We start from the raw sequence: 288358 nt of genomic DNA on the forward strand, positions 1-288358 counted from the left end.
TTTACAAGCCCTTCACCTAATAAAATCATAATATTCAGAAGAAACCAAACCACCTGTCCATCACTTTGAGCTTTAATGTTTGGGGGGAATGTGATAAGAGAGAAAGAGGAGGGAGTAACACCACTGAGGAAGCTGGTGAGCGTGCTCATAGAGGCTGCTGTTCTTCAGATGAGTGACACTTTCCCCTTGTTTCTCTTGCCGCTTGTAACAACAATGTTGCTAGCAGCTGCTGTGGGGGTATAAGACCAACAACAACAGCATACAGGAGGGCTGCTAGCACAGGTTCTTTCATCTGCTTTTCTAAGGAAAGCAACTTTAAGGGGTTAACAATCTCAGTTTAATTAAACATACATATATCATCCATTTAGTTCAGGGGAAAAAGTCAGCACCCTGAACTTCAGAGCAAACGCAAACAGAAACTACAAACAGATCAACAGACAGCCTTTGTCTGATCAAGATATCACATACATAGTTACCAAAAAGAGAAGCACCAACATCTGGGTTTTCAAAGCTGGGGGCTCTTAACAATGGCTACCCAGAGTCTTGTCTGGTTGTCACATGACATTCTTCCAGCGAGTGAGAGCCTGAAAACAAAATGCCAACATCAGATCTTATATACCCTTCTCAGGGTCAGAGGGTGTCACAACCACGTGACTCAAAACCATATGATGCATCTTCAAGGTCAGAGGGAAGAACTAGGTCTTCCCTTGACATAAGTAGATCATCAAAGACTCCCGATTCAATGGAAAATTCCTTAGTGCTGAGAAGCACCCCAAAACAAAGACAACAAAAAGTCCACTTTGCTTGCCATTACATTTGAAAAGCAAAACTCATCAAAGGTTCTTGATTACCTCAGCATTTCAAAGGAGAAAATGGTAAAAAAAAAAAAAAAATAAGTCCCACCCTAATTACCATAACAGCACTTCTGGAATAGCTGGTGAAGGCAGCAGCTCATTACACCAACATTTCTGCAGGAGAATTTGAGAAGCTAAGTAATGAGGAAGATGGCTGTGGCACAAGTGGTAGTGAGCAAAAGATGGAAAAAGATGGAGGTTCAAAGGCTGCAGATGACTCAAAAAACAGCCCAGCTTATCTTATGTACGCTCCTGCTTCTGCATGGAGAACACCTAGGGCATGAGTGGCAAAGGAATGATTTGGGCACATTTCTAATTATAAGGTCCAAGAGTAATATATTACATGTTTCAGCATAAAAGCCTTTACAATTGTGACAGAAGAGTAAAGCTGACTGAACATGCAGACTAACTTAGGGTTCAGAAAACTTGGTAACCCCACCTATAGTGCCTGGCAAGGTAGAAGGGAGGAAGGAAGGAAACATTTATTAAGTGACTTTTTAGTGCTTTACAAATATCATCTCTTTTGGTCCTCACAACAATTCTGGGAGGTAGGCGCTATTATTATTCCCACTTTATACTTGGGAAAACTGAGGCATTAAGCAGTTAAGTGATTTGCTCAGGGTCACACAGTTAGTAAGCATATGAGGCCAGATTTGAATTTAAGTCTTTAGATCCAGCTCTCCATCTACTGTGCCACCTATCTCTAAACTCAGTGACAAATGCTGAGTCAGTACTTAACATATCCATTTGGTGCTTCTACAATACAAATGTTCTTCTATTCAGAGAGTGCAGTGTTAGAATCCTTTGAGCTCTGAACCTCAAGAATGTAACCAGTTACTCCTTCCTCTCATAGGATCCAGCTGAAAGGAAGCAAAAGAAAAGATGGAAGTTTGAATAGTGAGGGTTTCCTTCTGGGTATAACCCTCTTCTTTCAATTTCAAGTGGATGTAGTTTTAATATAATATCAGATATTTAATATGATAATATATAAGATAATCATACATGATGCAGTATGATAGTATATGTTAGCATAAAAAATATAATAATATGATATAATCGCTGCACTTAATACACCAATTTGTATTGGAGCTTCTTTGGACTCCCTTTTCTGCTTTGTGGACTGCTGCTGAGCCATGAGGAAGACTCCTAACTGTACGCCACAGACACCACACAGAAGTAAGGCTAGAACAATTGAATGCCTGGTTCTATTGTTCCTCATTCAATAAGTTGTGTTGATCCTATTCCTTCTAAAGCCCTCAATGAGATGCTTGTTCTCTTGATCTCTCTAAATGGGCCCTGGAATCAGTGCCAGGATGCTGGAACCTGACTGGTGCATGGTACAATAGAAGCTCTGAAGATTCAATCACCACCTCCTCAGAGCCTCTCTCTCAAAGCTATTTTCTAAGCCATTTACTTTTTTTCCCTCTCAGCAACCTAGTTCAGTGTGTTTATTCTCTCCCTTAGCCTCTGCTTCCCTGATTTGAGATGGTATCAGACATCCATCCCCATTCATAATATTGACATTGGATTTGTCTCTTCAGATCGGCTTTTTAATGAAAAATATAATGAACAGATTAAAACAGGACAGAGTATATAGCAAAGAAAGTGATAAATGTTCTAAAGCAAAATGAGATATAGCTCAGAGATTGTTAGTTTTTGTTTGAGGCAGGTGTTTTATGAGGAAGAAAAAAACTGGGACTATAGTCCAAAGTTTTCATTATGGGTTTCAAGTATCAAAAAAGGATATTTCTTCCTGGCCTTTATCTAAAGCAGAACAACATTGTATCTCATGAACCTACACAGAGCTCACAACTAACCCTTTAATTATATCATCCATTTTGAAAATATATCACCAACAGGCCAAATGAGGAAGATGGTACACAAAAGGCAAAGAGAATCACAACTATTAGTGAAGTTTTCCCTAAACAGATTTAATAGACAAAGTCTGGATTTGCTGAATGAATTTGTAACATTCACTTTTTCCAAAGGGATTCCTTTAAGTGGAAAACTCCCTTAAAATTATCAGATTTGCATATCATTTCTCAGGAGGTATGAACGGGAAAGAGCATTCAGTCCAACCATCTTGTTTTACAGATGAGGAAACAGATCTAAAACACATATACTTCATTCTCAAAGAGGACCAATGACATCATGAGTGATATCTTGATTTGCACGTGAATTGGGTTTAAGTGAGACAAAGTTGCAGTCACCAGCCTCACTCTTCCAGAGTCATTGAAATCCAGTAGCAAGACAAAATTCAGCACAAAATGTGATGGCTTAGGATAACCTTGATGTCTTTGGTGTCTGACCAAGCTCTAAGTGCTCCACAGCACCTTCTTCATCCCCTTCATGGCTGTTGGAACAAATTGTTCTCATCTGCCATTCCTCCAGGGGAAGTCTTCACATGTTTGGGATAGATATACCCTAATTCACCAATGGGTTTGAGGCCTGCTGGTTACCCTCAACCTGGCTTAGCCTGTCTGCCAGGATGGTTTTACTGGGGTGTGGCCACTGCACATGCTACAGCTTCTTGGAGCTACAGATGAGAGCTGAGTGCCAAGTGGACACCAAAGGTGTACACACACACACACACACACACACACACACACGCATGAATATGTAGAAAATATATACAAAATAAAAGCAAGGAAATTTTAATGGTCAAGATACTGACAGCGGCAGGGAATTAGGAAAAGTTTGGCACTTGAGCTGAGTCTTAAAGTTAACAAGGGATGCTAATGTAGGTGTCCTACATATAAGAGGTACTGTCGGAGGTTCTCAAAGAGGACCATGACATCAGGAAGCTGATGCCATGATGCGTAAGTGAATTGGATTTAAATGAGGGAGGGCTGCGCAAAGTTACAGCCTCACTTTCTCCTCTGGAGCTATCTGGGTCCAGTGGCCAGATACTAGGACAACTGGAGATGGCTCAGGATGCAGTCAGTCAATATTACGTTCCTTCAGTTATTTTAATCTTTTTTTAAGGTGGCAATGTTCCCATTGACTCAGCTTCCTCCCACATTGGGCAAGTCACAGTTCACCAGCCTGAATCTGTGCCCTCAGCTGACTTGTGGGTGGTCAAAACTGGCTCTGGCTGCATGCTGTGCTCTTCCCTCAGACTTGATGGAGCGCTGCATAGCTTTTCAAATGTACAGTATCCTGTCCTGGTGATCTGTCCCACTCCCTTTGTTCCTTAGCTCTTTGGCCCAGCACCAGCAATTCAGAGCCTGTTGGCACTGGCAAATCAGAGCTTGCTTTCCCCAAAATTGGCAGTTCAGAGTTACCAGCAGTTCAGAGCTTTCTAGCACTAATGCCTTTCAGATTTGGCCCTCAGTAGGCTTTTGCTCCTATAGAGCTGTGGCCAAGCTGCCTGTCGAGGACTATGAAAACTTCCACAGCCTGGAGCTGGCATCTCTACAGTACTGGAAAGAGGGAAGGGGGGACTAGGGTGTAGGATTAGGTTTGATGTAAGCCTGTGTCATGTCCTTGGGTCTGCTATCAACTTTGTTGCCAGTAGCATGGGAGCTTGCGAACAGGTACCAAGTGAGCTCAGGATCTGAGAGCATCAGTTCCTGGGTGTTTTTTTTTTTTAAACTTTGTTTTGGATTCTTGGTATACTAGACCGTAGAAACAGCTAAAGTTGCTTTACCTTTGGTGCATGATTTCTGTTTTGGGGAGGTTTGAGATGTCACAGGGATCAAATAAAATGTCCAGTCTGCCACCTTATTGTTCATGTGACCAGGTACAATGTACTTGTACTTTTAAAATTGTCTCTGTCCCAATTGTGGTGTCTATTAAGACCCCAATCATAGTTTTCCTTCATCTGTCCAGGGAGACCATAAAACATTCCAACAACCATAAGATTCATGTTTTTCTATCGTTTTACATCAACCATAATGCCTTCAATCATGTTTTATTTCTCAGATTCATGGTTTACTAGCCAGATGAATATCATCTTAACATATTCCAGGGCTGCTCTGTCACTGCTACATTTTCTGTTTCTTTGGAACAAAGAGTACCATACTGGTCATGAGTTCCATCTGAACAAATCTCAGCACTGTACATAAGGCCATATTTATATCTTTGCATCAAAATTTGAGAAAATCAACATGGCAGAGTAGTTAGAGAGCTGGCCTTGGATTTAGTTTCAAGTCCTGTCTGTGACATGTACTGATTGTGTGACCCTGGGTGAGTCAATTAACCTCTTAGTATTTCAGGTAACTAAGACTAAGTCACTAACTAAGTCACAGTACAGTTGCTGATTTGCATTGCGTCTATAGCCATGACAATGAAAAAAAAATATGAACAAAAAAATCTCAAGTTCACTTTACTTATTTATTACCCACACTTGGCCTTTAGAAGATATACATTTGAGGCCATATATATTGTTCGAATCCTTTTCTGAGCTATTTTTTCCTGTCACTTACCCCATGGGCCCTATTCTTTTTATGTCCTTCCTCTTACTCCCCAGAGTATCTGGCTTAACGCTATATCTGGGCATTTTTTCCCTCCATCTCTATTTTCAGTTGAAAACCCCTTTGATAAGATAAACAAGTTTCCTGGCATTCTTCCCAGTTCTCATTAGATACAATCCATCCTCGGCCAAGAGCCAATCATTCCAATATCTCAGGGCATGGTCCAGAAAACCAAATATTGTCCTTAAATGTAGTTTACACAGCCAGCTATTCCCCTTTTTAAAAGCGTTATGAACTTCCAGTGAAAGGAGTAATAAAAGCAGCAACTATTACTCCAAATCCTTTAGTTTCCTGCCCAAGTCTTCAGAGTATTTACATTTTTAGGCTTCATGATTTATCCCTAATGAATTGCCAGAAATGGGTGGCCATCAACAGGTTTATTAAGTTATCTCAGGCTTTCCATTGTGTTCCAGAATGAAAACACATCCCTAGCATTTGTTCCACTATCAAAGAAATTTCTGAAGCCATCAAAGCCATGCTTTGTTTGTAAGTACTATATCGCTTTTGGGTCTTTTATATTTTCTCAAACTACCTAGGGCTTCTCAAATTGTTCCACTTCTCCCTTGACTGTCCCCACTTTCAGTGGGCTCAAGGCTATCCATTTTCACTCTTTACATAACTCTTACTCAATTCCCTCCACTTTCCCCTTTGCTCCATCAACATTACTCACTCCTCTGGATATATATCGTTTGTCTTATCTCCTGCCCATTCTCCTGAATGAGTTTCTGCCCTCCTCAAGGAGCTGTGCCCATGAATGTAAGCTAGACCACATTTTTTCTCCTCTATCCTATCATGCCCATTCTCTTTCCATGTTTTAATACTTGAAGATTCACAGAATTTGAAAGAAGGTACTCCAGCGGTCATCTAGTCCAACCCCTTCTACAAACCATCTTTCTTTCTCTATGTTCTTTTCCTTGCTTAACTAATAATTTATTGTCTTCAAGGCCCTAGCTTATATCTCTGACATTTCTTACTTCTCCCTTCTCTCCCTCCCCCTGATTCTTTTCTTTATGAATTATATACAAACATCAGCAGATCATGCATCCCTACTTAAATAAGGGCTCCAAAAGAGAGTCCATATGTAAAGCTAGAAACCTTTCCTCATACTTCACCAAAGTAAATAAATAAACAAATGAATACATAAATGAACTCATTAACCTTGAACTTCCTCTTCTCTCCTCAACTCATATCATTGAGATATTTCCTCCTCCACCACCACACCCACCCCAAGTCCTCCTTTTCTCTGGCCTCAAAAGAAATGGCCCTTCTCCTTATTAAAGCCAATCTTTATTACATGAACCCTTGATACATCCCCTCCTGATTTCTTTAGCAGATTGCTCTCTCTCTGTCGTTCTCTCTCCTTTATCTTCAGTGTCTTTCTAGTAGCTCCGCTACCTACAATACACTTATGTCTCCTCCATTCTTAAACAAACAAAAAACTTCATTCAATCCTACCATCCTCACTAGCTATCATCCTGTCTATTCTCTTTTTCAGAGCTAAATGGCTTGAGAAAATCATCTACCCTAGGTGCCTCTATTTATTTTTCTCTCTTAACTCTCTGCAGTCTGGCTTCTGAACTCATTAAATCAAATTGGTCTCTCTAAAGTTACCAAATGATCTCTTAATCAACAAATCTAATGGCCTTCTCTCAGTCTTTACCCTTCTTTATCTCTATGCAGATCTGTGGATCACCTCCTCCTCCTTAAAATTCTTTCCTCACTTGGTTTTAATGACACTGCACCCTTCTGGTTCTCCTACCTGATTGCTCCTTCTCAATCTCCTTTTGTGATTGTTTACTCATGCAAAATCCTCTAACTGTGGACATTCCCCGAGGCTCTATACTGGTCTCTCTTCTTTTCTTTATCTATATTATCTCACTTGATCTCACTAAGACGGGTTTAATCATCATCTCTATGCTTATGATTTCCAAATCCATATAGTCAACTCTAGTCTATCTCCTGAACTCCATCTCCAACTGGTTGTCCCTTAGGTATCTCATGTCCAAAAGAAAGCTCTTTATCACCCTCTCCCCCAAAACCTTCCAAACTTCCCCATTACTGCCAAGGTTACCACCATTTTTCCAGGCCCACAACCTCAATGTCATCACTGACTCACTTTACATAAACAATTTGTTACCAATCTTGTCATTTCTACCTTCATACCATGTCTTGTATATATCCCCCTCTCTCCATTCACATATTAACAAGTTAGTTTCCTCTGGCCAAGTTTCTCCCAACTCCAATCCATCCTCCATTCAGCTGTCAAGGCAATTTTTCTAAAACATAGGTCAGACCATGTTACCCTTCTCCTCCCCTCTACCCCACAGCTGAATGAGTTCCAGTGACTCCCTATTATTATATCCAAAATTAAATACAAACATTTCTTGACATTAAAAGCTCTTCAAAACCTGCCCTTTTCCTCCAGTACCAGTATTTTTATACAATACTCTCTTCTACACACTGTACCTTTACACACCCTCTCCTTCATGCCTGGAATGTTCTACTTCCTCACTTCTGCCATTTAGTTTCTCTGACTTCATTAAAGACTCAGCTCAAATTCCAACTACTTCAGGAGGTCTTTCACGATCCCCCTAGCTACTAATAAATGCCTTCCCCTCTCAGTGCCTTCCATCTACTCTGTGTGTACCGTATTTCCCCATGTATAAAACACACCCTTTTCTGAAAAATTTGGGATCTAAAAACTGGGTGTGTCTTAAACAGTGGTTGTAGATTTTTTTTTTACTGCCATTTCCTGCCTTTTGTGCTTGTTTTTGCGCTTATTGTTGTAGATTTTTTTACTTGCATTTCCCGCTTTTTCACACTTGTTGTCTTTGTGCTCATTGTTTCACATTTGTTACTGGTATATTAGGTTACGTTTTGCCACGTTCTGCCCAGAAATGGCTCAGAAAAGATTTTCATACAGAGCTGAATTCAAGTTAAAAGTGATCCAGTTTGCAAATGTGAATGGAAATCGTGCTGCTGAATGAAAGTTTGGTCCTCCTCTAATCGAGAAAACAATCTGAGACTGGCTACGGGAAGAAGAAACCCTACTGAAAAAGCCATTGCAGAAGAAGGCCGTGAGAGGCAAGTCAGCAAAATGGCCTGCTTTAGAGAAGGAATTGAAGATATGGATTGTAGAGCAAAGGGCAATTGGAATTCCTGTGTCCACAAAGATGGTTCAGCATGAGGCAAGAAGAATTGCTGATGAAAAAGTTAGTTTTCAAAGGAGGACACAACTGGTGCTTCAGGTTCATGAAATGGAATGGACTAAGCATGAGTACACACACCAGACTTGCCCAAAAGATGCCTGAAAGCTATGAGCAGATGAATAAAACTTGAATTCAATAACTTTATGTAATACTTTTTTTTTCAAATTTCGGGCCTCAAAATTAAGGTGTGTCTTATACGTGGGGAAATATGGTATCTTGTATCTAAACCTAGGTGTTTACATGTTTTCTTTTCCATTAGAATGGGGCACTTTGAGGGCAGGGATTATGTTTTTGCCTTTATCCTTAGTGCTTAGCACAGTGAATGGCACATAGTAAGCACTTAAATGCTTGCTGCCTTGTTAACTGAATTGGAGGACTATAAAAAAGGAAACTGGCAAGGGAAGGGTTAGGAAAAAAAAGAAAAGAATGAGATAAATACATAGAGTAGAAAATTGCATAATGATACCAGTAATTGTTTTAGGTATCACTGGCTAGTTGCTTGCCTCTTCTCTAAAGTTATCACAAATGCACATGTATGCCACTTTCTGTGGGAAAACTTTCTTGACCCTCCTAATTGCACACTCTCTCTCTCTCTCTCTCTCTCTCTTAATAATCATGTAATCAGCACTGGGCTTTTACAGATAAGATGCAATCTTGGAAGGGTTCCTTTCCTCACCAACCCCTCCCCTCCATCCCAAACTGCTCTCACTTTGACTCATTATAACCCTACTCAGAATTTACAGGTAGCTAAGTGGCACAGTGTAGTGCCAGGCCTGAAGTCAGGAAGACTCATCTTCCTGAGTTAAAGTCTGACCTCAGACACTTATTAGCTGTGTGGCCCTAGGTAAGTCACTTCACCTTGTTTGCCTCAGTTTCCTTGCCTGTAAAATGAGCTGGAGAAGGAACTGGCAAAACATTCCAGTGTCTTTGCCAAGAAAACCCCAAATGGGGGTCACAAAGAGTTGGACATGACTGAAATGATTAACAATAACAACAACAACAGAATTTACTCTGAAAAAATTTTCTAATACTGTTCATGCTTCAATCTTCACATATATGGGTACAAAGCCTTTCAGATAAGAACAATCTCTGCTCTCAAGGAACTCACATACTTCTTGAAGGTACGGATATTTATCTTAGTGGATGGCTTCCATACTAATAAGATGGATGATTTGAGAGGAGTCACTCAAGATAGTACAGAAAGAGGCAGAGACACAGAGACCAGAGACAGAGAGGAGAGAACAGTACAGACTTTATAGTAACCTACAAAAATTCAAAAACAAAACAAAATAAAAAACCCAAACCCCACAACAACAAAACTCATAAAAGGATACACAGCCTTCAAACAATGTAGCAAAGTACAATAAAGGCTCACAATAAATTACATACACACACATATCACAAATGTGTGAACTAACCAGTTCAGCTTGGGGTCATCCTCTACCCTTCGGTAGTACCCATCTGTGAAAGCCATCCTCCAAAAAGCACCGAGTCTCATGACCATACCCCCATACCAAGATACAAAGTCCTAAACACATGTGCCCTGTAATCTCATAAAGTTGATCGGAGAGTTCTGTTGATCAATCCCTTATACAATTTATCTGTTTATATTTTGTATTTCCCCAGTAGCATGTAAGCTCCTTGAGAGCACAGACTGTTTATCGTTTTGTCTTTGTATACACTAGCATCTAGCACAGTGTACATAATAGATATCCTATTAAGGCTTATTGGATTAGATTGAATTTGACTGGATTGGGTAAGTATAATCTCTTCTCTAAGTAATGTACCTGGGCTATATTTTTCCCACACAGACTGTTGAGATCAGTGATTTGTAGCTATTGTACATGGAGAAATTAATTCCTTATATTTCTCTTCTGATCAAATTCAGTGTGAAAAATTGTTACCTGAGAATTACTTTAATGTCTAATAAAGATGTCTGTCTTTCAAGTGATTTTAGAGGTTTTTCACTACTAAAAGGGAAATAAATGAAAAAAGTTCTAAAACTATGTAATTGAATTGTTCACTTCCCCTCCCCCCACAAGATGATTTATAACATGACAATGTATAGTCGTATTGAAGGCTGTGTGTTTAGTTCCATTTCTTGGCCTCTGAGGAAGGTCCCTGTCCTGCTTAGTAAACAGACAGAAGATTTAATTGAGCTTGAAGTATCTTCTTTAAGTTGACTCAGTATTCACTATAACTGAATGAATACTGACTTTTAGGGAGAAAAAAAAATCAGCCTAATCTACCCAGTCTTTCTTTCCACTAACAATTAAGCAATTCTATAGCCTGCTTTAAGTTCCTTCTGTTCATTAGCTGATAATATCAACAATTCAAATGCTGCCCTTTTCAGTTTTCATTTCAACTGTGCCCCACTGTTTGGACCAACCAACACTATTCATTTTTGCAAAAACCCATAAAGGCCAACCAAGTAGGAACTATGTTTTCTTGATTTTTAAAAATTTGTTTCCAACTATATTTCTAGAGTCTTCAGAATAGGACACATCAGTAAATCACATAGTCAATGAACCATGAGATGAGAAAATATATGCAGTAGTTCTCAAATTACATTCATAATAAATATATTCATATAAATTATATTCATCGTAAATATATTAATATAAATGATATTAATATATCATATTCACAATGTTACATATATTCATTGAAATAGATACTTATCTAGCAGAGGGAAATACTTGTATTAATGATGGTGGTTCCTTTTATGGAACACAAAACACACGTCAACTATGATTTCATTTATTTTTTAACTAACCCTGCAAGTTACTTTACCTATGATATGGATGAGAAAACTGAAAGCCTGTATTCTGCCCTGCAACTGTGGCCAATTCGGAAGTTAAAACTCTTAAATTCAATTCTCAACAATGCTACTGATTTGCTGCTCTTTAGTACAAAGGGACATGAATATATCCTATCCATGTAGATTTCTGTTTTACTGTTTATAATTGGGAATCCCAGTTCTTATTTGAAAAATACCTGAAGGTCATCAAGTACAATATTTCCACTGTGTCTGATGTCTTTATGGATCATAGTGTAGGGTTTCTGTCTTCTGGAAAGATCCACCTTTTATTTCCATAATAATATCAGAAATTGCATTAGCTCCTTCTTGTTCTTCACCTTTTATTCTTGAAGAGACATTGAATGTTTCTGCAAAGGAGGTTTAAGGAAGTATTTACACTTCTTTTTTTTTACTTTAGGAAGTGTGAAGATGTCCCTCAATCAAATTTAATACAATAATAATCTGTTACCCATTGGCTGCCTGAAGGAACAATCATCAAGCAAACCTGGTGATTCTGAAGTCACTTGAGATGGAACTCTGTCAGTCAAGAGACTTATCTCTGTTAGTCTGAAGAGAGCCAACTACGGAGAAATAACCCAATGAGTCAAGTGTGTCACCTAAATTCTAATCTTGGGTGCCTGGGAGGATGGTGGTACTCTTAACAGTAATGGAGAAGTTAAGAAGAAGAGGGAAGGGTGGAAGGGAGAGAAAGATAATGAGTTCAATTTGGACACGCTGAGTTTAAGATATCTACAAGATATCCAGTTCAAGATATCCAATAGGCAGTTAAAGATGTCAGACTAGAGGTCAGGAGAGGTGTTAGGACTGGACAAATCTGAGAATCATCTACATAGAGATATATTGAATTTAGGGGAGTGGATAAGATCACCAAGTGAAGTAATATAGAGGGGAAAGAGAAGGGGACATAAGACAGAACCTTGAGGGACACCAACAGTTAGAGGGTATCATCTAGGGGAGGATTCAGCAAAGGAAACAGAGAAGGAGAAGTCAGATAGGTGGGAGGAGAACCAGGAGAGACTGATATCCAGAAAACCTAGAGAGAAGAGGCTGTCAAGCATAGGGTGATAAGCAGTGTCAAAGGCACTGAGGTCAGGTTGAGGTACTGTTGAGAGGTCAAGAAGGATGAGGACTGAAAAAAGCTATTAGATTTGGGGTGGAGCCAAGATGGCAGCTAGAAAGCAGGGACTTTCCTAGGGCTATCCCCCAGGACCCTACAAACACCAATAAAAAATAGCTCTGAACAAATTCTAGAACTGCAGAACCCATGAAATAGCAGGGGAAAGCAGGGCCCCAGCCCAGGACAGCCTCGACGGTTGCTGGGTAAAGCCTATCACTCACAGAGCTGGGAGTGGAGTAGAGCAGAGCCCAGCATGAACTGTGCCTGGACCAACCAGACTGGGAGCCGGGCAGAACAGGCCCTAGCACCATGAATCAGTGACCTGTGGCAGTTACCAGACTTCTCAACCCACAAACACCAAAGACAACAGAGAAGGTTAGTGGGAAAAACTTGGTGGACAGAGTGAAAGGAGTTCGTGGTTTGGCCACTGCCCTGGGGCAGCTGAGGTAGTGCAACTACAGAACTACAGCTGCAGTTGCTTCTGGCCCCAGGCCCACCTGGTGGGAGGAATTAAGTGGTGGATCAGAGCAGGAGTGCAGAGCCTGCTTAAGATCTGAGTCCAGTCCAGGTTGGGGGTTCTTGGGGGAGGAGGAGCGCTGGTGTGGCAGACCTTACTGTATACAAATAGCTCTGAAAACAACAACAAATCCCCTCAAGCTTAGAACAAAGTACTCTCTACTCTACAAGCAGTCATACCCCAACAAAAAACTCAAGGGTCAAGTAGTTGGCTGGGAACAGGGCCAGGAAGCGAAAACGGACTCAGATTCAGACTCAGACTTTGGAATCGTTCTTTGGTGACAAAGAAGACCAAAACATACAGACAGAAGAAGTCAACAAAATCAAAGAGCCTGCATCAAAAGCCTCCAAGAAAAACATAAATTGGTCTCAGGCCATGGAAGAGCTCAAAAAGGATTTGGAAAAGCAAGTAAGAGAAGTAGAGGAAAAATTGGGAAGAGAAATGAGAATGATGTGAGAAAACCAAGAAAAAAAGTCAATGACTTGCTAAAGGAGACCCAAAAAAGTACTGAAGAAAACAACACCTTAAAAATTAGACTAACTCAAATGGCAAAAGAGCTCCAAAATGTCAATGAGGAGAAGGATGCCTTGAAAGGCAGAATTAGCCAAATGGAAAAGGAGGTCCAAAAGACCACTGAAGAAAATACTACCTTAAAAATGAGATTGGAGCAAGTGGAAGCTAGTGACTTGATGAGAAATCAAGATATTATCAAACAGAACCAAAGGAATGAAAAATTGGAAGACAATGTGAAATATCTCATTGGAAAAACCATTGACCTGAAAAATAGATCCAGGAGAGATAATTTAAAAATTATTGGACTACCTGAAAGCCATGATCAAAAAAAGAGCCTAGATATCATCTTTCAAGAAATTATCAAGGAGAACTGCCCTGATATTCTAGAGCCAGAGGGTAAAATGGAAATTGAAAGAATCCACCAATCACCTCCTCAAAAAGGTCCCAAAAAGAAAACTCCTAGGAATATTGTCACCAAATTCCAGAGCTCCCAGATCAAGGAGAAAATACTGCAAGCAGCCAGAAAGAAACAATTTGAGTATTGTGAAAACACAATCAGAATAATACAAGATCTAGCTGCTTCTATATTAAGGGATTGAAGGGCTTGGAATATGATATTCCAGAGGTCAATGGAGCTAGGATTAAAACCAAGAATCACCTACCCAGCAAAACTGAGTATCATGCTCCAAGGCAAAATATGGATTTTCAATAAAATAGAGGACTTTCAAGCTTTCTCAGTGAAAAGACCACAGCTGAATAGAAAATTTGGCTTTCAAACACAAGAATCAAGAGAAGCTTGGAATGGTAAACAAGAAAGAGAAATCATAAGGGACTTACTAAAGTTGAACTATTTTGTTTACATTCCTACATGGAAAGATGATGTGTATGATTCATGGGACCCCAGTATTAGAGTAGCTGAAGGGAATATGCATATATATATATATATATATATATATATATATATATATTATATATATATAGACAGAGGGCACAGGGTGAGTTGAATATAAAGGGATGATGTCTAAAAAATAAAAGTAAATTAAGGGATGAGAGAGGAATACATTGAGAGAGGGAGAAAGGGAAAGATAGAATGGGGTAAATTATCTCACATAAAAGTGGCAAGAAAAAAAATCAGTTCTGTTGGGAGGGAAGAGAAGGCAGGTGAGGGGGAATGAGTGAATCTTGCTCTCATCAGATTTGACCTAAGGAGGGAATAGCATACACACTCACTTGAGTATCTTACCCCACAGGAAAGGAGGAAGGAGATAAAACAGGGGGGGATGATAGAAGGGAGGGTAGATGGGGGAGGAGGAAATCAAAAGCAAACACTTTTGAAAAGGGAAAGGGTCAAAGGAGAAAATTTGATAAAGTGGGATAGGATAGGAAGGAGCAAAATGTAGTTAGTCTTTCACAACATGAGTACTGTGGAAGGGTTTTGCATAATGATACACATGTGACCTATGTTGAATTGCTTGCCTTCTTAGGGAGGGTGGGTGGGGAGGGAAGAGGAGAGAGAATTTGGAACTTAAAGTTTTAAAAGAAGATGTTCAAAAGAAAAAGTTTTTGCATGCAACTAGGAAATAAGATATACAGGCGATGGGGCATAAACATCTATCTTGCCCTACAAGAAAGTAAGGGAAAGGGGGATGGGGGGTAGTGGGGTGACAGAAGGGAGGGCTGACTGGGGAACAGGGCAATCAGAATATATGCCATGTTGGAGTGGGGGGGGGGTAGAAATGGAGAGAAAATTTGTAATTCAAACTCTTGTGAAAATTAATGCTGAAAACTAAAACATTAAATAAATAATGATACTAAAAAAAGAATTAGCTTAGGAAAAAAATTGTAAACAGAAGCAAAATTTATAGGTTGTTCTTTCTTGTGGACATTAGCTATGTGGATTTATTCAAACAACACATATTTATTAAACACCTACTACATGTTATTGATATTTTTACATTTTTTGAATATGTCCTATCTCCTCAAATAATTAGAAATCCCTTAAGTTTAGGGACCTGTCTAATGTCTTTTTTTTATCCTTAGTGATTACATGAAATAATCAAATATTTGTCATTTATAACTAAATATATATTTTAAATATACAAAAAGCTATTAGATTTGACAGTTAAGAAGTCATTGGTGACTTTGGAGAGAGAAGTTTCAGTTGCATGATGAGGTAAGAAGCCAGATTGCAGAGAATTATATGGGGAATTTTTGTTAGTATTGTTTATGTTAGAACATCTCAGCAAATGTCTTTACCTGTACTAATTGTGTCCTCTATTTGACTATTAAAGGATAGCACATCAATAGGGGCTCATGAATTATACTTTTAAGAGGGAGGATTCACAGAATACTTTGAACTTGCCATGCCCCCTGCCCTACCCCAGGACCTAACCTGTGGGTATGAATTGAGTGGATATATTGCAAGGGGGTAAGGTGAGGGGGAGGGCAGCCCACATAGAACAACATATTAATTTTGCAGGAATTTTTAGGAATGACCCATTTATTTTAACTATATCAATTTCTAAAATGTCATTGTAGCAAGGTAGATGGAGTCACCCACATTCACTTGTGGATCATACCTCAGCCTGCCACTTGACCCACTCCCATAATTACATTGTCCTGAGCTCTAGAGTATTTCATTGGTATATTTTGATGTTGCCTTTCTAATCAATAAAATTCCAAATTCCTTTTCATTAACTAATCAGTTGATTTAAACCTTACCCTAGTTCATCAATTGTAATTATTGAATAAACTGGAAAAATCTCCTTCTTGATAGTAGTTATTTATTTATTAACAAATAGTTTATTATGTTTATTATTAAAATAATTTATTATTTAATGAAATAAATAATAAAATAAAGGCGCATGTAATTATTTACAATATTTTATCTGTGAGAAGGATTAAATCACTTCAAACCACCTCTATAACAGCAGATGACTTCACTTTTAGAAACACAAGTTTAGCATTCAGTTCACTCCTTAAGATAAACATTCCATTTAGTCTCTTCAGGAAATGTTATATCAACGCTTTTTCATTGTCCTCTATTCATACATCATGGAAAACAATCAATCCACATGCAGCTTCCAGGTATAAACCTCCATCTCCTCACAGATATAGAATTTTCTTTACAAACAGTTCTAACAAGAAAGAAGTTGCTCCTGACCTTCTTTCTCTTTATATTTTCTACAGATTCTTCACAGATCAAAATTAACATCCATACTCTCTACCTGACTCAATAAGGAGAAATTCTTGATGGCAAGAATATAGTTGAACAGATGTACAGTTGTACTTCAAACCGCCAGCAGAAACCACAACAACTGCAAAACTGTTGCCATTTTTGTGCCATTCCAGTTGACTTTTAAAGAAACCATAACAGTAATTGTGGTCTCTAAGAGAGAGTCAAGTGAGGTTACATGGTGTTTTAAATAACAAATGAGAATTCTGTCAATATCACAAAAGATTAAGGGAGAAAAAGACAAGCATCTTGTGATGTTATTGCATCTATCTAATTAGTTTTAAGTCCAGTAGCAACCTTGCTTTGTCCATTATGATCAAGAATAAGATTATTAATGAATATAAGCTGAAACACAAGTTGCACCTCTTTCCACAGAGCTTTTCTACCATGGTCACAGAGAAAACACCTAGATATGATACTACCTTTAACTGTAAGAGTATTTGGATCATACTTACAGAGTAAGGAACAAGAGGCAAAATAAAACTGATGTTTCCTGATTTGTTAAAAGGGAGAGTATTTCGGGCTAATGTGCTGTGGGCTGTGTTGGGGGAAACCATGCTACAGTTTTGAATGGCTAAATTGGTTTTGCCAAATTTGTGATCCACTCAGAATTCAAGAGTATGGAGATGTCCACTGTTGGTTGGGGCAACATTCTATAAGGGCAAAGCAGACTGAGTTAGTAGTAAAAGTTCAGGATGTGGGTTCAAATCCTTTCTCTGTGGCCATTGGTAAGTCAGTTAGCTTTCTCTATATCTCAGTTTTCTCATTTGTAAAATGGGTTAATATTTGTATCAGAGGTGTGCTGGAGCCATCTTGAAACAGGGCCAATTATTAAATTTTCAGTATGAATATTTACCTTTTTAGAAATCAGCAAATGCTGTAAATCAAGGATTGATTTACCATTTTGTCGATTGTTTAGACTTCAGAAAGCTATGAAGAAAATATTAATATTGGATAGTAAACTTAAAAGTGTGTCTTGTGGACTTCCCTCCTTCCCACCCATGAAAGCCAGTTGTTAAATAACAGCATACAGTACTTATTTCACAGGAAAATTCTAGAGGGTTAAATGATATATGTCAAACACTCTGTAAAACCTAAAAAACTGTATAAAGGTCACCTGTTATTATTATTAAAGAATATATGTTTTTAAGGGAAGAAGTATCATTGCCTAGGCACAAGATGATTCTGTACTATCAAATATGTAGAATTTGGATTTAGACACAAATGAAATTCCCCTTGATTTTCTATCAGATTAAAAATAGCTATGAAATTATAAAGAGGTTATCTTTGTCTGTGTCTTCATCTATCAAAATGGGATAATAATATGTGCTCTTACAAACCCTCAGGGTTGTTGTAAGGACCAAATAATATAATGTATGTGATAGCACTCTGAAAAGTACCAAGTACTCTATGAATGTAAAGCAGTCATATAATATTATTATCCATATTATTAACTTGGTAAAATTTATTTTCCTGTCCTCAAAATGTCTGCAAAAAGTTATAAGCCTTTATAAGTTGTAAATTTCAATCTCGATTATCCCAAGACAGGAGGTATTTCTTAGAAGTTATCATATTTTAAACAGCTTCCCTCCTAGCAAGCACTGGCCCCTGTGAAGAGAAATATAGGCTCTTACTACTCCATTGCTACTGTGCAATCTGCCTAATTGTAGGGAAAGCCATACAACTGTTTACAATGCAAATTAATAGGACTTCTAGGGACACTTTTGTTAATGTAAAGCTCGACATTTGCAGAATAGAGCCAAATCCCCCCACAGGACTCACATTCATTGGAGTTGCTGTGTCGGCTTTCAGGTATGGCTCTCTGTAACAGAACACTGATGCTGATGCCATCCATGGACCAGGTTGTTATCTGTTTGTCACAAGCTTAGCAATGGATGTCTTCCAGAGGTGTTGTACTGAGATATCACCTGGGTACAATTCTGCAAGCAAAACTAATTCTATCCTCTAAGAGCAAATTAAACACAACTTTGTGGGTTTGGTGGTTAGCTGCCAAGAAGCACCACAGATCTCTCTATTAATAGTTCATGACAGGATTACTCTAGAGTTCTTGGCAGGCAGGAGCTTTTCCATTACTAATTCTGCTTATGGCAAAGAAAAAGCACATATGCTAAGTAGTCCATATTTATTGGTAGTATTTGCATACAAGATCATTTTTATTATATCATTCACCTTCAAGATTTCCTAAGATGAAGGAAATGGTATATGCTTGGCATGAATATGATAATGTGGCTATGCTATTGCAAACCCTGTAAACAGTTTAACTGTGGAGGATGTAACATCAATTTGACAGGTTTTCACATGAGATTACCCTCTCCTATGAATATGAATTCCCCTCTGTGGCCTATGAGCATTGACTCTTATAATGGAACTCAGAGGAGATTTGTTGAAGCTGTCAGGCTGTTAAAGGGATGACTCCTTAAAATTTATCAAGACCTGCATTGAACACAATATTTAAATTTAAGAGCAAAATGCCAAACTAAAAAGTAGATGGGGGAAAGATTAAAGGTCTAATTTGGCCAAAGAAATGGGATGCTGTCATTTTAAAATCTTTGCCTTAATTTTTCACAGCATATTAGAAGAGAAAGGCAATAAGAAAAGTTTGTTCTGATGATTTTTGGAGAAACCCTACATTTGTTCAAAGACTTTGGGATGCTCCTTCCAAAGCAATGTTGTGCAGTGAAAAGAGTACCAAATTTGGAATGAGAGGAATAATAAATTGGAAGTTAGAGTACCTAAGTTTCAATCTCAGCTATGCCACTTACATGTGGGCAGATTGCTTATCCTTTCTGGCCTTAGTTTCTTCATCTGTAAGATGGGCATGGGAAGCTTGGACTGGATGATTTTGGAGATCTCTTCTAGCTCTAAATCTATGATCCTTTTAGTCAAGTTGAATCCTTTTCAATGTAATTAATCTTGGAGAATTTATCAGCAAGGTCTGAAGTGGTGATACAATCTTTCTTTTTCCTTTCTTCAGGGCAGAATCCATTTGATCTAAGATGATATTAAACTAGATGTGTGCAAAATTTTTTACTAAAGAAAAATAATTTTTTGTATCTTTTTTAAAAAATCAGCTTCTGGGTTTATTGTGCCAACTTGCATTCTGTTTGCCAACCAGAATAGTTAATTTTTCTCTACTTGCTCTTTGTTTTTAATTTTTTAGGTTTAATATTGATTTTTATCATGAAATATTCATTTGAACCGCATGAGAGGAAAACACCCATTAGAGAGGAAAATAACCAAAGAAGTGGAAGCTGTGCCCAGTATAATTCCCAAGTTGTAGCAAGTACTCCAGAAGATAAACACCTCCTCTCCATCTGAGACTGATTTCTGGCTGTGCCTCTATGATAGCAAACATATTTTAGAAAGATATTATTTACCTGCAGCAACCAGGTATGGGTCTCAAGGGAACCCTTATATAGTATCAGGAGAATTTTCTATCTCCAAACACATTAATAGTCAGAAACTCATTTATCTCATATACCCTCTTTAGCTCTTCATAGACAAAAACACAGAATGAGGGAAAAAATTGGAAAAGGCTTGCCTTGCTGGGTGTGGTGGCACAAACCTATCGCAGACCTAGAATCCCTGCTCCCTGGGAGGCTGAATTTAGAAGTTCTGAGCTATAGTAAGACTAAAGCTGATCAGGTGTCTGCACTACAGACAACACCTTTACAGTGAGCTTCCAGGCAAGGGGGATCCTGGGCTGCTTGTAAGGAGAGGTAAGCCTGCCCAACTATGAAACAGAGAAGATCAAGGAAGAATAGGACATAATGTTCAGGGCTTTAAGATGATGATAATGAGAGAAGCAGGAACTCAGGGTGAATGTCCTCATTTTTCCATAAAGAAGCAAGCTGAGAGATAGGGAAGAAGATTTACGAGGTGCTTGAGTAGGGAAGCAAAGGTTTGGAATAGTTTCTGTGGGGAATGAGGTAGGGAGGAATAAAAGGATTGCCCTGCTGCAGTGAGGGAGGGACTTGTTGAAATTAGAGGACATGAATTTGTAATGTATCTACTGAGTACACTTGTGGGACTTCCTCTAGCTTTGCTCAGGGACTCATGGGCAAGAGCAGAGGAAGGCTGATGGCGGTAGTAACCTAGTGCTACAGTTTGACAAGAACAAGGGGAATTCAAGAGTAGAGGACAATGGAGAGTTGAAATAGCTAATTATTAGGTGGAGGAAAGTGAAGTAAGAGCAGGGGTAACAATCTGAGAAAGTATGGAGAAGTGGAAGAAATGGAGATCTTGAAGAACAAGTGAGGGAAGGACAAGTAAAACATAGAAGGCAATGGAATTATAGGAAGTTATGGTCAAAATGGACATGTAACAAAAAGAAAGGAGAGAGGCAACAGACCAAAAAGTAACAAATATAAACACAAAAATAGAAATTTTGAAAACCAAAGAGGTGTGTTCCATATCTATCTTGGACACCAGACCTTTATCAGAGTGTTGCAATATCTTTCTCTGTTCCTCTAATTTGTTTATCATGTGAGCTTTTATATCTACACCATTTGAAGCTTATTGTTTTATATGTTGGTCTAAAACTAATTTCTGTCACACCATTTTCTAGTTTCTCAAGCAAGTTGACACTACATCTCAAAAGACACCCAAGAGCTTTTAACCTGGATCTATAGATCTTTTTTTTTAAAAAAAAAGTCTTGATAATTACATTTTAGTATAATTGCTTTCCTTGGTAATCCTATGTATTTTATTTTATGCATTTAAAAGCATTATACTGAGATAGAGTCCAAAGGCTTCACAAAATATCAAAGGGGTCCGTAGCACAAAAAGGTTAAGAACCTCTACATAAAACCATACATATGTTTGATCCAGTGGTACCAGTACTAGGAAAAATACCTCCAAAGAAATCAAAGAGAAAAAAGAAAAATATGTTCAAAAATATTCATAGCAACACTTCTTGTTGTAGCAAAAAACTGGAAATTAAGGGGACAGGACAGATATAACTGAAGGAATGCCTTGACAAATTATGGTGTATGAATGTAACAGAATATCATTGTGCCATTAAAGAGTGATGAAAGGGACAGATTGAGAAAAAATTGATGAAGATGTATATACTGAGCAGAGTGAGTAAAGTAAGAAGAACTATAAAAACAATCTTTGCAATAATTTAATTCAGTTAAATACAATAAATATTTATTAAGTAGCTACTATGTGCTAAGTGCTAGGGATACAAAAAGAGGCAAAAGACAGTCCCTGCTTTCAAGGAGCTTACAATCTAACCTAACAGGGTAAATTGGAAATAATTAACAGAATTAATTATTAATTAACAGAAAGAAAGTACTGGAATTAAGAGGAGTTGGGGAAGGCTTCCTATAGGAAGTTGTAAATAAAACCAACTTTGAAATATTTAAGAACTCTGATCTTGTGCTGGACCAACCACACTGTCAGACATCCAATAATGAAACACATGAGAGATGATAGACTAGATAGACTAGAATCGCAGAATGAGATCTATATTTTTGGTATGTGGATCTGTTTTACTTAACTGTGCTTATTTTGTACTAGGGAGGTTTTGTATTTGAAAAGGAAGAGGGAAAGAGAATTTGGTGAGGAGAAGGGGCCAGTGATAGTAACGTAAAAATAAATAAGTAATTAAAAAGGGAAAGAATCAATGAAGCATTTTTTTAATGCACAGAAGAGATCAGAAGGAGATTCAGATGGGAACACAGATAAGCAAGACAGTTATGGAACTTATATGTTTAAATTGAGTATAATCTTTTAAAACCAAATTTTACATAACGGAGATTTGAAATTTCATGTGCAATCTGCTTTTTCTGTTCTTTATATATAGAAATGTTCATGTTTCTTGATGCTTTGTCAAGCTTAGAATAGCAAAAAAAAATTTTTTTTAAAATAAAATAGGTTATTGCTAAAAAAAAAAAGTCTTCAAAAAGTACTGTTCACTGTTGTGGTGGAAACAAGCATCAGTGTACAAATTCCCAAATCATCAGAAAAATGTGAACAAAGTTGAATGGTCTCTTTGACTGATACAGATGCCTCTTTGTGCTGCTGCCCACAAGTTTGCAGACAATGTTTCCCCTAGCTTTGGTGCATTTCAAAAAAGGATTAAAAAAATAAAAGCTTTGTCTCAGTGGTCTTGTCAGTGTCAATTATGTCCTGTGGGCAGAGGGGAAGGGACTGGGGGAATTTATGGCTGAGCTGAAACTCGAAAGCACCAATTTCCTATTGATCCATCCATCAGTGCTGGGGATGGGGAAGGTTGGGGGTGGGGACAAGCCAGAAGAAGAGGAGAGGCCTTTGGCAGCTGGTGCACGGAGTGTATATTAATTTTGCCAAGCAGAAATGTTTATCAGTAATCTTCTTCCACAACCAGCACAGAGTAAGCTGAAGACAAAATTCAAACCTGGGCATCCCTTTAAAGACGTAAAAGAAAAAGAAAAATGTTTTCCTGTTGCCTTATTTTAGGAAAAGCACTCTTGGAATCTCATCTCTGTGTGTGAAAAGGAAAGCAAGAAGGGAAATATTAAAAGGAGGAAGGCACCAGTGAAGCAATATACATTTCTATCTCCTTGGCCAATGTGATTGGAGTTTCTTTTTACTGCACTGCGGTGAACTCTGGGTTGTCTGTATGAACCCAAACAGACCACATAGTTAAAATGAAAATAGCATTTTGGTTTACTTTATAACTGTTCCACTCAAACTTGATACAAAACTATTGAATAATGATTGGAGTCATATCAGCAGTTACAAGATTTATAGGCAGTGATTTCTCCACAGTGGTCCCAAGTGGTTCAGTTACAGATCACGAAGGTTTGGGCTTACAGATGGAAGGAGAAAACCATTTAACTGTGTGGTGAATTGCTAATGAGTATCAAATTTGCCCAGCATTTGAATACAAAGGTCCTTGAAATGACTTTGTGTCCATCTGTTCCCACAGTAATGATAACCAAATCTTCAACAAAGGGACTTTCTAGCTGAGGGGTTCTCTAGACTTGATCTTCAAAAAACAGCCAGTAAAGGGTTTTAACCTGGGGTCCAAGAACTTTTTTTTCAGATTTTGATAACTATTTCAATATAACAGGTTTGCTTTGTAATCTTATGTTTATATATTTATATTACATATTTTAAAATATATATTTTTAAATTTAAAAATATATTTTAAAACATTATTTTGAGAGGAGGTTCATGAGCTTCATTAGACTGTCAAATGGATTCATGATATCAAAAAGATGGATTCCTTGGTCTAAGTATATATTTATTCTTATCAATTTGGTATATCTTAGATTGGTGGGCAAGAATCATTCTCTCTCTGTGGCTTTGTTGTACTAGTACCAGTTGTATACCAGAAAAGTTGAGATTTAAATTTGTCACTGTTAGGTTTTTCATTGTTACTATATATTTTCTTAAATATGTGTGCATGTGTGTGGGAAACAAAACAAAAATAAAGCCATCATTGTTGCAAGCTAAGTATTCCTGGAACATTTTGGTAATTCTACATGTAAATCTATATCTGTATCATTTATATGTATATTAAATCAGCTTGTAAAATGATGTCATTTCTATTCTGTCCATCTGCTTTCATTCATCTTTTACTGAGAATGCAGACCTCTAATTGGAATTTTATTGAGTACTGGCTTTCTAAGACAAATATTTTAGGAACTTTCCATGGTCTAATAGATTCTGAATTGGCTCATCATTAATTTTTTAATTTTTGCTTGCTTCATTAGTGTAGAACCTTTTCTGGACCACTGTCTCCAACTCACATTGACAGGTTGAACTATCATGTTCGAAAGTGTTCCATGGGGGTCTTACTTCTAAAACTGGTGTTTAACTTTAAATGATCCAGCTGACATAATTAGCCTAAAACAAATGTGTTTATTGAAATGGTATAACATGAACTGTAGTAACAGAACATTTCAAAACATTCTCATCATACAGTGGGCATTTTCATCTTAATATTACTCATATTTCTTAATTGTATTAAGAAATACACATATACTTTTCATTTTTATTTTCTCCCACTCTCTTTATTATAATGTGGTTAGAAAACCTACTTTATTGAAATTTAAAATTCAGCATCCTTATTTTATACATTGTTACATGCCATAACAGAGAGAAACATCAATTGACCCATAGAGAAGTGTGTTTCTAAGTGTTAAATGAGATTCTGAATATTAGCCACTTCCTATAGGTACTTGTAGCACACACAAAAAACCACATAGGTATCTGGGTTCACAACTGGCCAATGCGGGGGGGCGGGGTAAGCTGGAGTGGGGAGAGCTATTTGTTGGCACTTTAGGGAAAGACTGAGGAGACTTTCAAAGCTAAAAGTCTATTCTTATCTCAGGGGTCTGTTTGTCTTTTGTTTAGATTTGCATAAGGACTGAGGTCTAGAAAGGTAAAACACAAGGGTTGAAAGTGATTTTTTTTGTTTACACTTGAAATAGAAGTTTATTTTAAAATGACACTAGCATGTCAAGAAAAGGAAAGGTTCTTTTTTCCTTGGTCCTGATGAAAAGCAGTGATTCAGGGCAAGAGGCAGAGGTATTCTGTTCTAAGGATAGAAGTGCGTACAGTGTACAGGATAGAGGAGAAAGGGGCAGCAGGCGTCCCAAAGAAGAGGTTTCCTTGCAGTGTGATGTGTGGGGCTGTGTCTTATGCTCTTATGGTGTACTGCAATGTTGGTACGTAACAGGATTTGGGGTAGACTCCTCCAGTAAGGTTGAAGAGCACTTTTCTACATTATCTTAAAAAATTTTTTTAATTGCAAACTTAACAAACATGAAATAAAAACAGTAGCTTAAAAGGGCTAAGATCTCCCACTGCAGCCAGGCCCATCTCCAGTCATCCTGATCCATATCCGGCCACTAGACCCAGATGGCTCTGGAGGAAAAAGTGAGGCTGGTGACTTTGCACAGCCCTCTCTCATTAAAATCAAAGCCAATTGCAAGTCATGTCATCATTTCCCTGATATCATGGTCCTCTTCGAGAATAACAAACTATAACCATACACAAGGAATCTATTATGTACAGCTTGCTACATGATAAATCCTACATGTAACTTTTAAAGTTATCTTGCTTGCCTGTGTTCCCTTCTGGTTTTCCTTCTTTTTTTATTTCAACAACTGATTCAATGACTTCCTTTTCCCACTTATTTTTCTTTGGGCAACTCAACTGCTACCCTCTCCCTTTCTCCTTCCCTCCCCTGCTAATGGGAAAAGAAAAAGAAAATTCTCATAGCAATATTCAGTTAAGCAAAACAAATTCTCACATTGGGAAAGGTACTTTCCTCACTCCATTTTCTGTTTGGAAGTTATGACAAGAGGTGCCAGGTGATCAGGGCAGAATTTCGGATACCTGAGAAGTGAGCAGACAGTACATTTCATAAGCACCTAACCACTGTTAGTCATCATATCTGTTTATTGGCATGGAGTACCGTTAAAGAGTCTCATGTAGTGCTAGGTCATCCCTTTTGGTTCATAGTGTTGTCAAAGCATTCGACAACGAGTCACTTAAATCGAGTCCCAGTTCCAATTAGGGCTATGTTCTTTTAAGATTTACATTTGGTCATTCTATTGCCCTTGTAGACTAAGAATGGAATGGGCAGTAAGAATACTGTTGAATCCACATCATCATAAAATATCTCTTATAGTTAGTAAGGTAAAGAGGGTGCCTCTGTGGCTATTGGTAGTTAAAAGAGACTAAGTTGCTTTAAAGTCTTTCAGTAATTGTTACTTTTTTCAAGGAAAACTCTAATCAATTATAAAGATTAAGATTTATAAATATATATTCAAAAGAACATTTGACATTAGAAAAAAAGATAATCAAGAGGCATTTAAAAGGAATTTAAAGCAATTAATATCTTCTAATTGTTTCAGTTATAATTGTTTCCACCCCACTTTTCTCATGGGGAACATGGATAAAGCATGGCTTTGAGGGGAGGATAGAAAAAAGGTGCCCTGGAATGCGTATAAGTCCTTAGGGTCTTCTGAGTCAGTTCACGGATTAAGGTTTACCTTCTATGTTCCTTAGTGGACTCCATACCCTCCATCAATACTCTTTAGCATAAAGCAATCACTTAAACTTTGAAAATATAACTGGGATATACTAAATAACACCTGGGGAATAGTCCATTTCACAAAATCATTGTTTCACTCTTGTATTTCTAACACTGTGAGTTTAACAAGAAATATTGAAAATGAACATGTCCTCAGACATTGACTAGTCTAAGAGATTTACTATAAGAGGGGAAGTAAGACATTACTTTAACAGTATAAATATCTGCCAGATCTGAGTCCAAATATTGCAAGATGCCCCCTCACAAGGCAAGCTGAAACAAAATTTTCTTAGCACCATTTGATTGTAGGTAATATCAGAAAATAATTTGGAATAGCAAAATTATAATTCAGAATTGCATATTACTATGGTCTTACAGGTGGGAGGCTTTCCTATTCAAAACTGAAATAGCAGAATGGGGAAGCTGAGTCAAGATGATCTCGACATTATCTTCATAAGGACAAACACTCCATTTTCCCAGCTGTCTAAATTCACTTGAAACTAATAGGTAACAGCTGGAGGTGAGAGACATCATTCCCTGTGGACCACTGTTGGCCTTTTCCCTTTCATGGTGGATCATTGACTCAGTATCATTGAACACCTGGATTCAAACTGAGATCTGGTCAAAATGACAGTCGTAAGAGGGCCCACCTAACACAATAAATGTCACTTCTTATAATTTGGAGCAGGGCATAGTTATTGCAGTGCTAACATTAATAATATAAGAAACTGGGGTTTCACAACTATAATACAATGCAGAATAATACATGGAAAACAACTTGTACTCACAGATTTGATAAAAGGTGTTTAAACACTTTAACTGCCTTTTTCTTTGGTGCCACTAGCACAGTGCTACATTCATATTACATATAATAGTTTATTCATAAAACATTTCAAAATAAATACTTATCAACTAATATTCACAAAATAATACGAAAATATGAAGTTTTACGCAATAAATGAATATGTGAAAATTTGTAGGGAGGTGATAGAAGCTTATGTTTGACATTCATTAAAGTTAGCCAATATAGTGTAATATCCTTGATGTTTTAGAGACTGTATTGCGATTACTAACACATTGACTCTGCCCTTCTATTGCAATGTCAACCTCTAGAGTCTTTTAAACTGGAATCTGTGGGTCCCCTGCTGGTGGCATCGCTATGCAGTGTACTGCATTGATCTATGTACCTGTTGATGTCTTTTTCATCAGTCTTCCATGTGGTATTCTTCAGGGCTTGGAATGGAGATTCAGGTCTCCATGTATGAGAGCCTTTATCCTAAACACCTAAGAAACTGAAGAGATTCAAATTGAGACTGAAGAGACTGGAGGTCTCACCTCTCTGGTTCTCACCAACTCCGTCCCACCCCTCGTGTAGGCTGGGGCATTGATCTCCACTAATGAAGATTTGGGTTCAGCTGTATCTCATAACAGAATTAATTTACAATTAAATTATTCAATATTACTTGAAAACAAATAGAACAATTTCAGAACGTACAAGTAGAAGAAAGACTTTGATAGTTATTAAATCATCTGATCCAATATCTTTGTTGTTGTTTAGTTATTTCAGTCATGTTCAACTCGTTGTGAACCCATTTGGGGTTTTCTTGGCAAAGATACTGGAACGGTTTGCCATTTCCTTCTCTAGCTCATTTTACAGATGAGGAAACTGAGGCAAACAGGTTTAAGTGACTTGCCCAGGGTCACACAGCTACTAAGTGGCTGAGGCCAGATTTGAACTCAGGAAGTCGTCTTTCTGATTCCAGACCCAGCACTCAATATCCACTTTTCCATTTGGCTACCCACAGTATTTAAGATTTCCTATCTTGATGTTTTTGAAGACTAACATTGAACATAAACTGAATACCCCTATTTAAAGTTTAAGGAAGGTTATTAAGCATGTAAGAAATTTTAAAACAGTCACAATTTACCAACTGTATGTCTCAGTAAGTGCATTATATCAATGTAACGTTTTTAGGTTTTACTGAATAGATTGTGCTTAATCACATGGGACAACTTGGTTTGAAGAGTTTTTCCCATGTCAAGAACCTTGATTGTGAGTTCACATGCCTACAGCCCAAATTAAACTAATTTGAGATCAACATAGTTTTTAATATTACAGTTCAATGCAATTCTAAATAATAAGACAACAGACATAATCTAGTAATTATGTTCCTAGAATTTTGCTTTAAATACTTTGGAAACCTCGGTGAACCATAACTGCTTGTTGGTGGGACTTGGGGGAAGGTGAGAGAAAGGAAAAAGAGGGAGAAAAAGAAATACAACTTTGGGAAGTATTCCCCTCCCCATAGCAACAATGATAGAAACGCAATCCTTTGAACAGGCAATGGCGGTAGGATTCAGAGTAGTATGAGGAAAATCAATATACATCTGTATCCACATCTTCATCTACATCTATAGCTACATCTAATCTAGATTTACAAATACATATATTTATGTCTTACATATGTAGATATGTATGCCCACACATGAATCTCTGCACAATTAATTATATTCTAAATACCCCTTTATATCACTTTTTAAGCTATTCTCTAAATCAGAAGTGTCAAACACGCAGCCCATAGGCCATATGTGGCCCATAACATTCCTGAGTGTAGCCAGAACCAGATTAAAATGTAATTGGGAAATACTTAACAAAATAAACAAAGACACAATAAAACAGATAGTATCATATTTTAAAACAAATTCAACATGCAGCAGCAGGGATCCTTATCTACCAAGTGGTTGAGTTTGCTTCTCTAAATGACCAGAATTGAGTTTCTTTGTATAAAGGGAAATTGTTCATTCAAAATCTATCTCGAGTTTAAATTAACCTGAGTCTTTAAAACCTAAAATCAATTACATAATTACTAAATTTAAGAGGCCCAAGAATTTCTATTAAACAAAAAAAGCATCTCTGATTGTCACAACTTTTGACTGTCAGATTGTTTTTTTCTCCAACAGAAATTATTTTGAAAATTTACCTATAAATATAAATTGTACAGCTTTGAGGGCTAGGGAAAAGGTCTATGTTTTGACTGTTTGAGGGCTCTGAAGATTCTCTTATGATGTTGCCTTAAATATATAGGTTCTAAATATTGAGGTAGCTTTTTTTAGGCAAAAGGAGAACAAATAAATGTTAATGACAGATGTCTACAATGTATGCAAATTTATATTCACCTTGCATATGTATTTTTTAAGGAGGCTAAATTCTAAAGGCTGACAATGTTACCTTTTCAATGGTAAGGGTTTTGTTTTTTATTTATGATTTGATTCTAAATTCAAAGTTTTTTTTATAATGACAAATTGTTAAATTCTCCTATCCCATTATTTTATAATATTTAATTTTAAAATATTAGCAACGACAGACCAATTTCATTCATAAAGTCTGATATTTTTAAGGCACATATGCAATTTTACATTCTTAAATTTTAAAAAAGATTGTTTTTTCCAGATACAACTAATTAAAACTCATCTGAAACTTTGTAGTATATCCTTCTTCAGAACACAAAGCATATTGAAATTTTTCTCCAGAAGTAAAATACCTATTTGTCCCATCAGAGAAAGATCAATTAAAAAGGAAAATACATAAATCATCACTTCATAAAAATAAAAGAGAAGAGAGTTAGCTTGCTTCTAATAACAATCATTTAAACATTACAAAAGAATTACAAGTTATTGCTTTCTGTTTCAAGAACTTTTAACATAATTTAAAATGCTAAAAAAAATTCTACTTTGAACAAAAACACTCTCCCCATTTTGAGGAAACAAAATAGAGTAGTAAATACTTGACCATCATATTGAAGGTAAGCACATAAACATATTCATTCTATATTTCTATTGCTGTGATGGTCAAGTTTCAGAAAAGAATGCCAAAAAGCAAGTGTTTATATATGCTGAGTACAAATATTCGTCTTCTGTTTTTCTCTTATGAAATATCACAGTCCATGGTAAAATCATCATAAAGTTTTGTACACACACATAAAACCATTAGATAATGCAAATGTGTTTTAAACTTGATTTGAACTATTTTAATTTGTCTTGGACTACTTTCTTTTTTGATTGTACAGGTATTATCATATGTAATAATTTTTGCATTGTCTTTGCTTATTTTTCAAAGCAATAATATCTCAGAAGAATAAGGAAAAAGAAACACCCCTCCTTTGCTATGAATTCTTTTCTTTTCTATTATTTTCACTCTTTGTGGCCAAGTTCAGAATGAAAAGGAAAGGTTAACAAATTAATTTTAAAAATCTAGGATCTTACTGAAAAACTTTCATGCTTTCTAAAATTGAATGCAGGAAATTAATTTTTGTTTACAAAACTGCATCAATCCAAGTAGGCACAGATAAGCAAAGCTTTTATATCTCTGGTTGATCTGGCCAAGAAAAAAAAAGATTTCTCCTCAAGTAAAGCTACAATTCAACTCGTCATAAATAAACAGGCATGGATAAAACAAAACAAATGTTCCCCCAGCATCATTTACACGTCTAGAAAATGAAACATATTCTTGATTTCAGTCACTCACACATGCAGCAAAAGCAAATCAAGATTCATATTTAGGTATTTAAGAATTAAAACTCAAGAGACTGATAAATCACATAGATATTGGGGTTCCCTTCCTGGAACTTACTCTAAAAGACCCGTCCTCTTCATGGATTCATACTGAATGATAGATAATTGGCTCACAGTCACATTGCTGGGAAGGACAGGGTTCAGCCACACTGCAGGTGGGAAGACTCAGCAGAGATGAGAGGGAAAAAGCTGACCTAAGATCAGAAAACCAGAGAAACACAAGGAGAGAAGGGATTAGCTGAACAACAAAGTCATTCTCTGTACAGTCTGTAACAGCTGTCAAACCTTTTAAAAACACACACATGTACACATATAAACATACTCTGAGGATAGAAGACACATTAGGAGCTCACTGATACATCACTAGATGGCAGGGAGGGGAATGTGTGTGGGGGTGGGGTGGGGGTGTGGAGGGTGTTGTTCAACCCCCTGCAGGTAGAGAAAGATTTAACTGAGCTGGGAAGAAAAAAAATTGATGGAACATCAAAAAACCAGACATACACAAGGAGGAGGAGAAATAGTTGTTTATTTTGTCTGTATTATCTACAAACCCATTCTTGCTGGAAAGCCTGAAATAGTCTATAACAGCTCTCCAAATCTGGAAACACATACTTAAACATACCAACCCTCCCACAATAGTTGATGAAGGTAATAAAACAGATTCTCTCTTATAGGATGCCAAACTCTTGCCAACACAAAACAAATATAACAAGACTTGAGTCAGGCAGACAGAGAACAGAAACAGTAAAACAGGAACAAGGAATTTTATATACTTAAAAAAAACCAACCACATAAACAAGAGTCCACGTTTCAAAAAAGCATGGAGTCTATGGGCAACATTTGTCCCAACCTTCCTAATAGAGAATTAGAAGGAAGAACTCTTACCTTCCATTTGCCACTGGAAGGGATAATGGGGGAAGGGAGCAGCCAGCAGTTTCTCATCTTTTTGTATTTAGGACATCCCACTTTTGGTGCTAGAATTATCATGGCAAGAAAACTCATTTAAATTTGTTCTGTGTGTGTGTTGTCTGTATGTAATTATTTGCAGGTTTCTTCCATTAAATTGTGAGCTCCTTGAGGACAGGGACAGTTTTGGCCTCCCACCCCCACTTTTTAAAAATATTTCCAGCACTTAGCTTGGTACATAGTGGGAATTTAATTAATGCTTGTTATTGACTTGATCAATCAATAATAGTTTAATCTGTACATGGTTGCAGGACATGTCAGGGAGAAGCATCAGCTAACCCTTGGTGATAGGTGTCTTGAGGGGACAAGTAGGTTTCTGAATATGAGCCATTTATCACAAGTACTTATAGTATGCAGAAAATACACTGTCATGCTGGGTTCACAACTGGTCAACCACCTGTCTTGGTGGAAAGGGACGGGGTGCAGTTTGTTGTATTTTAGGGGAAAGAATACAGAGACTTTCTAATCTAAAAGTCTGTTCTTGGTTTCAGGGATCTGAGACGGGGTGGATTCTGCTTGTCTTTGCATTGTACTTACACAAGAAGGCAAAACATCAGGGTTAAATGTGACTGCCTATTTATACTTGAAATAGGGGTTTATTCTAAAATGGCATTACTTGTGTAAAGAAAGGGAAAATGTGGTGCCCCCTCCCCCTGCCACCACACTGGATTTTTCCTAAGGCTTTCATGTATAATTCTCATTAGCTAGATGTTACTAATAAATCCCAGCAACTCATTTGATACAACATTTTAAAAAAAAATCCAACAGTTGCAAGGATTTGTGTTCACCTTAAAGTAGGTAATCATTCTTATTTTAATCAAGACCTTTTGATCTTATTGCTATGAACTATATTCTGCTCAGTTATATACTGTGTATCCTAGAATGAGAACCTTGCAAGACTCTATGTGGATGGATGCAACTTTGAGCTTAGAAATAATACTGATTTTTTAATGCTATGCAGAAATGAAATTAACTACCCAAGACCTTAAAGAAACTGTGAATAAACAATGAAAAGGCAACAAATTCATCTTAATATTATATTTAGCCAATGAAGTATTATAATATGACTTCTAATTACATAGAAGGTTAGATTAATATAGAAGTATTAGGTAAAAGGTCAACACCAATGCTTTTTTGAGGCAATGTTGGGATATCTATGTGTATGTATACCTACCCATATATGCATATATATGTATATACATACATACGTATGCATATATATACATGTATATATATATACACACACACTTATAAAGATACATATAACTTACACTATTTATTGGAGAATTATGGTGTATATTAGCTGGAAAATAGAGGGTTTTACTCAGCTAGTCGACTAATGAGAAGGAAGGAACCAGAAGGAAGAAAAGAATAACTTGGTTATTATCATTACTGTTGTTGTAATCATTGTTTTTAATAGGTAGCATTTATATATCTCTTTAAAGTTTGCAAATCTCTTTTATGTTATTTCATTTATAACTATTTGTGTCTTATTAGAGTAGTAAGGACCAGAGTTGGAAGGTATCCTCTATTCTCCCCTATATTTTTTGCAGATGAGTAAACTGAGGCCCAGGGAGGTAAAGTGATTTGTCCATGGTCACACAGTGGGTTAGTGACCTAGAGAGAAAGTAATCTTTCCATCAGACCAGTCTTTCACTATTGCTATGGTTCATAGAATCCTGAAATTGGAAATGAATTTGGGAAGCTAGCCAACATACTCCCCTGCTGTAACTAAGATTGCACCCATAGCCAAACCACTTCTGACAAATAAAAAAAAATCTCTAAATGACACTCATCGTCTTCTCATGAGAAATCATTCAAGTGTTTAACAACCTCCACTGTTAGAAAATTCCATTGAACTTAAATTCTCCATGCTTCAGTTTCATCCCAGCAATTTGCCTCACTTTACAACTCAAGGTTCTTGAGGTATTACTATCTTTCTTCATGAAAGAAAATGTTTCAATAAATAATAAATGCCATTTTCCTTTCATTATGTTGTTTATAATTTCTTCTTCATTTATTCTTACTTCTTCTTTTTCATTTTGGTAATATGGCTTTCCTCTTTTTCTCTCTCTGTCTCTGTTTCTCTCATGGTTTATCTATTTGATTTTCAAAAATAGCTCATAGTTCTACTTACAATCTTGTTTGTGATTTCTATTTAATTTTGTTTGTTTCTTTTGATTTTCAGGATTTCTATTTTTGTACTTAGTTAATAATTAATTGTATTTCATTTTTCAAGTTGGTGCTCAAGTCCTAGAATTCTTTTGTTGATGTAATTGTTTAGAAGTAAAAAATTTCCCATAAGGACTTCTTGGATTTCATCTCATAACTTTTGGCATGTTGTCTCATTGTTGTCATTTAATTGTTACAATTTTATATTGTTTTTATGACTTGTTCTTTGATCTCCTGATTTTCAAAGATCACATTATGTAGCTTTCATTTAAGCTGGTGTCTTTTCCATGACCAAAATGGGAAGTGTAAATAGGAAGAATTAAAAACCCTGAACACTATATAATTATAATGATCAAGCTAAGACCTGAAGATTAGAAAAAATGCACTTCCCCACCTTCTCTGCAGAGATGTAGTACTATGGGTACAGAACATTGCATGTACTCTCAGTTTCAACTGCAGTGTTAATTAGTTTTGTTGAACCGCTTTTAAAAAGAAATCTCATTCATTGTTACAGGAGATAGCTGTCTATAAAGAGGAGGAGAAGGGACATAAATACATGTACATAACATATATACACACATATAGAAAATGAGGGTAATTTAAAAATAATATGCATATTTTGAGACCTTAAAAATAAGATGGTATATTTTCTTAAAAATTTTTACTAATGACAGCTTTATTACATTATATTCTCTAAAAGATGTGTTTAATTTTTGCACTAACATTTGTTTGTTTTTCGTGCCCTAATATAGTCATCTTTTTCAAAGGTGCTAAGCAAAGATGAAAAAATGGAAAGCCAATCAGGGAGACAGTAAAGTGGTACAAAAGTGGCCACTGGACCTTTCCCCTTAATAGTTCTGGATGGATTGAGAGCCAAACTAGGAAAGTTATCTGGTATCCCCCAAAGTGTAAGTCTCTAAAGGATATGAATGAATAATTCTCAAAAATTTTCAACCTATAAACTATAACTTGGTTTTAACCCAAACCTGAGATCTTTTGCAAGCTATTGCATATATGGAGGGAGACGTTGCTCTTAATTGGCCAAGAGACTGCTGAGTGTAATGCTGCAGACCCACATACGGGACTTATTAAGTTGGTCCCAGAAACATTCTTTAGAGGCACATATGGAGAGAGAAACTGCAGACATGGAGGTGAAGCTGGCTCCTCAATATGTAACTTATTTCCAGCTTGCCTCCCTAGAGACTATGGAGAGAGGACTTCCTCTTCAGTGAGACTGGGGATTGGGAAATATATATATATATATATATATATATATATATATATATATATATATATACACACACACACACACACACACACACACACACACACACACACATATACATACATATATATGTGTATATATATGTCCATGTGTGTATATATGTGCATATATCCATGTATGTATACATACATATGTACACATATAAAATATATACATATATTTATTTACCTCTTTTAATATGTATAATTTCCCAAACTTCTTTTTACTGTTTTGCTTGAAAATAGGCTTACTCACTATTTGTTGTTTTTGATAGTCTTTTGTATAACTAGTATTTGGTGGGAAGGAGATAAGCTGGAAAATATAGGCTAAGGGGCTCCAATTCCATGAAGAAAATCAGATAAATGATTTTTTGTTCTGAACCTATTATCCTTTAGATTAGCAAAAAGGAGGTAGGGGCCAGGGACAGGTATCAGACATACATAATTCTGGTTCTGTCCTTGTCTCAAAGACTGGAGGGAAGAAGGCCTAGCTCCTGGGATCTTCCTGTCTCTCCTTCTTTACCTAGTCTGTTGAGGATATAGGTATCGCTATTTACATCTCTCCTCTCCAAAGACATGGACCACATCTCAGATCATCTCTAACTATGTCTCCCAAGACACGTCTATATTTTTAAATAACCCATGTAGGCACACAGAGTACACGTAGGCATATCTAACTTACACAACCACATGAAAGATTGTACTATATCACTAATAATAAGAGATATGACAATCAAAACAACTCTGAGGTTTTACTTCAAACTAAGAAAACTGGCAAAGATAGCAAGAGACAGGAACAATTAATGTTCCCATGGCAATTATGGGATTATAGAAAACAGGAGAAGTGGGTAATTGGTCCAGACATTCTGGGAAGTAATTTGGAATTATGTTGAGAGAGTAACTAAAATGTGCATACCCAGGGATTTTACAGGAGGCATGTTCACCAAGGATGTTAAATATAGAAAGACAGATCCCATATTCACCATAGTGGCACTTTTGGTTGTAGCAAAAACAAAACAAAACAAAAACAAAGCAGATGCCCATTAATTTGGGAATGACTAAATTGTATTACATGAATATAATGGAATTTTATTGCACCATAAGAAATGATGAATATGAAGAATTCTGAGAAGCATGAGAAGATTTAATTAATGCAAAGTGAAGTAAACATAAAAAGGAAAACAATATATACAATGACTATAACATGAAGTTGGAAAAAAACAAAACAAACAATAAAAGAAACTGCACATTATGTAATTATATGCTCAAACTTGACCCCAAAGAAGAGAAAATGTGCCTCCCTCCCTTCTTTGCCGAGGTGGGGGACTATGCAACATCATGTAATACTGTACATACTTCCAGATTTAGTTGATGGATGAATGATGAGTTGATATTTGCTGAACTCTCTCTCTCTCTCTCTCTCTCTCTCTCTCTCTCTATCTCTATCTCTATCTCACTTGCATATAAGGGGATAGATCAGGGTATAGAAGTATAAATATGCATTTTTGGAAATGAAGGTGATATAAAAAGAATATTTGTCAATAACAGCCTCTAAATTTTTTTTTAAGATCTGGCCTCCCTACCCTTTCCCTTTGCCACAGTTCAGGGCAAAAGCTGAATCAATTGCAAATGATCTCTGGGACCTTGACTTTTCCCTTCATTCTCAAATGGAATGGAGACTGAGCTGCTGGACTCCTTGCTCTTCCCTTTCCCTGTAATCTCATAGTTCCAAATGAGGTTACAAGCTAAACCAGGTTAAAAGTAACCCATGGGTCCGACTGACACTATGATCACTTATTGTTTTGTCTTTTTGTAGGGAGGGAGGATTACCTTCCAAAGTATCTTTTTGTTCATTTTTTATTTGTTGATCTTTTGCTTCGTTTAGGTTTCCTTGTTTGTTTTTACTCTCTGAGAGGAAGTTGTATTTGTCTGAAATCTTTTATATTACCATCTCAACACTTTTCTTTGAGTTGCAATTCCTCTTTTGGAAATGTAACTAAAAGAACCTGTCTTCTGTCATGTTACCAATATAGCCTTCCATACTGTAATAATACCTGGACATCATTTTGGTTAAAGCATGTAAAATTTTTTTTTTTTTTTTGCTTTTTGGCAGGGCAGTTGGGGTTAAGTGACTTGCCCAAGGTCACACAGCTAGTACATGTGTCAAGTGTCTGAGGCCGGATTTGAACTCAGGTCCTCCTGACTCCAGGGCTGGTGCTCTACTGACTGCGCCACCTAGCTGCCCCTGTAAAAAATTTTTTAAACAAATACACAGAAGTGTAGATCAAATTAGTTTAGTTGCCAAGAAACAAATCAAGGAACAGTATATGTAAATACTTTTCTAATGGGAATCAATTTCATGTTAAAATATGTATATGTATATGTGTGTATATATATATATATATATATATATATATATATGTAGTTTGCAATTACACCGAGAAATAATTACCTTGTGTATATTCTTGATTGTATTGAGCCACAGAATATTAAAGAGATTCATAACTAAAATCTACAATCATTGAAAAGAGTTTTGCCTAACTATCCTCACAGAAAAAAGTAAGTGGGTGAAGAATAACTATTGTCCAGACTATGATATGCACTTAGATACGCAATCTATACAACTAGTCCATATATTACCAACAGATACTGTGGAATAGACAACTATAGAGAAAGAATAGAGTGAGCTGAATGACATTTGGAAAATTGAGCAGGAAGTTTCTCCCAAAAAGAAAGGTCCATCTTTGTAACATCAGTACTCTTCCCATTATGCTATATAGTTACTAGTTGCGGAATGCCATAGCTTCCAACAAATTTAAGTTGTGGGTCTGCCAAATGACAATGGTAGGTGTGAGTAGGCAGATACATATTCCCAATGAAGAACTGAGCAAGGTAAGTGGTGTAAAGGATATTGTCAAGAAGAGGTAAGACCAAAAAAAGAAGGAAGTCAGGAGACTAAGAGATAATCATTGAGCAGTCCACATGCATCGTTGCTATCTATGCAATATTAAGATCAAGAAAAAGGCACCAGGATATTAGGTGAATGCCTTATGGATGAATTATGAGGAAGTCACAGAGAAGAGCCATACAGAAGGAGGTATTTATGGTTTGCAATTTATACCATTAAAAGGAGTACACACAATAATGCAATCACAGGTTCATTGATGAATGGATTTGCACGAATAAAGGTTTCCTGGTGGTTATAGATGGGAGGAAAAATACATTTAAAAAGAGTTTTCCTTTTATAATATGTGGAAGTTTTCCAGTCACACTGTTCTTTATCTAGGACTACCTTAGCTTCTCCATATTCTCCTTCCTCCATCCTCCTCCCCACATCCAATTTGACTTGCATTTCTCTCAGCAATATCACTTTTAGATTGGGCTTTTATAACAACAAAAGCCAAAGTGTGGTGGCTGCATTATGTTTATTTTCAATTTCCTTTTCAATAGAAACTAGAGAGAAGGGGCAATCAAAAACATAGTGTTTCAACAATTTCACTCTCAACATACAATGTTGGCATTTTTCAAATCTTTGCCCTATTTTGGTTACAATTTCACCTCACATTTTCCCTTTAGGATTTATTGTTATACAGAGCTTGTCTTCCTGTAACTATTATTTACATGTTGAAATATTTGAGAAATAAAATGAATTTGACCTTCAAAATAAAGAAAAATGTGTCCTGTTGTCATTTCCTCCTTTCAATTGCTTTCCATCACTTCTAGGAGGGCTAATTCTCAGCACCAACCTTTCCTTATAAATGATATCAAAGAAGATTCAGGCAAAAAAGAATAATAAAATTCAAGATACAAATGATTTTTCCTGTCTTTACTTAGCTAAATGAGTGACCTTTTTTAATCAAAATATCACATTTTATCCATATTTGATTTACAATTAGTCACTCTTATAGGGATCATCTTCGCCATTGAAATCACAGATCCAAACTAGGACTATATAGGTATTACTTATTCCTACAGCAATTCTAGTACAGTAGTACTAGGTACATAGAAGGCACTTAATTCACGCAATTTGATATCTTGACTTTATTACCTTTGTACATTACAAAGATGCTAGGAAGTAGGTGTGGCTTTTAATTTAGGCAGGCAAAAGGATACACAAGAGAAGGAAGAGAAAGAAAGAAAGAAAAAAAGAAAGAAAGAAATAAAGACAAGAAAGACAAGAAAGAAAGAAAGAAGGAAGGAAAGAAAGAGAAAGGAAGGAAGGAAGAGAGAGAGAGAGAAAGAAAGAAAGATAAAGAAAGGAAGAAAGAAAGGATGGAAGGAACAAAGTGAGAGAGAGAGAGAGAGAGAGACAGAAATTAAGAAAGAAAGAAAGAAAGAAAGAAAGAAAGAAAGATAGACAGAAAGATGCTAACACCATTGAAAGTTATCAGAGTGTCTTCCAATGTCCAATTTTGGTGGCTCTATGAAAGACATGAGGGAACATGTTGCTCCTTTCAAATTACATAGAGGTATACAATGGATACAGTGTTGAGCCTAGAGTCACAAAGCCTCATCTTCCTGAGTTCATCTGGCCTTGGATACTGTGTCACCCTGGACAAGTCACTAAACTCTGCTTCAGTTTCCTCATCTGTAAAACGAGTTGGAGAAGGAAATGGGAAACTACTTCTGTATCTTTACCAATAAAACCCCAAATGGGGTCCCAAAGAGTCAGACAGGACTGAAACAATAGAACAACACAACAGTCTTTTTGTGTAGCTCATGGTAGAGCCATGAATCCTGTAGATTTTGAACTCCTTATGATGCAGACACAGTTCCCAATGATCTTGGAATACTATTTAGAATATCTATGGGAACATCCAAGTCCAGCATCCTCTAGACTCTTCAGAGCTGGATGGTTCCCCTCTGGTCAAGGAGGCAGAATTGGGGAAGAGACCTGGCCTAGGCTAAAGCCTAATCTGAGACCTTTCCCACATGGTTCCTACTCTGGGATGTGCTAGAAAGCCGTGCACTCCAATTTCTGGAAAGGCTTCCTTTTCTCAACTGGATTAACAGTTTATAGTCAATCCAAGTTCTTCTCAAGTTTCCTCATCTGATCCAAACCCAATTTTCGTGCAACTTCATTCTGTTTTGAAGGGCTTTTCACATGTAGTTAGAACTTCGGATTGCTTGCTTGAGATATGTTCTCACCTAGTTAAAGTATTATAGCTAAAATAGCGTAAGGATGGTTTTTATCCCACTCGTCTCTAGCAATGACAATATAAGAGAAGTACCCGGAAAAAAGTGGTGGAAACAGAATATGTACAAATAGCCCAGATGAGATATTGCTGAACTTCAAGTTTGAAAATCAGGATAGCCCGACTAATCAGGACTGATGATGCCTCGCAGGAAGGCCTCTTTTTACAAACAGGATCCAGTGGCCTTAACTCCACAATGGACAAATCTAGCTTATCTCCTTCATATATGTGACATACTTATATGTTAATATCTTTCATACATGACCTTTTCTTTCATCTGCCACTCTCACACCTGCCACTACCCTTGTGCAGGCCCAATAAACCTTTAAGCATGTATCATGTGCCAGGCACTATGGTAATTGCTGGGGATACAAAGAAAGGCAAAAGACAGTCCCTGTATCACTTCATGCTTGGACTATTGCAATAGTCTCCTATTTGGTCTCCTTGCCTCAAGTCCATCCTCCACTCAGCTGTCAGAATGGTTTTTCTAAATGTCAGATCAATCCTCATAAAGTGTTGTGTGAGTTCAATCATTTTTAGTTGTGTTCAACTCTTTATGACCCTATTTGGGGTTTTCTTGGCAAAGATATTTAAGTGGTTTGCCATTTCCTTCTCTAGCTCATTTTACAGAAGAGGAACTGAGACAAACAGAGTTAAGTGATTTGCCAAGGATCACACAGCTAGTAAATGTCTGAGGCTGAATTTGAACTCTGGTCCTCCTAACTCCAGGGTTAGCACTCTCTCCACTGTGACACTTAGCTACTCCTCCTAAAGCGTAGATCTGACCATGTCACACACCTCTCTCTACTCATAGTCATTACATTTTAATGGCTTCCTATCACCTCCAGGGTCAATTATAAATTATATTAAATTATAAATCAATTATAAAACCCTCCTTCCAGAATTCAAAAACTTTTATGACCTGACACCCTCCTACCTTTCCAATCTTCTTCAACCTTACTCTCTACCCCACAAATTCTTTGTTGTACCTCTCACACAGCACTCAGGAGTTTCTTGACTCTAGGCATTTTCATTAGCTGTTCCTTTCATCTCCATCAGGAGATTTCTCTGGCTTCCTTTAAGTCCCTGTGAAAATCCCACCTTCTATGAATAGCCTTTTATGATATCTCCTTTATGTTAGAACCTTTCCTTGGTTGATTATCTCCAATTTATCTTGAATTTTATCTTGTACATAGACGTTTTCATGTTGTCTTCACCACTAGACTGTGAACTCCTTAGGAGTAGGCAATCTTTTGCCTTTCTTTGTATCCCTGCCACTTAGCACAGTGTCTGACACATAATAGGTGCTTAAAAATTTTTATTGGTTGTCTGACTGATAGACCATATACAAACAACAACAAACAAGTAATTTGACTTTGGAAGCATTAAGATTGCCCCCTGCCCCCCCTTCAAATGGAATATTCATGATGGAGTAGTACAAGATGCTAGCAATAATTCTACTTTTATAACTATGAAATGCTAGTCAATGGAACCCTTTCACCATTTCAATAAGTTGCTATGAATAATTGTGAATTTGAGACCACTAGCTAGTTAAAATGCTCAGCAATAATTGAATACAGCTGTTCGAACACTGCTAAATGATTTCTATTTCAGATTCATTAAGAAAGACCAGAGAGACCTTTGTTACTCCAGCTACAAGAATTTATTCTTGGAGACTAGTTCTAGAAAAATAATTGTACTAGCATAAGAAAAGGGAAATGATGCAGGTGTTTTTGACAGGTAATATTTAAAGACCCAGTTCCAGAAATTGCCTGCCAACTCAAGAAAAGAGAAAGAGAAATATAATTAAAATGTCCATTTGTCAAGTAACTCCCCATCTATTACTCTGGAGAAGTCCACACTTCTCCTTAGCTTAAAAAAACGGTATACTAACTCTAAAAGATTTAAAATAATGGTCCTCTCCCCCTTAAGGAAAATGATCAAAACTGACAAAAACATTCAGCATGAACATTACCATAGACATGAGCAGACATCCAAGGGGAAAGAAATATTTAATTTGGAACAAACTCCCTAGAAGAGAGCAAGGAGAAAAAGAAACAGTAACAACTCCACAAGTTACTTGTCACAGTAACCAGTCTTTTGAGTAAATGAATGTGGCAGAAGGAAAGCTAAACTGTATGGGAACCTTCATTTTTATACCAAACTAAATATCCTTTGATCATCACTCCCTTAGTTGTGCTTACAAGCTCCGTAACCCCACTACCTCCCCAACTTGGCATCCAGAATGAATTGGGTTTAAAGCTTAGTCTTTGAGAAAGAAATCTAGCCAGTAAACCCCAAGGTACATGACTTGCAAATGACTTCGATTTGAGTGAGGGAAAGCTGTGCAAAGTCACCAGCCTTACTTTCTCCTCCAGAGCCATCTGAATCCAGTGGCTAGATATTGATCAGGAAGACTGGAGATGGAGATGAGCAACTCAGCTCCTTCCCTTCCCTCCTCTGTCCTCCCCTTCCCTCTCCTCCCCTCCCCTCCCCTCTCCTGTCCTCTCTTCTCCCCCTACTTGAGGGTGTTCTGCCCAAAGGAAGGCAAATTTTGATGCCGGGGGTTTACTGGTTAGATTCCTTTCTCAAAGACTAAACCTTAAAACCATTCACTCTGGATCTCGTGGATTGGACAACAATAGATCCTTGCCCAAGCACCACTTAATGATTATTTTTTGGGCCTTCCTGGCTCAGCAAATGCAAGTAGTAACTGTTTCTCTCTTGGCCAGGAACCCTGAGGGTCTTCCCTTTCCAGTTTGATTTTTTTTTTATTAAAGGGGTCATCCCTTGACTCACTTCTTTTTTTTAAATTTGTGCTGCATTATATTTTTATTTATTTTATTAAACATTTCCCAATTATATTTTAAACTTGTTCATCCTTTACTCAAGAATTTTGTGGATCCCTCCTAGTAGTTTGGCACTCCTGGAATTGATGATTCCTGATAAATCTACTAACGTGAATATTCTCAGCCTCTGTGAACGCTCTATTTTCCAAAGCACTTCTTAACCTATGCTACCCATCCCTCCATTTATAATCAGTTAATAAGCCTATTGTGTTATAGCGGAAGGTGCACTGATTTTGAGGTCAGAAGACCCTAGTACAAGGAGTTAAAACCCTTGATTTTAAAGGATTCTTAAAGATTTAACTTTAAATCTTACCTTTAATCCTTACTACCTGTGTAACTGAAGGTTATTAATTTAATATCTTTCAAACTAAATTTTCTTATCTTCAAAATGAGGGCTTAGGTATAAATTTTCTTTCAAATAGTCTCCCTCACCCCTCTTAATTCTAGCGCATTTCCTCTGTTAATTATTTCCTGTTTATACTTCACATAGTTTATATGTATTTGTTTGCATGTTACTTTTCACATTATATTGTAAGCTCCTTGAGGACAGAGATTCTCCTTTGCCCCTTTTTGTATCCCCAGTGCTAAGTTCAGCACCGTGCCTGACACATGGTAGGCACTTAATAAATGTTTGTTGACTGATTAACTGGTTTCTTAGATTTTCCAACTTTAGATCTAGGATCCTATGATTTTTCTTTCACAGTAAATTGAAAACCGCAGCTGGAGCTCTGGAAGCAGCTGTAGGAGCTTCCTGCTGCTGCAGCCATGGGCTGCACCCCCACCACCCCTGGGGCTGGGGCCCACCGCATGCTCCTCTCACCCAGATCCAGAAGTTTTGCCACTGACCTGCTAAGTTGTCTTTGACGTTTGTGGATTGAGAAGTCTGGTAGCTGCCACAGCTTAGTGATTCAGGGCCCTGTGGCTTACTCCACCCTATCTCCTCAGTGCCTGGTCTGCCCTGGTATGGCCCACACTGGGCTGCACTCCACTACCAACACAGTGTGACAGATCCTTCCCAGTGACCATCCAGGCTGTCCTGGGCTAAAGACCTGCTTCCCTCTGTTATTTTGTGGGTTCTGTAGCTCTAGAATTTGTTCAGAGCCATTTTAACAGGTGTTTGGAGGGATTTGAGGGGAGCCTAAGCAAGTCCCTGCTTTCCTGCTGCCATCTTGGCTCTGTCCCCTCCCCTTGACTCACTTCTTAAAGAGGCCTATTCACTGAATGGGAATTGCCTCACTTGAAGTGAGAACTTGAAAAGACCTTAGCTTAAAAGTGCCAAGGTCTCCCACTGTGTCCTGGGCATCTCTGGGCATCCTGATCAACATCTGGCTGCTGGACCTATATGAATCTGGAGGAGAAAGTGAGGCTGGAGACCTTGCACAACCCTCCCTCACTCAAATCAAAGTCAATTGCAAGTCATGTTATCATCTCCATGATGTCATGGTCCTCTTTCAAGAATGAAGGACAAACCACACAACAAAACACAGACACACACACACACACACACACACACGCACACATTTTTGAAGAAGACCGTGACATCAGGAAGATGACTTGCAAGTAAATTGGAGTACAATGAGGGAGGGCTGTGCAAAGTCAACAGCCTCACTCTCTCCTCCAGAGTCATCTGGGTCTAGCAGCCAGATATTGATCAGGACGACTGGTGATGGCCCAAGATGCCTTTTTAAACCAGGTCTTTGCCCCACTGAATAGACCCATTTTTATATGGACAAAGAAAGACATTTTATAGAAGTTAGTTGCTATGGTATTGTAACAACAATGCTGCTAGCAGCTGCTGTGGGGGCATAAGGCCAATAACAACAGCACACAGGAGGACTGCTAGCACAGGTCCTTTGATCTGCTTTTCTAAGGAAAGCAACTTTAAGGGGTTTTACAATCTCACTTCAACCAAATATACATATATCATTCACTTAGTTCAGAGGAAAAATCAGCACCCTGAACTTCAGAGCAAATACAAACAGAAATTACAAACAGATCAACCAATCTGACCAAATCACAATACACACATAGTTACCAGAGAGGCACCAACATCTGGGTTTTCAAAGCTTGGGTCCTCCTTAATGGCTACCCAGAGTCACCACACCAACACTCTTCCAGTGAGTGAGCCCCAAACAAAATGCTAACCTCAGAGTATTTATACACTTCTTCAGGGTTTCATGCCTCTCAAGACCTAACTAGCAAAGGGGTGTGAGCCTTCCTACAAACAAAGGCAAGACTCAATCAAAGGTACTTGATTGCCTTAGTGCTGAGAAGCACTCCAAAACAAAAGACAACAAAAAGTCCCACTTTTCTTGCCATTACAGGTATCCTTGTTCCCTATATACACTCTGTCAGAGCTAAGTCAACCTCCTCTTGTTAACTATTTAATGACCTAAAAGTCCCCTGTTTTGTCACAAGTTCGAACCTGAATGAAAAGATACCAGAGTCAGGCAAGACTCTGATAATCCAACAGGGATCACCATCTCTGCTGTACTGGTAACTGGGGTTTCTTATACTTTCTGCAGTTTAACTCTCAACTTCTAGGACTAGTTCTCTCTCGAATTCATAGTTGGCTCTTTTCTACTGCCAGAAGTCACAGTCCTTGAAGATATAGGTAGGCTGGATCTAAACTATGAAGGACTTTAAATACCAAATAAAGGAATTTATGATTCCTTTATCCATGGTCAGCCCTGAGATTTAAGAATATTAATTAGGCAGCTTGTTGATGACAGATTGGAGAGGGAAGATATAAGGTAGGAAGGCCAATTCCAGTGCTAAAGGGGTCTTAAGTGGAAAAAGTTTGAGAAGCCCTGATGTAGTCTAACCCCCTCATTCCAAGAGTTAAACCACTTGTCTGGCATTTTGTCATCTTGTACTCCCCAGGGATTTTGTAATATATTTCAATACTTTTAAAGATCTGTTATTTCATTAGGATGGGTACTTGGGTCACTCATACAAAATCAAATCTTTTTATGCCTTAGTTTTATAAGTTTCATGGTGGTGCCTTGCCCCACCCTTCGGCCAATAGAGTCCTGACTTTGTCACCTTTTAGCTCCTAACTCATATCATGGGTTGGGAGACAGGGGACCCTAGGTAGAAATTGGTCCTATCAGAGGGGAGTAGTTGAAGATATGACAAAAAGATGGTTTCATAAATCGCTATGGCTAAAAAAAATGCAAATCTGGTATCCAATATTTTGATTATAAGTTCCTCTCCATGGAGCTAGGCTAATCCTTGAGTGACAGCAGGACTCAATTGCTAGGACCATAATTAAAGCTTTGGTAGGAACTTAAAGAACTTGCATTCTACTGGTTCAGCCTCCAAGACCCCAGGGTTACCTTGACACCACACTGAAACATCAGAAGAGAGGACTTTAATGAGAGACAGTACAGAACAGTGTTGTTAAATAATTTTTAAATGTATGTATTTTATATATTTATAATAGGTTTTTGTAGAGCCTGCATAGATGTTCTCTGCCTGCTTCTGGTTTAATCATATGGGAGGTCTGAGGCTTCCAGCCACATATGACTCATCACTGAAAGTCCCATAATTGGCTTCTGAACCAAAAGAATTGACGACTCAGGGGAGCTTTTAAGAAAAGGGACAGCTTCTGGCAGGTGCTTCTTGGCTATAGCTACCCTGGCAACAAGATGTGACTCTAGTGAAGAGCAGAGAAGAACAACCTTTCTTTACCTCATTATCATGGTGATTCGTCCTACCTAGCAGCTAGTGCCAAATGAGCTTGTGCTGTTTTTGATCCTCTTTTGTGTTTCCTTTTCTTGAGCAAGTGACCTTGTGAGTTTTGAAAGGTCTGGCCATTATTATATTTGCAGCAACAGTAGCAGCATTTGGTGTTCCAAAATGGTGGTGGTATCCAATGGCATGACAGCTCCAACGGCATGACAGCAATGATGGCATCCATCGGAAGAACAGTGGCTGACAGCAGGGGAAATGCCTGAAAAAAGAAGGAGGCTCCCGGAAAGAAGACTAGACAGATTGGTTGGTTTGCCTTGAGACTGGTATGGGGAGTGCAATGTGAAATGACTCGCAAGCTTTAAAGCTGTTTTATGTCTTGATGAAGGTTAACTATAAGCCTACAAGCAGATTATAAGCATGATTCTAAGTTAAGCTACTGAATCCTGTTTAAATCTATGATTCTTCTAGGTTTAGCTTTGCTTTCTGTGTAGGAATAAATGATGTCTCATCTGTGATTCATACTGTGTATTGAGTAGCTCTTTTTCTTTCTCCTTTGGGGAGGCCTAGACATAAGCCTTAACTTTTACAGTAATTAGTATCATCCCCAGGATGCCAGAGTTGGGATTTGTTAGTAATCCAGTGAGTGTGAGACTGGGGAAACCTACTTTCCCTAATCAGAAGTAGTCTCCTCCAGTAATAAAGCTGGGGCAAATAATTTTTTTTAATTGTTAGAGTATAAGACAGGGAGTGATGCAGGTCACCTGTCATTATGAATCTCAGGCAAGTGGTACCTCTATGCTGGCTACATATTTAAATGTATATATCTTATGTTCCTGATAAAACATAAGCTCCTTGGGGATGAAGATTTTCTTTCTTTCCTTTCTTCCTTCTCTCTCTCTCTCTCTCTCTCTCTCTCTCTCTCTCTCACACACACACACACACTCTCTCTCTCTCCCCTACCCTCTGTAACAGCACCCTGGCACATCCAGGATGGACTGCTGACATAGGTTCTTTGATTTGCTTTTTTAAAGGAAAGACAACTTTTTAAAGGTGTCAACAATCTTACTTCAATTACTTTCACTAGTTCAGGGGAAAGGTCATCACCCTGAATATGAAGAAAATACAAGCAGAGAAATTAGCACAAAGATCAACAGACACAGCTCCAACGGTGCGAACAAAGTAATACAACCACCTACATACATCATCAGCTTGAGGGAGTACTAACATCTGAGTAGTCAGGGGGGAGGGGCTCTTAACAAATGGCTACTCAGAGTCCAGTCCAGGGAATCAAAAGGTCCTTCTCACGAGTGCACCCCCACAGCAAAATCTCACCTTGGAATACATATCTATCTATCTATCTATCTATCTATCTATACACACACTTTTAGCTAATAGGCTCTGAGGCAGAAGGCATCACAACTCTCACGACTCAGTGCGTAATTAGCTTAGTACCAAAAAATATGAAAGCCTTCCTGCAAGCAAGCCTCCCCTAAGCAAGTTTTCCCTTAAGCAAGTTCCTCCCCCAATAGGCTCAGGATGTATCACAGCTGTGAACTGGGCAAGAGGTCAAAGCGGTAAGATATCTGTGATTGAACACGTGTGGTCACATAGGCCTATTAATGGATGGGGAAGATCTTATATCCCACTATCCTTACACTCCTTCACTCCCTTTCTTTTTCCTAACAGTGCTTGGCACATAGAAGACACTTAATGCTTACTGAAAGAATGAGTGAATTAATCAACAAGTATTTACTAAGTGTATACTATATGTTGAGTACCATACAAAGCATTGGGGAAATGAAGACAAATGTGAAACAGTCCCTGTCCTCATGGAATTTACATTCCAATGGGGAAATGATATGTACATATGTAATAATATTACAGATAGAAGCAAAACTGAAACAAGATATGGCAGCAGGGAGAGTAGGTTCCTATAGAGGGTATCCCAAAATTTTTAGCGTTTACTGTACTTTAGTCCTTTTGGGACACGCTGTATTTTCCTTCTCTCAATGTAAGTAAATCTGTCTTGGAAGCTGTCTCTCATTGAAACATCTTTCCACGTCATACCTTGTTACTCTGATACTAAAACAGAAAATCTTGCCAGGCCAATGCATTATAAGTTAACTATTGTGACTCCCTACCACCTCCAGGGTTAAATATAAAATCCTCTGGCATTCAAAGTCTTTCATTACTTAGCCCTGACACCCCACCTCTCCTACTTTTCCAGTCTTCTTGTACCTTAAACTCCACCAGGTAATCTTTGATCCAGTGACACTGATCTTGTTGCTATTCTGAGAACAAGATGCCCTGTCTTTTGGCTCTGGTCATTTTCTCTGACTGTCCCTGATACCTGGCATGCTCTACTTCCTCATCTCTGACTCCAGACTTCCCTGGCTTCTTTCAATTCCCAGGCAAAATTCCATCTCCTACAGAAAACCTTTTCCAACCCCCTTAATCCTAATGCCTTTCCTCTGTTGATTATTTCCTATTTATCCTTATAGATCTTGTTGATGCATGATTGTTTGTAGGTTGTCTCCTCCATTAGATTGGAAGCGGGCAGGGACCGTCATTTGCTTTCCTTTGAGTCCCCTGAGCTTAGCATGGTACCAGGCACATAGCAGAAGATTAATAAATGCTTACTGACTTCCTTCTAAGAGATATATAAGCCTTTTTCAAGCCCTGAAAAAGAGAGCTGCTTTCTTAAAGGAATCTGCCCATGAGTGATGGCTCTGTCCTCTGTGTTTAATAAACTTTTATGAGGCTACTATAAGCAAGATGGGATTTTCGTCCTCGTTGTTTTGTTTTCTTTTACTCTGTCAGTTTGTGGTGAGATTGGGTTGGAAAATTTACCACAGAAATACAAGAGAAGAAGACTTTCCTTTGAGCCCCAGGGACCAATTTGAAGGTGGGAGGGAACCTTTTAAAATCTCTTGGAGTTTCAAGGGAAAACCACCCATAGGTTCCCTCGTCTGGATTTGTGACTTCTGGATTTTATTTGCTTCTAACAGGTCAGTAGTGACATAACACCTGGTTTGTTTTATTCTGTTTGTTTGTTTGAACTATAGCTATGGCAGTAGGAGTTGGCATCCGGAAGATATCCCTGGAGCTTTAAAATGGTAGCCACCCTCTGGGAACCAAATGCAGGATTATGAGTAAACAAGATAGTATTTTAAGGCACTATATAAGTGCTAGCTATTATTCTTGGCAGCTAAGTGGCACAGTAAATCGAGCACTGGGACTGGAGTCAGGAAGACCTGAGTTCAAATCTAGCCTCAGACACTTACTAGCCTTGTGACCCTGGGCATGTCACTTAACTTCTGCCTGCCTCAGTTTCCTCAACTGTAAAATGGGGATAATAGAAACCACCTCAAAGAGTTGTTTGGAGGATTAAGTGAGATAATATTTGTAAAAAAGACAGTCCCTGGCACACAGTAGGGACTATATAAATGCTTATTCCCTTTCTTCTGTTGCAGGAATTCAACTGGGGATAAGGTGGAGGAGGGGCACTATAAAAAGAGCATTATACATTACATTGTAGGGACTTATCTGAAATATTTTTTTCAGGGACTCCTGGATAGATCTTACATCAAAGATTCTACTTCTTGAATACCCCTGGTATTGTAGGAATCTAGTTGAGAAAATCGAGCATTTTTAAACTTCCTTTGATTTGACTGTAACTGAACAGTTAGTTTTCTAGAATATTTCCTTTACAATTTCTTTCTTTTACATGATATTTGTTGATAGCTTTCTGGGCAGGATGGATGCTATATCCCCACAACTGGCCTAGAGCACGCTGGGAATTCATCCGTGTTCATTTTTTTTTCACTTTTGCACTGACTTAGATCTCTGACAACTTGTCTGAGGTCCTTATGGACTGTAGGGACATGGTTTGCCTGATGGCCGAGGAACCCAAGCAATCAGCCCCAAACCCCAATCTCTTTTTGGGATTAAGCCTCTTTGTGGTTTTTCTGAATTTGATTTTTTAAAAATTTATTTAATATATTTAGTTTTCAGCATTGATTTTCACAAGAATTTGAATTACAAATTTTCTCCCCATTTCTACCCTCCCACCCACTTCAAGATGGCATATATTCTGGTTGCCCCATTCCCCAGTCAGCCCTCCCATCTGTCACCCCACTCCCCTCCCATCCCCTTTTCCCTTCCTTTCTTGTAGGGCAAGATAAATTTCTATGCCCCATTGCCTGTGTATCTTATTTCCTAGTTGCATGCAAAAACTTTTTTTGTTTGTTTTTGAATATCTGTTTTTAAAATTTTGGGTTCCAAATTCTCTCTCCTCTTCCCTCCCCACCCATCCTTCCTAAGAAGGCAAGCAATTCAGCATAAGCCACATGTGTATCATTATGTAAAACCCTTCGACAATACTCATGTTGTGAAAGACTAACTATATTTTGCTCCTTCCTAACCTATCCCCCTTTATTGAATTTTCTCCCTTGACCCTGTCCCTTTTCAAAAGGGTTTGTTTTTGATTACCTCTTTCCCCTATCTGCCCTCCCTTCTATCATCCCCCCTTTTTTATCTTCTTCCTCCTTCTTTCCTGTGGGGTAAGATACCCAATTAAGTGTGTATGGTATTCCCTCCTCAGGTCAAATCTGATGAGAGCAAGATTTACTCATTCCCCCTCACCTGCCTCCTCTTCCCTTCCTACAGAACTGCTTTTTCTTGCCACTTTTATGCGAGATAATTTACCCTATTCTATCTCTCCCTTTCTCCCTCTCTCAATATATTCCTCTCTCATCCCTTAATTTCATTTTATTTTTTTAGATACCATCACTTCATATTCAACTCACCCTGTGCTGTCTGTCTCTCTCTCTCTCTCTCTCTCTCTCTCTCTCTCTCTCTCTCTATATATATATATATATATATATGTATATATATATATACACATATACATACATACATACATACACACACACATATATGTAATATATGTGCATATTCCCTTCAGCTACCCTAATACTGAGGTCTCATGAATCATACACATCATCTTTCCAAGCAGGAATGTAAACAAAACAGTTCAAGTTTAGTAAGTCCCTTATGGTTTCTCTTTCTTGTTTACCTTTTCATGCTTCTCTTCATTCTTGTGTTTGAAAGTCAAATTTTCTATTCAGCTCTGGTCTTTTCACTGAGAAAGTCCTCTATTTTATTGAAAATCCATATTTTGCCTTGCAGCATGATACTCAGTTTTGCTGGGTAGGTGATTCTTGGTTTTAATCCTAGCTCCATTGACCTCTGGAATATCATATTCCAAGCCCTTCAATCCCTTAATATAGAAGCTGCTAGATCTTGTGTTATCCTGATTGTGCTTCCACAGTACTCAAATTGTTTCTTTCTGGCTGCTTGCAGTATTTTCTCCTTGATCTGGGAGCTCTGGAATTTGGCAGCAATATTCCTAGGAGATTTCTTTTTGGGATCTTTTTCAGGAGGCCATCTGTGGATTCTTTCAATTTCTATTTTATCCTCTGGCTCTAGAATATCAGGGCAGTTCTCCTTGATAATTTCTTGAAAGATGATATCTAGGCTCCTTTTTTGATCATGTCTTTCAGGTAGTCCAATAATTTTTAAATTATCTCTCCTGGATCTATTTTCCAGGTCAGTGGTTTTTCCAATGAAATATTTCACATTGTCTTCCAATTTTTCATTCCTTTGGTTCTCTTTGATAATATCTTGATTTCTCATCAAGTCACTAGCTTCCACTTGCTCCAATCTCATTTTTAAGGTAGTATTTTCTTCCATGGTCTTTTGGACCTCCTTTTCCATTTGGCTAATTCTGCCTTTCAAGGCATTCTTCTCCTCATTGGCTTTTTGGAGCTCTTTTGCCATTTGAGTTAGTCTATTTTTTAAGGTGTTGTTTTCTTCAGTATTTTTTCAGTATTTTTTTGGTTCTCCTTTAGCAAGTCATTGACTTGTTTTTCATGGTTTTCTCACATCCTTCTCATTTCTCTTCCCAATTTTTCCTCTACTTCTCTAACTTGCTCTTCCAAATCCTTTTGGAGCTCTTCCATGGCCTGAGACCAGTTCATGTTTTTCTTGGAGGCTTTTGATGTAGGCTCTTTGACTTTGTTGACTTCTTCTGGCTGTATGTTTTGGTCTTCTTTGTTACCACAGAAAGATTCCAAAGTCTGAGACTGAATTTTTGCTGCCTGGCCATGTTCCCAGCCACCTTACTTGACCCTCAAGTTTTTTGTAGGGGTATGACTGCTTGAAGAGTAAAGAGTACTTTGTTCGAAGCTTGAGGGGATGCACTGTTGTTTTCAGAGCTATTTCTATACAGCCAGCTCTGCCACACCAGCACTCCTTCTTCCCCAAGAACTGCCAACCCGGACCTGACACCAATCTTAAGCAGGCTCTGCACTCCTGCTCTGATCTGGCACTTAATTCCTCCCACCAGGTCGGCCTGGGGCCAGAAGCAACTGCAGCTGAAGTTCTGTAGCTGCACCATCCCCGCTGACCCCGGGGTGGTGGCTGAACAGTGAACTCCTTCCACTCTGTCCACGAAGCTTTTCCCACTAACCTTCTCTGTTGTCTTTGGTGTTTGTGGGTTGAGAAGTCTGGTAACTGCCACAGCTCACTGATTCAGGGTGCTAGGGCCTGTACCACCTGGCTCCTGGTCTGGTTGGTCCTGCTGCTGCCCATGCTGGGCTCCGAGGGGCTCTGCTGGGCTCCGCTCCCAGATCTGTGAGTGATAGACCTCACCCAGCAACCATCCAGGTTGTCCTGGGCTGGAGCCCTGCCTCCCTTTGCTATTTTGTGGTTTCTGCAGTTCTATAATTTGTTCAGAGCCATTTGCATAGGTTTTTGGAGGGACCTGGCAGGGAGCTCATGCAAGTCCCTGCTTTCTGGCCACCATCTTGGCTCTGCCCCCTCAATTTGATTTTTTTAAGTTATCTCGTTCTGAGGAATGAGTTTGGATTTCAGTTTGGATTGCCCTATGTTTTTAAAGGATTTCTGGAGGAACTTTGGGTGTTGTAGGGATTTTCATCTAGGATAATTTGATTTCTTACCTCAAAGCAATGGGGTTGTAACAACAATGTGGCTTGCAGCTGCTGTGGCTGTATAAGACCAACAACACCAGCACACAGGAAGGCTGCTAGCACAGGTCCTTTGATCTGCTTTTCTAAAGAAAGCAACTTTAAGGGGTTAACAATCTCACTTTAATCAAACATACACGTATCATTCATTTAGTTCTGGGGGAAAAGCCAGCATCCTGAACTTCAGAGCAAATGCAAACAGAAATTTCAAAGAGAAACAATATAAACAGAGCAAACACACACAGTTATCAACAGACAGGCCTCTAGCTGCCTGCCCAAAGAATTACATAACTACCAGAGAGAGGCACCACCATCTGGGCTTTCAAAGCCAGGGGCTCCAGCGGCTACCCAGAGTCTTGTCTGGTCAAATCACACGATGCTCTTCCAGTGAGTGACAGCCCCAAGCAAAACACTAACCTCTGAGTTTATATACCCTGTTCAGGGTCAAAGGGCATCACAACCATGCAGCTCAAACCTATGTGAACTAGGCTTTCCCTTGATGGAAGCAGGTCATCAACGACTCCTGATTTAATGAAAGAAACCAAGGCCAGACTCACCAAAGGCACTTGATTACAACAATGCTCCAAAACAGAAAGCAGTAAAAAAGTCCCACCCTAATTACCAATATAGAGGTGACCACCCTGGATCTTTTCTCCCTTTTAGGAGATCATTAAGGACCACACTTTCCATCTGAGGGAAGAAGTTTTATTTTCTTTTTTCCTTTTCTTTAATTCATTGCCTTTGCACCGGGGAAACCTTTTGCAAGCACTAAGCCAGGCAATAACCTATAAGAATTTTGTAAGATGATATCTGTTTGAAAAAATTGTATGATGGTGAATTTGAAAGTGAACGTAATTCCCCAGGTCCACCAGTTAGGCCTGTATACTCACAGAAGAATGTTAATTTTCAGACTCTTTGTCATCACAAATACCTTTAATACAAGGCACTGGGGAAGTCAGTCACTCAAGAAAACAATGCTCGGGACTTTTCAAGTCACTAGAGAGCTGTCTAGAGTTTGGGACTATGTACAAATATGCTCAAAAGCACTCTGATTGATTTACTGGGAAAGGCAAATATTTAACTAAGGGGGAAAGTACATTATAAGGGAGAGGTACTCCCTCAGTTGATGTAATCATAGAATATGCTCATAGATGATGAGGTTTTAATGTATTAACAAATGGTTAATACCTTCCCTTGAAGTGCTTTAGTTAAGTCCTTAATATGGAAATGTTTTACATGATTGCATATGTGTAATCTATATCACATTGTTAACTGTCTCAGGGAGAGGAGAGAGAAGGGAGGAAGGGATAGAATCTGGAACTCAAAATTTAAAAAAAAAACAACAACAATGAATGTTATAAATTATTTCACATGTAATTGGGGGAAAATAAAACATTATTTTTTTAAAAAGTTAAGTACTGCAGTGTTTAGGAATTCAATTTGGTTGAGTACAGGCAAGAGCTGCCTGCGGAGAATTGCTGTAGGGAGGAGGAGGTGGAATTTCTGAGAGGAAAGACATTTACCCAGAAGGAGATACCCTATTCAGTAGTTGGAGAGTTAAAGAGCATTTGAAGGAGCAGAGACACCTCTCCCCCTTCCCCCAGACATAGATACAAAGAGGCAGTGACTTGAGAAAGGAAGCAGTTATAAGGAAGAGGATCAGAGATGGGCACCAGATATGGACTCAGTCCAGGTTTGTGTTGGTAAATGTTTAACTATATGCTCTCGAGGAATTAAAAGTATAGACAACCCACTCCTAACCTTAATCTTCTTTATTAACATTTTCTTCATCACTCTCTTAATTCTACACAATAAACAAAATAACAAAACAAGTCCTGATTTGCAACATTTACCAGTTTCCAAGGAGCAAATGCTGAAAATTTAACAATGTACTCTCTGGAGTCTGTTTTCACTCCAGGACACCCGTGAAGCTATGCCTGGTAATTGAGAGCCCACCTGCAGGGGAAGAGCAATCCCAGGGGGACTAGCTGAATGTCCGGCAGAGACACTGCACTTAGAACGGAGCATTGTGAGGAAGTCACAGGAAAGAAAGCACTTCCTGGATCTAGAATAGTAAATAAGTTTGCTCCTTTGTGTTTCTTACAGATGTGCCCAATCACCATTGTACTCTATGTGTATGCTCACTCTTCCGAAGGATGTTATGTGTGTTAGTGAGAGTGTATAAAATGGATTTCTTAGGCAAGTCATAATAACCTCTGAGTAAGCTAAAACTGCAATTTAGAGATGAGAGATGTCTGTTTTTTCACATTAATGTGTATGATATATGTGTGTATGTATATATGTGTGTATGTATGTATGTGTGTATGAATGTATGTGTGTATATGTGCGCATGTGAGAGACAGAGACAAACAGAAAGACACAGAGACAGAGAAAGTCTCTAGAAATAGTTAAATCCAAGGCAAGCAGTATTTTGTAAGAGGAAAAAAAAATCCAAACGTTATCTTGGTGTGTTTAAAAGTACATTTTGTGTGATGTAATCAGTTCAGTGAATTTTGGAAAGAGCAATAGTTTTTAGAATAAAATAAGCTCGATCCTGAGCAGTTACGTAATCTTATTTGGTTTTGAGATGGTCACTTTGAGTGAAGGGGGAAATAAATAATCAAGCATGGAAAATTCTCTCTCATTCCAAAATATATAGCATATAATAACAACCATTCTGTGAGAAGGGAAAATTAGGCCAAGCAATTAAGTAGTTGTAATCAGTTTTACAGTATTTAATTAATTTATAGATTGAATTTCATGGTGGGGTTACTAAGGAGTATTACACTGGGTGTGGTAAAGGCTTGAATGCTTATAATCGTCCTGAATGGGCTGGGTCATAGAAAGAACGAGTGTTTTTTATTATTTAATTTCTTGATCTATTGTTGTCTAACTTATCAATCACTGTGTTTCTCTTGGATTTAACATTTTTGTTACGTAACTGAAACATGTTTCATGTTTGAAAAAGTTTTCATTTCGATGCTGAACCACCTTTTTCCCCCTATGCTGGTAAGAATTTGAGAAAAATAGAAAGTTTTTGTAAATTTTTATATGAGAATATAGACCGTAACAATTAGAAAGCTGGTTTAAAGCTTCAGATCAATGTTATATTATTATAGTCATCATAGGTTTATATTCTGTTCAAGGTGTCAATATTTTAACATCTAGTTTATACTACTGATTTTATATATTAATTGATGTTATTTATTAATATTACATTTTTGAAATTTTGCATGACTGTGGGCAATGGTGAGAAGATATTTCATTTGATGTGGTCCACCAATTCATACACTATGTAATAAAGTTCAGTCAGTAAACCTTTACTCTAGTTTATTTACATTATTGAGTTCTACTTAACCATGACAGACCTAGTTCTTCAGAAATATAAAAGATTAATTACATGACCACTAGATTATATTTGTTGTTTAGATCATTTAGGGTTTGAAATTTATGGAGTAAATCATGACGTGGAAAATATGTTAAACTCTAATGACATATGACTGGGCTATCAAAATGTGAATTTCAGTCTGTTATCTCAACATGAGAGTAACTTCAGAAATAAGTGGTCCTTTGCAATTAAGTAGATCCAAGTCATGAAACTTAGTTATGTAATAAACATTATTAAAACTTCCAGTTGTAAATTATTATTCTATTTTGAATATTGTGTGCTTATTGTATGATTATATTGTCTCTAAAGATAGAGAAAAAGTCAATTTATGTTAAATGTTAAATATCTATTTGGTCATATTGGAAAAAGTTTTACAGTACAATGATATACAAAGTAATTGCCTTTATTAGCAAATGGCAATTTACTTACATTCATCACTAACCTGAAGGTGTCCAAGATTTCACAAGGAATAGAAAAAGGTAACCTTAGTTTATTAGGTTATTAGAAGGGATTTACGATCTTGCCTTATTTCATACTTTAATGTCATTTGGTTCCATTTGAAATCATTGGTTTCTCTATTGTTCATGGAATACTTGTACTGCTTTGTTGAGCTCCTTAAAATTTAAGTGGTAAAAACAATTTTTCACTGCCATCTTCTCCTCTTGACAAGGAAGGAAATCTATAGCGACTATACCACAGTTATTAACACAAAGAATATGAAAAAATGGAAATAAGGAACCCTATGCATGTTGAAGTTTGAAACAAATTTTCTAGCATTTGCAACATCAAATACTCCTTTAGAGATTCCAGAAGAATGTCTGGGAAACTCAAACAACTCATTTGCTCACATGCATTATTAAATTAAAGGGGAAGATTATTGGTTATTAGATATTTGAAATAGATGATCAATTTTGGATTATCAGTAATTGGGTAAGGGATTTGGATACTGATTTTGGGATTATTATTTGATCTTTGGATATCTACTGGATAACTATTGGATACTTATTTTACCAAGAATGAGATAAAAATATTGCTACAGAGGCATTAAACTATTTTGCTAATTTATCAAGTACTTATGATAAATTTCAGTGTCACTCTGTATCTTTGAAATCACAGTGATGGAATACTGGGATGAGATAATTTTCCTGTAGAAATCAACTATTACCTAATTGTTGTATATACCAAGGTTTGTAATCCCCACTGCCCAAGAATGTTAACGTAAGGTATGGAGTCCTCTAAAGGAATACAGCAGGTGAATTCGTAGGCTGAGTGGGAACAGGCTCAGAGGACCTGATTCCAGGATCACTTTTCTCCATCCTCCCCTCAAAGCCAAATTTAGCTCCTCTTTACAAAAAGCAAAGGGGAAATTGATTATAATTGAAGCAATTAGAAAACAGTCGCTGCTTTTGTAATGAGAAGAGACTGACCAATGAGAGCTAATCCTTAGTACATATGCAACCTCCATATGAAAGCTTGCTGAGCCTGCTTTTATAAATGTGAGCTGGAGGAACCCTTTCCCTTTCCTCTTCAGAGTATGTGCAATTATCATCTGTTTTCTGTTGGCTTAATACTTGGTGACAAAAAGGCTTTGAATTGTCTACTGAGTAGGAATTCAGTGTACATACAAAAACTCAGTTGGACAAACACTTTCTCTCCTCCCTGCTGGTGTTCTGCTGTAATCCTTAATTGGGGAAAGGGGTAACAGCTGAAGAAGTAGCCCTAACCTGCTACCGGCTGCCTTATCTCCCCACCACTACCGTGTGTCTGTAAACACATGGTTACTTCTGTTTCTTCTCTCTTTGTTGTGTTTATTCTTTTCTGGTCTTAGGTAAATGAGTGCAAGTGACAGAATGTACCAGGATATGGCATTGTGACATTTGAAAGGTTGGAAGAGCCATAACATCTCCCTTCTATCTCCCTTACCCCATCAGAATTAGTAACTGTGGTAGCTGAGTCCGCTCATTGAGGAGCTAGCCTTGGAGAGTGACCTACTTGCCTCAGTTTAGCAGTTAATGGATACAGAAGTTGAGACACTATGTTTTATAAGCAAGGGACAGAAACTTAACCAGCTGCAGTGTCATACCCAGAAGTGAACCTGGTGGGGACACTTGCAAAGGGAAAAAAGGATCCCAGAGCTAGGAGGTATTTCTAGGGGAGTGGAGAATTGTTTTGTAGTAACCGCTTAAGTTTTAGTCCACTCTCCAAAGGGACTGAGTAGGTACCTCCATACAGGAAAGAGCAAGCTGCTCGTTTAAGATGTTGTACGTAGATCCTTGCTATATCTTCTCAGTAAATATCCCTTTATAAAAGTGCTTTTGACAGGAGTAACTCCATCTTAAAAACTGCCCTTTATCTAATATAAAATCACCAACTCCTTGATTGTCCTTGTACGTTAAAAATCATTGTCCTTGCTACTTCGATATTAAAACAGACAGTCCTTTTCTAGAATGATAGATTATCTCACCCACAAGGCCAATGTGAACAGAAGCTTATCAATGTACCCAAGGGGTTTATAAGCTTTCTTCAAACCATGAAAAGGGGAGCTGCTTTCTTAAAGGCATCTACCCAAGGTCATGTGCGTGTCTGTGTCTTCTGTGTTTTTTAAATAAATTTCTACAGGCCTGCTCTGAGGAAGAAGTTGAGAAAGGCATTAGCATCTGGGGAGAGGCAGAAAAGTCCTTGGGACATCATTCAAGTCATGGGGGTTGTTGTTGGTCCTTTGTGTACCATGATAACATTGGGGAGGTGATGCCATGACCAGCAAGTGTATTGGATTTAAATGAGGGAGGGCTGTGCAAAGTCACCAGCCTCATGCGGGATAAGTGGTGCAAAGCACCAATATGGAAAATGGAGCATTGGATGAGAAGAACAGAGTAGAAAGATGCGACTAGATCGTAGAGTAGTTGGAAGGGAGTATTATATCTAAGACAGGGGAGGGGAACCTGCAGCCTAGAGGCCACATGTGGCTCTCTAGGCCCTTGAGTGCTACCTTTTGAATCCAAACTTCACAGAACAAATCCCCTTAAGAAAACTGAAAATATAGGAAGAGGTGTGGTTTTGAAGTTTAGTCAACAAGCATTTATTAAATACTTACTACATGTCAGACAATGTGCTAAGCACTGGGAACACAAATATAATAAGCAAGAAAGATAGTCCCTGCCCTCAAGGAATTTATGTTCTAATGGGGGAAGACAACACATAAAAGGAAACTGGAAAAGGGAGAGGAATATGAAGATATGAAAGTACCCAGGCATGTTAAAGAAAGTCTGCAGCATCCCCAGTATACCTGAGAGAAGAATGAAGACATGATTGTTTTGGGTTGCCTCTTAAAAATGGAGGTTCTGGAAGGAACCAGCCAATTAGAGGGGAAGAACGCCTCTAATAAGATATCCACGGGTGGAGAGAAAGTTCCAAGGTAAAGAGGTTTCTGTAGCATGGCAGAGAAGGTCTGAAGAGTCAGGAATATAGCCTGGAGAGGAATGAAGGGTTTTAAATATCAAATAAAAGAGTTTATTTTTGGTCACGCAGAAAATTGGGAGCCACTGAGATTTATTGAGAAGTAGGGATAGCCAGGTCTGATTCAAGCCAGTAATTAAGTGGAACTAAAATGAAATAAGATACTTATAGATCATCCGGCACTTAACAAAAAAATAAGTTTACTTATTAATAGCATGGGAAGGATACCTCAGCAAAGATATGATAAAGAATCATGTAGATATAGCTTCCATCATCTCAATCTGAAAATAGGTCTAGTCAGAAGGGTGTGTTGGGTTAGAAGTGTGTGATCAGCTATATGGTAATGGTACATCTGCCAAGTCTAAGGAGAAGAGACTCCTCATGGGCTGGCCTCTTTATTCCCTAGGCACTTCTGTGTGCCTTGGGCAACTCCCTAGGATTTATCTTAGATTAAGATATTTGTGATCATGATCTTCCTTATTAGAAGGAGGTTTCAAATTAGAAATTTCCCAGACTACGCAGTGATGATGAAATAAAAAATCTTTCCCTTAGCTTTATGAGATAGGTAGGAAAGAATGCAAATGTAATTCCTGAACATTTAATAAATGAAATAATATTTGTAGAGTATTTTGTAAACCTTAAAGCACTATTTGAATGCTAGATATTATTATTATTATTTCATAAGGAAAATTATTATAATTAAGCTCATTTTAAAATTCATATCTAAGAAAAAATTTATTCTTGAAACAAATCCAGGTTGCTCATCTGCTCACAAGGCTTCAAATGTAATGGGGAGTCACCATCTTTATTCCTTCTGGTGAGTTGGAGAACCATCAGGCCTTACCATTTGCCCTGCCTCTATGGCCTCCAAACCTATAATATTGTCATTTGATGTGCTAATGTAACCTAAGAACCCCTGGGAATTGTCATCTGCCTTGTTGATGAACTTTCTTTTATGTGCTGTCTCCTTTGGCCCACCCTGGGCTTCTCCCCCTCCCCAGGTCAGATCCTTGAGAACAAGGACTGACTCAATTTTTCTATTTGTATCCCTTGAATTTAACACACAGTGTATGGAACAGAATAAGCACTTAATGAATGCTTTTTTCATATATTCATTGAAGCTATAATAAACTTTAATTTTTGTATTTTCTCTGCTTTTGGTCAATTTGTAAGATATTTCATAATGGAAGGTTCTCAGCTGAGAAGATTGGGAGAGGAGGAGAAATGGGAAGGAAATTTGAGGAGGCATAAAAAAGTTTGGAAATGACATTGTGGTGAGAAGGATAGTGAATTGATTGGGGGGACATAAAAAGATTGTCTTGGCACAGTAAGGACCCAGTTAAAATCATGTAACATAAATTTGTGGTGGACCCAGTTTTCATAATTTTCTTCAGCTTTGTTCAGCAGCATATGAGTAGGAGTGAAGGCAGAGGATGGTAGGCTTGGCAACCTGAGGCTTGGCAGGGCAAGATCTTCAATCAGATAAGGGGGCAAGGGACTTGAAAGAAGGAGAGTATAGAGGACTGGTTCGTCAAGGGGTCAGGATGAGGAATGGGGGAGAGTGCAGGCAATACAGGAATAATGACCTAAGAAAGAACTGTGGGATGGAAGGATTGGAGATTATGGTGAGGTTGAAGAAAAGGTTGGGGATGTAAGGCACAGGGAGAGGTGGAAGGACAATAGATTCTGATTAGGTAAGGGAATTTCAGAGTTCATAAACAGAAAGTAGAATACTTGTGGTGATGGCTAATCAAGGTTATGACCATCTTTGTAGGGGAGGTGGAGTGGAAGAGCAGGTCATGGGAAATGAGTAAATGTTCAAGAGTATGCATACATAGTTAAGTACTGGTGTAATTTCATTATCTATGGTGCCTTTAAGAATAATGTAATTTCTTTATCTCTTTAAATCATGTCTATTTTAACTGTTGCCCTGCCTGAGATCATGATTTCTACCCCTACTTTTGTGAGTTCACCTAAAGCATGATACATTTTTTCCCCCTCACTTTAACTGTGTGAATAGATTTCAAATCTATTCCTTATAAATAACATATTGTTGGATTTTGCTTTCTAAACCATTCTACACTTCCATTTTATGGGTGAGTTCATTCAATTCACTTTTACCGTTATGATTGCTAAATGTGTACTTCCTTTCATCTTACCCTCTCTTCCAGCGCTTTCCTCATATCCTGCTCTTTGCAAAGAAGGTGGTAGAAGAGGAAAATTGACATCTGCACTAGTGATGTGTAATTGAAGCTCTCTGCTTCTATTTCACTGCCCCTCCTCCCTTCCCTTTTCCAGATTGCTGAGTCTTTTGTCTTTTCTTTTAATCCCACTTTTAAGATTCCCCCCCACCAACTCCCCACCCCCAAGTTGAGGTTGGTTTTGTTTGTGACTCTTTCCCTCCTTGATTCTACTCACCTCTGGTCTCTTCAACTGGAATACTTGAAAGTCCTCTGTTTCATTAAAAATCTATTCTCTAACATTTTTCTTGCTAAGATTGTACTTAGTCCTCCAGGATAAATTAATCTTGGCTATAGGCCTTTATCTTTTGCCTTTTGGAATATTGTATTCCAATTTTTTTTCCTGCTTTGTCTTGCGTGATACTAACTTGGTTCTTTTGGTGTTTGAACTCTTTGTTTTTGGCTGCTTGCACACATTTTTATTAAAAAAAATTTTTTTTCCTTCACCAGGAGCTCAGGATTTGAGCTATGATATTTTTGGGAGTTTTCATTTTAGAGTTTTTCCAGGAATCAATTAGTGTAATCTTCCTATTTTCACTTTATTCTCCTGTTCTCATAAATTTGGTGAGTTTTCATTTATGGTTTCTTGAAATAAGGCATGGGTTTTTTGGGGTGGGAGTGGGGAAGGGTTATGGTTTTCATGCAGTCTTATGATTCTTAATGTATTCATTCTTCACATATTTTGGGGTCAGTTAGTTTTGAGAATAGATATTTCATTTTTTAGCCTTTCAACGTTGTTCTAATATTTATTTCGTGGAACCATTGTCTATTGTTATGGTCTTTATATCGTCTATTCTTGGACAGATAGGTGGCACAGTGGATATAGTGCTAGGCTTGGAGTCCTGAGTTCAAATGTGTCCTCTACCAGTACCAGTACAACCCCGGGCAAGTCACTTAATCCTGTTTACCTCAGTTTCCTCATTTGTAAAATGAGCTGGAGAAGGAAATGGCAAACCACTCTAGTATCTTTGCCAAGAAAATCCCAAATGGAGTCATGAAGAGTGAGACACAACTGAACAACAACATGGTCTATTCTGGTTTTCAGAGAGTCCACTATTTGGGCAATGTTTTCTACCTTCTAGTTTAATCTATTTATTCTGTTTCCAATTCTTTCCTTTAGAGCCTCCTATTTTACTTACAATTCTGTTTTTATTCTTGCTTTATTTTTTTTCAGGTTCTTCCTGTAGTTTTGACTAAGCTACTTTTTTTTTCTCCTCTGAGGATCTGCTTGTTAATTGTTGTGGAACTACTCTCTTCTGTGCTTCCTTCTTTGATGATTATTAACCCATGATATTTCTTAATATACTTGGTGTTTTCTTCTGTTTGATCACATCTCTAGTCTCAATCTCATTGATTTGCTATTCTGTGACAGGGTTAGGATGTATCCCTTCTCATGTACTTAGTCTGTAATCAAGCCCTGACTGTACTTTCCTGGCTTCCCGATACTGGCTTTTACTTTCCTTGCTGCGTTTGTACTTAGAGCACTGGCAGTCTTAAATAACCCTGCTCACGTCTCTGTGGTTAACTTTCCTTGATCAAGGCACCGCTGTGGTTTTCTAACCCTTCCCCCATCAGAGCACTGTAGCTTTTGTGTACTTTGGGGCTTCTGTTCGGGATGCTGTCTCAGACTGCTAGTTTATTTACTTGAGCTAGTGCTGGCTACTCTGGCAAGATCCTTCTTCCAGTGTCCACAGGTTTTGACTACCTTTGTGTGCAGTTCTGGGCTGGATAAAGGAGCTTACTGATAGTTTTCTTCGAATTTCTTGATCCCTATTCCACTATTCTTTTTCCAGATCACTTTTGGAATAAGAGGAGGAGACTCGGGCTCCGCAGATATTTCCCTTAGCCATCTTAAAGAAAATCTATAATGTTCCTCATTCCCAGAACTTTTTGAGTACTTAGTATATGTTAACTAAACAATCAATAATATGCATTTATTAAGTGGTTAATATGTGCTAGGCTTTTGGCTAAGAACTGAGGACACAAAGGCAAAAAACAATACAATACCGGATGAGGTAAAGGAACAGTCACTGAGATTTTTTTTTCTCATTCTGGAATAATTTTAAGCTACAATAATAGCTTTTCTGGAAAATATACAAGTTGACTATCATTATTATCTATCATTAACTCTTTTCAAAAAGCTGTACTTGAATAACTGCCCATGGTACTTAACGGCAAAATTTTCACTATTATCCCTTTAGCATGTGGTACCCTGCTAACTGCAAACTGGGATGCCCGATCTGTGCGATGATGATGTGGGAGAACTTCATGCGCCTCTCAAAACGCTACTCCACCTGGAGTCAAATTTTTGTAGTCTTCCCAGCAACCATCTATCAAGAGTCTTGCTCACCCCACGTACGTAGGAGTGTGTTTACGTGTGTGTTTTCTTTTAAATGCATTATACCATATTGTGGAGAACTTTTTTTTTTAAACCAAGGGCTGAATCGTCTGCGTTCCTTAAAGCTCCACGCATACTTTTTAACCCATTCGTTTCTCCCAATTCGCACCCTGCCTCCCTGCCTGCCCTCCAGCCCAGCTGGGTATCAGATATTCCACGTGCCTACCCTAAGTCCACATTCTCGAAGTTTAGAAAAGAATGAAAAAAATAGAGTTGTCCCTTTAAGAACCTCCTTTCCATTTTACTCTATGTTTACATAACATAGGGGACGATTCCAACGTCGACATCACGAGGGGGAGGCTGTTTCTTTTCTCTTCTTTCTTTTATTGGGGGGGCGGGGGGCGGTTGCGGGGTGGGGGGAGTGAAGCCTCCGCTGCCCCACGTGCTCCGGAAGGGGGAGTCCCGTCAGCCCCGAGTCACTCCCGGGGCCGCACTTTCTTCGGGGGCGGGCTCCGGGTGGCTGCCTGCGGCCGGAGGCGGGGGTGGCTCCGCCGGGCCGCGGTTCGCTCCTCCCCCGCCCGCGCGTCTCCGCGGCTTTGCTGCGCTCCTCCTTCGGCTGGCAGGTCGCTGGTCGTCCGCTCGCCTCGGGCCCCGTCGCTCCGGGACTGCCGCTGGGCTTCGCGTTGCGGCCGCCTCGGGAGGAGCGCGGGCTCGGTCCAGGGTCCCGGCGGGCGCGAGGGCGCGGAGCCCGGGAGCCAAGACGGAGCCGCTCGGGGACTGGCCGCCCCGCGGCCCCCTCGCCGCCGTCCCTTTCCCCAGCTCCCTGGCTCCTTTCTCCGTATGGGATTGTAGCCGCGGCGCGGACCCGGCGGGGATCGCGGAGGAAGCGGCGGCGCCTGGGGGGCCGGAGCCGCTGGAGCCCGCGGAGGACGAGGACCAGGAGGACGAGGAGAGAGCCGATCGCGGCTCCATGTTCGCCCCCGGTCCGGAGGAGCCCTGCGCCCCCAGCAAAGAACCGCGCAAATACGGAGAGCTCGTGGTGCTGGGGTGAGTGAGGGCCCTCGAGCGCCACCCCCACCCCGGGGAGCCCCTCGGGGATCGGGGTTCATTAAGCGCCTACTGTGTGCCGAGCTCTGCGCTGAGCGCTGGGGATACAAAGAAAAGCGAAGGACAGCTCCTGCCCTCGAGGAGCTCCCAGTCCGGGGCAGACGGCGCGCAGGCGACTGCGTGGTGCCACTGAGCTGCGTGCCGGAGAGAGGGGAGACACCCGCCGGGGCGGGGGGCGGGCCGAGAGTTAGGGGCCGAGGCGGGGGTCGGGAAGGGCTTCCTGCAGAAAGTGGCGGTCCGGCTGGGGCCATTGTAGGGCAAGGATGAAAGGCACGAGTCCCCCTTGTGTGTCTTTCATTCGTGGGAGTCTCCTTCCCAGCTCCCTCGAATGTGCGGTGCCCGGGGAAGTGCGTGTACGGGGGCCGGGGCGGGGGGAGGCTTATGTGGGAACTTCTACCTTGTTTCTGGGCCTCTCGGGCTGCTCTTGGGGTATGGAGGGATGGGTGTGTGTGTGTGTGTGTGTGTGGCGGGGGGGATGGATGGGGGTGTGTGTGTGCGTGTGTGTGGCGGGGGGGATGGGGGTGTGTGTTTGTGTGTGTGTGTGTGTGTGTGTGTGTGTGTGTGTGGCGGGGGGGGGGGGGTGTTACTGCTCTGCTTCTCCATCTAAATCGCCAAGCCTAAATTTTTTCCCTCCTCCTCTTCTTTCTCCTCTCCTTTCTCCTCTTCTTCCTCTTTCTCCCTATCTCTTTCCCCTCTCCCCGTCTTTCTCCTCTTTCTCCTTCCTCCTTCCTCCTCTCTTTTTCTTTTCCCCCTCTCTTCCTCTTTTTCATCTTTTTTCCTGTCATCTTTCTCCTCCTTTCATCCCTCCTCCTTCCTCTTCCTCCTCTCCTCATCCCCCCCCCCCCTTTTCCTCTCCTCTTCCTTTGGGATAGGAAGTCTAGGGAAGTTCGAGAGCCGGAGGATTAGTGAGGATGTGAACTGGAGGGGGAGGGCGGAACAAAGTTTGTGTGACTCGCTGGAGGACCAGGTATGGGGGCTGGCGGAGAGGCGGCGGCGGACTGGGGTTACTGTGCATCGCCGGAGGACCAGGTCCTGGGGCTAGATTAGTAGCGAACTGCCTTGGCGTGGGGGGGGGGGGTGTGGGGGTGTATGTGCGCGGAATAAGGTTACTGCGGATGGCCGGCAGGTTCAGGGGCTGGAGGATTAGCAGTGATGCGGCTTTGTCTGCTGCTGTGTCGGAGACCCCGGGTCTGGGAGGTGGAGAGTTTATGAGGTGCCCTGGGAAGAACTGCTCTGGGAGGGAGGGTTGGGGGCGATTCGTGCTGTCCACGGGAAAATGAGACTTCGAGTATTGCTGGCTGTTTATTTTTTCTTTTGGGCACCATCGCCCCCTTTCCTGCTGTGCTTTTTATTTAGTGGGTTCAGACAGACAGATGCTGAGACTCTTTGGGATGGGTACTAATTTGCTACCCAACTTGGAAAGCAGAGGGCAATTACCCACACATATTGTTATGGTGGCGGGAGTGGTTACAGTCTGGGGAAGGCCCCGTGGTGAACTGTCTGGACCAGACCCGCTGGCTTGGCCTTCTGTGAACTCTGCCCCATTGGGTGTTTACGAGTTCAGTGGGTACAGGAGTTAGGAGTTGGCAACTTCTGGATTTGTGGTGCCCGAGGTCAGGGCCGGGCCGGGAATGGGAGCCGGGCTGTGTTCTTTGGACGCTAGCGCTTCTTCTCGAAGCTGGGTGATATCCCCAGGAGGGGCGCTCATCAGGAGTGAGCGAGACCCGGCTCTCAGACAGGGCGGCAGCAGCTCTGTCCTCTCTACTGGTGAAGATCATGGTTTGAAGATAGTGATTATCCGTAATCATTAAACTGAAGCAATTAGAAACCTCTTTCTTTCTGCTTCCTTGTCACATTTTCCATTATTTATCCTTAATAAATAGATAAAGGGCTGTATGGGATAAAATGGGTAGTGAAAGGGCGCTGTTTTGGGAGGCAGAAGATAATAGCAACGTGGATTAGGCTCTCGAGTGGAAATATTTATTTTCTTGTTTAGATATAGAATTCTGAGTTTTGTTCTTTTTTAGTTAAAATAATATGAAACATTTTTTTTTTCAGGACATCATAGATACTGGTAAGGAAAAGATACATAGGCAAAATAAAAGGCTTCTGATTTGGTTATCAAAAAAGCTCAATTATTCTGCAGAAGTAATGCCGTACGTACACTTTAAGGTTCATTTGATCCCCATAACATCCATGTGATAGAGGTATTAGACACATTATTAGACCTTTTTTACATATGAGAAAACAGAAGTTTGGGGGAGTTAAGTGAAACTTGCCCATGGTCACACAGTTAGTAAGTTTTTGGAAATGGGATTTGAGTTTAGGTCTTTTCTGACTCCCAGGTTCAAAGAGAGCCCTTGTTCTCTGTATGCAGTCTTTATTTTGATAGCTGAACTTCTTCAAGCACCACTTAAAATACAGTTTTTCTTACAAAAATGTATTTGAACTTTACAACAGAGAAACATATATGATGGAATTCTAGACAAGTTACAACACAGTACTTTCAAGTTCTCACTCTTTTTGCCCCTTCTCTATTACTGGAATGTTGTTAGCATTCACCATTTTTAGGCAGATTTCAAGATAAGAGTTTTCCTTCATTACAAAAAAAATTGCATTAAAAATGTTGTGAATGGTAGAGATGTGGGAGATGACAGAAAGCATTCAGTCCTGACTTTTGAACTGTTTTTCATGCCTGTTAAAACTAACCATTTTGTTGGTGGATAGGAACATTTGTATGACTGGATTGGAAGTAAATTTAGCTGAACCTGTTATGAAAGATTCTTCAGAGCTCGCTTGCTTTCTCTTTCTGTATGTGTGTGTGTGTGTGTGTGTATGTATATATATGTGTGTATATGCATATGTATATGTGTATATATATATTTGAGGAATCAATAATGAAATGTTTCAAAGAAACACTAAGTTTATAATGAAAATGGAGGGTATGCTGTAACTGAAGAATACTTTTTATTCTGTGACATACTATGTTTAATCATTAAATAAGCTACATAAATTGACACCCAATGAATATTTGTTTACATTGTTAGAAAATATATTTCTTTTTCTGATAACTTTGCCAGTAGGAATAAAATTTTGTTTAAATTGATTAAACTTACAGATAGCTTACCTGAAAAAGTTGAGAGGTATTCGTTGCCTTCATTCATCACTTCTGAAAGTGGAGGCCCATTTTCTGCTTGAAGACCACTTTGCTTTTCAGTCGTGTCCAACTCTTTGTGACCCTGTTTGAGGTTTTCTTGTCAAAAGATACTGAAGTGGTTTCCCATTTCCTTTTCCAGTTCATTTCACAGATGAGGAACTGAGGCAGACAGGATTGAGTGGCTTGTCCAGGGTCACACAGCTAGTAAGTATCTGAGGCCACATTTGAATTTGGAAAGAAGAGGCATCCTCACTCCAGGCCCTCCATTCTGTCTTCTGTGCCATCTAGCTGCTCCTTGAAGACCTTTAGTGATGAGAAACTATCTTCCATTTATCTTTATTTCCTTCCTGTCCTTTTTTGCCTCCTTCTTAACTCTTCCCCCGCCCATTTCTTCCCCTCTAGACCATTTAAAATTTTTGGACAGTGCTAATTGGGAGGTTTTTTTCCCCTTTTATTTAATCAGAAGCTAGGTGGTGCAATAGAATACTGGGTCTGAAGTCAAGAAGATCTGAGTTCAAACCTTACCCTTAGACCCCTGACTAGCTGTTGGGCAAGTCACTTGATCTCTCTCCTTCCATACGTCTTCAACTATAAAAGGAGGATGATAATGACATATACCTACCAGTGTTTTTATGAGGTTCAAATGAGATAATACAGTGCCTGGCACATGGTAGCGCTTATTTCCTTTCTTCCTTCCTACTCGAAATTTACATCCTAGTAATTCCCATGCTTTGGTCCTAGTTCTGCCTTTTTGGCAAAAGCAGAACGAATTTAAACCTTTTCACTTTATATATTTGTTCATTAAGGAAATAAAGATCTCTCTTACACTGCCAAAAAAATCTTCATGAGGCATAAGTCTCATTATATTACTTCCTTGCTTAAAAACCTTCAGGGGCTCCCAATGGTCTCCAGGATAAAATGCACATTCCTTAGCATGGTATTTAAAACCTTAAAATCTATTTCAGTTTGGCTTCATTCTGTTTTTTCAACCTTTATCACACACTACTACTTCTCTTCATGTGCCAAATTGAACTGGTAGCTGTCTCAGACTCAACATGTCATTTTTTCTGCCATTTTGTAGGAAGAGGATTTACCCAAACTGCACAATATGCTGAATGTTCTTCCTTCTCCTTCATCTCTGCCTTTTGGAATATTTGGTGTGGTGACTTTACTTTGTCACACATCAAGTGCTTACCCTTTATCCCTCCCCTTAGTGCTTTTCCTAGAACACTTGGTCTTATCTCTCTTGCTCATCATCTGTTTAAATTTGTTCTGTTTTTGGCAAAAAGGTAGAACTGTGACCAAAGTGTGGGAATTATTGGAATCTAAATTTAGATTAGGAAGGAAGAAACAAAGTAAGTACCACTGTGTGCCAAGCATCGTGCTATGTCGTTTGACCCTTACAAAAACGCTGGTAGGTAAGTGTTCTTACTCTCCTTTTACCTTGTGCTGTATTTACATGTTGTACAAATTATGTCTACCTGGAAGAATGTTGGCACCTTGAGGGTAAAGGTAGGGGCGATTTTTTTCCCCCATAATAGTCCCCAATGCTTAACAATGCTTTGCACATAGTAGTTCTCAACAGATGTTTTCTGAATTAAATTGAATTGAGTTTTCATTGTTGACAAAGTTATGGCTATTAGTAATTTGAAAGTCTCAAAACTCTTAACCCTTTAAATGCCTATTGGTGTTAAGTCTTTTTTCTGTTTTCCAAATGGAAACATTTAGGGACTAGATCAACTCAAAGTCCAGTTCTGTAGCTTGAAAGTTCTCTGAAAACATAGTAAAATTTATGCATTATAAAATAAACAGATAAAATAAGCATTCTAAAGAAGGGCTGTTACAGTTTACAGTAAGGCAGTCGTGTTGTTGGAGGCTCAGATGCCTTTATATTAATTCATAAAAATCACAAAACAGTATCATAGTTAAGACCCTGTTGTGTCAATTGCTTAATTAACATTTAGGTTTAAAAAGCAGTTCACCATTTGTATTGAGTGGTTTATTTACTGTATTATTAAATTGTTCAAAGAACCTATCGGATAATTAAATTTTGAATACTCATTTTTTCAGCTGTTGGCTGAGAGGTGATATTCAGTGGAATTAAGTGCCTCAAAGATGAACAAGGAATAGTTGAAAGTAAAACAGAAGCCCCCACAAAAAAACTGAAAAAACAATCTAGGGTTCTGAATTTTTGTATATTCTTAAAATTCCACTGATAGAATTTAAATAGGGAAACTTCTTGTGTATTAATGTTCCAAACCTTTCCCCAAGCCTATCACCTTCTGTCTCTCAGCAGAGGACTTTGCCTCTACTTTATTGAATTTTTAGTTCTCTCCTGTCCCCTAATTTTATACCTTAAACACTTCCTAATCAGCCCCAATTTTTTTTTATCCTTTGTGTTCTTAATCTCAACTGGGACTGTCTCCTTAGCCGTGGGTCATTACATTAGTCACTTCTCCCTTAATTTCTCCCTATCTCCTGGCTCCTTCCCCTTAACTGGGTCTCTGCCAGCAGGGTGGCTTCAGTCTTCTGGGGTCATGATTGTTTCGTGCATTCAGTACAGTTCTTAAATCTTTCAGGTTGACCTTCATAATTTGTAGTCAGTGTATAAATTGTTCTAGAACTGCTTACTTCACTCAGTAGCATTTCATTGGTAGATTTTTCTGAATTCATCTCTTTAATAATTTCTTACTGCATAAATAATATTCCATTTTATTTGTCATATCACAGGAGTTTATTTATCACTGCTTGTAGCATTTTTGCCCCCTTTGACCTGGAACCTCTGTATTTTACCTATGACATTTGGGGATTTTTTCAGGAGGTGTCTTGTTGGATTGTTCCTTATTTTTGTTTAGCTTCCTGATTCTGGCAAATCTAGTCATTTTAATTTATGATTTCTGGAACTACTGTATCCTAGTTTGTTTATTTTCTGCTATAATTTTCAAGGGTAATGATTTTTTATGTTATCTCTCCTTGCCTTGTTTTCCAGGCCAGTCATGTTTTATAGTAAATGCCTCACATTTTCTTCTGTTCTTTTGATTAGGAAAAGCATTTCCTGTTGTTTTCTGTAGTTAATGACATCTATTGGTCAGTTTTATTTTTTTATGGGTACCACTACTTGTATAAGATTTTCCATCTTCTGCCCTAAGCTTTATTTTCCTTTCAATTCTTTATTCCAAAGCTCTTATTTAATTTGCATGATTCCATTTTTTATCCCTTGTTTAATTTCTTCCAGGTACTCTTGTAGTCTTTGTGGCCAAACTGTCTTTTCCCCTGAGTCTCTGCTGTGTTTGTTTTACTTCTTGTTTATCTCCTGCCCTTAATATTTCTTCATGGTGTTCCATATTTTTGTTTTACTCATTTGGATTGTTGTGTGAGTTCTAGTCTCTACCACCTCTTGTCCTCTTAGTCTGTTTGGTCTTGACAATTTTCTGGGCTCCTTCCTCACCTCTGCCTTCCCTGGTATGACTGTTCTCAAACTTTGGCAATTTTATTTGTCCCTCCCCACCCACCCCGTTTTATATTCAGCTGTTCCCCTTCTAGGGTTGTGGCTGCCATAGAGCATTCCCCCTGAGACTTCCCACCTCTGATTGTTGCCAGAGGCAACTTCTACCTTCCCCTCCTATTCTCTGGGCTTCCATATGACACTTTAAAATTTATAAAGCGTTTTCCTCACAATCGTATGAAGTAGGTAGTTGTAATATCATCCTTGTTTTGTAGATGAGGAAACTAAGGTTTCTTTGTATCTTTCATAATCAAAGCTGAGATGTAGAAATGAAAGGTAACAAATATTATGGGACCCTTCATCAGATGGGAAGATAAGAGACTACAAATAGAGTCCCCAATTTTTGATATCCTATAGAGTCATCCTGCTAAAGGTTTTGTTAACAAATGTTCTGAGACCTGTAATATTTAATTTTAACATAATTAATCAGAAAGGTGAAGTTATTGCTACTAGAGGAAAATTAACCAGTGTCCTGGGGAAAAATAAACTGGTGGATTTCATTGGTTATTAATTTTTCAGCTTCTGTTAGGTGAACCAAATAAAAATGTCAGTATAAATAGTTAGAACTGGAATTTGAAACCCAGCTAGTGAAAACTCACTAGACTCTAGGAATTGGTTTTCACAGAATCATAGAACAACAGAATTGGAAGGTATTTCAGAGGTGACTGTATCCAACTAACATCTGAACAGAATTCCCTTTTATAACATCCCCAACATAGGGTTATTGGTGTTTGTTTAAGAACTCTATGAGGAGAGCACAACAGCACTCAAGGCCATTTCACTTTTGGAGAGAACTCTGTAGTTTTTCCTGCCACCTAACCTAAGTTTTCCTTTTCACAGCTTTTACCCATTGCAGCTACTTCTGCTCCCTGGGACCAAAAAGAACAAGTTTAATCTCTCTTTCTTGTGAATAGCCCTTCTGATAATTAAAGACAACTAACAGGTCCCTCTTAAGTCTTCGTTTCTTTAGGGTAAGCATACTCATTTACTTCAAGTGAAACTCATAGCATGACTTGAGGCCCATCACCTTCCTGGTTGCTGTCTTCTGGTTGTTCTCGATTATCAATGAGGTTATCTGTATCATTCCTAAAATGGAAGTGGGTGGTGCCCAGACTTGAACACAGCACTGCAGATGTGGTCTGACAAGGGAAGAGCATAGTAGAGATATCACTCCCTTGTATTAGACACCGCATTGCTTATTGTAGATAAACACTTAAATAATTGCCTGGCACTGTGCTTAAGGCTGGAGATACAAATACAAGCAAGTAGGACAGTACCCATACTCCCAGGAGTTTACATTCTAATGGGGGAATTCAGTACAGCTTGGGATGCTGGAATTGGAGGGGGCAGTGAAGGAGTTTGAAGGATACATTTGCACAGTCAGTGAGGCAGTTTAAGAGAAGTAGGAGTCAAAGTGAGGTGAACAGTAATGACCACGACTGGGTGTTGAGCTTGTAAAAACACCCTTTTTTTTTTTAAGATGAACTGTTTTTCTCCCCCTTCTTATAATTTTGAAGGTTATTATTTGAACCTATAAAGACTTGACATCAATCTCTGTGAAATTTCATCTTACTAGAATTAGACCAAAATTCTAGCTTACAATTCTATATTCTTTCTGAATCTTGAATGTCACCCAACCTGTGTTGATCTGGCTCTGTGTTTTTGTAAACTTCATAAGCGTGACAGTTATCACATAGCTAAACACAGATTATGGGGCCATTCCAATAAAGCAGGGGTCCTTAATCTGGGGACTGTTAATTTATTTTTAAAAAATATTTTGTTTATTATATTAAGTATAATTAGGTTTTTTTGCAACTATGTATTTTATTTGAGGCATTTAAAATATTCTGTGGAAGAGCATAAGCTTCCCTCGACTGCCAAAGGGGCCATGACACAAAAATCAATCAATCAATAAGCATTTAAAAAATATCCATAGGGTGTCCACATAGGCAAAAATGCATATTTTGAAATATTTGGAATATTAACATACCTTAGCCCTCTTGACTTCTTTTTTCTGGGGTATGCTAAAGGAGAAGGTGTACTCAATGAAAATCACAGATGCAACATAGTTGATTGAACACATAAAGAGTGAATGTGCTAAAATTGATGGCAATGTGGAGTTATTGCATCGAGTTCACGTGAATCTTGCAAAGTGCATCAACCTTTGCATCACAAATGATGGAAATTATATTGAAGATCTTATTTGTTAATATTCCAATTAAATAAAATGTTGAAAATTTCATTCCTGAGGTGGGGCGGAGCCAAGATGGCAACTGGAAAGCAGGGACTTGCATGAGCTCCCCACCAGGTCCCTCCAAAAACCTATAAAAAATGGCTCTGAACAAATTCTAGAAATGCAGAACCCATAAAATAGCAGAGGGAAGCAGGGATTCAGCCCAGGACAGCCTGGATGGTGGCTGGATGAGGTCTTTCGCGCATGGAGTGGAGGGGAGTGGAGCTCAGTGTGAGCAGCGGCAGGACCAACCAGAACAGGCCCTAGCGCTGTGAATCAGTGATCTGTGGCAGCTACCAGACTTCTCAACCCACAAACACCAAAGACAACAGAGAAGGTTAGTGGGAAAAGCTGTGGGGTACAGAGTAAAAAGGGTTTGCGGTTCAGCCACCGCCCCAGGGGCAGCAGGGGTGGTGCAGCTACAGAACTACAGCTGCAGTTGCTTCTGGCCCCAGGCCCACCTGGTAGGAGGAATTAAGTGGCGGATCAGAGCAGGAGTGCAGAGCGTGCTTAAGATTTGCATCAGGTCAGGGTTGGCGGTTCTTGGGGAAGGAGGAGTGCTGGTGTGGCAGAGCTGGCTGTATAGAAATAGCTCTGAAAACAACAGCGCATTCCCTCAAGCTTCGAACAAAGTACTCTTTACAAGCAGTCATACCCTGCTAAAAACTCAAGGGTCAAGTAAGTTGGCTGGGAACATGGCCAGGCAGCGAAAACGCACCCAGATTCAGTCTCAGACTTTGGAATCTTTCTTTGGTGACAAAGAAGACCAGAACTTACAGCCAGAAGAAGTGAACAAAGTCAAAAAGCCTACACCAAAAGCCTCCAAGAAAAACATGAACTGGTCTCAGGCCATGGAAGAGCTCAAAAAGGATTTGGAAAAGCAAGTTAGAGAAGCAGAGGAAAAATTGGGAAGAGAAATGAGAAGGATGTGAGAAAACCATGAAAAACAAGTCAATGACTTGCCCCCCCCCCCAAAAAAAATACTGAAGAAACCAACACTTTAAAAAATACACTAACTCAAATGGCAAAAGAGCTCCAAAAAGCCAATGAGGATAAGAATGCCTTGAAAGGCAGAATTAGCCAAATGGAAAAGGAGGTCCGAAAGACCACTGAGGAAAATACTACCTTAAAAATTAGACTGGAGCAAGAGGAAGCTAGTGACTTGAGGAGAAATCAAGATATTATAAAACAGAACCAAAGGCATAAAAAAGTGGAAGACAATGTGAAATATCTCTTTGGAAAAACCACTGACCTGGAAAATAGATCTAGGAGAAATAATTTAAAAATTATTGGACTACCTGAAAGCTATGATCAAAAAAAATAGCCTAAATATCATCTTTCAAGAAATTATCAAGGAGGACTGCCCTGATATTCTAGAGCCAGAGGATAAAATAGATATTGAAAGAATCCACAGAGTGCCTCCTCAAATAGATCCCAAAAAGAAAACTCCTAGGAATATTGTCGCCAAATTCCAGAGCTCCCAGATCAAGGAGAAAATACTACAAGCAGCCGGAAAGAAACAGTTTGAGTATTGTGGAAAAATAATCAGGATAATACAAGATCTAGCAGCTTCCACATTAAGAGACCGAAGGGCTTGGAATATGATATTCCGGAGGTCAATGGCGCTAGGATTAAAACCAAGAATCACCTACCCAGCAAAACTGAGTATAATACTTCAGGGTAAAGTATGGATTTTCAATGAAATAGAGGACTTTTAAGCATTCTTGAGGGAAAAACCAGAGCTGAATAGAAAACTTGATTTTCAAACACAAGAATCAACAGAAGCATGAAAAGGTAAACAAGAAAGAGAAATCATAAGGGACTTACTAAAGTTGAACCATTTTGTTTACATTCCTACAAGGAAAGATGATTGTTAGTAACTCATGAGACCTTTCTCAGTATTAGGATAGCTGAAGCGAATATACGTGTATATATAGACAGAGGGCACAGGGTGAGTTGAATATGGAGGGATGATATCTAAAAAAATAAAATTAATGGATGAGAGAGGAATATATTGAGAGGGGGAGAAAGGGAGAGATAGAATGGAGTAAATTATCTCACATAAAAGTGGCAAGAAAAAGCAGTTGTATTGGAAGGGAAGAGGGGGCAGGTGAAAGGAAATGAGTAAATCTTGCTCTCATGAGATTTGGCTTAAGGAAGGAATAACATAGACACTCAATTGGGTATCTTACACTACAGAAAAGTAGGGGGGAAGGGTAGAAGGGGGAGATGATGGAAGGGAGGGCAGATTGGGGGAGGAGGTAATCAAAAGCAAACACTTTAGAAAAGGGAAAGCGTCAAGGGAGAATATTGAATAAAGGGGGACATTATAATAGGATGGAAGGAAATATAGTTAGTCTTTCACAACAAGACTGTTATGGAAGTGTTTTCATAATGATACATGTGTGGCCTATGTTGAATTCCTTGCCTTCTCAAGGAGGGTGAGTGGGGAGGGAAGAAGGGAGAGAATTGGAACTCAGAGTTTTAAAAACAAATATTAAAATAAAAATTTTTCTTACATGCAACTGGGAAATAAGATATACAGGCAATGGGGTATAGAAATCTATCTTGCCCTACAAGAAAGTAAGGGGAGAAGGGATAGGGGCAGGGAGGGGAAGAGAGGACAGACTGGGAAAGGGACAATCAGAATACATGCCACCTTGGGGTGGGGAGGTTAGAGATGGGGGAAAATTAGTAACTCAAAATATTGTGGAAGTGAATGTTGAAAACTAAAAATAAATTTTAAAAAATGCAGGCTTTTGCTGAAAAAAAAAAGTTATGTAACTTTAAGTCAATTGTTTGTCTCAGCCTCATTTTTTCCTTTGAAAATGATGATGATATTAAAAACAACCTACTCATCCCTTCATTTAAGTAGTGTTATTACTCTCATATTGATAGCTTGTTTCTGTCATTATGGGCCCAATTTGTTAAGATGAAACGTAGTAGCTATACAGTGAAGTCCTCCATTGTTTTCGAAAGCTCACAGAATGGAAAGAATGTAGCTGGACAGAAGTAAATGGGAAAAAAGTGGGAGTTTTCATGGATTGTAAGCTCAATATGGGTCAATACACTATGATTTCACATCTAGAGAAAGGAATATGATGTTGCATTATTTTCATGGAAGTATAGTGTTCAAAATAGAGCAGATGAGAGTCCTCCCATTGTGTTTTGCTCTGGCCAGTGTACATATGAATTATTGTATTCAATTCTGGCCACTGCATTTTAGGAGAGATACATGGAAAAACTGAAGAATGCTTAGAAGATGGCCAGATTAGGAATCTGGAAATCTTGACTTGTGAAGATTAGTTGCAGGAACTCATATATTTAGCCTGGATGAGAGAAGACTTAGAGGGGCATGATAACTATTGTCAAATATTTAAAGGGTTGTCATGTAGAAGAGGGATTGTACTTGTTCTCCTTGACCCTGAGGCTGGAAGTGGAGTCAGAATTAAAACCAGTCTGTTTTGACTTGCAAGTGAATTGGATTTAAATGAGGGAGCATTGTGCAAAGTAACTAGTCTCATTTTCTCCATCTGGGTCCAGTGGCAAGACATAGGTTAGGACAAATGGAGATAACCCTGGATAGGTTAGGACAAATGGAGATAACCCTGGATGCTGTGGGAGGGAGATCTTGGCCTTTTTAAACTAAGGCCTTTCCCACGTTTCAGTTTGACTGAGGCAATGCCCATTCAGTGATTAGGGCTAGGTAAGAAATGAGGCAAAGAATGACCTCTTTTACTTAGATGGAACTATCAGGGAGGTAGACTTCATCTCAGTATAAGGAACAATTTTATTCCTTATCCTGAGAAATCCTAACACTTAGAGCTGACTAAAGGTGGACTTGGAATACTTTGACAAGTAGCAAGTTCCTCATCTTGAGAGGTATTTAGTGGAGACTGAATGACCTGTTGGAAAGTTATAGAGGGCAGAGATGGACCAGATGACCTTTAACATCCCTCCTCAATTCTTTGATTCTTTGATCCTAATAAATTGATATACCTACTACCCAGGTTTGAATCAAATGAATGCCTCCTTTGTCCAAATGAGCATTTATGTGAAAGAGATTAGGAGAGTATAACTTGTTTTATTTACAAACAATAACAGCTAATATTTACACGGGCTTTTAAGATTGGCAAGGTATTTAATATGTTAAATCAACTATCTATAATGGGAACAATTTATATTGGCTATAGGGCAAAATTCAGTTTATAAAGATATTCATTTCCAAAGAGACCTTGTTATAATATAATCTTATCTTGTGAGGGGGCAACCACAACGTGACCATCATAGCGAAGCTCTAGTGTATCTTTTTCTGGGGTTATTGGAATTGTTTTATATTCATATGACTTTAAAAACACAGGTTTTACTTTTTAACTTTTGTAAAAATAAGACATTTATGAAAATTATTTGCCCATCACAAATTCCAATTTGTGCTCTGTGATAATGATATGAATGATGGTTTGAACATGGCCCAAATGTGGATGAGAAAAAGAAGAGCAGGAAAAGAAGAACTGTAGTACTATGGAACATTTGAGCACAACTTTGTGTAGCAGCTAAGTGATGGAATAGAAGAAAGATGTGTAACTTTCAGCTTCAGTCTGCTTTTTTCAAAACAGTGCTAATTGGGTTAGAAGCATAAAACTTGAAATTATTTCTTGTTTCTCAAAAAGGGAATGTTGGAGGTATTGAGTAGGAAGTATGGGTGGAAATATTTGAAACTACCTTCTGTATTTAAGTAGCTGTAAACCTGCTGTTGACCATCGCTTTGATGTACCTGCAGTAAATTTGTAGTCTGATAGATTAGTATTATATAGAATTCCAATTACTACTGCCAATACAGTATAAATCGTTGGGTAGATTTTTAACAAATAAAATGTATTTCATAAAAGGTATAACATACTTTTCTGGTGACAAAAGTGATTATTAGGTTACTTGTTTTTGAAACAAAATCTTAGTGCCAAAACACTGAATTTCTTTAATTAGTAGTTTAGTGTTCTCTGGTCTTTAATTTGGCTTAAGAATTGTAGACTTTGTCATAAAAGGTACAGTTATGTAATTTACTAAAGTACAGCTCTGTTTCCTGGTAAAATCTTCTTATGAAGTGAATTTTAAGCTTTTAAAAATTATAAGAGTTTAACTATGAACAAAATAAAAGAAAAAATCTCATATAAATTTTATGTAGCAATTAAGAAAGTTAGAACCAAATGAATTAATATCAACCCATATGAAGAAAATGCTTTGTTCTGTCTTTCTGTCTTGATTTTTCTTCCACTCCTCCTTTTTTTTCCTTTGCATTCTTCCTAACCCATCCATCTCTCTCTCTCTCAGCCTGGTACATGGTAGGTGCTTAATCAATGTTAATTGACAGACTAATTTTCTAATATATACTGTATACACAAACACACACACACAGAGGTTTGGTCTTCTCATATTTTACTGTATGCTTTGGATAATGCCATTTAAAAATATAATATTAAATTATATAAACATTCCATAATGTGTTCAGTATGGATTGAATCTTACTTGTTTTTGCTAAACTTTTGCATTTCCATTTAAAAATTACCAACAAAATCTTTTATTCTCTGTCCCAAATATAAAGACTGTTTAAGTCATCCTTTTTCAGTGTTTCTGATTGTATGCTTTACTGATTAGATATTTTCCCACCAGTTTGTTTTCTAACTTGAGTCTAATAGTCTGGAACAGGTGGATATTTTGGTGTTTGAGCGGATATGGCAGAAGATTCTGTGATCAAGGAATTCTCATACTTAAGATACAGAGTTATCTTCTATTTCTAAATCTTACTTTCTTTAAAATAGAGCAGATGTGCCTTTCTGCAATAGATGCTTAAGCTCTTTAACATCTGTGTGAGAATGGAATCAGGACTGGCCACTATTTGTCTTTCACAGCCTTAGATTAGGTGGTGGTGCAAACCTTTTAACTAATTTAAATTTTCCGCTCAATAGACTTCCTTGTAGTCACTGTTTTAGTCCAAGAGTTTAAGACACCTGTTGCTTATTCTCGTGGTTGGTCGATTGTCTCACGTGGCTTTCTGGTTTTGAGCGTCTTGGGTCTTCCTGACTCTGTCATTACTGTCTGGCTTCAGCCTTGATTTTCTCTGCACAGTTTTGAGAAACTGGTCGGCTGCTCTGTTTTACTTGATCAGCCCAGCCTCTTCTTTTCTATCTGAACTTCTAACTTTGCCCTCAACGTGTAATAAATACCCATTTTAAATGTGTGGTGGCTGCTAGTCATAAAGGCGCCTCCTATTTAAAATCACATTAAAGAAGAAGCCCAAGGATCCTGGTTCATTTTTGGTGCCTACATAAGGAAATGCTTAGTAAGAGTGGCAGGATCCTTTTCTCGTTTTGAGGGTAGTGGATAAGGGGAGCTTTTTCAACTAGAGGAATAGAAGTGAACCCTTTGACATTTCAAAGACTTTCCTCATTTCGTTATTTTTAAAAAATTATGTGGAGGAGAAAAGCTGTGATAGGGACCTGTTGAGTTTCTCCCTAGAAGAATGCTATCTAATCTCATTAGCGATAAGCACACTTAAAAAGATTAGGCTTTTTTTTTTTTTTTTTTAGTTTAGCCCCGATAGAGGGGCCTTTAAGGCATTTCCCCTCTGATGTAAAGGTCTTTTGTCCCCAAGGTGCTAATAATACTGATTGTTGATTTATTCTTTGCTGACTTTTGATCTTTCAATCAGTATTGATTAAGGAAAAGCCCCTCACAATTTTCTTTTCACTAGAGGGGAGAACTTGATGAAATTGGTTTGAAGATGACCTGTGCTTTGTTGGATTAACTAAAGAGTGAAAATAGAAGGCCAGAAATGGTGTCTTGTATCTACTAAGTGTTAAATGCGTTTAGGTGTCAATTTTTAAAAGCTTTAGAACTCCTCTGATTGACCCTTCCAGGCATACTTCACTTTGTTATACAATTTCACATACCTCCTTCAATAAGGTCATTTAATGTTTTTACGTACTTTGTAAGGTAATGCCAGGCTTAAAAAATGATTTTTTTCATTTTATTATGAAGTTGACAAATGGTAACAACCATGAACATTTCTCTATACAAATAAAAAAAGAGATTGTATAAGAAACCATGATTCTATACTGTGAACAGTTATTTTTAAATGAGAAGGCATAACCCCCCCCCCCACAAAAAACAAACTAAAGATGGAAAAAATCACCAGAAGTAAAGCATAGCTTTTCAAAAAGCAGCAGTAAATGTTGATGGGGGAAAAAAATACGACTGCAAAGTACTTCAGGGAGATAATTCAATCAGAAAGTTCTGATAATGTAATAAAGTATACAAGGGTAAAATTTGAGTGGCTTAACAAGTCCTTCAGTTGAATTATAGCTTTGTATTGACTGTGAACTTGCATTTAAAATATATTTTTTCAAATATATTTCCCTCCCTGCCAGTAGAAAACAGATACTGATCTTTGTCATCACAATAATTTATATGCAAAGATCAAGAGCCATACTATGGAGTTTTTAGCTGGAATAGTTGTGTAAGCTAATCGAGTATATTAACCTTATATTCTTTGATAAATGAAAATGTTATTGTACTCACTCAAATAAACCTGTGATTTTTTTTTTTTCGATTTGGAAGTTCTCTCCAAGACACAGATCAAAACCTCTCTATGTCTGCCCATTATGTGCAATTCTTGGCTATGTCCTCCCTTAAGTTCACCACAGGGGGTCCACCCAAGATGGTGGAGACTTTCCTTAATTTCTGACATCAAAAGGGCACCAAAGGAGCACTTTGGCCATCTTTCTGTCATCCTTTACCATCACCCCATGACCAAACCCACCTTCTTTTCCTTATAGCATAACAGCTTACATCTGTATAATGCCTTAAGGTTTGCAAAGCACTTTACATGTTATCTCATCATGGTCTTCATAGCAACCCTAGGAGGTAGGAACTGCACTTTATTCCCACTTTACGGATGAGAAAACTGAGGCACAGAGTGAAGTGATTTATCCAGGGCCATGCAGTTAGTAAAGTTCTGAGGTAGGACTGGAACTCAGGTTGTCCTGACTCCCAAGTCCAACAAGCTTCGTACTGTGCCACCTTATACGGTTCCTTGATGGCATAACTTGTATTTCTGTTATTTGGAGTTCCGCATTGGTTACATATTAGAGTCTGTTAACATTCACCATATAGCTTTCCATTGACATTCCATGTCAGTCAACAAGCATTTATTAGCCATCTATTCATTTTTGATTCTTTGGGAGACTTACCTACAAATCCTGTTCCCGTACAACAACATTAGAGTGTTGTGTTAAAAAGGTGGGCCTTTGCTTTCTTGGAAAGGTTAGGGTAAGTAAAGAGGTTTTACATTTTCTTTAAGGTAAACTAAATGCACATTGTTATTTGGGCAGTCGTCATTCTTCATCCTGCGTGGATGGTCTTTCTTGTGTGGGTATGGTCAGCACGAACTCCTTGGAATGATTACAGATGTGTTCCAGGAGCTTCTAAACTTTTCAGGGACTTAATGTACTTACCCCAATCTTATCAGTTAACAGGACCATCAGTAGGACCTCACTATCCTATCCTTAGGGATCCTTAGAGATCCTTAGGGAATCTCTCTTCACGCTGTGCTGGATCGTCATCAAAGTAGAGAATACTTTTAGGAAGCTATATGTATCCCTGTTTTACACCGTACCTGATGTTTATGATTAAAGGAATCCTTGTTTGTTTGTTTGTTTGTTTTTGGCAGGGCAATTGGGGTTAAGTCACTTGCCCAAGGTCACACAGCTAGTACGTGTCAAGTGTCTGAGGCCAGATTTGAACTCAGGTCCTCCTGACTCCAGGGCCGGTGCTCTACTCACTGCGCCACCTAGCTGCCCTGGGAATCCTGTTATGTCTTACATGGAATCCTGAATGATTTGGATATATTTGGATACACCTAGCCTAGTAGGATAGTTGGATACATCATAGCATACTCCTAGAGGGAGACACCTGGTATAAATCCTTGCTCTCCTGAATCAAATGCCTTTTTTTGGGGGTAATCAGCAAACAGTAAACAGTAGAATCTTATATTCTACATCTTTCAGTTTATTGTGAAATGGTAAAGATGTGGTCCATTGTTAAATTGCTTTACAAAAGCCTGTTGTTCCCTACTAATGCCCTCATGATGGATAGCCTCAATTTGTATAGAGATGTCACTCAAAAATATTTTTATAGGTGAGAGGGTAGGCATATAGACTGATAGTTATTCATGTTTACTCTGCTGCATTTTTCAGTATTAATAAGAAATGAAAACAGAAGATACCAAGTGCAACTTGACTATTTTAGCTCACCTTTACTTTCCCATTAGTAATTGAATGTGAAATTGATCCAGCCCTTTTTCCTTTTGTGAGTTTTTCCTTCTCTTGTAAAGATGTTAAAGTAGTTTTCTTTTTTTCCATAGGAACACAGTCTGAGGAGGAGTAGCCCATAGCTAGGGTGCCTTCTGCCATCAGTATGTAACTTGGGTGAGAAGTTTGTCAATTGTTATTGGAACCCTAATGACACTGTGATCTGAAATCAAACCAAAGGCCATCAAAGCTTCTCTACAGCTTGATGTAAAACCAGACCTGAAGGGATACCATCTTAAGATCTCACTGGTATTTATAGACAGTCTTCATTAAGGAAGGTGGGCACATTATGGGCTGGAGGTAGGTTTATCAACCATTTGCTGTAAAAGGTGTTGAAGTTCCAGTTAGAAAAGTTATGCTAAAAACCCTAGTAAAATATACTGACTAGAACATGGTAAAAAGGCGGTTAACAAAATGCTAAATTTTCATTCCATAACTATGAATTGCCCCCCAAACCTGTCCTTGGCTTTATGCTTCCTGGATTTTGAAGAAGTAAGGGAAAGTGGAAAAGGGCCAAAAAAGGTCCTTTAAGTCTTTTGGCCACCTCTACTTAAACCAGTAAGATTTTGTAAAACAGATGTCAGCTTCCATAGTAAGGGGGCCTTTCAGTAGCTCTGCCCGCAGTGGATCTTTCTCTGATCTCATCAGATTCTCCAGCCTCTGTTCTTATTAGACTGTTAGCATAGACTTCGAACTTTGATTTTTAATGAAACCCTTTTCACTATCAAGGACCGTTGGGCCAACACATCTGAACTCTTCACACTGAAGTCTTGGGCAAGCTTATAGAGGAAGTAGAAATGTCACTGAAGAAAAAAAATTACGGGAAGAGCAGCTGGCCTGGGCCAAGTTTGCACAGGGTGGGGCGGGGGGGGGGTTGTGTTGGAAGGGACACAATTTTGTGGGTGTTGAGAGATCAGTTTCTCAAGGTAGTTGAAGGAGAAGATACCAAGAACAGGGGAAAAATATGTAAAACTTTATTTTATACCAAAAAGGAAACTAAGATCTGCATGCTAATTTTCTTATCTATCTAAATATTTATGAGAATCATATATTCATGCAAAAAGGGGATTCTTAGTGAGGGAATTAGAAGGGAATGGGCAGGCTTTTGCCAGTAATATTCCACAGTAGACCACAGTTTTGGTTATAAGATTTGGCAAATGAAGGATCTCAACCTGCTTATTATTTGCTGACCACTTAAAGCGTTTGATTTTGTAGGTCAAGGTGTCTCCCATGCATATGTCAAATTAAAAATTCCTTAAAAATATGATAACAAAGACTATTCTGTTTGACAACACTGATCAGTCAAATAGGGATTGGTATGTATACATGATGGATGAATTGGGCTTAGAATTGAATTGCTTTTAGGAAATTGCAAAATTCTTTTAATGACCCCCAACTTCTTGAAACAAAGGTCCATCTTTTTAGTATCAATATTCTGCTGGTCTTGTTGCATGGCAATGGGCTGTGGAAAGCTGGCCACTGAAGAATTGGAATTGAGGATTGTGTGGAGGGCAGTAGAGAGGCATCTGGTCAGTAGGAGCCTGTTCTTATTTCTCTATCAGAAAATCCAGAATACCAGTAACTGTTAGTGTTCCTCAGGGTTCTTTCTTAGGCCTTCTTCCCTGCTGTCCGCTCTCTCTCTTAGAAACCTTATCAGCTCCCCTGGGTTTAGCCATCATCCCTTTGTAAATGACTGTATATAAATTATACATATGAGTGTACGTATCTCTCCTCAGCCCCATTCTGTCCCGTGAGCTTCAGTCCCTACATTACTAATTATTTATTGGACATTTAAACTGGATGTCCTAGAATTATTTTAATGTCAACCTTTCTAAAACTGAAGTCATTAGCTTCCCCCCTTAGACCTCATCTCTTCTGAAGTTTCCCATCGAGGACACCACAGGATCCCTAGGGTCCATAGCCCTTAGAATATCCCAAGTTTGTAACCTCACCATTTTCCTTCCACTCTTTACTTTTCCTCACTTTGCATAATCCAGTCATTTGCCAAATCTTGCCATTTCTACCTTCACAACACTCCTTGCATTTGACCCCTTTTTCCTATTCCTACAGCTACTACCTTAGTTCAGGTCTACATGCCTGAACTATTGCAGAAGCCTCCTGATTGGTCTCCCTGCTTCAAGTCTCTCCATCCCAGCCCATTCTACATACTGCTCCCAAAATAATATTCATTAAGCACAGATCTGAGCATGTGGCTACTTACTCAACCAACTTTGATGGCTTCCCTGTTACCTCATAATAAATTATAAACTCTTTATCTTTTAAAGCCTTCTACAGCTTGGCTACAAATGCTCTTTTCCGCCTTATTGGACATTAATTATTACCCTTCCCACACTCTGTGAATCAGACAAACTACCTTTCTCTCTGTTAGTCACTCATGGCCCCCCATTTCCTATCATCCATTTTCATGACTTTGGATTTATTGTTCTCTTTGTCTGGGAATGCACTCCCTCCTTCCCTCCCCTCAAGGAATCCTTCTTTTCCTTTAAAGATGCTCAGGTACCTGTTTCTACGGAAGCCTTTCTAGATCCTCCTCAGTATCTCCTAGTGTCCCCTCTCCCAAACTACCTTGTGTTTAATGCATTGTTTATAGGTGTATTTATTCACTTTATATTTATGCTCTGTATATTTATGTGTGCTTGTTGTCTCCTCATTAGAATTATGAGGAGGGATTGTTTCATTCTTTGTCTTCTTTGTACCTCCAGCACCTAGCAGAGTGTCTGGCACACAATGCTTAATAAACATTTGTTGAATGATGGATTCTTATCTAAGTATATAAATACATATATAGCAAACTTTTATTTAGCGTTCCTGGTGCTAAGGGATTTATATGGCATGAGGTATGCTTTTTTCCTTGATTTTTAGGGGCATTTAAAAAATTATAGATTCTGGATATTTTTTATGGTAAACTCAAATGTTGCTATTCATGGTCACAACTTATGTATTGGGGGAAGAGAATAAGCATTTATTAAGCACATACTATATGGGATTAACCTAAATATCTCATTTGATCTCACAAAAACTTTGGGAAGTAGATGTTATCCCCATTTTGCAGTTGAGAAAATTGAGGCAGAGATTAAGTGACTTACCCAGAGTCACACAGGTAATAAATTGTCTGAGGGCTGGATTTGAACTTGGGTCTTCCTGACCCGAGGCCCATAGATCTGTCCTCTGTGCTGCTTAATTGCCTGTTAGCAGGTTAATACAGCAAACCTCTGGGGTGATAGGAACTGATTTAGCACACTTAAGAAAACCTGCCTTGTAGACTTGTTTCTGCATAGGAAAACAGCAGGTGCAGTTACATGTTTTTTTTTTAAAGTGAATTTCTGGTATTTTGGGACTTTGGAGTTGTTTCCAAAAGTCAGCTAGCACTGTGTAAGACTGTGAGGGAGAAAAGAGATACAGATGTACTAAAGAGTTTTATCACTTTCACTGCAATTAAGCCTTTCAGTGGAGCGCTGAATTACGAATTCTTTCACAGCAATTGAACACATCTCTCTCCTCTTTTTTTTTTAAACAAAATCACTTTGTTTCTTAATTAATTGTTCCTGGCCTCAGACAAGTGTGCCAAAAGACCAGCTAAGTGTGTGTGTGTGTGTGTGTGTGTGTGTGTGTGTGTGTGTGTTCAGGGAGATTAGAGTTCTAGAAGCAACACTTAAAAATAACTCTTCCTTTGAAAGGTGAGCTTGACAGCTATGCTTTCCCTCAGTTCAGTTGAAGATGGGTTCTTCCCACCCCCAATCTATCCAAAACATAGTGGAATATTCGTAGAGCCTCTATTGATTTTGTTTCCTTCTCGCATTTTTTCTCTCTCCTTGTTCAAATAATGAGCTGTGTATTCTGTGGTTTTACAAAGCTGGTATACCCCACTTAATTGTATTGTTTCCAGAAAAATAAGATATTCTGAAGGCCATTCACTACAAATGTCAGTTTCAAGGGAACAGTATTACAAATAATACTGTTTCAGGAAGCTGACTACAAAAACTTAAAATACCAGGAACTGAGAATTTAAATATGAAATAGATTTTAAAGCTTCTTTAGAGAAGAAAGGAGAAAGATCAAGATCAAATTTTATCTGGCTAAAAACTCCCTTTTTAAGGGTAGATGAGAGAATGTGGGGAGAGTGTTGCATAGTGGTGTTCATAATGGTCCTTGGGACTAAGCAAGATCCTGAATCAGGGACACAACATTAAGGGAGCTGGATTTGAAGTTAAAAAAACAAAACAAAAACAATCCTGGGTATTGAACGAAGCTTTGTTTCATTCTGGCTGTGTGGTCTTGGACAGCCTAACTTCTCAGCCTCTGCTTCTTCATGTACAAAATGGGGATCATGCTTCAGAGTTGTTAATGAGTAAAGTGTTTTGTAACTCTTAAAATGCCACGTGTAAGTTTTATTTTTTATTTAAACAATTTGCTATGTGTAAGATACTCTGTTAGGAATTGTGAGGTGAGATGCAAAACTTGACTTGTTATGCATATTAAACTTTGATAATTTGATCTAATAATTATCCAGAAATTAGATATGACTTACTTGCCAAATGGAGAGGGAAGTGGCTGATGAGGGCCATGCTGGGTTAGAATATAACCCAGCTTTTAGAATCTTGTGAGAAATGATGATGGATGATCATGACCAGTATTGTCTTGTAAAGCAGGAAGAAGCAGAAGAAGGTTAAACTAAATTAAAATTTTGAAAATTAAAAATTTTAAAAATCAAAGCCATCACACAAGCTTTGAAGGATGAAAATGGAAGGATTACAAACTGAAGAAAATGGAAAGGATTTGTCAAAATAATTTGTAACGTTGTTTTCTTCATCAAGGACAGTGGGACCACAACACATGGACTCTGACATCACAGTCTGGAATATGCTAATAGAGGAGGTAGACAGATCACTTGATTGTTATTCAGTAGTGTCTGACTCTTGGTGACACCATTTGGGGTAGTTTTTCATTTCTGTCTCCAGCTCATTTTACAGATGCAGAACTGAGGCACACACGATTAGGTCACATAGCTAGTAAGTGTCTAGGGCAGGATTTGAACTCACAAAGACGAGTCTTCCTGACTCCAGGCCCTGTGCTCTACCCAGCTGCTCAACAAATCACTGCAGAGAACAGAAATGGAGAGAGCAGCTGAATTGAACCAAGGAAATGTAGAGAAGATTCATGCTGGAGTGACAGAGTTGTGAATGTCATAAGAGACTGGGTATCTAAAGGTGGCAAAGATTTCCAAGGCATGGAAAAATCTCAGATCCTATGTATATGGAAAAAAAGTTGATTTAGAATGTCACTAACTATTGACCTAAATGCCTATGTCCTCTATACGTGAACTGAAGGCATCTTTATTGCCAGGATTAGTAGAGAACAAAGTGGCTTTCACAGGGTGGGGATTAGACTACCTTTTTAACATTTCTTAATTAATTGAAAGACATCAGGAATAGAGGATCCCATTATGCTTATAATTTGTCGATAACAGCAAAAACAAAAATCCTTTGGATTTGGTAGATTAAAATGTTGTTACAAGCTCTTTTACAATAGAGTGTTTCTCATCCATACTTCAGAATCATTCAGAATTTCCTGAAAGATGTAACCATAGAAATAATCCTCATCAATAGTAAACATTAGGTGAACCCCTCTCGAGAGGGGTTCAACTTTGTGATCCAGCATAGAGTCCCAAGTCTGAGGATTTGCTGTTCACGGGAGGCCCTCCAGGTGTTCTCCTATTTGTGATGACATTTTCCTGATTGAAGAACCTCCTAGACAGATCTGTAAATCTGCCCTTCCACAGAAGGAAGTCTATCTACTCAGGATGAAGAATTTGCCTTTTAACATGGATTTGGATAGAAAATCTGCAGAACTTGTTCCTGAGTGCGTGTGTGTGCGTGTTTGTTTGGGACAGAAAGTACAGATGGTCAGTGAGTTGGGCTTAGTGTTGAAAAGGAATAGAGTGGGTTGGATTGCTTTTTGGAATTGCCCCAAGCTTCCCATGAAAGTAAAGACTCACCTTTTTAATATTAATATTCTGCTGAGTTGCCTCGTACATAGCACTACACCTTTGGAAAGCTTTTTAGTTCATGTTGTTAACATTAAAATGTTCACTGATTAAATCGGTTCTCCTGATTTCTTATTTCTCCAGAAGAGGGTGTGTGGGGAGCTGATTGGTACCTAGCAGGACTAAATGATTTTCTAAGGGAAGCTGAAAAATTGTCATGATCAGGTCATAAGGTTGATGGTTTAAAGAGACCTTATGCACCTTATAAGACATAATTCCCACATTTCTGGATGAGGGGGTGGAGGGGAGAGAAGGTGGTGTACTTAAAAATTACATAGGCAATTTGAAACTTAATTTTGTCAGAAAATGAAGTTTCTTCCCCTCCAGTTTCACTTTGAGATGGTCCGACCCTGAATACGTGTTATTTTAAGATTGCTTCTTATCTCTGAATATTATAAGAAAAATCTTAAACTATAAAAAAATTCAGAATTTGACATAAAAGTTTGATGAGGTAAATAATAAATAGGACCGTATATAAAAGACTTACCTAATATTTTGCTAATACATGGGAAGGGTTTAGAATTAAACTACGGACACACAAAGGGAGTCATTCACTACCTTATTGATGTTTGAAACTGGCTGCTTATCATTCTCGCATTGCTGTAACATAGCATTGGTTCTCTTAAAAGCAGAAATGTTCATTGTGATTAGTTACAAGGTTGCCAATTTGGCTATAAATTCCTGAATAAAGCTGCTCTGAATTGAGTTATAACTAGTGCTTCAATGAGGTTTAAAAAAATATAATGGGTTTAGGAATCCCTTGTGGAAAACTTTGGAGACACGTGATGATGAAAGGAAGGGTTGGATTTAGTAACATCAATCTTCAGTTGAGGAGTGTAGTAGGGAAGGAACCCATTTTAGTGGAAATGTTACTTGATTTTGGAGTGTTTTAATTTTAAGCAGAAACAATGAGGTGGTCTGGCCTGGGCTCCTCCCCTATTGAAAATTCCTCCTTCTCAAATTATTCCTCCCTCCCTAACAGTTATGGGAGGCTAAAATATACATATTTTAAAGCAGATAGTTAAGTGGATCCTCTTCCCAGCAGTAGAAACACACTCTTGAGAAGGGTGCTTTGTATGCTTTCGAATGTTAGGAGATTTGGATCAGTCAGGCCATGTGCCTGCCTTCCCTCCCATTGGACCAGCTCTTGCTGTAACACTCCATATCCAGGGAAGTCTTTTATGTACTCACTAGAGCATTACAATGCTCAGAAAATTGCTTTCTCAAAGAAATCGCTGTTTTTGTTTAAAATAACTCATTTTTTCACGAAGAAGTAAAGTGCTTCTGTAAAATCATTCTTTGAAGAGTGTTCATGGATTTAATAAGTGCTGACGTTCAGGACTGTAATTTTCCATAGGCTTTGACACAAAGCACCTCACTTCTGTGGAATCAAAACAGAAATGAAATGCCTGATTCAGGGTTTGAGCTGTTCCTTTTTTATCTCACTTCCTTGAAGCCTTTTAACCGGATCAAAGTACAGGTGGTTCCGGGTTTTTGACTTTACAAAAGATGTAGATTTAATAATTTCCTGCAGTATAAAGTATAGAGGAAAAGACTGGGGAAAAAGAAGTGATGTAACAGATTTGCCAAAAGCGAGTTTGCAGTTATGATCCACCTTTAGAGCCTGTGTCAAATAGTGTTTAAAACAGGTACAGGAACTATGTGTGTAGTAGTAGATTAAAAAAATCTTACATTAGCCTTCTTTTTTTTGCATATGATGTTATTCTTTAAAAATTAATGGGCAGATTGTTGAATTGTGTGAAGTTTTTGTGCTTATGGCTTTAAGTGAAATTATTTTTAAGAAAAGTTTCAATATGAAGCTAGTATCCTTTATCATTTATTTCTTGTCTTTTCTGATTTCTCTTCCCAGCCTCGCTTAATTCTTGCTTACAAAATAGAGGAAAATGTATACAGTGGGAAAGAAATGTTTTTATGTGTGATTCAAGCTAGTCTAGCAAACTGGATTTTTAGAATATTGGAGTCAAACTCATAGGAAGTACCTGGTTGATAGGGATTTGTTGTATAATTGACAGAATGCTTCATTATCTGATTATATCTGTCTTCCTTCTTTGAAATCTTAAACGATAGAACATTACACACTCAAATCATTGTGCTTTGTTGGAAAAGGAGGAGAGCAAGATCACCTCCTTAGCAAAGGAAGAGATTTTTACTTGGTTCTTTATTTTGGTAGTTTTAAGGCACTGCTGTTTTCAGGCTAGTTATAAAACCGTGATATGAGAAAATTCAATCCATCAAGCTCTTGTTAAAGAAAATAGTTTGTTATATAGCTAGAGTGTATAAATTGCTTGTGAAGTAAAGCATTTTCTTATACCATCATTAAAGTTCACTGCAAGTTGAACTTATTTTTTTCAGATGCTGTATATTTCCCCTGTCACCATTCTTTATTTGCAGCAGTTTTTTTTTTTGCACTTACCTTTTGCTTTTCTCATTTTTTAAAAGTTTTTTTTTGGGGGAGAGTGCAGTATTTTTTTTTGATCAGTTATCTCATATCTTCTTGACTCATGAATGCTTTAGGGCTTTTGTTATGCTCACTGCCTTTTATGTTGCAACTTGCTTTTTCTCTTTGTTCCCTATTGCAAAAGGAAAAAAAAAACACTTTCTAAAAATAAAACTGTAGCAACTAATGAGTCTTTGCTAACAGAGCTTTTAAAAAATCCAAAAACAAAAGAAGTCTGGCAAAGCCTTGTCAGTAAATCATCTCATGTGCTATTTCCATTTCAACAAGCCTGGCAACTTTTTATTTTGGTGAAGAGGAATGTGGTACAAATGAGATGCTTTATTAAAAGGGAGAGATAGGATTTTATTATTTGGAAGGTTGCCCTTGCTGGGGAATTTTGACTCGCTTTCACCAGAAAAATGTTTGTTTGAAAATGGCTTAAATCACTCTTCCCCCATCGGCCCCTCTGTTTTTGGTTTGGTTTTTTTTTTTCTTTTTGGTCTTAAAAATCTGAGGTCATATCTTCTCTCAACAACAACAAAAATGATAACAGCAATAAAGAATATTCACCAGTGTAGTGAAAGTCTTTCTCTATTGAATATCTAAATTACATCTAGTGCTACATACAATCAGGAACTTTATATATAATTGAAATCTGTGTTCCCCAGTGGAGTATACCCTTACTTTAAAAATATGTGTGCTTACATAATTATATGCTACCTGTATGTGCCTCCTCCTCTCTCACTCCACATCCCAGAGTTGTTTTTTTTTCCAGATCCTTTACCCAGTGACCACTTAAGCTTGTTGTTCTGTCAACCTTATTTTTTAAAAGTTAAAAACCAAAAATTAAGGAACACATAAACATATTTTGTTCTATCTGGAATCTTATCAAAGTGTCATTAACTTTTCATCTGCCTTTGAAATTAGATTAAAGGAGGCATTAAAAACAAAAGAAAAACCAAACTACAGAGAATAGCCACTGCCTTAAAAGGAAGTTACTTGTGCAACTTTCCCAGGCTGACTGTTGCATTAAAGGCTTTTTGTTCAGTATTAGCACGGTATTCACTTAGTAAGATGATGAATCTGGACTACAGCCACTTCTGTAGCACCTTGTGTAAGAGGAGCAGGAAAACGACAGACTGTTCAAGGTTTTAAATTCTTTTAAAATTCTGTGCCAGTATCTTAGTAGTGATAGTAGTTTAAAATGGTTGCTATTCCTTTTTTACTTGCGGGGAAACAGTAGAATTGATGAATTGATTCAAAGACGGGTGCTAGCATTATTATGACAATTTTAGAGAAAATTTTATAGTGCTTTTTCATGTACCTATCACTGAAAGACTAGTTTCATTGAACTTATTATAGTTAAACCTGTCAGGCCTTGTGCTATTATTAATTCTTTGTGAAAAGTGGAACAAAACAGGTATGCTGAGTTCAAATCCTGCCTCAGACACTAGTTCTGTGACCCTGAGCAAGTCACTTAACCTCTCAGCCTCAGCTTCCTCATCGGTAAAAGAGGGTTAGCATAGCACCTACTTCATAGAGTTGTTAGGACCAAATGAGATTACGTATATAAAGCACTTTGTAAAACTTTAAAGTGCTTTATAAATGTTAGCTATTCTCATTAATTTACATGAGTACTCATTTGCTGCTTCTTAATTACATTTTTATTTCCCAATTAATTTTTAATATTCATTTAAAAAAATTTTGAGTTCCAAATTTTCTCCATCTCCTCTCTTCTGCCCCACCCCCACCATTGATAGCATTGCATTCATTATACATGTGAAATCATGCAAAACACATTTCCATATTACCCATATTTTTAAAAAAAGCAAGGGAAACAGAGTAAGAAAATTATATTTAAATTTGCACTTAGAATTCATCAGTTTTCACTGGAAGTGGATAGCATTTTTCATCATGAGTTCTTTGGAATTGTCTTAGATCATTGTATTGATCCAAGTGTGAAGTCTTTCATAGTTGATTATCATTACAACATTGCTGTTATTGTGAACAGTGATCACTCGGTTCTTCTTACTTCACTTTGCATTAGTTCGTATGGGTCTTGCCAAGTTTTTCTGAAACCATCCCCCTCATCATTTCTTATAGCACAGTAGTATTTCATCATAATCATGTGCCACAGCTTGTTTAGCTGTTTTTCAAATGATAAGCATTCCCTCAATTTCTAATTCTTTGCCACCACAAAGAGAGCTGCTTATAAGTATTTTTGTACAAATAGATCCTTTCCCCTCTTCTTTGATCTGTTTGGGTTACAGACTTAGTGGTGGTATTGCTGGGTCCAAGGATATGCAGTTTTATAGCCTTTTGGGCATAATTTCAAGTTGTTCTCCTGAATGGTTGGATCAGTTTACAACTCTGACAATAGTGCTTTAGAGTCCCAATTTTTCCACATCACCTCCAGTATTTGTCATTTTTCTTTGCTATTCATTTGCAATTTAGCCATTTTAAGGTAGGACATCGCATTGGTACATATATTAAAATTACTCAACCTACTCTATCTAGTGAGATTGGGAAACTGAAATATTTTGGTTAGGCCTTTAGGGCTTGGAGCAATTACATGGGATAGCCCTTAATGATAGGGAACTCTTTTTCCTAGAGGGATAAATACAGAAATCCATGATATCGTTTAATCTGTGGATCCGATCTTCAAAGGTTCTGTGATCTCATTAATTTGAGTATTGCTCTCATTGGTACGTGTCACAGTTCATCAATGCTACCTCACTCTGTGCAGTTCTTATTTATGCCCTTGCAGAGATCTTTCAAAGAGAATCCATCCAAAATCTTAGAGGCCCTTCCTCTAGGACTTTACATTTTTAGGGCACCAGAAAAGCACTTGGGTCATCCCTCATTTATACCACATGACCAGCCAGCCTACTTCTCCAGTTATACAATTCTTCAGTGACATCCTTTACACCACTTCTTGGACGTGGGTTATTGCTATAAATATGCTATAGTTTACTTGTGCCCATCATAGATCTGTTGCTCATCTTAAATCTAACTGTTGCCCGTGGGGTCAATTGCCATTTTATTTCTTTGGAGATTGTGATACTCTGAAATTCACAAGCATAGAGCATTGCTTGAAAGAACATTTTTGTTGAAAAAACATGGTGTTTACACCAGGTTGTAGTTTGGAATTCTTTTTTTTTTTTTACTTTAAAAAATTTTATTTTAGACTCAAGGGACAGAACACAAATACAGAATAGAGAAACAAAACATATCATAAACTTAAATATTGAAACTTAAATACAAAGTAAAAAAAGAAAAAAAGCATGTCGTGTGCATAGCAGAGCATAAAAGAGGATTTAAAATACGTAACAATAAATTTTCATTTCAAGAAAGCCTCTATGATAAATAATACATGTTGTGTTGAGAATCATCCATCTTTTCTTTGCTTCCTTGTGAGTTTTCTTTTGTTCTCTGCTGTGTACTTTTTTACTTGGTTCTTTTTTCCCTCCCCAAAAGGCTATAGTAAGGTTTAGATGTTTCTCTATAGCTACAGATATATACATACACACACACACATATGCATGTATATATATATATACACACACACATATATATAAACATACACTTTCCCAAACATACTCTACTCCTAATTGTTGTTTTCATGTTTGTGCATATCTCGTTTCCTATCCCTCCTGACTCCTCTACTTGACTTCCACCCACTACCTTCCTCTCCTATTTCTTACCTACCCCCCCCCCCAGGATCCCTCCCCTATCCTTCCATTCCAGTAAATCTAAACACGCTTCTATACCCCTCTTTTACCTATTCCCTCATTCTCCCCTCTAAAAATTCTTCCCTTGTCCTCTCTCCCCTCACTATACTCCTACCATTTTATTCTGAATTTAGAAGACTTTTATACTCATCTAAATATGTATGTATTGTTTCCTCTTAAACCCGTTCCCTGTGAATGTAGGTTACCAGAACCACCAGCCCTGCTCCCCCATCTAATTCCTCTGTATCCTTTCTTCCTCTTGCACCTCTTTTGTATAGTTGCTCTTTTTAGCTGTTTCTAAATGGTTTCACTTTTTAAATTCATATTATAGGTTTACCCCCCTCTTTCTTATGAGTTTGCCAATTATTAATAAGAATCTTTGGCATACATTTTACATTATATAAAAAGTAAACAACCTGTCCTTATGAATCCCTTGTAGTCAGTCTTTGGTATGTTATGTTTCTCTTGGTTCTTGAATGGCAAATCTTCTATTAAGTTCGGTATTTTTTTAAACAAAGTCTTAAAAGTCTGGGAGTTTATCAAATGTCCACTTTTTTTTTTATTCAAGATAATACTTAAATTTGCAGGGTATGATATTTTTGGCCCAGAGCCCCACATCTTTTGCTCTTTCATACGCTCTTTGATATTTTATGTTCCAAGACCTGTGGTCTTTTAATGTCTCTGCTGCTAAGTCTTGTGTAACTTTAAGTGTGGCATCATCATATTTAAATTGTTTTAATCTTGATGCTTTTAATATTTTATCCTTGGATAATAGCTTGGAATTCTAAAAGGCACTGTATACTTTGCACTTTATTCTGTATATATGCACCAAATCAAGTACACTGTCAGGAAATCCATGTTGTGGGTTGTGCTTTGCCCTTCATTCTTGAAGAGGACCATGACATTAGGGAGACGATGACATGACTTGGAATTGACTTTGATTTGATTGAGGAAGGGCTGTACAAAATCACCTGCCTCATTTTTCTCCTCCAGAGCCATTTGGGTCCAGTGGCCAGATATGGATCATGACAACTGGAGATGGCCCAGGATGCTGCGGGAGATCTTAGCCCTTTTAAGCTAAGGTCTTTTCAGGTTCTCACTTTGAGTGAGGCAACTCCCGTTAAGTTAATAGGTCTCTTTAAGAAGTGAGTCGAGGGGCCCCTTTTGTCCAAAAAAAAAAAACCAAACCAGGAGGGGAAGACCCTCAGAGTTGCTGGCAAAAAGAGAAACGGTTACTAATTACATTCACTCTGAGCCAGAAGGGCCGAAAAATAACCATTAAGTGGTGCTTAGGCAGGGATCTATTGTAGTCTAATCCCTGAGATCCAGAGTGAATTGGGTTTAAGGCTTGGTTTTTGAGAAGGGTATCTAGCCAGTGAACCCCAAGGTAACTAGGTAGCTTTCAGCCATCAAAATTTCCCTTCCTTTGGGTAGAACACCCTCAGGTAAGGGGAGAGGAGAAGAGAGAAGAAGGGGGGGGGAGGAGAGAAGGGAGATGGGAGAAGTGAGTTCCCCATTCAGGCAGCTCTGACTACTCACAGGTTGTGGCTTGTCCTTTGTTCTTGAAGAGGACCCTGACATCAGGGGCATTACAAATGATGACATGACTTGCAATTTACTTTGATTTGAAAAGACCTTAGTTTAAAAGGGCCAAGGTCCCCCCCTGCATCCTGGGCCATCTCTAGTCCTGATCAATATCTGGCCACTGGACCTAGATGGCTCTGGAGGAGAAAGTGAGGCTAGTGACTTTGCACAGCCCTTCCTCACTCAAATCAAAGTCAGTATTGTGGTTGAAACAGTATTGAAGTCACTGTCATATTGCTTCACAAGACATTTAAGGGAGGACAAGGTAGCAAAAGAATGGGGGAGGGGTCATGACAGGCCATATTAGTATTTGAAGGGGAAGAAGGTGAGAAAATATTAATAATTTTCAAACCATGTGCCTACTTTTTATCTTTATAAAATCTTTGGGATCTACATGCTTGTCATGGGTATCCTTGAAGAAAATATGAGAAAGGAATTGGCAGGCTTTTTGCAAATGGTTATCTACAGCAGACCATACAGGTACATGAATGCTATAACAGTGCAGAGAACGCAAGCTCACACTGAATTGTTTATTGATTGAAAAAAGGTATTTGGTTCACAGAAAAACACAAAAGCTCCTAGAGTGAAGTTTCTCATGTACATGCTAAGATGTTTACGTGGTTAATTTTTATAAAATTGCCGCATGATGCCACTAAGTAATACTTATTATTTAGTGATCCCATTCAGAAGGCACCATACATATTTTAGCTCTGATTTTTTGAGCATTTTATTCAATTCTGTATTTTCCCATTTGCTGCCATTTCTACTTCATATATCTAATTGTAGTTCATTCACATATGGAATTATAGCCTCTAAAGACCCAAGTATGAGTTCTCTCTCCTGAACAGTTTTGTTATCATTGCTATTTTATGTCCAGCCCTCTTTCCCTCTCTTTTCTTCTTTTGTGCCTCCCTTATAAAACAGTCAATTTGAGAGAGGATAGAAGCCTTATCCTATGGTAGAAATTTACCTGTCTTAAGATGTGTGGTCCAGTTTTACCCTCTGCTCTCTCCATAATTGTTTTCTTTCTCATTTGCCATGTAACCTTCTTTCAGTGTTCATTCCCCTTTCCCCTTTCTGGATTCTCATTTCCTCCAACAGTTCCACTTTCCCTTCTTTTGGGGTCAGGATGTTATCTGTGAATATACAACAGTTTCTCAGAGGAAGTGGTCTCCCTGTGTACCAGCTCCCTGCAGATTAGACCCACTACATAACCCCTATTTCCTATTACAAAATATACCTCTTCTCTTCCTTGAGAGTGCGCTTCATTGGGCTCCTCTGAATTGGGTTTCTTTTCCCCTATTACAGTCCTTCCCTTTCTTACCTCACTTATTCCACTGTAACCCCTCCTCTTAATGAGGAACTGAAGAAATTATCTTTCCTTTATTGTTTCTGAAGGACTTGATTAAGATCATGTTTTCCCTCTATTCTCTTCCTCTTCTCTTTTATGCACCCTGACATTCTGCAGTTTAGCCCAACAAAATTTACCAATTCACTTGGGGTGGGGGTGGAGATGATCAGAATTTAGGCCATTGTGTTTCAGGCTAGTTCTTTGGCCATCAATTATTCTATTTCTCTAAATTCTATTTTCACCTGTATCCCCTTGTGTACTTTTACCCGCCAAAAGTCTTAATGATTGCTCTGTCCCTCTTTCTTTGTTTCTTTCTTTCTCTTCCCCTCTCCCCCCAGGTTTCATTCTCTTTCTCTTCTTTTTTATTTCAATGCTTTTTAGATAGGGAATAATTTATTTAATTTTTCTTTCCTTGGTAGTTGTATTTATTTACTTTTCTTGTGTTTTTGTTGTTTTGGGGATATTCTAATTTTTGTTCAAGATTGCTTCTGTTGTTTATTGAATGTCCGTCTTGTTTTATTAATAATTAGGCTAAGGTTTGCAGGGTATATCTTTTGGGGCTGCATCTTGAACCCCTTTGCTTTTTTAGAATACATTATTCCATTTTACCGGCTGTTCCGGTGTAAGTAGGGGTCTTATGTTGTTAAAAATTTTTTTCCTTTGTATTTAAGATCTTTGTCTTGGTCACTTGCAGAATTGTTGTTTGTCAGTGGAATTGTTGAATTTAGTCACCGTGTGACTTGCAGTTTGAAGCATAGTTTTTTCCTAGAGCTCATCTGATTCTTTTGATTAGTGCCCTTTTCTTTATTCAGGCAATTTGGGCAGATTTCTTGCGTTATTTTCTGCATTTTTGTGTAAAAGATTTTGGATTTGTCATTTGTCAGACCTATTAGCTGTAAGTTATCTCTGGGCACCCTATGCTATCTTCATGGCTAGTCACTTTGGCTTAGTTAGAATTCATGTGTTTTCTTCTTATTGTTGCACTTGTTCTCTTCTGTTAGATTTCCCTTCACTTCATTATTTTTGTGTTCCCGATCTCTTTCATTTCTTTAAAGAAACTCTGTATTGTATATTTAGTTTTTCTAATCTGCTTTACCAAGTTTTTTTTTTCACATTGTGAGTGAAGAGGGGACAGATAAGAGAGATATTGCAGCAGAAGCATAAACAAAATTTATCGATTGACCATGGAGGGGGGTAATGAGAAATTGAAGATGACTCAAGTATTGAGTCTGAATGACTGCTAAGATGTGATTGTGACAAAAATAGTGAAGTTTGGGGCATAAGGAAACTGGGAATTCAGTTCTACTTTCTTTTTTTTTCATTCATTGATGCAGCATGGCACAGAGAAAGGGGCACTGGGTTTGGGGGTCCCAGAACCAGGAATCAAATCCTATCTCAGCTGTTACTACCTCTATGGCCTGGGCAAGTCACATAACCTCTCTCTGGGTTATCATTTCTTCATCTGTAAAATGAAAGGTTTGGACTAGAAGTGCTCTAAAATCTCTTTTATCTCCAAATCCATTAACCTCTAATACAAAGAGAGCCTTAAAAGTGCATGTCTCCTAAACCCAAAGCAAACATGTTGAGTGAAACATCTTGTTACGAGGTGGACTTAATACCAGCACTTTGTTCCACTTTGATGTTGAGATGAATTGAGGTGCTCAAAAATAGTATTTCAAAATTCTTAACAGACATTACTCTAAAGGATTTAGGAATGAGAAATTGAAATCCTTAGGAATTCCTGAAGTGTTATTCTGTATTTTTAATAACATTTTATTTCCTTGTTTTTAAATAATAATGAATGACCATGGTAATAAGCAGTGAATATTTTTTCTGGTAGGATTATACTAAAAGTTCCAGAGATTTTCTGTTAAAAAAAGATAGAATAAATGAATGGTTTATTATTATGATCCAGTATCTTGTGGCAGTTGTTTAAAACATCTCGCAATGAGCTGATTTCTTCTTTCTTAAAATACTTCCACTTTTAATTCTTTATAATGGATACCCAAAATATTGTTTAATAAGTAAGGCATATTAAGTTTAGTAGTGTTTATAAAGAAGTGTAGCCTATTCCAGATATTCAAACACTGGTAGGAGTGTGCTGGAGCCAACTCGAATTTGATTGTAAGAACTGATTGTTAAATTTTTAATTTGAGCATTTATACCTTGGGAAGTGACTACATATTAGGGCTTGATTTATTACTTTGTTCCTTCTCTTAGACTTCAGTATTAATAATGTTCTGTGCAGGCCCCCCCCACCCATTATTGTTAAATATCAGTTAAATATTTAACACCCATGAATGTTGGAAAACATCAGGGAACATCATTGGGTAGTGTTAAAATAATTTAATATTTGGATATCTTAGCAAAATTAAAACTACACAAAATCAGTTATTGAAGTTGCCAGTTTGAGGACTTTTTTGCTTCCAGCCTCTCTTTCTGTAATACCCTCTTCTATTTTAGTTTTAATGCATTCTCTTGATTCTCCTACTTCACTGGCTGTTCCTCCTTAGTCTCTTGCCTTAGATCATCATCTACATCTCATTCCCTAAGCTCTGTCCTGAGCCATCTCTCTCTACATCCTATCTCGGTCATCTCATCAGCTTTCATGGGTGTTCATTGAATATCTCTAGGCACGTGACTCCTGGATCTGTAGTCAATGATCTCTCTCCTGAGCGCCATCACTTTATCAGTGCTTGCCTGTTAATCATTTCCCATTAGTTACTTTATTTGAATAATTCCAAATTGCTTTCAAAATGGTTATACCATTTCACAGTTCCATTAATAACTTATTACTGTGCCTATCTTTCTATAACCCCTCTGACATTCACTATTGTTATTTTGGGGGATCATTTTTGCTAGTTAGCAAGATGGAAGGTAAAACTTCAGGGTTATTTGATGTACATTTCTCTTATTAGTAATTTAGCATCAAGGTCAGCTACTGCACTGATGGTGAATTCTTCAATTTGAAAAGGCTGTGAGCCAAGGCCAAAGTGGAGGGAGTGTTGGTGCATGATTTTCTGTATGCAGATGATTGTGTACCCAATGCAGCCTCTGAAACTGAGGTGCAGCAAAGTATGGATCAGTTCTCTGCTGCTTGTGATAATTTTGGCCTAACAATTAACACCAAGAAAACACAGGTGCTCCATCATCCACCACCACACCATACATGGAACCATCGATTACGGCAATTTGAATGCTGTGGATAAGTTCACTTACTTTGGTAGTGTACTTTCCAGGGATGTACACATTGGTAATAAAGTTGATGCACACGTTGCCAAAGCTAGCTCAATGTTTGGGAGACTCCGAATGAAAGTATGGGAGAGAAGAGGTATTTGACTGACCACGAAACTGAAGGTTTACAGAGCTTTGGTGCTGACCTCATTGTTGTATGCCTGTGAAACCTGGACAGTCTACCAGCACCATGCCAGGAAACTGAATTGCTTCCATTTGAATTGTCTTAGCAAGATTCTGAAGATCACCTGGCAGGAGAAGGTCCTTACTATTATATTATAAATTATATTATAAAATAGAAGTAAACTGCCAAGCATTCAGACTCTGCTTCAGAAAGTGCAACTCTGATGGGCTGGCTACATTGTTCGAATGCAAAACATACACTTGCCAAAAAGACTATTTTATGGAGAACTCATGCAGGGCAAGCATTTACGTGGTAGCCAGAAGAAGCAATACAAGGACACTCTCAAGGTTTCTCTGAAGAACTTTGGAATTGGTTATATGACATGGGAGACACTGGCATAGGACTGCTCAGCATGGCATGCTGTAAAGGCAAACAAAGTGCTTTTGATTGAGACTTGCTTTTGATCGAATTAAGGGTCTTTGATTGGAAGCTGTATATATTGTTTGGAGGGAGATGTGTGGGTAGAGAGAGAAGCAAAGCTGAGAGAGAGAAGCAAATGTGAGCTGGGTAGGGGAACTTGCTTGTGGGGAGTCCTAACAGAAAGAATGTTTGTGATGTCAGCACTCTGTCCGTTGACGTATGTTAATTTCTCAGACAGAAGCCCTGTCTGTTGATATGTGTTGGTTTCTCAGACAGAAGCCCTGTCTGTTGTTCTGTGTTGGTTTCTCAGACAGAAGCTCTGTCTGTTGATCTGTGTTAATCTGTTAATGTGTTAATGTGTTGATTTGTGTTAATGATGGTGCTGGTGATGTGTGTAAATATTGTTGTAGCCCTGTTAAGCTTTGCTTTCCCAGAAACAGAAGTTGTGGGCAGGAGCCCCTGGATCCTGCTCTCAGGCAGGAGCAGGAGGAGCTTGCAGTGGAGCAGTCCCTGTGAGCTGAGACAAGGAGCAGGAGCAGAGAGCAGGTGAACCCAGGCAAGAGCTGGGAGCAGTTGGCCTGTGGAGAAGGAACTGTAGGGTTTGGAAGTCAGGCCTGAGTTAAGATGAAAGAGGACTTTACTTGGATACTCTGTGTTGATGGAAGAGATTGTAACTTACTGTGACCTAGGAATGGATGGTGTTTGTATTTTCTGCTACCCCTTAAGGATGATATGTTGTGCTAGGGAAGACCCTGGCCTGGGACCCCCTGCTTGTGTAAACAAGTATTTTGGGGAATGCTACTGAATGCAATGATATATGCCACGTGTCATATGACATACTGAGTGTTATAAGATATATATGTATATGTATGTTTATATACATATGTACACATACACATACATATATTGAATGATATGTTTTGCTTAAGAATGTTGCTATGAATGTTATGATTTAGTTTATTGAACACTATTTAGTTATGAATAGAGTTCCTTATACTATGCAGTTAGACCCTTGAAATTAATCACAGCAGCAGTCCTCAGGTGTGCTGCTGTGATTGGCATTACACGTGCCCATATCAGAGAAGGTGCTGTGCTCTATGAGCAAAGCAGAATTGAAACACCTCAAAGGAAACGCATTTTCCAAATGTTCACATGAACTATTTGATCGTGATCTGTGGTGGAGCATTCCGAGCTCACATTGGTCTGATCAGCCACAGTCAGACATATTGAAACTTAACTCTAGCATAATGATGTCATTTTGATCCTCTTCAGGAACGTAGGACAACAACCAACCAACGAACCAATTTAGATTATTCTTCCATGTTGTTATGAATATTTTGCAAATATTTTGAGAACTGTTTTTTCCTATCCCTTGATTATCTATTGAGAAATGTGCGTATATGTCCATGTAGTATACATTATGAACATATGTTTATTAATTGCTTAAAATATCTAGAATATGGAATTTATCAGAGGAATTAAGTATATTTTGTCTGTGCAGAAGCTGATTTTCAGTTTCAGACAATCAAAGTTATCTATTTTATCTTTTATAGATTGTCTCTACCTCTTATTTGGTTAAAATGCATCTCCTGCCCATAACTATGACAGGTTTGTGATCTGTTTCTCTTCTAATTTTTTTATAGTATAAACTTTAATTAAGGTGGCATATCCATTCAGAATGTATTGTGGAATATGGTGTAGGGTGTTGGTCTAAACCTAATTTCTGCCAGACTGCTTTCCAGGTGTCCTGGCAGTTTATTAAATAAGGAGTTTTTTCCTAGGTCATTTATGTTTTCCAAACACTGGGCTTTTGAGTTCTGCTGTTTCTGATTCTCCCTTTTCTAGTCTGTTCTATTGATCTTTCTATTTTTTAAGTGATACCAGATGATTTTGATGACTGCTATTTTATAAGATATTTTGAGGTCCAGAAGTACCTATACTTTGTAGGGTTTTTAGTGTAAAAGAGTGTTGTACTTTGTCACAGGCCTTTTTTGCATCTGTTGAGATAATTATGTGATTTTGGATGCTTTGTTTTTTAATATGATTAATTATGTTGATGCTTCTCCTAATGTTGAACCATCCTTTCTGGTATAAATCCCACTTATCATATTCTTGGATAAATCACTGTAATATGTTTGATAGAATTTGTGTAAAATTTTTGAATCAATGTTGATTAATGATATTCTGTCTTTTATCATTCCATGGTTTAAGTATTAGGACTTTCTTTATCTCTCTTTTTTAAAAATTGTAAATAGTATTTTATTTTTTCCAATTACATGCAAAAATAGTTTTCAGCATTCATTTTTTATAAGATTTTGAGTTCCAACTTTTTCTCCCTCCCTACTTTCTTTCCCCTCGATTCCCAAGACAGCAAGCAATCTGATATTGGTTGTACATGTGTAACAGCAATGTTGCTTGCAGCTGCTGCTGAGGTGTAAGACCCAACAAGACCAGCAACAAGAGCTTCCAGCACAAGTTCTTTGATCTGCTTTTTGAAGGAAAGCAACCTTAAGGGGTTAACAATCTCACTTTAATCAAACAGACATATAACATTCACTTAGTTCAGGGTGAAAAGCCAGCACCCTGAACTTCAGAGCAAATACGAACAGAAATTACAAAAAAAAGACAATATAAACAGAGCAAATAACACAATTCAACAGATACCCTTTATCTGATCAAGACATTATATACATTATATACATAGTCACCAAAAAGAGAAGCACCAATATTTGGGTTTTTTCAAAGCCGGTTCCAGCTGCTACTGAGAGTCTCCACATCAATACTCTTCCAGTGAGTGAGAGCCCCAAACAAAATGCTAACCTCTGAGTTTATATACCCTTCTTAGGGCCTGAAGGTTTCACACCTAATCAGCTAAAGGTTGTGGGCCTGGGTCTTTGCACCTAGTAAGACTTAAAGCCACTTGATTACTTTAGCATTCTAAAAGAGAAAACATTAAAAAAAAAAAGTCCCAACTCAAACAAAAAAGTACCACCTTAATTACCAACACAGCACGTGCAATCCCGTTAAATATATTTCCACATTAGTCATGTTTTCAAAGAAGAAACATAAAAGGGGGGAGGAGTAAAAATAGTATTCTTTGATCTGTATTCAGATTCCATAGTTCTTTCTCTGGATGTAGATAGCATTTTCCATCATGAGTCTTTTGGAACTATCTTTGATCATTGTATTGACAAGAAGAGCTAAGTCTGTCATGTTTGATCATCACACAATGTTGCTGTTACTGTATACAATGTTCTCCTGGTTCTGCTCAGTTGTACTAAGCATTGTAGGTCTTCCAGATTTTTCTAAAATCTGCCTGCTCATCATTTCTTATAGCACAATAATACTCCATTACATTCATACAGCACAACTTGTTCAGCCATTTCCCAATTGATGGATATCCCCTCAATTTCCAATTCTTTGCCACCACAAAAAGAATGGCTATGAATACTTTTGTACATATAGGTCCCTTTCCCTTTTTAATGATCTCTTTGTGATACATACCTAGTAGTGGTACTGCTGGATGGAAGGGTATGTATGCACAGTTTTATAGCCCTTTGGGCATAGTTCCAAATTGCTTCCAGAATGGTGGGATCAGTTCGTGGCTCCACCAACAATGCATTAGTGTCCCAGTTTTCCCACATCTTCTCCAAGATTTATCATTTTCCTCTTCTGTCATATTAGTCAGTTTGATAGCTGTGAAGTGGTTGTTAATTATTTCAAGTAGTTTTTTAGTTGATTCTCTAAGTATACCACCATATCACTTGCAAAGAGTGATAGAAGACTTTCTTTATCTTTTCAAAGATTCTGGTAGGGTGCTTTGTTTCTCAATTTTCGAGAATAATTTGTGAAGTATGGGTATTAACTGTTCTTTAAAAGTTTGATAGAATTCTCTTGTCAGTCCATCAGGAACAGGACTTTATTTCTTTTTAAATGGCTAGATCTATTTCTTTTTCTGAGATCAGGTTATTTCAGTTCTTTATCTGGTCTTCTGATAGTTTTGGTATATATTAAGGTATTCCTTTTTTCTTTTCTCTGTTTTGTTAACATAATTGAGCATATATTCTAATTATTTTTATTTTAGCTTTGCTGTAAGTTCATGTTTCTTGTTTGCTATTTTATTTATTTCATTTTTTGCCCCCTTTAATCAGGTTAATTAAGGGTTTATCAATTTTAAAGAACCAGCTTTTAGTTTTATTTATCACTTCTATGAACTTTTGTTTCCAGATTTTCTATTTCCCCTCTAATTTTAATATTCTTTTGCTGTTATTTTAGGTTCATTTCTTGATTTTCTAATTTCTTTAAATTCATATTGAGTTCATTCCTCCTTTCTTTTTCTGTTTTGTTAATGTATGTTCGTAGGGATATGATTTTTCTCCTGAGGACTGCCCTAGCTGTATCACAAAAATTTTGGTTTGTTTTTTCACCATTTTCTTTTGTATAGTTATCAATTGCCATTATGATTTGTTCTTTGGCCCATTCAATATTTAGCATTTCATTTGGGTCTACTTCTTTTGTTTGTGGTCCCTAAACCAGTTACTATTTTTATTGCGTTACATTCTGCAAAGGATTTATTAGCTGTTTATGCCTTTTTACATGTTTCTAATATCTCTATCTCATAGTTCATAGTCAGTTTTTTTAAAAGTTCCATGTAGAACAGGGAAACACACATGTTCTTTTTTAGTTTCATTTAGAAGACCCAGGTCTTTTAACTCTTAGTTTCTCTGGCACTTTATTTAGTTCCATATTTTTCCTTTTTTTTAAATCCTTCTACTAGATCTATCCAAAACTCAAGGAGAGATATTGAAGTCTCCTGGTACGGTTTGTGCTACTGTCAATGCCTTCTTGTAGCTCATAATTTGGAGGCTAAGACATTTGGAGTGTATAAGTTTATTTTTGATATTGGTTTGTTGTCTCTGGTTACTTTCAGCATAATATAGTTTCTTTTTTTAATTACTTTTTATTTTTGAGTGTTTTTGCTTTGTCAGCATAAATGCAATTACTGCTTTTATGTTCACTTAACACATAGTAACACTTTTTCATGCCCTCAGTTTTACTTTGTATATGTCTTTGTTTTTAAATATGTGTAAACAACAGATTGTAGGGTTTTGTTTTCTTGTCCAGTCTCTCACTCTTTTTCATTTTGTTCGCATGTTTAATCCATTCACATTTAAAGTATGATAGTTAGATTTATGTTTTCCTTCACCTATCTGTGGTCATATTTTTTTAAGTTATGATTTCCCCTCTCTTCTGCTGTAAACATAGTACTGTGTGTTGTTTAGTCCGTTGTTTTCTATCCCTTTACACACCTTCCCCTCCTTCTGTATCCCCTCTCACGTTACAGTATATTGCACAAAACACAAATATTGATTCACTTGCAGGTAGGATGTTGCCAAGTTCGATCCATAATGCCTCATGCCTGCTTCTTCATTGTTACCTCCATCAGATTTCCATCTTTACCTCTTGTCTTCTTGAGTACATTTAGAATGAAGTGTCTTATTGGTCTTTCCGCTGTCACTCTGTTGCCATTGCTGTCTTTGGTACTGCCAAAATAACTTTCTGTTGTTTGGGATGTATGAAAAGCAAATACTCTGTTTCTTTCTGGTTTTCTTTCTAGAAATTTTTAAAAGGTTTATTATTTGAACATCCATCTCTTTTCTTGTATGGCTAAGCTCACCTTTGCAGGGTTGGTCAGTATGGGCTTTGTCTTTATCTCTGTTGCTCTTTGGAACACCTCCCATTCCCTCTTCAGTTTTCTGGTGGATGCAGAATGGTTTTGCTTTATTCGAATTGCTTACTTTGTATTTGAAGGTCTTTTTCCTGATAGTTTGCAGAATTTGCTGTTTTTTCTGAATTGAATTGTTAAACTTAATTATGTTGTGTCGTGGAGTTTAGAGTCTTGGTTTGGTTTGTTTGGTTTTTTTCTTGAGGCAATCTTTGAATTCTTTCAATTGGTGTTTAATTTTCCATGTTCAGAAGTTCTGGGCAATTCTCTTCTATTATTTCTTTCAATGGTAGTAAGGTTTTTTTGGTCCTGTTGTGTTTTTCTAGAAGACCTGTGATCTTTAGGTTGTCTCTGTACAGGCTGTCTTTAAGGCCAGTATGTTTTGCTTGCGTAGTGAGCATATTTTCTTTTAATATTATTATCATCATTTTTGTTTTTCTTCCAGATTGTCCTTCACTTCTGTTTATTTGTACTCTCAGTCTGCTCTCTCTTTTGTCACTTGGGTGAGACTTGCCATCTCAGATTCCAGTTTTTCTATTCTGCCCATTATTGTTGCTGTATGAGCCGTGAATTCTGCTCTCATGATTCTCATCTCTCCTTTCAGTAACTCTGTAACAACAGGTTGTGGTTCAACATTGTCTTCACATCTCACAATTTCTCTGTTTCACCAAGTGTTGGTTCTTTTTTTTCCTTTGCTTTGCATTATTTATTCAGAGATTGCTGAGCTTGTTTACTAGGTCCGGAGACCTTATTTCCTTCTGTTGTTACTGTTTTTCCTGTTGATTTATCTGCTTATGTTAAAGGTCTTTTGATTTTCTTCTTCCTGAGAGCTTTGGTAATTTCACTCTCTTCCATCTTTCAATTTTCTCATTTTCACTTCTGACTCTGGCCCTCTAATGATGGGGGAATCTCAAAGCATCTTTGCCTTCTCCCATGCTGGGCAGTTCATGGTTTCCCCAGCTAAGTCTCTTCACCCGGCTGACTTTTAGGTGGTCAGAGCTGGATCCATCTGGGTTCTATGCTGTTTTTCTTATACTTGTACCATTTATTAGGGCATGAGAGAGAATTCTGTTGTTCATATCAGGAATTGTTCCAAGAATAAAAGAAAACAGTAGCAAAAGCTGTTTGTCTTGTTATACTATCATAGTGTTAACATCCAAACCACGGAATCTGCCCTCTTTAGTATTGGCCATTTCTCTTGTGCGCCGTAGCTGATAGACTCAAGAAAGGATTATTCCCACTGCCTCTTCTAGACCACCACCATCATTTAAGTACCACCTGTTCCTCCTTTGAAGTTCACGCTGTATTATACCATCCTGTCCTTTTCCTTGTCACTGCCATCATCCAAGGACATTCCCACTTTCCTTAGATGTTTTGGTATTTGGCTTCTAGCCTTCCTGTCTGCAGTCTTTCTCTGTTAAGTCTTGGGAATTCATCATTGATGTTGAGAGAGTCAGTATGATACAGGGGAAAGCCCCTTTACTGTATCTGGTCTCAAAAGACCTGGGTTCAAATCCTACTTTTGACACTACCTTCATGACCTTGTGCCTCAGTTTCTTCATCTGTAAAATGGGCAAGTTGTATTAGATGGTCTCTAAGGATTTTATGATGCTATGAGTCCATGATTTCCAAATATGAATGGCTAAGGGTCATCTTTCACCTGAAGAATGGTTAATGCACTTGTCTTGGGATAGTGACTAAGGCTCAGGTAGTTGTTGTAACTTCTTGGTGGCCTATGCATAAAAAACTCTAGTGCTCAAAGAGATAGGAACTTCTTCTTCAGGCTTCTGACCCAACAGACCAGCCTCACCAGAACAGAGGCAGGCAACCAGCACCCAATTCAATGCTCTGTCTTTGCTGAATACACTTTTCTCTGCTTTGGCTAAACAAACCTCCTTTTGTTAACTATTAAGATGGTTTACAAGTATCTCATTTTATTCCATTCTTAATCCTGAACTACCAGATCAGCCTGAGTCACGCCTGTCTTACTAAATTTAGTGAAGAAAGTGGCAAGATTGGATCAAAATGCTTTCATTGAATTGGAGAAAGGGCAGTGTGACCTCTATTCTGTCAATACTGGCTGCACAAAATTAGGTATTCTCCAGTGTTTCAGGGGTGATCAAAGAGCAAAATTATGGCATTCAGTTACTAGAGACAGATGTGGACTAGCCTGTGTCTTTAGGAACATTCCTTGAAGATGATAAAGACTATATTCACTGTTACTGAATTTGTAGTTTTTGTATTTGGTTGTGGTAGTAAATAATCTCTAGACCCACTAGCTAAAGACTCGAATTTTAGTATTCTCTAAAAACTATGCTGAAGGAGTTGCTTTGGGCTTCCTGTTTGGCATTTGAGAAGCCATGAGGCAAAACTGCGCCATGTATACTTTTTTGGGACTCTGTTATAAAGCACTGGGGAAGGCACTTGAAAGGATAAGCCTTATCTTCCCCATTCCTTAAACTCTTTATGGAATTGGACATATGGACAAATGTGCCAATGGCATCCCACTTGTTTGGTGAAGATGGGGACTGGTGAGGAGTTTTGTATCATTTAAAAAAAAGAGAGAGCGCTTCTTCTGTGTCTTTTTCTCTTTGGGACTTCCAATGAGGGGCCTTAAGTAGTGGGCCCCAGTTATAGGCCCCAGAATGGGGGGTAGCAGAAGGCAGGTAGTGCGGTAACATGGCTCAGGTCGGGGGAGGGGTGTGAGAGTGGAGCAGGGGCCAGAACTGCTCATGTTCTGGTCCTGGCCCCTCTAGCAGGGCAGTGCCAGTACTGTACCACTCAGCCAGTCACAGGGGAGCATTAGCAGCATTGCCCTGACATAAGGGGCTGTGGCAGAGTGAGGCCCCGATACTCCTCAGAATTAACCCTGATACTAGATAGGCAACATTCAAGAGGGTAATGACTTTGTAGCTACCTTCCATAGACGATATGATTCTGAATTGAAATGAATATTGGTGACTGTGCTTGAAATGTCATTATCTGTACTATAGCCCCAATGTTCTTGTTACTCCTGCTCCATTGTCACCACTTTATGTCAAGAGATCCACTGTGAATTGCAAAGTCTTGGTGTTACCCATCCACATGAACCAGGTCACTGACTGAAGATTTGGTCCTTTTGAAGGAGGAAGGCAAAACCTGGGGTATCTGGAGTTTGTTCGGTTCCTGATTTGTCCTCCAGAATCCTTCCCAGCTTAGTGTTAATTGCATATTTTAATAATCGTTCCATCTCTATCTTTAGACAAAAAAATTGATAAAAATGTTGAATGGGATGGGGCCAAGAATATGGGCTCAAAATTGCCTCTATATTAGGGATTTCCCTCCAGGTTGATACTGATCCATTATAATTCTTGGGTATATTTTTTCTTCTTGCTGTGAATCTATCTTAATTACAGTATCATCCAGTCACATTAATTTTGTCCACACAACTGAGTCTGTATCAATTGTCTCTTGCTAAAATAAAGAAAACACTATATCTAGAGAATTATTCTGATCTATCAGCAAGTATTCTGTATCAGTATCAGTAATTATGCTCTATAAAGTATCTGCAATTGTAATCTGTAAGTTTCTAATTATTCTGAACTGTCTAGTAATTATTCTGATCTATGTATTCTAAATGAAAATACCAATTTCATACCTAAGTAAATAAGCATTCTCTCTTAGAGCTTCATGTACATCAGTAACAAGTTAACTATTTAAGCTCGTGTCCTAATTATAATATTCAAACTCTCAGAAAACGTGTACTTAGGTATTTTTCATGAAAAAAGTAGGTATTTTGGGTTTAAGTATTTTTAAAGAACATTAACATCCTTCCTCTCAAGTACAGGACACACATTTTTCCTGGCTTTTCCTTTCTTTGACTAATAGCTTAGTTATTGTCCCGAGCCCTATCAAAGCATCTCCATAGCTCTTACAAATCTAGTGGATTGAGTTTTCCATAAATCCTATAAATTTTTTGGGAGAGCTGTCAACTTTTATTTATGTTGTATTAATAGGAAATTTGAATACAACTTAGCCAGAATTAATTTAATAACATAATCACGGGATGTCGTTGGGATACATTAGAGAATGCTACTTTGGTTTGAGTTCCTTAAAAGAAGAGCAGTTTTAAGTGGGAGGGAACATGATGAGGGCAAAACACGTAACTGTTTTATTGTGAAGATGCTTCTTGTGATTGTTATGAAAGTCCAGTGTAACTGCCAACAGTCACTATTCAGGAAGCAAACTTCCCAAATTCTTCTTTAAAAAAGATAAAGTTTAGTAGGAATTCCATCCACTTTGATCCTGTGTATGGACTGGTACAATCATGCTTATTTACAAATATTCAATGGATATATTTGTCTGATTTTTCACCACTTGTGGTAAATTCACTCCTATAAATCGAATGTAAATAATCATTTGTTTCAAATGAAATAATTTTCTGCTAACTCACAGTTTGCTTAGTATGCATAGCTTTTGAAGGACTTTTCTCATAATAAACCTATAAAGTAAGCAGGGAAATTATTATACCTGTTTTGTAGATTAGGAAACTGAGGCCAAGGGCATTCCAAGGTTCTCAAGTCACAGGAGGCAAGAAAAGAACCGCCCAGAAAGCATTTTTGGTCACTTTTCGAAATGACTGAAAGAAAAAAAATGAAATGTTAAAGTGATGAGTCAGGACATTTCAGCTGAGACTTTTACCTCTCATTTATTCTGTCTGTATTTTGTTTATGTATAGTTGATGGATGTTGTTTCCCATGCTATTAGACCTCCTCCTTTAAAGCAAGGACTGTTTTCTTCTCTTTGTATTGCCATATAGTAGGTGCTTAATAAATGCTAGTTGATTCACTGGTCATATGTGCATATGTCTATTAAAGCTATTTTAAGCTCTTAAAGCTTAAAACTGCAGTAAGATTTTTGGGAACCCCAGTGGATAGCTAGCTAACTGCCTAGTTATCAATAGATATATACCTGTATTTATGGATATAGCTATTTATCTGTTTATCTTAGATACCAAAGTCTTATCCAAAAAAAATTGATACAAAGATGTTTTCCCATTTGATCACTAACCCTTTATTATAGATCTGCAATAATTTTGTGTATCAGCTTTTCAATTTCATGTAATTAAAATTGTGTTTCATCTTTTGTAGTATCCTCTGTCTTTCTGTCTATACTTGTGAAAAGTATATGACCTGCTTCTCTTCTGATTTTTTAATATTCAGGTCACATTTCTATTTTGAATGTATTGGAGATATGGACAAATGTGCCAATAGCATCCCTTGTTTGGTGAAGATGGGGCCCTGTGAGGGGTTTTGGATTAGTTTCAAAAGAGAGATGTTTGGAAATCATCCCGGGTTTTAGTTATTGGAAAAGGGGGTATACTAAGATCACTGCATGAGGTGTTGGCAGGTAGTCCAACTTGAGGCTCAATTTCTGATTTGCTTTCAAACTTTGAATTTGTCTAATATCTGTGCCTTGAATTTCTCTTTATTTATAATGCATACTAGAAAACAGGCTCAGTTGTGGAGATGGCATCTCTGAGCATGCTGTTAAACATCATTTGCTTAGAATCAGATAAAATTTGTGAATCATATTGACATAAAACCTTGGTCCATAAGGTTTTTTGCATATTATGTTGAATAATTATAGATGCAATAGACCAAGTAAAAGTTCTAATAGGGATTTGATGATTAAAATACAAATGGAATTAATTAGTAGCGTAGCTTCTCTTTGGATCCTTTTGTTTTAGCCAATGAAAAAAAGTGACATTTTAAATTCAGTGCAATTTAAGATAGTTCCTAGTTGAATATTTTCAAAATAAAGAGATTTATTATGAACAAAATTTTAAAAATCAACAAGAACCATTAAACCTGTTTGGGAGCAACTTTCATTTAAACATGAATTTCAAATATGAAATATCCATGACAGCTTAGTTGTTTGTGTTTTTATCCATTTATCCCCACGTATGAATGTATGTATATTTACATATTCTTCATATATTTTCTCTTTTTATAATTATGTTTCATACTTTGTTAATTCCTTTTTTGTTTATATTATTTCATATAGGTCTCTTAAGATTTCTTCATGTTTTTCTTAATTGTATCATAACATTTTTCTTAGTTGTATTATAATATATCATTACATTGATGCACCATAATTTGTTTAGCCACTTTCCAATTTACATGTCTTATAATTGTTCAGTCAAAATACCAGTTATAGGCTATCAATTGTTTTCACCTTAATAAAACCAAATAATGTTGTTACAACTATCTTTAATTATAGAGCCTTTTTTTCTTTTTGATAACTCACCATATTTCCAGTAATAAATTACTGGATTAGCTGTTATCCTTATAGGATCATAGCTTTAGAGCTAAAATATACCTTAAAGATCATCTACTTCAAGCACTTCTTTTTACAGATACAATCTGAGGCCCAGAGAAGTTTGGCGATTCATTTAAGGCAACACAGGTAATAAGCAGAAAAAGACTGACGTTGAACTTAGATGTTATAGACACCTAAGTCCAGTAAATTTTCTATCATCAATTTGCTGCTAGATTGCTCTCCAAAAGAATTTCTACCAATTTGCATTCCCACCTATGGTGAATAAATGTATTTGTTTCTTCCTATAGTCATCAGCATTGAGTTTTATAAACATCTTAGTCTTTTTTTTTTTCACCTTGAAAGGACATGAAGGAAAGACTTACTTCGAAAAACCAAATCTTCAGTATTTTTATTGGCTGATAATATAAAGACAAAAGAAATCCCTAAAACACACAAGAAAAGCTATTAAAATCATCTACAAATTGTAAAAGAGGCACTAAAGTTATCAGAACAGAGTAGTGAACTAGTCGTATAGTAGCATAATAATAGTTGTTTAGTTGCATCCATTAATTTAGAGGAAAGGCTAAATTTTGACATGATACCACTTTAAAAAATTATCTTAGAATAAAATAAGCCATTTGGTAGAATTTGACTGAGAGGCATATGAGATGCAGAATACCTAGCTGCAGCCAATGGAGAATGAACTATGAGAATAGGAATCAAAACTATTTAAAAAGTTTTATTGCTGCTTTTTTTTTTTTGCTGTTTTTTACCCAACTTTTACTTGCAAATACTCCTATTTGCAGTGCTGTTCTCCCTTATAAACAAAGTACAGTGAAGCAAAACAGTTAAAATTGCAACTATCTGATAGTACATGCAAAATCCGCAATGATAGCCCATTGCTTCTCGACAAGAGAGGTGTATCATGAGTCTATTGAGGGAGGGTATTCAACTTAGTCCGTCCGCATGTTATACAGCCTGAAGCCTAGAAAGGTTCTCTGACTTGGCCAGTGTCTCACAAGAGAGTAAGTGATAGAGGCAGCGTTTGACACTCATGTGATGCTCTTTGTGCTGCACGATGGCAGAACAGATGTTCTTGGTCACTCTTGTCATTATCATTCGTTCTGTACAACTAAGATTGGTCATTACATTTAGCATTAATTTATTGACACTGTTGTAGCTGTCGTTTATTTGTCCTCCTGGTTCTGCTTTCTTTGCTCTGTTTCATATGAGTCTTATTCTTACCACCCACCCCTAGTTCCCCATATTTATCTCAAACCACTTAAGATTACATTCACATATTTAACCATACCCCGATTGATGAGCATGTACTTTGTTTCCAGGTATTTTATTTGTTGTGCTACAATTCGTTATGAGTCTTTTGGAGTTGAAATTGTGCATTGAATTGGTCATAATGTTTCAGAGTTGTTTTCCTATAAAATGTAGTCATTATATAAATTATTTTCCCAAATCTGTTCATTTCACTCTCTCAGTTCCTGTAAATACTCTCTTTTATTATTTGACTGTTCCTTAAATCCTTTCTTAAAGCACAATAATTCATTAGTCATGTACTATAATTAGTTCAACCATAACTCCATTGATTATCACATGCTTATTTCCAGTTCCTTGCTACGATAAAAAAAAATGCTGCTATAAAAATTTTTATTTATGTGTGTCATTGTACTCATTCTTTAATCTTCTTGGGGTATAGGATTACTAGTGGTATTAGAATTTCAAAGCAAATGAACAATTTAGTGACTTATTGAACATAAAAATGACTTTCCATATTGGCTACACTAATCAAAGGTCCTCCAACAGTTCAAAATGTGCCTACTCTTCCACAGACCCTCCAGCAGTTGTCATTATCCTTTCTGTTATCTTTGCCAATCTGATGGGTGTGATGGGTTTATTTTAAGTTGCCTTTCTCTTATTAGTGGTTTGGTAGCCTGTTGTTCTTAAATAATTTCTCCTCAACTTAATTTCTGGATCAGTTGTTTTTCACTTTCTCTTCTATCTCTGCAGATTTTTTACTTTCTAGTAATATTTCCTTTTGCTTCTGGAATCATTGCGTTTTGTTTGCTCTATTTCATTTTCAGGAAGTCACTACTTACCTGGTTAAGGTTTTCTACCTCCGATTTTAAGCTGTTCATCTTTTTCCAACTTTTTTCCTCCAGTGTTCTTGATTCAATTGTAATTTTGTTTTTTATCTATTGTTTCATTTCTTCTGGCCATTCTTGGAGACCTTGTCTTGTGGTTTGCTCACCCATTCTTTTCACTGAGATTCTCCTTGGGATTGTTATGAAATTTCTCTGTTCTACACCTACATCTTGGGGATTCTTTTAGCCAAATATCCATAATATTTCTTCATTTTGTTCGGGGTTTTCTTTTGTTTACTTGTATTTCCAGCCTCATTTCCTCCATTTGGTCCTTAATGTCAAGACCTGATTCTGTCTTTTCTTTCCCTCTTTCCTGTGTGGCCCTATTTGGTAATGTGTACCCTAGTGTCTGGATGCTATTGTCTTATAGTTAAGTGACTTTTGTTTAGTATTAATGAAGCAGTATGATAACTTTTACCTTACTCTGAGTTGTGTAACTGTTTTTTCCTAGTGTAATTTTTTTCTCATTCAATAATCCTATAAATATTACTTGAGAATGTTTTCTGGGAGGGATACATCTTAATTGATGAGGGAAGTCTGTCAATTTAGACATCCCTCAAGCAAATTGAAATAGATCAGTGCTTGAATTTTTAAAAAAATGATAAATTAGTAAAAATTGTTTTTGGTGAGCTTGTGCCTGAAACTCAGAGTACAGTTTTATTGTCTGACACAGGTCATGTTTGGGAATTGTAGTACTCAGATGAAGTGGAAATGCTTGTTTGTTATTTTTGATCAGTCTCCTTGGCAAATTAAACAACCAACATCAGAGTGCTGTAATTCTCCCTTTTTCTGTGATCTGTTAGAGTGCTAATCTTTGTAAGCTGGGACCTTGTCTACTTTAAAATTTTTTTAAAAAATTTATGAAATAATATAAGCTTTTCCATAACATAGTAGAATAAAAAAAGATGATCACACATGAAACTGCAAACTATTATGTACAAGTTGCTGTTCCTTTTAAATATATAATAGTCATCATGTAAATCCTCCCCCTCTCCCCCTAGAGACGGCTACCATTAGACACACATACGTATATATGTAAAATCATTCTATACTTCTATTTATCAGTTCTTTCTCTGAATGCACATAACATCTTCCTTCATAGGTCCTTTGTAGTTAATTTGGGTATTTATAATACTCAAAATGACTTAGTTGTTCAAAGTAATTTTTAAAACAATATTGCTGTTCTTGGTTCTGCTGATTTTGCTCTTCATTATTTCATACAAGTATATCCAAGATGGATTTACAAGTGAATTCTATCAAACATTTAAAGATCAGCTGATTCCAATATTAAATAAATTATTTGGAATAATAGACAAAGAAGGGATCCTACAACTTTTATTAAACAAATATGATACTGATACCTAGAGTAAAAACAGAGAGGGAAAATTATAGACCAGTTTCATTAATGAATATGGATGCAAAAATCTGAAATAGATAAATACTAGCTAAACGATTACAAGAATATATTACAAAGATTATACATTATGACGAAGCAAGATTTATACCAGGATTTCAGGGATGGTTTAACATATGGAAAACTATTAACATAATTGATTATATCAACAGTAAAAATTAAAAAAGATCTTATCTCTTTGATCCTTCTCTTTTCATTAATACAGGTTAAGATATAAAATCAGCAATCTTGTTGTCCTTACCTTTCCTCAACAGGCTTCACTTTTTTGAACTTTACCTCTTCTGACCTGTTCCTGCAGGAGCATGCCATACTTTTTGTATTCCTTCCCTATTAACTGCCATTTTCCCATCTCTTGTAAATATCTTTTTAAAAATATAAGTTGTTGAGTTTCGTTTGCATTCACATTTGCCTCCTTAGCAACTTTTTACAATAATGTGTTTGCTAATTGATTACTAGCAAAGAATCATGAAAGTATTTACATTTAATAAGTACCCACTATGTGCCAGGTGCCAGGGATACAAAGAAAAGTAAAAAACAGCCTCTGCTCTCAAGGAGCCCACAATCTACAGGTGAGACAGCATGCAAACAGCTATGTGCAAATAAGCTATGTACAGGATACATGTGAAATAATTCGCAAAGGGAGGTGCTTGAATTAAAGGAGATCAAGAAAGGCTTCCTATAGAAGATTGGATTTTACTTAGAACTTGAAGGAAGCCAGGGAAACCAGTAGTAGGCAGAGATAAGGAGAGAGAGCATTCCATTCATGAAGGAGTGTCTTGTTCAAGGAGCAGTAAGGGAGGAGCCTGGCATTGCTGGATTGTAAAAGTGTGTGTGTGTGTGTGTGTGTGTGTGTGTGTGTGAGAGAGAGAGAGAGAGAGAGAGAGAGAGAGAGAGAGAGAGAGAGACACCAAGACCTTTGAATGAATGCCCAGCAGAGGATTTTATTTTTGATCCTGGAAATGATAGGGAGCCATTGGAGTGTATTGAGGGGGAGGAGGGAAGAGGAGACAGGGTCAGAGCTGCAGCAGCATTTTGTATGGGAGCCAAGACAGCAGATGATGGGAGTATTCCAAGGCTAAGGCTTGACAGGGAAGATACGTAAGGGGGCAGCAAGGGACTCAAGCAAAGAGGAAAATATAGAGTTGACCTGGTTCTCCAGGGAGTCGAGATAGGGAAGGGAGGAGAGTGTAGATAATGCTGGGGTAGTGGCCTTGGAAAGAACTGAGGAGGTCTGGGGATTGGAGGTTACAGTGTAGATGGAGAACGGGGTTTGGGCCTGTAAAGCAAAGGGAGAGAAAGAATGATGAGATTGTGATCAGATAAGAGGAACAGAGAAATGGTCTATTTCTGGGTGATGGCAGGGTCAAGGAGAATGTGACCATTTTGTGTGTGGGTGGTGGAGCTGTGAGGTTAGGGTGTTTGAGGCAGTGTGAATGTTGGTTGGCATCCTCCATTCTGCCAGCAGGAGATGAGGAGACTGTGAGCTGGGGATTGAAGTGATTGAGGAAAAGAATGGGAGTGTCCTGGAGGTCAGCAGACTGTAGCTACCAGGATTTTGATTGGGTCGTAGATAGCGATTGAGTGGTGGTGGTCGTGGAGAACCTGGAAGTAAAAATGAGATGCAAGGAGTCTTCAATTGCCTACCACAACCAGTGAATTGGTGGGGTAGGGATGGGTGGTGCTGCTAAGTGCTGGAAGGGGAGGCCAAGAAAGCTGTATTGTCTATCTGGAGAAAGACGGGTCTCAGTGAGAGCCAGCAGATGGAGGAGTGAGAAAGGAAAAGATAGAAGGTGAAAGCAGGTTTGTGGTGTATGGAAGGGACAGGAAGTTTAGAGTGGGACATTGGTGGGGTTTGGTGTAAGGACGGGAGACTAAGATTGGGCAGGGTGGGACAGGAACAGGATGATGACCCCTGAGGATTCAGAATCACTGGAATAGGGAGGGTGTGACCAATGGGGAGTTTGTTATTCATTGAGGAATTGGTTTAGGTAGATTTTCTTTCTTTTTTTAAATTTATTTTTTATTTACATTTAACACTTTTTAAAAAATTGAGTTTCCAATTCTCTCCCTCCCAGTCCCCCCCACCCACTGAGAAGTTAAGCAATATGATATCAGTTATACACATGAAATCAAATATCACCCCAAAAAAGCAAAAAAAAAATTGAGAAAACTATACTTCAATTTACACTCAGAGTTCATCAGTCCTTTTTCTGGTGGATAACATTTTTCAATATGAGTCCTTTGGCATTTTCTTGTATCATTATATTGGTCAGAATAGCTAAGTCTTTCATCAGTTGATCATCTATCAGTTGATCATCATTACAATATTACTGTTACTGTGTACAGTGATCTCCTGGTTCTGCTCACTTCACTTTGCATCAGTTTACAAAGATCTTACCATATTTTTTTTTCTGAAACTGTCCCCTTCATCATTTCTTTCTTTAAAGTTTATTTATTTTTAGTCTTTATTCATTTCCACAAGATTGTGAGTTCCAAATTTTCTCCCTATCTCTCCATTACCCCCATGGGCCCCAAGATGGCATGCATTCTGATTACCCCTTCCCCCAGTCTGCCCTCCCTTCTATCATTCCCTCCCATCCCCTTCCCCTTTTCTTTCTTGTAGGGCAAGATAGATTTCTATACCCCATTGCCTGCATGTCTTATTTCCAAGATGCACGTAAAAACAGTTTTTAACATTTGTTTTTAAAACATTGAGTTCCAAATTCTCTCCCTTCTTCCCTCCCCACCCACCCTCATGGAGAAGGCAAGCAATTCAATATAGGTTATACATGTGTCATTATGCAAAACACTTTCATAATAGTCATATTGTGAAAGAATGTATTTCCGTCTATCCTATCCCGCACCCAAATTTATTCTATTTTCTCCTTTGATCTTGTCCCTTTTCAAAAGTGTTTGCTCCTAACTACCCCCTTCCCCAATCTGCCCTCTCCTATCGTCCCCCCCCCTTATTCATTTTCCCCCTGCTTTCCTATAGGGTATGTTTAGGTAGATTTTCAATGTCCATAGGAATTTGGCTTCAGAGTGGAGTCCTCCCAGAGCTTTATACAGTTCAGGCAAGGAGATGGTTCTTGACCCCGAAAGAATTGTGTTATTCATCTTTGCCCAGGGTGGGAGACCAGGCTGATGACTTGATAGAAGGCCATTTCTCATCTTCCCAAGGGAAGCTGGAGATCAGGCAGAGGACCTGGCCTATTGGAATGGTATTTTCTCTCTTCACTGTGTGTCCTTTGGAAAGAGTATCCTTCACTTCACGATAGCAGCCTTAGCTTATCCAGGGATAAGGATGTACTTTGACTAAGTCCTAACCTTTGATCCCATTTTTATATCAGTATTGTTGACTTACTAACTTGACTCATGAACATGATTAGACTAAAGTTTTGGAGATATTTCTTGCTGTCTGATGATGGGATAGGATAACAGAGTTAGTGAATAGAAAAGTTGTCATTTAACTCCTCAGGACATTGGTAATCCTCAACCACTGTGATTTTCGGTGCTGACAAGCCTTTTGCTGCTGTTTCTCTGGTACTATAGATAGGCTCCCTGTACTCCCCATAGACTCAGAGGCTGAGCTGACTAAGAATGTAAATAAATTCTTACGGTAATAGCACATGGAATAAGTTGGAAAATATTATTTCAGAAAGCATTATATAGTTGACATCCCAGAACTGTGCCTGAATTTGTACCTCTTTTGAAACCAAAACTCAGAAAAGACTGGAAATTTTAATTCCCACTGGAAAAAAAATGTGAACCTACTTCTTGGTGTATTTAACATCCCCTTAAATTTTTTATTTCAATATTTTATTTAATCTGCGCTGACAGACCCCATTTGCTTTTTGTTGGTTGGATGAGTTTTTTTAATAATTGCATTTTTTTTGTCTGCATGTGACCTCAATGTTGGGCAGAGTGAAAAGCAACCAGGGCACAACGACTGTCCAGGACAGTTCAAATAATGGTAGAACAAGCAGCTAGAAGTTCTTTACCCCAATTCTGGTATTACGCTCTTTAGAACGGTGCCAACATTTTGCTACAAGACTTTGAATGACCGCTTTGGGATCTTTTGTCTTACAGCCTTTTGAAAGATCATTGAAGGGGTAAAATAATTGAACGGTTGTCATCACCCACTTGTGGGTAGTAAAGGAGGATGTTATTCAGGAATGAGTTAAACTAGTTAATCGAAAAGTGGGAAATGAATTTAAAAATGGAAAAGCAAAACACAGTCTTGCATTTCTGTCATGTAGTTAGTATTACCCAGTGTGAAGCTGCTTGTGGAACTTAGTGGTTTTTCAGGTGACTTTTTAAGTATTTGTGGCTAAGATGTATATGTGGTTAGAATGTAAAGCCGTGGAGAGCAGAGAATGTTACAATTTTGTCTTTCTGTTCCCAGCATTTAACATAGTGCTTAGCACTGGATCTGAAGTTTTGGATTTGAGTCCTGGCCCTGCCACTTACCACCAGTGTGCCTTGGGACAAATCACAGACAGTTTTACAAGATCATATTATAGATTTAGAGCAGGAAAGGGACCTTAGAAGTCATCCAGACCAGCTACCTTGGATCAGCTGGAAAACTGGAAGGTAATGATGAAAGCTTCTCTGCAACATGCTGAAAGATTAAGTAACTCTTTTTATATTTGATGAAGCAAAATCTTACCTTTTATCTGGTGCTCTGTAACTGTCTTTTATTATATTATGAATTTTTCCTTGTGCAAGAATCCTTTAAAATGTCTCAAAAATGACTTGTATTAGAGAAATGTCTGGGTGCCTAAGGAGACTCAGTCACTTGGACATTTTCTAAGCAGAAAAATGGCTACATTTAAAATAATTTGCATGAATAAAAATTGTTATTGACGGGCTTGTGCCTACAGTGGAAGGCACAGAATTTTCTTCTGGTTTTGTTAGCTAAGTGGCACAGTGAATAGAGCATTGGACCTGGAGTCAGGAAGACCTGAGTTCAGTTGCACCCTCAGATGCTCACTAACTGTGTGACCCTGCCTGCCTCAGTTTCCTCAACTGTAAAAAGAGGATAATAATAGCACCTATCTCCCAGGTTGTTGTGAGAATCAAATGGGATGATATTTGTAACACGCTTAGCACAGTGCCTGGCACATAGTAGGTCTTTAATAAATGTTTGTTGCTTTTACTGTCCCCTCTTAATCCCTTCCAGTTTTAACAAAGAAACCATCGCTGCTTTTAACCAGGTCGTTGATAAAATAAGAAACCCATTGCCAAGCATGGCAATGGCGCTCCACTGGAGACCTTTTGCCACAATAATGTTGAACCACCCAAACAGCTCTGAATCCTCAGGAAATTGTTATAGTTGCTTAAGATAGCCAGAGCCCTTAAGCCTCTGTGTTAATGGATTTCCAGCTCTTTTGCTAGTTGGGCCCATAGACTTCACCAAGGTGGGTCTTCAGGGTTTGTATGGCTCTCCGCTACCAGTAGTTCTGAGGTCTTCCTGTTATTTGTGCTTGGGTTGAAGGCATCCCTTTCATCTTTGCTCTGCCTGCCTTAGAGTACAGGCTACCTGCTCCTGCTCCTCTTGTCCCTCGGAGAAATAGATGATTCTTTGGGTGCGACCTTTGAGGCTAAAGATCAGTACTATACCCTGCTGGTACTGCTTCCAGATGTCTTTCCATCACCTTCCTAGTACAAAGTTTATATGGGCACATACAGGAATGTAATGAGCTCAAGTTTTTGGAAAATAAGATACCAATTTTGATCTCCTTTCAACTAATGTTTCCCTGAATGGCTATATCTGAAAATGAGGGGGATTATTTGGCATATCTTTATAAAAATCAGATCTGTAATTTCATAGGTGTAGGAAGCTCCCTTGGTGAATATTGACATCACCTTCCTTCTCTGCAGCTTAGAGCTTTAAAATGTCATCTAATGGCAATGAGATATTTATTAATTACGTATTAATTAATATGAGATATATTAATATGTATGCAAGGAATCTGGAACCCAGGTCTTACTGACTTTTTGAAGGCAGCTATCCCCTGAGACAACCTACTTTTCACCTAGTATGTTGTTTTCTAAATATTTTGACTAGGAAACAAAAGGAAATTGGGGCAAGGGGGGGAGGGAACAAAGATTTTCTGTTTTCCCTAGGTTCAATAGCTGAAATGTTTAATGTAAGTTTACTAAATTGTCAATGCTAGTACCAGCCTTGCCGAGTAAGAAACCTATAATTATCTATAAATTACCCTCAAATTTGGTAATTAAAATTTGGTCACTAATAAGGTCTGTCTTGTCCCACACTGTGGGACATTATTTAGTGGCACATGTTTTATGGTTGATTGTCTTTTCCCTTGTTTTATCCTTTACTTTGATTGTTACCGTCTCATTTTCAAATATGTGAACTCTTATACCTGTTTTCTTAGGTACAATGGTGCACTTCCTAATGGAGACCGAGGACGTAGGAAAAGCAGGTTTGCTCTTTACAAACGTTCAAAGGCTAATGGAGTCAAGCCAAGCACTGTTCATGTAATATCAACACCTCAGGCATCCAAGGTATGTGACATGGGAGAAGAATGAGTATGTCAGAGTAAATTATCCTGGGTAATGTTTATTCCTCCTTAGCTGACTTCCTTCTTTTCAATCATTGTTCTTTTAGGAGATAATGAAAAGCATGCATAACATATTAAATTTAATTATAAGTGTTAGGGAGAAAGATTCTATCGTTTCCAGCAAATATTTCATATAAAGTCTTACTTTGAACCAGTTTATTTTCATGAGGCCATATGTATCAGTATTATTATTGAGTCTTTAGTTGTTTGAATATTAAATTGACCACAGTTTGTGCTATTAGGAGTTGTTTTTGCTGCATACTATTTCAGAATTTCAACAATAGTTTTAAAATTTGTTTTCTGGCATCTAGTGAGGGAAAAACAACCACGTGGACAGTTTCCATTCTGTTTGGTTAGTTTTATTTCATCAAATTCATAAGTTCCTTTTCTAGAAAATGTTAACAGTAAATTACAAAGGTTTTTTTAATAGCTTCATGATAATACATGTAATGTTTATGTCTCTAAGCCTTGGAAACACATTTCTAATTCTGTTAATCTTCTGATAAAAGTTCTTCTATTCCTGTTTTTGGGACATTGTAGATGATGTTTTTATAAAGTACTTGTTTGGGTTGTCTTTAATGAGGAAAAGTATATACCAGATTAAAATTAAAGAGTTGAAGAAATACTGAAAATAAAAACCATTATTTTGCCTTAAGTTTTTGGCAAGAAAAAGAAACTAATTTTCATCATAGGCAGTTTGGAGTGAAATCAAAAGAAACCCACCTTTGAAGAGATTCTGAGAAAATGAGGCAAGATATAAAAAGAAATCTGCAAAGTCAAAAAATGTAGAAAACATTTTATGGAAAAAATGATTTTTAGCTACTTGGTGAGTGTGGTGTTATTGATATGGTCATCATGATATCATGATACTCATTTTTTCATTCTTCTGTACTTTGAAAAATGTAGCCTTACATCCCTTATTTTATCATTAATATGTTGTCATATCTTTTAAGTTTTTTCTTTTTTATTATGACTTTAGTAAACGTAAAAAAAATCCGAACATTTCTATAGGCAAAGAAAAACAAAAAGGAATTGTATTTGAAGCTGTGAAGTTGAATTACCTTCCGTGTGTTTTTCCACTATGAACTTCCTTTTTTTCATAATTCTAATTCATCATAATAGTTATAACACTGCTCTGCTTGTGAGGTTTCTTTTGCATTTCCTTCTGGTCTCTTCCATTTGTATTTTAAATGATTTATTGCGATGCTTTTTTTTTTTACATTATCTTACTTATTCCACCCTTATCTTCCCCCCACCAATAAAAGAAAAGCCCTTGTGAAAAATAAGTAGACTCTCAGAAAATAGATTTAAATGGGTTATATCTAAAAATTTGGCTTATTCCACACCTGTATTTGGCTCATTCCGCTCTATTGCCTCTAGGCCAAGACGTGGGAAGTATGGTTTGTTATCATTCTCTTGGAGTTCTAATTTTTCGCATTATATCAATCATAGGCTGAAAGTCTTCCACAGTTGTTTCCCTTTACAGTATTACAGTGTTTGTACACATTGTTCCCTTGGTTCTGTTCACTTCATTTTGTATCAGTTCATCTAAGTCCTCCAGAATTTCTCTGCATCCATTCCTTTGAATCACTTTTTGTTATGGCACGGTGATATTCTCCTATGTTCATATGCCTTATATGATTTGTGAAAACCTTTGTTGTTGTTACCCAAGCATAGCCATCCAGTTTGTTTCCAGTTCTTTGCTATAACAAAAAATGCTGCTCTGAATACTTTCATACTTGTGGGTCCTTTCCTTCTTTCCTGGATCTTTTTGGATCTCTAATAGCTTATATTGATATTGCAGGGTCAGAGCATGGTAACTTTTTGGATGTAGTTCCAAATTGCTTTCCAGAATGGTTGAACCACTTCACAGGTCTGCTAACAGTGCATTAGTATGCACATCTTCCCATAGTTCCTCCAACAAGTATAAATATCTGTTTTTAATTATATTTACTTGTCTGATGGGTTTGTGGTGGAACCTCAGAGTTATTTTAAATTACATTTCTCTCATTAACTATTTGGACAATTTTTTTTCATACGATTGTCAGTGGTTCATCATCTATTGAGAATAACCTATTCAAGTACTATGATTCTATGATCTGCTGGGGATTAATCTCATTCTTACCCTACTTTCTCCATGTATTTTGGATAGCAGACCTTTATCATAGAAATTTGCAAAAAATTTTTCCCTATTAACCATTTCCTCTCTAATTCTAACTGCAATATTTTGTTATATGTAAAACTTTTTCAAATCTTATGTATTCTAAATTATCTGATTTGGCTCCTGTGATCCTCTCTATCCCCTTCTTTGGTAAAGAACTTTTTACCACTTTGTAGCTGTGAAAGATATCTCATAATTTCTTCTAGTTTGTTTATAATGTGTCCTTTATTATCTAGTTCTTATATTCATTTGGAGCTTACTATATCTACATCTTATATCTATTTGAAACTTAATTATGTTACATGATATTAGATGTTGATTTAAATTTAATTTCTGTTAGACTACATTCCAGCTTTTGTAGCTTTTTTCCCAAATACTGAATCTTTACTCCAAGGAGTTGGAATCTTTGCATTTATCCATTACTATGCTACTATGTTCGGTTGCTTCTGGGTCTTGTGTACATATGCTGTTTTTTTGGTCAAGTAAAGGATGGATGGTTACTTGTTGGATATGCAAGGATTCCTTTTGTCTTTGGATTGGACTATATGGCTGCTGAGTTCTCTTATAATTCTCAATTCTGTGATAAACTTAAAATTTTTAACCAATACCAAATACTTTCTATGATAAGTGATTTATAGAATTGATTGAGATCTCATATTACAAGATTCTTTGCCTTCCCACATTTCCTCCCATTATTTCCTTTGAGATTCTAATTTTTCCCAATTCTATAAGGTAACCCTTTGGTAGTTTAATTGGTGTAGTCCTGAGTCTTGAAAGTGAATTCAGGTAATATTGTCTTTTAAAAATTATGTCAACATGGCCCAATCCCGAACAAATAATGTCTTTATGCTTATATTTCTGCAAAAAGTATTTTGAAGTTGTACTGATATAATTCTTGTATGTATATTGATAGCCAGACTCATATATTTTAGATGTTCTCTAGATGAACTTTTTTTTTCTTTTCCTACTGGCTTTTCTTGGTAAGCAAGCAGAAAAGCTGATGATTTGTGTAGTTTTATTTTATGGCTTGCTACTTTCCTCAAGTTATTGTTTAAATTTTTTAGTTAACTCTAGCATCCTGTATGCATACCATCCTATTATCAACCAAAAGCGATAATTTTGTATTCTCTTCTTGTTCCCTCAATTTCTTTTTCTTGTCTAATTGCTATAGCTAGCATTTGCTAGGACTGTATCAGATAATAGTGATGACAATGGGCCATCTGTTACTTTACCCCTAGTTTTACTGGAAAGGCCATTATCATCTCCCCATTATAGATAATGGTAGTTCTTGGTTTTAGGTAGCTATTCTTTACCATACTAAGTAACAGTCCATTTATTCCTGTGCTTTTTAACATTTCAAACACAAATGAGTATCATATTGTTAAAAAGCTTTGTGTTAATTTAATCATATGATTTATATTTATTTTATTAATAATTCAGCATATTATTTTCATGTCTTTTCTAATATTGGACCAATCTTGAATTTTTTGGTATAAATCCAACCTGGCCATAATGGTATGTAATCATATATAATTGATGGAGGCAATTTAAAAAATGCTTTCTTGAAATAAAGTATCCAGGTTTTTTTTTCTTGATCATGATTTTCAGAGAGTCTGATTATTTTAAATTTAACCTTTCTGGGCTCACTTCTCTATATCACTTGTTATGTAGAAACTCTTAATTTTTTTTTCAATTTTCCAAACTTTTGACTTTAATATTTTTTCTTGTCATAATTTTTCTTATCTGATTTATCCAATATTTTCTCTTCTGAGCTATTTATTCTCCTTTCAGTATTGTCCTCCCAAATTCTCATTTTATTCTAATTTCATTTTTTAATCTTCTGCTTCCCTTTTTTTAGCGCCTCTTGTTAGCCTTGTGACCACATGATTTAATTTTATGAGGTTCTGTTTGTAATTGTTGTGGGGTTACTCTATTCTTCTGGGTTTACTTCTTGTGCTTCTCTTAACCTGTAGTATTTTTTCACTGTGTTTCGTAGTTTATTCTGTTTATTCATATATTCAGTCTTCTCCTTCCTGTTATGGGATTTGGTGCTTGGACTATCCTCCTCTGGCTCTCTCTAGTATGTTTAGATAATCTGTATAGTTTAAGTTGTGTTTGTAATCTAAATGTAAGAATCCTTGCTTGGAACTGAATCATATCAATCTTGATATTCTCTTTATAACTGATATTTACAATAAAGAAGAAAGTTAACAGCAAAATGAAAGGATGGCTCACAGGTTTTCCTGGGAGAGTCAATCAAAGGAGTTATGGAAGCTGGTTGGCTTTACTGTGTATCCAAAGGCAACAAAAAACATCATTTTTAATACATTTGGTCATTTTATATTTCTGTGCTATTTAAGTATTTGCAAAAAAGAATATCATGAAAATCAAATTACATTAACAAGCATTTATTAATGTGCCAGGCTTTGTGCTAAGTGTTGATAATACAAAGAAAGGCAAAAACCAGCCCCATGTGCTCAAGGAGTTTACAGGCTCTAATGGGAAAGAACTGTTATAGATAATGCACCAATATCTGTTTCAGAGCATAACAAGGTAGAGAAATTCTAAAGGATTTGATAAGACTTTCCAAATTAAATCAACATCTATTTTGATAACTCTGTGACATCAGTGGAAATGCAATAATCATAAAGAATGGAAAGAAATATACTGATCCAGAATAAGGAATAGAAAGACCAGAAGACTTAAAGACCACATGGAAGCTTCACACTTACATATCAGTCTTCAAGAAAAGAATCAATCAGCATGCATTGGAAATGGGGACTATGGAATAAAAACCCAAAAAAAAATGACATTGATTATATTTGAACAGACAGAAAACATGTTGTTTCTGACGAGTCGTTCCTGAATCATCCATCTTTGTGCATTTGGATCCTACTTGTTAGGATTGTTAGAGCAAAGAGAAAAACTAACACAAAACTAGAAAAACACATTTAAAACCTGGATACTTTATTTCAAGAAAGCATTTTTTTTTTAAAACCACTTACACCTATTGGAATCAGTGATTATTCACTATGGCCAGGTTGGATTTATACCAGAAACAATTCTAGCCTGACCATTTCAGACAAGTTATTGATGATTAAAAATGTGGTATGAACAGAAGAAAGGACATAAGCACATACTATAATTTTTTTTAGAGAAATTTAACTAATGTGTCTAATTCAGTTGCCATAATAAGAAGACTAAAAGAGCCTAAAAATCGCATCAGTAAGCAAATGCACCTTATTTTCCAAGTGGAGTGATAGGGCAGCCAAAGACAATGCTGGTTTGTAAAAGCATGGAAATGGTTGGTGTAAGTTTATGAGCAGTATTACCTCGGAGAGAGGATGGGGGAGGATAAGACCATTTTAAAGAAGGCTTCAAAGAACTGAGTAAAGTTATCTTGATGGCATTTAAGGATAGAGGGGAAGAGGATATTAAAGAGAAGAAAATGGAAACTATCCGCAAAGTCTTCTTGAAATTCACAAACCTTTTTTCATTTACCTACATTGTAATGTGCATAGGTGGTAGATGTGGCGCTGAAAGAAACAAAAATGAAAAGGACTGGATTACCCCAAGTAAAGATAATTGAAGTGTTCCATTCCTTCTCCTATGTCTTCACCAAGCCCTGATTCAGATCCCTGGTTCTTCCACTTGCTTTCTTTTTTTTTCCTTGAGTCTTGCCCTTATTTGAACCAAATTCTTAGAATTTTTGAGTAGTTCAGAAACACTGAACTTTAATTCTCAAATATGAATCAGATGTCTAAACAAAAATAATCCATGTAGCTCACAATTTTGGAAACTACTTTCACAGCCATTTTTTATCCATATGCTATGGTTTGTTTATGTAGCTAGCTTTCTGGTGATCCATGTATTTAAAAGGATCTTGGACTTTATACATAGTCGTGATAAGCCTTTTTTTATTCTTCAGCCACAGATAGGAGTGGAGGTGGGGAGATACTTATATTATGAAGTGATTTTCTTGGCCATTAAGATCCACAGGTGAATATTAAAAATTTAGAGAAACATGAGAAGACTTACATGAAATAATGCAGAATAAAGTCCACAGAACCAGGAAAACAATGTACACAATAGTTATATGTAAATGCAAAGAAAACCAAAATAAAACTACTTGGAAAAAGGAAGTTAAGCTGCCTTGAAGACAAAAATTTCTTTCTTCCAGAAGCCATTAAAGTGGGGGATTTAAAAATTAACTTCTTTACTCAAAAACTTCCCTCTCCAAATATATTTGACAGACTTTTTTTTCTTTGAGTTGGCCGGTTTCTCCACATAAGGAAATGATCATTGTTGTATACAGTTTGGGCAAAATACTTTTTATTAGCTTTTCAAAATCAATGTGACACTTTTGAGTGAGGGAAGATTATTTCTGATTAGAGGCAGAATACATATATACTTTGAAGTGGGATTTGAGATGTGGTGCAAAACTATTAGGAGCCACATAATAACTAAACAATTATATTAGTGGAGAGGACTGAAGCTTCCACAAACTAGAAGGGTTGTAGGTTTGGATAAAATTCAATATTATTGGCTCAGATTGTCTCATAAGTATATAAATCACATCAGCACAAAAGCATATTATTCACATCTCCTCAAGTATGAGCCCAGTCCCAGTTTTCTTAACAGAAGGCATCATATATCCATCTCTTACCAAAAGATACAAAATATTTCTCAAAAGGTAAGCTAATTATATGTTTATATACTCACACACATAGCATTCACATTTACACATATGTATGTGTGCGTGTGTAAAAACACTTGGTAGAAATCAATGTATTGACTGAGGAGCAAAAAAAAAGTACACTAAAAAGTTCCAGGGGTATAAAAGAACTTATTTTTGATTTTGTGATTATTGCTGTACAAGGTGCCTGAAAGGCGCAGTAACATTTAGATAGCCTTTGTGATTACTGCAAAGTCTTTCATTTGTTTCTGCACTCATAGTTCATTATTGTACCATAAATATATAACATAGCCCCAACCATCATAATAACATTGTAGTACTTGATGACCATGTGAAAAACTTTTTCATTTAACTACCAATTAAAGAGAAAGTTAAACTAAAAAATATTATTAATTACTTATGCTACACGAATGACATCACTATATGGTTTGTATTAGCAAGGCAATAAACACGACATCGACAATAATCGTGAATATGCCTACGTAGTTCTTTATCACAACATATGAGAGACTCTCCATAGAGAAGGTAGAAGAAGTAAAACGTTTATTCAGACACCAGAGGACCAGATCCCATAACCAAGCAACTAACTCCCACAAGTAATAAGCCCACTTTATCATAACAGCAAGGAACTTAAAAACACAGTATCACAGCATGGAGCCTCGCCATCCCATAACCATCCACCCCCTGCTGGGGCCTTCCCAAAAACTCACAGCCACCACACCTCTGCTCTTTCTCTCAGCTCTAACTGTTCTCTCTCTCAGCATTTCCTGTGACACACTTTTCTTTTCCTCTCAGCAAACTCCTTCCTGTGACATAAGCAGGTCACATGACCTGTTAATGGGTGGGAAAGATCCTTAAATCTAAATTGTCATTACATGGTTCCACTGGCGAAAAAATTAAATAGCTGCTTTAGCTCATCAAATCTTTTCTCAATGATATAAAAATATCATTTACACTTAATAGCATAAAGTTTTTAACTTAAAGAAAGATAGAGGGGCAGCTAGGTGGTGCAGTGAGTAGAGCACCGGCCCTGGAGTCAGGAGAACCTGAGTTCAAATCCGGCCTCAGACACTTGACACACTTTCTAGCAGTGTGACCTTGGGCAAGTCACTTAACCCCAATTACCCTGTCCCCCCCCCCAAAAAAAAACCCAAAAAAGCCACAAAAAAAGAGAAATAGATTAAAGGCTTGAACGTGGAGGTCACATTGAGCCAATGGATGAAGGCAATACCTACAAGCACCTTGTTTTTCTCTGGTCAACATACAATAAACATAAAGATATAGAGAAAAATGCTGTGACTACATGTGTTGAGAGAAATTAGAGTTAATGAGAACACATTTAAAACAGTTACCACCAATAAGTGCCATTCTTCAGCTGTACTTTCAGAATTGTAAAGGGACTGAATTATTTATCAAGATATACCCCAAATAAATAAAAGGTCATGTGATAGAGGAACAAGGAAGGAGATCCCTTTCGTAGCTCTGGATAGGGGGAAGAGTTCATGATCAAACAAGGGGTAAAGAGGATCACAGACGATAAAAGGACAGTTCTGATTGTATAAAATTAATTATTATTCTGCACAAACAAAACTAATGCAGTTAAAATTAAAAGGGAAACAGAAACAGGGAAAAAATATTTCTACCAAATTTTTCTGTTAACAGTCTCATATCCAAGGTATGTAAGGAACTTAAATTTAAAAAATATAAACCATTTCCCAATAGATAAATTATCAGAGAATATGAGCAAGTAATTTTTTTGGGGGGGGGAAGGCAAGGCAATTGGGGTTAAGTGACTTGCCCAAGGTCACACAGTAAATGTCTAGTGTCTAAGGCTGAATTTGAACTTGGGTCTTCCTGACTCCAGGTCTGGTACTCTATTCATTGCCCTGCCCCCCCAGCTGCCCCACAGCAAGTAATTCTTTTTTTTATTTAATTTTTTTCTTTTTTATTATTGTTTAATATTTTTTAGTTGTCAGCATTGATTTCCACAAGATTTTGAATTACAAATTTTGTCCCCATTTCTGCCCTCCCCCTCACTCCAAGATGACATATATTCTGATTGCCCCATTCCCCCGGCAGCCCTCCTTTCTGTCACCCTACTCTTCCCCACCCCCTACCCCATATCCTTTCCCCTTACTTTCTTGGAGTGCAAGATAGATTTCTATGCCCCATTGTCTGTATATCTTATTTCCTAGTTGCATGCAAAAGCAACTTTTTTTTGAGCATCTGCTTTTAAAACTTGGAGTTCCAAATTCTCTCCCCTCTTCCTTCCCCACCCACTCTCCCTAAGAAGGCAAGCAATTCAACATAGGCCACACATGTATCATTATGTAAAACACTTCCACAGTACTCATGTTGTGAAAGACTAACTATATTTCCTTCCATTCTGTCCTGTCCCCCTTTATTCAGTTTTCTCCCTTGACCCTGTCCCTTTTCAAAAGTGTTTTGATTACCTCCTCCCCCTATCTGCCCTACCTTCTATCATCCCGCTTTTTTAATGCTTTCCTCCTCCTTTTCTGTGGGGTAAGATACCCAATTGAGTTTGTATGTTTTTCCTTCCTCAAGTCAAATCCAATGAGAGCAAGATTCACTCATTCCCCCTCACCTGCCCCCTCTTTCCTTCCTACAGAACTGCTTTTTCTTGCCACTTTTATGCGAGATAATTTACCCCATTCTATCTCTCCCTTTCTCTCTCTCTCAATATATTCCTCTCTCATCCCTTAATTTGATTTTATTTTTTTAGATATCGTCCCTTCATATTCAACTCACACTGTGCCCTCTGTCTATATATATGTATATTCCCTTCACCCTCCCTAATACTGAGAAAGGTATGATGAATTATACACATCATCTTTCCATGTAGGAATGTAAACAAAACAGTTCAACTTTAGTAAGTCCCTTGGGATTTCTCTTTCTTGTTTACCTTTTCATGCTTCTCTTGATTCTTGTGTTTGAAAGTCAGATTTTCTATTCAGCTCTGGTCTTTTCACTGAGAAAGCTTGAAAGTCCTCTATTTTATTGAAAGTCCATATTTTGCCTTAAGAGTCCATATTTTGCTTTGGAGCATGATACTCAGTTTTGCTGGGTAGGTGATTCTTGGTTTTAATCCTAGCTCCATTGACCTCTGGAATATCACATTCCAAGGTCTTCAGTCACTTAATGTAGAAGCTGATAGATCTTGTGTTATCCTGATTGTGTTTCTATAATACTCAAATTGTTTCTTTCTGGATGCTTGTAGTATTTTCTCCTTAGCCTGGGAACTCTGGAATTTGGCAGCAATATTCCTAGGAGTTTTTTTTTTTGGGATCTTTTTCAGGAGGCTCTTGGTGAATTCTTTCAATTTCTATTTTACTCTCTGGCTCTAGAATATCAGGGCAGTTCTCCTTGATAATTTCTTGAAAGATGATGTCTATGCTTTTTTTTTGATCATGGCTTCAGGTAGTCCAGTAATGTTTAAATTATCTCTCCTGATCTATTTTCCAGGTCAGTGGTTTTTCCAGTGAGATATTTTACATGGTCTTCCATTTTTTCATTCCTTTGATTCTGTTTTATAGTATCTTGATTTTTCAAAAAGTCACTAGCTTCCACTTGCTCTAATCTAACTATTAAGGTAGTATATTCTTCAGTGGTCTTTTGGACCTCCTTTTCCATTTAGGTAATTCTGCCTTTCAAGGCATTCTTCTCCTCATTGGCTTTTTGGAGCTCTTTTGCCATTTGAGTTAGTCTATCTTTTAAGGTGTTATTTTCTTCAGTATTTTTTGGGTCATCTTTAGCAAGTCATTGACTCGTTTTTCATGATTTTCTTCCATCACTCTCTCTTCCCAATTTTTCCTCTACTTCTCTTACTTGCTTTTCCAAATCCTTTTTGAGCTCTTCCATGGCCTGAGACCAGTTCATGCTTTTCTTGGAGGCTTTTGTTGTAGGCTCTTTGACTTTGTTGACTTCTTCTGGCTGTATGTTTTGATCTTCTTTGTCACCAAAAAAAGGAATCTAGAGTTTGTGTTTGTGTCTGAGTTTGTTTTTGCTGCCTGTTCATGTTCCCAGCCAACTACTTGGCCCTTGAACTTTTTGTCAGGGTATGACTGCTTGTAGAGTAAGAGAGTACTTTGTCCCAGGCTTGAGGGGCTGTGCTGCTATTTTCAGAGCTACTTCTTCTCAGCAAGTTCTGCCACACCAGTTCTCCTTCTCCCCCAAGAACCGCCAACCAGAACCACAACCCAGATCCAAGCAGGCTCTGTACTCCTGCTCTGATCTGCTGCTTAATTCCTCCCACAGGGTGGACCTGGGGCCAGAAGCAACCACAGCTGGAGTTCTGGAAGCAGCCTCAGAGCTGCACCACCTCTGCTGCCCCGGAGTGGTGGCCAAACCTCGAACTCCTTTCACTCTGTCCCTGCAGCTTTTTCCACTAACCTTCTCTGTTGTCTTTGGTGTTTGTGGGTTGAGAAGTCTGGTAATTGCCACTGCTCACTGATTCAGGGCGCTATGACCTGTTATACCTGGCTCCCAGTTTGGTTTGTCCTATCCCATGCCGGGCTGTGCTCCACTCCACTCCGAGCTCCGTGGGATAGACCCTCCCCAGTGACCATCCAGGCTTTCCTGGGCTGGAGTCCTGCTTCCTTATGCTGTTTCGTGGGTTCTACAGGTCTAGAATTTGTTCAGAACCATTTTTCACAGGTGTTTGGAGGGACCTGGGGGAGAGCTTAAGCAAGTTCCTGCTTTCCAGCTGCCACCTTGGCTCCACACCTCCTTAGCAGGTAATTCTTAAAGAAGAAACACAGCCTATCAGCAACCTTATGAAAAAAACTACCCTAATTACCCTAATCACCATAAATGAATAAATGTAAATTGAAGCAAGTATGAAATTTCACCTCATCCTTTCAGATTGGGAAAGATGACAAACAAAAAATGAGAATTGTTGCAGGACAGGCGCAACAGCAGTGCACTATTTAAGTAGAGCTGTATATTGGTCCATTTGTTCTGGAATGCAATTTGGAACTGTACTCTCAAAGTTACTAAACTGTGCCCCCAAGAAACCGTGGAAAAAAGACCCATATGTGCAAAAACATTTTAGTAGTTCTTTTAGTTAATGGGCAAAAAAATTGAGACTTGAGGGGGTGCCTATCAATTGGGGAATTGTGGAACAGGTTATGGTGTGTGTGTGTGTGTGTGTGTGTGTGTGTGTGTGTGTGTGTGTGTATACACACACACACACACACACACATATATATATATATATATATGTAACATAGTATTGCATTGTAAGAAATTACTAGCAAACAATGAAAGGAAGGGAAATCTAGAAAGACTTGTATGTAGTGATTGTGAGTGAAGTGAGAAGAGCCAATTTATTCAGTAACAACCACCTTGTAAAGACAAACAATTCTGAAAAATTTAATAAAGCTGTGTGCATGACCATGTTTCTAGAGGACCAGTGGTGAAACATGCTACCCAGAGGTGATGTACTCAAGGTGCATATTTAGCATATTTTTTTTTTTTTACCAATGTAGGAATTTGTTTTGTTTGAGTATGGGTAGTTATTACAAGAATTTTTCTTTTCTTTTCTTTTTTCCTCCCTAGTGAGCAGGAGGAGAATTGAGAGTGCAGATTGCAGTAGCATGGCTGGAAAAAGACAGAGGGTCATTGACACATTTGTTTAAATGAACAGAAGGAGGCATAGACAGACAGGACAGCTTTGAAAGTTACTTTTTGAATTTGTTGTCTGACTTCTTGTATCATCTTAAACTTTTGACTTTTACTTTTAATTGTTGATTAAAGATTTTTGAAAAAACATTAACAGTAAAAAAAAGCAAGGTGAAATCCCAATAGAGAAGAAATAAAAATGATCAAAACCTCTTATGCACAGTTCTGTATGCCACTAAAACTGAGAATTTTTAAAAAGATCCAAATGAACATTTACACAGAGACCTTGTAAAAAAAAATCTATTTTCATAAAGAATGATTGAATTGAAAAGGAACACACTAAAGGAAAACAAAAGCTATAGTCCCAGTAGATTTACAGGTGATTTCGACAAAACATTTAAAGAATACTCAATAACTAAAATGCACAAATTGTTTCAGAAGGCGTGAAAGAAAATAGTCTATGAAACTCCTTTTGTTGTTGTTGTTTTAAATCTGGCACTTCTTTAGATTATAATAGACTCAAATCATTTTGTCTTCTTTTCACTTTGGGGTAATTCAATAATATTGTGGATAATTTCTATTTGTTCTGTACTTGGAAATACTTTGAGATTTATACTCTGTTAATACATTAGTGCCCTGGTGTCCTGTTTCATTTGTTCCATCTATTTGTAATAGAGGAAGTCATTTTAAACTAAAGTATCTTCATATTTCAATTTTCTTTTTTTTTAGTTTAAATGTTTTCCCTCCTTATCATTCCTCCTCTACCAAGGCAAATAATATTATATCAATTATACGTGTGAAATCCTGTAAAACATAATGTCCATATTAGCCATATCATAAAATGAAGCAAGAAAAATAAAGTGAGAAAATTATACTTCCATTTGCCATCAAGAGTTCATAGTTCTCTCTGGCGGTGGAGAACATTTTTCATCATGGGTCCTTGGGAATTGGCTTGGATCATCGTATTGATGAGAGTAGCTGAGTTTTTCACAGTTGATCATTGTTACAATATCACTGTTACCGTATAGAAAGATCTGGTTCTTCTCACTTCACTTTGCATCAGTTCATATAAGTCTTCCCAATTTTTTTTCCCTGAAACTATCCTGCTCTTCATTTCTTATAGCACAATAGTATTCTATCACAATCTTTTGACTTTGTTTTATTGTTTCTTGATGTCTCATGTCTCAGCTTCTACTTGCCCAATTTAATTTTTAAGGAATTGTTTTCTTCAGTGAGCTTTTGTACCTCTTTTTCATTTGGCCAGTTCTTTTTAAGGAGTTCTTTCTTCAGTGAATTTTTGTACCTCTTTTATACCATTTGTTCAGTTCTGTTTTTTATGTTGTTATTTTCATCAGTATTTTCATGCCTCTTTAAACCAAGTTGTTAATTCAGTTTTCGTGATTTTCTTGCATCACTCTCATTTATCTTTCCATTTTTTCCTTTGTCTTATATTTCCATTTTCAGAGAATTTTTCATGGAGTTTATTTTCACCGTGAGTAGTTGTAAATTATGTCAATGATGAAGTACTTTGCTATTCTGTATGGAAAGTGGTCAGGGACAAAGATGACCTCAGATGAGATTGATTATATAAGAGAAGGATAGTGGGCAGAGATTATTAGTTCCTTACCTGATTGCAGAAGTGAAATAATCTGGATGAATCTTTCAAATTCCATGTCTATTTTGTGTCATTGTCTTGTAACCTCTTGTGTTGGCAATCAAAATGGGCTCTTAGCACTCAGTTCTACCAAGTGCCCTTGAAGACTTTGGCCTTTGTTTCCTTGATTAGATTGGGAGTCCTTGGTGACCTCCTTGCCTCAGGGGAGGGCCTAGTTTACATGGGTTTGAGTGGCATGTTTGGGACATCAGAGGCTTTTAGACCATGTGGGTTTAAGTCGCCTCTTTGTGATGATTTCAGGTCACGTGGGTGAGTCACATGTGTGACTCACCCTTGACCCTGAAAAAGATATAAAACCAGGGGTTGGCTTTCTCTTTCACGGAGTTCTTACCCACAGCTGCGGTGGCATGCATGACTCTGGGCCGGCCTTTGTTATGAACTCCCGGGCTGAACTTAGATGTTGGTAACTACGAATTGTATTTGGTCTCTCTGTCGATGTTTGTAATTTGTTTGTATTTGCTCTGAAGTTCAGGGTGCTGGCTTTTCCCCCTGAACTAAGTGAATGATATTTGTATGCTGGATTAAAGTTAAGATTGTTCACCCCTTAACGTTGCTTTCCTTAGTAAAGGAGCTCAGAAGAACCTGGGCTTTGGCAGCATTCTTCTTGTTGGGCTTGTGTTGGTCTTTCACCCCCACAGTAGCTGCTGGCCGGATTGTTGAAACACTTCTTTGCTTTCATCTTGTGAATTGTTTCATTTACCATTAAACAATAATTTTTCAAAATTGAGGAACAATTAAGAGCCATAATATCCAATAATTACAAGAGACAATTAAGGAAACATGTTTATTTATTATTACAAGGCTTATATTTCTATTCTTATTTAATGTACCTCGTGATTAGGGATGTGGGACCTGGGCTTTTTCCTTCTGTTCAGGAAGCCATATTGGCAAGAACCTCCCAATCTGTCTTTCCAGACTCATTGGACATTGTTCTGCCTCCTACATTTGTGATACAGCCAAACCACTCTTCTTTGTGTTCCTTACACACCACACTTCATGTCCTTTTTCTGCGCCTTTGGATTGGCTGGCCGTCCCTTGTGACTGATGTATTCCTTTCTCACTCCTGTCTCATAGAGTCCCTCTCTTCCTCTAGCCTGCAAGCTCAAGTACCACTTTCTGCACAAAACCTTTCATGCCATCTTACCCAAATTACCTTTTGTTTACATGCTTTACATTCATTTGTACTTATTGTCTTTGTATTTATTGTGCATATACGTGTATGTGCCCTCCGTTAGAATACGAGCTCCTTTTGAGTAACTGTTGTTTCATTCTTCCTAGTCCTAGCACTTAACAGTGCTTTGCACATAGTAGTAGACACTCAATAAATACTTGTTGATTGATTTTGTCTATTTTGGAACATGAATGAGCTATGTGTTTCTAAAGAATAGTATCCTTTTATATTGCTACCATTGATATCCTCAATCCTTGCCTCTATATGTCTAAGGGCTGCACACGTGCCTTGCGTTTTTAATTGTTGATACCTCCCTTCTTTTAGTGTCTTGGGGCCCAAGGCTTACGAGAATGTCTGACACCCTCTACAACCATACATAGGAAGTGCCTTTTTATAATTATTCTTTAAATGTCCTAGCACATGGATATACATAGCTTTTTCCCAGGTCCTTTGTCTTGCTTTTGGGACTACTGTATGGACTCAGCAAGATATAGCCAAGATAAAAGGTTACTGTAGATATTTTAGTTTTCTGAGAGAAATAATCAAAGATATGAAAATATTTGTATTTTTTATGTTGAATCCTAGGTAAGTATATGTTTATCTATAGATTGCTTTTATTCAAATGTACTCCAACAGGAAGTGCAATAGCTGTTGAAAAGTTACTTCTTTTTGAGGAAGGTTGAATCCTAAAATGTTACACCTCATTTACTAAGGTATTTTGCAACAAGGTGACCTAATTAGAAACAACAGTAACTGTAGCATCTCTCACTACTGTTAACTGATGTTGCAGGTCTCTGTGGTATGATTGATCAAAATTATATTAAAGTATAGGTTAATATTAGCCTTTTGTCATTTTGCTTTCACAAAGGGTGAACAAGATAATCTGTTTTTCTTCCTGTGTCTAATGATAATCACCTAAAATTATAGACTGAATAAGGGTTGGGAGATATTTTATCTCAAGAAATGTATTCCCTTCTCATCCTCAAATTAAATGGTTTATGTTTTGAAAGCCCATTATGAGATTTTTCTCCTCAGTTTGACTTCACCATCTTGATCAGTATTATATTCTTTAATAACTTTGCTCTTGAGTTCAGTTAACCACATTTACATATGTGGTATTTATATGTGTTTTCATTTCTAGTAATCCAAGTCTTTGATCATCTAAAGTACTATTTCTAATACCATTGTATTTTGTAATGTCTACAAATTTAAGATGTCCGTGTTTAATGTAGTTTCTATTACATATAATAAAACCAACGGAAATTCTGGAATTCATCTTTAAGCCTTATTTTGCCATGGCTTATCTCTTCTTTACTTAGTAATTTTCCATTTGTTTTCCTGATGATTAGTGTTTTATCACTCCAATTCCAATTTTCTTGTTTTATGACTTTTATTCCAGCTGCTAACCTTTAATGTGGAACTTTGTCAAATGCTTTCTAAAACTGCTAGGATATGGCCATTTCTTTTATTAAGTATTCTGTACTATGCTCAGAAAGCCTTTCATCATGTGAAATGAAGATATATTGGCTGTTTTTAATCAAAATTTGTTCAACAAACTGTCAAATAATTAATTTTTTTTTCAAATAATTAATTTTCAATGATTGTATGGTTGTTGGATTATAAGGTATGTGGAATCCTCTAAGAATTTATTTAAAAAAACATGGCACCAAATTACAGCATGGACATGTCTAATTTTAAAGATCTAAAATATACTAAAGTCTATACTTTCTCCCCGACTGCATGTAGATACACATCACCATTGCTAAATTCTGTTGTTATGTACTTTATGTGTTACCAGTGAAACCAGTTTCAAAACAAGTTTTAGAGTAATTCTTTGCATACTAAATACTTTAGAAAAATGTTTTTTCTGTTTATATTACTAACAAAATGTTTTTGGAAAATGCTTACATTTCTCACTTTGATTAAATTTAAAATAAATTCTTCATTTTCGTTCTGTTGAAAACTGTCATTTAATTAGGCCTTTTTTGTAGTACGGAAAAATCATGGCTTTCAGTTAATTACTAAGAAAGTTGTGAGATCTATAGTAAGTTGCCCAAAACCACATTTTTCTAATTTAAATCTTTTAACCCTGTTTCCTACTTATTTGTCTGAGTTTCAGAAGGAGGGGTTAGGAGATGCTATCTAAAAAGAAATAAAGAAGCAAAGCAATAGTCTAAGCTTGGATTTAACTCTATCCTTGTTACATGTTCTTTGTAAGGCTACTGAGTAAATAATTCATTTTTTATGTTAAATTTTTTTTCAAAATTACATGTAAAAGCATTTTTTAATATTCGTTTTTAAATGTTTGAGTTCTAACTTCTCCTCCCTCCTGTTCACCCTCCCTGAGATAGTAAACAATTTGATATAGGTTATCCATGTGCAGTCAAGAAAGCATATTTCCATATTGTGGTTGTGGTTTGTCCTTTGTTCTTCAGGAGGACCATGACATCAGGGAGATGATGACATCACTTGCAATTGACTAGAATTTGAATGAAGGAGGACTATGCTGAGTCACCAGCCTCACTTTATCCTCCAGAGCCATCTGGGTCTAGTGGCCAGATATCGACTGGTTCTCCTGGTTCTGCTTACTTCACTTTGAATCAGTTCATTTCAATCTTCCCAGGTTTTTCTGAAAGTGTCCTGCTTATCATTTCTTACAGCACAATAGTATTCTATTATAGTCATGTGCTGCACCTTGTTCAGCCATTCCCCAGTGGATGGGCATTCCTTCAATTTCCTATTCTTGGCCAGCACAAAAGGAGCCACCATAAATATTTTATACATATAGTTCCTTTTTCTTTTCTTTAAAAAAATTTTTTTTTGGGATACAGACCTAGTAGCAGTATTGCTGCATCAGAGGGTATGCATAATTTTATAGCTCTTTGAACATAGTTCTGCATTGCTTTCCAGAATGGTTAGATCAGTTCACAACTCCACCAACAGTGCATCAATGTCCCAATCTTTGCACATCTCCTTCAACATTTGTCATTTTACTATTCTGTCATATTATCCAATCTGATATGTGTGAGGTACCTCAAAGTTGTTTTAATTTGCGTGTCTTCTAATCAGTAGTGATTTAGAACATTTTTTATATGACAATAGATAGCTTTGATTTCTTCCTCTGAAAACTGCATGTTCATATGCATTGGCCATTTATCTCAATTGGAGAATGACTCATATTCTTATAAATTTGACTAAGGTCTCTATATATCTGAAAAATGAGGCATTTATCAGAGAAACCCCCTGTATATTTTCACTGTAGGTTTTGCTTTGCTTATAATCTTGGCTGCATTGATTTTGTTTGTGCAAAAAAAAACCTTTTAATTTAATGTAATCAAAATTATCCATTTTCTATCCCATAATTCTCTTTATCCTTCTTTGTGCATAAATCCTTCACTTATCCATAGATCTGAAAGGTAAACTATTTCATGCCCTAATTTGCTTATGATATCACCCTTTATATCTAAATCATCTACCCATTTTGACCTTATCTTAGTATACAGTGTGAGATGTTGGTCTGTAGTACCTTGTTCCTGCCAAACTGCTAACCAGTTTTCCCAGCAGTTTTTGTCAGATAGCGAGATCTTGTCCAAAAATCTGGGATATTTGCATTTATCAAACACTAAGTTACTATGGTCATTTACTACTGTGTATTGTATACATAATTTATTCCTTTGATCCACCACTCTGTCTCTTAGCCAGTACCAGAATATTTTTAATGATTGCCACTTTATTTTTTTTCTTTTTAAAAAATTAATTAATTTACTTTTAGTTTTCAGCATTCACTTCTACAAGATTTGACTTCCAAATTTTCTCCCCATCTCCCCCCCACCCCGATTGTGTGCATTCTGATTACCCCTTCCCCCAATCTGCCCTCTGTCCTGTCACCTCCCATCCCTTCTCTTATCCCCTTCCCTTCTGTTTTCCTGTAGGGCAAGATAGATTTCTGTACCCCGTTGCCTTTATATCTTATTTCCCAGTTGCATGTAAAACCAGTTTTTAACATTTGTTTTTAAAACTTTGAGTTCCACATTCTCTCCCTTCCTCCCTCCCTATCCACCTTTGTTGAGAAGGCAAGCAGTTGGATATAGGTTAAACATGTGTACTCATGCAAAACACTTCCATAACAGTCATGTGGTGAAAGACTAGCTATATTTACCTCCATCCTATCCTGTCCCCCATTTATTCTGTTCTCTGCTTTGACCCTGTCCCTCCTCAAAAGTGTTTGCTTCCAATTAGCCCTTTCTCCCATTTACCCTCCCTTCTGTCATCGCCCCCTCTCTTATATCCTTCCCCGCTACTTTCCTGTAGGGTAAGATAGATTTGTATGTTATTCCCTCCTTAAGCCAAACCTGATGAGAGTAAGGTTCACTCATTCCCTCTCACCTTCTGCCTCTTCCCCTCCATTGTAAAAACTTTTTCTTGCTTCTTTTATGTGAGATAATTTACCCCATTCTGCCTCTCCCTTTCTCCCTCTCCCAGTATAGTCCTCTCTCACCTCTTAATTTTATTTTTTAGATATCATTCCTTTATATCCAACTCACCCTGTGCCCTCTGTCTATGTCTATGTTTGTGTGTGTGTGTGTGTGTGTACACCCTCATACTGAGAAAGGTCTCATGAGTTACAAATACCATCTTTCCATGTAGGAATGTGAACAGTTCAAGTTTATTAAGTCCCTTATGATTTCTCTTTCCTGTTTACCCTTTCATGTTTCCCTTGATTCTTTCATTTGAAAGTCAGATTTTCTATTCAGCCCTCGTCTTTTCATCAAGAATGCTTGAAAGTCCTGTATTTCACTGAATGTCTATTTTTTTCCCCTGAAGTATTATACTCAGTTTTTCTGGGTAAGTGATTCTTGGTTTTAATTCTAGCTCCTTTGACCTCCAGAATATCATATTCCAAGCCTTTTGATCCCTTAATACAGAAGCTGCTAAATCTTGTGTTATCCTGATTGTGTTTCCACAATACTTGAATTATTTCTTTCTGGCTGCTTGCAATATCTTCTCCTTGAGCTGGGAACTCTGGCATTTGGCTATTATATTACTAGGAGTTTTCCTTTTGGGATCTCTTTCAGAAGGTGGTCGGTGGGTTCTTTCAATATCTTTTTTTCCTCTCTGGTTCTAGAATATCAGGGCAATTTTCCTTGATAATTTCTTGAAAGATGTGATTACCACTTTATAATATAGATTGAGATCTGGTTTGGGTAGGCCACCTTCATCTTTTTTTTCATTAATTCCTTTGATATTCTTGCCCTTTTGTTCTAATGAACAAGATGAATCTTGTTAGTGTTTTTTTCTAGTTCTACAAATTAATTTTTTGGTAGTTTGATTGTTAGGGCATTGAATGTGTTAATTTAAGTAGAATTGTCATTTTTATTGTTAGTTTGGCCTACTCATGAGCAATTAATATTTTTCCAGTCGTTTATTAGTGTGAAAAGTGTGTTTCCCTCCATCCTATTTTTTCCCATTTCTTCTTTTCTCTCTGTCCTTTCACCCTGTCCCTTCTCTTGTGTTTTGCTTCTGACCAACACCTCCCGCAGTCTGCCCTCCCTTCTCTCGGCACCCTTCCCCCTTTTCTTCTATCCCTTCCTTCCTACTTATCTGTATGGTAAGATAGATTTCCATAACCAACTGAGAGTGTATGTTATTCCTTCTTAGTTCTGATGAGAGTAAGTTCCAAGTATCGCCCCCCCCCCCAAAAAATCCTCCCCTGCTCTGTAAAGTCTCTTCCATGTGTGTCTCTTTTTGTGAGATAATTTACCCCATTCTACCTCTCCCTTCATCCTTCTCCTAGTACATCCTTCTTTCTCAGCCCTTAATTTTTTGGGGAGGGGGGAGTATCATCTCATCATAATCAACTCACATCCGTCTAGGTATACATCTTCTAACTGATGATAAAATTCTTAGGAGTTAAAAGTATCTTCCCAAGTAGGAATGTAAACAGTTTAACCTTATTGATTCCCTAATGATTTCTCCTTTGTGTTTACCTTTTTATGCTTCTCTTGAGTCTTGTATTTGAAAATCAAATTTTCCGTTAAGTTCTGGTCTTTTCATTAGGAATACTTAAATATCTTCTATTTCATTGAATATCTATTTTTCCCCTGAAATATTATACTCAGTTTTGCTGGGTAGGTGATTCTTGGTTGTAATCCTAGCTCCGTTGCTCTCCAGAATATCATATTCCAAAGCCTCTGTTCCTTTAACGTAGAAGCTTCTAAATCCTGTATTAAATAGTTTATTATAGTTAACATTTGCGTTTTATGATACTATTGAACTAGAATAATGACTTATACTTTCCCTACTCAATGCACTATCCTTTTTATTGGAAATTTATAAAGAAATGAAAAAAATCAGTTAAACAAAACTAATGACCAATTACATGATAGTATATATAATATTTTGTAACAATAGTCTCCCACCTCTTTAGTGAGGTACATTTTCTCAGTTTTTCTTTAGGACCCAGTTATGTGGTCATTATAATTAAATAACAATCATGGGTCCCTCCCTGCCTTAGCACTGTTGTTATATATTATTTACCTGATTCTGCTTATTTCACTCAATATCAATGTATATAAATATTCCTGTGCCTTCTGAATTCCTTGTACTCCTTGGTTTTTGCAGTGTGATAAGTAACACACCTTAAGAGAGAGTGAAGAAGCAATCTGTTATGGGAAAGTCAAGCCACCACCACCTTGATATCACTTCCTGCATGCACTGATGGAAGTAGCTCAGAACCCTGAACTCAAGAGCCTTGCAAATAGCAGTATTTCTAGCCCAGTAGTACCCTTAGCCTTCATCTTGGGAAGCAGCCCCTGTGGAAGCATAACCAGACAACTGCCCCTGCAGGTACATAGCCACAGTCACTGAAAACCCAGAAAAGAAAGTTCTTGCCACCAAAGTGCTTGGCACTGGCAAATGGTTCAGCATCAGAAACTGATGATTTTATCTTTGGGAAATGACATTATAGAAGGGACATTAAAATCTACTTTGCCACTTGAGCCTTAAGGACCATGGGGTTTTTCCAGCTGATTTATAGCTGAAAGCTTCCATATGTATTTTCTCCCCCATTGGAATGTAAGCTTCTTGAGAGTAGGGACTATGGGGTTTTTTTCCTATTTCTATTGAGAGTAGGGACTGTGTTTAATTAGCATATTGCTTTGCACATAGTAATTAATGCTTCATTGATTCAATAATATTCCATATATGTACCATGATTTGTTTATTAATTCCCCAAATAATGGACACCTAAGTTGCACTAGCATAAACAATGGTAACTGAGTCTCAATCATTGAGTAACACAGATGGAGCCAAGATGGCAGAGTATGGGGAGTATTTTTCCTAAGCTCTCCCAAGATTTCCCTCTAAACAACTTTAAAAAGCACATCAAATTTAATTCTTAAGTGACATAACCAAGAAAAAAGTTAAAGTGAGTCATTTATCCAGCCCAGAACAACTTGGGAAGACAGAAAGAGAGATCTGTGGACACTGGGCAGGGGGCTGGAAATATTGGTGGCAGCAGTAGAAGTGGAAACAGCAGCAGCAGAAATGAGAACTCAGCACCCAAAGACAGTAAGGGAATCTAAACATCTGGTCAGAAAGAGGTATCTCCCTTGTACACACAGCCAGTTGTCATTCGGCAAATCCATTGTTCATTCCCAGTTCTGAGCAGTTCCAAGGCAGAGAAGAGCACTTGTGGTTGCAAGGGAGCAGGGACCCTACATGAGTAAAGACCAGAGCAGAGACCAGGAGAGAGCACTGACCACACTTCTCCTTAGGTCACATCACCTTGGAAACAACAAAAGTTTAAAGGCCCTCAGACCTAACTATAAAAACAGTGGGACATAAAAGCCTGAAATTTGGGACAGTCACCCTGTCTCTTCCCCTATCATGCTCCTCTGCTCAGGTAAGCAGGGCCCAACTTGTAAAATAAAGTCCAGAGTTGAGAAATAGACTGGGAAAATAAGCAACAAATAATAATTATAAACTATCCTGACGATAAAAAGTTATTATGGTGACAAGAAACCTTAAGGCACAAACTCAGAAGACAGTGACTTGGAAAAATCTTCAAAAAAAAGCCTCAAAGAAGAAGAAAAGCAGATTGGACACAACCAACAAGACTTCATAGAAAAGCTAAATGAAGAGCTTTTTGAAGAGAGCAAAATTTTTTTTTTAAATCAAGAGCAGTAGAGGAAAAATTAGGAAGAGAAATGAGAGCAAATGAATGCAAAAAAATTATGAAAAACAACATCCATCTTGGTAAAAGAGGCACAAAAATATTGAAAAAATGCCTTAAAAAGCAGAGTAAGCCACTCATTAAAAATAAGTAGAAAAACTCACTGAACAAAATAAATCCTTAGAGATTGGAATTGATCAGATGGAAGCTAATGACTCTATGAAACATTAGAAAATAATAAAGTTAAAATAATTTTAAAAATAAAATACAAAATATCTCATTGGAAAAACAATTGACCTTTAAAATAGATTGAGGAGAGGTAATTTTAGAATTATTGAACTACCTAAAGTCATGATCACAAAAGAGCCTAGATATTATAAGAAAGTTATAAAAGAAAACTTCCCAGATATCTTAGAACCAGAGGACAAAATGGAAATTGAAAGACTATCAGTATCTCCTGAAAGAGATCCCAAAATGAAAACTTTCAGGAATGTTGTTACCGAATTCCAAAGCACCCAGGTCAAGGAGAAAATACTGCAAGGAGCCAGAAAGAAATAATTCAGATGCTGTGGAGCCAAAGTTAGGATTGCACAAAATTTAGCAGTTAGCTTGAAAAAGAAGCAAAAGGCTTTGAATATCATATTCCAGAAGGCAAAGGAGCTATTAACTTACTAAAAATAACTGGGTATAATCCTTTTTGGAAGAAATAAATATTTAATACAATAGAAGACTTTCAAGCATTCCTGATCAAAAGATCACCAGAGCTGAATAGAAAATTTGGAACTCAAACACAAGACTCAAGAAAAGCATAAAAAGTTAAACATTGGTGAGAATCATAAAGAACTTAAGGTTAAATTGATTACACTTTCAAATGGAAAAATGCTACATGTAACCCCTAAGAACTTTATCATCATTAGGGCGGTTAGAAGGAGTCTCCTTAGACAAAGGGCCTGGATGTGAGACTGTTACATTGAGATGATCTCAAAAGAAAAGATGAAAGATTGGAAAGAGGGATGTAGTAGGAGAAGAGCTGGGACAGTTGGGGTGGGAGAGCAGAGAAAAGGAAGAATGGGAAAATTTATCTCACGTAAAATAATCAGAAGAGTTTTTAACAATGAAGGGGAAATGGAGGAAATAAATAGGAATAAGAGGAATTAAAGGAGACATTGGTCAAAAGCAAAACAGACTTGATGAAGCGACAGGACCAAAAAAAAAAGGATAAATAGATGAGCATAGATTGAAGGGAAACCCAGTCAGCAATCATAATATGAATGGGATGAACTCACCCATAAAATAGAAGCAGATAACAGAATTGATTAGAAACCAGAATCCAACAATTTGTTGTTTAGAAGAGGCACACTTGAAACAGAAAGACTTACAAACAATTAAAGTAAGGGGCTGGAGAAGAATCTATTATGCTTCAGTTGAAGTTAAAAAAAAAAGAGAGATATTACTCATGATCTCAGCTAAAGCAAAAGCAAAAATAGACCTAATTAAAAGACATAATCAGGGAAGCTGCATTTGCTAAAAGATATCATAGACAATGAAGTAATAACAATACTAAATATCTGAATCAATGGCGTAGCATCCAGATTCTTAAAGGAAAATGCGTTTAAGCATTGTTGGAGGAAATAGTAAAAACTATACTAGAGGAGGATCTCAATTTACTTCTCTCATATCCAGATAAATATAACCACAAAATATTTAAGTAGGAAGTTAAAGAGATAAATAGAATTTAGGAAAGTTGGATATGATAGACCCCTGGAGGAAAATGAATGGGAATAGAAAGGAGTATACCTTTTTCTCAGTTGTACATGACACCTTCACAAAAATGACAGAAAAGGAAGCTGACCAGTTCTGGAAGGGATGTGGAAAAAGAGGTATACTAATGCAATGTTGGTGGTTCTGTGAACTGGTTTATTCTGGAGAGCTATTTCAAACTATGTCCAAAGGGTGAAAAAACTATACTAGCTCTGTACCCCAAATAGATCAAAGAAAAAGAGAAGGGACTTATATGGACAAAAATATTTATAACCACTTTTCCTGTGGTGGCAAAGAATGGGAAACTTAGGGGTTGCTCATCGATTGGGGAATGGCTAAACAAATTGTGGTATATGATTGTGATGGGATACTATTGTGCTGTAGGAAATGACAAGCAGGGGCTCAGATTCAGTCTAGCTTAGTAGATTGAATCTGGCCTGCTTGTGAAAACAGGGGTCTAAAAGGGTGAGATTTCTTCAGACAACCTATTATGGCGAATCCTTAATAAATTTTGTCTTTTTCCTTGACTGAGAAGGCTTGAATCGATTTCTTTCAGCAGGACCTGGTGTGTCGGTGTTTGGGGACTCCAGCACCCCTAAAAACCTATAGTTCCCTACCATCGTCATTTTTCTTTAACCTCATCAATGAAGGGGTTGGATTAAATAAGCTTCTCTGACTCTGAGATTTCTGTGATTTCTGTCTTCTCCCGCATGGCTCTGAATTCACCATCCTAGAATCACGGTTATCAGCAGTGCCAGTATTGCTGATTGAGGGTTTTGAATCCAGACTTCGTCAAGGGACCTTGGACCAAAGAAGAAGATCAAAAGGTCATTGAACTTGTGAAGAAATATGGCACCAAACAGTGGATGTTGATTGCCAACCATCTGAAAGGGCATCTGAGGAAGCAGTGCAGAGAGCCCTGCCACAATCACCTGAACCCAGAGGTGAAGAAGTCATTCTGGACAGAGGAGGAGGACCGCATCATCTGTGAGGCTCATAAGGTCCTGGGCAACCATTTGTATAAGATCATCAAACTTCTCCCTGGAAGAATAACCTTACTACTGATTGGTCCACTGGGGTCATGGAAGTGAAGGAATTAGTGAGGAGGAGGTAGTGGCCACATCAGGTGATAAGGCCATAATCACCATTATGGAGCAGCAGAAGGGGTCTCATAAAGAGCCAGCCAAAGACCTGATCCCTGATCCCTGATCCCATGGAGGAGACTCCCAAGGAACTGAAGTCTGAGGATTCTCCAATTGAAGTTAGCTCTTCATACAGGTAGGTAGCAGAAGCTGCTAACTTCTTGTGTCCAACTATAATGCCAAACTTAACAGATGCCCTGGATCTGATAGACTATCCAGTGCTTGGAAAGTTGTGGCTTGTGGTGGAATCAGAGAGCAGCTTTTTATGCAGGAAAAGGCCCTGCAGATCTTGGGTACCCTAAAGCAGAGCCACATTTCTCAGACTCTAATCTTGTCATGAAAAATATGGGATTTTGACATTGTAGTTGTTTTTTCTTTTCTGACTTTTGTTAGGAGCATAAAGATGTATTCCCTGTCTCAGGTGTCTCCTAAGCAGGGTATGAATTTGAAAATTAATTTTTTCAAAATAACTTATTAAAAAATGTTTTCAGGGGCTTCGTGGTAGCTGCATAGAAGTGTGATTTTGGATCTGTCCTGGGGGGAAGAAGAACATTGGATCCTTTCTTTGGTTCTATAGAATCTCTGCCCTGGGATCTGGCTTTTCCTTTCCATGAACATTACCCGGTGCTTCCAAGAAACCTTGAGACTCAGTGTCCTCCTGCCTTGTTAATACCAGGAAAGTTCGGTTTTTCCCTAGTTGTGTGTTTTCAGCATGATCTCGCCCTCCTGTTGAAGACCGTGAAAAGGAGGATCTTTGGGGAGTTCCTGTTGAATTTGGATGCCTGTTCAGCCAAGACAAGGTGGTGTCCAAGGGGCTGTAGAAAGTGGCATTCGTTGTTTCTCAGCTGGCCCTTTTTCCCCTCTTTCCCTTTTGTTGCATTTAATATTATTATTAATTAATTTTTAAAAAATAAAAATTCCCTGAAGCTGCAAAAAAAAATGACGAGGATGGTTTCAGAAAAACCTGGAAAGACTTACATGAACTGATGCAAAGTGAAGTGAGCAGAACTGTACATGGTAACAATAATACCCTAAGGAGAATTAACTGTGAGAGACTTAGCTACTCTGATTAAGACAGTGATCCAAGACACATCTAAAGGACTCATGATGAAAAATGCTCTCCACCTCTAGAGAGAGAACAAATGAACTCTGAGTGAATATTGAAGCATATTTACTTATTTTTTACTTTATTTTTCTTGCTTTTTTTCTCGCCCCATGGCTAATGGGAAAATATAGTTTATACAACTTCATAGGTATAATGGTATATTTCTTTTAATGAGTGGGGAAGAGGGTGGGGGAGGTAGAAAATTTAGAACTGAATTTTTTTTTCTTCCTTTTTTTTTTAAATTTAAATTTATTTATTTGACATATTTAGTTTTCAGCATTGATTTTCACATTAGTTTGAATTACAAATTTTCTCCCAATTTCTACCCTCCCCCCCCACTCCAAGATGGCGTATATTCTGGTTGCCCTGTTCCCCATTCAGCCCTCCCCTCTATCACCCCCCTCCCCTCTCATCTCCTTTTCCCTTACTTTCTTGTAGGGTAAGATAAATTTCTACGCCCCATTGCCTGTGTATCTTATTTTTTAATTGCATGCAAAAACTTTTTTTTGTTTGTTTTTGAACATCTGATTTTAAAACTTTGAGTTCCAAATTCTCTCCCCTCTTCCCTTCCCACCCACCCTCCCTAAGAAGTCGAGCAATTCAACCTAGGCCACATGTGTATCATTATGTATAACCCTTCCATAATACTCATGTTGTGAAAGACTAACTACATTTTGCTCCTTCCCAACCCATCCCGCTTTATTGAATTTTCTCCCTTGACCCTGTCCCCTTTCCAAAGTGTTTGTTTTTGATTACCTTCACCCCCATCTGCCCTCCCCTCCATCATCCCCCCCCCTTTTATTTTTTTTTCTTCCTCCCTCTTCTTTCCTGTGGGGTAAGATACACAACTGAGTATGTATGGTATTCCCTCCTCAGGCCAAATCTGATGAGCGCAAGGTTCACTCATTCCCCCCTCACCTGCCCTCTCCCCTCCTCCCACAGAACTGCTTCCTCTTGCCACCTTTACGTGAGATAATCCACCCCATTCTATCTCTCCCTATCTCCCTCTCTCAGTATGATGCTCTCATCTACTTATTTCTTTTAGATATCTTCCCTTCATCTTCAACTCACCCTGTGTCACACATATATATACACATAGATATATACATACATACTCATTCACTTATATATATATATACATAAACATATATATGTATATATATGCATATTCCCTTCAGCTACCCTAATACTGAGGTCTCATGAATCATACACATCATCTTTCCATGTAGGAATGTAAACAAAACAGTTCAACTTTAGTAAGTCCCTTGCAATTTCTGTTTCTTGATTACCTTTTCATGCTTCTCTTGATTCTTATGTTTGAAAGTCAAATTTTCTATTCAGTTCTGGTCTTTTCACTAAGAAAGCTTGAAAGTCCTCTATTTTATTGAAAATCCATATTTTGCCTTGGAGCATGATACTCAGTTTTGCTGGGTAGGTGATTCTAGGTTTTAATCCTAGCTCCATTGACCTCCGGAATATCGCATTCCAAGCCCTTCGATCTCTTAATGTAGAAGCTGCCAGATCCTGGGTTATTCTGATTGGGTTTCCACAATACTCAAATTGTTTCTTTCTGGCTGCTTGCAGTATTTTCTCCTTGATCTGGGAGCTCTGGAATTTGGCGACAATATTCCTAGGAGATTTCTTTTTGGGATCTATTTGAGGAGGCGATCGATGGATTCTTTCAATTTCTATTTTGCCCCGTGGCTGTAGAATATCAGGGCAGTTCTCCTTCATAATTTCTTGAAAGATGATATCTAGGCTCTTTTTTTGATCATGGCTTTCAGGTAGTCCAATAATTTTTAAATTCTCTCTCCTGGATCTATTTTCCAGGTCAGTGGTTTTTCCAAGGAGATATTTCACATTGTCTTCCATTTTTTCATTCCTTTGGTTCTGTTTTATAATATCCTGGTTTCTCATAAAGTCACTAGCTTCCACTTGCTCCAATCTAATTTTTAAAGTAGTATTTTCTTCAGTGGTCTTTTGGACCTCCTTTTCCATTTGGCTAATTCTGCCTTTCAAGGCATTCTTCTCCTCATTGGCTTTTTGGAGCTCTTTTGCCATTTGAGTTAATCTGTTTTTTAAGGTGTTGTTCTCTTCAGTGTATTTTTCAGTATTTTTTGGGGTCTCCTTTAGCAAGTCATTGACTTGTTTTTCATGGTTTTCTCGCATCCTTCTCATTTCTCTTCCCAATTTTTCCTCTACTTCTCTAACTTGCTTTTCCAAATCCTTTTTGAGCTCTTCCATGGCCTGGGACCAGTTCATGTTTTTCTTGGAGGTTTCTGTTGTAGGCTCTTTGACTTTATTAATTTCTTCTGTCTGTATGTTTTGGTCTTCTTTGTCAGCAAAGAAAGAATGCAGAGTCTGAGACTGAATCTCGGTGCGTTTTCGCTGCCTGGCCATAATACCAGCCAACTAACTTGACCTTTGAGTTTTTCAGTGGGGTGTGACTGCTTGTAGACTACAGAGTTCTATGTTCCACGTTTGGGGGGGAGGTGCCAGCTCTGCCGCACCAGCACTGTTCCTTCCCCAAGGACCCCCAACCCGAACTGGGCTCAGATCTTTGGCAGGCTGTGCACCCCTGCTCTGATCCACCACTTAATTCCTCCCACCAGGTGGGCCTGGAGCCGGAAGCAGCAGCAGCCGTAGCTGCCCCACCTCCGCTGCCCCCGGGGCTGGAAGCCGAACCGCAAACTCCTTCCACTCCCGCAGCTTTTCCCACTAACCTTCTCAGCAGTCTTTGGTGTTTGTGGGTTGAGAAGTCTCGTAACTGCTGCAGCTCACTGAATCAGGGCGCTAGGGCCCCCTCCGCCCGGCTTCTGGTCTGGATGGTCCAAGTCGCTCAGGCTGGGCTCTGCTCCACTCCGTTCCCAGCTCCCAGCTCCGTGCGGGATAGACCTCACCCAGAGACCATCCAGGCTGTCCTGGGCTGGAGCCCTGCTTCCCTCTGCTGTTCTGTGGGTTCTGCCGTTCTAGAATTGGTTCAGAGCCGTTTTTTATAGGTTTTTGGAGGGGCTCGGCAGGGAGCTCAGGCTGGTCCCTGCTTTCCAGCCGCCGTCTTGGCTCCGCCCCCCAGAGCTGAATTTTTTAAAATGTTAACTAGTAACTCCAGGTCTTTGCTACCACAAAAAAATATTACAATGAATATTTTGATGTAAAGGAAACCTTTCTCCCCTATCTTTAATCTCCTTGAGGTCATATATCCAGGGGTTTCCCTGGCAAATGATACGGTTTTTTTTAATGTATAATTCTATGTATTCTATGTAATGTATAATTTTTTAATGTATAGTTCTAAATTGCTTTTATGATGACTAGACAAATTCACAGCTCTACCCAACAATGTAATAGGCTGCATGTCTCTATACAGCCATTATAGAATAGGCTGTTTCTAACCACTGTCATCTTTGCCATTTTGCTGATTGTCAGGTTGATCCTTCAGAGTTGTTTTGATTTACATTTCTGTCATTATTAGTGATTTGGAGCATTTTTCAAAGAGTATTCAGAATACAGATATATACTTTTTCTAAACACCCTACCCTTTCTCCACTCCATTCCCCACTCCATTAAGGTTTCTTCAGACTAAAAGGGACCAGTTTGTTCCTCATAACATGATTTCCAGCCATTTTGCCATCATGACTACCATATTTTGAATATTACTTATATCAGTAGTAGTCCCTAAGCCTTTTTTTAAAATTACACACTAGGCAAGATGAAATTTAGCACAAATCCTCAATAGGGATATAAGTATATTACAGGTATTTAAATATTTCTACATGAGAAAGCCAAAAAGACTTGTGTTCAACTGCTGCCTGTGAAAAATATTGCTGTGTGACCCTGGACAACTTAATCTCTAAAGTGGACCTTCATTGGTAGAGTGATGTTTCTCATCCAAGAGTTCTCTATACTAATGAATTGACGGGTCCAGTCCCAGTCTGTAAATTACATATTTGTACTACTGTGGTAATCATCATGTACATCCTAAAAATTTACTCAAAAATTAGAAATTGAAAAAGGTAAGATAAATGTGGCATAATAATTAATCCCAGAGTCAGGGAGCCACCAGAGTTGACTAATGACCTGTTCAGACCTGTGCTTTTTGAAAATTATTTTGGCAGCTGTGAAGGATGGATTGGTGAGGGGGAGAGTCTTGAGGCAGGGAGACCAGTTGGGCTATTAAAAGAGTAAAAGGATGAGTGCCTGAAGTGTGTTAATTATATGAGGAGACAAAAGAGGACCCAGTTGAGAGAAGTGGAGGTAAACGTGACAAAATTTGGCATCCAGTTGGCTATCTGAGGTGAGGGAGAATGACAGGTCAAAGAGGACACTAAGGTGGTAAGCCTGGGAAACTGGGAAAGGGATGGGACCCTGAGACAGTCAGAAGGAAGTTTGGAGGATGTATGAGTTTGGTGGGGAAAGATAAGTTATGAGGTGTGCAATCTTTCACAGTTCATCCATTGCTGCTTTTCCTGGGTGACTCATTCTGTCCTGCTCAAAGCAAAAAGGTGAAAGGGCCAGGCTTTTTTTCACCATTTATTGCCTCAGTAGAGAGCCTACCTGCCAAAGCCATGAGATGATCAGGGGAGAGAGGTGAACACGTTGGGCAAGTGGAATTTTCCCTTTGAGACTTGTACTGACACTGTGGTGGTTGTCCAGGTAGCAAATAGATTATAATTACCCCAAAGGTCTAGTGCTGTCACTGGAGATGTTGGGAGCAAAGTAGTTAGACTTGGAAAATTTGAGGGGATAAGGATATGGATGAATGGATAGACAGATAGATAGATAGTTGTTTTGGAGATAAGCTCCATCATTTGCCATCAGTAAGAGAAGTGAGATTTACCCATTTTCTCACTCATTGATTGATCACACACCCTTTGGGGTCAAGCCATTATCCCCTATGGGTTAACGCCATGACACCTAATGGTAGACCACTGTTCTAGGTCACCAGTTCTCATTCTGTGGTCTGAGAGCCCTTGATGGTTTCATTTGGCGAAAAGGTACTAATTTAGTTGTAGTGCATTTTAATAACTACCCCTGAATTTATGAAGGAAATATATCAAAGCTAAATCTTAAATTATATTACCTTCTGATATTTGCATTCCTAGGTGATCATAAAACCTGAAAGTGATTTTTGCTTTGACTTACAAGTCCTATTTGTGTGAGGAGTACATTTCTTCAAAAATTCATTAACTTTCTGATTAAATGCTTTTACAATAAAATACCTGTGAGTGTTTTGATAGATAAGTGGGTATTTGAAAGTAAAGCAGTATAAGGCTTGCTTATCACTTAATATGATAATCGAGTGCTAAGGAAAATGGAATTATATTAAAAGATGTTACTGGTAAAGGAGGATGGATGAATGAATGTACCATTCAGAAAATATAACACCTATCCATCTTTCACTTAGTGAGTTGAGCAGGTTGAAAATATTACTTCTGAGGTAAGTTAAAATAAAATTCCTAGTTCATTTAAATTAAGTACTTTGTACAGTGTAATTAATTATCTATGTGCTGTGGTTATAGAAGAAATAGTCACAGTTCTCAAAGGAACTTACAATACTTTAAGAAGGCTGTGGTAAGAGGTCAATCAGAGAGGTATAGGATATTGGGGAGAAAACAAAGACTTCTGCCTTGGATAACCAGGGAAAGCTTCAGAGCCTTAAAAGAAGATAACGATTTAAACATAGAGGTGTACACAGCATCCATTGCAGGTATAGGGAACAGGCCACACGAGAAGCAGGACAAAGTTCAACAAATTCAGAGAATAGCTAGTTAATTTGGTAATAGCTGGTGCTTACTTATAGTATTTTATGATTTGCAGAGAGTCTTATATACATGATCTGCCTGTGCAGTAGGTAAATTTATTATAATCCTCATTTTACAGATGTAGAAACTGAGGCTCAGAGAAATCTCATTTTCCTGTACTCAGATAATGAGAGTCAGCAGTGGGATTCAGACCACTCTTCTAACTCTAAATCCAATAATATTTTTCACAATACCATGCCAACTCTCTGTCATCCAGTTTTTTTTTTTTTTTTTGCTATGGCAGAAATAAGGAGTTTGCAATTTATCCTATAGGCAGTAGAAAGCTGCTTAAAGATCTTGAAAAATGGAACTGGCATGACCAGACCTACATAATAGGAATATTACTTCAATAACCATAGCAAAGAATGGCTTGGAGAAGGAAGAGATGGGGGCAGGGAGACCAGTTAAAAGTTTATTTTTGTGACCCTGTAGTATTAATGTGATCAGAGATCTTCCCCACCCATTCAGTAGGCCTCAAGTGAGCCTAGGCGGGAAAGCCTGATTATATCTTTGTAAGTAGGCCTAAAGCCCTGAATTACTAGGTCCTAAGCCATGTGGGCATGAAACCCTCAGGGCCCTAAGGGGAGTTGCTAAAACCAGAGCCAATGGCATGTGCACTGAGTTCTATCAATCATGAATTCAGCCAGTCAGAGGCCTGAGTTCTAGCCAATCAGATGCCGGCCAGGACTGTATAAAAGGAGAGCCCAGAACTGGGGGCAGCTGAATGGAGGGCAACAGGATTCAGGAGCAGACATTGAGGGAGAGACTGCAGAGCCGAGAGTGAAGAATAAGAGAGAGTTGGGGGGATCAAGGAACTTGGAGTGGGCAGAGCTGCGGGAGAGAGTGCTGAGCGGAGAGTTAGGATTTGTGGCTGATTGTTTACAGGAAGGCCCTAGCAGGGGGGAGGTTACAGTATGGCCTAGGCTCCTTGCTATAGTATTTTGTTATAATTTCTTTGTTACATTGAATAGGACTTACTGGTTTTGGAATATAATTGCTACTATATGGAATTGGAATTATTGGTTCTGGGATTGGATTCTCTCATGTCTAAATAAATGTTATACTTCCTCTCCCTTCTATCTAGAGAATTTCTTTTACTTCTCAATTCTGAACCATTCAGACATGTTCATGGTCATCTTCGTAGTCATGAATCTTGCCTTACTGCTATAGACTCAGAAGAGGAATAATGAAGACCTTTAACCAATTAGTGACAGAATGAATGGTCTATTAAGGATTTTCTTTTGTTAATTAAAAAAAATTCCTACACAATTAGTGCTGGAGGCAGAGTGAATCTAAACACTGATGTCACAAAAATGCTTTTTTTTTTCCTTAAAAATATGAAGTACAGGTTCTGTTTTGATTTAGTAACCTAGTTGCCATATGACTGACATTTATTTTTAACTTTAATTTAGAAAATTATTCATAAAATTAATTTTAGTATAATCAGTTTGTTGAATCTTGGGTCTATTTTAAATTTAATAATAATTGCTATTTCCGTTAAACTAATTTGCCAGATAATTTAAATATATATAGTACTGGGTTCTTGACATATGTGTGACGCTGGCGATTTTGTGACTTCCATCAAAGTAAGTACCTAATTAATTAAAGATCCTTGGTTTAATATAAGAGTTTTAAAAATTTTTTTATTCCTACAAGCATTTATTAGCTCTCTTTCCCACTACTCTTGCCGTCATCCGCCCCTCCCCCCAAAAAAGACAAACAATAAAAAAGAAAAAGCCCTTATAACAATGTATGTCTCATTCTACATTTTAAGTCTTACCTTTCTGGCAGGAGTGAACAATGTATTTCATTTTTAGTCCTATGGACTCATGGTTTATTAGTTCTGAAGTCTTTTATAGCTGGGTGTGTGTAATGTTCTCATTGTATAAATTGTTCTTTGTTCTACTCTCTTCACTGAATCAGTTCATAAAGATCTGTTACTTCTTATGGTACAGTAATATTCTATTGCATTCATATACCACAATTTGTATAACCATTCTCCAATAGCTGGGAACTCCCTTACTTTCCAATTTATGGCAACTATGAATAGAGCTACTATGAATTTTTATACTTAAGGGCCTTTCCTCCTCTTCTCTTTTGTGTCTTCAGTGGTATAGGCCAGTAGTATAGATGGGTCAAGAGGTATGCATAGCTTAATAGCTTTGGGGGCATGATTCCAAATTCCTTTCTAGCATGGCTAGATTCATTAAGGACCACAAATCCACCATTTGTCATTTTCCTTTTTTGTCAACTTTACCAATCTCATAGGTGTGAGATAAAACCTTAAGAGTTAATTTAATTTCTATTTCTCTTAACATTAGTGATTTTAGCTGTTTTTCATGTGATTGTTGATACCTGGTATTTTTTTTCCTTTGAAAATTGATAAGACTTTATTCTGACCCTTTTACTTTCCTGCCCAATGAGCTTCAATGACTTAGAGGCTTTACAACAAAATACAGACCTCCCAAGTTGGCTTTTGAAACTCTTCATAATCTGGCTCCAGTCAACCTTTCCAGACACATTTTATACTAATCCCTTTAAGTTTCTAAAATGACCTCCTTGTTGTTCCCCAAACTTGACATTCCATCTCTAGAGTCATGGCTTTGTGTACATGCTGTTCCCTTGCAGGAATTTGCTCCTACTCATCTTCACCTCTTAAAATCCTTAACCTCTGTCATGGGAACAACATCTATTAGTCTGGCTGTTCCTTAAAAGGTATTGAAACCACCTTCAAAACTTAACTGGTCCAAGACACTAGAGCTCAAGCTGCTGATCTAGCTTCTTTGTTATCTAAAGTTTAAAACCAGTGTGTTTTAGTCAGGGGCTCTTTAAGACCTCTACAATGACAAGTGTTAGGGAAGTAGGCTCTGACCAGCCGAATCAGTGCTGTCTCCTTCCTGAACACTCTTTCCCTCTCCCTGCTAATGAACTTTCATGAACTCTTAGATAGTCTATAAACACTCTCATTTAATTCCAATCATGAACCTAAGTCAAGTATGGCTCAAAACAGTCTCCTCATTTGCCACTTTCTGCTTGAAACCTTTCCTGACCCTTATTAGTTGTCAGTGTTCTCTCTTCAAATTATCTTGTATTTACTTACCTGTTTACACATTGTATTTCCCATTAGAGAGTAAGTTCTGTGAGGGTGAGGACTTTGATCTTTTGATTCAAACAACCCCATGATTATATGTACATCTATAGTTTTAATATAATATAGTTTATATATATTTACATATACATATTTATGTATAGTTTAAATATAGTTTAATATAGGCTAAATTATGTAATAGAGAAAAGATAGTTACTTCTAATTCTGTAGTATTTGAAATAGCTTTAAAACTCTCTTTTTCTGGATGCGATAACTGAGTGGATCACATACACCACATTTTAATTTTCTCATATGGACCTGACTGAAACAGTCTTTTTTTAAAAACACTTTTCACGTTAATAGTAAACAAGTTAAAAATTCAAATTTTGAAGATTTGAGACAGATCACCAAAAGAAAATCTAGTCCACCTTCTCCATCATTACACTAATGAAGAAGCAAGGTGCCAAGACATTTTAGTAATTTACCAAAAGTGACCATGTCGGGATTGAAATCTAGGTCTTCTGACTACAAATCCAGTATTTACTCTAACTTATTACTGATTGGGGCCTAAATATATGCAAGGTATCCCAAAAATCTTAGTGCAGTTATCAAAGCTGCTTAAAGCTACACTAAACTTTTTGGGACACCCTGTTTCTAGTTTTTACTCATACATTTATATACAAATTTGTTGATAGTCAAATATAAATAGTTTTTATAGTCTTTCTAATAGAACATATACAAATTTCCCCTGATGTATTCATTGTTAGCTTATTATCTGAATTCACCTCCCAAATCTTTATTGAGTTTTTTGTTGTAGTTTTAAAATTGATTTTAAAAATCAAAATAAATCACAAAACTATCTAAAATCTGTCACTCACTATAACAAACTATTGTATCATTATCAATAGAGATAACACAAGACATGAAATTAGGAAACAAAGGAAGTAAGAGCAGCTGAACCAGATCAGTTATGGCAACAGGCAAAGTGACTTCGCCATGATCACAGAGGTAGCAAGTGAGGAGCAAAGTTGGAAACTGAACTCAGGGCCTGACTCCAAAAGAAATGCCCACACTGCATCTCAGCCAATAGCCCCCACCCCATATGCCTGCTTTCCTTTCTCTACAAAATATTTATGAGCAGGATTTACACAAATATCCAAGGTATCTTTGGTGAAGAGTATGAGAAAGGGAATAGACAAGGTTTTGTAGAATTCTGTGGCAGTCCCATATCTTGGCTGTTGTACAGTTTGTCAAAAAGTAAAGGAAATAGAAGATTCCACTAGGTTTTTGAGAATTAATAAAAAGGCATTTAATTGCGTAGAGCAAAATATCACTTTCCTAACTATCTTCCACCAGTGTCTACCATTCATTGGTTACAAGATTCCTTCCAAGGTGTACCAACATGAATAGCTTTGTTTAACCCTCCGATTATAAATATCATGGGAGGCAGTAAGCAGGACGAGGTGCTCATGAAAGGTATCTGCTGCTGTCACAAAAGATGTTCAGTACAGAGTCCAAATGGAAGGATTCTCAGAAGATGATAAAATCTTCCAGATGGAATATCTGTCTGAATAATCAGGCAAAAAAGTAAATATCTTGGCCATGACTGACAATGTAGGCCTCATTCCATTATGCCATTGGTAAACCTTTTAGACTCAGGAACACTTTATATTTTTAAAAATTATTGAGAATCCTAAAGAGCTTTTTTTAAAAAATGGGTGATATCTATATCAATATTTACTACATTAGAAATTAAAACTAGTAGTTTTTTAAAAAATTCAGTTCATTTAAAAATAACCATTATCATAAATTACATTTTATGAGAAATAACTACAGTATATTTTCAAAAATAAAAATTAGTGGAAATAAAAATTAGTGAGAAGGCTGGCATTGTTTTACCTATTTTGCAAATCTTTTTGATTTCTGGCTTTATAGAAGACTGCTGGATTCTCATATCTGCTTTTAAATTTGGGATACGTTGTTTTGGTTGCAGTATATGAAGAAACTTGTCTCATGCAGTTACGCAGTCAGAAAAGGGAGGGAGGAGTATTTTAGTAGATACAGCATCTTGGTATTATTATAAAAACAGTTTTGACTTTGCAGACCCTTTGAAGTGTTGGTCCATGTTAAGGTGGGCCTTTTTTACTGTTTTCTCTTTTGGAGCACTGAGGTTATCAAGTGCCTTTGATTAGTCTGGCCTTTTATTTCTTTGATTAAATCAGGAGTCTATGATGACCTGCTTAACAAACAAGAACGCCTAGTTCACATAGGTTTGAGTCGCATGGTTGTGATGCCCTTTGACCCTGAATAGGGCATATAAACTCATAGGTTAGCATTTTGCTTGGCGCTCTCACTCACTGGAAGAATATTGTCTAATTTGACCAAACAAGAGTCTGGGTAGCTACTGGAGCCCCCTGGCTTTGAAAACCCAGATGTTGGTGCCTCTCTCTCTGGTGACTATGTAATTCTTTGGTCAGACAGCTAGAGGCCTGTCTGTTGATAACTGTGTTTGCTCTGTTTATATTGTCTCTGTTTGTAATTTCTGTTTGTATTTGCTCTGAAGTTCAGGGTGCTGGCTTTTCCCCCTGAACTAAGTGAGTGGCATATATATGTTTGATTAAAGTGAGATTGTTAACCCCTTGAAGTTGCTTTCCTTAGAAAAGCAGATCAAAGAACCTGTGCTAGCAGCCTTCCTGTGTGCTAGTGTTGTTGGTCTTACATAGCCACAGTAGCAGCAAGCAGCATTATTGTTACAGTCCACGGACCACATTTTAAGAACTTCTGCTAAATTGTGTTTTAGTGTCAGTCTTCTGCAGTTACAAATGAACAAACACTACATCGACCAGAGTTCTGAGGTCTCTTAGTGTAAATTTTTCTCCTGATTCATTCTCCAACAATTCATACAAATCCACTTCTCTGAATTTCTCCACTGAATTGTAATCTCATTGAGAGCCCAGTGTTTTATATGTCTTTGTATCCCACTCAACAGCATATTATACTGGGCATGGCAATAAGTATGTGTTGATTAACTTTTCTAATGTGAACATATTGAAATTGAAATTAAAATGTATTTTAAAATTTTGTTTTCAACTAGGTGATCAGCTGTAAAGGTCAACACAGTATCTCTTACACTTTATCGAGGAATCAGACAGTAGTGGTGGAATACACACATGATGAAGATACTGATATGTTTCAGGTAACTATATTTTTGAAAATGGACATTTTATATTTCTGAGCATTTTAAATATCTTTTTTCTTCTCAACACTTTGGCCTTTTGTTGTGGAATCTGAATTTCAAATTGAAGTTGAACTATGCTCATGTGTAAAGGTAGAAGTAGTCATAGATATCCCAAAAATAATTTGTATTATCAAAATAGCTGGGTTTTGAAGTAATTTTGTACTTGATTTTGAATGTGAATTTCATCTCAAAACAAAAATGGAACCATTCAATAATGATATGACTCAGGATAAAATTCGAAAATTGGCTATCTGCCCCCATCCTGCCTCTCTCCTAGATCCAATCTGTGTCAGCAATAGATATATCACCTGTCCTGGCTCTGATAAAAATCACAAGACTAAAAGAACTAGCCCTACTTTACAAAATTTATGATTTATATCTTTTGGGGGAGAATAACTGCTTTGATTTGAGTACTTCTCTTATAACTGACTGTCCTAGATATGTTTATAGCAACAAAGCACTTAACTAGAGTAGCTGACAGTAAGAATTGAAAGCAAGCTCTCTCATAGAGAATTTGCTTTAATATTCCTTATGCAGTATGAACTTTCAAAAATGTCTCTTTCAGTCAAAACAAGAAGAAAAAAAAACGAGAAAATTAAATAATTGACTAAATAACTTTATTTCCAGTTGACATTGTCTTTTCCCAACTTCGTAATGATCTTACTTTTCTTTTGGATGTTTTCAGAGATTGTTTTCCATTTCTAGTTCATTTGACTTGTCTCATTCAGAGTTTAAGTTTTATGAATTCAGGATGCTACAGAAGCAATTGTTTGTAATTTTAGGCAAAAGCTTTACATTTACCGTACATTTTGTCACTGAAGGCAGATATAATTGCACACTAGTGCCATTAGATTTAGAGCTGGAGGGGGACTAGATATTATCCAGGCCAACCTGTTTATTTTATATGTGAAACAACTGAGGCTTCCATAGTTGAAGTGACTTTCCCAAGGTCAGAGTGGTAGCCAGTGTCAGAGCCAGACTCAAACCCATGGCCTCCGACTGGAAATCAAGCACTCTGTCTCCTGATCCATAGGATCAATCAGATACTTTGCAACTTAACTCAGATTTCTTTAGGAGATAACCCATCTTGTGTTAACTTCTGTTTGATCTCCTTGTGTGTATCAGTCATGGAATGGTAACAGTATAAAGAACATATGACAGTCCCTGTCCTGAAGAGATTTGTATCAATAGTAAAACTCAACATATGGGACTATAGCTCCAATGCAATACCCACAGTGGCTGAGGCTGCTATGAATATGTCGGCTTAGTTCTGAATGGCAAAATATAATGGACTCTCTTCATGGAAGGCAGAACCAAAACATTTATTTGAACACCAGAAAGCCAGATCCATCATAGCAACAAAGGAATCTATGCATATTATCAATACAGGGGGAACCACCATCCCCAAGCCTTCCCTCCATCAGGCCTTCCCACAAGCGCACTCCCTTGAGCAAAATCACTCCCTCTCTCACTCACACTAGCTGCTACTGCCTGTTCATTCTCTCTCTCTCTCTCTCTCCCCCTCCCTCCTTCCTCCCTCCCTCTCTTCCCACTCCCCCTCCGTGCAGTCACTCCCACCATTTCTTTCCCAGCTCTGACTCACTCTAACTTTGTGTTCCACCTGTTCAGCAAGCTCCTCCCACCAAAGGCTCATGTGACTCAGGCTTCTATGTGACCCAGGCTCGCAGCAGGTTACATGGGCCTCTGAATGGATGGGAAAGAGCTTCCCATTCTCATTAACAATACAGGGACAACTGCATGAATGGAACAAGAGTTTTCTAAATACAACTAAGAAAGGTGTTAAAAGAAGAACTTTAATTTCAACTGATTCACAGACAGGTCAGAGGTATTTCTGTCAGCTGTTAATAAGAGGAGTTGCGAGCTCTGCTAAGAGCTAAGAGTTCTTGCCTGACTGTAGCTGGAAACAACAGTTTGGACACATACAAACACAATAGCATCCCAACCAGGCTTCAAGAAACTGTGTAAATGTTATTCAGTAGTTTTAATCTGTGTTATATCTTGAAAATGTAATCATCGTGTTGGATATGATAAATTTCTTAGCAAATTAGGTATATCGTTAAGGTTTGCAAATCCTTCAGAATTATGTTTTGGCTGAGAATGCATTGTTGAAGATCCCTTCTGAGAGTCAGCAAGTTCTGAGAGGGTTATATTTATCACTTACCTCCAATGGGAGCTTCAGGGCTAACTGATGAATCTACTACCTGATGGTGCTGTACCTCCAGTTGAAGTAACTGCCACCACAAGATCACTTTAAATTGTTTGCTGTAGTATATGCATTTTTACAAGGGAAGAAATCTCCTTAAGGTGAGAGGGGTAATGTGATTAATAATTTATCTCCCTAAAAGAGCATAATTTTTTTTAATGCACAGAAGAAAACAAACATGCAGACTGGAACACAAACAGGTAGAACAATTTTGTTATTAACTCTGTCAAAGAGTGTGTGTGTGTGTGTGTGTGTGTGTGTACAAAAAAATTGAGAGATATCTACACAACAAAAATTTGAAATATCAATTTTTTAAGAAGAGAGACTACACAATAAATCTTCACAATTTCTTATTCAAACTTCTCATTCTTTTAAAAATATTTAAATATTTGTGCTTTTTGATGATTGAGTTCATGATAAAGTTTTTAAAAAAGACTGTATTACTTCATTCTATATATTTTGTTGTTAATCGATAGATTCTCGTCTATCTATTTTAGCCAGTGCCCAGTTTACATAAGTTTACATAAACTTTATGGAGCCTTTTAAAAATCATAAACAAAGATAAAAGAGCAATAGAAATTGTGCTTATTTCTTTTCCAGAATTGGTATTATTGGGAGGCCCTCAGATTCAGGAGAAGCTGCCTAGAGGATACTGGATCTATACCTCAATTTAAGCAATGTCTTATGGAATAGAGAGGTGATAATGATCATAATCAATATTCAATATTAATTACTTGTTTGGGTCAAATGGTGAGGTCCTCCAGGAAATAAAAAAGAATTGGGACCTCCCCCCCATATTAGGAATGTGAAGCATATATAACGGCAAGCAAAGTGGGACTTTTTACTGGTCTTTCTTTTGGAGTACTTCTCAGCACTAAGACAATCAAGTGCCTTTGATTGAGTCTTACCTTTTTTTTATAGGAACGCGCCCATACCGCTTTGCTAAGTAGGTCACAAGATGTGTGAAGTCCTTGAGAGGTGTGAAACCCTTGGGCCCTGAAAAAGGGTATATATACCCAGGGAATAGCCATTGAACTCAGAACTGTGGGAGGAGAGGTTTGGAGAGAGGTTGGAGCCCCTGGGTTTTGAAAACCCAGATGTTGTTGCTTCTGTCTCTGGTAGCTGTATATGTATTGCTGTGGTCAGATAGGTGGAAGCCTGTCTGTTGATTGGTGTTTATTTGCTATGTTTATATAGTTTCTGCTTGTGTTTTCTCTGAAGTTCAGGGTGCTGACTTTTTCCTCTGAACTAAATGAGTGATATATGTACGTTTAATTAAAGTGAGATTTTAAACCCCTTAAAGTTGCTTTCCTGGACTTCTGGGGGCGGAGCCAAGATGGCAGCTGGAAAGCAGTGAGCTCCCTGCCGAGTCCCTCCAAAAACCTATAAAAAATGGCTCTGAACCAATTCTAGAACTGCAGAACCCACAAAACAGCAGAGGGAAGCAGGGCTCTAGCCCAGGACAGCCTGGATGGTCTCTGGGTGAGGTCTATCCCACACAGAGCTGGGAGCTGGGAGTGGAGCAGAGCAGAGCCCAGTGTGAGCTGCTCGGACCAACCAGACCAGGAGCCGGCCCTAGTGCCCTGAATCAGTAAGCTGCAGCAGTTACCAGACTTCTCAACCCACAAACACCAAAGACAGTGGAGAAGGTTAGTGGGAAAAGCTGCAGGAGTGGAAGGAGTTCGCTGTTCGGCTTCCAGCCCCGGGGGCAGTGGAGGTGGGGCAGCTACAGCTGTTGTTGTTTCCGGCCCAAGGCCCACCTGGTGGGAGGAATTAAGTGGCGGGTCAGAGCAGGAGTGCAGAGCCTGCTGAAGATTTAAGCCCAGTCCGGGTTGGGGGTTCTTGGGGAAGCAGTAGTGCTGGTGTGACAGAGCTGGCACCTCCCCCCCAAACGTGGAACATAGAACTCTTTAGTCTACAAGCAGTCATACCCCGCTGAAAAACTCAAGGGTCAAGTTGATTGGTTGGGAATATGGCCAGGCAACGAAAACGCACCGAGATTCAGTCTCAGACTTTGCATTCTTTCTTTGCTGACAAAGAAGACCAAAACATACAGACAGAAGAAGTTAACAAAGTCAAAGAGCTTACAACAGAAACCTCCAAGAAAAACATGAACTGGTCCCAGGCCATGGAAGAGCTCAAAAAGGATTTGGAAAAGCAAGTTAGAGAAGTAGAGGAAAAATTGGGAAGAGAAATGAGAAGGATGCGAGAAAACCATGAAAAACAAGTCAATGACTTGCTAAAGGAGACCCCAAAAAATACTGAAAAATACACTGAAGAAAACAACACCTTAAAAAAATAGACTAACTCAAATGGCAAAAGAGCTCCAAAAAAGCCAATGAGGAGAAGAATGCCTTGAAAGGCAGAATTAGCCAAATGGAAAAGGAGGTCCAAAGGACCATTGAAGAAAATACTACCTTAAAAATTAGATTCGAGCAAGTGGAAGCTAGTAACTTTATGAGAAATCAGGATATTATAAAACAGAACCAAAGGAATGAAAAAATGGAAGACAATGTCAAATATCTCATTGGAAAAACCACTGACCTAGAAAATAGATCCAGGAGAGAGAATTTAAAAATTATTGGACTACCTGAAAGCCATGATCAAAAAAAGAGCCTAGATAACATCTTTCAAGAAATTATCAAGAACTGCCCTGATATTCTAGAGCCACAGGGCAAAATAGAAATTGAAAGAATCCACCGATTGCCTCCTCAAATTGATCCCAGAAAGAAATCTCCTAGGAATATTGTCGCCAAATTCCAGAGCTCCCAGGTGAAGGAGAAAATACTGCAAGCAGCCAGAAAGAAACAATTTGAGTATTGTGGAAACACATTCAGAATAACCCCAAATCTGGCAGCTTCTACATTAAGAGATCGAAGGGCTTGGAATATGATATTCCGAAGGTCAATGGAGCTAGGATTAAAACCTAGAATCACCTACCCAGCAAAACTGAGTATCATGCTCCAAGGCAAAATATGGACTTTCAATAAAATAGAGGACTTTCAAGCTTTCTCAGTGAAAAGACCAGAGCTGAATAGAAAATTTGACTTTCAAACACAAGAATCAAGAGAAGCATGAAAAGGTAAACAAGAAAGAGAAATCATAAGGGACTTACTAAAGTTGAACTGTTTTGTTTACATTCCTGCATAGAAAGATGATGTATATGATTCATGAGACCTCAATATCATAGTAGCTGAAAGGAATATGCATATATATATATATATATATGTTTATATATATAAGTGAATATGCATGTATGTATATATGTATGAGTGTATATGTATATATATGTATATACATACGTATATACATATGTATATACATGTATATACGTATATACGTATATACATATACACACACACACACACACACACACACACATATATATATATATATATATATATATATGAAGAGAGAGAGAGAGCGGACACAGGGTGAGTTGAAGATGAAGGGAAGATATCTAAAAGAAATAAAATCAAATTAAGGGATGAGAGAGGAATATATTGAGAGAGGGAGATAGGGAGAGATAGAATGGGGTGGATTGTCTCGCATAAAGGTGGCAAGAGGAAGCAGTTCTGCGGGAGGAGGGGAGAGGGCAGATGAGGGGGGAATGAGTGAATCTTGCTCTCATCAGATTTGGCCTGAGGAGGGAATACCATACATACTCAATTGGGTATCTTATCCCACAGGAAAGAAGAGGGAAGAAGATAAAAAAGGGGGGGGGATGATGGAGGGGAGGGCAGATGAGGGTGGAGGTAATCAAAAAGAAACACTTTGGAAAAGGGGACAAGGTCAAGAGAGAAAATTCAATAAAGGGGGATGGGTTGGAAAGGAGCAGAATATAGTTAGTCTTTCACAACATGAGTATTGTGGAAGGGTTATACGTAATGATACACATGTGGCCTATGTTGAATTGCTTGACTTCATAGGGAGTGTGGGTGGGAAGGGAAGATGGGAGAGAATTTGGAACTCAGAGTTTTAAAAACAGATGTTCAAAAACAACAACAAAAAAATTTTGCATGCAACTAGAAAATAAGATACACAGGCAATGGGGTGTAGAAATTTATCTTGCCCTACAAGAAAGGAAGGGAAAGGGGATGGGAGGGGAGTGGGGTGACAGAAGGGAGGGCTGAATGGGGAACAGGGCAACCAGAATATATGTCATCTTGGAGTGGGGGGGGAGGGTAGAAATGGGGAGAAAATTTGTAATTCAAACTCTTGTGAAAAGCTGAAAACTAAATATGTTAAATAAATAAATTTTAAAAAATTTATTTAATAAAATTTAAAAAATAAAAAATAAAAAAAAAATTTTAAAAAGTTGCCTTCCTTAGAAAAGCAGATCAAAGAACCTGTGCTGGCAACCCTCCTGTGTGCTGGTGTTATTAGTCTTACACAGCCACAGTAGCAGCAAGTAGCATTGTTGTTACAGTATAGAAAGGGGACTCTAGTATAAATGAAAGGAGGGATCTAGGAAAATTTATCAGATGACTTTCTGATTCTATAAGTCCCCACCATTTATTGAAGTGTCTAATGGCATATGAAGCAGAGAAGTGAAGAGTCTTTTAATAGAGTGTGTAGAACTGGAAGTTGTTGCTATTTTTTTTAAAAGATCTCTTTACTACCTTTTCTTAACTAATTAGGTAGCAGTAAGTATCTTTAGTTATACAGTATTATTAGATGCCACCAATTTCATCCCTATTTGATTATAGGAAATACTCTACAGAAAACCTCTAAAATTTAATCTTGCTTTATGCAGTAGTTGGGTTCTTAAAATCATGCATAACATTTTTTTTCCGGAATACAGGACAAATTTGAACTTTGCTATATAAAAATTCCAGTTTTGATCTATTCTCACTGAATAGCCCAGGCCCCATCCCACTACTGTGGCAGGCAGGCATATAGCTGCTGCAGCAGTAGCAATAGGGTAGAAAAGAAATGCGAAGGGTTGAGTAATTGTATTCTGTGTAGAAGCTGACTGTAATTTGGGAGGAGCTTTTTTCTTTTACCTTTTAAAATTTGGCTTTGATTTGAGGGTAGATTGAATTGTTTAAAATATGCTGAGGAAGATCACTATTAAAAAAGAATGCTGCAGCAGATTCCTTTTTATAGGATTTGAAGAATGTTTTTCTAAAGTCTAATTTGTCTCCTTTCTTTTTTTGAGGGGGGAAGAGGGGTGTCACTAGACCTGTGATTTCATCAGCGTAGGAAGTTTTACCAGTTAGAAATGCCCTCCTTCCTGCCAATGCAGACCAGCAGCTGTCCTCCCACTCCCGTGTTTTGAAAATGTCTTGGGGCATTGAAGAGTTAAATTACTTGCCTGTGGTCCCAAAGCCAGCATGTGTTAGAGATGGGACTTGAATTCAATTTGTCCTGCCTCCCAGGTTAGGCCTCTATTGTGCCACTCTTGGATAATTTTCAGTGAGGTCTTAGATAAGCTATATCTGTGCTCTCCCCTTTTATAGAAGCATCCCTGATGTCAGTGTGTTAAGGACTCATCACCAGAACTCTAGGTTCTAGTTACAGGAGCATCATCCTCATAATGGCTTCCATATGCAGCCATATTATAACTTAGCTTTAAAATAGTAATGTGGCATAGATTTAATAGTTGAAAGAAAGGGCAAGCTCTTAAGTGTTTTCAATACGGGTTTTCCATACTGGTTTGTAGGTAGGTGATCAAAAGAGGACTTTTGCCATGGCAGAACAGCACACAGTGAGGTTTCTCAGACATAAAGTGAAGTGACTTCTCTGGGTAGACTGGATTTAGATGACAACACAATGACAACTTTTATAGATTACCGTATACAGAGTTGGAAAAGAGCTACTTGATTCAGGTTTTTGGTCTCTTCATTTGCTCTCTTCAGGCACTTACTCATGCATGTCCCAGACTGCCAGTTCTAGGTGGTGATGTATTAAGCTAGATTGACCAAAATGATAGAAGGGAAAATTGACAGATTTTGGAGAGAATGTGGAAAAATTGGGATGTTAATTCATTGTTGGTGGAATTGTGAACTGATCCAACCAATCTGGAGAGCAATCTGGAATTATGCCCAAAAGAGTTATTAAACGAGCTATACCCTTTGATCCAATAATACCATTACTTGGTCTCTTTCCAGAGATGATTAGGGGAAAAGGAAATGAACCTATCTGTTCCAGAATGTTTATAGCAGCTCTCTTGGTGGTAGCAAAGAATTGGAAATTGTAGGGATGCCTATGAATTGGGGAATGACTGAACAAATTATGGCGTATGATTGTGATGGAATACTCCTGTGCAATAAGAAATGATGAGCTCATCGATTTTAGAAAAACATGGAAAGATGAAATAATGAAAAGTGAAATGAGCAGAAACAAGGGAACATTGTATACAATTTAAGAACCAACTTTGAGTGAATTAAGTTATTTCCTCTGTTATAAATACCCAAATTGACTATAAAAGACATATGAAGAAAGAACTATCTGCATCCAGAGAAAGAACTGATAAATAGAAATATGTATAGAATATTTTTACATATATATACTTATTTGTGTCTAATGGTAGCCATCTCTAGGGTGGGGAGGGAAGGAAAAAAAGAAATTTACATGATAATTTTGTCGTATATTTGAAAGCAAGTTGCGGGTAGTAGATTTGCAGTTTCAGGTACAATCATCATTTTATTATGTTATGGAAATGCTTGTTTTATTCTATAAACTAAAAATTTAAAATATTAGTTAACCTAAGACATTAGATTGGACTTAAAATAGCAGAGCATTAGTCTAGCTGCTGTTTGTTTACTTTTATGCTAAAACAGACTATCTTCTAGGCATGTAGACAGTTCTCTGAAATTCTAGCAGGGTGATGATGGTAATTGCTAATGGGCCATAACAAATTTTGTCAGCCTTTGCTTTCTTGTATTAAGATTCATACAACAGGAAATTTGGAAGGAAGCCAGATCAGTGTTGAGTATCAATCAGGCACTGTATCATAAAAGTGGTGCCATCAGAGCTTTTGAGTGGGAATTACTTCATTTATTATATTTTGTATCCCGCAGAATTTAGCACAGTGCCTGGCATTTAGTGAGCCTTTAATAAAGTCTTGTTGATTGATTTGATTGGTTAATTGAACAGCATCTTACTTCCTTCCCTTCCTAGACTTGGTTTGAGGGTAAAGAGTCAAAGAAATAGTTTTCATAGGTGTGTGGTCTAGGACAGCCAAACACTTTAAGAAATAGTTCCCTTAAAAAATTCCTTAAAAAATATGGTTCTTTGAGATTTGTAACACTAATGTAGGCAGTATTTTTAAGCTGGCCTCTAACTTTCAATAAAGGAAAGATAGAAGTTAGAAGGGATGACCAACCCTTTAATTTTGGGGATGAAGAAACTGAGGCCCACAGAATCTAAGTGACTTGTCCAGTGTTGCTTAGGCTATAAATAGCAGAGTTGCAATTTCAACTAGGGTCTTCATACTTCAAATCCAGTGCTCTTTCCACTGCACCATGCTATTTAAAAATCTACTTTAATATAAAAAAATCTGCTAGCTTAGCACTATCTTGGAATTGGTTAAAACTAGTTGGAAGTAGCTGATGTTTTGGAATATAAATGTGCGTATATGTGTTTATGTATACCTCAGTTATCATAGCATATACCTTATGTTAATTCAAGGAGAGTTTGTAATTATTAAAGGTAACTTGAGAATCTGAGTAATGGATTGTATAATAACGTTTCATTTCTTTAAGGTGGGAAGATCAACAGAGAGCCCAATAGACTTCGTGGTAACAGACACAATTTCTGGCAGTCAAAATAGTGATGAAACCCAGATCACACAAAGTACCATATCCAGGTTTGCCTGTAGGATTGTCTGTGATAGGAACGCACCGTATACAGCACGGATTTTTGCAGCAGGATTTGATTCTTCCAAAAACATCTTTCTTGGAGTAAGTATTATTACTACCTGAGCTATATGCAAGCAGAATCAGCCATGTTTGTCATATATAACATGCAATCATATTAAGAAAATAATTTGCTTAATACCGGGTTACATTTTAAAGTTTTAGTTCTTTAAGTAGTCACTTTGTTTTTAAAGGAAAATACAGTAATAAATTCTGTTCATAAGGGTTGGTCATAAAGATAGGAAAGTTTATTTCAGAGAAATTTTTTAAATATTAGTGAATATGACATTAAGTACAGCATATTTCCCCTTGCACATGGCTAAAGTTTTCATGTAGTTCCTATTGTATCAAAGGCATTTGTACCCGAGGTCTTTGGGATAGCTAACTTTGGTTTAAAGGAAAGAATTGTGACCTACATAATAGGATCATAGATTTAGAACTCAAAGCATTTAAGAATTCTTGTCACTAATTAAAAATTTAAACCAATTGTCCATGCCTTAGTTTTCTCTTCTGAAAAGGAGAGTTTTGTTTGTTTTCTTCCTACTTTGCTATCTCCCAAGATTATTGTGAAGAATAATGATATAAATAAATAAATAAAAAGAATAAAGGATTTTGAGATCCTAAAATGAAATTAGTAATTAGTTGGAGTTTCCTTATACAGTAGACAAACTGTTTCTCCACTTTGTTTCCTCTAATTCATGGGTTAAATTGATTATTATTTTTTTAGCATGTTACTGGCTGTCTAACCGTAGACACAAAATAAGAACTAAACTTGAGGGGAAAACTTGTATAACCAGAACCGTAGAGACTACTTTCCTTCCCAGTGGTGTGATGTGTATGTTGTACAGGAAAAGGCAGCAAAATGGAAGAATCCTGATGGACACATGGATGGACTAACTACAAACGGTGTTCTAGTAATGCATCCCAAAGGAGGATTCACAGAAGAGTCCAAACCAGGAGTATGGCGTGAAATTTCAGTTTGTGGAGATGTGTATACACTGCGAGAAACAAGATCAGCGCAGCAGAGGGGAAAGCTAGTGAGTTAAATCTTAAAGAAATACTGTCCTATAAAGAGTAATTATGAACATTGTTACTTGCCATCCATTTGATTCAATGTATGTGTGTGTGTATACAGTCATATATACACATAAATGTGTATTTACGTGTGTGTGTGTGTGTGTGTGTGTGTGTGTGTGTGTGTTTGGTGTTTTCCCCAGTGTTCCTTCAGGGCAAAGACATTTTTTTTGTCTTAATATTTCACGACAACCTGGCATAGGATTTTGCATATTGGATAAGTACTTAATAAACATTCATTGAATCAGTGATTTTGTGGTCCTCCCTCTGTTGAACCTAGCTTATTGTAGTGTTGGTTTTTATCTAAATGTTTTCAAGAACTTTAAACTTTAATCTTAAAATGTGCCAGGTTGGATGGTGATTGAATGGTGGGCAACAAGGTGGTGATGATTCATTTTTAGTGCTTCCTGTTGTTGCCACCAGTTTTTGTTTTAATTTTGGTGATGTTGGGTACCCTCTAAACTCTGGTATGAGTTCACCACTGCCCACTTCAGTTTTCACCTTGATCAGGACTTTAATGTTAATTCATTTCTACGTAAAGGCGTGAGTCAAGGCCAATTTATTTAGTACCTGCTATGTGTTAGGCACTGTGCCAAGTTCTGGGGATTCAGAGATAGTCCCTGCTCTCAAGGAGCTCAGAGTCTAGTGGAGGAGAGGACATGCAAACAACTAGTCAGGGACGAGTTATTTGCATGATAAATTGGAGATAATCTTGGAGTGAAGGTACCGAGGTTAAGAAAGAACAGGAAAGGCTTCTTCAACAAAGTAGGACTTTAACTGTGACTTGAAGGCAAATAAAGGGAAACCAGGAGGTAGAGATGAGGAGTGAAAATGCATACATTTGGTAGGTGGATTATCATGTTGAAGGAACAGCCAGGAGATCAGTGTCACTTGAATATCTTTCCATGGTCCCTATCTAGAAACCTCCTCATTACCCAGCCCTCACTTGGGCCTCCTTTCAATGATGGTGGATCCAAAAAAAACTACAGTAATTCAAATTAAGAATCAATAAATCTATCTAGATATGGATATGTTCTCAATTCCTTTTCCTTCAGTGAGCTCTCCAAACCTGCAATACAGAGAGGGTCATTGGACTTAAGTAAATAAACACATAAATAATTAGCTCCTGACTATTCTGTAGCTTGTTTTGCTTGGTGGCTCAGGAGTCCTCTGTAATACTATTGCTATCAGATAAAAATTGATGGTTAGGGGTTTGGTCGATGATCTCTGACATTGCTTTTCATTTGTAATCTAGCCCAGATAAATTTGCAGATTAAATGGAAAGTGTTCCGTGACCTCCTAGATCCTAGTGTTAGCCAAATTTACTAAAGTGGTCGGCTAAACTTGCAGAATTTTTGTTTGCTATAATACTACTAATGCAGTGTCTGTCATGTAAATCCATTGTGGTGTAAACCACTATGTAAAACCATTCCTAGCTAATGAGATACTCTTTATTGCTGAGGAGGATGTTTGCTATGTATTGTTGCCACACAAAGCATTTAGTGTATTTATCTGTAAAGGCAATCAGTGAATGGGAAGATCTTCTCTGTTAGAAGGGATGTTTGAGTGGGCTTCGGGGGCGTCCTGGGGGGAGTGGCTAGGACTGGAGCCAGTGGTAGGCGCCTGAGTTCTGGTCCACGTGACGACATGAAGCCTGTGGTGGAGGAGCTTGCTGAACGGTTGGAGCAGAGCTAAGAGGCAGTTGGTGAGGCAGCTGGTGAGAGCAGTTAAGAGCTGAAGGAGAGAGGAAGCAGTCGGAAGCAGTCAGCTAGCTGGAACACAGTTTGGAGATTCCAGTGGAAGCAGCAGCGACAGTGGCAGGCACTACAGAAAAGCAGGACTGACCATCGTGGAGACTGGAAAGTGCTGAGCAAGGGCTTGAGGGCAGTGGGTGGTCTTCTTGCTGGAGGGCCCTGGCATAGGGTGGTGTGGGAAGCACCAGCATGGCTGGGCTTGCTGCCATAATGTTTTCCTGTGGCCTCCTGGTCACTGTTGTGAGATGGGCATACTGGTTTTGGAAGGTTCTTGCCAGGATGTCGAATTGGGGACACTGGTCCATGGGTCTACTACTTTTGAGTTTCAATAAATGCTTTAACTCCTCTGCCTTCTACTTAGAGAATTCCTTATATTCTGCAATTCTGGACCATTCAGGCATATTCATGGTTATCTTTGAAGTCATGAATTCTGCCTTAATGATGTATTATCACACTGAGAATGATATTAATAACACATCATCTGTGTGTTCTCAGCATTACAAAAATGATAGAAGTATGGAAGCAAGCCTGTGCTTGATGAACATAGTTCTTGAAGCTACTTTGAGGTTTGGGCCCACTTTAGCAAATAGTTTGATAGTTCAAATTTTATCTTCATTTAGCTAGTCAGTTATGATATTTCTTTATAGAAACTTGTAGCAGAAGACTATAGATCTGTTTAAATCTCTTTCAGGTATGCTAAAATTAACTAAATTACTTTAAAATACTTTTGCTGATTTAGTCCAAATTTTGTGTATATAATTCTTTGCCACCACAAAAAGAGCTGCTATAAATATTTTCGTACATATGGGTCCCTTTCCCCCTTGTGTGATCTCTTTGGGATACAGCCCTAGAAGTGGTATTGCTGGGTCAAAGGCTATACGCATTTTTATAGCCCTTTGGGCATAGTTTCAAATTGCTCTCCAAAATGGCTGGGTCCATTCACAACTCCACCAACAATGTAACTGTGTTCCAATTTTCCCACATCCTGTCCAGCATTTATCATTTTCCTGTTTTGTCATGTCAGCCAGTTTGACAGGAGAGATATGGTACCTAATAGTTGTTTTGATTTACATTTCTCTAATTAATAGTGATTTAGAGCATTTTTTCATATGACTATAGATATCTTTAATTTCTTCCTCTGAAAACTGCCTGTTCATATTCTTTGACCATTTATCAATTGGGGAATGACTTGTATTTCTATAAATTTGACTCAGTTCCCTGTATATTTTAGAAATGAGGCCTTTATCAGAAACACTAATTGTAAAGATTCTTTCCCAATTTTCTGCTTGAAGAAAGACATTCTGATGGTTCTTTTTGTCCAGAAGCAGAATGGTCTACCTCCAGAGGGAGTTCCCTTGTATTAAAGGTCTACAGGCAGAAACTGGATAACCACTTACTGAGGATAATGTAGGAGGGATCCTGTACAGATATGAACTCTGAGCTTCCTTCCAACTCTCAGATGTATCAGGCTTCATTTCTTAATGATCATCAAATGAGTTGGTTATTTTTCTCTTTTCATATAGCAGAACTATAGCAGTTATAGACTCTTTCTTGCACAAATAGGGTCAGGAAAGAGGTGTGTGTGTATGAATGTGTATATGTAGACATGTAGACACATGTGCATGTGTGCATACATAGATATGTGTGTATAACTTTCATTTATATCTATATGAACATTTTAAAATAATGGATTTCCATATTGAGATAGCAAAATAAACTAGAGTTTATAAATGAATGAATGAAAATCCTTTATTAAGCATTCACTTTGTGCAAAGTGCTGGAGATAGAAACAGAAAAGCAGTCCCTGCAGTCAAGGAGCTCTGGGTCTAGCTTCAAGTCTATAGAAAATCCCAGTGGCCCTTAGTGTACAGTAGAAAAGCGGATGGGAGTACCTTGTCATTGTCATTTTCAGTGATAAAATCTTATTGAACCATTTGACAATGCCAAGGAATTTGGTGGTGAGAACTTTCCCTTCTGAGTCTTCAGTAGCTGTGACAGGTGAGGAGCTGGGAACAGGAACCTCAAGCAGAGACTGTTGCCAGGTTGCATCTCGGCTGGAAGCAAGGCCAGTGTTTGGGGAGATCCTGCTGTTCCCAGTGTTCTTGGATTTAACCTGCCAGACAGTGACAGTTGGTCAGCAGTTGATGTTGATTGTGGCTGAGAACACAGGCCGTTTCTCCAGGTGCTCATTGCTTTATGATGGCTGCAGGGGATGTCAGGAGTTTTAGGAGGCCTGATTGCATGTTCTTCATTCAAAATATGTCTCAAGTTTCATCTTCTTCAAAAAGGCTTTAAAGTCATGATACGAAGGAATTTGTTTCTTCTTCCGCTTGGTTCTTATTTTTATAAGCACTTATATACTCCATTTTTACTAAGTCAATGAACACTTATTAAACACCATGTGTCGGGCACTTTGCTGAGTGCTAGGGATATGAAGAAAGGCAAATGTAGCCCTTGCCCTCAAGGAGCCCATCCAATGGAGATGACATGGAGAGAGGAGGCAGTCTCAGAGGAAAGACACTCTGTACTTATGTTGCTCAATGGTAATATGACCTTTGTCTTGTGTCTAAGCATCTTGAGGCTAAAACCCATGTTTATGCTGTGTTAGCCCACTAGCTCCACTCTAGTTCAGACCCTGCTCTCTTAGGGCCTGTGATATTGACTAAAACTGCCTTTAGACTTGACTTCTTGCAGTGTCATCTTGTACACCCCTAAAATATCATGTTAATCATTTCATTCTCCTACTCAAAAATCTTCAATCATTCCCCAGTCAATACCCCTCAGCCCCATCCCTACCGCCACTATTGCTTTTACTTACCCAGTCAAGTCATGGAAAAGAGAGGTAACAGAGTGGTGAATTCAGGACCATTAAAGACTGGGGGAGATATGGCTCTGCTAATCTCTACCTGGGTGACCTTAAGCAGATCACTTAACTGACATCTTTGGGCTTGAGTTTCCTTATGTGTAAAACAAGGTAGTCCAACTACATTATATCAAAAGTCCTTTGTACTCCTAAAACCTGTTATTTTAAATTTAAACAATGTTAGCCTTGCACTTGAGGTTCTCTATAATTTAGCCCCAACATACATGAACTCTCTACTCAACCAGTGAAAACTACATGAATTTCCCTAAGTAAGAAGCATCTATACCTCTGTATTTTTACATATGCTTTTTAAAAAGTTAACAAAGGAGCTTTACTTGACCATAGCATAAAAAAAATGAGGAACTTTATGCTTAGCATGGGTAGAAGTGGCTTCTCCCTTCTCTCAGTATAAAAATGTGTCTGATCAACAAGGCAAGGTGGGGTTGATGAGACATTTCCCAAGTCTGAAAGGTCCTGATTCCAAGTGAATGAGCATTTATATGCCCTTAGGTGAACAGGAAGTAATGACTAGAATCTATCAGGGAGATGTGGTGAGGGAAACCCAGCTTGAATCTGAAACTGCTGGACCAATCAGGTTCTGAAGGCAGTTTTGTCCTCTTTGAGCCAGAGTTGCAGAGGAAGGGGGAAACTCTGAATGTTAGTGGTCCTATCACATGCCACCTCATTGTTGCAAAATCCTAAGGATCTTCTTGGAGACCTTCCACTATTTAAGTGATTTTAGAAATTTTATTTAAGAAACAAAAATGAAACAGAAATGGAACAACAATAACAAATTTTAACAGCCATCCCAAAGTTGTGACCATAAAGAGAAAAGAAAACAAAATATAGAGACCAAAAGCCAAAAATCCCAGGTTTTATCCATACCCCTGTCTTTGAAAGGAAAGAGTTTCGGGTCTCATTGATTATGTAGATGCTTGGTATGGTAGGTGGTGCCAGATCTTTGTAGTTCACAGTAGATTTCCTAATAGAAGAAAGGGATGATGAGGTAGAGTAACTTCTAGCATTTCCAACAGTTCTTCATCGCACGTCATCTTACTATGTTTCTCTTGATTCTTGTATTTCTATTTCATGGTTTCCACACAGCTGTAGTCGTTTCATTGGGAATGATTGGAAATCCTCTATTTCATTAAAAGTCCATTTTTCCCTTATAGGATTATACTTAGTTTTGCTGGGTATATTATTCTTGGTTACAAGCCTATATTATTTGCCTTCTGGATTATTGTATTCTAAGTTATCCACTCCTTTAGAGGCATGGCTTCTAAATCTTGTGTGATCCTAACTGTGACTCGTCAGTACTTGAATTCTTCCTTGCTGGCTCCTTGTAGTACTTTTTCTTTGATCTGGAAGCTCTGACTTTTGGCTGTAATATTCCTGGGATATTTTTATCTTGGAGGTTCTTTAGGGAAGGAGAGTGACTAGTGGATTCTTTACATTTTCACTGTGCCCTCTGGTTCTAAGGATCTGGGCACTTTTCTTTCATGATGTCTTCAAATATGAAGTCTAGGCTCTTTTTTTTGTTTCATGGCTTTCACATAATCCAGTGATTCTTATATTATCTTTTCTCAATCTGTTTTTCAGGTCAATTGTTTCTGTTATGAGATACTTTGTACTTCCATTTTTTCCCATCTTTTTTTTTCTCCTTAATTTCTTGTTGTCTCAGAGCTCTTAAATTCTGTTTGGTCCATTCTAATTTTCAAAGAATCTGTTTCTTGAGTAAGGTTTTGTTCCTTGGGCTGAGCTATTAATTCTCGTTCTAATTCTTCTTCCATAGCTCTAGTTTCTTTTCTAATTGTTTCCTTTAGTCCTCTCATTTCATTTATGAGCTAATTTTAGCTCTTTTTTTGTAAGTCTTGCTTCATCTCTTCCAGGAATTCATGTTGAATTTATGCCTAAGCTATGATTTTCTTAGAGACTTTGTAGCTAGGAGGTTTTTTTAATCTCAATAATTTTTTTTAATTTCAGACTCAAACACCAGAACTCAAATATAGAATAGAGAAAAGAAAATCAAACATATCATAAACTTAAATATAAAATAAGAAAAGAAAACAAGCATGCCATGCACACAGCAGAATGTGAGAGGATTCAAAATATATAGCAATAAATTTTCATTTCAAGAAAGCCTGTATGATAAATACTACATGTCGTGTTGATAGCCATACATCTTTTTTTTGCTTCATTGTAAGTTCTCTTTTGTTCTCTGCTGTGCACTTTTTACTTTGTTCTTCTCCCCCACTGACCCTCCTCAAGAAGGCCACAATTAAGTGTGTATATATTTATATATACATATATATATATATATATATATATATATACACACACACACACACACATACATATGTACATATATAGACATATACTTTCCCTAAGAAATTCTATACCAATCTTCATTTTAATGTTTACGCATATCTCTTATTTCCCATCCCTCCTGACTCCTCTAGTTTATTTCTACCTACTACCTTGCCCCCCTTTACTTAGCCTCCCCACCCCCACCCCCAGCCCAGGATGCTTCCTGTATCCTCCCATTCCCAAAAGTCTAAACGCCCTTCTCTATACCCCTTTAACCACTTCCCTCACCCTCCCTCCCTTCTAAAGATCCCTCCCTTATCCTTTCCTCCCTCCCTATCTTTCTTCTGAAAGAAAAGGGGGAATTCTTCTGAATTTAGAAGACTATTATATTCATATGTGTATGTATGTGTATATTTATTGTTCCCTCTTGAACGCATTCCTGATGAAAGTAGGTTACAAGAACTACCAGCCCTCCTCCCCCATCTAATTCCTCTGTATCAGTTCTTCTTCTCCCACCTCATTTGTATAATTACTCTTTTTAACTGTTCCTAGGTGGTTTTACATTTTAAAGTCATATCATATTCAAGTCTACCCCAATCTTTCTTACAAACTACCCAATTGCTAATGATAATCTTAGACATATGTTTTACATTTTACGTGCATAAGAGGTAAATGGTCTGTCCTTATTGAATTCCTTGTAATCAGTCTTTGGTATGTACCTTATATTTCTCTTGGCTCTTGTATGTCAAATCTTCTATTAAATTCAGTTTTATATTTTTTAACAAAGTCCTGAAAGTCTGACAGTTGATCCCATGTCCTCTTTTTTTCATTCAGGATTATGCTAAACTTGGCTGGGTATGAAATTTTCTGCTGGAACCCAGTTCTTTAGCTCTTCAATATGCAGTGTTCCAAGACCTGCATTCTTTCATTGTCTCCACTGTTAGGTCTTGTGTGATTCTAATTGTTTCTAATTTCTAATAATTGATTCTAATATTTAAATTGTTTTTTCTTGTTGCTCTTAATATTTTTATCCTTCAGCTGAGTGTTTCAGAATTTGACTATAATATTCATATGAGTTTTCCTCATACGAACTCTTTCAAGTGGTGGCTGATGGATTTTTTTTACTTCCCCCCTTGTTCTCATGCTTCAGAACAATTTTCTTTAATTATTTCTTGTATTATTGCATCAAGATTCTTTTTTTGATCATAGTTTTCAGGTAGTCTGATTTTTCTTGATTTGTTCTCCAGATCATTTATGTCTTGTATAAGATGTTTTACTTCCTCTTACGTTTTTTTCATTCTTTATATTTTGTTTAATTATTTCTTGATCTCTTATAACTTTGCTGGCTTCCCCTTGCACAGTTCTAATGTTCAAGGTGTCATTTTCTTCCTTCCTAAGATTCTGGATATCCTTTTCTAATTGGTTGACTTTCTTTTCCTATTCTTCTTATTTTTATTGCACTGTTCTTTTTTTGTTTTTTTTTTCTGAATCTCTCATTTGATTTTTAAAGTTTTTTAAAATTCTTTTATAAATTCTTTTTAGGCAAGTGACTATTTGATATTACTCTTTGGAGTAGAAGAGGGTTTCATTGTTTCAGTAGCCTCCTCTGAAAATGAACCCTGCTTTTCTCTGTTCCCATAATAACTTTCTGTGCTTGGATTCTTTCTTCTTTGCCTGTGCATATTTTTTTTTGGTAATAGTTTAGTTTTTATAATTACCTCTAGTCCTAGAGTATAGTGTGGGGGGAGGTGCCTCTGACCCCAGATCCTCTTCAGTTCTCCCCTCCTGTAAGTGCCCACAGCCAGCAGTGTCCCTGCCCAACTGCTTCCACACTCAGCAGGTGTGTGCTGGTTCCTTCTTACCCCCTCTGCTTTCCACAGCACAGCTGGGTCTGGCATTCCTTGGCAGCAGAGATTCCCTTGATCATCCCCAGCTCAGACCCCCAACTCCCCTCACTGTCCCAGGGATAAAAGTTTCTGTGGCTGGGGTAGAGGTGGCTCTCCAGCCCAGCTAACACCAGGGCTTGCTGCTTTTATTTAAGTGGACCCAAGCCTGGAGGTGACCCAGGATTTTCCTTCAGATCTCAGATTGTTTCAGGAGGATTCCTGTTGTGCCCCCTGTACTTTATTTATTTTTACCTGTACTTTATTTGTCCTGAGGCACTGTTTTATTTTTTTGTGGGGGGAAAATCTTGAGAGCTTGGAATTTGCCAACCTATTCTGCCATCTTCCCAGAATCCTCTTGCAGCTAGGAGTTTTAAAGTCATTTTCTGGATTTGTGTCTTGGATATCCGTGTCACCATAATAGCTCTTTGCGATGAAATTCTTTTTTGTTTTTTTGTTCTTCTAGCCCTACTTCCCATTTGGGCTTTGTGGTAGGAACACGCCTTGCATACTTTCAGGTGGAATGGCTTTGTGGCCTTCATCCTGTTTGGGTTCCTTCCCTTTGGGACCTACTGCTTTCTCAGGATATGAAGCGATGTATTATTTCAGGATCTCAGGTACAGTAGGAATGAGCCATAGTGTGTGAAGGGGATTCACAGATTGGAAATACAGTAAGGGACCAAGCCAGGTAAGTAATTTATATTTGATCTTTGGGGTCAATAGCTGCTGGAGGTTATTGAGTAGGGTCAGACTTGTGCTTCAGGAACATCACTGATAGCAGTGTCGAAGGTATTTTAGAGTAGGGAGAGATTTGAGTCCAATTAGAAGGTTATTGCAATAGTCCACATGACAGTTGATGAAAACCTGAGTAGGAAAATAGCTGTGTGAGTAGAGACAAGGGGACGTTTGCATAAGACGTTGTAAAGGAAGAAAATCCAAATGTAGCTATTGATTGAATTTGTGGTGTGAGCTTAGAGAGGAGTCAGGGATGATAAATGATAATGAGGCTGGAAACCTGGATTACTGGAAGGATGACAGTGCCCGTGACAGTAATAGAGAAGTGTAAAGAAGGGTAAGTTTAGAGAAAAAGACGATGACCTCTATTTTGGACATGTTACATTTGAGACGCCTTCAGGACATCCATTTCAGGGTGCTCATAACGCATTTGGTGATGGAGAAGCAAAGCTCAAGAGAGATACTAGAACAGAATATACTTACAGCTCTAGCTGTCATTGCATTGAGACAGTAATTGAACCCTCGAAAATTGATGAAATCACCAATGAAGAGAATAGAGGGCCCAGGACAGAACCTTTTGGGAACTCACAGTAATGGATGTAATATGGTTGAAGAGTCAGCAAAGGAAAATGAGGAACAGTCAAACAGATAGGAGATCCAAGAGAAAGCATAGTCATGAAACTCCAGAGAGGAGACAGTGTTCCAGAGGAGGTGGTCAGTGTTGACACATGTTGCAGAGAAGTCCAGAAGGATAAGAACTGAGAACAGGACATTGGATTCAGCAATTGGATTGCTGGTAACTTTGGAGAGAGCAGATCAGTCAAATGTTGAGGTTGGAAATCAGATCATGGAAAGATTAGAAGATAGTGACAATAGAAGTGGTGTCACCAAGTATGTATAACTACTTCAAGGTGTTTAGCTGAGAAGGACGTAGAGAACAATTGCTGTCAGGCAAAGTAGATTCTTAGGAGAGTTTTTTAAGGATGGGGAACCATGGCAGCAAGGAAGGAAGCAGACTGAGATTCCTCTTTATTTTCCCTTCCTGTGGCACATACTGCCTTTTATTATGTATATTTATAAATAAATGTGTCAACTCCTCTACAAAATCTTAAATGCCTTAAAGAGAGGAAGCCATGTCTTACTCAGCTTTGTACCCCACACAGAACCTTGTACAATGCCTTATGTATAACTTATGCATAGTAAATATTTGTTGTTTGAGTGAATAAATAAATGTTTGCTACTTGACAATTTCTGGCATTGCTACTCATCTAACTTTGTGCTTCGGGCCAGCATAGCTGAAATATGGATGGGTTTGTTCTTTGGTTATTTCCAAAATGAAGATTATTAGTGAATAGTTGTATATAAAAGTAATCTTTTTATTTTGAATCCATCTTCCACTCAGCTGCCAGAGTGATTTTCCTAAAGAGCAGGTCTAAACATATCACCTCCCTCCCAACTCAGTGTAGTCTAATGGGTTTCTCTTACCTTGGCTTTGACATTTAAAGCCCTTTACAACCTGGCCCCTTCCTACTGTTCAGTCTTCTTAGACTTCTCTTCCCTCTATGCATTCTGTGAGTCAGATCTTTTGCCTTATTCATTGTACCTTGACCACGACACTCTAGTCTCCCAACTTTGTACCTTTTTGCTGGCCATTGTCCACATCTGAAATGTTCTCCTTCCACACCTCTGCTTCATAGTTTTCCTGGCTTCTTTCAGGATTCGGTTTTAATCCCTGCTTCTGCAGGAGCTTCTCACTCCCTTCAGTTACTTCTCACTCCCTTCCCCAGCTCATGCCTTCTCTTTGAGATTGATTACCTTCTAATTACACTGTATATGTTTGTCTTCCCCGTTACAACATTATCTCCTTGAAGACAGGGACTTGTTTTTTACCTTTGTTTGTATCCCCAGTGCTCAGTGTAATGCCTGGCTACATGTCCATTGTTAGAAAATTTCCTTCTTCTAATGAATTAGAAAATGTCTCATGATGTAGGGGGAAGAAGTTCCAAGTAGATTTGTTCTCCATCGAAGTTTTGTCCACATTACTTCCAAAAGTGTTTTTCCCGCTATGTTTTTCAGTAAGAAGAATGTTAGAGTTTTACTCTTAAAGTTCTACCACTGACAATATTTTGTGTTTTTTTCTTCTTTTTCTCGTTATAGGTTGAAAATGAGACCAACGTCCTACAAGATGGTTCCCTCATTGATCTGTGTGGCGCAACCCTTCTGTGGAGAACAGCCGATGGTCTCTTTCACACTCCAACTCAAAAGCACATCGAAGCTCTTCGACAAGAGATCAATGCCGCCCGACCACAGTGCCCTGTTGGACTGAACACGTTGGCCTTTCCCAGCATCAACCAGAAGGATGTGGTGGAAGAGAAGCAGCCGTGGGCATACCTCAGCTGTGGTCACGTGCATGGCTATCACAACTGGGGACACCGAAGTGATACTGAAGCCAACGAGAGGGAGTGCCCCATGTGCAGAACCGTTGGGCCATACGTGCCCCTGTGGCTGGGCTGTGAGGCCGGATTCTATGTTGATGCTGGACCCCCGACTCATGCCTTCACCCCTTGTGGACACGTGTGTTCTGAGAAGTCTGCAAAGTACTGGTCCCTGATCCCTTTGCCTCATGGCACGCACGCGTTCCATGCCGCCTGCCCTTTCTGTGCCACGCAGCTCGTTGGGGAGCAGAACTTTGTGAAATTAATTTTCCAAGGTCCAGTTGACTGAGGCTATCTACAATAATATCACTAACAAGTTACTGTGAAGATTTTGCCACTAATGTAGACTTTACTTTTTTATATAGTGTGTTACAGGGGTTGAGCGGGAGTGCTGATAGATTGGGAGAGGTGGGGTCACAGTAGTGACAGACACCTGGAAGTGACAAAAATCGGTGATGTTGCATTGGTAACAGCTGCATAGTCATCAAAGCTTGTTTGATAAGTGTCTTTGCTGTATGTGTTTGTGGTTGAATTTTAAAATATCATATTTTATTTTAATCTTGGGTTTTTTAACAAAATTTTTTTTCTTGTAAACTTTGACAAATCTCGAAATAATGCTTTTTTTCACTATTAGGAGTTTAACCAGAAGGTTTTGGTTTTATTTTTAACTATTAATTTGCAGCCTCAGTCTTTAGGATGCTAGAATTGGAGCTGTAAGGGACCATAGAGGCCATCTAGTCCAACTTGCTTACTTCACAGAGGAGAAAACTGAGGCACAAAGTAAGCATCTTGTCCACCCCAAATGGGTAGTTAGTGACAGAGCAAAACTTGAACTCAGGGCCTCAAGACTCCCAAAGCCCGTGACCCTCTTTCCGCAGTACTGTTCTGCTTCGTCTTCAAGATGTTAACTCGAGCTGTGAATAGCATGTGGAAATGTTTGGCATCCACAAGATGGTTATTTATCTACGTCAGAGTGGCCTGAGCTAGATTAAAATGTAATTGGAAAATATTTAACAAAATAAATAAAAACACAGTAGAAGGTCGATAATACCTATGGTTTTCCAAGTCAGGCCTGCAGGGATTATGTATGGTTTATTGTCCCCTGTTTCTATTTGAGTTTGACACAAATGATCTACATGATGTTCCAAAATGAAAATGTGACATTAAGCAATTAACAAGAGAATTGTTTTGATATTGGAAACTTTGTGACCTATTTTTTATCATATGAAGTTGAGAAAGAAGATTCAGATGTTGTAATGGCTTTTTAAATTTGGTTATCAAATGTTAATTGCTTTATGCACATTTGTAGAATAACTTTTGACATTATAAACAAAGAATTCTCCATAACTTTTTGGTTTGAATTTTACATCCTGTCCTTGCTATGCACCTTGCATATGTAGGACTATATGATTGATTAAAATGTAGCATCTCTCAAAATTCATTAGCTCGGCATTATTGCAGCTGGAGAGATTGTTTGGGTACCATAATAGTAAATTTATGTGTATACCGAATCATTTATTGAGTCTAAAAAGTGATTGCACATTAGTTTTTTTTAAAGCTTATTTGGATGTTTTTTGGACTTGGATATATCCAACATTCTATGAACGGAGAGCTCACCTCATACCGTAATGAAACAGTAGATTTTGTTCACTCTACTTCACACCATCTGGCACCTTCTGTTGCAGCTTGAGGAACACTGTAAGTTTTGAAAATGTTTGCAAATCAAACTAAATTTAAATGTGATCATTAGATATACACAACACCCAATGGTGCTTCTGCAGAGATAATTTGAAATGTGTGATTTTAAGACAGAAAATAAGTGTTTGCTGAGGAATAATTAAATTCGAATTTCTTAGGAGCTCCAACATCCCATTCAGTTGGCTTTATTTAATTCTGAATAATAATTCTGTGATACCTCTGTTAACAAGTATAGAGACTATCAGTCTATCCAGGATGAAAATGTTCATTTGGGAGAATATTAATAGCTATCTGAAAAGAAATAAAAATCTACTGAATGAACAATATTTTAATCTGTAACTTCTGCTAAATTGACCATTGGAGCTTTTTATGCTACACATGAGACCTTTGTATAGACATATAATTTATATAACTTTAATATATTGTATATATATATATATATATATATCTATAAATACATACTTGATTGGCCTGTTGATATTTTGGCTGTAAATTGTTTTATAATTAATCTGTAAGCCTAGCATTTTTAATTCCCTTTACTCATGGGTGATGAGATGTGTTGGTTTTGTTTGCTGCTGTTTTTAATATTCATATTATATAAAATGTCAGCCTGTCAATTTAAAATTGTCTCACTTTTCCATATACTTTGTGGTTTGGGGTGGAGAGTTTAGCTTCAAAACACCACAGACTCCTCCCATGGCATTCTTCTCAGTGATCCCTTTCTGTACATCTTGCTCATCTCTGCCTGAAGACTAAGAACAAATTGGACATGCCTAAAATAATAGCACGAGTGCCTTTTTATTCAGCAAGAGTCTTCTGTGACCTCTGATCTGGTTCCAAGTCCTTCTACCAGCATTGTGGGTCATTCAGGATGTTTGCTCAGCCCTTCATTGGTTCATGGTTTGGGAAATGAGGATAAATTTACTCTATTTCTATTATATGATTAGCAATATACATTCTTCAGCTTATTAAACAGCAGACTAAATGACTTACTAGTCATTCAGCCAGAAGGGGCAGGTTTTTCTTTTCTGAGAGATGTTTGTCCAGAGAACCCTTAAGATTATTAAAATTTACTGTCACCAGTCCTTAAACCTGAAAAGCATAGCAGAACCTAGCAGACTCATGAAACTCCACAGAAAGCAGTTGACTAACCTGAAAAAGCCCCTTACTCTTTTCCAAAGCCTATCTCATAAGTATTAGTTTGAAATTTAGAGATTTCATTCTCTAAGGATAGGGCTGGGATGTTAGGTTTACAGAATTGGGTCACTCTTTGGTCTTTTTTTTTTCTTGCATTCAGATGTGCTGCTACCTCTTGCCTTCTCCCTTTTCGGAGCTGCCCTCTACACTTAGAAGCTGAATGAGGAAGTCCAGAAAAAGAGAAATATTTTTGTGCTGAAGTACTTTACTTTCAGTGATAGAAATGCTTGCCTTTATATTGTTTGATGTTTAGTTTTCTCATTTTTTTAAAAAAATAACTTGGTAAATGAAAGGAAATCTTGTTGCCCACTAGCCAAATAAGAAGAAGATAAGCTAAGGAATAGGATCCAAGAAGCAGCTTGTATAAATTCCGAATGGAAAGATTTATTCTATCTTCACCTGCAGTCAGAGAAGAGAGAAAGATTACTGTCTAATACCTCTTCCTGAGAAGTCACAGAAAGAGCCTCCTAGACACAGCCCTGATTTATATAGTGATTCCCTCTGATAAAGAGGATGGTACATAGAATTTCAAAAGGCAGCAATGATGTATTTCATAGAAAATATTTTTTTCTTCAGTTTTTTAATCAGTTTATGATTGAAAAGAGATCAAGAGTAGATGAAGTATTAGTACTCTGAGTATGTTTTTAGAGAGAACTTTTATTAATCTCTGCTTTCCTTGTAATGCATACCACACCTGAACATTTTCAATCATGAAGCATTGTTAGTGACTAATGTGCAAGGTACTGTGCTAGATGTATAAAGGTAGGAAAAAATGAAACAATCCTTGTTCTCAAGGAATTTGGGCATAACTTATTAAAAACAGGACTAAAGGCTCCACCAAGGAGTCAATGGTAAGCTTTTCATTCCTTCAACTCTGATCCAAAATTGAAATTTTCGGGTTTCCTAGAGTAGTACATATTTATCATCAGTTTTAATTCATAACTTATGGTACCACAGTGCCTATGGATAACCTCATAATAGAGTTGCTTCATGTAGAATTTCTGGGGGAAAAGAAAAGAGAAAGCCATTAAAAATGCTAGACTCTGTTAAGGGAGACTAATGAATTTGGGTGCAAAAATAGGCCAGCAGTTGGTCATAAAAATAATTACAGCAGGTTTTTTCCCCCCGAATCCTTAGAGATACATAACTTATTGAAGTTACTTTGTACTATTATAAGGGAGCTGGGGAAATGTTTTTTCTTAAAGCTTAAAGTACTGGGGAGGGGGATGTAAAGGTCTATACTAGGGATGGGGAACCTGTGGCATCTAGGCCACATGTGGCCCTCTAGGTCCTTAAGTGTGGCCTTTTGAATCCAAACTTCACAAAACAAATCCCTTTAATAAAAGGATTTTTTCTGTAAAACTTGGACTGAGTCAAAAGGCCATACCAAGGGACCTAGAAGGCCACATGTGGCCTTGAGGCTGCAGATTTCCCACCCCTGGTACAGATTCCTGACACATGGAAACAAAAGGAAACTTTTTACTGACTTAAACTCTCTTAAAGGAGTTTTATATGAAAAATTAGTATCCCTAGAGTGTGAGAAGGGAGAAACAATTTTTTTCTAGTTCTAAACAAACAAAAAATTGTTGAAAGATAACTTTATCTAAAAGAAAATGACATGAAGCAAAGGAAATTAAGTGATGTTTGCCATGTACAGTATTACTAGCTGTTAACTTTCTGGAAATATTTGTAAAAAAAAAAGTATCTTTTATAAACCATGTCATGTTGAAAACTTTATTTCTTCACTGTTGTGTACCTGTGGAAGTACAAGCCATTTTACAGGGGAAAAAACACAAAAACTTCAAAACTATTAAACTATTATTTCAATATATTCGTGACTCCTTATTCCCAGGCTATGGATCATTTTAATCATGCATATCAGTTTGTGCAAAAAAAATTGTATATAAATATGCTTGATTTCTGCATTTGGTGTGTATCTGTGTTCATCCTAAACAGTTTAGATTATATTTTACCTTCTGCATAAAATTTTTAAGTCTGGTGTCTCTGAAATTTTCCCTTAATTCTTCCTTATTTATTAAAAGAAATTCTCTTGGCACTTCCATGGCCAATTTCTTGTGTTATTACTCAGAATGATACTAACTTCTAAGGAATATAAGCTAGCTTGCTAATGTGATGGGTGCTGTAGGCTATGGGCATTTTTCTCAGTGCCGCCCAAGTTATAGCCACCCATGCCTGTCTCCTTGCTTCACCTTCAGCAATCTACAGAAAAATAGGTTGTAAGTTAATTGGCCAGTGAGGGAGGTGACCACACAAGTAAGCCACTACTTCTGCCTAATCTCTGAAGCTCTCTGGAGACCTAAGGTGGCATCTGGTCCCAAGATCTATGTAGTTTGAGAGGTATAGCCTGGAATTTGTTCAAAAATTACCAAGATAGGAAAATCTTTCCATGTCTGCTCTAAGCCCCCAACCCTATTTTAAGGTCTTTCCTTCTCATTCATTACCAACCAACCTCATTCATAGTCTTAGACGATTTACCTTTTTAGCGTCCGGGTGATTTGCTTGAATGTAGTAACAATGACTGAGCTGCCCTCAACCCTCCATGTTCAGAACATAGAGAGAGAGGAGATTGCAGGGTTGGGAACTTGGTAGAATTGGTTTGGTAAGTAAGCACTTAGGGAAAACTGAGGAAGGGCTTTTAGAAATTAGCACAGCGTGGTGGTTCACAGCTGTTACCAGTCTCCTCTACTCTGGTCCCTGGTCGTACTTATCCTGTCCCTCATATGATCTGCTGAACTCAAATTTATTCTCAGGGTGAGTATTGGTAAACCCAGCTAACCAAATTAATACCTTTCTTTCTGGTAATTGCAGGCTTCTTTCAAAGACTGAATGTGGCAAGTTAATTTTCTTTTTAATAATGTCGTTAACAGGGTGCTTATAACTCGAGGCTTAAATTAAGCCTTAAGAAAATTATATCATAGTTATAAGAAAGTGAATTATTTTACAATACTTTTTCTTTCATGAAAATGTATTACTAAGAGGGATTTGGAAGCATTCTAGGCTATTGATTATTGCAAGAAAAGGATACAAGCTGAACAGATGTTGAAAATATGAAAATCTACCCAGTTGCCCTTGAACAATTTTTCAGCTAAAAAAAAATCTTTAGGAGTTAAAATTTCATTTAATTTTCTCTGATTTTGTAACATTAAATTAGCCTCGCTATGTGTTGTTGTTAAGTTATTTCGGACTCTTTTTGACCCGATCTTGGCAAAGATACTGGCATGGTTTGCTGTTTCCTTCTGCAGGTCATTTTATAGATGAGAAACTGAGGCAAACAAGGTCGAGTGACTTGCCCAGGGTCACACAACCAGTAAGCGCCATAGACTAGATTTGAACTCAGGAAGATGAGCCTTCCTGACTCTAGGCCTGGCATTCTATCCACTGTGCCACTTAGCTGACCACTAAAGTACCATTCTGAATTCGTGCTATCTCTTCTGAATTCGTGTGTTTTTACCTTAAGAGAACTAATCAAGCTCTCTCACTCATTTCAATTCCTGTGTTTGGTGGAAAATGCCACTCCAAAGGAGTGATTCCATAGCAAATCTATATAAGAAAAGGAATAAAGGGGGTATAGTGGAGCAGCTGACTTCCCACCTTTCTTCTTTTATGCAAGTTACATCTCTGGAATATGTTCATCAATCTCCCTGTCTACAAGAGGCCTAGGTCAGTGATGTATGGGGGAAAAAAAGCAATAGATGATGTTACTTCGGCTCCAGGATTTTCACTACGGTGTTTGAGCATTAAGACATTGAGAGGATGAAGTGAGGAGAGAGTTTGACATTTCATGACTGACTCAGGCTCTGTTCTCAGAGATAGGAGCCAGCTTTTCATGGATTTTCCAGAACTCCCCTGTATGGATGGTCATCAGTTTATATAATGACCAATGATGCCAAATTTGTCCATATCCTAAATTTCCAATTCTTAATTCTCCTGAGCCAGTCTCCAGACCCTAAAACATCACGGATCCTGTGAACAAGTTAAAGGCTCAAGACCTTTATTCAATATTTCATAATGGGGTGTCCTGCCTCTGTGAGGAGACTCTGCTAACAATTCTCACTTCTAACATGTACTTGAGCTTAGTCACAACCACCCTTTCAACCATTCTTTATCAGCTTGGAATCACAAAATCTGAGTCTTCTCAAAATTTAGAGTCCAAACAGCTCTTTGAAATCATTCTAGTTCTTCTCATTCCTCTTTCCCAATACCAGAATCTTACATGGTATCCCTCAAATGGTCAGTCAACATTTATTCGAATATTTCTGACCAGGGTGCTCTTTAGGCCCCATTAGAAGGTTCCTTGTTTCAAGAGTAGAAAAATTTTCTCTAGCACCATAATCTACCTTCCTGTACTTGATCTGTTAATCCCAGTTCTAGCTTCTGGAGTCACAAAGGGTAAATCTAGCCTTCCATGTATTTGGAGACAGCTATCATTCTCCTCTATGTTTTCTTTTTCCTAAGCTATACCTCCATTTCTTTTTTCTATTACATATATTTAAGACCCCTCTCCATCCTGGCCACTGTTTTGTATATATGGTCTTTTAAACTGTTAAACCTGAAAATTTGGTTGAAGGAAACAACAGAGATAGGTGATAGAAAAATCCATGTTGTTTATTATTTTCCCTTAAAGCATAGCTAGGGTAGCTTACTTGTACACAAGTACAAGGAGTCAGAGCATAGGCTCTGGCTGCCTGAACAAAGGAATGAGAAAACTTATATATATTATTTTAGCAGACCCAGCAAGCCTGTATTACCTCATGTTTATGACCCCCCATGTATGTTTAACCATGATACAAGAAGAGGATTTTCCTTAATGGAATAGGGTTGTAAAGAATGTTGACAAGGGGCGGAGCCAAGATGGCAGCTGGTAAGCAGGGAATAGCGTGAGCTCTGTACCGAGTCCCTCCAAAAACTTATGAAAAATGGCTCTGAACCAATTCTGGAACAGCAGAACCCACAAAACAGCAGAGGGAAGCAGGGCTCTAGCCCAGGACAGCCTGGATGGTCTCTGGGTGAGGTCTATCCCACATGGAGCTCGGAGCTGGGAACGGAGTGGAGCAGAGCCCAGCCTGAGCGGCGTGGACCAGCAAGACCAGCAACTGGGCAGAGCATGCCATAGCGCCCTGAATCAGTGAGCTGTGGCAGTTACGCGACTTCTCAACCCACAAACACCAAAGACTGCTGAGAAGGTTAGTGGGAAAAGCTGCGGGAGCGGAAGGAGTTCGAGGTTCGGCTTCCAGCCCTGGGGGCAGCGAAGGTGGGGCAGCTACAGCTGTTGCTGCTTCCGGCTCCAGGCCCACCTAGTGGGAGGAATTAAGTGGCAGGTCAGAGAAGGAGTGCACAGCCTGCTGAAGATCTAAGCCCAGTTCGGGTTGGGGGTTCTTGGGGAAGGAGCAGTGCTGGTGTGGCAGAGCTGGCACCTCCCCCCCAAACGTGGAACATAGAACTCTGTAGTCTACAAGCAGTCATACCCCATTGAAAAACTCAAAGGTCAAGTTAGTTGGCTGGGAATATGGCCAGGCAGCGAAAACGCACCAAGATTCAGTCTCAGACTTTGCATTCTTTCTTTGCTGACAAAGAAGACCAAAACATACAGACAGAAGAAATAATAAAGTCAAAGAGCCTACAACAGAAACCTCCAAGAAAAACATGAACTGGTCCCAGGCCATGGAAGAGCTCAAAAAGGATTTAGAAAAGCAAGTTAGAGAAGTAGAGGAAAAATTGGGAAGAGAAATGAGGATGCAAGAAAACCATGAAAAACAAGTCAATGACTTGCTAAAGGAGACCCCAAAAAATACTGAAAAATACACTGAAGAAAACAACACCTTAAAAAACAGACTAACTCAAATGACAAAAGAGCTCCAAAAAGCCAATGAGGAGAAGAATGCCTTGAAAGGCAGAATTAGCCAAATGGAAAAGGAGGTCCAAAGGACCACTGAAGAAAATACTACCTTAAAAATTAGACTGGAGCAAGTGGAAGCTAGTGACTTGATGAGATATCAAGATATTATAAAACAGAACCAAAGGAATGAAAAAATGGAAGACAATGTTAAATATCTCATTGGAAAAACCACTGACCTAGAAAATAGATCCAGGAGAGATAATTTAAAAATTATTGGACTACGTGAAAGCCATGATCAAAAAAAGAGCCTAGATATCTTTCAAGAAATTATCAAGGAGAACTGCCCTGATATTCTAGAGCCACAGGGCAAAATAGAAATTGAAAGAATCCACCAATCGCCTCCTCAAATAGATCCCAAAAAGAAATCTCCTAGGAATATTGTCGCCAAATTCCAGAGCTCCCAGATCAAGGAGAAAATACTGCAAGCAGCCAGAAAGAAACAATTTGAGTATTGTGGAAACCCAATCAGAATAACCCAAGATCTGGCAGCCTCTACATTAAGAGATCGAAGGGCTTGGAATGTGATATTCTGGAGGTCAATGGAGCTAGGATTAAAACCTAGAATCACCTACCCAGCAAAACTGAGTATCATGCTCCAAGGCAAAATATGGATTTTCAATAAAATAGAGGACTTTCAAGCTTTCTCAGTGAAAAGACCAGAGCTGAATAGAAAATATGACTTTCAAACACAAGAATCAAGAGAAGCATGAAAAGGTAATCAAGAAAAAGAAATTGCAAGGGACTTACTAAAGGTGAACTGTTTTGTTGACATTCGTACATGGAAAGATGACGAGTATGATTCATGAGACCTCAGTATTAGGGTAGCTGAAGGGAATATGCATACATATATGTTTATGTATATATATAAGTGAATGTGTATGTATGTATATATCTATGTGTGTGTGTATATATATATATGTATGTATGTGTGTATATATATATATATGTAGAGAGAGAGAGAGAGGACACAGGGTGAGTTGAAGATGAAGGGAAGATATCTAAAAGAAATAAAATCAAATTAAGCGATGAGAGAGCATCATACTGAGAGAGGGAGATAAGGAGAGATAGAATGGGGTGGATTATCTCGCATAAAGGAGTCAAGAGCAAGCAGTTCTGTGGGAGGGGAGAGGATGGATGAGGGGGGAATGAGTGAACATTGCTGTCATCAGATTTGGCCTAAGGAGGGAATACCACACATACCCAATGGGGAATCTTACCCCACAGGAAAGAAGAGGGAAGAAGATAAAAATAAATGGGGGGGGATGATGGAGGGGAGGGCTGATGGGGGTGGAGGTAGTCAAAAACAAACACTTTCGAAAGGGGACAGGGTCAAGGGAGAAAATTCAATAAAGGGTGATGGGTTGGGAAGGAGCAAAATATAGTTAGTCTTTCACAACATGAGTATTGTGGAAGGGTTATACATAATGATACACATGTGGCCTAGGTTGAATTGCTTGACTTCTTAGGGAGGGTGGGTGGGAAGGGAAGAGGGGAGAGAATTTGGAACTCAAAGTTTTAAAAACAGATGTTCAAAAACAAACAAAAATGTTTTTGCATGCAACTAGAAAATAAGATACACAGACAATGGGGTGTAGAAATTTATCTTGCCCTACAAGAAAGGAAGGGAAAAGGGGATGGGAGGGGAGTGGGGTGACAGGAGAGCGCTGACTGGGGAACAGGGCAACCAGAATATATGCCATCTTGGAGTGGGTGGGAGGGTAGAAATGGGGAGAAAATTTGTAATTCAAACTCTTGCGAAAATCAATGCTGAAAACTAAATATGTTAAATAAAATAAAGATGTAAAAAAAAAAAGAATGTTGACAAAGGTCAGTTAATAGTCTCTCTTGGGATTAGGGTCTCATCCTTTAGTGGCTAACAGGGGTAAGAATGTCCAGTCTAATCTGGCCTTGTTGACAGTGGTAAGGGTATTTCCTGAGGAAACTTTTAGAGAGAACAAAGAAGCCCGGGTCCTGGATCTTCATCCAGTTACTCATTAATTCAGGCTCTGGGTCTGGTTGAAATTAAAAATGATATAAAATAGTAGAATATTTTCCACAAAACCTAGTGCTAAACACAATACCCCAGATGTAGTCTGAGAACAGACCTATTGTTTCTTCTCTTATTCTGAAATCTTTAATGCCATCAAAGCAGCCCAAGACCACAGTAGGAATTTTTTTGGGGAGTGGAGGTCAGGGGGGAATGAACCTTTTTGTAGTCACAATTTTTCTATAATTAAATTTCTATGAGAAATACTATTCTATGAGAAATAAATACTAGGAATAGATGTGAAGTAATCTAGATGGAGGTAGGAGTATTTTTCCTAAATGCTGTATAGCTCACATGCCTTCACCAGTGTGCTTCCCTCCCATGATTATTGGTTGATGTAAATGATTAAATGGACTTGGAGAAATGGGTATTTCCTGAGGTGGCATAGTAAGGTGCAACACATTCTCCCAACCCCCTTCCCCCACACATTCTCCCACCAGTCCATAAGAGTCCAGGAGAAAGTGGGCTCAAGCTTAAGAGAGTACGATGGATAAAGTTCTCAGCTCTTGGTTGCTAGAATTCTTTTCCTCCCCTTTGTGAGGGCACTCTTGAAGTTATCACTGGGTGTAGCTTTCTGCTGGACCCCTGGTAGAGTCATGAATTTGCCTTTCCTCATTTTTGTGCTGCCAATGCTAACGTTGCTTGCAGTCAGTGCTATTTCAGGAATACTGCTATATCGCCGCCACCACCACCACCACCCCTGCCCCATGCACGCAGGCCCAATTCTTGATTCTCCTGAGCCAGTCTTCAGACCCCTAAAACATCACAGATCCAAGTTAAAGGCTCAAGATCTTTATTCAGTGTTTCATAATAGCATAATTCTCCTATAGTATAAAATTCTCCAATCTTCCAAAGCTCACAGTCCTCCAGGCAGGGGTAAGGATGTGAGGAAATTCAAGCCAGAGCCAAGGCTTTTCTCCTTCTCCATCACTAGTGATTCCTTCTCAAGGATTTGGCTGAATGATCACAGTCATTGCCGGGCATTCAGATTTCTAGGTTCTGAAATAGGCTTGTTATTTTATACGAAAGACCCAAGAAGTGACCGAATCTGCTCAATTTATCCAATACATCCTATACAACATCCCTTATTTCAGTGGTTTTCTTTTTATATTTTCATTATATTGTTTTGAACTTCAACCAAAAAATAATTCTATATGCAACCGTCTCATTTTTGTCACCTGCTTTTTAAAAAAAATGCACATCTAAGTTCCATACATTAATTTCAAAATATCCACTTAGCTGTGCTTCCTTCTGAACTTCCTTTTTGTTTTTGTTTTTCATTTTTTTTCGCATCACTATTGCTAATCCTACCTCCCCTGCCCCCTTGTATTAAAAAAATTGAGAAAGAGAAGAGGATGGGGAGAAATCTTGTAACAAACATAGGCAAACAAAAAGCAAATCTGTGGTAGCTATGTCCACAAATCTATGTCTATTTCTGTACAATGAGTAAGGAAGTGGGCAACATGCTTCATCATGGGTCCTTCCTCTGGAGACACTAAACAGAGTGGGGTTTTTATATCTAATTTTTTCTCAATTACATATAAACGAAAATGTCTTGACATTTGTTTTTTAAATTTTTGAGTTTCAAATCCTTTCCCCTCCTTGAGAAAGCAATTTGATATAGATTATACATGTTCAGTTGTGCAAAACATTTCCATATTAGCCATATTGAAGAAAAAATGCAGACCAAAAAAGCCCCTGAACTAAACATGAATAATAAAGTTTTTCCAAGTATGTTTCAATCTGCACTCAGAGAGTTCTTAAATCTTTCGAGTTGTTTTTCTTCATGATACTGTTATCTTTCTGTAAATTGTCCACCTGGTTCTGTTCGCTTCACACAACGTAAGTTCAGGATTCTCTGAAATCATGTCGTCACTTTTTGTTACAACACTATTTCATTTATATACAACAATTTATTAAGCTATTCCCTGACTGAGAGGCAACCTAAGGCACCCCTTCATATTCTAGTGTTTTGCTTTTAATCTCTTTCTTCTTAGAGTTCTCTCTTCAGAGTTAGAAAGATTTTGCTGGTGGCTAGTTTCTTCCCAATATTATCCTTCCTATTAAACCCATCCCTTCCCTGTTAAGTTTGATGCATTTCTACACCAAACACAGCTTTTCTTTGTCCAGTAGAGGCAATTGGTGGCACTGTGGATATAGAATACTGGGCCTGGAGTCAGGAGACCTGAGTTCAAATCCGGCCCCAGACATTCCTAGCTGTGTGACCCTGGGCAAGTCACTCAGCCTCTGTTTACCTTAGTCACCTCAATTGTAAAATGGGGATAATAGGACCTACCTTGAATGCAGGATAGTGAGAATTAAATAAGATAGTATTTATTTTGAAAGGTGTTTAGCACAGTGCCTGGTCCCTAGTAGGTGCTGTATAAATGCTTTTTCTTTCTCTCCCTTCTTTTTCCTTCCCCATTTTCTATGAGTGAGGTTCATCTGCTGGCCTCCCCTCCCTCCTTCATGTTTATGCACTCTTCTCACAAACTGTAACTATGAGAAATAGCATATTTCACTCCCTTATTTTTCCTTTAGTCACTCACATGTTCCTTTTATCTCTACTTCTCTTTCCTTTCTTAAAACCCTCAGAACAAAACCAATCCACCCCCAGGACCTCTTTTTTTCTTACTTAAGTCCCTCAATACCCTTTGAAGACATTAAGGTTCTGAAAAAAATCCCTGTTTCTTGTCCCCCGTTAGAATGTTAGCACCACACCATCATATGGCACCTTCTAATTGCTCAAATTAATTTACCTTTTTAGAATTCTCTGGACCTTATTTGCATTTCAAAGTTCCCACCCAGCTCCGGTCTTTTCCTCAGAAATGCCTGAAAACCCTCTCTTCCATTAAAGGTTCATTTTCCCCCACAGGATTATACTCATATACAGGATTAATTATTCTTGCTCACCTTTTGGAATATTGCAACCCACAATCTCTCCCATTTTTTCATAGAGGCTGCCAGGTTTTCTGTGACTTTGTGTCTATGGTATTTGAATTGCTTTTTTTCCTGGGTACTTTGATGTGGGAGCTCTGGACTTTTGTGTAATTCAGGTATGGAAGAAGTCCTTTACTGCAGTTTTTCATTGGATATCTTAGTCATTATTTGGATTGATAAAAATTTCCTGTTTTCACTGAAGTATATGGGTGCTGAACATTCTACTTCCTGCTCACGGAGCCATCTTGCTTAGATGTCCCCATCCCATGGCTTTCCAGACCTTCTAAACTCCTTTTCACGCCTAGTTTATAGCCTTTATTTGATTCAATAAAGATTTCTAGACCTTGTTCACACCTAGTTCACACCTCTGTTTCATTAAATGTTGGTGTTTTTGACCTGCTTAAAGTAATTGGGGTAGTGGGGTAATTAACTCAACTTCTTCCTCCTTACATTAGCCTCAAAGACAACTTGCTTTTAAGGACAAAATACCTTAAATCTGATTTTGCTGTTATTTTTTTTACCTGGCCACTGCAAGTTATTGACTCAAATCAACTACAAATTATGAAATTCTGTCTAAAGATGGAAGTCAAAATGATAAAAGTTCCCTGTCCATCACAAGAAATTAGAAGATTTCATTGAAATTTCTCACTGTACTTATATAGAATACTTACAGTTAAATATAGAGGAGAAAAGACAGAACCCCGGACAAGATAAAATTGTTGTGAATTAATACTGTATAACTCTAACACTTAAAGCATTCATTCGACCCTCCTCTTCCAACTAACTCCTATGCACCTACAGCAGCAGTGAGCACAAGCAAACTGGCAGGCTTGTACCAGGGGACTCATTTTGAGATTCTCTGATAATCAGAAACTTGACTTCAGCAAGCCTGATCATTAAATTTTCAGTATGAGCCCTTACACCGCAGAAATCAGCAAACCACAAATCACATATTTATGTATTGTTTTGTTGATTATGTAGACTTAAGAAAGTGATAGAGAGTATGTTAAAAATGCAGATAAATTAAAAGTGTGTTCTGTGGGAAAGCTAGGTGCTGGTGCAGTGGATAGAGTGCCAGCCTGGGAGTCAGGAGGACCTCAGTTCAAATGTGACCTTAGATACTTACTAGTCATGTGATTGTGGCAAGTCTCTTAACCCTGATTGTCTCCAAAACAAAGAAAAAAATCCCAAAATACATCTGTGTACATCTCCCCCCTCTGCGCCCCCAAGCTGGTTGTCAAACATTTACTGGCACACCCTTGCTGCTAATGCAGTAACTTTAAGAGGATCTCCTACCCCTTCTACCCTATGAGAAGTGGTAGACATTAATTCTGCCCTAAAGAAAAGGGGGAGGTCTTTGAAGGCAGCATTGTGTTTGTTTTTCTTTGTACCCCCTTTTTAACAAAGTGCCTGGCACATAGTAAGCATTTAATAAATGCATGTGAATGACAATGGTGAAAAATGATGAAGAGTCAAGTGGGATAAAAACATGGCGCCTCATGGCTAGGGCTCCATCTCTAAGGTAAAGACACACTGAACCTGGATTGAAAGCCTAAACAAAACTTTTACTAAGGTCCCATAGTACACCAAACTCTAACAGCATTTACTGTAGTCAGAGAGAATCAGAACCAAAATAGAGACCCATCAATTGGGGAATTATAGTCCAGGAATATAATGGAATATTATGGTGCCGTAAGTTACAGTGAATATAAGAGATCTAGAGAAGCATGGACTTCTATGAGCTCATGCAACAAAAATAACAAATACATTGTTGCGTATTTTGAATCCTCTGCTATTGTAACCAGAATGGCCTTTGTTTTCTTTGAGTGACTCAATTTATCTCAGTGAGCTTTACTAGGTGCTAAGCCCCAGGCCCAAACCCCATTAAGTGTTAACATAATCCATGTGGATGTGAACCTCCCAGGGTCCTAAGGGGAGGGGCCAACTCAAGAACCAATCACCAGAGCCTGAGCTCTGGTGATTCAGGTGATGTTTGATGTCTGAAGTCCTGTGAGAAGGGAGGACAGAGCCATTGGTGCGGGGCTCTGGAGATGGTGTTGATGGGGAGACTCCAGGCAGCTGTAGCTAAGGAGCCCTCCAGCTTGTAAACCCGGATGTCAAAACTTTGTTGAACTGTGGTAACTGTGTTAGGATTTGAATCAGACAAAGTCTGTTGATGTTTGTAATTTGTTTGTATTTTGTTTTGAAGTTCATGGTGCTGGATTTTTCCCCTGAACTAACTGAATAATATTTGAATGCTGAATTAAAAGTAAGCTTGTCAACCCCTTCACTCTGCTTTCCTTAATTAAGCAGATCAGAAGAACCTGTGCTGTTGGCAGCTTTCTGGGTGCTGGCTGTGGGTGAATCTTATACCCCCACAGAAGCTGCTACTTGGATTGTTGAAACAATTGTTGCTTTTTACATTCATTAACTACGGGAAAGTGGCAAATCCCTTAAAGCTCCTTGGATCTCAGTTTTCTTATTTGTAAAATGATGGTTCCATTAGTCCTTTGAAGTTTCTCCCAGTTCTTAAGCTAAAATTTGAAGCAAGAGCTGCCGGTAGCAGAGCTGACCTATGGGAGGAAGCTGAACAAAGACTTGAGGCCAGTGGGTAATCTTTTTACCATAGAGGGGAAGCATGTATATGATTTTGCTTTACACCATCATGCTTCTCTGTGGCCTCCTGGTTACTCTTGTGAGGCGGACTTATTGGGCCTGGAAGCTTTTGATCAATATATCAAAATAGGGATGCTGGTTCATGGGTTGGTTACTGTGGAGCCTAAATATATGCTTTGATTCTTCTGCCTCCTACTTTGAGAGTTTCTTATATCCGGTGGTTCTGAACCTTTCAGACATATATATGATCCTCTTTGAAATTATAAACTCTGCCCTCCTATTACACCTATGTTCCCCTATGGATATGACATGCTTTTTTTCTTCCTTACTTTATATTTAAGTTTCAATATTTAAGTTTATGATATGTTTTTGTTTCTTTTCTCTATTTTGTATTTGAGTTCTGATAAAATAAAAACAAATAAAAAAAACAGTCAAAAAATAACAAATATATCAAAACTGAATGCGTTGAAATTGCAGTCATCAATCTCGGCCCCAAAGAAGAGGTATGAGAAGGCACCTCCCTCCAGCTATCTGCAGAAATGGAATACATGGGTATGGATCATTGAATGTAATATTGCATCTGGTTGATTTGATGGTGATGAACTCCTTTTACTCTTTGTTATAAAGGATTGCTTTCTGTGAGGGCATGGTAGAAGGTATAAATCAGGAAATGAAGTGGATGTAAAAACATAAGATAGCAATTAAAAAAAACTTTTTAGTGATATACTGAAATCCATTGCAAAAGGTGAGATGAGTTTTTCCTCTTTTTATTTAAATTGGAATGCCTATATATATAATATATATATATTTATCATTTAACAGTATGTTTATGCCCCATTCCTCTGCAATGTGAGTTTTTTGAGAGAAGTGATTATGTCCTTTTGTGTCCTTCTATCCCCAATGTCCAGCACATGTTGTACCTTATACATAATTGGCACTGAATAAGTGTTGAATGAGTTAAATTTAATCTCCTAAAACAAGTTACAGTTGGGTAATCATTTAAATTCTTCCTACAGCTCTAGTGAGCTATGATGTTATCCTGCCTAATTTCTAGGTCAAATTATCCTATACTGTTCAATTCAATGAATATTTATTGACCATTTGTCTTTGTACAAAACAGTTTGTTCATGGCTAGTCACTGAAAGAGATACTAAGATGAATAAGAATCGTTCCTGTTCTCAAGAGATTTGCATCTAGTAAGAAGGCTAAAATAAAGACAAAAATATATGTAATACAGATGTATAGAGGTGTAAAGTGTTATGAGAGTTTAAAGAATTCAGATTTCTTAGAGCTGAGGAAGTCAAGGAAGGCTTCTCTGGAGGGGGCAAAATTTGATTTGGGCCTTGAAAGAAGGGTAGAATCTTAAGAGGTGGGGAAAGAAGACATCCCAGATATAAAGAAAAGCTTCAACAAAACCATGGAGATGGTACATGTTTGGAGAATGAATTGCAAAAAGAAAGAGACTTCAGAAGCCATCTAGTTCAAGCTGTTTAAGCCATAGGTGACCAAGAACCCTCTCTATAACATTCCCCATCTGTTTGATGACCACTGATGAGTACTCCAACTTGTAAATATGGAATGTTGTTGATGATTAATTTATAGTGTGTTTAAAGGGCACTTGTGCTACTATGCACTTATTGCTCTAACATTATATCACAGTGGTCTCTTGAAGTGGGTGGGACCCATGTATTTGATCCCACATAGGTATGGAACAATGGACCAGATATCAAGTTTTCTTTTAATAGTATGACTCTAGGAATTTTTCCTTTTCATAAACTATTGACATAACTTTATTCCTTCCATTACCTCTTCTCCAAGTTTGCCTTATTCATCTTTTGTCATAAATTTCTCCATGTTTCCTTCTCACCTCCACACTACTTTGTGAGCTAATCTGCTGGATCTCAAAGAAGCTAATCATTAATGATGAGTCTTGTCTGAGGTGCAGCTCAGATGCCAGCACTCTCTCAACTCAAGTTCAATGTTGGCACTAAATTAGGCACTCCCAAGTCAACCAAATGGTTTACTTTTCCCTATCAAAAGGAGGTTCACTTTGCCCTAACACAAAAAAGGTAATGACACGGATCTAGTGGCACTTAGTTTCTCTGGATACAGCCCTCTTGGTCTCCGTATATCAATGTATCTGATCATCAGGACAAGATTCAGTGAAGGATGTGGTAACTTGTGTGGTCTTCAAAAATCCACCATTCCTAAGGGGCTTGGACTCCACATGGTGGGGACTTTTTATGTCCTTGGATGACCAGGAAACTTTATCAGGGAAGCCAGGGCCAACCACATCGGGGGTGGGGTATCTTTTTCATCTTTTAGGCAAAGCCTCTCCATGTTGTGGATGGGAGGAAAGAAATTATGTCAGAGAAATGTTAGTTCAATCACAATCCTTGTACTTAACTTGGAGCTAGCTGAGTTATGAAAACTCGAAACTAAAATTTTTTATTATGAACACAATGGGAAAATACTGTAAGTGGGCCAAGTGGAAATCCCAAAAGAATTTTTCAAGAACTTTTAGTTTTTGCCTTTTACTTGTTGCAAGAAAAAGCATCTTATCTCCCTGTACTTTTTGTGCCTTTGGGTTCGTTGGGTGTTCATTTGTGGCGATGGTTGTCATGGCCTGACTAGATTTGGTATGTGTAAACTTAGTTCATGGAACAGATGTCACATAATCCCAAATAATATTACATTTTTAAAAAAATTAAAGACTGGAATGAATAAGAAACTATTCTCAATTCTATTATTAGAGCTACAAAACCCTTTCTCCTTAGAAACCAAGTTACAGAATCTTCTCACTGATATCATAGTACCTTGTAATAGTTCAATGAGTTCAAACAGTGACTAAAAAATGCATACTTTGTTTTCAGGAATAGAAATGGATGGCAAGTATGTTTGTGGTTAATGAGGCTCTCTGGGAGTTGAGGAGCAGTCATGAATCAAGAAGAACTCTCGGGATGTGCACTGCAATTTGTAAAATGTCATTAGCCTTCAATGCAATTACATTTTTTCTTGATCGCTTCAAAGCCCTGCTGCTATAGCTATCAACTTTACCATAGTTTGTGAAAAGTTAGATGATTATAATTGAGACTTCATTTAGGAGTGGGTATCCGCTGGCGAAGGGAACATTTCAGGACGGTATTCCATTGAGAGTAGCTATAAAGCTGGGACTCAATGCCTGAACCTTTCAGTTTTGACAAGCACTCTTTCTGTGGCTACTATGTCAAAGGCCTTATGGCAGATACTAGGGTTACAAACACAAAAAAGAAAACAATTTCAGCCCTCAAGGAACTTCTGGTCTACTGGGAAGTTACAGCATACACAGAAATGTCTACCTACATGTAACAGGGACTGGCCAGTAGGGCAGGTCTCTATTATCTTTTGCTATGTTCTGCTGGCTATCTGAGTGGAGATTTTGTGAGCCTACGTTGTGAAATGTAGGATGGTTTGTAATGAAGGGAACCCCTAACCTTGATTCAGAACATGAAGAATCCCTGTCACCTGATTTTGTGGTAATATTGGTTGTAGAGCATGATCTGAATACGCACATTTAAGGTGCAACAGAGGAAAATGTTTCCTCTCCCTGGTGGCTTTCAAATGAAGAAGAATTTTTTTCAATTTAATATTTTATTTTTTCCCCAGTTACATGTGAAAACAATTTTAACATTCCTTTTTTCAAATTTTGAGTTCAAATTCTCCCCCTTCCCTCTCCGCTCGTTGAGAAGGCAAGCAATTTGACGTGTTATACATACATAGTCATGCAAAACACATTTGCATGTAAGTCATGCTGTGAAAGAAAACACAGACAAAAAAAAGCCCCAAGAAAAATAAAGAAAAAATAAGTTCAATGTGCATTCAGGCTCCACCAGTTTCTTTCTCTGTAGATGGACAGAACCTTTCAACCTAAGTCCTTCGGAATTATCTTGGATCATTGTATTTCTGAGAATAGCTAAATCATCTGTAATAGATCATCGTACAATATTGCTATAACTGTATGTATAGTGAACTCCTGGTTCCGCGCATTTCACTTTCACCAGTTCATGTAAATCATTCCAGGTTTTTCTGAGAGCATCCTACTCATCATTTCTTATAGCACAATAGTAAAGAAGAAATTCTGTAAGCCACTGAATAAGAGAACCCCTTCCCCCATCCCAATGCTATAGGGCTGTGCATATATGATACTACTTTTTTCCCCTCCCTATCTCTGTTGCATTTATTCTCTGATCTTAGGTCAATGGGCATTGGAAACTAAATGGACCATGATAAGACCTGTTGAGCTTTGATAGATCAGAAGAACTACCAGTGATCCAACAACTGAAGTCCATAACAAAGTTTGCCAGTAGTCATGGCAGCCAAACCAGGTTCAAGGAGTTACATAGTAGATCCAATACAATTGTGCATTGGCACAGCAACTGAGACACATATCCTGCAAGCAAGGAAGTGACTCATCCATTGTCCATAAAGTACCCAGGAGTGAACCTGGTGGGAGGAATATTGTAGTCACCACTTTAAAGATGTCTGCTGTCTACAAGGTCTGAGTTTGTGGAAAAGAGGGACCTCTCACTTTAGAGGTTTTTATACTTTTGTTCTTGATATACTTTCTCAGTAAATATCCCTTTGTAAAAACTAATTGATGTTAATTGATTACTTGATACTGAGGGATATTAATGGTTAACTGACTTTAGGGAGACTGTTGGCTGTCTGATGGAAGAGGGAATACATTGAATGTTGACTTGTGAATGACAGCTTAACACAATGCCTGGCACATAATATGATAATGAATCATAATAACTGATGACTGATTGATTAACTAATTAGGCAAAAATCAGCCCAACTCTTCGGTTACCCCTAGAACTCTGAGGAGAAATGGAACTTTGCCCTGGAGACCTGACTTGCCAATGGAATTAGGATTGAGATAGTGAGACCTGGAGCATATATGTGTCACATGTGGGGTGTTTTTCAATGTCTTAAAGTTATTCCTATAGTCCCAAGGGAAGAAGCAGTGACCAAGATTTGGGGACCACAACCCGTCAGTGCTAGTGGAGACTGGGAGATTGGGAGTATATGCTACATAGACACAAAATAATAAATTCAGAATGGAGAGAGTATTTAGTGGGAAGATGAGGAAAAACATTGTGTGGAAAGTGATGTCTGAGATGAACCTTGAAGGAAATTTTGGCAAAAATGGTGATTTGAAAAATGCCAATAAAGTCCAGGTCCCTCTAGACCCACTCACTCCAAGAATATTAAAAACAGCTCTATAAGAAGCAAAGAATCAGCAAAGAGATATTAACTAGGAGAAATATTAGCAAGGTAATCACCGCCCCCCCCAAAAAAAAGGTAACAAAAAAGGATATGCTCTATGCTCCATTTCTGTGACAATACTAAGGGGACCCAAATCCTTCTCCCATCCCCCCACAGCCCCATTCAAAACTATGAAAGGAGTCAAAGAATGTAGACTTTTGGCTCTTAGTCCATGAGATCTTGATCCTATCTCCTCCAACCCATCCAGGACTGTTGGATGGAAGAGGCACAGTCTCCAGCTCAACATTCTAGTTCAGGATTATGGGAAGAGATAGGGCGTAGATTTTTGCAATCTCATTTGATACCATGGGAGGAAGCATGACATGGCCTTAATTCAGCATCCTAGTCCAGGACTATGGCAGATAGCCACAGCCCAGAGACCACTATAACCTTAGATATCCTGCCTAAGATTATAAGAGGGAGAAGGCACAATAACCAGAATCTGAAGCATTGCAATTTCTGCTTTGATGTGCCTAATAGTCTCTTAAAATGAATGAATGAATATAATATTTTAAGTGTGTACCACCTGGCAAACACTTTGCTAAGTGTTTAGGGGCAGAGATGTTCTAACATAGAAGTCACATAGGGGAAAGAATATTCTGGTCTGGGGAGTCGTTGAGATGGTGAATCAACTATTGGGCAGTCTAGTGGTATAAATATCCTTACCCTTCCCACTCCAATGCAAATTAAGCTAGTCTTTTCTTAAAAGTTGTTGAAACCATCTTTGAGACCTAATTGGCTCAGGGGACTAAAGCCACGACATGTTAACATTACTTCCTGGTCTCCTGAGTATAAAATAACCAAAGAAGCTTCAAAAATTAGAAAAAGTATGATATCTATTATTAAAAATCTAGAAAAAGTGATGAAGAAAGAGAATTTAAGAATCATTGAGCTGTTTGAAAATCATGATAAAATACTACATTAATCACAAAAGAAAACTATCTAGAAGTAATAGAACCAAAGAGCAAAGTGAAAGTGGACAGTGCCTTGGCACCGACCTGGAGCCATGTGGTGGGAAGTCCCCTAAGCATCTATGGGTGCATGGATCCTTGTGGGGCCAAGATAAGTAGGTTGTGGTGGGAGTGAAGGAGGAGAGTTCGTCTCCATGTGGAGTGATAATAGCTGCATGGTTCTGCTGCTTGATTATAAAAATCTTATAAACAAATGTAGAAAAGCAGAAATATTAAGTTCATACTTTATAGACTACAATGCAATAAAAATTATAATAAAAAAGATTTCAAAAAAGATTAACTGGGAGAAATATTACTGAAGTAATCACCCCCCAAAGACAACAAAAAAGGATATGCTCTATGCTCCGTTTCTGTGACTATATATGTACATATACATATATATCTGAATAAGATATATATGGAGACTAATTAATGTAATCTAAAGAATTAATGAGTCAAAGAACAGTTCATTGAAATAATAAATGCTTTTATTAAAAAATGATAATGAGACAACATGCTGAAATTTTGGGAGATAGCCAAAGCAATCTTTAGGAGAAAAACATATCTTTAAACAATTCTGCTTACAAAATAGAAAGAATTAGCAAATTGAGTGTGCAACAAAAAAGGATGGAAAATCAACAAATTTTAAAATCACAGATAAACACAAAAATAGATATTCTGAGAATAAAAGAAAAGATAAAAATAATTGAAAATATATGTAATGTGAGTGAATTGGTCCATAGAGGCATTCTTAGAGCATTCTCCAGTATGCCCTGTCTAGTTAGAAGTCTACTAGGGTGGGGGAGGGGGCCTACTTCCATCTTTTCCCTGCAGTGGGATTTTCACTGTGTCTAGATAAAGACTCTGAAGAGTTGATGACTCAGAGGCTTGCAATAAGAGGTGATGAGGAGCTCCTTAAATGGCGGCTAAACTGGAAGACAGATAATATACAAAAAAGGAGTGCCTCCTTTCTCTCTCTCTCTCTCTCTCTCTCTCTCTCTCTCTCTCTCTCTCTCTCTCTCTCTCTCTCTCTCTCTTTGCTTTGAAACAGGAGGGCTATTTTGAGCTAGGGAGGGAAAGGGGCAGCTGGGGTCCCATTCTTCTACCATGTGTTCATGAGCCCATAAGGGAAGCATGAGCTGAGATTTGTGCTTCCTCTTTTGTATTTCCTTTTCTGAATAGGTGACTCAACAGCAACCTCAAGATGGAAATATTTAGGGAGTGGACTTGTCAGTCCCCTTTCCCCCCACAATCTGAAGATCTTAGGTGATATATTGGAACAGCAGCAGTTGCTGATGGTGGAGGCAAAGGGGAACTGTCTACGTAAGGAGCAGAGACAGTAAGTAAGTAGGGACTATACAGAAAAATAGTCACTTGAGGGAGGAAGAAGGTTCAGTGATCATAATCCCTCACAGTAGAGAGGCGTGCTAGAGATGCTGTCTCAAGGGGAGTTTGGTGAGGACCTTATGAAGGCTGTAAACTCCTTGAGGAGAGAGACTATCTTTTGCCTCTTTTTATACCTCCAGCTCTTAATGCAGTGCCTGGAACACAGTAGGCACTTAATAAGTGTTATTGATTGATTGATTGAAGAGAGAAGGGGGACTTCTAACCCTCAAAGTATCAGGAGTTGTGAGTTACTCTTTGACACATGTATATCCTATTGCAGTACTCGCTTTCATTATACTTTAAATCAGAGGTTCCCAAAATTATTTGGCCTACTGACCCCTTCTCAAAAAGCAAACAAAAGAACATAGTTCAGTGTCCCCCTACTTTCTTTAACCTTTTAATTTTTTTTTAAATTTGAATCATTTCAAAAAGATATAAAATATATTTTAAAAAATGATTCATCTTCAATTTAATAATTTATTGTAAATTTGTGATTTTTTTTCCTGCATTGAAATTTTGATGATAAAAAATCGTGTCATGTAACTGTATAGTATCATATTATAAACAAGTCATTACAGGCACATATTCTTGCAGATGCATGCTGGACTTCCCTGCCTGCCTGCAAACACTTGCTTGTTAAGACCTGTCAACAGACTTGGCCACTGATAATTTGCATTTTGTGTATTTATTTGGAAAATACTGTAATCACCATGATTTTAACTCTGTTACGCAACACATGAAACATGTACAAATGGTTATGCAAAATTTTCTTCTCTTCTTTCCTTGTGCTTCCACCACCCCCTTATTTTTATTCAACACCCCCACCTGCACCTGAGGCTACTACCACCCCCCTGGATTGTTCCAGTGTCCCTCAAACAGCAGAATGATTCACTTTGGGAACCTCTGATTTAAATACTTTAAAACCCACTCTTCCCATGGATGCTCTGTGTGTTCATGGGAGAGCATACCCTAAGTCTTGATAAGTGTATTTTGTACTGATTCTTCTTGCTGTCCCATCTTAGTAAATGCCTTTGCTAAAAGCTAATTAATTTACTGGCAGAGTATTCATGGGAAGCTCATGGGTGGGGGATCAGGAGCTACAGTGTTAGTAGTAGCCACTCATAGGGCTACCAATCGAATCCCAAGGGCAGCAACTATCCTATGGTTTGCCACCTATGAGTAAATTATATGCAAGATCTGAATTGGTAGTTCAACTCAAGAAGCCTTAGAATACTGATTGATCCATAGAAGGTAAGGATATAATTGGGGCAGGCAGAGATGAAGAGACTTACGTAGGGTCATCCAGCTAGTAAATGTCTGAAGCAGAAATTGAACACAGGTCTTCCCGACTCCAGGTCTGACTCTCTATCCACTGAACTACCAAGCTGCCAGGAATATGGATTCTGGTCACAACAATGAAAACTTTGGGAATACAAAGTTACTTGGGATTGACTTGGTTGGAGTGATTTTGGGCTTCATTTTGTGTTTTAGTTTCAAGGCACTAGACTTGGGGTCAAAAGGACCTCGGTACAAATTACAGCTTACTACACTTACTATCTGTGTGATCTGGAAAAAATACTTAAACTCTCTCTCACTTTCCTTATCTGCAAAATGAGGCTTTTGGACTCAGTGGCTCCTAGGGTCCCTTCCAGTTCCAAATCTATTCTCCTTTAATTCTATGAACCATATAGTACATCTCCCCCTCCTCCATAAGCCACCTCTATTTCCTTTATTATCAGTTCTTTTTTTAATTAAGTTTTTTTTTAGTTTACAACACTCAGTTCTGCATGATTTTGAGTTCCAGATTTTCTTCCCCCTACCCCTCCCTCCCCAAGATGGCATGGAATCTGATATATCTTCTACATATAATTTTGCGTTAAAGTTATTTACACAATAGTCAAGTTGTAAAGAAGAATTATGACCAATGGAATAAATCATGAGAAAGAAGAAGCAAAACCAAAAAAAAAAAACGAAGGAGAATAAAAAGGGAGAGCAAATAGTTTGCCTCCATCTGCATTCAGATTCCATGGTTCTTTCTCTGGATGTAGTATTATCAGTTCTTAAAAGGCATTATTTTGCGCATTACTTAGATGACAAAATTTTTACCCTAATTAGGAAATTACTACAATGCTATGGTATTTTCATGAAAATTGTTCAGCCTAGATTCCTATTCTTGCCGTGTTTCTGCCCTGATAAATCTTTGAACTCTTTCCTTTATCAATAGCATTTTCTCAGACTATTTTTAGTCAGGTTTCTCTCCTCTGATTATGGGTCATTTTAGGTGAAAAGCTGATTGCCTAATTAGTTCTTAAAATACCAAGTCAGAAACAGAGAGGAAAATAACCATCTAATTTGAGTTCACTCCACCTGGCCAAAGGGCTATAATAGATTGTGTAGAAGCTAAAATTGAAAGTGGCCCTTTATGAACAAGGAGTTACTCCTCAGCTATTCATTTAGGAATAAGAGTACGCCTTCTTATTTCACTTCTGAGGTTGCTGACATCTGCCATTTCGTACAATATTCAGTTTTCAATTACCACCCGGGGTGCTACCAACTGCTATGGCTGGCTTGTCAACCCGGAGCTGCTGTTCTGAGTTCAGTTGGAGCATGAAGAGGAGAGGATCCCTGGGTGTAAACCACAGAGTTCAGGGTTATGAGGGACACCATGAAAACGTGAGCCATAATTTAGCAGCAAAAACTATTTTATTAAAGTGGCAGAAAAGATAAGTGAGGAGAAACTTATTTTTCTAACAGCAGGGGGTGGCTCTGATAAAATCCTGGAGGAACAGGCTGATTGGCTGGGGAGTTCACAGCATTACAGGTTTGATCTGGGGAGAGGCCTCGCAGAATTTGGCCAGAGAAATACTTGTTATACGAAATTCAGTTCTTAACCATTCTGATAAGCTTTTGATATTGCGTAATAAATAATAAATAAAGGCATACTCTTATTCCTAAATGAATAGCTGGGGAGTAAGTCCTTGTTCATAAATGACCACTTTCAATAAATAAAAAATAAAAATGACTTATTATCATTAATAATTACTATAAATAAATATAATTATAATAAATATATTTCTGTAAACAAGTAAATACAAATTATCATAATTTAAATTATTAATGATCATAATAATAGCTAGAATTTATATGATGCTTTAAGGTTTGCAAAATGCTTTATCAATATTATCTCATTTTATCCTCACAATATCTTTGAGAGGTAGCTGCTATTATTATCTCCACTTTACAAATGGGGAAACTGAAGTTAAGTGACTTGCACAGAATCACACAGCTAATAAATATCTGAGGCAGGATTTGAACTCAGCTCTTCCTGACCGCATCAAGGTGCTACAATGCATGGAGATCTGGGCCTGGAGTCAAAACTTGTCTTCATGAGTTCAAGTCTGGCCTTAGATACTTCTTAGCTATGTGAACCCAGGCAAGTCACTTGACTCTGTTGGCCTCAGTTTCCTCATCTGCAAAATGAGCTGGAGAAGGAAATGGCAAACCACTCTAGTATCCTTGCCAAGAAAACCCCAACTGGGGTCACAAAGAGTCAGCCACAACTGAAATGAATGAATGAACAATGATTTCCCAGTGCTCTATCTTCTGAGGCACCTTTCTGCTACACAGATGGGTGTTTTATAACACATAAGGATAGATAAGGAGAACCTTTATTTCCCCAATTTATAAGGCTGGATGAGGCCACCCATAAGCAGAGGTCACTATATATCTCAACAAGAGAAAGACCATTCTTTGCATAAAGAAAGTCTTTGGCAGAATTTCCTGTTGGCTACCATCCATCCATCCTCCCTATTCCCAACAAAGGTCTCTAAAAGGTTTTGGTTCCCAAAGGTAGGTAGCAGAATCCCGCAATAATATGTAGGCATCTACAAATGGGAAATGGTAAAAATAAAAGCAGTGAAGTTTTTCATCCCTCTGTATCTTCATCGCTGGGGGTACAGGGATACCTGGTAATGATAGTGAGCTAAGATTTCTCATTAGACACGAGAACCTCCTGCCATGGCTAGAGGAATTTGCTGTGAAAGAAAGGGTGACCTAGTGAACACAATATCAAAAGGAATCTCTCAGGAATAGGCCTGAAAGTCATAGAATGACTGATCGTTAGTACTCTGGGACTAGATTCCCTCTTCTCTTATCACTTTCTCAAGTCTAGACAACTAGCAAAACAACAAATCAAGCCCTGATTTGTAGCCGATTTCTGAGGTATAAATGCTCACGCCGAGAACTTAACAATTGACTCAAGGGAGCCAGTTTGCAATGGCCTCACGCACCCCTGCCTGGACCTTACTGAAACATTTGGAGGTGCCAGGCAATGCAGGCCATTGGCATCTTCCCTTGCAATGGTGGATTATTGGACTAAGAAGTGTAAATCTGGATCAAATTGAGATTAAATCACATTTATTTATAGTGTCAAGAGATTCTTTATCATATAGGAGATAAGTCAATGTTTATATCTTAGAGCAGGGTACAGTTGTTTCAGGAGTTATATTAAAACCAATAGACTCCCGATTGTAACATAATACCTGACAATCTTGTGAAATATCCATTTTGTACCCATTGAGTTCATGCGATGTATTTTCTAAGAGTTTCCAGCTCTTTTTCTGTTTTAAACATTTCAATTCAAACAATTTTATAAATTAAGAATCAGAAAATTAAAATGATTATGTTTTTTATTTTTACATGAAGATGAATATAAGCTGGTTTAGAAGGAGCTGGATGACACAGAGGGGCAGCTAGGTGGCACAGTCCATAGAGATCCAGGCCTAGAGTCAGGAAGACCTGAGTTCAAATTCTACTTCAGACACTTACCATGTGACCCTGGACAAGTCACTTAACCTTGTTTGCTTCCATTTCTTCATTTGCCAAATGAACTGGAGAAGGAAATGACAAACCACTCCAGTATTTTTGCCAAGAAAACCCAAAAGGGGTCATAAAGAGTCAGACACAACTGAAAGTGACTGAAACAACAGATAGTATAGTGAATAGAGTTATAAACCTGGAGTCAAGGAGACGTGAATTCAAATCCTACCTCAGACTTTAGCCATGCTAGTTAATTGACCTTCATTTATTATACTCTTACCATGACCCTGGGCAAGTCACTAATCAACCCTTCCCTCAATTTCTTGATCTGTATAATGTAGATGAAAGAGTAAGTAACTACCTCCTAAGATTATTAAATTAAAATGAGATGACATATGTAAAGCACTTTGCATATCTTAAATGCCACATAAATGTTAGCTATTAACTAATATTACAAAGAAATCGCAAAGGCTTGTTTTAAAATCAGATGGGCATTTGTGAATGTCTCTGAGGTTTCAAAGGCTTCACGTTAACCTCTCAGGGGCAAATGTCTAGTAATTGTGGGTCCAGGGTTGAAGATCCTAATGTTTAGCAGCAGTACTGGTGGTGTAGGGTTCCTGGGATATCAGTTTGGCAATTATTAAGCACGTACTATGTGCCAAGCACTAAGCTGAGCCCTGAGAATACAAGGAAAGGCAAAAGTCAACCAGTGCTGTCCAGGACCTCACAGTTTTATGGGGAAGACAACCTGGAAACAACTATGAACAAACAGTATATATCAGATAAATCAGAGGTAATCAACAACAGGGGGCTGGTAAAGGCTCCTTTTAGAAGGTGAGATTTTAGCTTGTACTTGAAGAAACCAGGAGGTGGAGATGAGGAGGGAGAGAATTCCAGGAATGGGGGATAGCTAGTCAAAATGCCTAGAGTAGGGAGATGGAGTTCATAGAGGGACAATCAGCAAGGTCAGCATCACTAGGCTATAGAGTACAAGAGGGTGAGTAAAGTGGAAGAAGACTGGAAAGGGGTGTGTGTGTGTGTGTGTGTGTGTATGTGTGTGTGTGTGTGTGTGCGCGTGTATAGTAATGACAGGCTTTGAAAACCAAACAGAGGAAGCGCTGGAGTTTCCTGTGTGGAGGTAGGAGTGACATGGTCAGTCTTGTACTTTAGGAAGGTCACTCTGACAGGTGAATGGAAGATGGGCTAGAGTAGGGAGAGACTGTAGAAGGATGACTAACCGGCAGGCTACTGCAGTAGTGGGGATGTAAGGTGATGAAGGCCTGTACCAGGGTGGTGGCAACGTCAAAGGAGTGAAGGAGGCACATACAAAAGATGTTATTAAAGTAGATACAAGACCTGGAAACAGATAGTATGTGGGTGGTGAGAGAGTGAGGAGTTGAGGATGTCGCTTGGGTTGTGAGACTGGGTCACTAGTAGCATGGTAGTATCCTTGACAGTAATAGGGAAGTTGCAAAAAGCAGAACATTTGGTGGGAAAGAGAATGAGTTCAGTTTTTGGGCCTCCTGAGTTTAAGACATCTACAGTATGAGATGTCAAATGGTCAGTTGGAGACGTAAGACTGGAGGTCAAGGGCTGCATAAATAAATCCGGGAATCATCAGAATAGAGATGATAATTAAATCCATGGGTGTTGATGAGATCATCAAGTTAAATAGTATAGAGGAAGAAGAGGGACCAGGAAAGAGTCCTTGTAGGGTACCCATAGTTAGTAGGCATCAGCAAAAGAGACTGAGAAAGAGGCAGGTAGGAGCGATGTCACAAAAACCCAGAGAGAAGAGAGTATCAAGAAGGTAATTGCAGAGAAGTCAAAAGGAATGAGAATTAAGGAAAGACCAATGGATGTGGCAATTAAGGGATCACTGGGCCCAACTCTATATAGGGGGCAGGCGGGGGCGGCCATGCGCCAGTTTGCTCCTCTTTCGTCTTGCTGCCAGCTGAAGCCTTTGGGCTCCTGCTCTCTCTGCCTGAGGAAACACAGACCCAGAACCAACCAATGGAGAAGGAGGAGGAAGTGGAGACTTTTGCCTTTCAGGCAGAAATTGCTCAGTTGATGTCTTTAATCATTAATACATTCTACTGTAATAAAGAGATCTTCTTGACAGAGCTAATTTCAAATTCCTCTGATGCCGTGGATAAAATCGGGTATGAGAGTCTGACTCTGGGAAAAAGCTGAACATCAGCATAATTCCAAACAAAGATGATCACGTCCTTACCATTGTGGATACTGGTATTGGAATGACCAAAGCTGATTTAATCAATAATCTTGGTACAATAGCAAAGTCTGGAAACAAAGCTTTTACAGAAGCATTGCAGGCTGGTGCAGATAGCTCCGTGATTGGTCAGTTTGGTGTTGGTTTCTATTCTGCCTATCTGGTTGCTGAGAAGTTTACAGTGATCGCTAAACATAATGATGATGAACGATTTGCCTGGGAGTCTTCAGCAGGAGGGTCTTTCACCATTAGGACTGAAGTAGGTGAACCTATGGGTCATGGAACAAAGGAGATTCTGCATTTGAAAATTGACCAAACTGAGCACTTGGAAGAAAGAAGAATAACGAAAATTGTGAAGAAGCATTATCGATTTATTGGCTATCCAATGACACTATTTGTGGAAAAAGAACTGGATAAAGAAGTCAGTGATGATGAAGCAGAAGAAAAAGAAGAGAAACAGGAGAAGGAAAAAAAATGAAAAGGAGTCTGAGGACAAGCCAGAGATAGAAGATGTTGGCTCCAATGAAGAAGAAGAAAAGAAAGATGGTGACAAGAAGAAGAGTTAAGAAAACTATATTGATCAAGAAGAGCTTAACAAAACAAAGCCAATTTGGACCAGAAATCCTAATAAAGAATATGGTGAATTACATAAGAGCTTGACAAATGGACTGCGAAGTTCATTTAGCTGTGGAGCACTTCTCAGTGGAAGGACAGTTGGAATCCTGAGCCCTTCTCTTTGTTCCAAGACATGCCCCCTTTGATTTATTTGAAAACAGAAAGACAAAGAATAACATCAGACTGTATGTGCGCAGAGTTTTCATCATGGATAACTGTGAAGAGCTGATCCCTGAATGTCTGAATTTCTTCAGAGGTGTGGTGGATTCTGAAGATCTTCCTCTAAATATTTCACATAAAATGCTGCAGCAAAGCAAAATTCTGAAAGTGTTAAGGAAGAATTTGGTCAAAAAGTGCTTGGAACTCTTCACTGAACTGTTGGAGGACAGAGAGAATTACAAAAAGTTTTATGAGCAGTTTTCTAAAAACATTAAGCTTGGAATACACAAAGACTCCCAGAAGCAAAGGAAACTTTCAGAATTGCTGAGATACTATACTTCTGCTTCTGGTGATGAGATGGTTTCTCTTAAGGACTACTGCATGAAGATGAAGGAGAACCAGAAACTTATCTATTATATTACTGATGGAACCAAGGACCAAGTGGCTAATTCAGCTTTTGCTGAGCATCTTCAGAAGCATGGTTTAGAAGTAATATATATGATTGAACCTATCAATGAGTATTGTGTACAACAGCTAAAAGAATTTAAGGGTGAGACGTTAGTGTCTGTAACCAAAGAGGGTTTGGAACTCCCAGAAGATGAAGATGAAAATCTTTGTGAAATTATGAAAGATATACTAGAAAAGAAAGTGGAAAAGGTAGTTGTATCGAACCTATTGGCTACTTCTCCATGCTGCATTGTCACAAGTACATATGGCTGGACAGCAAACATGGAAAGAATAACGAAGGCTCAGGCACTAAGAGGCAATTCAACAACGGGTTACAGAGCAGCAAAGAAAGACTTGGAGATAATCCCTGACCATTCCATTATTGAAACTCTATGGCAAAAGGCAGAGGCTGAGAAGAATGATAGATCATTGAAAGATCTGGTCATCTGATTGTATGAAACTGCGCTGTTGTCTTCTGGGTTCAGTTTGGAAGATCCCCAGACACATGCCAATAGCATCTACAGGACGATCAAACTTGGTCTTGGAATTGATGAAGGTGATTCAACTACGGAAGAAACCAATGCAGTTATAACTGAGGAAATGCCACCTCTTGAAGGAGATGATGACACATCATGCATGGAAGAAGTGGACTAAAGCATTCCAAAACATGGAGCTATAGCATGTTTCCTAGACTAGTCTGAATAAGATATTTTGTATAAGGTGTTGAGAAAATACTTGATGTCTTCATTCCCTGTGATGCATATTTTCAGATATGTTCTCTTTATTTTTGTTAAACCACTTTTTAAAAAAAATGTATGGCATGAACATGCTGTTTAAGGGGAAGTTTAGGATTCTCTTCCCTTCGAAGTATAATCAATACTGTGATAGGCATTCAAGCAAGAACATTCAAATAATAATTGTAGTTTACTTTGGTTTTATTTTAGGGAGTGAGAAATAATATCCTTAATATATGTCCAAACATTGTAATCTAATGTCAGCTCACTAACAATCTTGTGGTCTGAATACAGTATGTAACAGAAAGCTGAATAATGGAATTGAATTATTCCTTGGTCTCCAAAATACACTGTTTTGAGGTATCTTAAAAAAAAGAGAGACCACTGGAAATTTTGGAGATAGCAGGTTCCGTTGAATGTTAAGATCAAAAACCAAACTACAGAAGAGAGAAAAATGAGGCCTCTGTGTTAGATGATCTTCTTCTTTGGTTCAGCCAAAAAGGTGAAGAGAGATATAGGATGATATAGCTAATGAGAATGGACGGTTCAAATGAGTTTCAGGGGTTTGGGATATTTGAGGGAGTATTAGTGTCCTAGTACGAGGGCAGGAGTTGGGGAGGAGAGAAAGACGGTGAGCCACATATTGAACTCATTCAGCAAAGAAGGGAAGAGTCCCGGAGACAACAGCTACCAGAATTTTAAAACTCAAAGGAAGCAAGATTACTGAGTGACGATAACAGAGGATGAGCTTGGAAGTGCCAATGGGGATTAAGGAGTATTCCAACTTTGTCACAGCGAGTTGAGGGAATGAGGGAAAGTGTAACCAACCACAGCTGGAAAGGAAGCCAGGGAAGCTGTATCATCAAGAGGGAGCCAAGTCTCAGTGAGAGCCAGAAGATAAAAGAAGTGGAAAGGAAAAGGTTTAAAATTAAAATAAGTTTGTCACCCATAGTATGGACCAGGGCTAGCAACTTCAGAATGTTTTTCTTCTTGATGGTATAGAGTGGAAGTCTAGGGGTGAAGTTCTTTTTATATGCCGTCAATGTCTTACAGCAATTGAAAAACATTATAGATAGATGTACACATACGTATAGGTATGTATATACATGCCTATACACACATTTAAAGAGATAAAAGTTGTCGCTGTTTCATTATTTTGCCCTATTTTTGAACATCATATGATTAGCAGATGGGAAAAGTAAGAAATTTTTGAGTGCAGTACTATATTTACAATAATTTTTCAACTATTATCCACAGATTTCATAATCATCAATAATTCATAGGTGATAGTCAGCTATAATATAACCATCCTTCCATTGATCAGGGAGAGGGTGTGTATGTGTGAGGAGAGGGTGCTAAGGTGTGGATGAGACTCCCCACTGCTATTCCCACCCTCCCCTTGGGTCCTTTGTACAGAAAGAAATTCTTTAGACAGGCTCTTATTTAAATACTTTCATTTATATTTGTATATAACTTATATAATTTATAAATTCTGTGTAACCCTTTCGTAAAGTAACACAGGCAAGACTTTGAAAAATTGAAAAGCCAATTTCTTATTTACTATGGTTTATATATCTTTGGTTAAAAACAAAAATTCATGAAAAGTTTCTGTCTCTGCACACACATTACCGTAAAAGGTGATGTTTCCCTTCTCTGAGAGTGTCGATATGGTTGTAAAATCTATCCAAGGCCAAAAATTCTGCAGGGTTAGCTAGTTTTCACAGAACTTCTAACAGGCGGTGAGGCTTCTCAAGGTCTTTTGTATTTCCCCCCAAACCAAGTTAACTTTTAACATAGCAAGGTTAGGCATATATCTATGAGATTCAATATTTTAAAAAAATCATTACAAGTCTTCCCAAACCTCTGATAGTGGTATGGGTCTGTATGTATGGGAGTTTAATGCAGTGGAGCATTGCCCTGGATTTAAAGATCCCAGTCATTAATCACTTCCTACCATTTTTAAGACAATAAAATATCTTTACCAGCCCTGTACAGAGTTATAGCCTCAAAAATATGAATATTTTCTACAACACAGAACATAGTCAGTACAGGGTTTAATAAAACTCTTGTGCCCCATAAATTCCATCTCTACCATAGTTAGGGATTTCTGAGAGATAATGAGAAAGGGGCAAGAGGAGAGTGTTCTCACTCCTTAATCTGGATATATTTGTGCAAAAGTTCCACACTTTAATACTTTAAATATGGGGAGGAAGTATACAATAAAGGAAACCCTATTAATATAGTATAGCATTTAAGGAAGTCTAAACTCATTTCCATTACAATTTGGAAATCTACATTCAAAAAGATTTTTGAGTTGTGATGTACAAAAAGGTTGAGAGACACAATTTCTGGGTAATTAATCATTTTATTAATTATGGCTAGTAAATAATTAGTAAAAGGATGGTCATTTGGCTTTCTCTTGTAAACCAAAGACCCCTCCTGCAAACCTCTTGATGCTTATATACCCTTGGAAGAGTGGGTGTACCTGACAGGTGACAATCAATTCTGACTGGTTAACAATGAGAGAATTAATATTATAATGAGAGATTCTAACGAGAGACTGGGGGACATAACTTTGATTATGTCACTCTCACTCCCAGACCACCCCCAGACTTGGGCAAGGTAGACAAAGAAACTACCCCCACCCCAGCTAAGCTTGAGTAGAACACAGCGGGCCAGAATTCACCTAGATTAGATTCTCTTTGTAAGGTTTTTCTAGTTGGTTGGGGTAACAATCACACCTAGATAATGATGGTCTAGGTGGGGTAAATTTTGAGGGGCAAGCTCAGTAATGTCCTTCAAAGACTGACTATTAACCTACAGGGGTTTATTTCTGAATGAGGAAATAGAAAGAAAAAAATCTAAATCTTAACTAATATGGGTTATTAATATAATAGAGAAATGATCATTTCTCTCAGAGAGGTATGATTTTAAAGTTTCCAGTGCAATAAATCTTGGGAATTCTTTCTCCTTATTCTTTGCTCTAAGTCTTTCCTCTCTTCCCACTTGTCTAGGGCAGAAAAGAAGAGAGAGAAAACTATTCACAGGATCCAATTTAATAGATTCAGGAAGTTTCCTTTAAAAAATCTTATTTTTAAAAAGACCTTTCTTTTATTTAATTTTTTTTAATGAACAAAAATCCACCTTTTCTCCCTCCCACCTCTCCCCATCTATTGAAAAAGAAAGAAAAACAAAAACTTTAAAAAAAATGAATGAAAAAGCAAACGAAGTCCCACATTGCCCAGGCCCAAACAACTTGTCTCTGTACTCTAAGTTCATTTTAGGGTGATTTTCTAAATGAAAGAGGTATTATTCTTTTCTCACCAAACAGAGCTGGCACGTACCTTTACGTACAAAATAAAGGTCCCGAAAGCATCCATTCACTCGATTGCACAGCAAAGAAAGCGCAAAGCCATGAGCCAAGTTTTCAAACTTTTCTCCACTTTGGAGAGACAATGAGGCTGCTGCTATTTCTGTTACACAGAGCTGAGCCCTGGAATGTTTGCCCCTGCAAACATGGCTTAGGAGCTTCCTTGTTCCTTCCTCTAGGCTCAGCAGGCAGCACTTTCTACTTCCTCCCTATGCATTAATTGTTGATCTTTCCCAGCCTCAACGTCTCGTTTCATCTGCTTGCCGGCTTTTAGTCTCTGCTTGAAGCAGACTTAATCAGATAGAAAAGCTCCGGAAAAAGAATCCATCCTTAGCATCCAACTGCCTTCTACTTTGCATCTCCAACTCTTAGACCATCTTACTTATCTGCAGGACGATTTGATGATTCCATCTTCTAAATAAGGTCAGGCAGCAGGCATGACCCTCCCCCCCACCACACACACACTGCACCCCATCTTAAAAAAAAAGCATCTGAATATATATGTGTGCATACATATACATACATGCATATCCATACATGTAAACTCATATAAACATTTGCTGTTGTTAATTTAGTTGTTCAATCATGTCTGGCTCTTTGTGACTCCATTTGGAGTTTTCTTGGCAAAAGATGCTGGAGTGGTTTACTATTTCCTTCTCCAGTGGATTAAGGCAAACAGATTGAGTGACTTGCCCAGGGTCTCATAGCTAGCTAAGTGTCTGATTTGAACTCAGGCCTTCCTGACTCCAGGCCTGGTACTCTATCCATTGAACCACCTGCTGCTTTATATAAATATTTACATGCTTATATATGTATATACATGTTTCTAGAGATAGATAGATAGGTAGATAGATAGATCTGGCTATATCAGAGATAGTTTCCTCTCCCTCCTTCCCTTGTTTTGCTCTGACCAATGGCATAGCCTCTTATCTGGGGGTCCATATGACCCTGAGTGCTATGCCAAATGTAAATTATATAAAGTCTAAATTTGGGAGTGCCATGATAATAGGAGCCACAATGTAGTAGCAAAAACAATTCTATTAAAGTAGTAGAAAAGAAAAAATGAGGAGGAGTTTATATTTTTAATAGCAGGCTGGCTGGCTAGAGAGCTCTTGGCATTATAGGTTTAATCTGGGTAGAGTCTTCATTGAGCTAAGTCAGAGCAGAAATTTTTACATGAAAATTAGTATATTTGTCAATTTGTTCAAACAATTGGTTCATGTATAACACATAAGAACAAATAAGAGGTCTTCAGACAGAAGTCACTTCTTCCTTCCTTCCTTCCTTCTTTTCCAATTCTTTTCATATATATTTTCAACAATTTCACAAATCACTCCTCTAGTGCAAAACCACAGAGCCAGTTTTGCTATTGAATTAATTCCTAGAATACCAAATAGCCTCCAATAAACCCCAAAAGATGTGGGCATCTTCCTATAATTAAGAAATCAATCACTTTATTCATTTATTATACCTAAATACATCCCTTAAAGTCAGTTACATGTTGCCTATAAAACCACTTGTTCTACAGTACAAACCATTAACATGATCTGGACATTGGAAATTTTCCAGAGAACTAGGATTTACTAGCCCTGCTCCTGCCGAATCTATGATGTTCCACCTGTAAATAACAAAGCAAGAGCAGAACTGCTGGCAACAGCAGCAGAAATGATTCAGTTGTTTCAAACCTTTTGGAATTTTTAAAGCTAATTGTTATTCATTATTATGGAAAATCATGCCCTTGAGATTATTGTTATTGGTCAGATTTTCTGGTCACCGATAAATTAGGTAAGTTACATGCCCAGTAGGGTTTATAATTTCTATTTCCATAAAATTTAGAAGAAAAATACAAGAACATTTTGGGGGTGGAAAAGGCTTTTTGGGCTTGAATGATATAGTAGAAAAAGCATGAAATTGTTAAAACTCATCGGGGTGATTAGTGAACCTTATTCTGTTAAAAAGAATGGATTTCAATGTTAGTTACATATCTTCTATGGTGAGTGAGTTCAGTGGTGCTGAGAGATGACTTGTGAACACATGTGTCGAGAATTCTGAATTTATTACAGAACCATATCCAGGAGTGTTCATGACATGAAGACTTCTGAAGGGAAGATGAACACATTTGTGTATTCAAATACAGATTGGTTTAATGGATCTTGAATGTTGCTACCACTCAGTGGTAGTGAATTGGCTTTTGCACAGCAGTGTGGGTTGGTAGGTTCTCAGGGTATGTTGCCTAGCAATTCAATAGAAGTATCCTAATGCTTTCCATCCTGATTTCAGAAAATGATGGCAAGGGCAAAAAGTGTGGACATGGGACTTTTCTTTCAGTCCACATAGCTGATGCTTTTAAATTAAGGCTGGGACTTCCTGGTCAAGGTTTAAGAGGAGGAAGTGGTAGCAAAGAAGTTTCTGCCGATGGATCACACAAGGTTTCTGGAGAGATGTGAACCTTAGAGATATTTTAGACCTCCACCTCACGACAAATGCACCTGAATCCTGTAATTATCTGTCTTTATCTTCCTTCGGAGAGCGTAGTTTCCTGTTCAGGCAGGGCAGCTCCCTATGGTCTCCCTTGGCTACCTCCTCCCCAGCAGAACCAGCAATTGAATGGCATTTGCATTTTTAGAGAGCTCAAATTAAATCCTTTATGCCTTCTTGCTACCTATCTCTCCCCTGCAGGTTAAATAACCAGTGAGAGAAATTATAGAGAGTGTAAGCTGTTGATTAACTCAATTTCCGGTATTGCAGTCCTCTGTTGCAGTATCAACCCAAATTACTTGCTCTCCCTCTTCTAGACCCATACCCAGAAAAGTAACAGAACTGCAGCTTGATGGGTTGCCATGACAACTTCTATAGGTCCTCTTCAGACTGTTCTGTATGAAAAAAGCTTCATTTGATCATAAGATTTTTAAATGACTCCTAAGTTCAGTATGAGAACATATTCTACAATTTAATAAATCATCAATCGGAAAGAGGCAATTCTAGACATTTTTAAAACTTAAAAGTACTTCCAAACTCCATCTCTTTTAAGCACATTTCCACAAAAACTTTGTTCCTACTTATGTTGCTCAAGCACCTGAGCATAAGTGCAATGGGAGTCTTTCCTGAAGAGCCAGCACAATACATCTGTCATGGAAGCACAGTTGGCCTTGAAAACCTACATCTTATATTGACTCTATTTTCTTGAAACTCTACCATGAAATATCTCAGTGAATAAGAGAATGCATGTTTACAAAATGTTTACAAAATCTCCCACCTCCCACCCACTTCACCCCCTTACTCCTCAGGCAAAGGAAACATTAGAGGCAATTCATGAGAAATGTCATAGTGTAGTGATGAGAGCTTAGTTCTTAGACTCAGAAGACCTGGGTTCTAGGTCTCTGTTCTGGGACTGAGTGACCTCGTAGGCTAATTATGTAACTTTTCTGAGCCTGTTTCCTAATTGGTAAAATTGGGATAGTTATACTTCTAGTACATACTTCAAAGAGTTATTGTGGAATTGAAATACGATAATGTATGCAAAGTACTTTGTAAACCTCAAAAGTATGACGTAAATGTCAGTTGTTATAAGGGAACAGTCTTGTTTGCATTTGATTAGAACAGGTATTTGGGTGTTTTCTGCTCCTATTGTCTCAGATCCTGTTTCTCAAGGGTTTTGAAGCTTATCTGAAATGGACCAAAAGCCTACATTGTTGATTATCTCCTGATGTGGTCTTTAAACACAAGTGCTACACACATTGTAAATCCTAAGCTCTGGAAAAATGGTTTTGAAGATATAAATGCTTTATTTAAAAGCTGTAACAAAAGTATAAAATATTGTAAGATACTAGATTCTATTCTATTTGATGCCTAATGGGAAAAAGGAGAGAAATGAGCTTTTTTAGGGTTGTACTTAAGTGAGAAAGAAATATATGGTAATTTAAATAAATGGTAAAAGACTAGGTATAGGGACACATGTAGTAGGCACTCAATAAATACTGCTTTTCTTCCTAAGAGGGCAACAAGTTGGTACAGTGAATAGAGTGCTGGGCCTGGAATCAAGAAAACTCATCTTCTTAGGTTCAAATTGGTTGTTAGACACTTACTATCTGTGGCAAGTCACTTAACCTTGTTTGCCTCAGTTTCCTCATTTATAAAATGAGCTGGAGAAGGAAATGGCAAACCACGCTAGTATCTTTTGCTGAGAAAACCCCAAATGGGGTCATGGAGAGTCAGTCATGACTGAAAACAACTAGACCACAACAATAATCTTCCTAAGAAAGATGGCTGCCTTTGGATTGTTTCACTTATAAATAATACTTCCAGAAGAGGTTGAGTAAGGAAAAAGGAGACATTAGGATCCTGTGGTAACTTGATTTATGATGCAAATTTCAACTTTTTAATAAAAACTAAGATTTAGAAAATGCTTGACAATAAATTAATATAATATCAGCAATACATTATAATTTTTAGGGCCTTAACTTATTAAAACTTTAAACAACAATATGTGAGAATTGAGGGGATTAGGACAGCAAGTGGTTAATTGTGGAAATTGAGTGAACCACAATGACTCCATCTGTGACTCAATTCTGGAGCTAGCTCAGTTCACTTTCTATTTAATTATGGGTTTAGTCCAACTTCTGTCTTGTGAGCAAACTTTATTCAGTTGTAGAATTGGGAGAAAACTTTATTGTATTATTTGAACCTAGACCTGAGTGGCTGGAAAGCTTGACCACCTCTACCTGCTGCTTAGGGACCCTTAAATAGAGGCCTATCTCATGCTGACCAGAAACCCTCTGTCAGATCTGGAAATTGAGGCAAGGAGTTTTCTTATAATTATACATTTCAAGCAACCCGTATGTCTTATCTGAAAACTGGTCCTATGCTGATCAATCAGTTATGGTTTTCATGTTCCTTTGGTTGTTTACAGACACTTGAGGGGAATGGGACACCTCTTTTTGAATTCAGAGAATTGTACCTGTTTACTCTTCCTGCTCTCAACTTGGGAAACTCCCTAATCTTTCCTCTAAGTAGAAATCAGATTACCTTATGTTATATGGTTTTTAATTAATTGGCCTTACTTGAGGAATTATTTCCGATGTATAAAAGTCTTTCCCTCTTTATTTGGGGTCTAGCGCTAAATTGAGGAAGGGGCTTGGCCCCAGTTTGTTGGGGAATTGGCTTGCTTAGTTTCCTCAGTCATTTTATCTTTCACCTGCCAAAAGTAAGACTTTTGGGCCATGTTGTATTTTAGTTTCAACTTTTCCCTCCATTCTTCATTTGAATTCGACAAACACTGTGTTCATAAAATCACAGAATCACAGAATTTGAGAGTTGGGAAGGGACTTCAGTGGCTACCTAGTCCAACTCACACATGAAGTGAGTGAATCCCTCTGGTCACCCAGCCTCTATCTGAAGACCTCCAATCCCATTCCATTTTTGGACAGCCCTGATTTTTAGGAAACTTTTCCTGATATTAAGGCTAAATTTGCTTCTTTACAACTTCTACCCATTACTCCTGGTTCTGCCCTCTAGGGCCTAACAGAAAAAGTCCAACTCCTTGTCCACATGACAATCCTTCAGATACTTGCAGATGGCTATCATGTCCCTTCCCCCCACCCTAAGCCTTTTCTGCCTCATTATATGTGGACTCAATGCCCTTTACCACTCTGGTTGCCCTCTGGATACTCTCTAGTTTGTCAATGTCCTTTAAAAATCCAGAACTGAAGGCAATATCCCCTATGAGGACTTATGACAGCAGAGTACAAGGGGATCGTTACCTCCCTATTCCTGAAAGCTATCCACTTTTTTTTTTAGGTAATTGGGGTTAAGTAACTTGCTCAGGGTCACACAGCTAGTAAGTGTCTGATGTCAGATTTGAACTCGGGTCATCTTGACTCCAAGGTTGGTACTCTCTCCACTGCCCCACGTAGCTACCTTTGCTATCCACCTTTAACAAAGCCTCAAACTGCATTAGCATTTTTTGGCTACCACATCATGCTTCTGCTTCATATTGAGCTTACAATTCACTAAAACCTCCAAATCTTTTTCAGGACAATTGCTATCTATGCATGCCTTCCATCTTGCATTGGTAAATTTTGTTTTGTATAGACAAATATAAGACTTTATATTTATTCCTATTGGATTTTCATCTTTTTTAGTTTGAGCTCAATGCTCTAGCCTTTCGAGGTTTTTTAGTATCCCGACTCTATAATATAGTATGTTAACTATCCTTCCAGATATGGGAAAATTTGATGAGCTTATGTTCTGTGTCTTTAAGTCATTGGTAAAAATGTTAATCAGAATAGGATAAAGTACAGGTTCCATGGCCCTAAATGTTCCTGCCTTATTGACATTGAAAGATTAGCAATTACTCTTTGAATTTGGGTAGCCACCCAGTTGTTAATTCATCTAATTTTGTTATCATCTAATACATTTCTCTCTACCTTCTTTATAAGAATAGGAAGAGGTATTTTACCAAAAGCTTGCTAAGATCTAGATATACCATATCCACAGCATTCTTCTCATCTAATTTAGTAAAGAAAAAATGACAGTCCCTAACCAAAAAGAGTTCAGAAATATGGCAATTTATTTATTTTTTTAGAAAAATAATTTATTTATTTTTAGTTTTCAACATTCACTTTCATATGATTTTGAGTTCTAAATTTCTCCTCCTTCTCCCCAAGACAGCATGGATAAACATTCACATTAAAAATATTTTCACATTAGTCATGTCATAAAGAAGAATCAAAACCAATGGGCAGAACCACGAGAAGGAAGAAACAAAATAAAACAAACAAACAGAAAAAGAGAACAAATAGTATGCTTCGATCTGCATTCAGACTCCACAGTTCTTTTTCTGGATGCAGACAGCATTTTCCATCATGAGTCTTTTAGAGTTGTCTTAGATTCTTGCATTGCTGAGAAGAGCTAAGTCTATCAAAGTTGGTCATCACACAGTGTTGCTATTACTGTCCACAATGTTCTCCTGGTTCTGCTCACTTCACTTAGCATCAGTTCATAAAAATCTTTCCAGGTTTTTCTGAAGTCTGCCTGCTCATCATTTCTTATAGCACAATAGTATCCTATTATATTCATATACCACAACAGCCATTCCTCTCAATTTCTAATTCTTTAACAGCACAAAAAGAGCTGCTATAAATATTTTTGTACATGTGGGTCCTTTTCCCATTTTTATGATTTTTTTGGGATATAGACTAGAAGTGGTCCAATTTATTTTTCTATGATTACCTTTTTTATCCTTTCTTCATATCTGCCTTAATTAGATGGCAAAAGATTTATGCCATAATTATTGAAAGTGGAGCTAAAGAAGACAGTGAAAACATTTCCATGGGAAAATGTTTAAGAGGCAGTTGAGGTTTAAATAATGTTGATAATTGTGGTCTTTAAAAGATTTTTTAAAAAAAGAATATAAAAATTTATTAATTACCTATTCTGTAGCATGCACCTACCATGTATAATCCCACAGTCATTCAAGAATGAAATGGAAAGGGGATTGCAACCATAAGAACAACGAAAAAGATTTGCAAAAATCATTGTAATTTTTTTTATCAAGATGGTGAAACCACTGCTCTTGGACACTAAAATCACTGGTCCAGATACGCTCGTAGAGGAGATTAATATGGCACCACAGGGAACAAGTCTGCTATTACATCAAGTATATATTGAGGAGATTCATATGGAGCTGACACAATTTTGAGGATGTTATGTGACCAATACACGTGGTACCTCAAGAGAGAGAAGATATCACAGGCACAAAAAAAATCTTGGACCCTATTAGTACTTAAAAAATATGACCAAAACAATGATAACTAATGATCTATATACCTACTATCTCATCTATGCAAAATCTTTATGAGCAAAATTATGGGCATCCTTCATAAGGGTCCATCTCTGAGAGTGTCCCAGCTTAAGGGCAATGGATCACACAGAGCTTGAGAAATAATTCCTTTAATAAAAATCTGTTTAGAAAGCTCCATGTAAAATTAGATCCCAAGGCAGTAAAAGGCATTCTCCAGGAGGGTAAAACAGGAGGGTAAAAAATTTCCTTGAGCACTACTTTTAATCTCTTTGACAATGGTTTTTACATTGTCAAAGAGATTAAAAGTAGTGCTCAAGGAAATTCTTGGGAGTCTCAACCACTCTCATTCAAAGTTCTAAAATTTTTTCTTATATCCTTCTTGCCAAAAAGGACCACAGATATCATCTGAGATGTCATTTTACACTTGCCAGATTGGCTAAAATGATTGGAGGGGAAAGTGACAAATGTTGGAGGGGATGTGGAAAACTTGGGACACTAATTCGTTGTTGGTGGAATTGTGTACTTAATCAACCACTTTGGAAAGCAATCTGGAATTATGTCCAAAGACTTATTAAACTGCCTACATACCCTTTGACCTGGCAATAAACTCTATTTCCAAAGATGACTAGGGAAAAAGGAAAATAACCTATATTCTCCAAAATGTCTATAGCAGCTCTTTTGGTGGTGGCAAAGAAATGAAAATGGCAGGGATACCCATCAATTGGTGAATGGCTGAACAAGTTGTGGTATATGATTGTGTTGGATTACTACTGTGCTATATATAAGAAATGATGAGCTCAATGATCTTAGAAAAACATTGAAAGACTTGCATGAAATAATGAAGAGCAAAATGAGCAGAACCAAGAGAACATTGTATACAGTAATAGCAATTTTGTTTTAAGAACAACTTTGAGCAAATGAGTAATTTCGACTATTATAAATACCCAAATTAACTATCAAGGACATATGATGAAAGATGCTATCTTCATCCAGAGAAAGAACTGATAGATGTGAAGAATAATTGCATGTATGTATACATACACACATACATATATGTGCATTGTATATTTGAAAGGAATAGCAAATTGTACATAATAGATTTGCAGTTTCATGTGCAATCATCTTTTTTTATTATACTATGTTATAGAAATGCTTGTTTCATTCCATAAATTAAAAAAAAACAAAAGGGACCACAGGTAGGTCCCAGATCAATCTGCCTAGGGACAAAGTTAACTCAAGCTGTTCCAGACCTGCTATATAGAATCTTTTTAATTTTTTTTCCGAGTAAGTTAATTTAATTTTTAAAAATAATATTTTATTTCTCCCCCAATTACATGTTAAAGCAATTTTTTCTTAGTATGGAAATGAGGGAGTTCTTTGAAACCACTCCAATTCCACTAATGTCCTGCCCCACAGCAAAGGGACATTGAAGTTTCCTAGTTTTATTATGTTACTACTTATAGGCAATAACAGATTCCTGAGCTCAGGAGATCTGGGGAATGCTCTAGGCTTGCATACCCTAGTGTAAGTGCCTGACTTCTAAAGAGAGGTGGTTAGGGTCTTTCTTCTTATCTCTGACTCTTTGTGTCCCCACACTAGAGCCTTGGGGAAAATCATTTAAAACTTATGTTTAGCTCAAATCTAGGGTCTTCCTAAAAGAGAAGAGAAAATTTCTATGTCGATCAGGTATAAGAAAACTATTTGTCTTCACCACAAAAGATATATTGAAAACACAAAAGACTTAGAAGTATAAATTTATATACTTCACACATAATATAGTAGTCCATAACTCTGATTGTCCTCTCTTGGAAGGTTAAAACATGAGACATTTAGTGAAATTGCTGAACAGTCAATTCCCCTTTGTCTCTGCTCTGATCTGTTCGGACAACTGTCTTGGCTTGTACTTTTCCTTTTTGTGTTCATCTTTTCCAAGAAGGGTGCCTGCTGTCAGTTGGCTTCAACTGAGAAACTCAGGCATTCCCAAAGTCCTAGGGGAGCCATTTCCCCAAATCCACTTCCCATAATTGCTATTTAGCTACCTATGCTCAAGGAAAGAAATGTAAGAAGGGGCAATCAGGGACCCAAGGTCTAGTCTCAGGCTCACCTAGGCAACAACGTGCCCACATTAGTTGATTTACGGTGGAGGGAAGGAGCCTTCCTCTTCGAGTTCAAGAGAGAGCCTTGAAGACTTTGTTCATGTTCAACAGATAAGAAAAGAAACTGTGTCAATAAGATACCTTCATAAGATCACCCTCCCAAAATTTACATCCATCTAGAATTAACTATAGCATCTGAGGGTGCTAGCCATCATTTCTTATAAATAGCTGTTGGAATTTTGGATAGTTGACTCCAGTGGAGATCAAATTAAAATTATGGTCCCAAAGGGTTCCTACTCACAAAATAAAATTCACTGCTTAAACTTTAGAGTGGGATGTTAGTTGTTGCTGTATTAATATTAATAACACTATAACAATATTAATAAATACTAAATAATATTAATAATATGAGACTTTGGAATTATTTTATAGCTGCACACATAGTGAATGATATAGCCGGATACATAATTGAAGCATCTTTTGCATTGGTTCATAGTTTAAAATAATTTTTAAAATCTCCTTTCTCTGTATTGCCACTGGCACAACCCTTCATTCATTTTACATAAGACATTCTATTCATTACGTCAAAGTAATCAGTAATAATTGTTAACAATCACAAAAATAAAACAATGATGTTGTGAGATTTTACATAATAAAGGAATATATGGGAGTTTTGGTAGGGTATCACTTAGATCAGTAATGGTAATAATTAAGGATAGACAATGTGGCTTAATGCCTCTGAGATTGTAGTGATTGTATTGTATATTGATTGCCTTTTTCTTTCTTGTTCAGGAGAGAGATTACCAGTACTTTCACTTTTATGTCAATATCAATCTTGAGAGTCTTGAGAGTGGAATCTGTAGGTTCCAGATTGAAAGCTAGCAGACTGGTCAGATGAGAGCCTTTAGAGTATAGCTATCCCTTCCCGATCGTGGCTTTCCCTATTGGGTTTTGATCTATCACAAGTAAGCATAAAAAATTAAATGAGAGTTTTTTGTGAGTTTTGCAGAAGCCACTGATGACATATGAAGGCCAGCAGCCAATACAGAAAAAGTTTAGAAACTCACAAATGCATAAAATATTTTACCTTTTAATACTATAATAATTCAGACTTCTCTAGTACAAAGGGAGGATCAAAAAATTTTACGCAGACTTTGCAGATAGCCAGGGCACCATGCCCCAGGCCCCTACTATGTGGAAGGGATAACTGTATACCCATCCATTTACAATTTGTGCTGTAGCATGATGAAATAATTTTCTTTAAAACAAAATAACTCAATAATGATTCAGTATCAATAATTAATGGTAAGTAGTTAATCAACAGCCCTGCCCAAGCTCCACTTAATGGCTGTATTTTGGGGCCTCCTGGCTTAGAATGAATGTCAATGATAGCTGTTTCTCTTTGGTACAGGAATTGTGGGGGTCTTCCCCTCTCAGCTTGATTTTTTTCTTTTTTTTCTAATCAAAGGGGCCATCCCTTGACTCACTTCTTAAAGAGGCCTATTCACTGAATGGGCGTTACCTCACTCTTAGTGAGTACATGAAAAGCCTTGAGCCTAAAAGGGCCAGGGCCTCCCATTACATCCTGGGCCATCTCTAGCCACCCTGATGAATATCTGGCCGCTGGACTCGGATGGCTCTGGAGGAGAAAGTGAGGCTGGTGACCTTGCACATCCCTCCCTCACTCAAATTAAAGTCAACTGCAAGTCATGTCATCATTTCCCTGATGCCATGGTCCTCTTCGAAAACGAAGGGCAAACACATATAACGACTCAAAGTTAATAAGTCAATAATCCTTGCTATAATCACATATTTAATTCCATCACACACTCGGAGACAAGTGACTAGTTGAGTGACCATACAATTTCGTAGGGTGTCCCTAGATAGAAGTCTGATATTATGACTGTCAAAAGGGTTAAGGATAGAGAGTGATATTTTACCTCAAACCATAATGTGCACCATCTTTTATTTCCATTCTCTTGTAGTCTTTAATAATTACAGTATAGATAATAATCAGATTAAGGCATATAATAATATATAATATGACATAATATAATATAATATAACAATTAATATAGTAATCAGGCATAGTTGTTTCAAACAAATTATGTTACAGTAGAACTAAAACCTGTCCTTGACTTTCTGAACTTCAAAACCCTGCCTTCCTTACTTGCTGGCTCATCCTGGAACTTCCCTCAGCCCTGAAACATGGCCTGCTCACCCTGCAATATTCCTCTGCAAAGCCCATCTCTTTTTCCATTGAAACCTTCATTTTGTAGAAATGCTTGGCTGGGCTGCCTCCATTCTCCTCCCTGATCTGTTCCTGACTTTCTGGACTTCAAAACAATGCCTACACAGGGTACATTCATCTCCACCCTCATTCCCAATTTTCAGTTCTCCTTTGCATGTTATTTTACCCCATTAAAATATAAGCTCCTTGAGAGCAGGGACTGACTTTCTTTTGTGCTTGTATTTGTATCCCCAGCTCTTAGCACAGTGATTGGCACATAATTTTGTGATTGTTTAGTCCTTTCAGTTGTGGCTGACTCTCTGTGACCCTATTTGGGTGTTTTCTTGGTAAAAATCCTGGAGTGGTTTGCCATTTCCTTCTCCAGTTCATCTTATCGGTGAAGAAACTGAAGCAAACAGGGTTAAGTGACTTGCCTAGGGTCACACAGCTACTAAGTGTCTGAGGCTGGATTTAAACTCAGGTCTTCCTGACTCCAGGTCCTGCTCTCTATCCACTGTGCCACCTAGCTACCCCTGGCACATAATAAGCACATTGTAAGTCCCTCCCTTCCTTTCTTCCCTCCTTCCCTCATTCCTTCCTTCCCCTCTTCCCTACTTCTTTCCTTCCCTTCTTCTTTCCCTCCCTCCCTCCCTTCCTCCCTCCTTCCTTCCTAAAAGCTTTTTTTCTCACCATCCTCATAAAACTAGGTTATCCTTTTTTGGGGGGACCGTTCTTATGTACTTTGTCAAATTACGGATACTTCTGGGACCAATTAGACAAAAAATATCCAATATGAGCATATGTTCTATGTATCATTGCAGCATGTAACTTACAATTAAACTAAACAATATTTCTTGAATACAAATAGAAAAATTCCAAAGACTTACAAGTAGAGTACAGGCTTTGACACTTAAATTGTTACATCTTAATATTTAAGTTATCAGAGCTTGATGTTTTGCAAGTCTGACATTGAAGCTAAATCAAACTTAAATTGCAAGGCAACTTATTAAGCAAACACAATTTTAAAACAGTCGGGAGTTACAAATCAGTAGGTTTGCTACGTCAATGAAAAATCTTTTGGTTTTATTTCATGGACTGTGCTCAATCACACAAGGCAGTCTGGTTTTGCAGAGTAATTCCCGTGCTAAGATGCCACATGATTGGGTTAGCATTTTAATAGCCCAGTTGGGTGCTAATTTGAGTTCTTGACTTTTTTTCACCTTACAATTCAATCCATAAGTTTCAAATTCAGTAAATACAACTCACTGATTATGTAATTGGGATTTTGTTTTTAAAACTGCTGAAAGCCAGGTCTAGCATGACTGGTGCTAGAAGGATGAGGGAAAAGGGAACAAGGACTAGGGAAAGAGTGAGCCTGTATTTTTGGCTACCTGAAAACTCTGAAAATTCTCCGCTGATTTTGTTTTAAAGACATAGGTCCTAATTAATGAAATCGCCTTTTAGGTCACAACAAACAAACAAACAAAATATCACCCTGCGGGTATAATAACAACTAATATTGCTGTAATGTCTCAAAAGTTGTAAAAATGGTTGCTGACATTTCTATTTGCACTTTAAGATTTGCAAAGAATCTCTGTTATCCGGACACTCTGTCCACTGTGCCAAGAGTTGGAGGCACCAGGATAGGTATAATTTTGTAGTTTGACTCTAAATTCAAAAGTCTTTTTTTTAACAACCTCAAAGTTCTAAATTCTATCAATTATTGCTTGATTTAAGATTTGTATTTCCATATGTTTACATGATTGCACATGTATAATCTATATCAGATTGCTTGTTCCTCTTGGGGAGGGGGGGATGGGAGGGAGAAAAAATTTGAAACTCAAAAACTTTTAAAAACTGAATATTGAAAAAATAAAATATTTTTGAATAACACTAAATGTTAAAAAAAGAATTACATTTTCAAATGTTATCAATATGCCATTAAAGTTTTAGATATTTTAACAAGCACTTATTATGTGCCTGACACTGTGCTAAGTGTTTTATGAACATTATCTCATTTGAACCTTACAACCCTGGGGAGTAGGTTCTATTAGTATTCCCATTTTACATATGAGGAAACTGAGGCAGACGGAGGTTAAGTGACTTTTCCAAGGTCACACAGCTAGCAAATGTCTGAGAACAGATTTGAACCCAAGTCTTCTTGACTCCGAGTCAAGGGCTTTACCCATTACACCACCTAGTTGCCCCCTGGTGGGGGTGGGAGGAGTATTAAAATTGTATCCTTTCTTTTCAAAAATTGTAGCTTTAGCATTTTTTCATTTATAGTGTTCAGAATCCAACATAGTCCTAATGCGTAATCTAAATCACACATGTAGTTTCACATTCTTACAGGAAAACCCTTTCCAAACACAACATTTTCAAACACATTTACAATGTCACATATCTTCAAGATTAAAAAAATGACAATAAAAATTTTTCTACAACAATAAAACATGCCAGTATGATATTAGGAAAATGTTAATTCAAAGAAAAACACATAAACATTGCTTAAGAAATATGAGGGGGGCAGAGGGAGCTAATTAGCTTCAAATAATTGCTTGAACACAGAAAAATAATCAGAGATTATTGCTTTCTGTTTTAAAGCTCTTAGCACCATTAAAAATGTTGTGCAGTTCTAATCTGAACAAAAATACTTTCCCCATTCTGGGGCCGGGGTGGTATCGTGATTGGGGAATATGTCTCTATCACTCTTAATAAAAATACAAGCTTATAATTAAAGAGAAATTAATTAAGCATGGTTGAAGTATGTGAATATAAGAAACTGATTAAATATTACTATGGTTCCATCATCTCTGGTGCCTTTAAGTATAATATATTTTCCTTACTTATTTTTTAACCCTATTTTTATGATGTCTTTAAATATGGTGTCCAGATTGTTTTGTCTGGTTGTGGAGGTTTCCAGGGAGTCCGATGATTCTCAAATTCTCTCTCCTTTACCTGTTTACAAGATAAGTTGTTTTTGCTGCCGAAGACCTTACGTTTTCTTCTTCTGATTTAAAAAAAGATTGTTTTGCTTTGTTTTAATATTTCTTCTACTCTCAGGACCAAATTGACGCATGCCTCTGGCAAGATAGGGGAACCACACTCTTTCTTAATGCTTTTGACTTCTGAGCTTGGTTGGTCTTCAGTGGTCTCGCAGAGTCACTGAAATATTTGCATTATGCTTTTCTTTTCAAGGAGTCCACTGCTGGGTAAGATTTTTCATTTTTATTATTTATTGGGCAGCTAGATGGTACAGTGGATAGAGTGCCAGTCCTGGAGTCAGGAAGACTCATCTTCTCAAGTTCAAATCTGGTCTCAGACACTTACTAGCTGTGTGACCCTGGGCAAGTCACTTAACCACCTTTGCCTCAGTTTCCTCATCTGTAAAATGAGCTGGAGAAAGGAATGGCAAGCCACTCCAGTATCTTTGCCAAGAAAACCTTAAATGGGGTCACAAAGAGTCAGACACGAATGAACAACAATAAGTAATTTACTCTCCTTTTTTTTCTTTTTGAACTTTCGTTTCAATTTTTATCTTTCATTTGCCCTTTGGTTCTAGTAGATCTGGGAGGTGTTTATGATTTCTTGAAATATAGTATTCAGGAATTTTTTTTGGTTGGTGATGATCTTCAGAGAACACAATGATTCTTAAGTTATCTCTTGTGGACCTGTTTTTCAGATCAGTTCTTCTTTATTTTTTTTTCAGCATTTTGACTTTTTTCTGATCTATGTTGTTGCCTTCTGGAATCACTGTTGAACGTTCTAGCCTTTTCTTCAAAGAGTATAGTAATAGTGTGCACTATTTTGAAGCATACATTATCACACTATGGCAATGTTTTCCATCTTTTATTCTAAGCTATTCATTCTGCTTCCAGATTTTTTTCTCTCAAGGGCTCTAAATACATTTTTTATCTTTTGCTTCATTTTTTCCACCCACTATGGGAGCCTTGTGGCCAAGCCATTTTTTTTTGTTTTAATTGCGGGTCTTCTGGGTTGACATTTTGGTTTCTCTTAACCTACAGTATTTATTCATTGTGTTATTTGCTGTTCAGTTGTTTCAGCTGTGTCTGACTCTTTGTAACCTCATTTGGTGTTTTCTTGGCAAAGATACTGGAAGGGTTTGATATTTCCTTCTCCAGCTCATTTTACAGATGAGAAAACTGAGGCAAACAGGGTTAAGTGACTTACCCAGGATCACACAGCTAGTAAGTGTCTGAGGTTGGATATGACTTCAGGAAGATGAGTCTTCCTGATTCTAGGCATGGCCACTCTCTCCACCGGGCAACCTAGCTACCCTTTATTCATTGTACTCTGAGTTTTCTTGGGTTTACTCAAAACCCAGTCTCCATTCTATATTGAGATTTTGTGCCAGGGCCTTGCTCTACCCTCTCCTACACTCTTGGAAGAGGCGGGCAGGCCTGCCTGGTTCTTTCCCCTCTGAAGTCTGGATGCCACTGCTGCTAACCTGGTAGTTAGTTCCATAGGTGGTGGTCGTGACTAGGCCCTATTCTCTGCAGTCTCTGACTTTTGCCTCTGGATCCTGGTGGGTGACCTAGTGCATGTGCTAGCTTTAGCCCTGAGTCTGTCTCCTTTTCTTTGACAACTGTGACTTTTAAAAAGTTCTAGAGACACAGTTTCTAGGTAATTAATCATTTTGTTAGTAATGCTAGCATATTACCCATAAAATGTGTCAGTGACATACTCGAATATCAAAGACCCCCTCATGGAACCCACACTTATATGCCCTTAGAAGGGTGGGTGTTCTTGAGGGTGGTAATCAACTCTGATTGGTTAAAAAAAAGTAATGAGAGAGAATAAATTTTATAGTGAGAGGTAGACCTATTCCAATGAGGGTGTTGGGGTATGTGACACTTAAATCTTGGTCAAAGACATGTATCAATATCATATCACCTGTCTGATAAAAGGGGGAATTCACATTTTCCCAGACCTCTCTGAGTAAACACAATGAACAGGAATCCACCCATTTGCCTAAACTAAGAGTTTTTTTTTTTTACTGTCTTTGATTAGATCTTAGCTACCCTTGCTTGCATAAGTCTCTGGCCAAGATTTCCCAAACAGATTGATTTTTGGATGAAGAAGTAGAAAAGGGGAAAAACTTGGTCCTAACTGTGAGTTGGCTCTCTCCCCTGCTATAATTCTGCCTGGCCCCAAACCAACAGTAGCGATCAATTTGCTCTCAGGCCTTAGGAGAGCCTTTTATGTGGACTGCCCAGGTGCTGTACCATCTGCCTCTCAAAAGACCAGGGTCTATTGGGACCTGGCCCTGTCTCTTGTGGCTCCAACATAAACTCTGGCTTCAGGCCCTTTGGAGGGCTCTTGGGAACACACATGTTATCTGAGCCTGACGTCCTACACAGTGGCATACTGCATGGATGGAGCTGGCTCCGTCCTTCACTGCCCTTCTGATAGGCCAGGACTAAGATCCCACTGGTTTCAGCTCCCTGCCTCTCTCAATTTAGAATACCTGCAGGCTTCTGAATGACTCCCTGTGCTGTCCTGGGCAAGATGGAGAAGCTTACTGTTATAAGCTTCCCTTATGTCTTATTGTTTCATCCGATGCCTTTTTTAATCCTTACTGAGCTGTTTGTTAGGCTTACTGAGCTTTGACATGAATATCTTCACCAGAAATCTTTTGGAATACTAGAAAAAAGAGTTTTTTAATGTAATTGTGGCTCTAAGACAGGTATGCATATTTGGGGATAACCAAACAGGATGGAAATACACATTTTTCATGATTTTCCTTTCACAGTGTGGCTTTTTTTGTGATACAACAGACATCTTCAACTAGCACACAATATTTCAGCTGTCACAAGATGCCAGAACCTAATCTTTCACACCTCTGGAGACAACTTGAATATAAGAAGACCAGATCACATTAAGTTACAGCAGCAACCTGCCGTGAAATGTGGTTGCTGCCTGCAAAGGAATTTAGTGATTGATGTGTTGCAAAGTTCAATGTTTCTTTGCTAGAAAACAAACCTTTAAAAGAATCAGATGTGCAAATGCTTCAATCCTCTGATCAGTTCTCCTAACACATTCAAGCACTGGGAGTTTTCAGGTTTCCTAATCTCACAGCAATCTTAACTCAAATCTGTAATTATATTTGGTGAGATTGAACCCAAGTCCTCCAACCATCAGCAGGATAGAAACAGCAATTAAGACCGTGGGAAGGAATTTCCCCAAGTAGTCAAACTAGATTCTCATAATTCCAGTCAGCCTCTTGGAGGTAGCTAGGTAAACCCAAATGCTCTTCAGATCCTGTGATAGCTGATAAGCTATGAGGACTACCAGAGCACCAAAACCAAGCCTGCTAGCCAGGGATGGGACACTCCCTACTCCTGTACAGACATTTATTCCACCAGAAGTCATTGCTGCATTAATTAATTAATTATTTTTTGAATTAATTATTAAATTAAACTAATTAATTAAAGCTAATTCAATCTAGAGTTGACCTGACTGGGGCAGGCAAAGAAGGCAGAGGCAGTGAGAGAGAAACAATGCTTAGCAGGGCCTAGTTGAACTGAAGTGACCTTCTTCTTGGTACATTCTTTAGAAACCATTCTAAAATCTTTGCGACCTCCAGCTGAAGGAGATTCTGCAGCCCTCCTCTTTACCGAGGAGTTTTGTGGAGCTCTGTTGTAATTCAGGGGATGGCAGTGACATTTGGAGGAGTAAAATGATAAATGAACAAAAGTTTTGGGGGCATGGCAGTTTGCAGACAGGTGCTGCGAGAGAAAATATTCTTGAGTACCTCTGTTGGTATTTAACTCTGAGGCTTCGTATAAAGTAAATCACAAAAGCTGGTATTACAGTACATAGAAGAATGTTTTATGGAGTGTTCTGACAATGTACGAGCCCTGCACGGGAGGAAGGGGTGGAATTTATACTTCACACTGTAAATATGCACGATACTGGCAGCTAATATGCAGCATAGCACTCACAGTTCCTGGTTCATCATAAGGTGAAGGAAGAATATGAGGCCAACAGTGAGGTTTTTGACGTGAGAAATGGGGCCTGGTGCATTCGCACTTTCTCAAGGCTACTTTCCGGTGACTACTAAATTCTGAAAGGCTGGTCACCCAATGACAAGTTTTATTTGTTTTTTTTTTCTCTGCATTGGCCAGTCTTGACTCAGGCTTGTCTGGTAACTCAAGCTTGAAAACTAGAATAAAATGAGAACATCTGAGAGTTAATTTAGCCATAACAAGGGAACAATATTAAAATATTCAGGGAAAGGATGTTCAGTGAGGACATAGTTGGATGCAGCTTCCCTGCTTCTATGTTGTCTCTGATGATGTACCAGTCAGAAGACTGAAGGAAGAGATGTTGACTGTTGCTGATGTTCCGTTGTTTCAGATACTTCATGACCCCACTGGGGATTTTCTTGGGAAGGATACAGGAGTGGTTTGCCATTTCCTTCTTCAGCTCATTTTACCAAATGAGGAAACTAAGGCAAGCAGGGTTAAGAGACTTGCCCAGTGTTACGTAGCTAATATATGAGGCTGGATTTGAACTCATGAAGATGAATCTTCCGTATTCCAAGCCCAGTGCTCTAACCACTGAACCATCTAGCTGCTCCAATGTTGATTTTTCCTATCTTTATTTTGTTTTGTGCCTAGGACATCAGGAATCCATGTCAATGGCCAGAGCCTTTAGTGTTTTGAGCCAATTAAGTCCTGAGGATGATTTAAAAATCTTTTAAAGAAAAACTAGCCTATCCTGCCTGGCATTTATGCTTTAAATTATTGCTCCCACTACATCTCACCCTTTGGTGGCAATATCCTAAAGGTCTTATAGTGGGAGAGGACACTCCAGATCCGTAGTGGGGTTCTTCACTCAACTCTCAAGAGAAAGAAGAACATACATTTCTGGAGTAAGAGTGGACTCAGCTGCCCCCTTTTAAATTATTTTTCTTTTGCATTTAATTTTTATTTTATTTTTTTCTCAATTACATATAAACAAAAAATTTTAACATTCTTTTTTTAATCTTGATTTCCATGTTCTCTACTTCCCTCTTCTCTCCCCTCCTTGAGAAGACAAGCAATTTGATATAAATTATACATGTGTAGTCATGCAAAATATTTTCATATTAGCCATGTTGCAAAAGAAAATTCAGACCCCTCCCAAGTGCCCCCCAAAATAAGAATAATAAAGAAAGAAAAAAAATGCTTCCATCTGCATTCAGACTCCATTAGTTCTTTCTCTGGAGGTGGACAACATTTTTCATCCTAAGTCCTTCGGAATCCTTTCAAACTTTTTAAACTGATAAAGAACTCCCACCCCCACCTACTCACCATCTTATCTTTATCAAATGAACTAAAGTGTATATCATCCCCAATTCTGGAAAGGTCACTGGGATTCTGGACAGTCGAGCACTATCTTTTAAAGTGCTGTAGCCACTGTTTTGCGCCAGAGGGTCATCACACAGTCCATGTGACACAGTTCCCAGTGGCCTCCCAAGTGCCATACCAAGTGAAAGGTAGGGTCTTAAAGACAGAGCACATTCACACCAGTTCCTAGCTGTGGAATACTCACAGATAGTTTACTCTATAATCCTCCCAAGGTCTTGGGTGATCCTCATGTTAAATGACCAGCACCGTCATAAGCCCTGGTGCAAACACCATCCAGTACTCACTTTCCCCTATGTTTCCTTTCTTCCACTTTAATGAAGTTATTCTGAACCAATCTTACAACTACTACACCAAATGTAATGGACCACACCTGACTGATTATACACAGTAACTCAGGAAGACCATATACTAAGATGTGGAGTATTTAGAATCTATATTGGTGAAAGGCATACACGCATCAATGGAATTACAGATCTTTTGAAACATGGCCAAGTATAGATATTTCTAAAGTGAATTTTTTCTCAGCATGAGACCACAAGACGAGAATGGACATGGACATGCTGCAATCGAGGGCTAGTCATTATCATCATCATCACATACTTGAATGCTTGTAGCAGGGATGGTATTGTTGCTATGTGAATAGAGAGAGTACATACTGTGGTAGTAAAAATTATATCCTGATACATCACTTCCCCCAGATGTTCCTTTTACTTATCTATGGTTGATTTAACCATCTACCACCTATTCCAAACAGACACTCAATAAGCAAAATAGCTGGCATTTAGTTGGCACGTGGACCATTCCTCACATTGGAAAGTGGACAAGAGAGAGGTTATAAGCTGTCCTAGGAGTACCGCCAGTCAGGGCACTGTTTAACATAATCATAAGACACAAGGAGGAGATTGTTATGGTCTTTGGAGACTTTGTGGTCCTGGTTGTTATGAATTATAAAGATGGATGGGGGAGGGTAAAGAGCAGCCAAAAGGGTAAGGGAAAGACCACTGGACTTGGGGTTAAAGAACTTTGATTCCAATCCTGTTTCTCCTACTTATTGGTTTTATGAACTTGTGTGGTCACCTAATCTCTCTGGGTTCAGATTCCTCAGCTATAAAATGTGATAGTTGTCCTTAAAATTCTAAGGTTTTATGAGTGCAAAGAGCAGAAGAAAAATGTGTCAGGCATGAGATCATGATTGGGCCAAAGCCAGGTGTAAATGGTCCAGTATTATGTGCTTAGAGAGTTCCTGGGGGAAAATAATGCAAGGGAAAATTGGTCATAGGCTGTGGGATATTCTGTATAAATTGTGGGACATAGCTCCTTCATATATGATGGGAGGCTACCAAGACCTTAACTTCTTTGGGCCATTGTCCCACTTATGTATGCCATGACCTCAACTTGAAGTATTTTCCTACAAGTAACTTACATCTGTATTGGTATGTATCTCCTATAATCAGTTCTTGGGTCCTGTTCCTACAAAATTCTTGTATATGACCCTCAGACACATTCTGATCAGTAAAATAGTGAAAATCCCCTTCAAAGAGATACCCTGACAGGTGGGTTGACAGCCCTCATAGGCCATTCCTATAAGATATATTCTATATTTTCTTTTTTGTCTTTTTAAAAAATTCTTATTTTATTATTTAATCTTTTTAGTTTTCAACATTGATTTCCACAAGATTTTGAGTTATGAATTTTCTCCCCATTTCTACCCTCTCCCCCACTCCAACATGGCATAAATTCTGATTCCCATTCCCCAGTTAGCCCTCCCTTCTGTCACCCTACTCCCCTCCCCCATCCCTTTTCCCCTTACTTTCTTGTGGGGCAAGATAGATTTCTATACCCCAAATGCCTGTATATCTTATATCCCAGTTGCATGCAAAAAACAACCTTTTTTTGAGCATCTGCTTTTAGAACTTTGAGTTCCAAATTCTCTCCTCTCTTCCCTTCCTACCCACCCTCTCTAAGAAGGCAAGCAATTCAACATAGGCCACACATGTATCCTTATGCAAACACTTCGACAATGCTCATGTTGTGAAAGACTAACTATATTCCTTCCATCCTATCCTGTCCCCCTTTATTCAGTTTTCTCCCTTGACCCTGTCCCTTTTCAAAAGTGTTTGCTTTTGATTACCTCCTCCCCCCATCTGCCCTCCCTTCTATCATCCCCCCTTTTCTATCTCCTTCTTCCTACTTTCCTGTGGGGTAAGATATCCAATTGAACATGTATGTTATTCCCTCCTCAAATCAAATCCGAAGAGAGCAAGAATCACTCATTCCCCCTCACCCTTCCACTCCCTCTTCCCTTCCAACAGAACTGCTTTTTCTTGCCACTTTTATGTGAGATAATTTACCCCATTCTATCTCTCCCTTTCTCCCTCTCTCAATATATTCTTCTCTCACCCCTTAATTTTATTATTTTTTTAGATATTATCCCTTCATATTCAACTCACCCTGTGCCCTCTGTATATTTCCTTCAACTACCCTAATACTGAAAAAGGTCTCATGAATTACAAACATCATCATTCCATGAAGGAATACAAACAAAACAGTTCAATTTTAGTACGTCCCTTATGATTTCTCTTTCTTGTTTGCCTTTTCGTGCTTCTCTTGATTCTTGTGTTTGAAAGTCAAATTTTCTATTCAGCTCTGGTCTTTTCATTGAGAAAGCTTGAAAGTCCTCTATTTTATTGAAAATCCATATTTTGCCTTGGAGCATGATACTCAGTTTTGCTGGGTAGGTGATTCTTGGTTTTAATTCTAGCTCCTTTGACCCCTGGAATATCATATTCCAAGCCCTTTGATCCCTTAATGTAGAAACTGCTAGATCTTGTATTATCTTGTATGTATATATTGTGTTTCCACAATACTCAAATTGTTTCTTTCTGGTTGCTTGCAGTATTTTCTCCTTGACCTGGGAACTCTGGAATCTGCCAACAATATTCCTAGGAGTTTTCTCTTTGGGATCTTTTTCAAGAGGAGATTGGTGGATTGTTTCAATTTCTATTTTACCCTCTGGTTCTAGACTATCAGGGCAGTTTTCCTGGATAATTTTTTTCCAGTGGGTTACTGAATACTTTTATTCTGCACATAGAAGCCACTAAGGATCTGGCCTGTGGGCTCATTGGGACTGCATCACAAGGACAGGGCTCCACACATCAACACCAGGGTTGAGGGTGAGACCAGGTGATTCTATCCCAGTCACAAGATGATAAGGGTTTTCTGACAGAGAACCACATGTCAGGTCGTCTCTGGCGTAAGACAGTTCTAACGAAACAGTGAGATCATCACAGAAAGGTGGAAGAGAGAGGGAAGTTAAGCAGCAGAGGCCCCTGATCCCAAAATGAAACTGGTCTAGCACTTGGTACTGCCCATTCTTAGGGCAGGAGCAGACTTCTACAGAGGTGACTGGTGCCTGTGAGCTCATAGGCCTCCTGGCCACAGAGCTTACTTGGCCTGAGGGTTTCTGAAGTTCCTTCCAGCAAATTTGGCCTTGCTGCCCAGCTCTTCCTCAATTCTGAGAAGCTGGTTATACCTGGCCAGATGCTCAGATCAGCAGGGGGCACCAGTCTTGATCTGCCCAGTGCAGAGAACAACCACCAGGTCTGCAATGAAGGTATCTTCAGTCTCCCCAGAACGATGGGAAACCATCACTCCCCAGCCATTGGACTGGGCCAGCTTGTAAACCTGGAGAGATTCAGTTATGGAGCCAATCTGGTTCACTTTGAGGAGGAGGCAGTTGCAGGCTTTCTCGTTCACAGCCTTTTCAGTGCACTCAGGATTGGTTACTGTGAGATCATCCCCTACCACCTGGATGCCTGCAGTAGCAGTGAAATCCTTCTAAGCTCCCCAATCATCCTGGTCAAAGGGATCTTCAATAGACACCACGGGATAGTCCTTGATGAAGCTCTTGTAGAGGTCCACAAGCTCAGAAGGGGAGATGTATCTGCTGGGATCATCAGGAGACTTGAAATCCAAGTCATATTTCCCAGATTGGAACATCCATGCCAATTATGACCTTATCAGAGTAGCCAGCCTTACTAATAGCAGTCTTTAGCAGGTCCAGAGCTTCTTTATTCTCCAGGATGTTAGCAGCAAAACCACCCTCATCCCCTACATTGCTGGCATCCTGTCCATGTTTCTGCTTAATTGCACTCTTCAGGTTGTGGTAGACCTCAGCTCCAATGTGCATGGCCTCCTTAATGTTTGCCACTCCAACAGGGAGGATCATGAACTCCTGTATGGCCAGCTTGTTACCAGCATGGGAGCCACTGTTGATCACGTTGAAGGCCGGAACTGGAAGGATGACTTCAGCACTGCCTGCAAGATCAGCAATATGGTGGTACAGGGAGACACCTTTCTCAGCAGCTCTAGCCTTACAAATAGCCAGAGACACTCCCAATATGGCATTTGCACCAAATTTAGATTTATTTTCAGTGCTGTCCATCTCTATCACCAATTTGTTGATCTTCTCCTGTTCCACAACATTCACTTTCTTGCTAACCAGGGTCGGGGCAATAGTTTTATTGATGTGCTCAACCACTTTTGAGACACCCTTCCCCATGTAGCGGGTCTTATCATTGTCTCGGAGCTCCAGGGCCTCATGGATACCAGTAGAAGCCCCATTGGGCATAGCAGCTCAGAAGAGACCTTTTCCAGTGTAGAGATCAACTTCAAGGGTGGGGTTTCCATGAGAGTCGAAGATCTCTTTTGCTTGGATCTTCAAAACAGACATGTTGAGTTTCTGGATGGGGCTTCATCTGCTGGGCTCAGAGAACAGAGGCCGAGGGCTCCTTGATAATTTCTTGAAAGATGATGTCTAGGCTCTTTTTTTGATCATGGCTTTCAGGTGGTCCAATAATTTTTTAATTATTTCTCCTGGATCTATTCTCCGGGTCAGTGGTTTTTCCAGTGAGATATTTCACATTATCTTCCATTTTTTCATTCCTTTGGTTCTGTTTTATAATATCTTGATTTCTCATCAAGTCACTATCTTCCACTTGCTCCAATCTAATTTTTAAGGTAGTATTTTTTTCAGTGGTCTTTTGGGCCTCCTTTTTCCATTTGGCTAATTCTGCCTTTCAAGGCATTCTTCTCCTCATTGGCTTTTTGGAGCTCTTTTGTCATTTGAGTTAGTCTATTTTTTAAAGTGTTATTTTCTTCAGTATTTTTTGGGGTCTCCTTTAGCAAGTTGTTGACTTGTTTTTCATGATTTTCTTGCATCACTCTCATTTCTCTTCCCAATTTTTCCTCTACTTCTCTTACTTGCTTTTCCAAATCCTTTTTGAGCTCTTCCATGGTCTGAGACCAATTCATATTTTTCTTGGAGGTTTTTGATGTTGGCTCTTTGACTTTGTTGACTTCTTATGGCTGTATATTTTGATCTTCTTTCTCACTGAAAAAAGATTCTATAGTCTGAGTCTGAGTCTGCATTCTTTTTCGCTGCCTGGCCATGTTGACCCTTGAGCTTTTTGTCAGGATATGACTGCTTGTAGAGTAGAGAGTACTTTGTCCCAAGCTTCAGGGGCCTTGCGCTGCTGTTTTCAGAGCTACTTCTACTCCACCATCACCGCAAACTCTGCCACACCAGCACTCCTCCTCCCGCAAGAACTGCCAACCAGGACCGTGACCCAGATCTAAGCAGGGCAAAGCAAGAGAACCCTGCCTCCATGCCAGCAAAGGTCTCCCTGCATTCCTGCTCTGATCTGCCACTTGTTTCCTCCCACACTGGGTGGGCCTGGGGCCGGAAGCAACTGCAGCTGGAGCTCTGGAAGCAGCTTCATGAGCTTCCTGCTGTTGTCGCTGTGCCACCTCTGCCACCCCCAAGGGCTGGGGCCGGACTGCTCTCATCCTGATCCAGCAGTTTTCCCAGTAACCTGCTTCATTGCCTTTGGCGTTTGTGGGTTAAGAAGTCTGGTAACTCCTACAGCTCAGTGATTCATGGCCCTAAGGCCTACTGCACCCACCAGACCTCCAGTCTGATTGGTCCTGGCACAGCCCATGCTGGGCTCTGCTGTGCTCCCAGCACTGTGTGATAGACCCTTTTCAGTGACCATCCAGGCCATCCTGGGCTGGAGATCTGCTTCCCTCTGTTATTTCAAGGGTTCTGTAGCTCTAGAATTTGTTCAGAGCCATTTTTTACAGTGTTTGGAGGGATTTGGGGGAGAGCTTAAGCGAGTCCTTGCTTTCCAGTTGCCATCTTGGCTTATTCAACATTTTCTAACTGATCTAGATCCTAGAAATTTGGAGATTTCAGCTCCTTCCTTTTCCTTGCCTCTGGGGTCCTTAAATTTCCCCAGACCTCCTGGCTTTTAGTATGAGTAAGAATCATTCTTCCTTTAATTCAGTGGCAACATGGTAAGATTAGCTTCCTCCTCCTTCCTCAAAAAACAAAAAACAAAAAAAAATCCCCAAACAAAACAAAAAAAACCCCTTCACTGGGTAATAAAGAGAAAAATGACAATTAAAAAGTTAAAAAAGCTCAAAATGATTAGTTTTGCATAGAAATAGAGATTTTTTTTTCCTATCAATGCTGTCATACTCTGTAAGTGGTATCTCTTTTTGACTCTAGAGTATTTCCTTACAGATTATTTTTTTAGGGTAAAATTCACTTAGATTGTCAAGGACCTACAATAACTTTGAAGTCCCATGTGGATTTGCCAGTGAGGTAGATAGGACTTGGGAAGGGCATAGGTTTCAAGTCCTATTGTGTGCCCCCTGCACACACCAAAGCTTCCGTATAGAAAGTTTGAGTCATCGATGTCCAGCCTCCCACAGTTCCAATGTGTGGGTGGGCAGTGAAGCGTCAGGCACATTCACAGTTGCAGATTAGGGAGAGCTAAAACAGCAGGATTAGGACTGATCAGGGCAGTAGATCTGGGCCTTTTCCTCTTGGCTCATTTAACATCCCTCTACCATTATCCTGCCTCTTGGAATACAAGTGTGTGTGCTAACCTGACAGAATGGAATGAGGCCATGAACAAAAAGAAGGAGGTTAGGCTGAATCCCCTGGTCCAGGGATTCTCAATGTTTTTTGTATTATAGCCCCCTCCTATCTTTCCAGTCTTTTTACACTTTGTACCCCCAACCATCCTGCCATGTACTCTTTGATCCAGTAACATCGGATTCCTTGCTGTTTGATGAATAAGACACTCCATCTCTTTGCTCAGGGCATTTGTTCTGACTGTCCCCAGACCTGGAATGCCCTCCCTTCTTCCTGCCTCCTGTTTTCTGTGGCTTCCTTTAAGACTCAACTAAAATCCCACCTTTTCCAAGTAGCCTTTCTGAATGTCTCTTAATTCTATTGCCCTCCCTTTTAAAAATATTTCCTGTTTATCTTACATTTAGCTCATTTGTATATATTTGTTTGTCTGTTGTTTCCCACATTAGATTGTGAGCTTCTTGAGGGTACTGTCTTTTACCTTTCTTTGTATCCCCACCACTTAGCATAGTGCCTGGCACATAGTTGAGGTCTAATAAATGCTTATTGACTGCATCTTTAATAATCTGGGGCAGCCTTTGGATCTTTTCTCAGAATAATGTTTTTAAATGCATAAAATAAAATACATAGAATTACAAATAAAACCAATTCTATTGCAGATCAAAGCATAGAATTTTCACTTTCTTTGGTTTGTTTCATGTTTTTCCCCTATTATTGTGTTTCTTCTTTCACAACATGACAAATGTGGAAATGTCTAAAGTGATTATACACGTATAACCTATATCAGATTGTTTGCTCTCTTGGGGCAGGGGAAGAGGGGAGGGAGGGAGAAAAATGTGTGTGAACATATCAAGAGACCCCCTGTTTTCCAGGGCTAAGGCTCAGCAAACTAGCTGTGCCCTGGGCTTGACATAACAACAATCCTTTGCTCTCACCCTCTAGATGATTTCACCCTCTGACAGAATCACGTAGTAATTGTATTGCCTTGACCAGCACCGGTGTTCTCTGAGCTTGGACGAGTCCTGGTCATGAAGTCTTGCTATGAAGCATATTTGTCTCTTTGCTAACCTTCATTGTCAGGGCTACCACTCACTGTTTAGCCACTAGTACAAGTATTGAGATCTGCCCACAGTAAAGCAGGTCCCCAGAGCTGAGCCCGAAAGAGGCACATGTGTCTATTTGCCTTCTTGCTTGCAAGCTATTTCCCTCACTTTGCAATTAAACTTCTGCTTGATTTCTGACTCTCTTGTCTCTAGCCCTCTCTGTTTGGCTCTGGCCATTTACAGATTAGAGGCCGATTTGGTCCAGCTGACATTTGGAACTCAAAATCTTATAAAAAAGATGAATGTTGAAAACAGTCCTTATGTGTAATTATAAAAAAATACCATTTACATAAACAATAAACCAATTCTATTGAAATACAGATATCAAAATATTTTAAGAATGAGTTAATAGACCCCTTGCTATCAGGGCAGGATATATCTTGTTCCTATAGTTTTATGGGGTTTTTAAGTCTTGTCTTTTGCCTTATACTTTGATGAATCTTCTCCATCACATTGTAAGTAGCAGGGTCATAAATACCTTGAGATATTAAGGGATATAGTAACATTTGAAGATACCCAGGCAACTTGACTGAAACTCTTCCTTTGCTTATCCTCCTTCCTCCACTCTCTTCCTAAGCAGCAGTTTGAGATTTCAGTAGTATCTGTAGTTGTTCAAATGTTCCCAATGCAGGGGCCCATATTTTACTGCCTGAGTCTTTTTTTCCTTGTGTTGAATTAACCAAGGAAAGAGGGATGAAGAAGAGGAAAAAGCGGAGGACAGCCTACTGTCCTCTAGTGTATCTATATTCTCTACCATCAAAGTCAATTGCAAGTCATATCATCATCTCCCTGATGTCATGGTCCTTTTAGAGAACAAAGGACAAACCACACACACACACACACACACACACACACACACACACACACACTCTCTCTCTCTCTGTCATCATTTGGGAGAATTGTTAGTCAGCACTAAGCCAGTCAGTGTATATAAAGGTTAAAATCAATCATGCTGATTGATAACTATGCAGAACTAAAGTTGGCAAAAAGAGTAAGCAGACAAGTTTTCTTCTCTCTTACATATTTTTGGACTCTCTTACTATGGAAGTCCATGGATGAAATAGTGTGGGTAACCTCATGGAGGGAGGAATGCTTCTGGATTTTTTTCAGGTGCCTCAAAGGATAAGAGAGAAAGCTTCAGCAGGAAAGGGGACTAGATCCTGCTTGGAAAATCTTCTGTGAAACAATCCTCTTGGTCTAGGAAGAATGGAGATTGCATCTGTGCTATTGCTAATAAAACTGTTCTCAATTCTCCATCTGCTCAATGAGGAGATACTTTCCTTTCTTTATTGTTTTAACTCTTCTTTCATTGAGTTTTCCAGATCTCACTTCAGCTCTAAACTAAGAGATAAGATATGAGTGAAAACTCAAAATCCTAGGCATCTATTTGGGTAGATCCAGGTCCCTCCTTCAGCCTGTAGGGAATGCAGAATCTGTAGTCCTCCCTACCCTCCTTTGACAAAGATGTTACATCTATCTTAAAATGGTACCTCAAGAGACCGTAGGCTCACCCTACACTCACAGGTAGACAGAGAGACGAACAAACATGAGAAAATCAACAAGGGCGATCAGAAGGATGCTTATCTCTCTGGCAGTCCCTTGTTCCAGTGACCTGCACTGTAGACCACCTAGGCTCTCTTGCCATCTGCTCCACTGTTACTACTACGGTGATCCCATTTCTCCTCATCCAGACCAGTAACCTGTAAATGAGACATTCAGAATCCATGCCCTGATTCTTGGGGAAGCTATTCTCAATTTTGGTACTCCTGAGCTTTGTTCTGACTGTCCCCAGACCCACTATATTTAGTCATCCCAGACCACTGATATTAATATTGATATTAATCAGGAGACTTTAGTACTCCTTTTTGTTATATATTCATTTATTTCATTAAATAATTACCAATTACATTTTATTTTAAACATTTATCTTTAAAAATTTTAAGTTTCAAATTTTCTCCCATCCCTCCTTCATTCATTGAGGAGGCAAGCAATATGATATCAATTATACATGTAGTCACACAAAAATATATTTCCATATTAGCCTTGTAAAACACACATATAAATATGTGCACGTGCGCGCACACACACACACACACACAATGCAAGAATAATTCAGTGGAAAAGAGTATGCTTCAATCTGCAGTCAGAGTCCATCGATTCTTTCTCTGGAGGAAGATAGCATTTTTTTTATCCTGGGTCCTTTGGAATTGTCTTGGATCATTGTCTTGATCTGAGTAGCTAAGTCTTTCAGAGTTAAGCATCATTACAGTATTGCTGTAGTTACAATGTTCTCCTGGCTCTGCTCACTTCACTTTACATGAGTCCCATATAAGTCTTCGAGGTTCTTCTGAAACCATCCTGTTAATCATTTCTTATAGAACAATAATATGCCACTTTTAGAGAAGGATAGATTAGACAGAAATACAAACAAGAAGAAAAATATAGAGCTGTTGTAAAAATTAAATCTGATTGACCTAGAAAAACTTCTAGATGGGTATATGCGTATTTCTCAGTATGTCTTGGTAATTTTACTAAAATTGATCACGTTATAGGGCTAATGAAACCACAAACAAAAGTAAAATAAACAGAATAACAAGCATTTTAATATACCATAACATAATGTAAGTAGTAATTAAGAAAGGAAATATGAGCAAAACATCCTGAATAATGAATATGTCAAAGGACAAACAACAAAAGTTTCAATTATGTTAAGGATAATGATAATGGGACTATGTGCCAAAGTTTCTGGGATGCTGGTAAATTGTTCCTTAGATGGAAATTTATATAGCTGAAAACTTATATTGCAATAGAAAATGTATCAATGAACTAAATATAAAATTAAAATGACTAGAAAAATAAACAGATAAGCAAGGAACAAGTGAAAAAGAAGAAATCTTAAAATTAGAGAAGAAATAGAGAAACTTGAAAATGCTTACACAAATAAAAAAATGAGCTTTAAAATTTTTAATTGACTAACCATTAGGTAAGCTGATTAAAAAAAAGAGGACTATCAAGTTGCAAAATTAAAAAAATGAACAAGATGAATTCACAACAGATAAGAAAGAGAATTATCAGAAACTACTATACATGATTATGTTCTTGAAAACTGAAAATCCAAAGGATCTAGGTTGATATATACAAAAAATATAATAAACACAGTAAGCAAATTAGAGATAGAATTTTTGGGATTTCCAATCAATATGATTTCCAGAATGTGAGGCAGAGCACCTAACTCCCACATACCTACTAGGGCAAAATCCTGAAATTTGCATCATACTGAATAAAGAAATCCAGTGAGATAACACAGTAAGTGATTTTTTCCACCCCAAAACAGTATACAAATTCATCTAGAAACCTGTATGCAATAGGAATGGGGTTCCTGCCAGCAAAGCCAATGTCAGTACATGGTAACCTCCCAGTGCACTATTGGTGATCACAAGTATAGCATGTAAGTTTCTTTGTCCAGCTGGGAGGGAAGAAGGCTTCCATGAGGAAGCCCCAGGGTGGTCAGAAAGCACTGAAGTGGCGACCTTAGGATCTCCAGGCTGCATCAGGTCCTCTGGGTTTCTGTGCTCACATCTACATCCCAGGGTTAGCCTAATGCCCGTTCCCACCTCTGATCCTTGAGGTTTTTAGTTTACAACACTTAGTTTTACAAGTTTTGGGGTTCCAAATTTTCTCTCCCTCCCTCTCCTCCCCCCTCCCTCCCAAGACAGCATACAATCCAATATGGGTTCTACATATACCTTCACATTAAACTTATTTACACAATAGTCAAGTTGTAAAGAAGAATTATGCAATGGAATGAATCACAAGAAAGAAGAAACAAAACCAAAAAAGAAGGAGAAAAGGAAAAAAAAAGAGCAAATAGGTTGCCTCAATCTGCATTCAGAGTCCATAATTCTTTCTCTGGGTGTGGATAGCTTTTTCCATCATGAGTCTTTTGGAGCCTGACATTTTCAAGGCCCTTTATGATGTTTCAGGATGGTGTTTTAGGGACCTCAGATTCCCTGGGCACTTTGGCTGTCCCAGTCTGAGCATTGTGGCACAGTGCTGGTCACTGGTCAACTTTTCTTTGCCCTTGGTATAGATTTCTGCTGCCCATAATAGCTCCCATTTATCAAAAAAACCTTCAAAGCAGCCTCTTTTGGGTGGGCCCCCAAACAGGCTACAGCCCTGGAAAACATAAAAGTCCACTACCTAGAAGTCTCTTCCCCTAGGCCCTTATGACTGCATGGAGCCCAGATCTTTGGAGGTCTTTCTTCATGAACACTGGGTTTGATAGACCCTAGGGCTGGTCAGGTTAAATAATCATTAGATTTCTGGAATCCCAAGCTTTTGAAAAATAGGTTCTTTCTTGTTAGTGGGTTCTTAGTTATGGAATAGATGATACAGGCTCGTGTCATCATCCTTCATTTAGAATTGCAAAATATTCCCTTTCACAAGATGGGCAGAGTCCTTGAGGCACTGTCATTAAATGTAAATGGTACATTTAATATTGTGCTTTCCTTGGTCCCTAGGTGTTAGTACCCTCCACAAACAGGTTATGGTTCTGTCAAAGACTGAGATTACTAGCCCAGTGGAGCCATGCCTATGAGACCTTGGATTTTGAGGTATGTTTTATCTACTTCATCAATGACTTCAGCCACTGTGAGGGAGGCATGAGCAACTAAATTTTGTCAGACATTAATCCAGTAATGGAGTATGTCCTGAGAGATGGGGGTCCTGGTGGACTGAACTGTGAGCGAGCCTTAAGGGATGGATCAGAGAAGACCTTTATTTATACTTAATTCTGGGTGGTGGCCTTGGGTCTGACTGAGTGGACTGGACCTGGAGATTATAGGACTGAATAATCAAGGCTTTTCCTTTTAGGATCAGTACTAATGAAGAAATCTTGCTGATTTCTCCCACAGCATACAGTTGTTTACGGAGCAAATCAGTAACCAAAAGAGGCATCAGAGGCCTTCTGTAGAACTAAACAACCAGGATGATGCTGTTACAAGAACATAAAGGGTTCGGGAGTGAGCTCATATGATCTTCCAAACTAAAGATGAGGCAGCTACTTTTGCCCAACAAGGCTCCTCACACCAATCAGAGCACCCATATGTCCCACATGGTCCTCAGCATACCTCCAAATGGCAAACTGACTCTCTTCCCCTTAAGCTTAATCAACAGCAAAAACAGACAAACTGACGCCATCCTAGCAAAGAAAAGGACTTTCCCATCCCAAGATTTCTTAAATCCAGTCTCTAGGCTGGATAGTAACTGGATAAAGATGGATTGCTTTTGGACATTGCTCCATTTGATTTTCTCTGACCCTTCTTTATCCTGTTTCTAGGGTAGAGTTTTTGGGTCCTTGATTTCCCATTCTCTGGCTCCTGGGGTCAGGAAGGCCTGGATTCAAATCCTGACTCACATACTTATTAGCTGTGTGACCCTAGGCAAATCACTTAAACCTCAGTTTCCATATCTGGAAAATAAGCTGGAAAAGGAAATGGCAAACTACTCCAGTATCTTTGTCAAGAAAACCCCAAATGGGGTCACAAGGAGTCAGACACAATTGAAAAAGTGACTGAACATGAACAGTTAAAGGAATAATGCCTCGGCTATTTGGAAAATTATATTATATGAAAATCTCATTTCCTAAGGGCTCCAGCTAGGCAGGGAGTTGGGGTCACGGTTAACCATCTAGTCATAGCTAAAAATCACGTGTGTATATTTACTCATTTTGACACATTGTGTGTGTGGGAAATCGACATGCTTATTTTGAATTTGTATAAAGTAGGCTTCCTTGTCAAAGTATACTTTAGGGCTTCATTGCCAAATGTAAGTGACCTTTGGTTCTCCAGGGCTATGCCAGCAGAAGTCATTCTCTGACAGTTTCAACCAAGCTGTAAAGACTTGAAGCACAGGCCTGGCAAAGGCATCTGTGGACAAACCTTGTGAAGTTTACAGAGGCTCATCACCAGATGGTTTTGGCCATTATTTAATTAAATTTTTGACTGCAGCAACTCATAAAGAATGCTTTACCAAGACTTAAAGGGATTGTGATCTCTATTGGTACAAAAGGATCAGCCCCAATGAAATCACTATTCTTTTGAAGAATCATAGTAAATATAGAGGAAGTTGATTCGAAGATACATTCTCCATATATTTCAATGGTATAATCAATTATGAAAGACAGATAGTATTTAAAGAAAGATTATCAAGGAAAAATAGCTGGAGAGGTCAAGGAATGATTGCTTTTATTTAGAGAGAAAAATTTTGATTGTCCTTTTGGCAGAACAAAATATTATAATTATATATTATTTTAAATTATACATAGTATGATAGACAAAATAGGGATTAAACAAAGAACATTTCCTTGATTTTTTTGCAGACAGAGATGAGTAAGATGGGAAGCAGAATAAGATTCAAGAGAACTGTGGAACGTCAGAGTAAGGGCTTGTTTCTGAGTTAAATCTAGGATCTGGGGGATGCAGTGTGCTCTAAGATGAAGAATAAAGACATGGGGTAGTGACTCTGTTTTAGAGACTTAGTGTACCAGATAACGGAGGTAGCAGACTGGCGTACTCTACCCTGGTGAGTCTACAGCTGGAATATTGTGTTCAGTTTGGGGAACCACATTTTAGGAGATGCTTGACAAGTTGACGCTTGTTCAGGATGATGACCAGAATAGTGAGTGTCATATTTTCCATGGCAACAGTTGGAGAGTAGGAATAATGGGGGTTGGATAACAAATCCTGGGATTAAGGCAATCAACGAGGCAGATGGGATTAGGTTGATTGTACGACTGAATGGCCCATGTTGGGGCAAAATCTCTGCTTTGCCTGTGCTAAATACATATCAACAGTCCTGGCAATCGGTAAGGAGCTCTGACTTAAAGGTCCAGCTGGGGTCCATGGCTGTATGCTGTGTGGCTTACATAGGCAATGTGTCTGACAGTACTGAAAGCAGAACATGATCTTTCCTAAATTCCATCTAATGGTTAAATTAAGCAGAACAAGCAAGAAGTCCCTATTTGAGGAGAAGATGAGGGAAAGAGAGAAGAAAAAAGACTTTGGGAAGTGGCAGACATGTAAAGGAGTTTGTGCCTCAATATAGCCTTGATTTCTAGTTTGCCTCCCTAGAAACTTCGGAAAAATTTCCCTTTGGGAGAGATTGGAGATTCTCTTGATTGAACTAAGATATTTCACTTCCTTTGGGAGAGTTCCTTGACTCTGTATATTGCCTGGTATAGTGAGTTTTACTGTGATTCAGCAGATGTGTTCCTAAACATTACTAAACTGTGCAAAATCATGCAATATAAACAAGAATTTATGGAGAAAACAGGGTTAGAGACATAATGCTCAAAACCTTTATCATTAATATAATAAATAGTAGGAATCTAATAAAAACCATAGCATGGTTTTATGCATGTTAAATGGGTAAGAAATACATAAATATGGGGCAGCTAGGTGATGCAGTGAGTAGAGCACTGGCCCTGGAGTCAGGAGGACCTGAGTTCAAATCTAGCCTCAGACACTTGACACACTTACTAGCTGTATTGCCCTGCCTTCCCCCCTCAAAAAAATAAAAAAAAGAAATACATAAATACTACCAAAAAGAATAGCGCTGTGTTTGTGCACCATTCCCACAGGCTCCACTGGCAAAGTCTTTTGCAAGTTGGGTAAAACTCCAGGTTCAGGTAGTTGGAGGCAATGGTGGAAGCTTGAGGGGCAAGGGGGTAGGAAGGGGGATTATGGTATTGGATAAGTCCTCCTTTGTCTAGAGCTCCTGGTGTAGCAGAAGATACATAATGAATATAACATTTTTCCTTGAAAAAGATCTGAAGTTTATTGCAGAAATGGGTGTTGGAAGGATTGTAGTTTGTGATTTATTTTGAAGTGATTTATTTTCTGCACTCTTAACTTTCTTGTGGAAGAGACAGTGCATTAGCGAAGATGAAATTTGAGTTATGCTTAAATTGTTCCCTAACATGTCAATCACGTTTGAACAAATTTGTGTTTTCAAAACACGTGTTACAGCAGAACTGACTGAATATTCAAATCCATATAACTACCTGATTTCTGTTTGCTGTCTGCTTGGATAAATGGGCTTATTCCCTGTTCACTGTTTGTGGTCTCTTGTGTAACTAGCATTTGGTGAGAAGAGGAACAAGTCTTCAGATAAGAGTTGTACGCCTTCCCATTTAAGGGAGAGTAACTACAAAAAGCATCTCGGATTTATAAATAATTTCCCCTAGATTAACAATATTTAGGAGGGTAGATATATATACTAATTGAGTATTGCCCCTCTGAGAAGAGTAGTGAGGCTAGCCTACCCTACTCAGTATCTTACTCCTCTCCAGGTGGAAATCAAAGTATCCCTTGGAGAAAAGTGAGCGAGATTTCAAAGACATTTGTTAAAACCTTCTTATCATCCACATTTACTCAAAGCCATGTGGACATGTACTTAACCTACATGGGTACCACACATTTATTATGGAGAAGAGCACATTTAGGGAACACATAGTATTTATCTTCAAATAATTCAAGAAATATCCCATGTAAGAAAGGTAAGACTTGTTCTACTTAGTTTCTGAAGGCAGAACTAATGGGTAGAAGTTATAGAGTGGCAAATTTCATCTCAACGTAAGTGGAAAAATTATTATTATTATTATTCTTTTTAAAAATTAGACCAATCCGAGGGGGAGCCAAGATGGCGGCTGGAAAGCAGGGACCAGCCTGAGCTCCCTGCCGAGCCCCTCCAAAAACCTATAAAAAATGGCTCTGAACCAATTCTAGAATGGCAGAACCCACCGAACAGCAGAGGGAAGCAGGGCTCCAGCCCAGGACAGCCTGGATGGTTTCTGGGTGAGGTCTATCCCACACGGAGCTCGGAGCTGGGAGCTGGGAGCTGGGAACTGGGAACGGAGTGAAGCAGAGCCCAGCTTGAGCAGCCTGCACCATCCAGACCAGAAGCCGGGCGGAGGGGGCCCTAGCGCCCTGATTCAGTGAGCTGCGGCAGTTACGAGACTTTTCAACCCACAAACACCAAAGACTGCTGAGAAGGTTAGTGGGAAAAGCTGCAGGAGTGGAAGGAGTTCGAGGTTCGGCTTCCAGCCCCGGGGGCAGCGGAGGTGGGGCAGCTACGGCTGCTGCTGCTTCAGGCTCCAGGCCCACCTGGTAGGAGGAATTAAGTGGCGGATCAGAGCAGGGGTGCACAGCCTGCCGAAGATCTGAGCCCAGTTCGGGTTGGGGGTCCTTGGGGAAGGAGCAGTGCTGGTGCGGCAGAGCTGGCACCTCCCCCCCAAACGTGGAACATAGAACTCTGTAGTCTACAAGCAGTCATACCCCACTGAAAAACTCAAAGGTCAAGTTAGTTGGCTGGGATTATGGCCAGGCAGCGAAAACGCACCGAGATTCAGTCTCAGACTCTGCATTCTTTCTTTGCTGACAAAGAAGACCAAAACATACAGACAGAAGAAATTAATAAAGTCAAAGAGCCTACAACAGATACCTCCAAGAAAAATATGAACTGGTCCCAGGCCATGGAAGAGCTCAAAAAGGATTTGGAAAAGCAAGTTAGAGAAGTAGAGGAAAAATTGGGAAGAGAAATGAGAAGGATGCAAGAAAACCATGAAAAACAAGTCAATGACTTGCTAAAGGAGACCCAAAAAAATACTGAAAAATACACTGAAGAAAACAACACCTTAAAAAATAGATTAACTCAAATGGCAAAAGAGCTCCAAAAAGCCAATGAGGAGAAGAATGCCTTGAAAGGCAGTATTAGCCAAATGGAAAAGGAGGTCCAAAAGACCACTGAAGAAAATACTACTTTAAAAATTAGATTGGAGCAAGTGGAAGCTAGTGACTTTATGAGAAATCAGGATATTATAAAACAGAACCAAAGGAATGAAAAAATGGAAGACAGTGTGAAATATCTCCTTGGAAAAACCACTGACCTGGAAAATAGATCCAGGAGAAATAATTTAAAAATAATTGGACTACCTGAAAGCCATGATCAAAAAAAGAGCCTAGATATCATCTTTCAAGAAATTATCAAGGAGAACTGCCCTGATATTCTAGAGCCACAGGGCAAAATAGAAATTGAAAGAATCCACAGATCACCTCCTCAAATAGATCCCAAAAAGAAATCTCCTAGGAATATTGTCGCCAAATTCCAGAGCTCCCAGATCAAGGAGAAAATACTGCAAGCAGCCAGAAAGAAACAATTTGAGTATTGTGGAAACCCAATCAGAATAACCCAAGATCTGGCAGCTTCTACATTAAGAGATCGAAGGGCTTGGAATGCGATATTCCAGAGGTCAATGGAGCTAGGATTAAAACCTCGAATCACCTACCCAGCAAAACTGAGTATCATGTTCCAAGGCAAAATATGGAGTTTCAATAAAATAGAGGACTTTCAAGCTTTCTCAGTGAAAAGACCAGAACTGAATAGAAAATTTGACTTTCAAACATAAGAATCAAGAGAAGCATGAAAAGGTAATCAAGAAACAGAAATTGCAAGGGACTTACTAAAGTTGAACTGTTTTGTTTACATTCCTACATGGAAAGATGACAAGTATGATTCACGAGACCTCAGTATTAGGGTAGCTGAAGGGAATATGCATATATATATATATATATATATATATATATATATATATGTATGTATGTATATATATATATAAGTGAATGTGTATATATGTATATATCTATGTGTATATATATGTGTGACACAGGGTGAGTTGAAGATGAAGGGAAGATATCTAAAAGAAATAAAATGAAATTAAGGGATGAGAGAGCATCATACTGAGAGAGGGAGATAGGGAGAGATAGAATGGGGTGGATTATCTCACATAAAGGTGGCAAGAGGAAGCAGTTTTGTGGGAGGAGGGGAGAGGGCAGGTGAGGGGGGAATGAGTGAACCTTGCGCTCATCAGATTTGGCCTGAGGAGGGAATACCATACATACTCAGTTGTATATCTTACCCCACAGGAAAGAAGAGGGAGGAAGATAAAAAAAAATAAAAGGGGGGGGAATGATGGAGGGGAGGGCAGATGGGGGTGAAGGTAATCAAAAACAAACACTTTGGAAAGGAGACAGGGTCAAGGGAGAAAATTCAATAAAGCGGGATGGGTTGGGAAGGAGCAAAAGGTAGTTAGTCTTTCACAACATGAGTATTGTGGAAGGGTTATACATAATGATACACATGTGGCCTAGGTTGAATTGCTCGACTTCTTAGGGAGGGTGGGTGGGAAGGGAAGAGGGGAGAGAATTTGGAACTCAAAGGTTTAAAATTAGATGCTCAAAAACAAAAAAAAAAGTTTTTGCATGCAATTAATAAATAAGATACACAGGCAATGGGGCGTAGAAATTTATCCTCCCCTACAAGAAAGGAAGGGAAAAGGGGATGAGAGGGGAGGGGGGTGATAGAGGGGAGGGCTGACTGGGGAACAGGGCAACCAGAATATACGCCATCTTGGAGTGGGAGGGGAGGGTAGAAATGGGGAGAAAATTTGTAATTCAAACTATTGTGAAAATCATTGCTGAAAACTAAATATGTCAAATAAATAAATTAAAAAAAAATTAGACCAATCCACTAGTGGAATGGACTGCCTTAGGATGCAGTGTACTCTAAATCATTCTAAGTCTATTTAGTAAGAGGATGGTTATTTTAAGTAAGATTCCTGTTTAGGTTGGAGTTAGACTAGTTAATCCCAAATCTCTTTTAGCTCAGAGATTCTATGCCATTCTTTGGTTCTGTGAGGCATGAATGCAAGGGAACATGTAAGGGCTACTTTGCTTGGAGAATAGATTTTGGAGTTGAATTAAGCACTGGGAGTCTTGTGCATGGACACATGTTTTGTATTATGCTCAGTGATGGACCTCAGTTTGTGTGACTGAAGGATCAAGACACCTCATTCTGAGGTCATGATTGCCTTAGATGAATTGGCAACCCCCCACTCCACATGGATTCTATTTGGAAGTATTCTTTCTAGGACAGATACAAATTGTGGAATAAACAAGAGACTTTATTTCTAACAGGAATTGGTGAGAGAGAATAGAACTAAATGAACTTCATGAACTCAATGCTTTTGCTACTCAGGTTAGACAGTGTGGCCTCTTGTCAATGAGTCATTACTTCTCCCCATCCTTACTCCCACAAGGGTGAGGCTGGAATTGGAATAGTTTGAGTTCTGCAACAAGAATATATTCCTAAAGACAGGAAAAAAATTACAGGAAGGAATAGGAATGTATATGGGAAGTCTGATGCTGCCTCTGTCCATCCTCTCACATCTGGACCTTTACTTCAAGAATACAAGACTTACTTCTGTTTCTAGGAATTTGCTGTTAAAAATTCAAATATCATAACAAAAGGAGAACAAAAATGTTCAGACTTCTGTATTACTCATACACAAGAGACACGAGCATTATTTTTAGACTTGGAGCTTTGTAACAGATTTAATTAGATTAGCATTTGCTGGGTTTTGGGCCATGTGTAATCACATGCTTTTTGCATGTTTAGCTCTTGCTGTAAAAATAGCAGTGCAATCTGGTTTGGTACATCTCGGCTGCTGTAGCTCTGTTCTACCTATTTCCAATCCTAATGTTGTTGCAAAATTACCATCTTTCTTTTTGTGAACATGTTCATTAGGCAACAAAATGGGGAGGAAAGATGTGCTCTTCTACTATGTAATATGCACAATGAGACCTTCCATCAGTGAGGAATGAAATCATTCCACCGAATAAGTAAAGAGAATTATTTTGTCTGCTTGTGTGGCCAGTTTTTATAACTAAGAGACTGTGATGTATTCATTTAAAAAATAGTTTCAATATAAAGCATTTCAAATATTCCTGCAAATACAGTCCAATGATCGTCTTTGTAGACATCCTTATTTCATGAGATATCTCTGTCTTTTACTGTGTTGAGAGAGAAAAATTCCAGAAGGGAACATATTTTGGTGTTCTTCCACATAAAACTGTAATTGTTTTTTTTAATTTTATTTTAGACTCAAGGGCCAGAACACAAATACAGAATAGAGAAAAGAAACAAAATATATCATAAACTTAAATATTGAAACTTAAATACAAAGTAAGAAAGAAAAAAAGGCACGTTGTGTGCATAGCAGAATGTAAGAGAGTGTCCAAAATATGTAACAATAAATTTTCATTTCAAGAAAGCCTGTATGATAAACAATACATGTTGTGTTGAAAATTGTCCATCTTTGCTTCTTTGTAAGTTTTCTTTTGTTCTCTACTATGCACTTTTACTTTGTTCTTTTTTGCCCCTCCTCCCACCCCCCAGAAGGCTACAATAAAGTTTAGATATATTTCTCTGTAGCTATAGATACACACACACATATACATATACATACATACATAGACATATACTTTCCCAAACATACTCTATACCTGATCTTTGTTTTTATGTTTGTGCGTATCTTTTGTTTCCTATCCCTCCTGACTCCTCTACTTTACTTCCACCCACTACCTTGCCCTCCTATTACTTGCCTACTCCTCTCCAAGGATCCCTCCCCTATTCTCCCATTCCCATTAATCTAAACACTCTTCTATACCCCACTTTTACCTATTCCCTCATTCTCCCCTCTAAAAATCCCTCACTTGTCCTCTCCCCCGTCCCTATACCCCCACCATTTTATTTTTTCTAAATTTAGAAAACTTTTATACTCTTCTAAATATATATATATATATATATATATATATATATATATATATATATATATATGTATGTATTTTTCCTTCTTAAACCCATTCCCAATGAAAGTAGGTTATCAGAATTACCAGCCCTCCTTCCCCATTTATTTCCTTTGTATCCATTCTTCCTCTTGCACCTCATTTATATAAAATAATTACTCTTTTTAGCTGTTCCTAAATGGTTTTACTTTTTAAATTCATATCATAGTCAGTTTGCCCCAATCTTTCTTATGAGCTCACCAATTATTAACAAGAACCTTAGACATACATTTTACCTTTTATATATATATATAATAAACAGTCTGTCTTTATGAATCCCTTATAATCAGTCTTTGGTATGTATCTTATGTTTCTCTTGGTTCTTGTATGTTTAATCTTCTATTAAGTTCAGGATTTTTTAAACGAAGTCTTGAAAGTCTGAGAGTTTATCAAATGTCCATTTTTTTCATTCGTGATAATACTTAACTTTGCAGGGTATGATATTTTTGGTCAGAGTCCCAGGTCTTTTGCTTTTTGATATATTGTGTTCCAAGATCTGCAGTCCTTTAATGTCTCTGCTGCTAGGTCTTGTGTAATTCTAATTGTGGCACCATTATATTTAAATTGTTTTAGTGTTGATGCTTTTACTTTCCTTGAGTTGAGAGTTTTGGAACTTGACTATGATATTCCCATGAGTTTTCCTCATAGGATCTCTTTTAAGTGGAGATCTGTGGAATTTTTCTATTTCTACTTCCCCACCTTGTTCTAATGCTTCAGGACAATTTTCTTTAATTATTTCTTGTATTAATTGTATCAAGATTCTTTTTTGATCATAACTTTCAGTTGCTCCAACTACTTTTGTATTTTCTCTTCTTGATCTATTCTCCAAATCTGTTGTTTTTCTTATAAGATGTTTCACTTTCTCAAAACTGTAATTGTTTTGATGTGCCAATGTGGACATCATCTTTTTTTCCTGGAAATAAATGCTGCTGTAACCCTTTCACATTATTACAGTTCACACCGTAAGGGTTACATTCTGGTTTTTAGAAATCACTGAATATACCTAGACTTTTATGTTCTTATTGTACATCCTTAGTACCTGAAGAAGGGCCCATACCTACAGTTATCTCTAGGATGGTGGTTAGAATGTTTCTAGCTGCCTTCCAGCCCTCTGAGCTAGTTTTGTTGCCTCTAAAATATCAGAGTTCTTCAAAGAATCTCAGAGTTGGAACAGATTTTAGAGACGCCTCTAGTACATCCCATACACACACATTAAACCTTTCTCCAACATTCCTGGCAAGAGTCCAGCCAGCTTCAGTATGAAGACATTTATAGTTTTCATTGTGCTGAATTGTATGGAATTTCTGCCTTGAGCTAAGACAACAGTGCCTGCTACCTTGAGAAGAAAGCTATTAGACCATTCATATTCACTTTAATTCAATTTTTTTCGATTGAGCAAATATTTGTTAAGGATCTACCATGTGCAAAATGCTATGCTAATGTAAAAGGGGTTTGAGACTAACTATATTCACATGTAGCCTATATAGAATGGTAAACACAGCCTGCTACTTTACTTATTACCATATTCATTTTCAATATCTCAAGTTCTAAGATAATCCAGGGATATGTTTGAATATTTCCTTATTAATTACTAAAATTGCAGCATCTTTCTCACTAATTAAACAATTAACTCTGAGCCTCATGGGTTATTAAGTATTATTTATTTAATAAATTGGAGTAATCTTTCTTCCTGTGAGCTGTTCCTTTCTCTCTAACCAAATCTTCGATCTCTAAGTCTTAAAAATTAAAGTTACTGGCTATTCAGTTATAGTTATTAACAATATAACAAATAATAACACAAAGAAATAAACAATTAATAATAATGTGTTAACTGAGAGAAAGATCATAGCCAGAGTTACCTCTAATTATCACTGCTGTTCTTTACCTCTCTTCACTTCTGGAATACACTTGCACCATTGAAGTCTCAATATTGCATTCCAATTCTCCCAAGAATCCTCTTCTTATTTATTCATAATGTGAAAGTTAAACTCATTTCTTTCAGGGATTAAGTTGTTTCTTTCTCACCTCACAGTCTCTCTCTAAGTCATGATAGGTAATTGCTCATAATGAGTTAAAATTCTTCAGTCTCCTCAAAGATTTCTCAAAGAATTCTTCTTAGAATTTAGTGCTTCTTCAGCAAATAAGGGTTAAAATAATTCTTTTAGAAAAGAAGCTTTTTCCATTCTCTTTTTATCTATCTTTTCAGTTTCTTACCTCATTTCCTCATACTGGGTGTTTCAACTGGAATCTTCTTTTTTTTCCAAACCAGCCCATCTTTCTCTCAGTTGTCAAGTTGACCCTCCTAAAGGGCAGATCTCCTCACTCTATTCACAATTCCAGTGATTTGCTATTACCTTTAGGACCAAATGTAAAACCCTCTATTTGACTTTTAAAGCACTTCATAACTTGGCCCCTTCTTGTTTTTTCCTAGTCCTCTTACAACTTACTCTTTTACATACTCTTCAATCCAGTTTTATTGCCCTCCTTGTAATACCTAGAACAAGACACTCCATCTCCTAACTGTGTATTTTCACTGACTATTCCCCATGCCTGGAACTCTTTTCTTCCTCATTTCTCCCTCCATTATTCTTTCGAGGTTCAACTAAAATCCTACAAGAAGCCCTAGTCTTCCTTAATCTTAGCACCTTCCCTTTGAGAAGATCTCTATTTTATCCTGTATATATATGTATTGTTTGTACATAATTGTTTGTGTATTGTCTTGGTGACTGAGAGGATGGTGGTACCATTGACAGTAATAAGGAAATTTGGAAAAAGTGTGGGTTTGGGAGGAAATCATTAATACTCTTTTGGACATGTTGAGTTAGAGGTGCATATGGGACATCCATTTTGACATTTTCAACAGGCAGTTTGAGATATGAGACTGGAACTTGGGAGACAAATTAGTGCTGGATATATAGATCTGGGAGTGTTTAGAATTGGTGAATGAACCCATGGGAGTGAAGGGACTTCACAAAATAAGAGAGAAAAATATATGCCAAGTATAGAGAGAAAAGAGAGGACCCAGGACAGAATATTTAAGGTATAACCACAGTTAGTAGGTGTGATGTGGATCAATGAAGGAGACTGAGGAGGTTAGATAGTTACTCCGTAGGTAATATAGGAGGAGGACCTAAAGAGAGAAGTGTCATGAAAACCCAGAAATAAAAGAGTATCCAGGGGAGGATGGTCAACTTTGTCAAATGCTGTATCAAGAAGAAGGATGGGGATTGAGAAGAGGCCATTAGATTTGATAATAAAGACATCACTGGTAACTTTGGAGAGAATATAGTTTTGCTTGAGTGATGAGGTAGTAAACCAAACTGTAGATGGTCAAGAAGAGAGTGAGAGGAGAGGAACTGCAGTCACTGAGTATAGATTGATTTTTCAAAGAATTTGGCTGAGAAAGGGAGCATATAGAATCATGGAAGAGAGTGAGGGTCTTTAAGAATAAGGGAGTCTGCTTGGGCTATTGTAATAGTCTCTTAATTGGGCTTCCTTCTAGTTTCTCCCATCCATCTGCATAGCTGCCAAAACAATCTCCCTAAGGCATAAATCTGACTACGTCACTACTCTCTTCAAAAAGTGCTGGGAGCTTTCTCTTGTCTCTAGGATAAAATACAAAATAGTATTTATTGCGTTTAAGCATTTCACAAACTAGTTTCCACTTATCTTCTCAGTTTTATCTCACATTACTCCCTGTCATGAATTTTTTATTCTAATCAAAATGTACATCTTTCAATCTCTTCTACTTAGCACCTATCCTGCTTCCACAAAATCACACCAACCATCCCTGTTTCCTGGAATTAATTCCCTCTTCCTCTCTGCTTCTCTGCTCTACTGGAATTCCTGGGGGAAAACGAAGGAAGAATTTTTAAAGTGATATTCTAAATTAAATGTGAACTTTCAGAGAAAGACTTAGGAGAATAAACTGTTTAGCAGAGGAGGGGCAAAACTTTACTCAAGTAACAGATGCTGAAAATTAGAATGGAGCAAACAGAACTCAGTGATGTCGTGAGATAGCAATAATAGAGCAAAATCAAAGGACTGAAGAGTAAGAGAGGAAAAAATATGTATTTCCCATCAAAAAAACAGCTGACCTAGAAAATAGGTCATGGAGAAATAATCTAAGAATCACCAGATCTCCTGAAAACCTTCAACATTAAAATAAAGCCTAGATGTCGTATTTTAGGAACTTGGGAATAAAAACTGCCCAGACCTCTTAGAATTATAGGACAAAGTAAAAATAGAAAAAAAACCACTGGTTACTTCCTGAAGTAAACCTCAAAATGAAAATTCCCAGAAATATCATAGCCAAAATCCAAAGCTTTCAGGTCAATGAAAAAATACTGCAAGGAGCCAGAGTTCAAGTACCAAGGAGCCACAGTCAAGATGCCCAAGACATGAACCTGGCAGCTACCAATAGAAAAGAAAAGAGATCTTAGATTATGTCATTCCAGAAAGTAAAAGGCAAAATCTGATGATAGAAGGGAGGGCAGATGGGGGAGGAGGAAATCAAAAACAAACACTTTTGAAAAGGGACAGGGTGAAGGGAGAAAATTCAATAAAGGGGGATAGGTTAGGAAGGACTAAAATACAGTTAGTCTTTCACAACATGAGTATTGTGGAAGGGTTTTACATAATGATACGCTTGTGGCCTATGTTGAATTGCTTGACTTCTTAGGGAGGGTGGGTGGGAGGGGAAGAGGGGAGAGAATTTGGAATTCAAAGTTTTAAAAACAGATGTTCAAAAACAAAAGAAAGTTTTTGCATGCAACTAGAAAATAAGATACACAGGCAATGGGGCGTAGAAATTTATCTTGCCCTACAAGAAAGGAAGGGAAAAGGGGATGGGAGGGGAGTGTGGTGACAGAAGGGAGGGCTGACTGGGGAACAGGGCAACCAGAATATATGCCATCTTGGAATGGGGGGGGGAGGGTAGAAATGGGGAGAAAATTTGTAATTTAAACTCTTGTGAAAATCAATGCTGAAAACTAAATATATTAAATAAATTAAATAAACTAAAAAAAAAAGTAAAGACAGAAGGCCTTCTGAGAATGGAGAAATGAGAAAATGGAAGAAAATTCCCAATGCCATAAAGAAATGAAACAGTATGAGAGAATCCCAAGGGAAAATTCAAGAAAAGTACCTGTAATGATTGCAAGTAGAAAGACAGAATAAAGAATGGATTGGCCACCAGGACTACAAGAGTACATGAAAGAATTTAAGGAAGAAGAAAAACAAGAAACAAAGATGAAATTAGAGCAATAGGAAAGAGAATACAGATCTTAGAAAAGTAGGTGGAAAATGTCACCAACATAGTAGACACCTTGAAAAACAGAATGTAGCAAAGAAAAAGAAATCGTTCAATGAGACAAAAAATTTTATAACTGAATCAAAGGACTAAAAATTTGGAGGCCAAGTTAGGTATATGCTATGTAAGACAAATGACTCAGGTGATCCAGAGAAAGAGAGATAACTTAAGAATCATTGAACTCCCTGAAAACCAGGACCAAACAAAAGATCTTCATATCACATTTCAAGATTTCATAAAAGACAACAGCTTAGTATTAGAAACTAAGTAAAGATAAAAATAAAAAGAAACTAAAAGTCACTTCCTGAAAGGAGCCATACATTGTAAATGCCTAGAAATGCTAATACAACAATATTTTCCAAGTCAAAGAAAAAAAATATTGTAAACATATAGGAAGAAGGATAAGAAGTAGCAAAGAACCTCAGCATCATGCAAGTTGATGAACCAGTCAATGAAAGTTTGTAACATGAGATACCAAAAGGCAAAAGAAAAAGACCTACAATCAATTTATCCCAAAGGCTTGCATTTTATCCTGAAAAGCTGAGCAAAATAATTCAGGGAGGGAAATGGGCCTTTTATATATGACTTTCAGGCTATTGTGTTGAGAAACCAGAAGTGGATGAATATTTGAGATGCAAGCACCTGAGAAAAAAAGAAATATAAAATGGTAAACGCATTTGAGCAGTTTGAAGGTGCTAAATTATGTTCAAGTTCTTACATCCTAATAGGAAGAGAAAAGACCACAGTCTCTTCAATACTGTAACATTTAAAAGCGTTCAAGAGGCATAATTTATGGGTAATTTAAGCATTTTATTAATAATGCCAGCATTTTAACAAAAAGATGGACATTTGGCTATTGCTCTACACCAAAGATCATCATGGCGGTGGGCTCACAGTTTATATGACTTTAGAACAGTAGGTATTCCCCAAGGTGGGAATCAATTCTGATTGGTTAACAATTAATGAGAAAATGATTATTACAATGAGGGGTTGAACCTGAACTTTGATTATGTCCTGGACTTCTAAGTTTTCCTCTATTCAAAGAATTTATGCCCCACCCCAGCCTGAGCAGAACACAATGGCTGTCCCGTTAGCTCAACCTTCGAAGGCTCAAGTCTTAAAAATGAGGATCTAAGAAAAAGGGGAAAATCTGAATCTCCCTAAATCATTGTTTATTAATAATCATTTCTCTCACTACCTTCAAGGCTCATGGGAGTTACGAAAGAGAAATACAAGGCCCGGGTGTAATTTTTCTGTCTTACTAATTTTAATAGAATAAAGAAAAGAGAGAGAAAAAGGAATACACTAGAAGAAATGGGAAGGAATATACAATTTCTATTAATTGAAATGCATCAGAAGAGTTTAAAACTCATAAACCTTACTGTATCTGAATTTGGGAAAAGCATATGCACATACATGCACGCGCAGGCGCGCGTACGCACACACACACACACACAAGGGCTTGGTATAGAACATTTAAAATCAACTGAGATATAGGTGGTGACAAGAAAGTGGAGGAGATGCAGCTTAAGAAATAAAGTACAGTTGAAGAAGGAATAGTCATGAGTAAGATAAATTTCAACTACAAAGGGATGATCATAAATGGGGGGGGAAGAATTAGACACTGAGATCATATCGTCAGTTCCATTTTTTTCTTTTCTTGACTTCTTTTTCTGTGAAAGAGTAAGGAAAGGGCAAAGATAGGAAGAAACATAATTGGATAGAAGAAAAACATACATTTAACAATTATAACTCTTAGCTTAGGTAGTTTTATGCTTCTTCAGAAATAGCAGAGGACCATACTCTAGGATGGGCAGAAATCTCTCCAATTCTGTTTTCTTAGCTGGGCTCTGAGGCTCTTCTTTCCTTCCCTCCATTTTCCAGGAAGCAAGTGGAAGTTCAGAGATGCATATAGGCACTCTAGTTCTTTTTCAGAATACTCTTCCTGAATTAGAACTCTGAGAGACATAACTCAAATTTGTGGTGACCATCCAGCACATTTCCCAAATTTGTAGTCTCTGCAGGTTATATCTCTTTCTTCAATAATTAATAGCTCAGAGTTCATGGATTGTAATCTCCAAGTTTTTACTGATAGTATTGTGCAAACAAGCATCTGGAAAGCAAGGTACTGTGCCAGTCTGTATCCTGAGGGCAATGTCTTATATGCAAATCAGCTACTGAAAGCCTCACTTTGTCTTTCTCCTGGCCCCTAAATTAACTTAATGTCTGAAAGGAACTCACTCTTACTTAAGTCTTAATTTAGGTCTTATGTCTTTTACTATTGTATTGATGTCACATGATCTATAGATAGAGACTATTGCATTGCTCAGGGCTTGGGTTGTGATTTGTGAATATAAATGCTGCACCAACCTTTTAGTCCATCTTCCACACACTCTATGACCAGCATGCTGAAAAACTGGTTGTTCCTTTAGCAGGACACTTTCTCCTGCTACCATGCTTTTGTCCTGGCTCTGTCTCATGAGTGGAATATTGTCTATCCTCTTCTCCTCTCTTACTTTCTCTAGCTTCCTTCAAGACTCATTTAAACCCCAAGAGGTTTTTCTGGCCTGCTCAGCTTCTAGTGCCTTACCCTCTGAGATTACCTTCTATTCACTTGGCATGTAGTTTATACATACCTAGTTCTTTTTATCCTTATCTCCTGTACTTAATAATTCTCCTCCCCCCCCCTAAATAGCATTTTATTTTTCCCAATTACATGTAAAGATAGTTTTCAACATTCACTTTTATAAGATTTTGAGTTCCAAATTTTTTTCTCCTTCCCTCCCTCCCTTTTCCCCTCCCCAAGATAGCAAGAAATCTGATATAGGCTATACCTGTAAAATCATATTAAACATATTTCGATATTAGTCATGTTGTGAAAGAAGAATCAGTACAAAAGGGAAAAACCACAAGAAAGAAAAAAAACAACAAAAGAGAAAATAGCATGCTTCCATCTGCACTCAGACTCCATAGTTCTTTCTCTGGATATAGATAGCATTCTCCATCATGAGTCTTTTGGAATTGTCTTAAATTATTGCTGTACTTAATAAATTTTGCTGAATGGCTGACTTTTCTTGATTTTAGTGTAATACTTTCTAAGGTAGAAGTGTTAAAAATGTCACTGATATAATAATTTATGTCAGTAAGAATTGAGGGAATACTTATTCAATTCAGCCCTGAAGACAGATGCTAGCTGCCTCCTCTGTTTCCAGGTCCTTTAGACTAGCCCAATGAGTAATCAAGAGGCTTTGATTAAGTCTTACTAGGGGATAAGCCCCAGGCCCTTTTGCTGATTAGGTGTGAAGCCTTCGGGCCCTAAGAAGGGTATATAACTCAGAGGTCAGCATTTTGTTTGGGGCTCTCACTCACTGGAACAGTGTTGTGTGATTTGACCAGGCAAGACTCTGGGCAAACGCTGGAGTCCCTGCCACGCCCCCCCCCTTGGAAACAAAACCCAGTTGTTGGTGCTTCTCTGGTAACTGTATGTTGTGATTTTGTCAGACAGAAATCTGTCTGTTGATTCATGTTTATTTGCTCTGTTTATATATCTTTGTAATTTCTGTTTGTATTTCCTCTGAAGTTAGGGGTGCTGGCTTTTCCTCTTGAACTAAGTGAATGATATATGTATGTTTGATGAAAATGAGATTGTAAACCCCTTAAAGTTGCTTTCCATAGAAAATCAGATCAAAGAATCTGTACTGGCAGCCCTTCTGTGTACTGTTGCTGTTGGTCTTTCACCCTCGCAACAGCTGCTAGCCACATTGTTGCTACACCCATTTTCGGAACTAGCAACAGCTGCTAGCCACATTGTTGCTACACCCATTTTCGGAACTATTTCAGGGATTCTGAAAGGTCAAGAGTGGCAGTGTCAGAAGGGGCCTTTTTAGCCAGTCAGCAAAACTCTTATTAATCATCTTGTCTGCTGAACACACAGTCTCAGGTCTTTTGCCCTTGGTTTTACAGAGACCAAGGGGATGCCTCAGAGTTCAGGCAGGTAGGCCCCTTATAGGAAGCAGAGAAAAATAACTGGATTTAGAGTTAAGGAACCTGGGTTTGAAGCTCTGATTGGCTATTTCCAGTCTATGTGACTTTGGGCAAGTCACTCACCAACCTGGGCCTATTTCAGAGGTAGGTTTTGAACTTAGGTTCTCCATCTCCAGAATCTATGCTCTTATAGCTGTGGGTCATGTGGAAAAGCAAAGACACTCAAGTGAACTAGTTCTTGGTGTGTCCCTGGTGCTGTGCGCTTAAGGAAGCCTTAAAACTTGTCTATGATGAAATATTTTCAGTATTAAGGCTTGCATAAAGTAACCTCGGTATTTGCCTGTTTTTAATGCGTGTTATTGTTCCTAATTATTTCATATCTGTAAAAGGCAGAAAAAAACATGTTCTAGATTTAAGAATTGTGTATTATTGGAATTGTATGTCATTCAATCAGAGGAACTTGCTTAAACATGTCATAAAATTAAGTCTGATAGGGTGATTTTTCCATGGAAGCATCTCCCTTTTGTTTTTTGAGGCAGGGGTGGAGTTGGTGGTAGGGCTAAGATTGTATATTTGATATGTTGGACTCAGTATTGTTGAACAAAGGCTAGAATTTAAAAAAAACAAATAAACTTAAAGTAAGGAATATTTTTCTTCACAGAAGGAAAAAAAATCCTTTGCATCAGAAATTTTCTCTGTAAAGAAATTTGATTTGTCATTTTAATGGACTCTCAGTAAAAGGATATTATACTCATTTTTCTTGTGTGATTGTTTTATTACTGTATTTTACATGCAAATAGGAGTCATTGATGAAGGGTAAGGAAAACTAGGATTAGTATTCTTTCCATGACCGATTCATTGTTATAGATTGAGTCATTTTCAATGCCAAACTAATAATACACATCTTAAGATGGGGACCTAACAGACTTTTATCATTGTTTACTTAGAGATGTTAAACATAGCACCTTTCTATGCTGAGATAAATTCTACAGTGACTAGAGATTCTATCTCTAGTCCATGTGCCAACACAATTTCTAACACTCATATGCTTTAGCAGAATCAAGCCTACTAGAGCAAACATCAAAGCCTAAAGTGATAACTTTATAAAATCCAGGAGGAATTCCTGATTGTCAACTACATTAGATTACAATCCAAATTCTTAAGAAGCAGTTGAGGCATGGAGGATTTTCTTGGGGAACTGGTCTTGGCTATGTGGGCCAAAAATGCAGCTCTACAAAAGCCTGACAATTTGTGCTTGAGAACGAACTTGGAGAAATATTCAGGTTGAAGGAAGACAGTAAAGAACTTTGGATGGGGTTAGAAATAGATTTTTGTTGGATAAGTCACTTTGAATACTTCAGTAACCTTTCTTCTATTCTCATCTACCCTTGTTCTTCATTCCCCTTATTCCCTCATTGAGAGGAAGCAAATACAGAGTACAAGTACATAGGGGAAACATGTAGAACACAAAACTTGGAGTCAGGAGATTTGAGTGAAGTGCCTCAACAGTCTGGGACTGTTTTGGAGGTGGGTTTTGAACTTAAACTCTCCATCTCCAGAAGTAATGCTCTTTCAGCTGTGGGTCTTGTGGCAAAAGCAAATGAAATGAAGTGAACAGCACTAATGTTCCAGTGGTACCAACAGAATAATAAAAAACCAAGGGGAAGTCCTCTAGTATATTGAATAGATAGTCTTTAAAGGAATCATGGGAGAATATGTGTGAGAATTCCACAGGATGAGAAGGTATAAAAAAAGAAATATCCATATGGATGAGATTATATATCTTTTGAAGTATTTATATATAAAGCAAAATGTGAAAATCTAAAACAAATGTTACAGATGCATTCATTATTTGAAAATTATACTTAATTTTCCAGTTCCGTAAAAGACTGAATAACTGACTTTTGGTGATCTAGCATATATTAAAGCTAGAATGGAGAAGAGGTTTTAGGTTTGCATGTTGGGGAGTGTGACACATACATTTGAGACATATAATTTCTGGGTAATTAGTCATTTTATTAATCATGCTAGCAGATAACTAACAAAAGGGGTCACTGACACTCTTGAATGCCATAGACCTCTCATAGAATCCACTCAATACTTATATGACCTTGGAAGAGTAGGTGCTCCTGAGGGTAGCAATCGACTTCGATTGGTTAACAAGTAATGATAGAATGAATATTATAATGAGAAGTGGACCCATTCTAATGAGAGTGTTGGAGACTTGACTTTGATCACTCAGACCTGTCTGACTAGAATATAGAGGGCCAGGTTTCACCAGATTGAATGAGATTCTTTGTAAGTTTCTCTAGATGGATGAGGTCTCCCACCTAGGATCAAAAGGCATATGCCTCACAGATTTGAGCAATCTGTTCTAGCAACAACGTCCTTCAGAGACTGAATGACCTACAGGCTTCTGAAAAAAATCCTGGTCCTAATTCAATAGTTGATTGTTAATATGACAGAGATATATAATCATTTCTCTCAGAAGGAGAGGTGAAAAAACAACAAATTGTGATTAGATAAGTAAATTTCAGAGTTTATGAAACACATGTGGCATACCTGTTGGTGATAGTGTAAGGCCAGTCAGTAAGTGAAAGCTCTTTCCCTCTCATTGAATAGGCCTCAGGTGGGGTCAACAAAGGGAGGCCTGATTAGAGACAAGCCCACACCCTTTTGCTAGTTAAGTCAATGTGGGTGTGAAGCCCTCTGGGCCCTAAGGGGAGTTGCTAAGACCAGAGCCAGTGGTATGTGCACTGCGTTCTAGTCAATAAGATGCTGGCTAGGACTGTATAAAAAGAGAGCCCAGAACTGAAAGTGGCAGAATTCAGGAGCAGACATCAAGAAGACATTGAGGCAGCAGACATTAAGGGAGAGCCAGCGTTGGGAGAGACAGCAGAGTGGAGATTGCAGAACAAGAGAGTTTCAGGACTTGAAATTCGGTCCAAGGAGAAGGAGCAGGAACTCAGAGTCTACAGAACTTCAGAAGAGAGTGCTGAGTGGAGGGTTAGGATTCGTGAGTGATTGTTTACAGGAAGGTTACAGGATGACTTGGTTCATTGCTATAATACTGTATTATAATTTCCTTGTTGCTACATTGAGGTGGGCTTACTGGCTTTGGAATATTATTGCTACTATATGGATTTGGAATTATTGGTCCTGGGATTGGATTCTCTCATGTCTAAATAAATGTTATACTTCCTCTGCCTTCTACCTAGAGAATTTCTTATGCTTTGCGATTCCAAACCATTCAGGCATGTTCATGGTAATCCTTGAGGTCATGAATCTTGCCTTACTGATATAGATGGCAAGAGCAAAAGTATGACCATTTCTGTGTGTATCTGAGGTAGAGGAATAGGTCCATGGGGAATGGGAGTAAGAACTGGGAGATGTGGGTGTTTGAGAGAGTATCAATATGTATGCTAAAGAGTATCAATATGTATCAGAATGTCTGGAGTGTGGCTCCACCCTCCTCATTCATAAGGCATTCATAAAGGTTTATTCTAAACAGGTTTCATTTGAGACTATGATTGTATTTGTACATCTTTTCCCCTTCTGCTTACTAAGTTTGCTTTCATCAGTTTGAACTCACCTTAGATAATTTCGAAAATAAACATACTTGAAATGTATCAATATGTGGTATATATTCCTACTATGAAGGAAGGAGTTGGGGAGGAAAGACTCTGAGCCAGGCACTGAACTCATTGAAGAAATTAAGAGAATATCCTGGAGGCTAGTAGATAATAGCTACCTGAATCTTGTTTGGGTGGTAAATATGGATTGAGTGAACCTCAAAGGACCACAGGTTCCTGAGTGATGGAGGTAGAGACAGAGTCTGGAAACGGCAATGGAAAAGAAGAATGATTCCAACTCCCTGACCTTGGCCAATGAGTTTAGGGAATAAATGAAAATGTAACTAGTGATGGAAAGGGTAGCCAAGGGAGCTATATTCGGTTTTATTCAGAGGACACACATTGCAACTCCTGGGTATTAAAAATTATTTCCTCCTTTTGTAGAGTCTTTATGAAGTCCCCCTTAAATGCAGTCCTCTGCTGGACTCCCAGGGTGGGTGCCTTTATAGAGACCATAGGTGACATTCTTTCTGCCCCAGGGCAGGGGTCATTCCTTGGCTAATTTTCACTCCTGACTGACTGTGTTGTCTCCTACTGGTCCAGATTCTTTGATCCCAGCTGGATTCACTGTTACTGGTCTAGGCTCCCTGATGACATGACCAGCTAGGGTTAATGAGAGAGAAAGAAGCTCTCTCTACTCCATTTCTCCCCCTCTGCCTAAGAGCTATTCCTTCTCAGGGATTTACCTCTAGTCCTATGAACTGGAACTTCTCCCACTAGATTGGCTCATTACTAGAGGGGACTTATCAAGAAACTTACTGTTATTTTCATGTGTAGGTCCGGTGGGCAAACCTGATACTCTCAGACAATCTTACTGTTTCCTATCTCAACCCAACTAATCAGGTTCACTCTTATAAAGAAATCATAAGTTGTAAACCATCTTGTCTTGCACATTTAAAATTTCATCATTTTCATTTATTGATTGAATTGATGTACCTGGGCCTTCTGTTATTACATTAACCCTGTGACTATACTTCTAATGTATCAGTCCTGATACTTAGCACAATATCTGGCACATAGGAGATGCTAAATAAATATTTGTTGAATTGAATGTACTAGAATGTAATAGCAGTGGCAGCTAGGTGGTGGAGTGAATAGAGTGCTTGGCCTGGAGTAAGCAAGACTCATCTTCTTGAGTTCAAATCTGGCCTCAGATACTTACTAGCTGTGTGATCCTGGGAAAGTTACTTAACCCCGTTGGCTTCATTTTCCTCATCTGAAAATGAGCTGGAGAAGGAAATGACAAACCCAGAAAACCACAAAAGCAGTCACAAAGAGTTGGACATGACTAAAAAATGAATAAACAACATGAAAGAGTTATTAATAGTAATAGAATATTAGAATTTTAACAATAGAATGTAATAGAATTGATTGGCACATAGACTCATAGTATAGGAGAGCTGGAGAGGACCTAAGGGAAAGTCCTTTTTTTGTCCCATATCTCTAATTTTACAGATGAAAAAACTAATGTCCAAAATAGAGTTTAATGCTTAGAGTTTAATGACAAATTAATGATAGGATCTATGTCTTAAATCCAGGTCTCTTATTCCAATGCTCTTAATGGATGATGGTACAAGAAATAAATTTGAAGGTGCTATTTCCTGCAAAGGATGTCTTTCTATTAGCTTTTACTCTAACTAAAGAGGAAACCCTGATCATCGAGAGGACTGCTTTTTTTGAGTATTGTTTTAGTGAAGGACAGAATAACACTAGGACTTTTTGGCCTTTGGGTCAAAATGAATTCCAAGAAAATTTCCTTTCAGCTAGAAAATTTTTTTATTATTGGAATATCTGGAGCTTTATCCAGTGGGCATCAGCTTTCCTATTATGTATCAGTAATTCAAGAGTGACAAAGCTTTCAGGAAGTCAAATTTGGAGGGAAGAATCAGATATGTCACCTGAGAAAGGAGACAAGAAATCTACTAGAAAGAGGAAGGGACAGGATTTCTTGGCATGAGAGACAGAGGCTGTAACAAAGGAATCTCAGGTAACTTCTTCTCAGGAGAAAATTTCATTTTCAGATATATTCTTGTGTTTGGAGACTTAGCTCTTCCAGTTTCAAACTTTGTGGTGTATCTCCTATTTAGGATCATAGAATCATTTGGCCACTTTTATGTTCTAATTTTTAAAAAGCAGCATTAAATTACTCAGACAGACTATGGACATGTATTGATTCTGGTTTTGAAATACTGTAAGTCAATAGTTTGGAATCTGAGCCTCGGAGCAATAGCTTCTAATTCATCATCAAGAAAGGGGAAAACATGAAGTGATTCACTTTTCTTGGTTCATTAGTCACTACTACTGAGCAATCAGTAATGATGGTCCAATAATTAGGATGGAAAATGGCTTAGACTTAATAGGAGGTTTTCATTATTATGAATAGTAAGTGAATTGAATCCTAGCTGAGAAATGCCCTAAATGAAATCTTCCCAATGAGCAAATGCATAATACATGGATTAGGTGGTTTGATACGAAAGAGCTATTGACTTTCTGGTCAAGTTACTGTAGCTTCCATCAATGTCTTGTTCTGAAATCACAGTAAACGAGCAGATCAATAGGTAATGGGAATGTGAGGAAGGTTTAAAGCATATAATTCAGATCTCAAGACAAGGAGATTGTACTCATTTGCAATTCTCTAGCACTTTGGGGGACAAATTAATGTGTGTTTAACCAATTTGTATAGCCCAACATTTTAAGCTCTAACGGCCTTTCATTAAAGCCCCAAAGAATGGTATACCGAGCAGAACACAAATCAAGAGAGGGCTTTTTGTTTTTACTTATGTCAGGCTCTCTCCTTTTCATTTTATTACCCCGGTTCTTTCATTAGTGGCATCTCGTATGTCATAAAATCATTTGCTTTGAAGATCAGAATGTCTGGGGTGTGGCTCCACCCTCAGTCATAAGGCATTCATAAAGGTTTATTCTAAACAGATTTCATTTGAGACTGTGATTGCATTTGTACATCTTTTCCCCTTTTGCTTACTAAGTTTATTCTCATCATTTTGAGCCCACCTTAGATAATTTAGAAAATAAGCATGAATCTTGCCTTAAAGTGAATTCTACTTGAAAGGGGAATATAGAGCAGGGCAGACAGTAGAAGGAAATGAATCTTCTAGCTCTTTGCTCCTTTTCTTTAAAACAAAGAAACACAACAAGGAACGTTAGTGTTGCAAATCCATAATGTTCTTTTCAGCTCAAGAAAGTTATGTTTTTAAAAAAATTAAAGACTGTTTTTATTTTATTTTTCTCAATTGTGCATAAAACAATTTTAACATTTTAAAATACTTTTTATAATTTTAATAATTTTTATAGTTCCAAATTCCCATCCTCTTTGAGGAGAAAAGTACTTTGATATAGATTATAGATATGTGGTAATGCAAAACATATTTCCTTTTCAGTCATGTTGTAAAAGAAAACACAGAACAAAAAAAAAACAAGAAAAAAGTTTTTAGAAAAGTATTCTTTGATTTGCACTGAGACTCCATCAGTTCTTTCTCTGGTGGTGTATAGAATTTTACATCAAGAGTTGTTTGGAATTGCCTTAGGTCACTATATTGCTGAGAATAGCAAGTCATTGGCAGGTGATAATTGTACAAAGTTGCTGTTGCTGTGTACAATGTTCTCCAGGTTCTGCTCACTTCACTGCATCAGTTCATGTGAATCTTTCCAAGTTTTTCTGAAATCATTCTGCCTGTCATTTCTTATAGCACAATAGTATTCCAACACAATCACATACCACAACATGTTCAGCCATTCCTCATTGGATGGACATCCCTTCAATAAGAATATTACAAGTTTTGATGCAAAGGAAGTAGTTACAACTTTTAGCAGAAAACACGGGTAGAAGAAGAGGAAACAGGAATATTACTAATGGAACTTTCCATTTCTGTTGTGCCTACTGCTCTTCTATCATTAGGGTGCTATTCCCAACTTAGGAATGAATGACACAATGCCTATTCTCAAGCAAGTTATAGTATAATTGGGGTGGTGAGTTGGGTGGGAGGTGGGGAAAAAAAGTACAGAAGTAACTATAATGCAAGTACAATCATGGGGACTGGCCCAGTCCTCAGAGCAGGGACAGTGTGCTCTGTATATTGTCAACCCACTGCCCTGCTTCTGATTCAGAGCATGCCCAGTATTCTGTAACTATTTCCTCTCCACTTACTTCAGGGTGAAGAAAAGTCTATTAACTGGCTGCTGAGCTGGAACTCATACATGCAAAAGGCCCCAGTGGAAGAATGCAAGCAATATTTTCTCTGGTGGAAAATTAGCCAGACTGACTATAGGCACTTAGAGGGTCCAGTGAATAAAGCATGGGAACTGGAGTCAGGAAGACTGGAGTTCAAGTTTAGCTTCACTTACTTATAAGATAATATTTGTAGAGCTCTTTGTATCAACATTCGTTAGTTATATTGTTATGTAGTTCTTTATTTTGTTTCTGTCTGTTTTGGGTATTAGGATCATTTATGTCTCATAAAAGGAGTTTGGTAGAGCTCCCTATATTTTTACAATAATTTTTTTGCATAGGTATTTGTTGTCCTTTAAAGGTTTCATAGCATAATAGATGGGGCAGCTAGGTTGTCAATGCACTGAGCACCCCTGGAGTCAGCCAGACTCATCTTTCTGAGTTCATATCTAGCCTCAGATACTTATTGTGTGACCCTGGACCAGTCACTTAACTCTGTTTACCTCAGTTTTCTTATCTATAAAATGAGCTGGAAAAGGAAATGGTAAATCATTCCAAATGGGGTCATAAAGAGTTGGACACAACTGAGACTGAACAAAGTAGATATTCAAGAACTGACTAGTCTTCTAGGATTTGTAAGTTTAGAGAAAAACAAAAAAAATTCCCTCTGACCTTGAGAGTGATTTAAACTGTTGTGATCTTTGAGCCTTGCATCATGCCTTGGAGTTTTAAAAGAAACACGTATAACCTTTGAAAAAATTAGATTGAGAGGAAGAATCATTCAGTAGAAAATAACAAAGAATGAATAAAAATCTTACACAAACCTTTATTTTACAAAGTAGAACCAAGTAAATGCTTATTAACAGCAACAATAACTAAAAATAGGTAGCAGTTATGTAGAGCTTTAAGATTTGCATGTCTGTGACCTCATTTTGGGGCTTTCTTGCCAAAGATACTGGAGTGGTTTGCCATTTCCTCCTTTGGCTCATTTTTACAGATAAGGAACTGAGGCAAACAGGGTTAAGTGACTTGCCTAGGTTCACAAAGCTAATAAGTGTCTGAGGCCAGATTTGAAGAAGACGAGTCTGGAAGATGAGTCTTTCTGATTTTAGGGCTGACATTCTATCCAATGTCCAACCTAGCTCATTATTTGGTTTTGATGGCTCAGAGTGAAGATAAAGAGCAATTGTTTCTGTTCTGGCCAGAAACCCTGAGAGGCTTCCCTCCCCAGATTAATTCTTTTGAGTAGGCAAAGTAGGCCATCTTTTACCTCAATTCTTACCTAGCCTTAAATCACTGAATGGGTGTTGCCTCAAAGAGACTGAGACCTGGGAAAGATCTTAGTTTAAAAAGGCCAGCGTCTCCCACTGCATCTAGGGCCGTCTCCAGTTGTCCTGACTTATTTCTTTCCTCTGGACTCTGATCACTCTGGAGGAGACAGTAGGGCTCATGACTTTGCACAGCTCTGCCTCACTTAAATCCAACTTACTTGCAAGTCAAGACATCACCCTCCTGATGTCATTGCTCCTCTTCCAGAACAAAGGATAAACAACACCACCATCACCTAGCTGCCCATGTGGTATGTGTGTGTGTATTATGCATGCAAGTTTGTATGTATTATGTGTGCATATCTACATGTGTATATACATATGTGTATACACATGCGTGCACATGCATGCATACACTTATTTGATCCTCATAGCATCCCTATGAGGTGGGTGGTCTTATTGTCACCATTTTACAGATAAGGAAACTGAGACTAAGTGACTTGCATTGGTTCACACAGGTAATAAGTATCTGAGGTAGGATTTGAATTCAGGTCTTCTGCTCCATCCATTGTACTTTCCAACTGCCTGTAGCAGAAAACAAATAAAAATTAACAGAAAACAAACACAAATTTGAAAATCCCTTTCTAATTCAATCTTAACCACTGCCTTTGACTTTTTTCCTCTTTTCTTTTTATAATTGTAGTCACTGGGTACACAGTTCTGGTTCTGCTGATCTTTTTACCACTTAACAGTCTTTTAGTATTTCCTTGTGCTCCTCATGTTTATGACTTTTCATGTGTAAGCTATTATGATTACTTTTTATAATCATTTGCATATTAATCTCCACATGAGGATTTCAGATATTCAGTCTCTCAAGAATTTCCTTGTGTGTGTTGATGCATCATTTTCCTCTAGGAAATAGTCATTGGCTATATAGTGAGCAAGATTGTGTTTCACCCATCCTACTTTAACCAAATACTATCAGTCTGATCTTAGACGATGCAGATTTCCCATTTCTACAGGAGAGCCCTGAAAAGGCTCTTGCAAAATAAGCCATAACCCCCCTCCCCCAAATGGGAGTAAATTACTTTCACTGCAGTCAATTTCAAGACTATTGTTCCCTTCCCCCTTTATTGAGTAATATAGTTAGCATATGCAAAGATGAAAAGAAAGGCTATGCTTCAGTTAAAGGGATCCCACTCTTCCTATGTGCTATCTTAAAGGTTCAAAATTAGAAGAGCAGTTACATTTAATGCATAATTGATTTATAAACATTGGCTTTAACTGTTTGCTCATACTTGAGAAAGGCATGCATAGTGTCATAGACTTGTAAGGGAATGGGAGAAGGGAATAAGCATTTATATAGTGCCTACTATGTGCAATGCACTGTACTACATGCTTTTTAAAAAAAACAATTTTTCTCATTTGATCCTTACAACAACTCTGTGAGTTAGGTGTTTATTATTATTATTTCCAAAAAGTAGCCATTTATTAGTGAAAACATAATGGAGACACAATAAATAAAGCAATGATAACAGTGAAAACCTGATAGTAATGATACAAATTCTCCATCTCATATCAACTCTGTTGGTGAACAATAATATCACAAAGCCAAATGTGCTTTTGAAAACAGCCAGGGCATATCTTTTTTTAAAAAAAATTTATTTTATTTTTAATTCAGGGAATAAAACAAGCATTTCCATAACATAGTATAATAAAAAAGATGATTGCATATGAAATTGCAAATCTACCATGTACACTTTGCTATTTTCTCCAAATATACAACAAAGTTATTGTCTTTTTTCTTCTTCTTTTCCCCCCAGAGATGGTTACCATTAGACACAATATTTTTTTTGGAGGGAGAAGGGAAAGCAATTGGGGTTAAGCAACTTGCCCAAGGTTACACAGCTAATAAATGTGTCAAGTGTCTGAAGCTGGATTTGAACTCAGGTCCTCCTGACTCCAGGGCCTGTGCTCAGC

At 38.0% G+C, this 288358-nt stretch overlaps 1 protein-coding gene and 2 pseudogenes across 1 annotated transcript; 2 read left to right on the forward strand and 1 right to left on the reverse strand.

Annotated features, from left to right (window-relative positions):
• The first annotated feature begins 66777 nt into the window (after positions 1-66777).
• On the forward strand, positions 66778-193406 carry PELI2 (pellino E3 ubiquitin protein ligase family member 2). The gene is made up of 6 exons (XM_036736877.1): positions 66778-67029; positions 126312-126441; positions 166002-166103; positions 176079-176276; positions 177080-177268; positions 189005-193406. Exons 1-6 carry the CDS (start codon positions 66953-66955, stop codon positions 189569-189571), a joined length of 1263 nt encoding a protein of 420 aa, XP_036592772.1. The 5' UTR covers positions 66778-66952; the 3' UTR covers positions 189572-193406.
• Positions 193407-215899: 22493 nt separating this feature from the next.
• On the forward strand, positions 215900-222263 carry LOC118829844 (annotated as a pseudogene).
• A 27374-nt stretch (positions 222264-249637) lies between these two features.
• Positions 249638-250947, reverse strand: LOC118829170 (annotated as a pseudogene).
• Between the last annotated feature and the right edge of the window lie 37411 nt (positions 250948-288358).

This window comes from Trichosurus vulpecula, chromosome 8 (genome assembly GCF_011100635.1).
Source record: "Trichosurus vulpecula isolate mTriVul1 chromosome 8, mTriVul1.pri, whole genome shotgun sequence".
NCBI classification, from domain to species: Eukaryota; Metazoa; Chordata; class Mammalia; order Diprotodontia; family Phalangeridae; genus Trichosurus; species Trichosurus vulpecula.

What these genes read in the sequence shown, in the direction of transcription:
- PELI2 (XM_036736877.1), top strand. Translation starts at nt 66,953, where the DNA reads ATGTTCGCCCCCGGTCCGGAGGAGCCCTGCGCCCCCAGCAAAGAACCG. An exon ending in GGAGAGCTCGTGGTGCTGGG is followed by an intron (nt 67,030 to 126,311) that starts GTGAGTGAGGGC and finishes CTGTTTTCTTAG; the next exon opens with GTACAATGGTGCACTTCCTA. An exon ending in CAACACCTCAGGCATCCAAG is followed by an intron (nt 126,442 to 166,001) that starts GTATGTGACATG and finishes GTTTTCAACTAG; the next exon opens with GTGATCAGCTGTAAAGGTCA.